Consider the following 288,358-nt stretch of genomic DNA (forward strand, 5'->3'; position numbering starts at 1 on the left):
CCCACCAGGGTTCAAATGAAACAGCCACCTAGGGAAACAGTTTGGTGATTTCTTACAAAATCAAACATACTGTTATCATACAATCCAGCAGTCATGCTCCTTGGTGTTTACCCAAAGGAGCTAAACACTTCTGTCCACACAGATACCTGCACATGGATGTTTACATGAGCGTATTCATAACTGTTAGATGGGAAGCAACCAAGATGTCCTTCTGGAAGTGAATCAATGAATAAACTGTGGTGCATCTAGACAATGGAGTATCATTCAGTGCCCAAAAGAAATGAGCTATCAAGCCATTAAAACAAACAAACAAACAAACAAAACCTTAAATACCTATTGCTAAGTGAAAGAAGCCAACCTGAAAAGGCTACATACTGTATTGACTGCAAGTATATGATATTCTGGAAAAGGTAAAACCATGGAGACAGCAAAAAGATTAGTGGTTGCCAGGGGTTGGTGGGGAGGGATAAACAGGCAGAGCACAGGGCAGTTTGAGGGCAGTGAAAACACTCTGTTGACACTATAATGATGGAAAACTCATCATTATACATTTGCCTAAGCCCACAGAAGGTACAGCACCAAGAGTGAGCCCTAAGGTAAACTATGGATTTTGGGTGAAAACAATGTACTGTTTATAGGCTAATCTTAGGTTAAAAAAAAATATATAACTCTGTTGAGTGACTTTGAAAATGGGAATGGCTGTGACTGTGTGGGGGCAGAGAGTACATGGGAAATATCTCTGTACCTCCCTCTCAATTTTATTGTAAAACTAAAACTGCTCTATTTCTAAAAAATAAGTAAAAATAAATTTAAAAAGGAAAGGATGACTTTGTTTAATTTTTAAAATATATTTTATTGATTATGCTATTACAGTTGTCCCACTTTTTTCTCCCATTTATTTCCCTCCATCTTTTTTTTTTAAAGATTTTGTTTTATTTATTTTTAGAGAGGGAAGGGAGGGAGATAGACAGAGAGAGAGAGAGAGAGAGAGAGAGAAACATCAATGTGCAGTTGCTGGGGGTTATGGTCTGCAACCCAGGAATGTACCCTGGCTGGGAATCTATTTCCCTCCATCTTGTACCCCTTCTCCCACCATCTTTCCCCCACTTTAGTTCATGCCCATGGGTCATACATACAAGTTCTTTGGCTTCTCCATTTCCCATACTATTCTTAACCTCCCCCTGTCTATTTCGTACCTGCCATTTATGCTTCTTACTCCCTGGACCTTTTCCCCCATTCTCCCTCCTCCCCCTCCCCACTGATAACCCTCCATGTGATCTCCATTTCTGTGAATCTGGACCTGCTCTAGATATTTGCTTAGTTCATTTTTGTTTTTGTTTTTTTAGGTTCGGTTGTTGATAGGTATGAGTTTGTTGTCATTTTACTATTCATATTTTTTATCTTCTTTTTCTTAGATAAGTCCCTTTAACATTTCATGTAATAAACTTGGTGATGATGAACTCCTTTAACTTGATCTTATCTGGGAAACACTTTATCTGCCCTTCCATTCTAAATAAGAGCTTTGCTGGATAGAGTAATCTTGGATGGAGGTCCTTGCCTTTCATGACTTGGAATATTTCTTTCCAGACCCTTCTTGCCTATAAGATTTCTTTTGAGGAATCAGCTAGTGCCTTATTGGAACTCCACAGTAGGTAACTGTCTCCTTTTCTCTTGCGGCTTTTAAGATTTTCTCCTTATCTTTAATCTTGGGTAATGTAATTATATTGTGCCTTGGTGTGTGCTTCCTTGGGACTCTCTGAGCTTCCTGGACTTCCTGGAAGTCTATTTCCTTTGTTTTTGTTACCTAATGAAGGAGAACTTGATCATGTTTTCAAATAAGTTTTCAATTTCTTGCTCTTCCTCTTCTTCTTCTGGCATTCCTATGATTTGAGTGTTGGAACATTTAAAGTTGTCCCAGAGGTTCCTAAGCCTCTCCTCATTCTTTTGAATACTTGTTCCTTCATTCTGTTCTGGTTGAACAAAATGAACAGAATTTATTTCTTCCTTCTGCTCCAAACTGTTGATTTGAGTCCTGGTTTCCTTCCCTTCACTGTTGGTTCCCTGTATATTTTCCTTTATTTCACTTTTCATAGGCTTCATTTTTTCCTCTATTTTGTGACCATGCTCAACCATTTCTGCGAACATCCTGATTACCAATGTTTTCAACTCTGCATTTGCTAAGTTTGATATCTCTTCATTGCTTAGTTGTATTTTTTCTGGAGCTTTGATCTGTTCTTTCATTTGGGCCATATATTTTTGTCTTGGCTCATCTGTTATGTAGTATGGGGTGAAGCCTTAGGTATTCACCAGGGCAAGGCAAACCACTTGGCTGCCTTATGGTGCTGTCTGTAGGGGAGGGGGTCCCAGATGGAAAAATGGCACTTGCTCTGCTCTAGGTGGGCTTTCAGTCACCTCCTCTGCCACCCACAAGCAAATTGGGCCCTTCTGGTGCTGATTCATGGATGGATGGTTTTGAGCACATTCTAGGACCCTGTGGGTCTCTCCAACAAACTCTCTGGAGAGGATGTTTATATAAGATTTTATAATAGAAGCCACTGTGTGAAATTATTTCTAGAGAACTGTTAATTTGATATGTAACCTATTTCTAAAATAAAAGACATAGGCAGTGTAAATGAGTAGCCAAAAATGTATAAGAACTCCTTTTAAAATGCTCTTTATTTAAAAAACATGTGTAACAACTACAAATCAAAGAAAACTGGTTGAGAGCTTGGTCCAAATTTCTAGACCAATCCATGCTTTTATGGCTGAACTCAATATTTAGCTAAGAACTAAAGCAAAAAGAGAAACTCACACAAGCTGCATAGCTTTCACTATTTAGCAAAAGGAAGTCCACTAGTGTATAAGAACTGAACTTGGAAAGGAACCAGTCACATACAGGATTTCATATTAGAGGTTTGATACAATTGTTTTCTGCTTGCTCCATGTTTAAGAGTCGAGTGTAGAATGGATTGGTAGTTCTTTGATGGGATTTCTGGGGGGAACATAATGCAATATAGCCTGGATATACTGGCTTTCTGGTAACGAAGCTGATGTGGTATATGAGATATCTATAAAAAGGTTGATTAAATAAGAGGTGAAGTTCTCAACTGGCTCATCTGCTGTGGGCTCAGGAAGTGGGGAATGGCATCACCTGCTATGAATTAGGTCTACTAGACATGCCACAATCATACCCTGGTTTTCATAACTTTATGCCTTTAAAATGTTTTTGCAATTGCTTAGAAGTTTCTTCCCACTCTGTCCACCAATTAAACTCCCACTCTTCCTTAAGCCTCCAGCCCCTTGGTAGTTGAGTTAGTGTCTTTCTTTCTACAGGACTACAGCTGTGATTACATACACACCACAGGGTATTGGTGGCACATGTTTATGACTCCTTGTCTCTCCCATGAGCTCCTGAACAGCAGCAACAATGCTTCACTCTTCTTTGCATTCCCTGTGGGATGTGCAGTGTCTGCCAGGTAGATATCATTCAATAAATGCTTGATTAATTAATTAAATGAATGTTTAGCTAATTCATAATGGAAAACTGCTCATTACTAGAGGATCTGTCCAGGATCCTTCTTTGAGATTGCTGCCTTGAGGGAGAATGAAATTAGTCTGGTTTATCCTAGAGGCAGGTCAGCATGATTTAATTAGGGACCCTGTTATGCCTCCTTCCAACCCCTGTCTCCAGGCTGAAGTTCCCCCAAGGGTCCTCCAGACTCCCTCAGCCCAGAGGCCACCAGCCTAGCAATGCTGGCCAGAGTCAAGCAGTGAATCTGTCAGAGATTAGAGGTTTGGTTTTCATATCTCCTAGACCCAAATGAGGGAGACTTCAGAAACTTTTACAGGCAGAACCCTTGGCCTGTTTGCCCAGCCAGCGCAAATGATTTTCAGTATAAAGCTGAGCTGAGTTCTGGGTCAGGGCTTCAGCCAGAGTGAGCCTAGGAGTCCTGAGTGCCCTTTGCCATCTCACCTCTCCTGCCCCCTCCCCCGGCACAGAGCCCTGTGCTCCAGGGGTTTCCACTGCCTGCAGTTCTCTGTCCCACTCCCACCCACCTTGCAATCTACTAGTGAACACCTACGTGTCTTTTAAAAGGCCAGTCAGGCCTCACCTCCCTGAGGAAGCCTTTCCTGATCCCCACCCCACCACTCCCAGGCCCCAGGAAGTACTGACTCTTCTACTTCTCTCACAGCACCTATCACTCTGTGGTGGTATTTGTGGGGTGAGTCTGCAAGAGAATCCTGCTGTGAGGCAGGGACAATGAGAGACAAAGAGCCAGGTCTTCCCATCATCACAGGGAATAGTGTAAGGCCAAGCCCGAGACACCAGCCCCAGACACAACACAGATGAAGGTGCATCATGTGGCCCTGCTGCGTGTGTACCCCCAAAAGCCAGTGTGTACAAGACAGTGTGGGCTGGCAACTGGGGAGACAGGGCTCTCTGGGGGCCGATGCGGCCCCGGGCTGTGGCTTTCAGGCCTCGCTCAGGAATTTGTCTGCTCTCAATGCCACCACGCAGCTTTGAAGCACTTCCTTCTCTCTCGCGCTAGAGACAGGTAACTAACTTTGAGCATGAGAACACTGCAAAATAAATCATCTTAGCAAAAAAATGCTAGCGTCCTTGGCAGGGCACAGAGGCCACCTCTGGTTGAGAAGGGGCAACGATGACTCAGCCCTGAGAGGTAGGAGCCCAGGGCCACAACCGGGAGCCAGCCCACAGCACAGGAGCACTCATCAGAGCGAGGAGATCTGAGTCAGTCAACAAAGGAGATGAAGAATTTCACAAAACGGTACCAACAGTTTACATGTATTTTTGTCTATTAAAACTTGTTCTTCAACAGTCCCACATTTTAGGGAAGAAATTCTTTTCAAAAATTAGTCAGAAGAGCCCCTGGAATTCCTCCCCCTCCCTGAAACCTGGTTTTGATTCCAGCCATCCTGTTCAGGCTGGGTGGCGGGGCAGGCTAAGCACAACACAACAGCGTACTTTTAAAATTACAGGACCCAGTTTTTAAAAGCTGATTGAGATTTTAAATATTAACTTAGCAAAACAATAAATACATAGCAACTACTAAGGGCTAGGTTCTGAATGCTTTATATGAATTAATTCATTTAATCTTCCCAACAACCCTGGAAGGGCTCTTATCATGTCCATCGTCTAGACCAGGACCTGAGGCTAAGAAGGCTCTCACTAGCCCTGGATCCCACAGCCAGAGGCTGAGAGCTGGAGTCTGCAGCCAGACAGCAGCTGGGCTCCAGAACGCACTCATGTAACCATGGGCTTTCCCACCCTCGTCCTGAAGAGCACCGCGAGGTGCGCAGGGCATAAAGAATGGTTGCCCGATCATACTGGGCTTATAGAAGGGTTACATTGGATATTTGGAGGGACTATTCATGGGCAAGGATGAATGAGGGGAAAGAACGAGAAGCTGGAGCACCCACTGGGGACTTTGGTCACATAGGCTACTGCCGCACGGGGGATGACTGAGAGCAGCCAGGGGGCCAGTGTGGCTGCATCCAGGAGAATGTCAAGGATCAAAACTAAAGAGAGCCATACGGCAAGCAGAAACTTGATGCATCCTGAAACTGAGGATATGGACGAGTGCAGAAGCCGGCAAGGCGCTGAGAGAACAATGCGGACGAGGAACGAGGGCTAAGGCCCCATGTGGCCTCGTAGTGGGTTGGCCCGGCTGAGCCTTCTGGCATATGGTTGATGTAGACACCTGCAGGCCACAGGGTCAGGCTGGCCATGAGGAGGAGGCCTGAGTTAGGGAGTGTCCTGGTAAAATGACCACAGGTGTTTGCAGTCGGGCCACCAGCAGTAAAAGTGGCACTGTAGGCGGGTGAACCAGGATGAGCTCATCAGGGAATATTTGGGCTGGACCCCTGAGTTTCCTTGGGTGGGATGCCACGATTCTGTGTCTCTCCCTAAAAGGCCCCCAGGGAAAACCTCCCTTCAGCAGCCACGGTCTCACTTGCTCAGAGGCCATCCTTGCTGAGGGTGCTGATGACTCAGAGCAAACCTGCCACCAAGACACATCCTATAAATCTTCAACATTAAGTAAAAACTAAGCTATAGAACAAGAGAACAGAGGTCATTAGCCATGTAACAGTGATCTTGTCGTGTCACTGTGGAGATTTCCCAAGTAAACAGTTTCCTTTCTTGCCACCAAGTATCATAATTATACAACCAAGAAAGGTTTGGGTTTTCTTCTGACCATTCTCTCAGATTTACATTCAATCATGAGATGGGCCCTCTCACTGCCTTTCTGTGCATTACTTAATCAAATGGCATGCAGGCTGACCCCCACATATTTTCAGGTTGGGGTTATTTATGGCAATAGCCACTTGTGCAGGGTCACTGTGGGGCCTAATCTGCATATGCCCCTCAGGAGAGCTGAGAAGTGATTTACACAAGAACCCCAGAGGGCTATGAAGAGAACCGTGGAGCAGCTGAAGAGCAGACCCTCCACGCTTAGGGCCCAGCTACCCAAGGAGAAACTCTAGTCAAATCCCCAAAGAGGACGCTTTGAGACAGTGAGCCTCTCCCTGCCCAGGTCAGGAGGGAGCCAGTCAGCACGTGCCCTGCTTCAGAGGGCATCTCAATTGATACAGTCTGTCCTGGTGCCACAAATCGTCACAGTCCCCCACTCCTCTGGGCCCTTCCTAGAGACGATGTGTACTTGTGAGCCAGACTGCAACTCCAATATACTGCCAAACATTTCTTTTTTAAAAAAATAGTTTATTGATTATGCTATTACAGTTGCTCCAATTTTTCCCCTTTGCCCTCCTCCACCCAGTACCCCCATTCCCCATAGTGAGTCCCCCAACCTTAGTTCATATCCACAAGTCGTGCATATAAGTTCTTTGGCTTCTTCATTTCCTCTACTATTCTTAACATCCCCTTGTCTAGTTTGCACCTACCATTTATGCTTCTTAATCCCTGTGCCTTCCCCCACACCCTCCCTTTTCCGCTCCCAGCTAATAACCCTCCAAGGGATCTCCATATCTATGATTCTGTTCCTGTTCTGGGTTTTTGCTTAATTTTCTTAGATTCAGTTGTTGATCATTGAGAATTTGTTGCCATTTGAATGTTTACAGTTTTGATCTTCTTTTTCTTAAATAAGTCCCTTTAACATTTCATGTAATAATGCTTGGTGATGATGAGCTCCTTTAGCTTTTTCTTGTCTGGGAAGCACTTTATCTGCCCTTCCATTCTAAATGACAGCTTTGCTGGATAGAGTCACCTAGGTTGTAGGTCCTTGCCTTTAATCACTTGGAATACATCTTACAAGTCCCTTCTTGCCTGCAAAGTTTCTTTTGAGAAATCAGCTGATAGTCTTATGGGCACTCCTTTGTAGGTAACTGTCTCCTTTTCTCTTGCTGCTTTTAAGAGTCTCTCTTTGTCTTTAACCTTTGGCATTTTAATTGTGATGTATCTCGGTACATACCATAATTGGGTCCTCTTTGGGTCCAACTTGTTTGGGACTCTCTGTGCTTCCTGAACTTGTATGTCTAGTTCTTTCACCAAATTAGGGAAGTTTTCTTTCATTGCTTTTTCAAATAAATTTTTAATTTTTTGCCCTTCCTCTTCTCCTTCTGACACTCCTATGATTCAGATGTTGGTACATTTGTAGATGACCCAGAGGCTTCTTATTCTATCCTTGTTTTTTTTTTTATTCTTTTTCTTTCTTGCTGATCTGGCTGAATGCTTTTTTCTTTTATGTTCCAAATCGTTGATTTGATACTCACTTCATCCCCTCCACTATTGGTTTCCCATAGATTTTTCTTTATTTCAGTTAATGTAACCTTCATTTCTGCCGGGGTCTTTTTTTATGCTGTTGCCATACTCAGTGAGTTCTTTGAGCATACTTATCAGCAGTGTTTTCAGCTCTGCATCTGATACATTGGTAATCCCCAATACATTTAATTCTCTTTCTGGAGTTTTGTTCTGTTCTTTCAATTGCTCCATGTTTGTCTCCTTAATTTGGCAGCACCCCCTGTGTTTGGCTCTGTGTTTTAGGTAGAGCTGTTTTGACTCCCTTAGTAGTGTGTTCTACCCTAACGGGAGGACTTGTAAATTGTGTGGGATGAAGCTTTAGGTGATTGCCAGGACAAGTCTGTGGCTCTGTATGGGGGAGGCCCAGAGAGGAGACAGTGCTGCTGCCTGGCCTCTGGACTTTTGCCTGGAAGGAAACTGTATCCTGGAACTCGCCGTGTTTCCAGTCCCCTCACTTTCTCCCTGTATGCCACTTGTGCCCTTCCAGCTGTTGCCCCAGTGCTGAATCTCAGAGGGGGTGGGTCTGCATAAGTCCTAAATCCATGCAGGCCCTTTAAGAGGTGTCTCCTGATAATATGGCAGTTTCTTGTACCACCCAACCCCCACTGGTTTTTATAGCCAGAGGTTGTGGGGATTTATCTTCCTGGCTCTGGAACCCTGGGCTGCTGGGTGATCTGGTTTGGAGCTGGGATCCCTCGCTCCTAAGGTATCCCTCCCAATTTTTATCCACCTCATGTGATGTGGGACCTCCCATTCTGCTGCTTCTTTGTGTAAGTCCCGCAGTGCTGCACCTCTCTACCTCTGTCTTCTCTGCTCTGCCCCTCCTACCCATCCGGATGAATGTGGCTTCTCTAAATCCTTGGTTGTCAGACTTCCTTGTCTCTCTTTTCTGATGGTTCTGGGTGATATTTGTTTTGTAGTCTAGATGTAATTTTTTCTGTAGTTGTGTGAGGAGGCAAAGGATGTTTACCTACATCTCCATCTTAACTGGAAGTCCAGACTGCCAAACATTTCTTAAGCCCCACCATGGGTCACCACTTGCTCTGGGTCCCACAGCTAGAGAGACAGAAAGCTGGGATTGTAGCTAGGCAGCAGCTGGGCTCCAGAATGCACATTTTTAGATTTTTAAAATATAATTTTCTTAAATATGTCTACCCCATATATTGAACATTATATCAGTGGTGTTATAATTTTTGCTTCAACCATTAAAAAATGTTTTAGGAAATGCATGAGAAGTATAACAGTCTATTTGCCCCTACTTTTACCCATTCTGGTGTTCTTTTTTCCTTTTTGAAATTCCAAGCCTTCTTCTGTTATTATTTATCATTTCCTTCATGTACAGAGGACTTTCTTTAGCCATGCTACAAGGATGGGTTTACTAGCAACAAAATCTCTTTGTTTTTATTTGTCTGAGAATGTCTTTATCTCTCCTTCATTCTTGAAACATGATTTTGCTGGATATAGAACTGGTGGTTAACATTTCTGTTCTTTCAAATCCTGACAAGTGTTAAGCCATGTCTCTCTGGCTTCCATGGTTTCAAATGAGAAATCTGCTGCCATTGACGGGTGTCCGACCCACAGCCCATTGGCCACATGTGGCCCAGGATGGCTATGAATGTGGCCTAACACAAAATTGTAAATTTACTTAAAGCCCCTTTTTTTTTTTTTTGGCTCACCAGTTTTCATTAGTGTTTGTGTATTTAGTGTGTGGCACAAGACAACATTTCTTCTTCCAGTGTGGCCCAGAGATGCCAAAAGTTTGGGTACCCCTTATATTATTTATAGTATAAATAATCATCATTTCTCTCTGGCTGCTTCCTAAATTTGGGTGGGGTGGGTATTTTTAGCTTTTAAAAGTTTAATTTTGATATGTCTTGGCATGGATTTCACAGCACTTGGGTTTATTCAAGTTGGGTTTTGATGCAGTGTCTGTGGTGTTATGGATGAGATGGGACAAATTCACAGGGACTACAGAAGTCTTGTGGAGGAAAAGGGATAACATGGCCACTCTCTCAGTGAAAGAGAGGGCTGGTCCCATCCCTTGTCTGGACAAGCTTCTGTTGCTTTTTTGGGCACATTACACTGAGGATGGTCCTCATTTACTATGCATAGGTTCACTTTAAGTGGTTACCTTTTACAGAAACAAGGAAGAGGATGTTGTTAATTACATTAAAAAAGAAGGGTATTTGCAAGTGTAAAGGGAAAAGTGGTTGAACTGGTTACACTCCCTCCTTGGGAGGTTTAGCATAGATTTTAAGAAGTTACTTTATAGATACACAGTACACATTTGCTGCCTCAATTCAGGGTGAGGGAGTTTTAGCGTAAAGCAAGTCTCAAAGCAGCCTAGGTACAATGCAGGCCTGATTCCCCACGAGAGAACCTATCCGTGGGCTTGGATCCTACGTGCTGGACCTTGCTTTCCACGGGCCTTTCTGAGTGGTAGCTGGGTTACATTTCCCACGCCACATAGAACAGTCTCCTACAGGGTTTCACTCAGCCACTTGAGCCTACAGACTTATGGCTTAACCCCACTGATAGCTTCCCAGCAAAAGTGGGTACCACCTCACACTGCCCCATTGTCTCCAAGGGTGAGTATGACCTCAGTCTCCCCCAGTGGGGAAGTGGAGGGCTGACTCACACTGCTTTGTTGCTGCAGAGTTGGTACAGAAGCCCAGCCCCTCACTGGGCCCTGCTGGCACCAGGGACAGGCAGGAAAGGAACAAGCATGCTAGTTACCCCTGCCTCCCACCCCATTCTGTCTCTTTGATCCAAGTTAAGGGTGAGGCTCACATAGCTACTGAAGTCCACTGACACTACCCTGACTGAAAAATTGGAGCACTGCCTGCTTCTACTGAGCAGAGGATGCGAGATCAGCTACCCACTCAGCCCACTGACATGACCCAGTGGGAGAACTGGAGCACAACCTGCCTCCACCAAGTTGGTGAGGGAAGGTTAGATCTCTACTGAGCCCTACTGAGCTGCAGAATTGGAGTGATACCTCCAGCTTCTGTGGAGTGGAGGGTTGTAGTTGGGCTTTAGCTCCCTGTTTGGCCCTACTAAAACTCCAGGGTGTAGTTTTCCCACTACTGTTTGGCTGGAGTAGGGTGAGTATTGCCAAAAGGTTTCTGTTGTTCGGTTACCCCTTTCTCAGTCTTTTTGGCTGTAGGAAGCAGGTTTTTCTTGAAGATTTTGGGGGTTCTGTGCCTGCGGGCAATTCCAGGTTGGAGGCTCACGTAGACCCCTGTCTGGAATATACAGAAGCAATAAAGAAACTTGGGGGACCCACCACTGTATTGTTCCTCCAGCCGAGGACCCAAGGGGGTCTGCCTTCTTCAGAATCTTCTTAGGTGTGTTTGTCATGCTACGTCTGTGGACTTTTTGTTGTAAGAGGGATGAGCTGGGACGAATGGAGCTACCTTTCCTCTGGGCTGGAACTGGAAGTCTGACTATATCCAGCATGCTCAGGAGTGGTCGGATGTGTTCCAAAAGACCTATGGCTCATTTTGGGGTAGAAGGCAATCTGAAAGTTCCCTCATGATCAACTGGGTGAGGAAGCTGCTGGGAGACAAAGCAGCAACCTTGCCAAAAGTTTGCAGTGACACGAAGAGAAAGTTGTTACTGCTTTAAGCCTGCCGTTTCCACAGATTTCAAGTGAGCAATGATCCAGGAACCCTGTGCACTGAGCCAGCTTCACACACAAACTACAGCTTTACAGGGCACAGCCCACTTCCCACGTCGGACAGATGCATTTGCTCATTATTATTTACTACTCAGTAGGCTACCCAAGGTACTTAAAAAATACCCGTGAGCACTGTACATAAGCCAACATTTCTAGAACCTAAATTCTAACATTTCTTAGCTGTGGCTTTTTAAGACATTGTCTTCAAAGGCCCTTTATGAAGCATAACACACAGAAGGCACCACGGCTGCACCCAAGCAGGCTGGAGCAGCGTGCGTGGTTAATTTAAACCAGCTTTCTGGGGAATGTGGTGTGAAGACACCAAATCAATAAGATGCCCACTGAAAAGGAAGACTTTGATATGCAGCAAGGAACAGTGACTTTTATCCCCAATTTCTGACATCTCTTTTGACATGAAGTTTTTAAACATCTGTTTCTGAAGCAGAGCAGGAAATCGCTAAGCAGCCATAATTCTTTGGTTGTGTCACATGGCAACTACAGGCTGTCTGCACTTTTTAAAATCCTACCAGGAAATCTTTCTTTTTCCTTTTAAAGTAGTTCAAAGCAGAGCATTTAATGGGCATTTATATGTAGGGAGAGTTTTGAGAGGCCACTTTTACAAGTGGTGTCATGAGATGAGTCATGGTCAAGGATGTGATTCTGCTTTCAGCAGGGTTAGCCACGGGCTGCTTTATTAGCAAGCCCGGGTGGGGGTGGGGAACCACCTGATTCTGCCTCATCTCATAGAAAAAGCAAATTGCAAATGCATTTGCCAGGTACCTCCCTTCCGGGCATCTCTTTGAAGTGAGAATAACTGCTCTGGCCCTTTGTTTGATTGAATGGCTTCTGGAACGGTTTCCAGTGGCTTTGGCAGAGGCTCGCGTGCTGCAGTGGCCGCGGATCAGACAGAGAGGGTGTGGGGTGCGTGTGTGCGTGTGTCTGTGCAGCAGAGGGAGGTCAAGGTAGGCTTTCTTTTCTTGATGAAATATATGAGGTGCCATATGGTGGAGCAACCTGAGAATACCAGGTATGCCCACATCAGAATCTAATGTGCTGTTGCCATGGGGACCAGCTCCCTCAGCATTGCAGGGCCTCTATTTCCCCTTCTGAGGAGAGCACTTTTCTAATAGGAGCAGATGCTCTGACATACAAAAGAAGCAAGCCTTGAAGGCAAGACTTTAACAATTTTTAATTTCTTTTGCCTTGACTCCCGCTGGAGAGTTTTCTCCCTCTCTGCTCATGGCTCGTACCTGAGCTAAGGTCTCAGTAAACTAACAATAATAATAGCAGCACTTATTCAGATGGTACCTTGTGTTCTGCATACCACATCCACTCTTTGGAGTGTTTTATCTACTTTATGGACGAGAAAAGCAAGGCTTCAAGACAATAGGATATTTCCCCAAAGTCATAAATCTCATGAATAGCTGCCAAGTTAGAACCTGAACCCAAGACCCATCTGACCAGCCTGTGCACTTAACTTCCTGCAAAAGGGCAGTGAGGTCATTAATATCTGGAGTATGTCTTGTCAAAGGATCATCAAAGATTTTTGTCTTATCTGGGCTTTTCTGAATACACCCACAATGTAATCAGAGATCGAAATGGATCCAACTAAGAAGAAAAGGAAATTTCTGCTTTAAAATAGCCACGCAGTGACTTCCTGACAGGCGGTGGGTGCCACGACCACGTAGAGGATGAATGGCTACGGTGCACGGAGCATCTGCACGTGTCACTCATTCCTTCATCCAACAGGCACTGAGACCTACTGCCTGCCAAGCACGGCTCTGAGTCCCGAGGGCAAACAAAACAAAACAAACGGGCTAGGCTCCCAAACTTGTGAGGGCTCCCTGGACTCCTAAGTTTGTCTGTGTGTCAGACACTTGGTCCCGTGAACTCAGAAAGGAATAAAACGTGATCCTTAACCTGGAGTTTGCAAGTAAGGCACCAAGACAGAAGCACACATAAATTAACTGTAAGGCAGAGACGAGTACTGGACTCCGGAGAGGCACAGAGTGCTAGGGACAGTAGTAGCTCACTGGGTGAGCATGAGGGTTCCGGGGGTTTCCGCACTAGCTTCAGATGACTATAAGCTGCTTGAGACATCCAAGACCCACTGACCTTCCTGGAGGTTCTCTGGGAACCTCATGACAAACTTCTGAGGAGCTGGAACCCCTTAGGTGGCACATACTACCACAGGCCTGTGTAGTGACTGTTGTACCAGGCCTCCCTAACTGGTCCATCAGGCTCTTGGTAAGAAGCATAGGACTTTACATTTGTTCTGACCTCATTTCACTTCTTTAAATTTCATTTTGCTCATTCCAGCTCTTCCTTCCACCTACTGCACTCTTTTTAAATGTTGTTTCAACAATCTTAAATACAACCTGACCTCCCCAGCTTTGGGTCATCTAGAAATTTGATTATCTTTATCTTTGCCTTACATTAAAATGCTTGAAGAACAGGGTCCAGTACAAGGCCCTATACTGTGGTACTAAAGCCTTCTTTCCAGTCCAGCATAGGTTCACTAATTAACATCCTCCAAAGTAGTCGGCCAAGGACCCACGTAACAATCACCCAGGTTACATTTTGCTACCTTGTCCAACAGAACGTCACGACAGATGGGGCCAAATGCCTTGGCAAAGATCCTTCTTCTATCCCCAGGACAGATGGACAGACAGATGCCTGTGTGCGTGCACACACGCATACATAATCACCTCCATCTTGGTAGAAGGTTGGGGTGATTGCACTTGCTCTGAAATTCAACTTGGGAGATGTGAACATCAGCTGCCTGGCTCTAGCCATGTCAGTGAGTTCACGCTGGCTGTTTACACCTGGGGCTTGTTGCAATGGTGCCCAACTGTCAGTCAAACACAAATGAAATGTTACAACTGTCTCGCTTTGCTTTATTAATTTTCTAGTAGAGGTACATGCTATCAGAGCAATACATAATCAGAGGTCAGTTTTGACATTAAATAAAACTTACCGCAAAGTAAATCTAATACATGTTAATAAAATGGACAGTCATGATTGTGCTGCTTGGTAATTAAATAGGAATGATAAGGCACTCAGGACCATTGGAATAACTTTCTTACACAGAAAAAAAAAATCCCTGGGGGCTGAGAACTGGGTAAAGAGAGGCCTTTAAAAAAGGAAGGGAATGGGGGGAGGGAAATAGGGCTATCTAACAAGATTGGGTTAAAGGGTGGGGTTTGCTCTCCTTCAAGCCAAATATTTCCAAGGACTGCAGTTTCCAATCTTCACCCATGGTTGAATTTATGAGCTAAGAATTAAGGCAGGGGGAATAAAGTCTAAGAATATTTATTCAGTTCTTCTAAGAGAATAGGTACTAAAGAATTATAAATATAAAAAATCTACTAGCCCTGGTTCTAGGGAGCATTACCAAGTGAAGAAGCAGTGCCTCCCCCTCACACGGCAGGTCACAGGAGGAAGGCAGCCTTCCCCGCACGAACAAGCGTTCTTTATGAGGAGGCAAGAAACTACGTGATTCCATTTGAATTACCCAGGAAGCTTATTGAAGTTCAGACTCCTGGATCACTTCAACACCTACCACATAATGGATTTCAAGGGAGGGATTTAAGCATGTGTATCTTTTAAAGCTCCCTACAAGTCCTGCTAATCACCCTAGTTGATTATCTAGAAACTATGTATATCTTGTACCTTAGGGTAATTAAAACTGCAGCTAACAAGAGAGGAAAGATTGGGGAAAGTGAGCTGAAGTAGAATCCGCAAATGTGATACTGTGTCTGTATGTGCAATCAGGTTTAATCCGATTGCTTTCCTAACACCTATCACTTAGGGAGCAGGCGCTCTGACTGAGTTGGTGGATGGGGGATTATTTTGATGCACTATAGAGAAGGTTTAGTGGTATATTAAAACATGATGCTTTAGAAAACCTACAAGTACTGGGCACTTAATGTGCAGGAAGATGTTTAGGAGGTGAGAGAAGTGAAAAAATAGAAAGAGGATTTTTCAAGTTAAGTTGGAGCCCTGGCTGGCGTAGCTCAGTGGATTGAGCGTGGGCTGCGAACCAAAGCATCACAGGTTTGATTCCCAGTCAGGGCACATGCCTGGGTTGCAGGCCACGGCCCCCAGCAACCCCACACTGATGTTTCTCTCTCTCTCTTTTTCCCTCCCTTCCCTCTCTAAAAATAAATAAATAAAATCTTTAAAAAAAAAAACCCAAAAAAACCTAAAATTAAGTTGGACTGTTCTTGCCTCCAGGTCCCAGATACAAAGTGTTTTCAGTGAATTCCTTTTAGGTGTGTCGTCTCCTCCTCCCCTCCCCTTTCGCTGCCACAGGCTAATGTGAAAACTGTCCGGGGAAGGGGTGCTCTTTCTCCCTACGGCCCCACTCACACATGCCACCTAAGCTCAACCATGCTGGCAGCTCTACGAGAACTCCCCTATGCATGTCCAATGTTGTCTAAAACACTGACAAATGCAAACAAATATTTAAACTGTTGTGGTCACAGATGTAAGAGACTGTGACATGGGAAGTGTGACTGTTAACCGAGAACTGTGTCTATCCACCATGGGTGTTTGCCTGTGAGCTCCCCTGGGAGAAGAGAGGTTACTCGGCGTGTTTCGGCTGTCCAGGACACAGCAGTCATCCCGCCACTGTCCTTTAGAATCTTATCTGTAAGCTTCTCATGCAGTAAGTTAACCATCTCCTCCCTCAAGTATTGGCAGCTCCAGTTTTGCCTCTTCCTGCTGTCTCCCAACCATAGTCCACATGGGATCTCTTCTAGTAACTTCCACCTATTTTATCACTTTTCCACTGGTCACTGACCTTGGCATTTGAAATCTCTGAATACCAGAAGTGAGGTGCTGGTAAGGTCAGAGGCTGAATAAAGGTTACCTACATTCCCCCCGGAAGTGCTGTGTTTGGTTATTTTTTATCAGCTGGACACTGAGGACATCAGGAGCCCATGGAATGCCCACTGAACAGCTCTCACCCAGTTTAAAGTCTCTAGTATTGAGCTGTCTACCTACTGTCCACATACAGGTGTTTTTTAAAGCAAATCAGCACGAGGTGTAGACTGTTTATAAAACAGAGATGCGTGGTCTACCTTGGCCAGGACTGTGACTTACTCTAGCATTAACAGCTCCCAGTGCTCTGTTGATGTTACACAATGAACTTAAATCTGTTGCCTCTAATACAAATGTGGCTGGAATGAAACTGATAGAAAACTGAGCCAATTTTGCTCCCAAGTTTGACCACTCAGTTCTGCTTTATTTCTGTCTCCCAAAAGGTGTATAACTTAACAAACAAGTGTTTTCTTTTATGAAGAGCAAAGCAGCAATTCTGCTTTGATGAGAGTTACTGGAGTGGAATCCTACCCTGTGATCTTGAGCAAACCCCCTTGCTAGGTCTCAGTTCTTCTACTAGAAAAGGAAGACCCCTAAATGTCTACCCGGCCCTGGAGCTTCCTGGCATTCCAATTTTGTAGGAAGTTTCCATCCTATCCCTGGAGCCAGGTCGTATCTTGTCATCTTGAAATCTCACAGTTCTCCACTCACAGAGGTCACCCCCCTGGGCCAGGCTTTGTGTACACACACACACACACACACACGGTTGTTCATCTAAATGAAAACACAGCATTTAAAAATTTTTCACAGAACACATGAATTTTGTAGCTCAAGATGAGAAACTGGATTACATGGTCTAAGGTCCCTTTTAGCTCTGAAATAGATCTGTCTTAAAACATGACCTAATTTGGACACAAAGCTCACCGTTTCACAGGTGTAGCATACCCATTAGGTGGCATATATCAACTTGATGCAGCAAATTGGGGCAGACAACAGATGAATTTTCCAAGGGAACTGACACGGTAATTTAGGTAGGATGAACATGGTTATAAGGCAAACCTGTCCCTACTTATCAGTCTTTGTTCAGAGTGATGTATTGTTATATGTGTGTCGATTTAAGAGAAAAAAAAATCAGAGATTAGATTTACAGTCTGTGAACATAGTCAAAATAAAGAGCTCAGACCTGTTTTCCCATTCTTCTATAGCCTGAGGGAAATAGCTAAAAGAAATTACTATTAAGTGTAGTGCAAAAATAGGTTTATGAATTTCCATCTGAAATGTGTAAACTTCATATTCAACTGCAAATGGGGAGGCACCTTTGATTTATGAAGTAGGCTTGTTCCTATGCAGAAAAATTCAACCCTCTAGACAACTCCAGGATGGGCTAACAGGCCACAAATGGGCTTGGAAAATGGCAGGAGTTCCACACACTGAGGAGATACTGTGACAGCAGAGATGTGCCATCAGCGCAGCACGTGGAGATGATACCGCTGAGGGAGCAGAGCTCTTGAGTCTGGCCAGCCACATCCCTCCTGAGAAAGCCAGCAAAGCAGTTTATCCACAGCTCGATAACTAGTCATCACAATGAGGTAGCTTGAAGCTACAAAAAGGAAAGAAAATGAGGTTTTGTGTTTATTCCGACCACAGCCACAGACCAGACATCCAATTTTGCTCTGGGCTTTCTGCTAAGGAGCTGATTTCAAGCCAAGCTTGGCCTCATCCTGCAGAGGATGTGTGTCCTCCTGTTAGTGCTCTTCAGAACAATCCTGCTTACAGGGTCACAAAGAAAGGAGAGCTTGTATAATTGTAGTCTCACTGCCTGCTGGCATGTGAGCGCCTGCAGTTTACAAAGCCCTGCAGAGGAGGCAGGGGGAGTGCTCTCTGCCCTCACTGGGCTCACCGCCTGGTGAAGAAACATCTGTAAAAGAACTCGCACCAATAAAAGGCAACCACAACTCTGACACAAGTCACCAGGATGGCGGGAACTGTTTACCTGAACTAGTTAGTATTCCCTCCTGCCACCTGAGGCTCCTATTCGTGCTTCAGAATATGGCCGACATCACCTCCTCTGAAGAGCCCTCTTTGCCCTTCCTTCCTCCACACCACTGCTCAGCCACACGCCCACTGTTACCATACAGGGTGGGGCAAAAGTAGGTTTACAGTTTTTCGTAAGGGAAATAATAATTAATAATAATACAAGAAGAAACTGCATTTCCCATATTTACAACTTAAACCTACTTTTGCTCCACCACACAGTAAACTCAGGTGGCTTGTCTGGAGAGATCAGGGCTCTCTCTACCAGGATGAGGTCCTCAAGGCAGGGGATAGGCCTGGAATCTGTTGAGCTTTGTAACTGCCTTTATAAAGGTCTAAATAATAGACCTACATACATGAGTATTTGTACAAGATTCAAGTTAGAATACATGGAAAAACAAGTCCTGGCTAGTCCTTCCAGACCCCCTTCTGGCACAATCCACCATCAATTACACTGAAAACTTCCTTATGCAGAAAGCCTGGGAACCACTCCATTACAGAACCTGAGACCCTGATATCATGCAATGCTTGCTCTTTCTTGTGAAAAGCAAATGGGACTAACAAATGTATACCTAGTCTGTGCTTCTTAAGGTACATAAAGCTGTGTGATCCTCTCCAGAAGATGTGCAAATATCTGCAATAAGGAAAGACAGCATGCGGTTTGTTAAGTTCCCTATTTAAAGCATCTCTTTGCTGACAAATTATGCTTGCTTTTTTGTTTCTATTGTAAAGAGGGAGAAGTTTGATCCTTAGTGTGGTAAATGAGGCAAGAGAGCTCTAATTGGGAGCTACCACCAAGTTCCATATTTTGGTTCAGGGAAGGTACTAGAAATGAGAGCAGAACCTCACCGTCCTCCTGCCTCCCCTCCCTTTGCTGGAGCCATGGCCACATAGCTCTCTCCATCACTTGGCACAGCACTTCTGGGTGCACGTGTCTGCCACGACTGCTAAGGAAGCCATACCCGTTCTGGGTTTCAGAGCCTTCTGGACACTTGGAGAGCCTCACCTTTGGCAAGAGGCTGAAAGCTGCATGGGTACTGCCTAGACACAGCTCATATTGAATGAACACTTTGGTCTATTTCTTTTTTTTATTGTTGTTCAATTACAGTTGTCCCCTCTTTCCCCCATTACTCTCCCCTGCCACGGGTCCTCTATACATCTTTCTTGACTTGACCCTTCCCTTTCCCCCATTATCCCTCCTCCCCTTCCTCTCTGGTCACTGTCAGTTTATTTCAAAGTCTCTAGTTATATTTTGCTCACTTATTGGTTTTGTTCATTAGGTTCCACTTACAAGTGAGAGCATATGGTATTTGTCTTTCACTGCCTGGCTTATTTCACTTAGCATAATGCTCTCCAGTTCCAACCATGCTGTTGCAAAGGGTAGGAGCTCCTTTTCTCTTTCCGCTGCATAGAACTCCATTGTGTAAATGTACCACAGTTTTTTGATCCACTCATTTACTGATGGACACTTAGGCTGTTTCCAGTTTGGCTATTGTAAATAACACTATGAACATTGGGGTGCATAAGTTCTTTTGAATTGGTGTCTCAGGATTCTCAGGGTACAATCCCAGTAGTAGAATTGCCAGGTCGAAAGTCAGTTCCATTTTTAGTTTTTTGAGAAAATTCCATACTATTTTCCACAGTGGCTACACCAGTCTGCCTTCCCACCAACAGTGCACTAGGGTTCTCTTTTCTCTACAACCTCACTAGCACTTGTTGTTTGTTGATTTATTAATGATGGCCATTCTGACTGATACGAAGTGGAATCTAATTGTGGTTTTATTTTGCATCTCTCTGATGGCTAGTGATGCTGAGCATCTTTTCATGTGTCTCTGGGCCCTCTGTACATACTCCTTGGAGAAGTGCCTGTTCAGATGTTTGCCCATTTTTTAATTGGGTTGTTTGTCTTCCTGGAGTGGAGTCATGTGAGTTCTTTATATATTTTGGAGACCAAACCCTTGTCCGAGGTATCATTGGCAAATATCTTTTCCCATACAGTCAGTTCCCATTTCATTTTGCTGATGTTTTTGTTACCCATGCAGAAACTTTTTGATGAAGTCCCATTTGTTTATTCTTTCCTTTATGTCCTTTGCTCTAGGACACATATTGGTGAAAATATTGCTGTGTGGAATATCTCAGATTTTCCTGCCCATGTTCTCCTCTAGGACTTTTATGGTGCCATGGTTTAAATATAAGTCTTTTATCCATCTTGACTTTATTCTGTTGTATGGTGTAAGTTGGCAGTTGGGTTTTTTGGTATGTAGCTGTCCAGATCTTCCAACACCGTTTGTTGAAGAGGTGATTTTTACTCCATTTTATGGTTCTGCCCCCTTTGTCAAATATTAATTGGCCACAGAGAATGAGCATTCTGGTGCCCTATGATTTGTTACATTGCAATAAAAGAGAAGAGTGGTCCCTAATTTTGGCAGATCCCAAACCCCTTGAGTCAAAAATGGTTCACTGCAAATGAAACTGCCCCCATTCTGGATGCCCAACAGGGGTTTGGAATATCACCCACCATTGCACCTACGAATTTCAGAGGGATTGACAATGAGCTGTAAGAGGCACCCAGAACTGCTTTATTTGCAGAAGGGAAGGAAAAAACCCACACAAGATTAAAATAGCTAACCTGTGATAAGCTAAGAAACTGGATCTCCAAGGGGGCTGTGTGAAGGAGGAAGCCTTGACATTTAGAGTGTGCTGATTCCAGGGTGCACATACTCTCACTATGGCCAATTCCAAGCTATCTGTGGTTCAAAGACTGACATCATTCCTGAGTATTCAAGACCGGACCATAGGAAAGCCCACTGGATGCCAGCTCTAGCACACCACTGCAGCTCCCATTTACTGAGGCTTTATTATGGAGCCAGAAAATGGTGTGCACTATGAACTCAGTATCTCATTTCATCTTCCCAACAGTTCTATAAGAAAGGTACTATTATCCTCTCCACTTAAGGTGAGATAGCAGGCAGAGAGAGGATAAGTCACTTGCCAAAAGTCACCCAGCTTGGAAGTGGTGGAGCTGGAGTAGAATCCATGTTTCTGACTATGGAGCTGAAGTTCTTACAAAACCATAATGCCTCTTATATGACCCAACCAGCAGACCCCTTGTTTAAATAGCCAACAGATCTCAAAGCCAAAAAGCAGGAATGATGCTTTGACCAGAGTACACAGAGTCCAAATAAGACCAAACATCGTGGCTCATATCCATCCTTTCCGTCAGTCACATAATACATCCTGCTTCCAGGCTGACTCTCACACCTGTTAATAACTGAGAGTCTCTGTTCCACTCTCGGTCCTCCCTTCAGTAATTCCACTCATCTAACCCAAAAGACTCCCTCCTCCTGCTGCATGCACAAGGAGTTGTCAGCAAGCACCAGTACTACCTTACGTGGTTGACGGCTGCCCGAATGTCCCACCCAGTGACAGGAGAAGTGTATGACCTGGTGCCTCCCCAGGCACCACCACTGTTCAGGCAATGTCCTGAACAGAAGCTGAAGAGACTGTTATGGACATTGGCATAGGGATCACTGAAAATGAAGAGGAAGAAGTGGACAGCGACACATTTTTATCGTATCTACAAGTCAGGACCTTAAGACTGAGGAGAAATGAAAAGTCACATGAGGAATTCAGTTAGTCCTGTGGTATTCAAGACTAGGCCATCCAGACTCAGCAGAACCAGAAAACAGTCTGGGGAAGGACTGAGATTGGAGCTCGGGGCATGAGGCTCAGGGACGTAGGAGATGGGCAAGCTCTCAGTCTCTGACTCGAGGATTTGTTTCTGTTTTTCCTCATTTTGTTGCCACTGAGTCTCTTACTAAAAACCCTAATATGTGCAACTTAAACTTGAAACCATTTTTCTGTGTTTTAAATCTTCCAAATAAGAGGTTCAGTGAGTTTTGAAACTATTTGTATAAAATACACCTTCCAATTAATATGCAAAAACTGACATCAGGGAAGATGTAAATTTAAACTCAAAGTTAAATGAAAACTTCTGCAGAATTAGTGGGAATGATTAAAAATGATTTATAATTGTAGCCAATGATTTCTTTCTTCCATCTGGATCTATATACCTTTATGAAGTAATTTTTTCATCTATAACAGTCATTAAAACTAAGCACTAAAATAAACTAAATCACTATACCTAGTTAGCCCAAGGTTATATCAAATCTCAATACAAATATTATTCATAATTTTTCAAGGGCATTTTGTACCAATGAAATTATTTTTCAGTGTTTTTATATCAGTAGTCTTTAGAATTTCTAAATTTGTGAATATTTTTATAAATTACATACAAGTACTACTGTAAGTTATAAACAGTCTCTAACTATCAATATGGTAACATTGTAAAACTCACAGCATCCTACTGATGGAGGGGCATCACCACAGAAGTTTGCGGAGCACAGTCCCGGCTGTGGTGACAACGCCCAGCACAGTCCTGCCCTATGCATGAAGTGACATGAGGTCAAGAGCCTAGATGGACTTTTAGGCCGAGGGCTTTTGGGTGACAGACATAAGTACAGACATTGATTTGATTTCCATAAATACTGCTTTATAAAAAACCTTAATAATTTTGTGAGCATATTTTCCCTTGTAAAATATTTTAGGGAAAAATATAAAGTAAAAGGTAAAAGTTGCCCTCATGGAAAAGGTTTTTCTATTAAATTTGAATAAAGAAAAATTTAGCTGTTAATTTTTAAAAGGAATTCATCTATCCAAAAGCTCTTCCTAAAATATTGAGTCCATTTATGGAACTGACAAATATATAAAAAATTGGTATATCTTGAAAAGTACAGAAAAGATGTTTTCATTGCTTAATAATTCCACATCAAAATATTCAAGGAAAAAATGATAGTTTTCATCAAGAATAAAAACTGAAGAGGTTATTTCTTGTGATTATCAAATATGTATTTCACACAATTATGTAATGAGAAGCCAAGAAAAATATTCACGTTCTTTTAATGTGAATATTTCTGAATGCAGTTTCTAGCTGCCTTGAGCAAACTCCATTCTTTTGTTGCTATATTTCTGCAGATCTTTTCCTGAGTCTCTGTGGTATGACATTCTGTCCAATTAGACGTCAGCACATTTCCTTTTACCTTCACTGCAATGACCTTACTTTTTCTAAAACTTCATACAATCAACCTACTCAATTAAACTCTTCAAAAAGGTGTCCTCAAAATCTACTGCTAAGCAACAGAAATCTACTGAACTAATCTCAAGTGAAAAACATTTCTGAAGAGAGATGAGAACAGTAACAGTCACTTCACAATAAATTATTAATTTAATACAGAATATAGCAATATCTTGTTAGAATTTATAAGTAGAGATAAATAAACATAACCTATAAGAATTTAAACACTTTATGGGTGTACACATCTACATCTGAATGTATACCAAAACATGTAAACACATTCAGCATATATGACAGATCCCCAAAAAGTAGCTAACTTAGTTTGATGTGTTTGATCAACCCACATTTGTCACCTGTCCCATAAATTCGGGAAGACAGTATAGCTCATCAGTGCACTGCTTTCAAGAGGGCACACTTAATACAAGCTCTTTGCACTTAAGAAAAAAAAAACGAAGCTAGTTCTGACAGTAAAATGCAGCATAACGTATTATAGTATATTCAAAGCCAGCTTAGAATTTGAAATCTAGGTTCTGAATTATAAAGTGAAGTAAAACATTTCAAACATTTCATCCACATTTATCTTTAAGGAAAAAGGTTTGACTGGGAAAAAGGCTTTAAAGGCTGACAGGCTTCATGAGAAGGGTTCCTTAGGCTTCCTGGAAACCAGATTGTTTTTAAAAAGTAAATTTGATAAGTGCAAATGAGTCAGAAACATGAATTAAATTTTCCTTAAAATACACAAAGGTTTAAAAATTAGAGAAAAAGTGCTTGGTAGTATGTTTGGAAAATATTACAAAATATATTTCAAAATGTTTAAAAAATAGCTTGAGATATTTGGAAACTCCAAATGAAGCTTGATTAACCCTTCTCTAATTTCATAATCATTGCCAACACTACAGGACTTATGTTATGGAATACGGTAGTTGTCCCATGATTAGTTATTTTGTTTAAAGAAGCAATTTAAGATGTGCTAATTGAAAGCGTCATGACATCAAAAGCTATACTCAGCTCTGGGGTAGCACTTCTGCTACGGACACTGAACCCAGAGCCAAGCATCCTGGGGCTGCTCTCCTGGTAACAGATGGTGACAACACACAGCTCTGGACTTGTCACCAAAGGACAAAGACCATGGGAATCTATAAAGTTAACTGCTAGAGCTGTCACGTAAGTTGGTGGTCTACACATAATTCATGGAAACTCTTAGAATGATTAGCTCATTTTATAAAGCCTGTGTGGGGGGACTCTGCCCACAGGGCCCCTGCCCTGTCTGCTGCAGATGAGAATAAGTCTACCAAGACATGATCTGCTTGGGGAGGAAAGACGGCCCATCTCTCAAAGGAGAAGGGCCCGGAGCCTGTTCCTCAATGGGCTTTTATTGGGTTTATTTTGCACAGGGATACAGGGCATATACATAAAGATCATCAGTCATTGTCAGGCAGTAATGATCAAACAACAGATAACATTCAAAGAACTATGAAGTCTTATTCTGAGTCAGGATCACATAGCTAAAGGGCCATAAAACTTTGGAGAACAAACTCATTTCATGCTTGGACCCTTATCATTTAAATTGAGGGTACTAGCAAAGCAGGTTTCAAAGAATGTTATGCATTCTTTCTTAGGCCTGATTGCCCCGGGGAACCTGCCCTTTCCAGCACAGGGCTGCACCCACCTCTGGCATTGTTTCAGGCTTAAGTCGGGCAGGGGAAATAAGGCAGCCAAGAGATTAGGAGACTTTTTGCAGACAGAATGAGGACTCAGGCTATGTCAAAGCTGAGAGGGGAGGGTCCATCACTCCCTTTCTCTGTAGCCCCCCAAGTCCTTCCCTGAGGGCCCCTTCATGACTGTGCCTGTCTTAAGTCGTCCCTCCCTTGAGGAATCTTACTTGTCATTGGCTAACCAGTCATCCACCTGGGGCCAAGCAGGGTGAAGTAAAGGGGGCAGAGGCAGTGCCCTTGCCAGGGAGATAAGCTTTGTCTCTTTAATGGCTTATGGTCCCAAGGTCTTTTACTCAGCCTTAGCCATGGGGGTTTACAGCTTCTGAAACCAGGCAGGGCAGTTCCCAACAAGCCTGCCCTGAACACAAGTAGGTGTGCATTTACCCTTGGACACACAGTAAATGGCAGCAATATCCCCAACTTCATTTTAACCCCACAACAAAGGAGACACTATTTCTCCCTACCATTATACGCATAAATATTGGATATATAGTCACCTGCTAAAAGTCTTCTAGTAAAAAAGCACTTCAGCAAAGAGAAGGTAAAAAGTGATTAATAACCTCAGAAAAATGAGTGAAGGTAACATATTCATTTCAAGAATTCAGCGTCTTCTCACTTTACATTGTTGAAAATTATCTTGGAATATGCAAAAGAACCAGCTCTGGAACGAAAGCGACCTAGGTTCCATTCCCTCTTCCACTCCTTTAGAGCCAAATGACTAGAGCAAGTCACTCGACAAGCCTCAATTTCCTCTTCTACAAAAAGAGAACAATAGCAAATACATCTTAGAGCTAACATGTGGATTTAATAAAACAAACAGCAAACATTATAAATGTTAGTTCCAATCCTATGATATCAATTTATCTTATATTTCTTATTCTTAACTACCATCAACTTGGGTAAATAGTCTGTACCATGCATGTTTCAGAAGCTTGAGATTCCTTAATATGCACTTTGCTGCCTGGCTCGCTTTTCCCTTCCACCACAGCATTCTCCAAGATCAGAAATAGATATGTTCTGTTTCCTAGCTCAGCATGTGATCTTGACTATGTATCTTAATATCTGCCTGAGTTCCGCTCCTTCACTCATAAGGTAAGGAGACTAGACCAAGTCATTTGCTCCCAAGTTCAGGTCTCAATGCCCCGAACCTCTCAAAACTTACATGAAAGGTCCTGAGATCTTAGAAAAATTAAAATTAGGGAAGAGGTGGATTGGAAGCAGGCACTGAACACGTGTTCCTCTCCCTCAGTGCCCTTTCCTGCCTGTTCTGGTGTTGTAGGCACGATGGCTGTGAACAAAAAGCTGGGAAATCTCAGGTAAATCACCGACTCTAAGCCAGATGCAGCTGACAGTGACAGTAGAGGGGAGAAAAGCCAATGGCACCAGCTGCCAGCATCTGAGCTGGCCCTGAGTGAAGCAGCCAGGTGAGATGTGAGTCCACCCTGCCTTTCGGCCTGTCCATTGGAAAGGCAGCAGCTGATGCCAGCCAGGCACAGCTCTCATCTCACAGTTTCTGAGTATTTCTTTAAATGCCTGGATTCTCTGAGCAAACACCCATATGAGCCAGTGACCATGACACCTTACTAGGAAGGACTGGCCATGTGCACTTAAGAGAGTAGAAAGGACTGAAGGGAGAGTGAGAAGGCTGTAGCTATAAATGTTTCCTACTTTTGTCCTTAGTTCTTTTCTTTTATACTGTTAAGAGATCAAACCTTCATTAATGGTCACAGCAAGAAAAAAGGGTAGGGTCATGAATTGTTGCTAGGTGCCTTCCAGCTATAAGTATTACACAACTGCATGACAACATAATTTTGCATAAATATCTACTTTATATTTGGTCTACCTCTTCTTTGGAACACTTCTGGAAGCCAAAAATAAAACCAGAAAGGTCACAGCCAAGAGAAAGAACACAAAGCACTAAAGCTCAAACAATAATGCTCCCTACCATTCCTCATCCCCAAACAACTGTCCTCCTAATCTACCTGCAATTCTAACAACCGTTTCACTGGGCTCACTGAAGGCTGGGAGTAGGGAATTGAAAGAGAAATAAAGGTTCACAGAGTGATAACAGAAGAGTAAAAATGCTATAAAGGCAAATACCAAAACTCAAAGACCATTTAGTGACAGGCAGAAAGGCCCTGCTACCCTTTACTAGCTGCCCACGAGAGCATATTAGGGGGGTAACTGAATCAGAAAGAAAAGGTTAAGTTCAAATTGTCTATTTTACAAACTCAGAAAAAGTGTGATGTGTTTTAGCAGGGTTTCAATAAAAAGCAATTAAAAGTAGATAAGCATATGAAAAGATGCTCAACATCAGGTCATTAGAGAACTGGAAGTTAGAACAGCAACGAGACGCCACTGCACACCTATCATAATGGGGAAATTGAACCCGAAGACCACCAAACGCTGGTGAGGATGTGGAGCAGCAGGAACCTGCACTCATTGCTGCTGGGAAGGTAAATGGTGTGACCACTTTGGAAGAGAGTTTGGCATTTTCTTAAAAAAATTTACATACTCTTACCATACATTCCAGCAACTGTACTCCTAGGTATTTGCTGAAATGAGCAGGTCCACACTAAAGCCTGCACATAATTGTTTGTAGCAGTTTTATTCCTAACTGCTAAACCTTGAAGCAACCAAGATGTCCTTCAGTAGATGAGCAAATGAACAAACTGGCATGCCCCTGTGGTGTGCTGTTTTCCATGGGAAAAAGGAACAGACTGTCAAGCCACAAACAGACATGAAAGAATGTAAAATGCATATTGCTAAGTGAAATAAGTGTGTCTAAAAAGCTATTTACCATGATTTCATATGATTTTATACCATGATTTTATATGACATTCTGGAAAAGGCCAACTATAAAGACAGTAAAGATCAGTGACTGCCAGAGGCTGAGGAAGAGGGAAAAATGAACAGGTGAGCGCAGAGGATTTTAGGGCAGAGAAGCTGTTCTATGTGATACTCCAATGGTGGATATATGACTTTATGCTTTTGTTAAAGCCCAGTGAACTGTACAACACGGAATGAGCCTTAATGTAAACTATGAACTTTAGTAACATGTGGGGGAACACCCCAGAACAAAATTTCTAAAAAATTGTGTATGTATTCTTACATGTTTAAACTCCAGCCACCTTCAAAGTACTCCTCATTTAATGCAACACATTTGTCAAGACATTTTTTTCCACTGCTCAAAACAGTCTTTGAACTCTTTGATTTTGATGCCTTTTAGTGCTTCTGCCATTTTTTGTTTCGCCTCTTCCACATCAGCAAAATGTTTCCCTTTGAGGACTTTCTACACCCAGGAAAACCAAAAAAACGTTGCCTAGGGTGAGATGGGGTGAGATTGGGTGAACGGGGAAGGTGGAACATGGTGGGCATGCCGTTTTTGGTCAAAAACTGCTGAACACTCAGCACGGTGTGGTCAGATGCACTTGTAAATCACCCATCATGACATGTGCAAATGCAGAGTCTTCAAAAAAAATTCACTGAAGCTGAGCACAGCCTCTCACAACACCACCAGCTGCTACACTGATGCAGATGGGTTCCTAGAACATTAACCCAATGTAGTACATAACCCTGCACTACAAGGGACCCATCTCCAGAAGATAATTCTGGTTTTTGGAGTCCCTCCTCATAATCATGCATCCATATGGGTTCCATTATAATAAATGTACCACACCAAAGCAAGATGTTAATAAAAGGGGAAATTGGAGGGGTGGAGGGAGAAAGTATATGAGAACTCACCTCACTATTTAATTTTTCTCAGTCTAAAACTGCTAAAAAAAAGATAATAAAGTCTGTGAATTTAACAATTTTGGGGACTCAGAAAATCAGATAACTCAGAGTCCTCTGGAAAATTCACCATACAGAATGAATACTCATCTACAATAGTGCTACATAAATAACATAAATGTATGTATTAAACCAGTTATCACAGTTGAGAAGCCACTCATCTTACCTCATTGACCTTGAAATTATTCATATAATACATGGTAAACACAAAATGTCAGACTTATAACGTGGTTCTTTAAGAACTAAAATTCTAGGAAAGCCATTGCTTACTAGTAAGGGATTTGTTACTCCCACTGGGTGTCAGTGAGTGGGCCAGTGACTGTACATCAAATCTGAACCACAAGGAAAACTCCAACAAGCAACACTCTAAAAATTTATTACCAAATTATAACCTATGCACAGACACAAGTAAGCTCATGACACAGCAAAGTTAGCAGCACAAAATGTAAGGAAAATCACATTTAATAAATACAGTTTAGAAACATCTTCTTCTTTAAATTAGGTTCAAAATACTGGGAGACAAACACTGAAACAGAAATCTCAACACACACACCATCGTAACATAAGCGATCTTGCTGGGCACTGTCCATACCATAAGAACTGGAGGTGACTCTACTCCATCCACAATCCAAACAACATGTGTCCATCCCGTGTGTTTTCATGAAGTACTCAGGTTCTTAAGACAATGGAAACAAGTCAGGTTCCCAGACTTTTCATGCTGTCAGGTTAGCTTGCATTTATGAAGCTATGAGGAACCAGGAGGACACGTATGTAACAAAGCTGGTCATAACAAAGACAGAAGGGGTAATTTGGACATTTCACAGCAGCTTAATTTGAATATGTGGCTTTGATAGAGAAAGAAAGACAAATATTTCAAATAAAGATTTCAGGGTTAAAGGGAAAAGTCAATGGGAAGAGGGCAAGAGGAGAAAGAAGGGAACACTTAAACACACAAATCTGCCTGGATGATGAACTGAATTTAAATACAGTTTCTATTCCTTCCCACCTAAAACTAAGCCTGGTTAACTGAGGTAGAGTCTGGAAATAACATGTGCAAAGGCTCAGGTTTTCCAAAGGGCAATATTTAGCCATTTCAAAGGCTGTAGGACAAAAGTGCATTTTACAGTTTTGAACATAAAATCAAATGAGAGCCCTTTTACTGCAGGAAAACCTCTATGCTAATTTCCTGTTTGTTGTGCCAGATTTCCACACGTGCAAACACCTACACCCTGCTGGTGACAAAGCAAAGTTGTGTCCAGCCTATTTATACACATATATAAAATAAGGTCAATTAAGAAATGAGAATGATAAAATTAAAAGAATAAATTTCATGATACTACCATAATTTTTTATTAATGAGTCACCTGGAAATTTAGAAATGTTTAAGCTAGAGTGGTCCAGAACCTAATAAAAACTAAAAAAATATTGTTAATTTGTGAATGTTTAAAAACATATCTATCATCTTAGGGATTTTACTTTTAAAATACTTGTACAGTTTCCACATTAAGAAACAATATTAAAGCAAATGTCCTAAAAAATTAAATAAGTATGAAAAAACTAAAAGTATAAATAAGTAAACACAGTCATTACAACAGTTTTTAGCTTTTCCTGCAAAAATAATTAATGAAGATGAGAATAAAACATTTGGAGTTCATTTTTATCCCCTAATGTTCCCTCCGACTGTAATTCCTACTTTCTTTCTGTTGTGACAGATTCTGAGATTCACATAAATATTATGTGCATCACAAATTAAGTGGTATATAAAAATAATCATACAATCATAAAGTTAAGGAACAAAAGATACAAAAATATTAAAATAATTACTATCATTTCCTCAAATAAGTTAAAATGGCCATTTCTTGGAAAAGGCCAGCAACTATCCTAAATGCTTTATGCCAGGGGTGTGCAACCTCCAGGCTGTGGATCAGTACCAGTCCAAGCCTGTTAGGAACCAAGCCTCAACAGCAGGAGGTGAGCTTGCATGCAGTGCTCTTGAATCATCCCAAAACCACTCCCCACGCCTCAGTCTGTGGAAAAATTACCTTCCACAAAACCATCCCTAGTGCCCAAAAAGTTGGGGACCGCTGCTTTATGCCTATCATACAGGATGCATCTTAAGGTATTTATCATCAATAAGACTGAAGGAAGAGTGGGAATCTACTACACAAAAAAGACTCAGTAATCAAGACAATACTGAAGGAGGCAGAGCCCACATACCATGAAAGACCTGCCTAAGTCCTTCTGTGCCTCTCCAGTTAGGCTCGGGGAGAGTGAAACAACCATGGCAACTGGTTCATTTTAGGACTCACACTGTGACTTCGACAGTGCACACAGAAACTTCCTAGGAAGGAATTCAAACAAACTCAAGCTGCTCCAAACCTAAAGGCTATCGATAATTTCATATATAATACAGTCAGGCTACATGGAGCAAAGTGGAAGAGTAACAATTACATTGTACATTTGGGCTGTACACCCACTCTTTTCCTGAGGTATCTGTTTGTTTGTTCATAGTAGATTCATCAGACACTTGCCTGCTCATTTTTTGCGTAGTGATTTTAGCCTATTTTTTGATAATCAAATATCATATCATAAAAACTGCAGTCTCAGGAGCCCAGATGAAGCTCCTAATTATGTAGCTAGACCACATGTGTGTCCTCTTCTGAGTTGTCCAGACATTTCTAGAGACCAAGGTCCAAGCTCAAGAGGGTCTGGTCACTCTGCAATGCCTGGGCTGCTACTGACCAGAAGACAAAAGTCTGTGACGCCCTAGTCTACTGTCTACCTGTATTACTAAAAGGTTTCAGTTTACATTAAAGAGCCACTTGTCTGTTACATTTCATCAATATCAATTCCTTTAAAAAATGAAGAACTTATGAAAACAAAATGTTTACATACAACATGTAACATATTTACATGTCTACCATAATTACATGTGTACATGTTCACAATAAACATGTAGCTAGAAATGACAAAACTGATTAATTAAACTAGCCAGATCTTTAAGATATATTTTGCAGATAAATAAATATCAGTTCTCACTTTAAAACACATTTAAAGAGCAAAAAAAAAGAAAACCTTTTACCTATTTACTTTCCAAAGCACACTCAGGTTACTGTGCCTCTCCATTTATAATCCAAACTTGTTTCATTAGTTGCACTCAAGGCCACATTGTGTAGCTATGCAAAGTGCCCAGTCAGACCTGTGCTGCATGGTCCAACTTCATAAGCATAAAGCCCACACCAGGCTCTTCCCTGCCCCACCGCCTATGAGCTCTTGTACACAGGAAGCACCCAAAGCAAGTCTGCTGAATGTAGGAACTACCTGATCAGGTGTGTGCAAAACAGAACTACATAAACCTAGTCCTAATCCTAATACCTCAGTGTTGTAAAATCCAAAATACTCATGCTTTCAGATGAATGACAGGGACCAAACCTTTCTAATATGATACTGCAGCACAGGAAAAAATAAAATGCAACACTCTCATTCTGGGTAAAGCAACAAGCTGTCTGGCAATAACAATAGGGTGCAAACAATGTACCACCAAGGCAAAACAGAACACCTGAGAGGTCCCTCAGGGTGGTTTAAGGAGCTGAAGATACATGGTGCATTCAGCATCCACTGACAGAACAAAACAAGAAACAAAAGAAATAAAAAAGCATGCCTAACTCACTTAACTTGCTAAAGATAAGCTTCCAGGAAGCTTGAATTTCCAAATACTGCTTAACTAATAATTTTTAAAAATCACAATTACTGTATCACTATCCATGAAGAATTTTTTCAAAAATGAAATACATGCCAAGAGAAGAAACACAAAACCAGGAAAAATGATCTAATTAACTAAAAAATACAAACAAGTTTCAACGGTTGCTCCTAGTACTTCAGAAAAAAAAAAATGTTACTGGATGGCAATAGTTTGTAAGATTATCTTAGTGGGATTATTTCTTTAATTAAAAATGAAAGAAACAGCCTGGGCCAGGGGACTTGGTTGGTTGGAGCACCATCCTGTGCACCAGAAGGTTTCAGATTTGATCCATTCAAGGGCACATTCCCAGTGTGTGAGTTTGATCCCAGTTGGGGAGTATACAGGAGGCAACCAATCGATGTTTCTTTCTGATATCAGTGTTTCTCTCTCCTCTCCCCTCCCCTCCCCTCCCCTCCCCTCTCCTCTCCCTGACTCTCTCATCCTGTTCTCTCTAAAATCAATAAGCATATACTCAGATGAGAATTTAAAAAAATGAAAGACATATGTCCCAAATGAAAGAACACACCAAAACTCCAGAAAAAGAACAAATGGAGACAAGCAATGTACCTGATGCAGAGTTCAAAACACTGCTTATAAGGATGCTCAATGAACTTGGGGGAAGAGTAGATGAACTTAGTGAGAACTTCAACAGCATAAAAACAGATATAAAAACCATAAAAAAAGATGAGTCAGAAATGAAGAATACACTAACTGAAGTAAAGAATAATTTACAGGGAATCAACAGTGGAATAGATGAAGGTGAGTATAAAATCAGCATTTTGGAACATGAGGAAACAAAAAACACCAAATTAGAACAGCAAGAAGAAAAAAGAATCCAAAGAAGTGAGGACAGAGTAAGAAGCCTCTGGGACAACTTCAAGTGTATCAACATTTACACCATAGGGGTCCGGGAAGGGGAAGGAGGGAGGTAGAAATTGGAAACCAATCTGGAAAAATAATGACAGAAAACTTCCCTACCTTGGTAAAGGTAATAGACATCCAAATCCAGGAAGCACAGAAAGGCCCAAACAAGATGAACCCCAAAAGGCCCACCCCAAGACATAATTAAAATGCAAAAGGTTAACCACAGAGAATCTGAAAGGCAGCAAGAGAAAAGCAGTTAGTTACCTACAAGGGAGTTCCCATAAGACTGTCAGCTGATTTCTCAACAAAAACTTTGAAGGCTAGAGAACTTCTGGCCAAGACGGAGGTATAGGTAGACACATTGTGCCTCCTCATACAACCAAAAGGACAATGACAAATTCAAAAACAAAAAACAACCAGAACTGACAGAAAACTGAACTGTATGGAAGTCTAACAACGAAGGAGTTAAAAGAAACATTCATCCAGACCAGTAGGAGGGGCAGCCAGGCAGAGAGGACTTGCAGCAAGATGGCAGCTGGCAGACCCAGTGAGGCAGCAGCTGGCAGACTGGGTGGTCCCATGTTTGAGTGCAGTTAAACTGGGAGGAACAACTGAGGAGGGAGACAGACCTCGAAACCCAGGAGTCCAGTATGGGGAAATAAAGCCTCAAAGCCTCTGACTGAAAACACCTGCGGGGGTTGAGACGGCAGTGGGAGAAACTCCCAGCCTCACAGGAGAGTTCGTTGGAGAGACCCACAGGGTCCTAAAATGTACACAAACCCACCCACCTGGGAATCAGCACCAGGAGGCCCAATTTGATTGTGGGTGGCAGGGGAAGTGATTGAAAACTGGCAGAGAGCAGAGCAAGAAGCACTGTTCCCTCTTGGACCCCTCCCCCACATATAGCATCACAAAGCAGCAACACAGGTTCCCCACCCTGGTGAATACCTAAGGCTCTGCCCCTTACTATGTAACAGGTACTCCAAGACAAAAAAAAAAAAAAAAGGTCCAAATGAAAGAACAGATCAAAGCTCCAGAAAAAATACAACTAAGCGAAAAAGATAGCCAGCCTATTAGAGGCAAAGTTCAAAACACTGGTAATCAGGATGCTCACAAAATTGGTTGAATATGGTCACAAATTAGATGAAAAAAATGAAGGCTATGCTAAGTGAAATAAAGGAAAATGTACAGAAAGGAATTGGGACTCAAATCAATCGTTTGGAGAAGGAAGAAAGAAACATTCAACCACAACAGAATGAAGAAACAAGAATTCAAAAAAAAAATGAGGAGAGGCTTAGGAACCTCCAAAGCAACTTTAAATGTTCCAACATCTGAATCACAGGGGTACCAGAAGGAGAACAGAAAGAGCAAAAAATTGAAAACTTTTTTGAAAAAATAATGGAGAAATTCCCCAATCTGGCAAAGGAAATAGACTTCTAGGAAGTCCAGGAAGCTCAGAGTCCCAAACAAGTTGGACCCAAGGAGGAACACACCAAAGCACATCATAATTATGTTACCCAAGGTTAAAATTAAGGAGAGAAATCTAGAAGCAGCAAGAGATAAGGAGACAGTTACCTACAAAGGAGTTCCCATCAGACTGTCAGCTGATTTTTCAAAAGAGACCTTGCAGGCAAGAAGGGGCTGGAAAGAAGTATTCCAAGTCATGAAAGGCAAGGACCTACATCCAACATTGCTCTATCCAGCAAAGCTCTCATTTAGAATGGAAGGACAGATAAAGTGCTTCTCAGATAAGGCCAAGTTAAAGGAGTTCATCATCACCAAGCCCTTATATGAAATGTTAAAGGGACTTATCTAAGAAAAAGAAGATAAAAAATATGAACGGTAAAATGACAACAAACTCACAGTTATTAACAACCACACCTAAAACAAAAACAAAAACAAACTAAGCAAACAACTATAACAGGAATAGAATCACAGAATTTGAGATCACATGGAAGGTTATCAGTGGGGGAGTTGGAGGGGAGAGAGGGGGAAAAGGTACAGAGAATAAGAAGCATGAATGGTAGGTACAAAATAGGCAGGGGGAGGTTAAGAATAGTATAGGAAATGTAGAAACCAAAGAACTGATAAGTATGACCCATGGACATGAACTAAATGGGGGGGAATGTGGGTGGGAGGGGATGTACAGGGCAGAGGAGAATAAAAGGGGGAAAATGGGACAACTGTAATAGCATAATCCATAAAATATATTTTAAAAAAATAAATAGAATATTTGAAAAAAGAAACTTTGCAGGCCAGAAAGGGTTGGCAAGAAATATTCAAAGTGATAAAAAGCAAGGACCTACAACCAGGATTACTCCCCAGCGAAGTTATCATGTAGAGTCAAAGTACAGATAAAGAGCTTCCCACAGAAGAAAACGTGAAAGGAGTTCATTACCACCAAACCAGTATTGAGTGAAATGTGGAAGGGTCTTCATTAAAAAAAAAAGATAAAAAAATATGAACAATGAAATGACAATAAATACATTCTCTATCAATAACTGAATCTAAGAAACAAAATAAATAAACAAGTAGAACAGGAACAGACTCACATACGGAGAACATTTTCATGGTTGCCAGATGGGATCGGAGTTGGGGGATGGATAAAAAAGGAGAAGGGATTAAGAAGTACAAATTGGGCCCTGGCTGGTGTAGCTCAGTGGATTGAGCGTGGGCTGAGAGCCAAAGGTTGCCAGTTCAATTCCCAGTCAGGGTATATGCCTGGGTTGCAGGCCAGGTCCCCAGTGGAGGCCATTTGAGAAGCAATCACACATTGATGTTTCTCTCCCTCTCTTTCTCCCTCCCTTCCGCTTAAAAAAAAAAAGAAGTACAAATTGGCAGTTATGGAATAGTCATGGGAATGTAAAGTACAGCATAGGGAATATGAGTCAATAATATTGTAATTATTACATATGGTATCAGATGGGTACTAGATTTATCGGGATAATCACTTAGTAAGTTATATAATATCTAATTAAGGGGCTGTACACCTGAGATTAACATTATGTCAACTGTAATTGACATATAAAAATTAAATAAATAAAAATAAAAATGGGCAGAAAGAAATGAAGAAAAGGAAACTTCTATCATCTAATTTTAAGATGAATTCAAATTAAAATAAAACAATGGTTTTAAAATCTTAAAAAACTTATCATTTAAATTCTTATAATCTATCCCTCAGAGGAAGGTGGGTAATTTACAGCAGTAGATGAATACTGGAGTTTAGTCAGATTTAAGTTATCTGTAAATTACATAGTTCTTAGTAGGGAAAAAAAATTTCCCAAGATAGTAAAAGGTTTTTTATAAAGTATCTAAAGAGTCATGGGTTTGTTTGTTTGTTTGTTTGTTTAAACCAGTAGGTACTCTCCAAAATTGAAAAGTCAGGATATGATCAAATAAAAAGTTTAAAAGCTTGGCCATTAAAGCATAGGCTGCCCAATCAAAATAGGATAAATGTAATTTTAAACACCACGAGACTCACTCCATTTGTGATTAGATGTAGGTTGTCTACTTTTTTCTGGCCTCGTTCAGACTAATTCCTACTGAACTGATAAAGCATGGCATTTTTTTTATCCTAATCTTTCTATTTTGTGCCCAAGTTCTCAACCTTGACAAAGCACAATCAAAAAAATTTTCAAATGAACATCACTCATTATGTACAATGCTATTCTGTTAAACAAGCTGTCTGGAAAACTATCAATTTGGTTTTATTTGTTTTGCATTAGTCACAAAAGAGTAGACTTGTTCACAATACAAAAGTATTTACTTAGAATATAAAAGTCAAATTCAACACAAATCAAACAATGTTGGAGCTGGAAAAAATAATGGGTTTATCTGTTTGACCGCATTGAAAGAAAAATGAAAACAAACCCAGAGGTCTAGAGTGAAGAAGTGCACTGCACCATAATATTCTTCCCACCCTTCCAATGTGAAATATGAGAAGTACCAGCAAAAATACTAACAACTGGAGAAATGACCTGGCAAAATGACTCAAAAATCACCAGAGCATGAGGGTCTTCTCACCCATCACTCAATAAAAGATTAAAGGCTAATAATAGAAGAAATGGTGGGGGGGAGGAAGGGTAAAAATTCAAACCTTATAATAGACTCTGAAAGTAAAGAGCTGAATTCTAGAGGTTTAACTATTAAATTCATTATCTAATCCATAACTATCGTTCTTAATGAATAATCAATCTGATGCAACCTCAGTTTTGATGTTAAAAGTCAACATGTGTAGAGCCCTCATGTTTAAAGAATAGAAAAACACAAAAAGCAAAAGACAACAAATGCATGTGAGAAAGAGAGGTCCTTCTAAATCTTTTGTAAACGAGCTTTCACAATAGCATACTTATCCCTTTCCTCCACTGTCCTGGCATCCTGGTTTGGGACTGCAATATTAATGCACACAGTCGGGTGACAGGGACCATCAGGTTTTCTACGTAAGCTTCTCTTATTTTCCAACTACATTTACACTCTGTAGTTTTAGATTGTTTGCCTTTAAGTGAAAATCTCTCCAATGAAAAGTTTCCAAACCTATTTTTTAAATGCATGAATTTCTTCACATTTTATAAATAAAAATACCAGAATGAGAGAGCTGACAAAAATTCAAGCAGATCCAAATTCAACCATCCATTTCTCATACTTCTCCAAGTCTGCAGCAGAGACAGACTTTGCAATTTTCTTAAGAGCCAACTCAAAGTCTCCATTGGTAACAGGCATCTGAAGCTCTTCCTTAGAAAGTGCACGGATTTCTTCTGGACTTAAGCCATTGATGCGCCGTCTCATTGCCATTAAGGATGCATCCCTAAAAATGTACCAAAGTCAGTGAATACTCATTGTTGCAAATGCTGTAAACACTTCCAGTTGTAACAAAGGAAAAACATTCAAAAGACATGTCATATGTTTTTATGATGTTGTGTAGAATTTTCTAATTTCAGAGACATCCTGAAAGTGTAGCAAAGGTTAAAAGGGGATGCAAATGACTTAAACATAAAATGCATTGTTAATGAACCCTAAAAGTCCATGCTGGGCTCAGATAATACGGAATTTTATTTTGCCCACTTATTCCTCAAAGACAGCCAAGAAGTTTAGAAAACCAAAGTAGAATTTTGAAATACTGAATTGTACACTTGGAAATGAACATATGGCTAAATGTTAAGATAATTCAAATCTTACACTGGTTTGTCTGCTGCAGTCTAATTAGAGGAGGTAAAGCCAGGAACCTCTCTCTACAACATGCTTTTATCTGCATACAGTAGATGTAGAATTCCTTTCATGGAGCATCTATTGGCAATTAAAGGATAAAAAAAAATCTGACTTTTCTCCAGATCCAATTTTTAAGTCCATTCTGGTCACTTGTAAATCACTATGAAGGTTTTGGAAAAATGGACAATTAGCACTTATGAAAAAGCTATTAGGATGTCAAGCCAAACAAAACTTCACATTTTTTATATTTTAAACAGTGATATTAAAAACTATTTTGAACTTATTGTATGCCACTAAACTTAAATGCACAGAGGAAAAATACCAATAAAAAAGTGTGAAACACAGTTGTGGTTTTAAAGAAAGACCATTGATGTAAACTTAAATATCATTAGAGAAGAACTGAAAGAAAAAAAATAATCTTCAGTAAGTGATGTACTTTATCTAAAATTATGGTATCACTAAATTGAAAGGGAAATTTCACAGTTTAAACTGGTCAACTTTGTTCATCTGCATATGGTAAAATAATGCCAATCGAACCTAAATGATACTATTTTACATTGAAGCAGCCAGGCTCCAATTTGCGGCCAAATTAACCTTAGGTTGTCAAAGTCATTATGAAGTTAGGCATGATGACTTAAAAAACTACAAGGATAGGGAAGGTGACCATATTGTCATGTCCTTATTCATCTTAACAATGAACAATGAAGGTCTGTAGAAAAAACAAGACAAACAGGAGATCATTCCAAGGAAATGGGTGGCTGCTTTCACGTCAAGGGCCAATAACTACACAGATTTTCTGACCAGTCCTCCTGCCAATCCTATAACTAACCCCTGAGGTCACAGATCATTAAAAAAAATACCTGCAAACATTAGTTATATCAGCACCAGAATAGCCCTCAATCTTCTCTGCTATGTCTTCCAGTTGAATATCAGGATCCAATTCAACCTCACGAAGATTGATCTTTAGAAGCTCAGTTCTTCCTTTTGCTGTGAGAAGATTTTTTGATAATGTTACACTTTTTAAATAAATCATTTTAATGAGAAATCACATATTAACATTCAGGAGAGGAAAGAGAGTCAGTAACTACGGGTCCACTGACATTCTAATTCACTGCATGGCTCCTGGAATCATGTAACTTCCTATGTGCCTTGGTTGAAATCACTAAACATAGAAAGAAACTCAAAGTTTTCCTTAAAAATTGTGAAGATACTTGCTATGAGAACAATGAGTCTGAGATCTTTTTATAAAAAATAAAAACATTAGTATTCAAGCACCGGAAATGCTTTTAGTAAAAAAAGGTTTTATAAAACTAGACTGCATTGATTAACTCCTATGAATTACTTTGCTTACCTCTTTAGTATGATACAGGAAAAGAGTTAACAACTCTAGCCAGTAATTTTTTTTTAAATCCAATTTTCTTTTTCTGGAAAGCTGTAATTGGCACAAAATGCTTATTAATGTATGTTTTACCTGGAGAACCAGCCCACAGACATTGCTGTTCCAGTATGTCTGAAATGTGGATTGAGAAAGCTCAAAAAAAAACCACATAACTTTTTAAATAAGCAATCATGCTTGCTGTTTTACCATCAGTTTAAGTGGCAAATCTGCTTAATACAGCACACTAAAATAATGCATAATTAGCCTGGAGCTGGCTCTCTCCCACTTCCTGACATATAAAATGAAATCTAATTTTCCCCAATGTTTACTTTGAAAATTTTTAAATCTGTAAGTAAAAAAACTCAATAAACAGCTATTTAATTTTCATGTAGATTCATCAATTGTCACCATTTTGCCATTACCACTCCCTTCTTTCCTTTCCTCTCCACCCTTTTTTGAATTAAGAGCTAGCTATAGATATTCAACACTTCATCTTAAATTTAGCACATACTAACAACAGAAGTATCAATGCAATTATCACACTCCTCAGGAAATTTAACTCTGGTAACATTAGTATCACCTAATACACAATCCAGATTAAAATGTCCCCATTTGTCCCAGACCTTTATAACTTTCTTAAAACCCATAACTTTTGCATTTAGTCATCATATCTCTTTACTTTTCTTTAATCTAAAACAGTTCCACAGTGTTTATTCTTTCTTTGTCTTTCATAACACTGACAATTCTCCCTCAAGTGATCTCACAGAGCCAAGGCATTCCAATAAAGACCCAAACACGCCCGTTTGTGGAACCTACTAAAATTTATGGAAATGAAGAGAACCAAGAACAACCAAGACACTAGAAGAACAGCAGCAAAATGGGCGAAACTGCCCTGTCAAAAACAGTAAAATTTGTGTCTGTGTGATACTCTTGCAGAGACAACCAGATCAATGACATAAAATAGGTGCCTGAAAGCATGGCATGTCAGAGCATTTACTGTGCACATCTGATTTAGGACTAGGTGGTGCAGGCAGTTGGGGAGGGAGTGTCTTCTCAATAAATCACACCAGAACAACTGACTATCCACAAGCAAAAATGAAGCTGGGTCCTATCTCACATGTACATAAAAAAATCAGTGCCAGATATATTACTAATCTAAACATTAAGATGCAAAATTATAAGCATTTTAGAAGGTAAAACAGGAAGACATCTTAATGACCTCACAGAGGGATTCTTAAGACACATATTCAAAAAACAGACTACAAAGGAAAAGATTGATAACCTAATCACATTAAAATTAGCATTCCTATTTATCAAAAGACACTATAACACAGTAAAAACACACAAAATTCACTACAAAATCCAATGGCCAATAAATAAAAGATATTTAATTCTTTAATAATAAAAGAAATATAAACTAAGCCACAATAATTTATACCAAGACACTGGTATAAATTTAAAAGTCTGCCAATACCATGTGCTGGCAAAATATGAAACCACAAGAATTCTCACACAGTGCTGGCGGGGGTGGAAGCTGGAGTAACCACTCAGGAAGACAGACTGGATTACCTCCTGATGCTCCAGAGATGCAACACAACCTACTGTTTCACTCCCAGAAGGGAATGTTCCGCCCTGGCCCAGAGAAGCTTAGGCATCTGCACTACTATGCAGCATAAGAATGTTCAGAGCTGCATTGTTCATAACAGCATAAAACTTAAAACAATCAAAATGCCCATCAAGTAATATGATGTATAACTGTGGTATAATGACATAATGGTTGTTGTGGGCTGAAGTGTATCCTCCCCCCAAATTCCTGTGTTGAAGTCCTAACCTCTAGCACCTCAGAATGTGACTGTATTTGGAGATGATGCCTTTAAAAGAGGTGATTAAAGATAAAATGAAGTCATATGGGTGGGCCCTAATCCACTCATATCTGTTTTCATAAGAGAAGATTTGGACACATATATTAGGGGAAGACCACATGAAGACAATGGGAAAAACAGCCATCTATAAGCCAAAAAAAGAGGCCCAAGAATGAAACCAATTCTGCTGACACCTTGATCTTGGACTCTAGCCTCAAGAACTGTGAGAAAATAATCATCTGTTATATAAGCCCCCAGTCTGTGGTACTTTGTTAGGATGGTCTCAGAAGACTACTAATGCAATAGAATACCACACAGGAAAAATATAATCTGCATCTATATGTCACAACATGGATGAATCTGAAAAATATACTAAGCAAAAGCAGCAAGATACAAATAAACACAATTATTGTGATTTTATTTATGTCAAGTTCCACAGGAGGTAAAAATATGTTTGGGGATACATTATTAGGTGATAAAATTATAAGGAAAAACAATAAATTATTTCCATAAAAAGAATAGCAGTGATTACTGCTGGGGGCAGGAAGAGAGTTGTGCTAGGGAAGGAACATACTGGGGAGATTCTGAGTTCTGACAATGCTCCATTTCTTGTCCTAGGAGGTGGTTATATGATTGTTTGCTTTGCCAAATATTGTATAAATTAAGTATTTTAATCTGTGTTTCTGTATCTGAGTAATATTTCACACACGCACACACCCACGCACACACGCATGGGTGAGCATATAAAGTAAGACAAAGCAAAGCAAAGAGCAGCCACAGTGGAATGAGAAACAACCAGGTATTGTCTGGAGTGACCAAAAAGAAAAGGTGTGACTAACAAACCTTTATTTCTAGAATTCCTTGATCTTGGGAGCTCCCTATCTTTGGCCATCCCTTGCCAATGAGCCCTCCTTGCAGCTCACCATGGTACGTGGCAGGTATAGGACCAAAGAACTCCTCTACTCAGGTGGTCAGCAGAGGTGTGGGAAGAAAGAGGGAAGGGGAGGAAGCACCAGAGTCCCCTGCTACAGAAGAAAGCTGTACTCCTAACACCCCATAGGAGCTCTGAATTGAGAACTCATTTCATTGTGCCCTACACAGAGCAGTTGACTTAGTGAGCGATTATCAATTTGTTCATTTAGTACCAATGTTAGAAAGCCACTGTATTTGTAAAGCAAATGTTTTACTATCACCTGCCATCAGAACTTCAACACCAAGTTTAATGCAATGTACTCTCCCCCAAAGGAAGTTCTACACAGATAACTTAAATGAACTTTGTAGCAGAAACCTGTTCATAAGTGACAGCCTGGTGGTCTAAGGCCTAGATGGAAGCATCCTCCTTTTCCCTAATAACTGTGATTTGGGAAAAATTAACTTTTAGTACTGGTTGTATCAGTGATTTGTTAAAAGGTTCTAACTAGGATTTATCAACTCAGTTTTTATACTTCAACTTCAGTTTTATAAACTGAATTAATGATATGTAATAGCCTTGTGAAAGGATATAATGAGGGGTTAATGTGCTAATAGTATAAAGATCTGCCACTTCTACAAAGCCAAGTTAACACACATTCTAGATGTAAACAAACACTGTGATAACAATTTTCCTTATGTACTCCAGGCAGCTCAGTGAAGTGGATGATGGTGCACTGGGGCCAGACTGTACTCATGTCCCTGTTCTGCTGCCCTGGGCAGGATGTTTAACTCTCAGTGCTTTAGTTTCCTCATAGTAAAATAAAGACAAGAACAGAATCTACCTCATAAAACTGTTGGAGTTAAATGAGCTAATACACTGAAATCCTGGCCCAGAGTCAACATTCAGCAAATGTCTGTAGTCCCATCGCCACCACCATTAATCAGTCAACAAACAGGAGTATAGGGAGACTAAGAAAACCCAGATTCCTTCTAAAAGCAACATCTGGGAGACAATTAACATGGATGAAGCACCCAGGGACATGGAGTCCACACAGGGGACAGGCCAGGGCAAAGAAAACCTTAGAATCAAAAGTTTAATGTTGACTTTGAAAAATAATAAAACTTAAATGGAAGGGAAGAAAAAAAATCTAGGGAATGGGAGCATCATAAATAACGGAAGTAGAAAGAAGCAAACATATACCAGAGTGAAAAAAGGTCAGTAGAAAAGTACAACAGAACACTACAAAAGGCAAATGACACAAGCAGGAGAGTAAAGATGTGAACTTGCAGGAAAAAAAAAAAAACAAAAGAAAACTCTGACTCCCATGTGACAGGAAATATGAGACTTGATGATGCCTTGGTAGTTATAGAGGTTAGTCTAAAAGCAAAACAGAATCAAAAAAAGGGGTCTAGAGAAAGGAGTCCATTAGGCTGACCAGGTAGATACTGCCATATTTAGATGCAAGAACTAAGAAGAGACTTAAGGTAAGGCCAAGCTCCACCTGTCCGGTTACTTGACTTCCTGCCTTTCATTGACCATGGAAGACTGAATTTATCAAGATGACTGCTAGAGTTTCTCTTATCCCACACATGCTCCTACAAGGGGGCCTTGCCACTCCCCCACTTAAAGGAAGTCAAATTCCCCTCCTCCTGAAAATGGCTGGGCTTATAAATACCTCAGCCTAGAGGAAGGCTAGGTAATAATGCACCTTGCTCCTTTGCTAGGGGAACAATCACACCTGGAGCCCTGAGCTACCATGTGTGAAATCTGACTATCTTGAAGCCACAGTCTCATTTATTGATGAGGAAAATATGAAATGGTACAAACACTTAGGAAAACAGTTTGGGTGTTACAAAGTTAAACATACACCTACACTACAATCCACCTATTCTATTCTTATCTACAGTCCCCAAAAGAACTGAAAACATGCACAAATAAAAAGATTTGTACAGAATATTTATAGCTTCATTCATAATAGCCAAAGCCTAGGAAAAAAAATGCAAATGTCCACCAAAAAGAGAATAAACAAAATATAGTATGATATCATGGATAAACTGCTGATACATGTAACCACATGGATAAATCTAAAGAACATTATGTTGAGTGAAAGTGGACAGACAAGTACATATGTCAGATTCCATTTATATGGAATTTAGTAATAGGTAAAATTAACCCATGGTGATAAAAATCAGGAAAGTAAAGGAGGGTTTATAGTAATTGGTAGGAGGCACACAAAAACTTTCTGGGGTAACAGAAATGTCCTACATCTTGAGTAGGATACTAATTAAACAGGAGTATTCATTTGTTAAAACTCATCAAATTATACACTAAGATTTATATGTTTCCCTGTATATCTCAATATAAAAAGAAAAATTCACTTACGACAATTTCTATATTCATCAATAAGAGAAAATACTTTTCAAGCAGCATATTTTGAAAAGGATCTCAAGAAAACTTTATTTTTAAACACTTAAGGTTTAATAAAGACTCAAGACTAAAATTAAAAAACTTAGATGTCTCCTGGCTGGTGTAGTTCAGTGGATCGAGCGCGGGCTGGAAACCAAAGCATTGCAGGTTCGATTTCCAGTCAGGGCACATGCCTGGGTTGCAGGCCAAGGCCCCCAGCAACAGCACACTGATGTTTCTCTCTCTCTCTCTTTCTCCCTCCCCTCTCTAAAAATAAATAAATAAAATCTTTTTTAAAAATCTTAAAAAAAAAAACCTTAGATGTCCTACCTAATTTATTAACATGAACACTGCTCTGAACGTAAAGAACTTAGAGTACCCTGGCTTCTGTTCTCTCATCTACTACAAATTGGTTTTGTGATGTTATAAACTTCTTTAACCAGAATGCCATGGAATAAATAATTAAGAGGGGGGAAAAGGGTAACAAGAAGAAAAAAAATCAAGATATTGTAAAGGGAATGCATCATACCTGTTGGGAGAGGTATATAAATCCTTTTTTCTAATCTCCTTCGAAGAGCTTCGTCAATATCCCATGGGAAATTAGTAGCTGCCAATACCATAACCATTTTGGAAGGATCATCATTCTCTAAAGCTCCTCCAACTCCTACACACAGTAAGAGGAAAAAATCCATTATTCTTTCATTCAATTAACATTACTAAGCATCAATCATATATTTGGTGACAAGTTCAGTGATATAAATAAAGCAGTTCTTCTGACCTCTGGATGGTGGCAGAACCAGGCACATGAACAGATAGCTATTAAAAATGGAGGCAGAGGCCCTGGCTGGGTGACTCATTCAGTTGGCCCATCACCCAATACACCAAAAGGTTGCAGATTCAATTCCTAGTCAGGGCACATACCTAGGCTGCAGGCTCGATCCCAGGTTGGGGTATGTATGTGAGACAATGAATTGGTTTCTCTCTCACATTGATGTTTCTCTCTCTCATTCTCTCTCTCTCTCTCAAAACAATCAGTTAAAAAATATCCTTGGGTGAGAATTTTTTTTAAAAAAGGAGGTAGAAGAATTCACATAATCTATTACATGACTGTAATCCAATAAACCATTTTTTTTTTCTGTAAGAAAATGAATGTATATTCCTCAGGAAGAGGCATAAAAGACTCTGCTGTTTTATTCCTTTATTTTTTTTGTGAGTTCCACTAAAATCATGAGTTCCTCAAACCCTTTAATTTTCTTTAAAATAATTTTTTTATTTTTCAATTACAATTTACATTCAATATTATTTTGAATTAGTTTCAGGTGTGCAGCATAGTGGTTAGGCAATCATATACTTTTATAAAGTGATCAAATATTTCAGGTACCCACCTGGTATTATACATAGTTATTACAGTATTACTGACTATATTTCTTATGCTATACTTTACATAGCCTGGACTATTCTGGGACTACCAATTTGTAATTCTTAATCTCTTCACTTTTTCACCCAGCCCCTGCCCCAAACTCTCTGCCATCTGCAATCATCTATGAGCTTGTATCTATGAGTTTGTTTTTATTATTATTTTTTTTAATTGGCCCCAGGCCCGGCACCAGAGGCATCCAACCTGATGCACAGTTTGACTTCACCTAGGAATCTCCAAGTCCAGAACAAGTAGCAGCCATATCAGATTGCTTTATAGATCATGCAGGGTAGCCCCAGGCAAAACACAAGTAGAAGCTGACCTTGGCCTGTATCACCTAGGAAACCCCAGAGCCTGTCCACCCAGTGGACAGCTATAGACCACACTGGAGCACCACCACCCTGCCTCTGCACAACTGATCCTCCATAGAGGGCAGAGATAGGTGGTCAGTGGTCACAGACAGCCCTTGCAGCCCACTGGCCTGGGTAAACCCCTCCCACTAACTTGCCAGCAGCAGTCAAGGCTCAACTACAAGAGGATGATGTACTCAGCCTACATGAAGGACACATCCTGAGTACCCAGCTTGGGTAATGGGGAAGGTTGTGCCATTGGATCCTACAGGGCATCTACTACATTAGGCCACACTACTAAGACAAAGCGTCAAAGCAGCTCTACCTAATGTGTTAAAAAAAAAAAAATTCCTTGGGAGGTTGCCAACGTGAGGAGACAGAAACGTGGCCCAAATGGAAGAACAGACCAAAACTCCAGAAAAAGAGCTAAACAAAATGAAGATAAGCAATTCATCAGATGCAAAGTTCAAAAAACTGCTCAAGGACCTTTGTGAGGAACAGCATAAAAATATCTAGTCAGAAATGAAGGATACACTAATTGAAATAAAGAACAATTTATAGGGAAACAACAGTAGAATAGATGAAGGCAAGAAGCAAATAAATGATTTGGAACATAAGGAAGCAAAACACAACCAATCAGAACAAGAAGAAAAAAGAATCCAAAACAAATGAGGACAGTGTAAACAGCCTCTGGGACAACTTTAAGCAACTCAAGCTTCACATAATAGAGGTGCCAGAAGACAAGAGGGAGCAAGAAATTGGAAATCTGTTTGAAAAAATATAATGAAAGAAAACTTCTCTAAGCTGCTGAGGGAAATACACAAGCATATCCAGGAAGCACAGAGTCCCAAACAAGATGGATGCAGAGAAACCCACTCCAAGACACATCATAATTAAAACACCAAAGGTTAAAGATAAAGAGAGACTCATAAATGCAGCAAGAGAAAATCAGAAAGTTGCCTGCAGGGGAATTCCCTAATACTGTCAGATGATTTCTCAAAAGAAATTTTGCAGGCTAGAAGGGATTGGCAAGAAATATTCAAAGTCATGAAAAGCAGGGACCTATAGTAGCTAAGATTGCTCTAACCAGCAAAACCATCATTTAGAATTGAAGGGCAGATAAAGAGCTTCCCAGACAAGAGGAAACTAAAGGAGTTCATCATCACCAAACCATTATTATATGCAATGTTAAAGGGACTTATTTAAGAAAAAGAACATCAAAACTATGAACAATAAAATAGCAATAAATACTTATCTATCAACAAATGAATCTACATAACAAACAGCAAACAAGAACAGAGACAGAATCATCAATATGAAGAATGTTTTGATCCAGTTTGTTTCTATTTTGTTTATTTTGCTCTTTAACTTCTACATATAAATAATATGAAACTTGTCTTTCTCTGACTTACTTCACTTAGCACAATACTCCCTAGTCTATCCATATCATCACAAAGGTAAAATTTCACTTTTTTTATGACTAATATTCATTGTAATATATGTACCACCATTTTTTTAGTTACTAAAATTTATTATTATTTTTTAAATTATTTTATTGTTGTTCAATTACAGTTGTCTGCATTTTCCCCCCACCCCAGCCAAACCCACCTTCCCCCCTTGCTTCCATCCTCCCCTTGGTTTTGTGCATGTGTCCTTTGTAATTGTTCCTGAAAGTCCTTTCTCCGATTATCTCTTCCCACCTCCCCTCTGTTTACTGTCAGATTGTTCTTAATTTCAGTGTCTCTGGTTATATTTTGCTTGCTTTTTTCTTTTGTTAATTAGGTTCCAGTTAAAGGTGTACTACCACGTTTTTATCCACTTGTCTATTGAGAAGCACTTAGAGTGCTTCCACATCTTGGCTATTGTAAGTAATGCTGCAATGAATATAAGGGTGCATATATTTTTCTGAATTACTGTTTGGGGTTTCTGTGGATATATACCCAGAAGTGGAATTGCTGTGTCCTAAGGAAATTCTATTTTTAATTTTTGGAAGAGATTCCATACTCTTTTCCATAGTGGCTGCACCAATCCACATTGCATGAAGGTTTCCATTTCTCCTCATCCTCATCTATACTTGTTGTTTGTTGATTTATTAATGACAGCCTGACAAGTATTAGGTGCACTTCTCTGATGATTAGTGACATTGAGCATCTTTGCATATGTCTACTGGCCTCTTTGAAGAGGAGTCTAGTCAGGTCTTTTATCCAGTTTTTAATTGGGTTAGTTTTTTTTTTAAGGGTTGAGTTGTATGAGTTCCTTATTAATTTTGTATATTACCCCCTAATCAGATGTATCATTGGTGAATATCTTTTCTTATTCATTAGGCTCTTTCCATTTTGTTGATGGTTTCTTTTGCTGTGTGAAAACATTTTATTTTTGTTGTTTCCCTTGCCCAAAAAGTCATATAAACAAAAAATATTTCTAAGAGAAATAGCAATTTACTGCCTGTATTTTCTTCTACAAGTTTTATTATTTTGAATCTTACAATTAAGTCTTTAATCCATTTTGAGTTTTTTCTTGTATATGGTGTAAGAAGGTGGTCTAGTTTCATTTTTTTTCATGTATCTGGCCTATTTTCCCAACACCGTTTATTGAACAGACTGTCTTTACCTCATTGTATGTTGCCTCTTTTATTATCTATTAACTGAACATATGTATTAATTTCTGGGCTCTCTATTCTGTTTCATTGATCTTTGTGTTTGTTTTTGATAGTACCATGCTCTTTTAGTTACTACAGCCTTACAGTAGTTTGGTATCAGGTGGCATGATACCTCCAACAGTTTTTCTTTCTCAAGATTGCTGTACCTATTCAAAATCTTTTATAATTCCATATAAATGTTGGATTATTTGTTCTAATTCTGTGAAAAAATGCCATGGGTACTATGATAGGAATTGCATTAAATCTACATATTCTTTTTGGGTAATAAGGATATTTTAATGATATTAATTCTTCCTACCCATGAGCACAGTATATGCTTCCATTTATTTGTATCTTCTTCAGTATCTTTTTTGAATGTCTTATAATTTTCTGAGTATGGGTCTTTTACCTCCTTGGTTAAATCTATTCCCAGGTATTTTTGGATATAATTGCAGGTGACACTTTTTTTCTTAGTTACCCTTTTTGATATTAGCAGTACATAAAAACACAACTGATTTCTGAATACTTGTTTTGTATTATTACTTTATTGAATTCATTTATCACTTTTAGTAGTTTTTAGGTGGAAACTTTAGGGTTATCTGTACATAGTGTCATATCATCTGCATATAATGACAATTTTACTTCTTCCTATCTAATCAGGATGTCTTTTATTTCTTCTTACCTGAATGCTGTGGCTAGGACTTAGAGAACTATGTTGAACAAGACTGATAAAAGTGAACATCCCCATCTTGTTCCTTATCTTAAGGGAAACATGTTTAGTTTTCCCCCATTAAGTATGTTAGGTGTTGGTTTCATATATGATGTTTTTATGGTGAGGTATGTTCCCTTATATGTTCTCTGTATTTGCTGAAAGGTTTTACCATAAATAAGTGCTGGATTTTGTTAAATGTTTTTGTGTATCTATTGATATAAGCATATGATTTTTATCCTTCATTTTGTGTAGCTGGTGTATCATGTTAATTGGTTTGCAAATACTGTACCAACCTTGCATCCCAAGAATAAATCCCACTTGATCATGGTGTATAATCTTTTTAATGTATTGCTGAATTCAGTTTACTAATATTTTGCTTCTGCTCATCAGAGAAATTAGCCTATAGTTTTCTTTCTTTGTAAAGTCTTTATCTGGTTTTGAGATTAAGACAACACTGACCTTGTGAAATGAGGTTAGAAGACTTCCTTCATCTTGAGTTTTTTTTGAATAGTTTGAGGACAGGTGTTAGTTCTTTGAATCCTTAGTAAAAGTCACTTGTGAAGCCATTTGGCCCAGGGCTTTTTGTTTGTTGGATGTCTTTTTTATTACTGCTTCGATTTTGTTGGTTTTAATTGGTCTATTCAGATTTTCTATTTCTTTTTGATTCAGTCTTGGAAGATTTTATGTTTCTAGGAATTCAACAATTTCTTCCAGATTGTCCAATTATTTAGCATAGTTGTTGGTAATATTTTCTTATAATCCTTTGTGTTTCTAAGGTGTTGGTTGCTACCACCGAAGGTGTTGGTTTCTCTTTCATTTCTGATTTTCTTCATTTGGGTCCTCTCTTTTTTCTTCATAAGTCTGTTCAAAGGTTTATCAATATTGTTTATATTTTCAAAGAACCATTTTTTGATTTCATCGATATTTTGTATTTTTAAAACCCTTTACTTACTTCTGCTTTAATATTTATTATCTCCTTCCTTCCTTGGGCTCTATGTTGTCCTTTTTCTAGTTCCCCTAGATGTAAAGTTAGATGGATTATTAGGGATTTTTCTTGTGTCTTAAGGTGGGTTTCCAATGCACTAAGTTCCCTCTTAGGCCTGGTCTCTAATGCAATGAGTTCCTTCTTAGGCCTGCTTTCATCATGACCCATAGATTTGAGGTTATTGTGTTCTCATTTTCATTTGTCTCAAGGTATCTTTTGATTTCTTCCTGGATTTCACTGTTAATCCATTCATTGTTTAGGAACATGTTACTCAATCTTCATGTGTTTGTGTGTTTGTCAGTTACTTTTTGGTAACTGATACCTAGTTTCATACCATTGTGGTCAGAGAAAATGACCAATAAGATTTCAATCTTCCTAAATTTATTTTCTGTCCTAACATGTGCTCTGTCCTAGAAAATGTTCCATGTGCACTTGAAAAGAATGTATATTCCACTGCTTTAAGGTTAAATTCTTTGAAAACAATTCAATCAGTCTGGTTTATTATGTCATACAAGGCTGCAGATTTTCTGTCTGGAAGATCTATCCATGTCACTGGGGGATTAAAATCCCCTACTATGACTGCATTATAATCTTGTCATTTAGGTCCATCTGAATTCTCTTTATATATTCAGGTGTTCCTGTATTGGGCACATAGATGTTTACAAGGGTTATATCTTGTTCCCTAGATCCCTTTATCATTATGTAATGTCCTTCTTTGTAGCTTATTATAGCCTTTGTTTTAAAGTCTATTTTGACTGCTATAAATATTGCTACCCTAGATTTTCTTCATTTCCATTTGCATGAAATATGTTTTTCCATCCTTTACTTTTAGTCAATATCTGTCTTTTGTTCTGAGGTGGGTTTCTTATAGACAACATATATAATATATATTTTGTTGATTGGAGCATTGAATCCATTTATACTGAAAGTGATTATTGACATACATATTAATTGCCATTTTACTATACATATTTTACATATTTATGTTCCTCTTTTTAAAATTTCTTCTTCTTAAAGAAGTCCCTTTAACATTTCTTGTAACTCTAGTTTAAGGTAATGAATGTCTTTAATTTTTTCTTGTCTGGGAGCTCTTTATTTCTCCTTCAATTTTAAATGATAGCCTTGTTGAGTAGAGTCATCTTGGTTGTAAGGTCCCTGGCTTTTCAACACTTTGAATACTTTGTGCAATTCATTCTGGTCTGAGATGTTTCTATTGAGAAATTACTTAATAGTCTTATGGGAGCTCCCTTGTAGGCAACTAACTGTATTTCTCTTGCTGCTTTTAAGATTCTTTGTCTTTAACCTGTGCCATTTTAATTAGGATGTGTTTTCAGATGGGCCTCTTTGGGACTTCCCAATTGCTGACTTGATCCTCTGATTTACCTATACTATTGTTGATTCCTTCTAGTATATTCTTCATTGCTGACTGGTTCTTTTTAATGATTTCTATATCCTTTTAATACTTGCCATCTCTTTGGAAGTCCTAAGTTCCTGAGCATCCTTATGACCATAATTTTGAACTCCATATCTGGCAATCACCTGCCTCCATTTCATTTGGTACTTTTTCTAAGAATTTCTCCTGCTCTTTCATTTGAGGCATGTTTCTTTGTCTCCCCATTTTGGCTGACTCTCTGTATTTGTTTCTGGGTGTTGGCTAGATCTGCTATGTCTCCAAGTCTTTGTAAGATGGTCATATGTAGTAGGTATCCTGTGGGTCTCAGTGGTGCAGTCTCCCTAATCACCTCAGCTGGGTGCTCCAGCAATGTCCTTTGTGTGGGTTATGTGAGCCTTCCTGTTGTAGTTTAGTCTTGATTGCTGTTGGCCATCCATTGGCTGGCTGGCTGTGAGGATTAATACCAACTAGAGTGTATGAGCTGATATGTGGGGGCTGACCCCACAAAGCAGAATTCCACCCAGCATGTCTGCCAAGATCTCCCTTTGGGTGTGCCACCTGTGGAGCTAATCAGGTCATCTTGGATATGGTCTAAAGCCAGCCATCAGGTGGTTTATTTTCAGGCCTCTTGGGATGGGCTCTTGTGCAGGTCCATGTGAGATGTGACTCACTGTGGGGTACTAGTTAGGAGCTACAAAGCAATCTACAGTTGGTGGCTAGCTCTGCTGGGCCTGGGTGTGTATACTGAGGCTGGCTTCCACCAGCACCAGCCTGGGGCAGGTCAGCAAGAGGTCCAGGTACCCTAAGATCCACCTCCACCTGCCTACTGGGCTCAGACATTAAAAGGCCCTCTGGCAGTACATAAGTTGTGTGAGAGGTAGGTTCTGAGTCACCAAGTAGGGGCAAGTGGTATTCACTAGGCTGATATAGATTCAAACTCTGTGCCAGTGCTGGTTCTCAGTCTACTCAGCAAAAGTCTGAGGGCACACCAAGGACTTTTGTTGCAGAGTATGGTCTTAGAGATTTGTCAGGGTGGAGCCAGAAAAGTGTATCAGGCTAAAAAAGATTAAGATTTGTTCATGTGAAGGGAGGGCTCTGCACAGGAAGGGTGGCGCCAGTTGAGGCATGCAGGAAAAGCAGTTCTTGCCCTAAAGCCACACAACTCAGTCTCTCCCTGTGCACATCTCTCACATCCCTAGTCTGCTGAGACTTCCCTGAGGGCTTTCCAAGAAAGACTGCATCTCAGGTCCAGCCTGGCCACAGCCAGCAGAATCCCTGAAGGATGCCAGCTTGGCAGGGTGGGACTAGAGTGAGTCGTAAGGGTATGGATAGTACACCTCCTCAGGCTGATGTGGTGGAAGGACAATGCCTATTGAACACATGGGAAAATTGTCCCTCACCCTAAAGCCACTTCAGTCAGTCTCTCCCTGTGTATCTTATCTCTAATACCGTGAGTATGCTGAAACTTCCAAGAAAGTCTACAAGGGAGCACAGGCTGGCTGCAACTAGCTGATTCTTACACAGGATGCGAGCTTGGTGGGGTGAGACTACAGGGAGTCTGAAGTGTGGGGCTAGTGCATTCCCCAAGCTGATGTATGGAGAAGAGTGCTCAACCCAGGAAAGATGGCATCAGTGAGCAGCTTGGCATAGGGACTCAGTACAGAGACACCAGTGGCCGTCTCTCCCGCCTTCTCCCCCAAAGTATACAGTCTAATCTCTTCCTGTATGACTCCTATCTCATCTCTCTGCCAGAGCCTAGGGTGTGCCTGCAGATGAGATTTTGTGCACTGGCCCTTAAGGAGGGCACCTAGGATTCTAGCAGTCTCCTGCCTCATCCTGGTGGACAGAATCCCTGTGGATTTTCAACTTCTAAGTGACTTTTCAACTATTCTAAGAAGAATGAGCATAATTATCAGTCACTACTGAAAATGCTGTTTCTTATTATATCAAGCCAAACATATGTACATAGAGTCTACTTTATCTAGAATTAAAATTTTAGAATTAAAAAACTTCAGGTTACATAATAAAAACACTGGAAAATATTCAATGAAAAAATGTCAAAAACTTACAAACTATCAGAGTTTCTAACCTGGAATAACAGGTTATTCCTGGACTCCTGGATTTAAAGGAGTCCAGCTTAATATACTATTTTCTTAATAAATTATTACTAAACTACTATTTGAATCATTATCACAAAGAATCAGCTATCCAATTAATTATCAGCCAACAGTCACAAATACCGCTAAATCAAGGGTATCAAACTCATTTTAACCTGGGGGCCACATCAGCCTCACGTTGCCTTTAAAGGACCAAATGTAATTTTAGGACTGTATACATGTAACTACTCCTTAACATTTAACTGAGAGCTCAGCGCTGCCACCAGGTAGAAACAAGGTGCCGGGCTGGATAAAACAAGGTGGAGGGCTGGAGAGGGTCTTGTGTTTGCCACCTGTGCCCAAATGAAATTCAGCTGACTAAATTCATATTCAGTGATATTTTTAAAACATGTAATATATTTTCCTCTATATCTATCCCCCCAAATATAAGTCACTTCATTCTTTCATACCTGAGCATAAATTAAAGCAGGAAAATCTTTTAGAGAAGGGACTTGCAGTACATTATTTTGTTTATCTTACAGTGCCTGGCACTATATATGAGGGATGACCCCCCAAAAACAGTAATTTATTTATAAAAAATTGTATTTTTTCTTACATGTTTAAACTTCAGTCACCTTCAGAGTACTCTCCATTGATGCCATATACCTATCAAGACATTTTTTCCACTGCTCAAACAATTTGAACTCATTGAGTTTGATGCCTTTTAGGGCTTCTGCCATTTTTTGTTTCACTTCTTCCACATAAGCAAAACATTTTCCTTTGAAGACTTTTTTCATCCAGGAAAACAAAAAAAGTTGCTCAGGGTGACAGTGGATGAATACAGAGGGTGGGGTATGGGGGTCATGTCATTTTTGGTCAAAAACTGCTGAACACTCAGTACAGTGTGGGTGGGTATACTTGTAAATCACCCATCACGAAATGGGCAAATGCACTTAAAGTCTTCAAAAAAATTCACAGAAGCTGAACACAGTCCCTCACAACGCCAGCTGGTACACTGATACAGATGGGTTCCTAGAACACTCACCTAGTGGGGAAGCCTGTACTACAAGGGGCCTGCCCTCAAGAAGATAATTCCAGGGTTTTGGGGGTTCCCCCTAGTAAAATACCATTATAAATGTTCAGTAAATATCCATGGCTTCTGGATAACCATAGCTCTTTTAAAACAACATACTCTGGATATTTTGTTTTAACAGATTTTGTCTTCTCATAGTTTGCTTAAATAGCCTCCTGTTGACCACACAAATACTAGAGTAATATATCTCTAAAAAGCAGCTTAGGACTCATCACTCTCTTCCTTCAATGGCTTCCCAATGCCTATTCTTCTTCGTCTGAATAAGTTATACTAATGCTTCAAAGCCCAAGTTAGTTATTCCCTTCCATGACTCCCTTAGTCTGGAGGCACCTTTCCTGCAGTGTTCTCATATGCCCAGAGTTTAGTTACCATAGAAACTATAATGTATTTTAATTGTCTGTTAAGTTGCACATTTCCCATCTAGATCAGTGCTTTTCAAACATTCTGGTCTCAGAATCTTTACATATCATTAAAAATTATTTAACTCTGATGATCTTTTGTGTGTGTAGAGCATATCTATTAATATGTATCATCAGAAATTAAAAACCTGAGAATTTTTAAAATATTAATTCTTTTAAAGTGACAATAAATCCATTACTTGTTAATGTAAATTACATATTATTATGAAAAATAACTATGATTTTCTAAATCAAAAATTTAATAAGAGTGCATTTTTTTTTAGAGAGGGAAGGGAGGGGGGAGAGAGAGAGAGAGAGACATCAGTGTGGGGTTGCTGGGGGTCATGGCCTGCAACCCAGGTATGTACCCTGACTGGGAATCGAACATGCGACACTTTGGTTTGCAGCCCACGCTCAATCCACTGAGCTACGCCAGCCAGGGCCAAGAGTGCATTTTTTAAACATTTTTGCAAATGGCTTTAATGGAGAATAGCTAGATTTTCATATCTGCTTTTGTTTCTCATCTATTATATCCCACATGTCTTGTAGACTCTGAAAAACTCTGCTGTACACTTTAAGAAAATGAGAGTGAAAAAGGTAAGTAATGTCTTAACATTGTTATGAAAATAGTTTAGCCCTTGCAGACCTTTTGAAAGGATCTTAAAGACCCCAGGTACACCAGACCAAATCTCTAGAATCTTTGTTAAATTCCTTGAGAACCATGCATTCCTTTTCTTTGTATCCTCAGAACCTGAACTGGTACACAGTTCATAACAAGTATACTATAAGTGCCTTTTGGGTGCAAGAACAAATGGAGAAATAATGTGGATGAGCAGATGATTATAAATAAATTCAGGTTGCCTTCAAGTCCATTCACTGAGAATTTCCAAAGTATAAATCTGCACAAAGTTCAAAAAGGAAATAGAATAGTTTTGAGACAGTCATTAAATATCAATTACCATCCATCTGAATGAGCAGCTCAGACTTGACTCTGCGACTTGCTTCATGCTCATCTGAGGTCCCTCTTCGACTGCAGATAGAATCTATCTCATCAATGAAGATTGTGGTTGGGGCGTAAAATCTAGCCTTTGTGAAAACATTTTAAAGGAATCAGTTGATTATCTCATAAAACAGCCTTAATTTTTTAAAGTGCCATTTCCTCCTTCTAAAATCATGGTTAAAGAATAGAAGTTTCTCACTGTTTTAATGCCCCATTTGGTTATTGACAGAGGTTAAATCAGTCATTCATGTCCAAAAAAGTAAATTTCTAAATATAAAAGTTATATGGTTGTTGAAGTTTGAGGACGGATATACAGTAAATCACATTACTATTCTTTTGACTATTGTATTTGAAAATTTCCATAATAGAAAACACTTTTAAAAGATAAATAAATCCTTAACCTCTTTTCTCAAATATGCATTCTTAAGTAACTATTACAAATCCCTTATGAAAAAGAACCAACTTTAATGATAGATCAACTGCTGATTTTTAAAATATATATTAAAATAGACTTATGCTCAACAAGCTCATTAGTGATCCAGAAATGTCAATCACACCACACATATTTCCAAAGTCTCTTCTAGCTTCACTGGACAGGATGCCAAAGGGCCTTCCTTTTCCTCAATGCGGAAGGTACCTCAGAGATACATCAACAGTTCCAGAAACCCCAGCACCCCATAGCCTCTTAGTGTGTCAAGAACTACGACACTTTCCCTAGATAAATGGATCTAGATTATAGGGATATCATTGCTTATATCAACAGTCCTTTGAAATCTAAACATATCTCACTCACCATTTCAAACAACAGACGGACTAACTTCTCAGATTCACCTCTATACTTGGATGTCAGTGTAGAAGAGGAAACGTTGAAGAATGTTGTGCCACATTCGGTGGCAACAGCTTTGGCTAGCATGGTCTTTCCAGTGCCTGGGGGTCCAACCATCAGCACACCCTGAAATTTCAGAAGATGTACTAAATTATTTATCATAGTAAAATGCTTTCTTATAATATATCAATGTACAAGGAAAATTTTTCTGTATCATTTTAGAGATTAAAAAAATGAAGACTGATTTCACAGAATGTCTCAAATCAGAAGTACTCAGAGATGGGCTAAACAAAGGGTCTAGACAACAAAGAATCCTCTGGTACATTTTGAAAGAACCTCCCCAATTTTCCTAAACCTGGCAGAAGATAAATATGCATAAGCTTAAATACTACTTAAGACTGACTGGTTTGTGTAAACAAAATGAAAATAAAACCAAAAATCCTATCTTCCACAATGCACTTAAAATATACAACATTTAATAAATAATAAAGATCCATTTATCAGTTAATACAGTAACTAAAATCTAGTGGTAATTCAAGCATAATCAAATTAGCTAGTATTTTATCAGTTTAATGTGCCAGGTAACAGCTTACATAAAATACTGTTATATGGTGAAAGAGCCACTAAATGTAGACTAAAAACTAAACTAGTTATTTCTCACCTTTAAAAATAAGAATAAAGGTATTCTTTAAAAATAAATCAATAAGGAGTAAAAATTATTTGAGAACATTAATCCTCTTGCCTTGAAGATTAATGGATTCTTTTTTTAAAAAATTGTATTGTATTTTTTCCATTACCATTTATCCCCTTTATACCCCCACCCCCCCACACACAGTTACCACACTGTTGTCCATATCCATGAGTCCTTTTTCCTTTTTGCTCGATCCCTCCACCCCATAACACAGCCCCCCAGAGCTGTCAGCCTGCTCTGTATCTATGAGTCTGTGTCTATTTTGCTTGTTACTTCAGTTTGTTCATTAGACTCCACATATGAGTGAAATCATATGGTATTTGTCTTTCTCTGACTGGCTTATTTCACTTAGCATAATGTTCTCCAGGTCTGCCCATGCTGTCACAAAGGGTAAAATTTTCTTCTTTTTTACAGCTGAGTAGTATCCCATTGTGTAAATATCCCACAGTTGTTTTTATTCACTCATCTACTGATGGACACTTGGGCTGCTTCTATATTTTGGCTATTGTAAAATAATGCTGCAATGAACATAGGGTTGCTTGTGCCCTTTTGAATTAGTGTTTCGAGTTTCTTCGGATACAAACAACAAGTGCTGGCAAGGATGTGGAGAAAGCGGAACCCTTTTGCAGTGTTGGTGGGAATGCAGACTTGGTGGGTGCAGCCACTATGGAAAGCAGTATGAAAACAGTTCAAAAATTAAAACTGGAACTGCCTTAATGACCCGGTAATTCAATTTCTGGGGATTTATCTAAAGAAACTCCAAACACTAATGGATTCTTAAACGCTTAATTCACTAGCCATTTCTAATGGGAGCTCGGAAGCACAGCAGTTTGTGATCTTAAATTAATTCTGACCCACTTGTTGATTTAGTTTAATAAGCTGGGAATTTAAACATTACAAACTATGTGCACATCAAAGTGCCATAAACTAAATTCAGAAACTGGCGAAATCCTTTCCTAGCTATAGAATGTTGACACCCAGAACAAACAGGGATCACCAGGATCTGAAACACTAGTTTTTTGTTTGTTTGTTTGTTTGTTTGTTTTGTTTTTTTTTTTAAAGATTTTATTTATTTATTTTTAGGGAGGGAGGGGAGGGGGAGAGAGAGAGAGAGAGAGAGAGAGAGCGTGCGCGAGAGAGAGAAACATCAATGTGCGGTTGCTGGGGGTTATGACCTGCAACCCAGGAATGTACCCTGGCTGGGAATCGAACCTGGGACACTTTGGCTCCCAGCCCGCGCTCAATCCACTGAGCTACGCCAGCCAGGGTTTGAAACACTAGTTTTATTAAAAACTTTGTGTTTTGTAAGGAGCCTTTAACTGTGCATGAGAATGCTATTTTGAAAACTACAAAATCAATCAAAGGTATGGGCACAGCTATAACCAAGTTCATACTTCTCTTTCTAATGTCTCCTCCCTTTTCCAACATTAGATATTGCACAGTATTTATACTTTGCCTTTCTCATAACATTACTCATTTGATTATTTCTTCTAGTTCCTTCTCTATTGGCTCTTTCCCCTTGGTATATAAACATACTTAAATACATTCCTTTTCAAAAATTCCTCTGTTTAACTCTACAAATCCTCTAGCTACTGTCCACCTCTCCTTGCCTTCTCAGCCAACCTTCTTAAAGAAATGGTTTAAGCTTACTGTTGCTTCTTCACGAGCTACAATCTGCCTTCTGCTTCTACTACTTCACTAAAAATATCTAATTTACTAATCCACCAGCCACTTTTCAACTAGAATGTTCTTCTCTCTGACCTTTAATGTTGCTGATACTTGGTATTCAGTCCCTTCTTCCTGAAACCCTTCCTCCCTGAGTTGGTTCTGTGATATTCCCCCCTCCTGATACTTCTCCATCATGACTATCTGCAGTGTGTTTAGGCCTCCTCTTCTCTCAGCCCTTGACATTCCCAAAGCAATTCTAAGTCTTTTGTGCTCCTTTCCCTTTATAAAACTCGAACAATTTCATCTACACACTGATTGTCAACCACCACTTATATCTCACAATTTTAACTCAAACACTCTCCTAAGCTCCAGACCTCTATCTCCAATTACCTGCTGAGCATTTATCTAATCTTGTTTCTATTTAAACCTTTTCCTTTTCTCAATTTCCAAAATCAGTTCATTGTACCTTACATAATAAATAATTTGGCTGGCCTTTTGCCACATTTCCTGAGAGGAAAACTCTAAATCCTTGGGATTTCCCAACTGTCAGGAGTGTCTTTGTTGTCTATGCTGAACCCTAAAATTTTATGCTAATGAGTGACTCAGCATGGGGGCTGGCCTTTCTAGAAAAACCAACCATGTGATTAGAGGATCGAGGCTCTGGGGAGAGGAAGGTGGGACTGGAGATTAAGACTCATGGACAATGATTCAATCAATCATGACTATGTAATGAAACTCCAATAAAAACTGGACAGTGAAGCTTAGGTGAGCTTCCCTATTGGCAACGCTCTATGTATTGTTACACATCCATGCAGTAGGTGAGTAAAGCATCTGGCTCCACAGGGAGAGGACTCAGCTTTAGTTTCAGCATCCTCCCACATCTTGCCCTATGCATTTCTTCCTTTGGCTAACTCTGAATGGCTTCCTTTTCCTACACTAAAACTGTATAATCTTAAGTATAATGCTTTCCTAATTTCTGTGAATCATTCTAGAGAATTACTGAACCTGAGCAGGTAGTGAGAAGCCCCAAATTTACAGCCAGCTGGTCAGAAGTGGGACCCCCACCAAGGACCCCCACATTTGCAGCTGGCATATCAAGTAGAGCAGTCTTGTAGAAAACTGCCCTTAACTTGTAAAACCAGGCCCAATTTTGGGTAGTGGGTATTAGAAGTAATTGCATACTCCTTTAATTCAAGCCTGCAATTGGCAAGGCATAAAATTTGTCCCTCTCCTTTATCTCTATAAACTATCAGCCATAATGTTGTCACAAACCTCTTAAACATCTCTTATAAGTTCACCCATCTGCTCACTAGCCAAATAACAAATGCCTTAGTGCAGGTCCTCATCCCTGGGCTAGACTACTGCAAGAGCCTCCAGACCTGACTCCTCACCTATATGCAATCCATGCCCATCTCCGATCTATCCTCTACACTGCTGCCAAGATCTTCCACATTTGCAAATCACCCTCCTGCTAAAAACGTACAGGGCTCCTTATGAAGGCAGGTTACACCTACTACTCCAGCTATTTTAAAATTCCTTTAAATACCTATTTTAAGACCTTATTCTCTTTTAAATATTGCTTTAGAAGTATAATAGGGGGAAAATGCATGGTAATATGTTCCCCAAATTTGGTAACTAACTCTACAACAGTCTTTAAAAGTATTTAAGTTGTGAAAGGCAATCAAAATGCTATGGGTGCCCCAGTTTTGTGTAAACAAGCAAGGATTGAGATGGGCATGGAGAAGAGAAACAGATCTTCCCAGTTAATTCAGAAGAGCAAAGTAAGATCATGCTTTTATTGCACTCTACCAGTAGGAGTAAAGGAAGACTCTGCCTATGCTAAGACCTATATTTCAGGCAGCAGCTATTAAAAGGATTTTTCAACATGCTAACAGTAAAACTCTGGACTTAGGGGGAACTTGTTCTGGGTAGGCTTTAAACTCTAAAGCAGAAAGCAAACTAAAAAGAAACTGACTATATCTGAGATTTATACCAAGTCTAGATGAAGTGATCAAAATAATCAGTGAGAAATATGCCAACTTTTAGAAAGGTATCTATTTGATCAAACTCTTATTCTCTAAGACTATGTGCTATTACTGTTTAATTTGCTTGTTAACTTATTTACAGAAACAGACATCTAGAAAATTCTTAAAGCTAATCTCTAGCTGAGCAACCCTGAGGGAAGTGACATAACTAAAGACTACAGACTACAGTTTCAACAGTCCAGACTCCTTTCCTGCCATGCAGAAGCTGTACAACTCAACTACAAATTCAAATCCACAAATTTGGGGTGTATACAAACCTCCCCCAACCTTTGGTGTTAGTAAACACATATAGAAACTACAATGCAGTCTTTCATGATCATGCAAGCCACATTTTTATACCTATATTATTTTAATAAATTCTCACCTTCCATGGCCTTCTAATCCCTTTGAAGAAATCAGGCATCCACATTGGAAGAACAACAGCTTCCCTTAGCAACTTCTTAGCTTCTTCCAGATCTGCTATATCATCCCTTTGCAAGAACAGCAAAGTTTCATGTTTATTCAAGAATGCCTTTGACTGATGGTCAATACCAGTTCTTTTAATTTTGTTACTTATGTAATTATTTTGATATTAAGAACATTATTTTAATTCTTACTGCATAAAATTTTATCAGAGATCAAATAACATTCTAGTTACTAATTAGACATGTTATTCAATTAACAACTTCTGTCAGTTATGTCAACATCAAATTAGCATGTAAAGTATCTTAGTTATATTCTGAGAAAAGGACTGTCCTGTCGATTCTATGCACTCATATTATGGATGAAGTCATAAACAGAAGAAAATGGTTAAAAGAGAAGACTCATACCAAGCCAACCTGTAATTTAATTTCTCTACTACTTTAATTCAAGAATTTAAAAGATACTAACCAATGAATGCTAGGATTCCTGGACACAATGTCTCTCTCAAGGGCTTCCACCAGATCCTTATCATATCCAGCACCATCAAATTTTGGAATTTCACTATCGTTCATACCATCTTGTGTATTTTTCCTTCCCTGGGGACAGGTATTAAAAAAAGTACTGGTCAAAAACAACGTAACTTTAATTAGCATCATTAAACTATAAAAATATAATGTAAACATTTTAAAAATAACTTTTGGTTACTTTTAAGATAGTGTTTTCTGATTACCCAAATGCCATCCTCTCCTTTTTAATTCACCAGGAACAGATGAACTGGCCTGCTTTAGTATACATGTCTTCAAATTTACATTCCTGGGGGGAGCGCCACAGGTAAGACTAAAAGGATCCTTGCAAAATACCTCTCAATTGGTGGGTACAGGGGATTTCCACCACAGCCAGAAAATATTGAGAATATTAATGCAGAGAAAGAAAGAAAATTCAGTTACTGAACACCTACTACACAGCAAGAATTATTAAATATCAGAGTAGAGATTTTAACTCAGGTCGTCCTGACACCCCAAACCCATGCCCTTTCCACAGCATTGGATCCCCTGGCTGAGCCAGCTTAAAGCTTAAGAGTGGTGGTGTAACTATTACATCCTCCAGAGCATTCAAGAAACAGGATGCAGACAAGAAAAGATTAGGGTCTGAACTGTATCTCACAAAGCCTTTTCCCTGTTACTGTAAGTACCCCCTCAGGATTCAGCTTCTTCCTAGCAAAGTCCTTGGGCCACACCATGAAGTCACTGAAATGACAATGGTAAAGGGCCTTTTTAAACAGTATTATTAAGACCATTAAAGCAATATACCTACTCCAAATTCTTTATCTAATAATATGGTGTTTTTTAAAAAAAATGCATATGCTATAGTTCTGTGGGGTTCTGCCAAGATTTACTGAACTTTGAAGAGCTTTAAATGAAACATGCTTAGTTGCCAGGGATAGTTCAGCTACTGGAACTGCTTTAGCAGACGTAGCCAAGTACCTCCCCAGAACTTCAGACTCGCCATTACTGCCTTATGCAAAAATAAAAGTGGAAAACAGTAAAAAAAAAAATAAGTCAATTTCCTGAGCTTAATTGAAGAGAGAGAACAGGATGACCCTCTTCTACCACACATACTTCACCAGAGATAAACCATAGCTGAGGAGAGACTAAATGGCTCCCTTTGGCAGATGCTCTAGTTCTTTAAGACACCAGGTGAATCACCAAACAGTACCTTAGTGATTTGACCAAAAAATGAATCATTTACTGTTTCTGGGTAGCATCATGACTACAGTATTAAACTAAATTTTCAGCAAGATTATTATATTTCAGATGCCAGACACCAGTATGAAAAGGAGCAAAATTTCTGGCATACCTACACAACATATATAACATCAACCAATTTAAAATAATCTCATCCTAGAATCATATTTTATAATACACACGGCCAAGGCTGTGTGTATTATAGTCATACTCAAACAAATCACTGGGAGCACTCTGTGATCATTCTAAAGCTTTCTAGAAATAAATCAACTAAAAGATGCAACAGAAACTGATGTATCTGGGACTTAACCAGCCTTCAAGTGGCACAGTAATTTGAGACTTACCAAAAAATTAGTATTAAAAAAATGTAAGCACACAGCCATTTTAATATGAATATTCAAGTGGTAGGGAGGACTTGCAAACACTGCCATGGAAAAGGAACAGCTGGACAGTTATCTGAAAGTAGTAGAAATCACAAGATTTTAAGAACAATAAATACGTAGGCATCCATGCCTGGCACATTTTATTAAGCATTAGGTTTTAAATCAGCAAATGAAAATAATTTATCTTCCCTCATTGAGTATCTATCTTGTGGGGAATATAAGTAACAAGTAAACAAACCCAAAACACACAGAATTATAAACTGTGAAATGCTATGAAAACACTGAGTAGTCAGTGTGGCTAGAAGGAACAGGTTATAAAGACAGGCAGAGGCCAGCTCACCTGGGCCCCCAGAGGCCCTGGGAAGGGGTGTGGAATTATTATTCTGAGTGCATGGGAAATTTTTGAAATGTGATGAGCAGGGGAATGACAGGATCTGCGTTACATTTTTACACGGCCCTCTGGCTGCTGTGTGGAAAGATGGGTGAATGGAAAAGTAGAAGCAAAGAAATAAAAGCCTGTTGCTATACTCAAGGACAGGCTTCTCCATCCACAGACGCAGAAATTTGGGAATAAGCCAGTCAATTTGCGGCCCTAGAATTCAAAGTTCCTCAGAGGTAAAGATGAGACATGAATATAAATTAAGACCAAAGAAGATTCAAGGGACTTTTTCAAATAAAAATAGTGATAGTGAGGTTATTTTTTAAAAAATTAATTTAGGAAACCTAAAAATAAATAATTAATATGCTTACATTGGGAAATCAACAAAATGGGTGACAATTATCCTCCATAACAAATAGATAAAGTGGAATAGGGGTCTCAAATTAAGTGACTGAGGTTGCAGTTAACCAACATGCTGGAGTAACCACAATACCTAAAAGATGCATTTCTCAGGCGATAAAGCTAACCTCATCCCAGATATTACTTGTGCAGTTTATACTAGTAATACTAACTGTGATGTCACTGAAATGATCTTAGAACTCTGTGCTTAAATTTTCACATTGACAATAAGGTCAACATTGGAAAGAATTTGACATTTAGCATAAATATTGATGTACTTTTTTATTATTAAAGCAAAATATGTTAGCTTTTTACTAATATCTGAATTTACCCATATCAAGAAAGGTTTGTTAATGATCTTTCATTAGTAATTTAATCATTCTATTTGAGACAAATAGTGCTAAAGTTAGCAACTAACCCAATACTACAGTCAATTAACAACCCAGTTGGCCTAAAAGGCCAATTATTTTTCATTTTATTTTTGTTCCTCTTATCTTTGGCAAATGAAGCACAATGTGGTCAGTCACTAGCTCTAGATCTTGCATTTCAAGAGAAATATTGACAAGTGAATTATACCCAGAGAAGGATGGAGGATGATCAAGGGTTTGAAGCCATGCCACATCCAAAGGACCAAGGATACCACAGATATTTAAGCTGCAGAAGAAAATACTAATGAAGCAACACACAACCAACTAACCTGTTTACCTCTATTTATTCTATGTTCCTCCAAAGGAAAGAACCAGGACTAATATAAAGCAACAGCAGAGGTAAATTTCAGATCATCAAAAGAAGTTTCTAACAATGATTTCTGTCAAACAAAAGAGTCATCTCTCTTGTTAGGTAGTAAGCTACCCAACATCAGAATTTCAGACTAGTTAGTAATTACTGGCCCACAGTCGTTTTTATTACTAACTAGGGATGTATAGGCTTACTTATAGTTGACCTTTGGTTCTTTCTATAAAGCTACTGCCTCCACTTGCCCACTTATTCATCTGTTTCAATAGCCCAAAGAACATGCAAAATTTCTTGGATATCTCATTTCTCTTTTTTAAAAAAAGTGATCTGCATTCTGTATCATGTCTGTGTTAGTTCCCCACTTTCCTGTTACCTTATAGCTAACACTTGAGCACTGCCTACTCTGTGCCAGGCACTGTCCTCAGTGCCTAATGTAACCATTTTAAAGTTCCTATGAGGTAGGGGTTCTTATTATTTCCATCTCATAGCTGAGAAAACTGAAGTACAGAGAGGTCAAGTAAATTGCTCCTGGACACATAGCTAGAGCCTAGATTCTGGCTCCAGAATCAGTGCTTTCAACCACTTGGCACACAATGACATCCTGCTGCACACTGTGAACTACTCCTACCCCAGTGTGCGCAGCACACACAGGAAAAGTTAGACAAGATCTCTAAGCTGCACACCACTCTAACACTTTACTATTTCACAAAAGAAAAACAGGTTGATAAATGCAAAATAGTGCTTTCCTAATTTCAGTGCTGTGCCCTGCACTGGAGTGTTAATACAAAATACATTTACACTGAAATAATAAATCCACAGCATTCTTCGATCTTTCTCAATACATGTGTTCTTTCAACAATATGTGCAAATACTTACTATGTGCCAGATACTACTCCAAGTACTGAGAAATAACTACGAACTAGACAGACAAAAATCCCTGCTCTCATGAGGCACACAGTCACGTGAGGGAACACAACACATAAATAAGTAAAACAATTAGGAACAGAACAGTGAGTAACTACTACCATAATCTAATAAGGTGAAAAAACAAAGTCAAAGCAAAAACCAATGCTATAAATGAGCTGCCATCAGAGAATTTGTGGAGTGATTTACCATACAAAGGACAGAATAAAGTATGTCTTAAAAATGAATCACTGATAATACAAATGGCCAATAATCACATGAAAGATCTTTCAACCTCGTAAATTATCAGGTAATTCACAGTAAGAATTAACATGCTGGTTAAATCACAATGAGATATGATTACAAACACAAGAGACAGGCAATATCAAATGTGGTGAGGATGTAGAGCAACAAGAAGTTTCAAACTCTGCAGGTAGCAGTGGAAATCTGTATAATCCCTTTGGAAAACTACTGGGTGTTATCTACTACAGTTTAACAATACATATCCTATGAGTCATCTATTCCACTCCTGGGTATATGCTCACTAGAAATGCTCGCACGTTACACCAAAGGAGAAGCATAAAACTACCCAAAGCAACATTATTAATAATAGTTCCAAACTAACAGCAATTCAGATATCCATTAACAGTAAAACAAATTAACTGTGGCATAATGCTATATATAAATGAAAATAAACTTCAGATACATGCAACAGCATAGAAGAGTCTTTACACATGTTGAACAAAAAAGCCAGACCGAAAAGAATACTTACTGTACACAGTTTCAAAACAGACACAACTAATTTATGGTATGAGAAATCAGAATAAGGTTACTTTGGGGAGGAAGGGGTAAGACAGTGTTTACTTTGGGGATAAGGTGGCCAGGATTGGGACATAGTTACATGGTAGTTACAGGGTTTACATGCACTGGTGTGCTCAAGCTGGCTCTTCCTGGTTTGCAAGGGCTGATTACTAAATTTCAAGGGATTTTGTGAGCCAGCTGTGAAACATAGCCACTAATAAAATTCAAATTACACACACTTAGGATAAATTATATCAAAAACAAAAGTAATAAATACTCAAAACTCTTCATTATTTAATTGAAACCTATGCATATGAGGTTACTTTGGTCTATTGTATTGTTATAGAGGAAACACTGTAGAATGGTAGGCTGCTGCCTACTGCATCTCTATCAAGTTCAGTGACATCATGTGTATAGCCTGAAATGAGACACCCTGGAAGTACAGTATTTTGCCCTGTATAATGTATACTTTTTTGCCCAAATTTTTTAGGAAAAAATAAGGACGCACATTATATACAGCTAGTACTAATTTGTATCTATATAAATGTTTTAAATTCTTTTATTTATACTTATGCATTATAAGTGTAACTCTACAAAGCAATAACGATACCATATACAAAATAATAGCATGAAGTATGATAATTGGTTTTGTTGAACTTACATCAAACTTGCAACGAAAGCAGTTTCGGCAAATGATTCAATGAAATAAACCAAATATATTGTTATCCACAGAGTAAGATGATGCTGACTGTTACCCACTTGATAAGGTACAGGAGGCCCATTGGTATTCACTTGATAAGATAGGTGATCCTGAATTCATTACCACAGGGTAAACAGCACAATATTTTTCTTCACACACTTTAGGCAAGATAAATCATTGGAAAATCCCTTGGAAAATGTCAAAACAGTTTTCGTACAGTGCAAGCTTTAAGCTAAAAGTTATTAAAGATGCTAAAAAGCATAGCAACAGAGTTTCCAAGAGACACTTCAGACCTCCTCCCACAGAGAGTGTCATCAGATTATGGAGACAACAGAAAGAAAAGCTTCTTCAGAGGCCAAGACAGAAGAAGGCAATGTGAGGGAAACCTCCAAAGTGGCTGGAGGTGGAGCAGGAGGTAAAGACCTGGATTCTGGAGGAGCGTCAAACTGGGATCTCTGTTTCAACCAAGATGGCACAAGAAGTAGGTAAAAGAATTGCACGAGAAAAAAACAGTGATGATTTCTCAGGGACACTTAAATGGTACTTTAACTTTATGAAGAGAGAAGGTCTGAGCATGAGGCCACGAATGAAACTTGGCCCAAAACTTCCAGCAGCCTTTGGGAATCAAGTTTTGGAATTTCATTCTTATGTCATCAGTCTTTCAAAGACTTACAACCTTGAGCTGTCCAAAATTGCCTAACATGCATGAGGCCCCACTCACATTTGATAGCATCCACAACAGAACTGTGGACATCAAGGGAGCAAAGGCTGTGGCTGTTAAAACTAGTGGTCATGAGAAAACACATTTCACTGTTGTTCTAGCCTGTTGTGCAGATGGGACAAAGATACCACCTATGATCATCTTTAAAAGAAAAATGTTTCCAAAAGAAAAGATTCCAAGTGGAGTTATTGTCCACATGTGTGAAAATAGATGGATGAATGAAGAAGGCATGAAAAACTGGTACAAGGTCTAATCATGAAGGCCTGGAGGATTACTGCAGGAAAAAAAAACCAGCTTTGCTTGTTTTTGATCACTTCAAAGCCCATGTTACACAAAGCCCAAAAACAATCTCAATGGACTTGAAAACCCAACTTGCTATGATACCTGGTGGGCTAACCTGCCAACGGCAACCTCTTGATGTGTGGGTAAACAAGCTCTTTAAGGCCCTAATGAAGAAAGAATGGAAATCATGGATGCAGTCAGCTGGTAATGATTTAAGACCTACGGGCAGAATCACGAAAGCATCCATTGCCCACATTTGTGATTGGATCCTAAGATTATAAAACAGTATCAAGAAAAAAAGGGGACATCAGCAATGCTATGCATGAAACTGAGGACGATGAAATTTACTGGGATGAGGAAAGTGACTCTTCAGAAGATACAGTAATATAGAAATTGAAGAAGATGATACTTCTGATATTGACAGTGACAAAGATTTCTTGGCCTTCTATGATGCATATATATCATAAATTTGTTACTGGTATATAAAATTTCTTGAGCCTCATATTTGTTCATTTTATAAATTTGTTACATAAAATTTCTTGTACAATATGTTTAAAAATAAATGCTAAAATTCCTTTATAATAAAAAATACAGTACCTAAATATAAATAAATAAATATTCAGGACTTCCGGCCAAAATGGAGACATAGATAGATATACTCTGCCTCCTCGCACAACCGAAAGAAGGACAACAACAAATTTAAAAACAAAAAATAAACAGAACTGCCAGAAAAACTGAGCTGTATGGAAGTCTGGCAACCAAGCAGTTAAATAAGAAATATTCACCCAGACCAGTAGGGGTGGAGATGCACAGCCAGAGTGGAAAGGACTCATGGCAAGGCAGCAGCTGACATACCAGGTAAGGTGGCAGCTGGCGGAACAGGTGGGCCCACATTTGCATGCAGAAAAAACAGGAGGAACAACTGGGGAGCAAGACAGACTGCATAACCCAGGTTCCAGTGCAGGGAAATAAAGCCTCAAAACCTCTGACTGAAAAACCTGTGGGGGTTGAAGCAGCAGGAGAAACTCCCATTCTCACAGGAGAGTTCATTGGAGAGACTCACAGGGTCTTAGAAAGTACACAAACCCAGACAGAGTCCAATTTCCTTGTGGGTAGCAGGGAAAATGACTGAAAGCCTACTGAAAGCTGAGCAAGCAGCATTGTTCCCTCTCCAACCCCTTCCCCACATACAGTGCCACAACACAGAAACACTGGTTGCCCCACCGTGGCGAATACCTAAGGCTCTACCTCTTACTACATAACAGGAGTGCAGAGACAAGAAAAAAATGGCCCAATGAAAGAATACATCAAAGCTCCAAAAAAAAAACCTAAGCAATGAAGAGATAAACAACTTATCAGATGCAGAGTTCAAAACACTGGTAATCAGGATGCTCACAGAAATGGTTGAGTATGGTCACAAAATAGAGGAAAAAGTGAAGGCTGTGAAACGTGAAATAAAGGAAAATGTACAGGGAACAAACAGTGAAGGGAAGGAAAGTGGGACTCAAATCAATGATTTGGAGGGGAAGGAAGAAATAAATCTTCAACTGGAACAGAGCGAAGAAACAAGAATTCAAAAACAATGAGGAGAGGCTTAGGAACCTCTGGGATACCTTTAAATATTCCAACATCCGAATCATAGGGGTGCCAGAAGGAGAAGAACAACCGCAAGAAATTGAAAACTTATTTGAAAATATAATACAATTCTCCTTCATTATGTAACAAAAACAAAGGAAACAGACTTCTAGGAAATTGAGGAAGCTCATAGAGTCCCATAGAAGCTGGACCCAAGGAAGCACACACCAAGGTACATCATCATTACATGACTCAAGATAAAGATAAGGAGAGAATCTTAAAAGCAGCAAGAGAAAAGGAGAGAGTTACCTACAAAAGAGTTCCCATAAGACTATCAGCTGATTTCTCAAAAGAAATCAGGCAGGCAAGAAGGGACTGTAAAGAAGTATTCACAGTCATGAAAGGAAAGGACCTCCATCCAAGATTACTCTATCCAGCAAAGCTATCATTTAGAATGGAAGGGCAGATAAAGTGCTTCCCAGAGAAGGTTAAGTTAAAGGAGTTCATCATCACTAAGCCCTTATTATGTAAAATGTTAAAGGGACTTATCTAAGAAAAAGATGATGATCAAACATACGAATAGTAAAATGACAACAATCTCACAACTACCAACAACTGAACTTAAAAAAAAACAAAAATGAACTAAGTAAACATCTAGAACAGCAAGAGATTGACAGAAATAGAGATCACATGGAGGGTTATCAGTGGGGAGGGGGATGAATGGGGGAAAAGGTACAGGGAATAAGAAGCATAAATGGTAGGTACAAAATAGAGATGGAGAGGTTAAGAACAGTATGGAAAAGGGAGAAGCCAAAGAAGTTATGTGTATGACCCATGGGCATGAACTAAAGAGGGGGGGAATGATGGTGGGAGGGAGTGGTAGGGCAGAGGGAATTAAAGGGGAGAAAAAATGGGACAACTGTAATAGTATAATCAATAAAATGCATTTTAAAAAAATAAATAATTGAATTAAAGGACAAAAGTTTTTTTCCTGACCCAAAATATGGGTGCACATTATACACAGCAAGATACAGTATTTACTCCTTATAAATCAGCAAATGCTACAAATCAGTGCTTGATTTATTGTTTGCTAACTGTCCAGACTTAAGAAGGTAATAAGGAAAATGTTAATAAAGCAGGTGAAACTTTAAAGCAGGATTCCCCAACCTCTGGGTCCTGGGCCAGTACAGGTCTGGGCCTGTTAGGAACCAGGCTGCACAGCAGCAAGTGAGCTTGTATGTACTACACTTGATTTATCCTGAAACCATCCCCCCCCTTCCCCTGCCACACAACGCCCCCTACTGCGGTCCGTGGAAAAACTGTCTTCCATGAAAAGCATGCCTGGTACCTAAAAGATTGGGGACTGCTGCTTTAAATAGTCTCATTTCTACAGTGGTTACACTGTAAATAGCACAAAAAAAAATTAAGGACATATTTTCCCGGTATTTGAAAATTATCGGAGCCATCAAAATTGGAGTACCGTATGAGTGAAGCTCCAACATATTTCTGTCGTTTTACTTTCATCTTACTCATTAACAAAAACAAATTATCAACCAACATTCATGACAGAACAACATTCCTATTCATCTGTCCATTGCAATGCCGTAAATTGGCTACAGATGCAAGGGTTGAGCAAAGACATTCTGTGAGAGTCCACTGACTCTAAAATTTATAATAAAGAGTATTGTATATTTAATGTTTTGTAAATTGCATGCTACACATTCTTTGTATCAGTTAAATATATGAAAAACTCATGTGAGAATATGTATTTGTGTGTGTATACACATACACACTTTTATTTTTTGGAAAAAGTTATTAAGCACTTCTCAGTATACTGGTGGTTGGATGATCATCATTCATCAAATAGTACCCTTATATTTTATGTACTTTCCTTTATTAAAAAATTTTTACAGTCACTGTTCATGTGTATAACCATCAACCAACAGCTCTCAAAGAATACTCCAATTCAGTCTATAACATCCCTTCACTTCAGACATCCCCAGACTTACTCAATCATGAGAAGAAAAATATTCAAAAATGCCCATTTGTTACATGTATTTCAGTGAAATTAAGTCCTCTAAGTTTAATACCTTTAAATTAATTCTATAAATATAATTTATCACACTTTAATCTGAATTCTCCTTAAAAAAATACAGCTTTCATAATAAGATCATAATGGAAACACAGCTCATTTCACTGAGAATTAATTAACCATAAAGCTATAGTCTTCAAAATATTTGAGAATCAGAGCTGAATGAATTAAATTTATTTTTGGTAAAAATACAAAAACATTTCTTCTGCTAACTAGTATTTTATAAACTATCCCTTTTAAATAAAAAAAAATGCATCTATTATTTCTATGTATATTTCTCTACTGACTCTAAGCTTAAATAACAAAGTAATAATATAGCCAATTTTCTCAGGTATATTCAAATAAGGCTGAAAATATATAGTTGTAAAGGTTAATTTACTCATCTGATTCCCTCTAGTCAATAGGAAAGTAATCAGCTTGTAGCCAGGAGGCACACTTTATTAAAGTTTATATTCCTAGATCCTAGAAGTATGACTTATACAAAGTATGCACTTAAGGTGTGTTAAGTAAATGGGGCAACAAACTGGCCTACAGTAACTCTAGGTGTGAGGAGTGAAAAACTAAAGACAGAAAAACACATCACTATACAAAGTGATTCTTACTTAATGAAGAACCGTATTTTTAAACTTGGACCAAACTTGAAGCCTGTCAGCATTTTTAAAACGAAGAAGAAAAAAGAGTAATCACTCTCAGAATATGAACTGGTACTCATAAGAAGTATTTGTGAGACATGAAAGTAAGATAGAAAACCTTTTCAAACAGGAAGCTGTATAAAATAAGGACTAAAAGCTCAGATATTGGAGTTCAGGTTCATATCCTAGTTCCATTATGTACTTCAATTATGACTTTGATGCCTCAATTTCTTCATACATAGGATAGGGAAAATAATGCCGAATTCACAGAAATTTTCAGGAATTAAATAAGTAATAAATTATAAAACAATGTTTTATATATGTTCACACAACTCAATTTTTTCTCAAAATAATACTGTCCTTACTATGAGCAACACACTCTAAACTTTCTAATCTATTCCATATGATCTCACCTTTAACTGGAACATAATCAACAAAAGAAAAAAGCAAACAAAATATAACCAGAGACACTGAAATTAAGAACAATCTAACAATAGCCAGAGGGGAGTGGGGAGGGGACAGTGGGGGAAAGGGTTTTCAGGAACTACTATTCTATTTCATTTTTTTTAAGTTAGCTGCAACACACAAAACTGATTTTGAAAAACCAACAACACTGGGGACTACAATATCTCTGAGAATCCTTCTAATATTCATTTTCAAATTAGCTTTCAATGGCAGTGGGTATCTGTCAATTTCACCTAAATTACTTCAAACTCACAGCCTTCAGTGAGTTTTAGAGACTCTAGATTCTAATGAATATTTTATTGCTTATGATAATCATAACTAAATATACCTTTCACATTCTAATCAAGTTCCTGTGAGTTTTTTTAAAATTGTAGTCCCTTCGTTTCCTGAGTCACTTATTATACACTTGTATATACTAGCTAATCATCTAAAATGAATTTATTACCTTGTGTCATGGTCCAAAGTCTTAATGATGCTGCTGTACTGCCACTTACCTTTGTAGATGTAAAAAAAAAAATGTGAAGACACAAGATATTATAGATTCTGCCCAAGATTCCCAGGACCTTTGGATTTTTAGTTTAGTGCTGCGAGCTGTATGGTGGAGCAGCAGCAACACACGGCACCTTTCCTCAAGCACAGTGAACCTGTGTAGGCCCTTTTTGAAGCTTTTTACATATACTGCCTTATTTAATTCCTGAAAATTTCTGTGAACTCAGCATTACCTTCAAACAAATGAAGTTTTGTTTTGTTTTTAAATAATAAAGGGGTTACTTGCCATGACATCCAGCTTTCTGAGTACTTAGATGTCAATGAAAAAATTGCTAAGATTTAAAAAACTATTTGGAACTTTTCATGGGAAAAACAATTTCCAATCTCCAGAATAATTTATTTGACATTCATCAAATGCTGCCTGATTGTTTTGTTCTTTGCTTAAGAATCACATTTTAAAATCAACATTGACTTAATTGTTCTGGCATTCTTTCAAATCCAATCCAGATTTTTAACCTAGTTTGGTAGGCATGCTACATAATATGAAAAGTCCTTAAATGAGAAAAAAGATCCGTGACTTCCCTAATTCCCCTCTTAGCTCCATTCCTTACTCTATGACCCTGGGCAGGTTTACTTAGCTCTGTGGACCTCAGTCTCTTCATTTGTAAAATGGGGGTAACACAACTCCAGACTTCATGGGGCTGTTTTCATGATTTACTATCTAATCACTCTGAATGGTGTCTAACAGGGAAGCACCCATAACCAAGGTTGTGCTCTTGTGTTATGTGAAATTAAGGGAAGACTAAAAGTTCCTCACCCAGTTCTAAAAGTTCACCTAAAAGCTATTAGAAGAGTAAGGGATAGATTTTACTCCCACTTTATTCTCTAAAATGCAAACTGAGACATCAAATTTACAACTAAACTACAGAAAAATCATCACTCAGAACTGTCAGATATCAAGCTGAATGCAAGTCCTACAACTAAGGAATTAAAGAAGAAACCACATTGACTGAGACTGGTAGGAGGGACAGAAACATGGAACGGACTGATCCCACACCCATGTGTGCTGAGTAAAAATAGGGACAGATATTTCAGGAGTGAAGGGTCCCAGCCCCACACCAGGTACCCGAGCCCAGGGTTTCAGTGCTAAGAGAAGTCTCCATAACTTCTGGCTATAAAAACCAGAGGGCATTGAGGCTGTAACTGCTAGACTTCCTGGCAGTTCTTCTTAAAGGGCCCATGCACAGACTTACTCAGGCTCACTTCCTCTGAGCTCCAGTATGGGGTCAGCAGATTGAAAGATATCAGAAGCATTTGGGGAGAAACTGAATTGTCCAGCATCAGTGTAAGAGCTGGGAGTAGCTTTCTTCCAGAGAGAAGTGCTAGCAGAAGCCAGTGTTACTTTTCTGAGCTTTCCCTAAACAGAGCCACTTAGCCAGCAGGCGAATGCCATATCTGAGACTCCACCCACCTGGCTCACATAGTTTGCCCCCCCTGGTGATTCCCTGAGGCCCTGCGCTACCCAGCTTTCAGGCCTACTCAATCTGTTTCCAGTGGCTTTCCCATATGAATGGTTTGTCTTGGCCCAATCAGATTTTCCTAAATTCTCTCAAATAAAAACATCTGGCTTCAGAGAGCCCCATACCTCTTACTAAGTTGACCCAGGCCTGGCACTTGCAGCAGCCAGCCTTGGTTCACAGCTTGGTATTGCCTGGGCACCTACTACCCCAGCACAAATAGCAGCCATCTGCAGACTGCTTTGTAGCTTATGCCGTGTGACCCCAGGGAGAACAAAGGTGGTGGCTGACCTTGAACATACCAAGAGCAATTAAGGCCGAACTAAAACAGGAATGTGTATACAGCCCACACAGTGGGCACAACTTCAGTACCCAACTTGGGTAATAGAAGAGGCTGTGCTGCTATACCTTATAGGACAGCTACTACTGTATATCAGGCCATTCTATCAAGCCTGGGAGACATAGTAGCTCTACCTAACACATAGAAACAAACACAGGGAGGCTGCCAAAATGAGGAAATAAAGAAACATGGCCCAAATGAAAGAACAGAACAAAACTCCTTTTCACTTCTGTGAAAAAGAACTAAACAAAATGGAGACAAGCAAACACTGGTTATAAGGATGTTCAATGAACTTAGTGAGAAACTCAACAGCATAAAAAAGATCCAGTCAGAAATTAAAGATACACTTAATTGAAATGAACAATTTACAGGGAATCAACAGTAGAATGGATGAAGCCAAGAATCAAATAAGCAATTTGCAATACAAGGAAGCAAAAGACAACAATCAGAACAGCAAAAAAGAAAAAAAGAATCCAAAGAAATGAGGACAGTATAAGGAGCCTTTGGGACAACTTTCAAGTATACCAACATTTACATCATGGGATGCCAGGAGAGAAGAGAGAGAGGAAGAAATTAGAAACCTATTTGAAAAAATGACAGAATTCCCTAACCTGGTGAAGGAAACATTCATACAAGTCCAGGAAGCACACAGAGTCCCAAATAAGATGAACCCAAAAGGAGCCACACCAAGACACATCATAATTAAAATGCCAAAGGTTAAATAGAAAGAGAGAATCTTAAGAGCAGCAAGAGAAAAGCAGTTTTTTACCTACAAGGGAGCTCCCATAAAACTGTCATCTCATTTCTCTAAAGAAACTTTGCAGGCCAGAAAGAAACATTCAAAGTGATGAAAAGCAAGGACCTACAACCAAGATTACTCTATTCAGCAAAGCTATCATTTAGAATCAAAGGACAGATAAACAGCTTCCCAGAAAAGAAAAAGCTAAAGGAGTTCATCAGCACCAAATCAGTATTATATAAAATGTTAAAGTGTCTTCTTTAAGAAGATCAAAAATATAAATAATAAAATGGCAATAAATACCTATCTACCAACAACTAAATCTAAAACACAAACTGAACAAACAAGCAGAACAGACACAGAATCATAGATACAGAGAAAGTTTTGATGGTTGCCAGTTGGGAGGGAGGTTGAGGGGATGGGTGAAATAAGTGAAGGGATTTAGTACAAATTGATAATTATAGAATAGTTATGGCGGCATAAAGTCACTGGAAATAGAGTAGCCAAAGAACATATATGCATAACCCATGGACATGGACAACAGTGTGAGGATTGCTTAAGGGAGCAGGGCAAGACTGAGTTGAGTGGAGAAAAGGGTGAAAAACTGGAACAACTGCAATAGCATAACCAATAACATAATTAAAAAAAAATAAAAATAAAGCTAAGGTTAGCTGCACTAAATGGAGAACAGAGTAAGGAACAAAGGTGATACATAATATACAGATTTTAAAATATCTATTTATGTGGCTTTTGATAATGAGGAAGAATCAGTTTAATTGTATCAGTGGGAAAAGTTAATGTATTAGCATTCCTCACAATCCTGAAAAGGATCTGAAATGGAATCACTCACTGTTTTATGGCACATAGCTCCAACAAATTACAAACAAAATAATCTAATTCACTTTCAGTATCCTAGTGAGTTAGAGAGGTAGAATATGTCTTGAATCTAATATTTCATGAATTGAAATACTCAGTGGGCTTCTGGTCAAAATGTTGATGTAGGCAGACACGGCTCACCTCTTTGCACAACCACATCAAAATTACAACTAAAACATAGAACCATCACTCAAGAATGTCAGAAATCAAGCTGAATGGAAGTCTCACAAATATGGAACTGAAGAAACTACATCCATCCAGACTGGTAGAAGGGCGCAGATGAGGAACAGGTTGGCCCCACACCCATGCAGATAAAAATTCAGGAGGCATATCTAGGGAGCCAGGAGTCCCAGACCCACACTAGGCCCCCCAGCCCAGGATTCCAGTGCCAGAAGATAAGTCCCACAACTTCTGGCTGCAAAAACCAGAGGCGACTGAGTTGGTGGAGGAGACTGCTAGAGCCCTACGAATTTCCTTTTGGGAAACCCACACATAGACTCACCCACACAGACTCACCCACTCAGACTCACTCCCTCTGAGCTCCAGCACCAGTGGTATATACAGGGAGAGACTGAAGTGTCTGGCATGAGCGTTAGCAGAGGGCATTGCCTCTTTGCTGCTGAACCCTCCCACCACAGAGCCAATAGGTTGGTGCCATTATATGAGACTCCAGCAACCTGGCTAACACTGTGACAACCACGTTGGAGATCCACAGAGGATCCACCACACCCAATTTATGTGCCCACCCAAGCTGCTTTTCCATAAAAAAGGCTGGTCTTGGCTCCTAAATCCTATCAAGCAAGCAACAGCTGGCTTCAGAGAGCGTGAGCAGCAGCCAGATTAGAGTCACAGCTTGGCTTCACCTGGGAATCTCCAAGCCCAGAACAAGTAGCAGCCATATCAGATTGTTCTACTGCTCAGGCAGGGTGCACCCGACAAAACAGGTGGGGACTGACCTTTGCCTACATTACCTGGGAAACCACAGGGTCAACACACCCAGTGGACAGCTACAGACCACATCAGAACACCACCACCCTGCTCCTGTACAGCTGATCCTCTACAGAGGTTGGTGGTCAGTGGTCACAGCCAGTCCTTGCAGGCGACTGGCCTGGCTACATCCCTCCCACTGATCTGCCAACAGCAACCAAGGCTCCACTACAACAGAAGGGTATACTCAGCACACGTGGAGAGCGCACCCTGAGTACCCAGCTTGGGTGACAGGGGAGGCTATGCCACTGGATCCTACAGGACACCTACTACATTAAGGCCACACGCCCCAAGACACGGAGTCAAAGCAACTCTACCAAAATAAGGAGACAAAGAAACATGGCCCAAATGAAAGAACATATCAAAACTCCAGAAAAAAACTAAAAAAAAAAAAAAATGGAGATAAGCAATCTATCAGATGCAGAGTTCAAAACACTGGAATAAGGATGCTCAAGGAACTTAGTGAGGACCTCAGCAGCATAAAAAAGACCCAGTCAGAATGAAGGATACACTAACTGAAATAAGGAACAATTCACAGGGAAACAACAGTAGAGTGGATGAAGCCAAGAATCAAATCAATGATTTGGAACATAAGGAAGCAAAAAACATCCATGCAGAACAAAAAGAAGAAAAAAAGAATCCCAAAAAATGAGGATAGTATAAAAAGCCCCTGGACAACTTTAAGAGGTCCAATATTCACCTCAAAGTGGTGCCAGAAGAAGAGAAAGAACAAGAAATTGGAATTCTATCTGAAAAAATAGTGAAAGAAAATTTCCCTAAGTTGGTGAAGGAAACAGACACGCAAGTCCAGGAAGCGCAGAGTCCCAAACAAGATGGATGTAGAGAGGCCCACTCCAAGACACATCATAAAATGCCTAAGGTTAAAGATAAAGAGAGACTATTAAAAGCAAGAGAAAAGAAGTTAGTTGCCAGAGGGTTGCCAGATGGGAGGAGGAGAAAGGGTGAAGAGGTGAGGGGATTAATAAGTACAAATAGGTCTTACAGAATAGCCATGAGGATGTAAAGTACAGCATAGGAAATGGAGGAGCCAAAGAACTTATATTCATGACCCACAGACATGAACATTGGTGGGGCGAATGTGTGAGGGAGTGGGGGCTGCCGGGTGGAGGTGGCAAAGAGGGAAAATCAGGACAAGTATAATAGCATAATCAATAAAACAAAGTATAAAAAAAAGTAACACTCAGAAAACACCAGTTTTATTCTATCATGGTCTAAACATCCATAAGGCTGTATATAGTCCTTATCTACTGATTGAATATATACATATGGTAAAGATGTTCAAATATAGCATATAATTTAAATGATAACCACTTGCTATTGGTTATATTTCCATTATAAATATCATGGAATAAATGTGACTGATTACATATCCTGAACCCTGTGCTAGTTAACACTTTGTGGCAGTTTGGTATCATCGTTCATGTAGGACATCACAATGAAAATGGGAAATGCTATCACTAAAGATTTATTTTTACCTTTTCATTACAATTAAGGCTAAGAGATGTGTCAGGTCATTCTGACTCACTCCTTAGTCTGTAGGATTTTCTTCAGCCATTTTGCTAAAGTCTATTTTAAGGGCTATACAGAATTTTGGCCCAGTATTATGTTTATTTTCCAGATAAAGTAATTTTCAAATAAATTACTTTATCTGATCAATTATCCAGATAAGTAAATGTATATAGTGAACCCTATTCAGGGGGAATTTTCTCATTAAAAAAAAATTTACAGTTGAATCAAAGATTTTTTTTATCCATAGTAAATCATATCCATCATCTTACTCTGCGAATACAGAGTGGGGCAAAAGTAGGTATACAGTTATAAGTAAGCAAAATAGTTTATTCTTGCATTATTATTTTTTAATTCTTGTATTGTTTTCTGTATGAACAACTGTACACCTACTTTTGCCCTGCTCCATATATATATCTACTTCCTTATAAGTCTTTCCCACACAATTGTTTTCACTTATTGTTCATTTTGATTCAGAACAATTATTAAATATTTTTATAAATTTTAAATTTTATTTTGAATATTTCTATAGAAGATCCATTTTACTAAATATTTCTCTGTGTGGGGGGGGGTAGGATGTTTTAAATATAGTTCTGAAGTTACTGGCATTGCAGAATGCTCTTTGAAATACAAAGACAACATAGTTTTTTAATTCAGACCTTTTTTTAATCTCTTCTACATCAAAGCCAGAATATTCTGAAAAGCCAATAAAAGTTACAATATGCACCAAAGGCCTTCCAGTGAGTAAGTCAGAAAGAGATAGATAGTCTTGCCTTTTCATCTCTCCCTCTTGCTTTACAATCCTTGTCCCTACTTGTGGAGGGTTTCTCATTCTTCGATATAGGATGTGCTCGGCCTACAGGTCCCCGGGCTCCTGCTCCTGGCATTTCTTTCCTCAGAGGTTTTACTTCTCGATTGGGACGCCTTATCTGAGGTGGAACTCTGACAAGAAAAATAAAATAAAAGTTAATCAAAGGCAAAAGTATTTTGATACTACCTTAGTCAACAAAATGATTAAGTCAAGAAGGACAGAAACTCCCCATTTCCTCCCCCTTTTGCCAATTCATGGTTGGCCATATTGATTAGGTCAGTTTTTAAAAGTGCTTTTCTTTAAAATACACTGATTAATACAGTCATTAAATACATATAAATGACAATATATAACTGTAATTATCTTGTCAAAAATAACTATCAATTACCAACAAAGGGCAACACAAACTATTCCCATCTAATAATCTTAATATGGTAATGGGAAGTCCATTAGTTTATTCATTACTGTCCTAAACCAAGAATAAGTAACAACAACAAAAAAAGAACAGCCCTAGCCAAGCAGCTCAGTAGAGAGTCATCCTAATACACCAAGGTAGCAAGTTTGATCCCCCCATCAGAGGACATACAAGAATCAACCAATGAATGCATAAATAAGTGGAACAAGTTGATATTTCTCTCTCCTCTGACTTCCTCTCTCTCTCTAAATTTTTTTTTAAAAAGGAGTGGGGTGTTATTTTTTTAAAAAGAACATCATAAAAGCTGAAATGACAACAATTCAAAATATGTCTATTTGCAGTTTACTTTTTTTTTTTTTTTACAATATAATGTTTTTCTCTGACTCCATACTGGAAAATCCAACATTTCATTCATAAATTTCAAATGGCAGGACTCAACAATCAAACCTCATAAAGTAATTTATTTTAAAATATTATTCATGCTTTGATCTTGTCAAAAATCACAGGATCCTTCAGATTATACATGTCCCCAAATATGAATCAAGAATTTTGATAACTACGAATGGTAATGGATGTTAATGAGACTTACTGAGACCATTTTGCAATATATAGAAATACTGAATCATTATGTTGTACTCCTGAATTGAATATAATGTTATGCCAGAAATACCTCACTAAAAATTTTTTTTGATGACTATATAAATGTAACAATGCACACAAAGTGGCATATTTTAGGTCATGTAGTGTGAAAAATGTCCTCTTCAAATAGCAAAATTTTGAGGGTACTCAGCACAGTATTGTCTCTCTGGGTGTTGGGGGTACTCTGTCACTATGTGTGTAATCCTTTCTTTCTTGAACCATCTCTGCCTGTTTCCATATCTTTTCTCTCTGCAGCCCTTCAGATCCCACAAGTGTATTCCTTTTTCGTCAATTGGACGTATCTATTATTATGCCCTTTCCAGTTTCATGCTTTTAATTCACTAACTCATTGTGAAGCTTCTTTTCCTGGTATCAGAAAAAGTGGCACATGTACACAACACAATGACCCCAGCAAAACAGGTAATTGGATAAAAAGCCAGGAGCGTTGCAGATTTCAAGCAAAAAGGAAAGAAACTGACAGCATATTGCAGGTCTAATGTAGTATCTTCAGTTTGTTGGAACTAGACTACTACATGAACCTGCTAAGCATAGAGAGGCTGATAAAATCTGTACAAGGGGGACCCCGCAAAAACCTGGAATTATCTTCTGGAGGATTGGCCCCTTGTAGTACAGGTTTTCCCCCCTAGATGAGTAGTCTAGTAACCCATCTGTATCAGTGTACCAGCTGGCATTGTTGTGAGAGGCTGAATTCAGCTTCAGTGAATTGTTTTTGAAGACTCTTTCAACATATTTGCCCATTTCATGATGGATGATTTACGGGCACACCTGCCCATTCTTCACTGAGTATTCAGCAGTTTTTGACCAAAAACAGCAGGACCCCCATACCCCACCCTCCCTATTCACCCAATCTTGCCCTGAGCAACTTTTTTTTTTGTTTTCCTGGATGAAAAAGTCCTCAAAGGGAAACATTTTGCTGACGTGGAGGAGGTGAAACAAAAAAGGCAGAAGCACTAAAAGGCATCAAAACTAACAAGTTCAGAAACTGTTTTTAGCAGTGGAAAAAACATCTGATAGGTGTATTGCATCAAATGGAGAGTGCCCTGAAGGTGACTGAAGTTTAAACATGTAACAATAAGTACATGATTTTTAATATATAAATTCCATTTTTTGGTGGTCCCCCTTTGTATGTCTAACTATGAGGTTCCCACACACTGACAGCTGAACCCTGGGAGTCCATTCAAACAGTGGTGTACTGAACACCCATTAGGAGGCATTCAGTCTCTGCTGTGCTAGGCCCTCAGAGGAGAGACAAAGATGAACACACAATGGTGTGAAAGAAATCCACAGGGAAGGAACTAGAAAATGGTGTACAGTAAACTGATTATAAGGCATTTTCAAATTTAAAGGTATTGTTATATTATTGGTTCCAGTGCATCATTAGTCTCTAAGCATTCTGCCAATAAAAGAACGATGTGATAAGACTGGCAAAAAATAAAAAACTAGAAATGTTACATTGCTCTATTCTTACTATTTCACTGCAACCACTGGTTTTTGACTGAACTTTGTTTTAATGAGGGACAGATTGTTCATATATATATCTGCATGTGTATCAGTGCCTTTCTGGAACCCAATTCATGGGTATGACCAATAGTAAGACAACCATCTCCTCCACACAGAACACAGGCAAGTTTGGCCTGTCATCTCTGCACCAGTTTAAACAGTCTGTCATTGTTTATGGTCTTGCCCTTGGGACACACAGCCAGCCTGGAGCCCGTGCTCACTGGCAGCAGTCACGACCACATGCCTGCACCCAGGCCTCATGGTCAGGGTAAGGAATCCTGAAGCACAGCTGCCACCTACCCAGACTGTGCTCCTCCTTGGCATGGTCTATCGGGGCTGCTGAGGAGGCACAGGTAATCTTTGGGCACACTACTGGCTCAGGAAGGCTGTGTTGTCAGAAGACTTTTTTCAAAGCTCCTGCACAGCCTGCATGCCCAGATTTTGCTGTTGCTGGCCTGCCCTGCCACTCAGTACTTTGATGGGCTCAGACTCGGTCTGAGTGAAATTGCTCAAGAAGCCACATGTGCCATTTGTGGCCAGTCCCATCTCACAGAAACTGGGCCTGTGCCTGGTAAGTCTTCAGTTCCATCTCACTGCAGCTGGATGTTACATTTGTAACAGAACCTGTCAGTGTCCCAAAGGACAACCTTGATTCTGGTCTGTTCACCGTCCTCTAGGAGTGCACCACTGCACAATGGCATGCTTCAAATTAAGGACTCAGTGATAGCTTCCAGGCTATGTAACACCTATGTCTCAAGGCTTTTACTGATATCTTTTTAAAAAGAGACTTTAGTATGGTTACAAAACATTACCAACCTCCATCTGAATGGACTGACAATATACCAGCTTACACTGTTTCAAATATAGAGAATAACTCACAGATCTGCAGATAAAAGACTAGATTGTCTACACTGTGCTCAGTCCTACTTGAAGACATTTCCCTGTAGGAATGGGAAGAAATATGCCTTATTTTATCATATGCAAATAAACCTGATTTCCTCCACAATCCAGTACTTCCTCTTTCTAAGCTGTACTATTAAATGTCAATATTAGAAGTAAATGTTCTCATCAGCATTGCTTGTAAGCACCTGGAAACAACCCAAATGTCAAGTATCAGACTACAGACAGAAAGTACTGTACATTCACATAATGGGATCCTGTGTTCACAACAACATAGTTTACAGCTACACACAATGACAAAGCATGAATCTCAGGACCACCACCTCAAAAAAAAACATGCAGTGGTTTGAAGAACATGCAGTGTAATTCTAAGTAAAACAGGATGCTATTTGGGGATACAAATGTATATGTTAAAATGTAAAGAAAGGCAAGGGGATTAATTATAAACTCCAAATACAGGGTAGTGTCAACTGTGAAAAGGGAAGAAATGAAATAGGATGCAGTAGGGCCCACAGGAGAACTTCAAAGGTATCAGCAGTCCTTTATCTTTAACTCCAAGGTGAGTATACAGATGCTAGTGTATTGTGACACCTTATACCTTACATGAATTTTAATGTTTATATTATCTCCTCAGTAGTTAATAAAACTGAAATATGATTTCATACTACAACAATGCTAAGACATTTGAGCACCTAAAAATGAAATTATAGGTTTGCTACAAAGTTTCCGGCATGTTCTAGAAACACACATATTCTAGTGATGTGGGCTCCAAGTACCCAGCCTCAGATGAACCTACTGCACCACTACCTGGCCAATCTCCAGAGAAGACTGGACTATACACATAGGACTCTCTGACTCATAGCACTGCGCCACCACAATTCCTGAAGTCAAAGCAAAAGGGGTCTCTGTGACAGTTCATGCTATGCCATGTTAACAAATAGGGTCTAAGATATATCACATTTTTCTCTAATTGCTCTGTAAGCTCCTTTCTAAAAATTCCATCTATTGAGCTGTTCAATTTCTTCTAGCTTTCTGCTTAATGATTACTCTAAATGACTTGATTTTACCTATTTGTTCAAACACTGTTTCAATTCTGGTACAAGAATAAGTAATTTGGAACAAGTCCTCTATATGCCCAACAATGTAAGCCAAGATTACATAAAGTTAACCTCTGAAAAAGAAAAAAATAATCCAATTTTGCTGTTACATTAATATATATAAGCCCAGAATTAAATAAACAGAAAAACATCTCTCTCCACAGCTAACAAAAGCATAAAAAACATAAATTCCAAGTAATTCACACTAACATTTTTGCTATAAAGACTTGGAATCAATTTATCAGACTCTGAGTCCAGGAAAAAATCATTTGTTAAAAAATCATAAGGTGTTCCAGTCATAATGGCAGCATAAGCAAACACGGCTTGCCTCCTCACAAAACCACATCAAAATTACAATTAAAATATAGAACAACCATCACAACCATCAGATATCCAGTTGAACAGAAGTCTAACTACAGAATTAAAGAAACCACATCCATCCAGACAGGTAGGAGCGATGAACATGGGGAAAGGGCTGGTCCCACATCCATGTGTGGTAGGTAGAAATCTGAGAGGGGTATCCCAGGAACAAGGAGTCCCAGCCCTACACCAAGGTCCCCAGCCCAGGGTTCCAGTGCCAGGACAGTAAGCCCCCATAACTTCTGGCTGCAAAAACCAGTGGAGATTGAATCAGTAGAAGAAACTTCCGGAATCCCAAGCAGTTCCTCTTAAAGAACCCACTCATGGACTTAATCTGACTCATTGCCTCTGAGTTACAACAGGAGGGTAGCTGCTTAAAAGGCACCAGGGAGAAACTGAAGTGTCTGGCATCAAGGAGAAAGGTAGGGAACAACCTCCTCCCAGACAAAATGGTAGGCCATTGTCCCTTTTCTGAACCCCTCCCCACCACAGCTGAGACTCCATCAACCTGGCTAACAGTGTTTGCCCTGCCTTAGAGATCCCCTGAGACTCTATCCCACCCAACTTACTGGCCCATCCAAGCTACTTTTCCATATGAATGGCTGGTCTTGGCTCATGCTTCACAACTTACTAAAATCTCTCAAACAAGCAACAGCCAGCCTCTGTGAGCCCCCAGCCCCCCATACCTCTTGCTAAAAGGGCCCCAGGCCCAGCACTAGCAGTATCCAACCTAGATGCACAGCTTGGCTTTGCCTGGGAATATCCAAGCCCAGAACAAAGCAGCAGCCATCTCATATTGCTTTACAGCTCACGCAGGGTAGCCCCATGGAAAACGCAAGTAGGGGTTTACCTTGGCCTGTACCATCCGTGAAACCCCAGATCCTGCACACCCAGTGGACAGCTATGGACCACATCAGAGCACCCCCACCCTGCCTCCACACAACTGATCCTCCATGGAGAGCTGAGGTTGGTGATCAGTGGTCACGGCCAGTCCTTATACCTGATGGGCCTGGGTAAATCCCTCCCACTGACCTGCCAACAGCAGTCAAGGCTCAACTGCAAGAGGAGGGTATACTGAGCTGACATAAAGGGTGCACCTTGAGCACCCAGCTTCAGTGAGAGGGGAGGCTGTGCCACTGGACCCTACTGAACACCCACTACATTAGACCATACTACCAAAACAGGGAATCATAGTAGCTCTACCTAATACACAGAAACAAACACAGGGAGACTGCTGAAATGAGCAAAGAAACGGCCCAAATGAAAGAACAGATCAAAACTCCAGAAAAAGAGCTAAATGAAATTGAGATAAGCAATTTATCAGATGCAGAGTTCAAAACACTGTTTATAAGGATGCTCAAGGAATTTAGTGAGGACCCCACAGCATAAAAAAAATCCAGTCAGAAATGAAGGATATACTAATTGAGATAAAGAACAATTTACAGGGAACAACAGTCAAGTAGATGAAGTCTAGAATCAAATCAATGATTTGGAACATAAGGAAGCAAAAAACAACCAGTCAGAACAAGAAGAAAAAAGATTCCAAAAAATGAGGATAATGTAAGCAGCCTCTGGGACAACTTCAAGCAATTCAACATTCACATAATAGGGGTACCAGAAGAAGAAGAGAAAGAGCAAGAAATCAGAAATCTATTTGTAAAACATAATGAAAGAAAACTTGTCTAAGTTGCTGAGGGAAATACACAAGCATATCCAGGAAGCACAAAGTCCCAAACAAGATGGATGCAGAGAGAGATCCACTCCAAGATGCATCGTAATTAAAATGCCAAAGGTTAAAGATAAAGAGAGACTCATAAATGCAGCAAGAGAAAAGCAGGTAGTTACTTTCAGGGATTTCCCATAAAGCTGTCTGCTGATTTCTCAAAAGAAACTTTGCGGGCTAGAAGCTTCTAGGGATTGGCAAGAAATATTCAAAGTCATGAAAAGCAGGGACCTACAGCCAAGATTGCTGTACCCAGCAAAGCTATCATTTAGAATTGAAGGGCAGATAAGGAGTTCCCCAGCAAGAAAAAAAAAATAAAGGAGTTCATCATCACCAAACCATTATTATATGAAAAGATAAAAGGACTTATTTAAGAAAAAACTGAAAATCAAAACTACGAGCAATAAAATGGTAATGTATACGTATCTATCAACAATTCAATCTTAAAAACAAACTTAACAAACAAGAAGACTAGAGACAGAATCATGGATATGGAGAAGGTTCTGATGGTTGCCAGACTAGGGACATGTGTAGGGAAATGGATGAGAGGGGAGCAGATTAAGTGGTATAAATAGGTAATTATAGAATATATAGAATAGCCACTGGAAATAACCACAGCATCGGAAATAGAGTAGCCAAAGAACCTACCCATGACTCATGGACTGAACAATGGTGTAGGGATTGCCTGAGGGAGTAGGGGCTTTTGGGTGGAGGGGTGCAAAGGGTTAATAATCAGGACAACTGTAATAGCATAATCAATAAAATATATTTTAAAAAAGAAAAGAATTAAAAATAAATTTAAAATATCATGAGGCAAAAAAAACAAAGCTTAAATAGAAATTAAAGGACCTATGATGTGAAATAGACATTAATGATTAAGAACTTTAGTGTCTACTCTCATCAAATATGTAACTGCTATTTTTTCAAATCAGTATATATTTATGGTTTACCTAATTAGTACAGGAACTATGCTGGATGTTACACTGACATAAAAATGTTGTAGCACTATCCCTACCTTCAGAGAAAGAGCATGGACACCTGGAGTCAGCATTAGAGTTAGAACCCTAAGACCTGGGTGCCCTTTTTCCCTGGGTTACCAACTACCTATTACACAGGCATATCACTTAGTATCTACAAGCCTCATGTGATTCCTCTGTAAATGGAGATTAATACTTCATAGAATTTTTTAAATTTCTTTTTCACTAAGATATAACATGTATACAGTAAAATGCACATGTATTAAGTACACAACTCAATACATTTTCATACCATATAACCATAGGTAGATCAAGATGGGACATTTCCCAATATCCCAAAAAGGTTTTCATGGTCCTTCTTAGTAAATGATCAGCCCCTAAAAATAATCACTACTCTGACCTTACTACCAAAGATTAGGGTTGCCTGCTCTAGTTTCATGTACATGTAATTCTATAATACATACTCTGTGTCTGGTTTCTTTCTTTCAACCATTACCACTGTATGGAAGAAGATATTTGCAACAATACATCTGCTAAGGGGTTAATTTCCAAGATATATAAAGAACTTACACAAATCCACAGCATTAGATAAACAATACAGTTAAAAATGGGCAAAGGACAAAAACAGACATTTCTGCAAAGAGGACATATAGATAGCCAATGGCTGTATTAAAAATGTTCAATGTCATTAATCATCAGAGAGATACAAATTAAAACCACAATGAGATATTACCTCACATCTGTCAGAATGGCTATCACCAATAAATCCACAAACAACAAGTTTTGGCAAGGATGTGGAGAAAAGGGCATTGTCTTATACTGTTGGTGGGAATGCAGTGCAGCCACTGTGGAAACAGTATTCAGTTTCCTCAAAAAATTAAAAATGGAATTGCCTTTTGACCCAGTAACTGCGCCTCTGGGAATATACACTAAGAAACCAAAAACACTAATTTGAAACCATACATCCTTATGTTCATTGCAGTGTTATTTACAATAGCCAAGATTTAGAAGCAGCCCAAGTGCCCATTAATAAATGCATGGATAAAAAAGCTGTAGTATATTTATTTACACAATGGAATGCTATTCAGCCATAAAAGAGAAGGAAATCTTACCTTTTGTGACAGCATGAATGGAGGTGGAGATTATTACGCTAAGTGAAATATGCCAGTTAAAGAAAGACAAATACCATATAATCTCATTTACTTATGGAATCTAATGAATAAAATAACTGATGAACAAAACAGAAACAGAGGCATGGATACATGGAACAGACTGACAGCTGTCAGAGGGGTGGAGGGAGGAATGGATAAAAGGTGATGGGATTAGTCAAAAACATACATATGTAACACAAAGCCACAGACAACACTGTGATGATAGTCAGAGGGGAAGGAGATGGGTATAGGTGGAAGTTGGCAAAGGTGGGAAAAGTGGGGACAGAAATAGACTTTGCTTGAGATAATGGGTGCATGATACAGTATGCAGATGATGTTTTTTTGAGTTGTACACTTGAAACCTGTATAGTTTTGCAAACCAATGTCATCCCAATAAATTCAACTTAAAAAAAAATTACCTGTGAAATGCACCCATGCTCCTAAGGATAGCATTAGTTTATCTTTCTTCATTGCTGAGTAGTATTCTACTGCATAAACACACTACAGCATATCTAGCTTACTGTTGAAGAATACTTTAATTATTTTCTGTTTGAGGTTACTATTAAAGCTTCTAGAAATATGGGGAATATGTTCATGATAAACCTAAGTATTCATTTCTTTGGAGTATATACCAGGACTGGAATTGTTGGATCACAGGGTATACGACAGATTAGTTTTTATATATATAGCCAGTTTTCCAAAGTGGTGATGCCATTTTACACTGCCATCAACAGTGTCTGAATGCCACCTGTTCCATCGTGGCCATTTTAAAAGGAGAGTAATGGTATCTCATTGTGGCGTTGCTTTGCCTTTTCTGAATGACTTATGAATGTTGAACACCCTTCCAACAGTATGCTTATTAGCCATGTGAATATCTCTTTTGTAGAAGATCTATTGCAGTTGTTAGTCCATTTTTTTTCAATTAGGTTGTCTGATTTTTTTTATTGATTTATTGATTGTTGTTCCTTACAGGCATATCTCAGAGGTATTGTAGGTTTGATCCGGACCACTGCAACAAAGTAAATATCAAAATAAAGCAAGTCACTCAAATTTTTACGTTTCCCAGTGCATACAAAAGTTATGTTTACACTATACTACAGTCTGCTAAGTACACAATAGTATTATGTCTGAAAAACTATATATCTTAATTAAGAAATACTTTATTGCTAAAAAATGCCAACCATCATCTGAGTCTTCAGTGCGTCAATCTTTTTGCTGGTGGAAGCTCTTCCTTCAGTGTTGATGGCTGGTGACTAATCAGAGTGGTGGTTGCTGAAGGCCAGGGTGGCTGTGGCAATTGCTTAAAACAAGATAATGAGGTTTGCCACTTTGACTGACTCTTCCTTTCAAGGACAATTTCTCTGTAGCATGTGATGCTGTCTGATGGCATTTTACCCACAATCCTCCCTCTCTGCTGCTGCTTTATCAACTAAGTTTATGTAATATTCTAAATCCTTCATTACCATTTCAACAATCTTCACAGCATATTTACCAGGAGTAGATTCCATCCCAAGAAACCACTCCCTTTGCTCATCCTTAAGAAGCAACTCCTCAGCCACTGAAGTTTTAGCATGCGAGTGCAGCAACTCAGTTACATCTTCAGGATCCACTTCTAATTCTAGTTCTCTTGCTATTTCCACATCTGCAGTTTCTTCCTCCACTGATGTCTAGCACCCCTCAGTCATCCATTAGGGTTGGAATCAACTTCTTCCAAAATCCTGTTAATGTTGATATCTTGCCCTCTTCCCATGATCACAAGTGTTCTTAATGGTTTGGTGAATCCTTTCCAGAAGGTTTTCAATTTATTAGTCCAAAAGCCATAAGAGGAGCCACTATCTATACCAGCTATAGCCTTTCAAAATGTATTTTTTAAATAGTATGACTTAAAAGTTGAAACTACTCCTTGATCCAGGGGCTGAAGAATGAATGTTGTGTTAGCAGGCATGGAAATAACATTACTCTCATACATCTCCATCAGAGCTCTTGGGTGGCCAGGTGAACTGTCAATGAGCAGTAACATTTTGAAAAGAATCTTTTTTCTGAGCAGGTCTCAACAGTGGGCTTAAAATACTCAGTAAACCATATTATAAACAGTTCTGCTGTCATCCAGGCTTTCCTGTTCCACTTACACTCTACAGGCAGAGTTGATTTAGCATAATTCTTAAGGGCCCTAGGATTTCTGGAATGGTAAATGAGCTTAGGCTTCAATTTAAAGTCCCCAGCTGCATTAGCTCCTAACAGAAAAGTCAGCCTGTCCTTGGACACTTTGAAGCCAGACACTGACTTCTTTCTAGCTATGAAAAACCTGTATGGCATTTTCTTGCAATTAGGCTGTTTCCCCTACATTGCAAATCTACTGGAATGTAGCCACCATTCCATTAATTATCTCAGCCAGCTCTTCTGGATCACTTGCTAATGCATCTACATCAGCACTTGCTGCGCTTCACCTTGCACTTTTATGTTTGCAGACAGCTTCTTTCCTTAAACCTTATGAACCAACTTCTGCTAGCTTCTAACTTTTCTTCTGCAGCTTCTTTACCTCTCTCAGACTTCCTAGAATTTAAGAGAGTTAGGGCCTTGCTCTGGATTAGCCTTTGGCTTAAGGGAATATTGTGGCTAGTTTGATCTTCTATCTAGTCTCCTAAAACAGTCTCCACATCAACAATAAGGCTATTTCACTTTCTTATCATGCATATGTTTGGTGAAGTAGCACTTTTACTTTCCTTCAAGAACTTTTCTTTTGCATTCACAACTTGGCTACTGGGCACAAGAGGACTAGCTCTGAGCTTATCTCAACTTTCAACATGCCTTTCTCACTAAGCTTAATCATTTCTAGCTTTTGGTTTAAAGTGAGAGATATGTGACTCTTTTCACTAGAACACTTACAGGCCACTGGAGGGCTATTAATTAGCCTAATTTCAATATTATTGTCTCACAGGGAATAGGGAGGGCAAAGGAGGGTACAAGGTTGGGGGTTAGTAGAAAGGTCAGAACACACACATTTATTGATGAAATTCGCTGTCTACATGGACACAATTCATGGAGTCCAAAAACAATTAGAATAGTAGCATCAAAGATCATTGATCACAGATCACAATAACAAATATAGTAATAAAAAAGTTTGAAATATTATGAGAATTACCAAAATGTGACACAGAGACTGAAGTGAGCAAAAGTTGGAAAAATGGCACTGATCAATTTGCTCGACATAGAGTTGCCATAAACCCTGAACTGATAAAAAAAATGCAATTATCTGAAAAGCACAATAAAGCAAAGCACAATAAAATGAGATGTACCTGTATATATTGTAGATACAAGTCCTTTCTGAGATACACACATTGCAATTATCTTCTCCCAGTATATGGTTTGCCTTTATATTCTTATAGTGAGTCTTCTGATGAAGAGAAGCTCACAATTTTAGAATTATGACTTACACATCTTTTATCTTTAATGCTTTAGTGTCTACTTTTTTTTTTAAAGATTTTATTTATTTATTTTTAGAGAGGGAAGGGAGGGAGGGAGAGAGAGAGAGAGAGAGAGAGAGAGAAACATCAATGTGCGGTTGCTGGAGGTTATGGCCTGCAACCCAGGAATGTACCCTGGCTGGGAACTGAACCTGGGACACTTTGGTTCCCAGCCCACGCTCAATCCACTGAGCTATGCCAGCCAGGGCTTAGTGTCTACTTTTTAATAAATCTTTGCTATCCCAAGATCATGATGACATTCTTCTATGTTACCTTCTGTAAGAATTATTTTATTGCCTTTTACATTTTTGGTAGTGATCTATTTCAAATTAATTTTTCTACATGGTATGAAGTAGAGGTTCAAGATTTTTCCCTGACATGGATATTCAGTACACCTAGAAGCCTTTACTGATAAGACCCACCTTTCCCACTGAACTGCAGTGGTACCGTCTTCATAAATCATGTGACTTCACAGAATTTAATCTTTAATGATAAGTTCCAGTTCTAAAAAGAACTTTAGAAATTGTAGCTTTTTACTATCAAAAGATTAAAAACAAATATTTTACGATATATTCAGGAGTCAATGTGTTCAATTCAACACACACACCCAAATATTTAAAGAATACAAGGCACCATGCTACATAATTCAAAAGGCTATACCGGGTTAAGTCTCCCCTCATTACCTAACAAGCAAATCAATCATATTCAGAAATACATTGAGTACTACAAGCCATGCTGATATGAGTTGTTTTGTGTCTTCAAGGATGCTATTTGTGCAGAAAATACGCCTCAAAGGTTTACTTTCCTTTTTAAAATATTCAACTTAGTAAAAATGCAAAAAATTAATTACTCCTTAAAGCTTGTAAATTCAGCTGATAAAGGGAAACCAAAACAAAAAGTATTTATAAAAAAAATATGTATTTATCTGCCCTCCCATTCTAAATGATAGCTTTGCTGGATAGAGTAATGTTAGATGTAGGTCCTTGCCCTTCATGACTTCAAATACTTCTTTCCAGCCCCTTCTTGCCTGAAAGGTTTCTTTTGAGAAATCAGCAGATAAGTGTTATGGGAACTCCTTGGGAGGTAACTCTCTTCTTTTCTCTTGCTGCTTTTAAGATTCTCTCCTTAATCTTTAATCTTGGGTAATGCAATTATGATGTGCCTTGGTGTGTGCTTCCTTGGGTCCAACTGGTTTGGGACTCTCTGAGCTTCCTTGACATTCTGGAAATCTATTTCCTTTGTCAGATTGGGGAAGTTCTCCTTCATTATTTGTTCAAATAAGTTTTCAATTTCTTGCTGTTGTTCTTCTCCTTCTGGCACCCCTATAATTTGGATTTTGGAACATTTAAAGTTGTCTTGGAGGTTCCTCAGCCTCTCATTTTTTTTTTTGAATTCTTGTTTCTTCATTCTGTTCTGCTTGAATGTTTATTTTTTCTTTCTGCTACAAATCATTGATTTGAGTCTCGGTTTCCTTCCCTTCACTGTTGGTTCCCTGTACATTTTCCTTTACTTTACTTTGCATCGCCTTCACTTCTTCCTCTATTTTGCAATCATACTCGATCATTTCTGTGAGCATCCTGATTACCAGTGTTTTGAACTTTGCATCTGATAGGTTAGCTATCTCTTCATCGCTTAGTTGTATTTTTTCTCAAAACAGAGCTTTGATCTGTTCTTTCATTTGGGCCATATTTTTTTATCTCGGCATGCCAGTTATGTAGTACAGGGTAGAGCCTTAGCTTCCCAAATAAGGTCAAGTTAAAGAAGTTCATCATCACCATGCCCTTATTATATGAAATGTTAAAGGGACTTATCTAAGAAAAAGATAAAAACTATCAATAGTAAAATGACAACAAACTCACAACTATCAACAAATGAACCTAAAACAAACAAAAATAAAAACAAACTAAGAAAACAACTAGAACAGGAACAGAATACCAGAAATGGAGATCACATGGAGGGTTATCAGTAGGGAGGGGGAGGAGAAGAAATGAGGGATAAGGTACAGGGAATAAGAAGCATAAATGGTAGGTACAAAATAGACAGGGGTGGGGTTAAGAATAGTACAGGAAATGGAGAAGGCAAAGAACAAACTTACATGTACGACCCATGGACATGAACTAAGGTGGGGAATGCTGGTGGGGGCAGGGATACAGTGCAGAGGGGAATAAAGGGGAGAAAAAAATGGGACAACTATAATAGCATAATCAATAAAATATATTTTTTAAAAATTGTGTATTTATTCTTACATGTTTAAACTTCAGTCATCTTCAAAGTACTCTCCATTTGATGCAATATACCTATTCAGATGTTTTTTCCACTGCTCAAAACAGTCTTTGAACTAGTCTATTCTGATGCCTTTAGTGCTTCTGCCATTTTTTTGTTTCACCTCTTCCACATCAGCAAAACATTTCCTTTTGAGGACTTTTTTCACGCAGATAAAGAAAAAAGTCACTTGAGACAGATGAAGAGGGAGAATAGATGAATAGGAAGGGTGGGGCACAGGGGTCATGCTGTTTTGGTCAAAAACTGCTGAACACTTAGGTGTGGGCATGTGTGCTCACAAATCATCCATCATGAAATGGGCAAACATGCTGAAAAAGCTTTCAAAAGAAATTCGCTGAAGCCAAAGCAGCCTCTTAGAACAATGCCAGCTGGTACACAGATACATATGGGTTCCTAGAACAATCACCTAGTGGGGAAGCCTGTACTACAGAGGGCCAAACCCTCCAGAAGACAATCCTGGTGTTTTCTGGGTCTCCCCTTACACAAGTATTTTTCTATATGTAAGAGTAGCATATTCCAGAAATCACTTTCCAGAGGCTTTTGAATAATGTTTGATCCCATTTACAAACCTGGTTAATAAGATGCCACCAAAAATTTTTACCTATATTTATAAATTTAATGTTTTACTTCCTCCTTAGTTCCATAACTGTCTTACTTAATGAAGCACAATAAATTGCATATAAATACTTTTATAAGCCTAGTAAATTAAACTTACAAGATAAGCATATTATTTCTCCTAAATGTTCCCCAAAAATAGTTGACATAATTTTTTGTAAAAAAACCCAGAGATATAAATCATCCCATAATACATTTTAAACAGCAATTGTATACTTTATTAGCCATATTTTCTTTAATTACAAATACTAAAAATAATATGTAGTAATATGCATATCCCTTAGCAGAAAAAATTATAACTTTAATACTCTTAGATATTTTTATTAATTCTAAATCTCCCTGGAGTTGAAGAATGCTTACCCACTACAGAAGATAATCACCATTCAAGTTAACGAAAGTAACATTTAACTAGAAATTTCATCAGGTACAAAACCTGGAGCTGCACACAAATGTTATACAATTCCATTTAACATCATGGATGTTGCCTTCTTAGCATTTTGATGTTACCCACAACCAGATTATTTCAGCTAGGATAGTTACTGGATTCTTATCAGTGATTCTGACGGGACGTCTAAGCCTGATTTTAAGTCACAAAGTCAGTCATTCCCTCACTTCAAAGGTGGGGAGAAAGAGGATAATAATATTACTAATTCTTTAGCCTAATGGTAGAATTCTACCACTCTCAGGCAGGTTAATTATTTGATTGTACCTTGTTCTTCTTTGGCATTAAATATATGGTGACGGAAGAAGACCTGACTTTGGATGGTGGGCACACAATGAAACATACAGATCATGTTATCACAGAAATGTGCACTTAAATCCTATTTAATCTCATAAACCAATGCCATCCCAATAAGTTTAATTAAAAATCTTTAAAAATTAAAAAATCAGGTCCTTGTCTTTTCCATTTAACTCTAAAGAGTTCTGAACTTGAAAATCTTAAAATATTTAATGTATTTTCTGCCTCACTCTGCAGACCTTAAAACTAGATGGACAACATTTTTTAGATTCCCAAGTCACTTAGAATCCCAAGTCACATGTATTTTTTAGATTATAAGAACATGTGACTTGGGATTCGGTTTCATACTACTTTGAGCAAAGAAATTTACCTAAAAGTTGTCTTAAGCAAGTGACATCCCCAAAGCACTTGGATGAAACGAACACAGGAATACCATTTCTCTAAACAAGCCACACATTAGAATAACTGAAACCTTAAGGAGACATTCTCAACTTTACCACAAACAAGAGCCATCAGAAATAAAAAGGATATGACCGCCAATAATTTCTGATAATAGAACCATGATTACGGACTATAAAGTGAATACTTAAAATGGTTAAAAGCATAAAAAGTTAGGAAAAAAATAAGCACAAGTCTTAGATGGTATAAATAAGAATAAATCCACACTTAGAAAATTCACAGTGAAACGGTTTAATACCAAGGACCAAAAAAAGTATTAAAAAAATGAGAGAGAATGAGTTATCCATAAACAAACAACAGTTACAGTGATAAAGTAAGCCAGAGGTAAAATAATACTATTATGAAAGTCATCTTCAAGAAGATGATGATGTCATCATCTACAGAGGATAAAAAGAACTCTCAATCTGCCCTGGCTGGCGTAGCTCAGTGGACTGAGTGCGGGCTGTGAACCAAAGCATCGCAGGTTCGATTCCCAGTCAGGGCACATGCCTGGGTTGCAGGCCACGGCCCCCAGCAACCACACACTGATGTTTCTCTCTCTCTTTCTCCCTCCCTTCCCTCTCTAAAAATAAATAAAGTTAAAAAAAATAAAAAATTAAAAAATAACTCTCAATCTAGTGTTTTATACTAAACTATTATTTAAAAGTGATAGGAAAATAAAGATATTTTCAGACCAAAATGAGAGTTTACCATTAATAGAGACCCTTGTAAGAACTTTTAAAGATATGCCTCAGCAAAGAAGAAACTGAATCTAGAAAAAGTGATATGCAAGGAATAGTGAACAAAGTAATTGGTAAACACATGGTCTAAATAAGCATTTTATTTACGCATTCACTCAACAAACATTTATTGAGTGCCTACCTTGTGTCAGGCACTATTCTTGGTTCTGAGGTGAAAGCAGTGAAAAAAGCAAAGGCTTTGATCTTACAGAGCTTACAAACACAATATAATACCAGTTAGCAATAAATACTATAAAGAAAAATAAGGCAGAGTAAAGGTACAGAATAATGACAAATGAGAGGACACTTATTTTAAATAAGGTGGGCAAGGTAAAACTCTCTAGGTGATATGTGAACAAAGACCAAAATGAGGTTGAGGGCATTAGCCATCTGAATATCGAGTGGCACAGGAGTGAGGGGGCAGGCAAGTAGGTAATGAAAACTACAAATACTACGAGTATTTCTATGTGCCAGGCTGTTCTTTATACTCTACTTGTACTCAATCATTTAATTCTCAAAATAGCCCCTTGAGGTAACTGTAGTACTGATCTCTGATTTATAGACGAGAAAGATAGAGAGGTTGAATGGCTGGTTCTTGCAGACACTAAGGGGCAGAAAGAGACAGAGAGAGGTTGAATGACTGTCTCGCAGACACTAAGGGGAAGAGTTAGGATGACAACCTCAAAGCCTGGTTAATTATCCAGCTCTGAGAAAAGGAAACAGTGTAGAACCTGAGCTCCTGGAGGGCAGGAATGAGTCTCCTGCTCTTTGCATCCATAGTGCCTAATACATAGTAGTTGCTGAATATGTTGAGCTGAACTGAATATAGGAAGAGCAGTGGGGTGAGAACTACGGAACATGAGGAGGAGGTAAGACAAAGAGAGAGGCCACCGTCAGGAAAAAGAAAAGCAGGAGAAAAGGAGAATAGTGTAATGCTACATAAGCCATAAGAATGGAGTTCCAAAGAAGAAAGATGGTAAAGATTATCAAGTGTTACAAAAGTTAAACACAGTCAGTCTTGAAAAGAGGTATTCCACTATTAAATCAGGAAGTTATCTTCAAGAATTCAGCCCCAATTCAATGAACGGAGATCCAAGATTTCCAGTTAAGGAGAAGGTGCAGTAAAAGGCAATAGATGAACAGTGTAATTTGGTTTAGCAGATACCAAATGAGCAAAGAAGGGAAATGACAGTGGCTAATGTACAGCAAGGCAAATATTTTTTCAATAAAAATTTTAAAGTAATGTGTTATGATCTCATTCTCACTTACCACTATCTCGTTCCCATTCCTTAGTTTATCTCTAATGAATTAAAATTTCTATCTTTCAGTTGTTTTCTGTAATATAAAAAAATAACGAAACACCAAGTTTTTAGGCACTTATTGTAATAAATACCTAGAATTCCAAAATGAAGATTTCAAATGAGTACTGTCCTATAAAATAAGACAAATATTCCCTAGAGAAAACATAAAAGAAATAAAACAGCCAAATGAATGACTTTGACTCCTGGCATACTTTAGATCAGAATCTAGACCCTGGGAAACATCTGCCCTCTGTCCTCACCACTCTCAGACAATCTTGCTTTTTCTCCCTGTAAAATAATCAGAAGAGACCTTCCACAGGTGCTCATTTGCATATCTACCTATTTCTCTCATCCACGCTCAAATAACTAACCACCTTCTCTCCTGTTACCCTGAGTCAGCTACGCACGCACCCTCCACTGGTGCACTAGGTTCCATCTCCTCTTGTCTATTCAAGGACATCACTCCATAGTTGTCCATTTTCTCCCACGCATTCTTAATGTTCCCCTGTTTTCTTTTCTTTTTTTAATCCTCACCTGGGAATATGTTTATTGATTTTGTAGAGAGAGAAAGGGAGGGGAGGAGGAGAGAGAGATAGAGATAGAGACATCGATGTGAGAAACATCAATCAGTTGCCTGCCATACAAACCCCAGTCAGGGCTCAAACCCCCAACCTAGGTATATACCCTGACTGGAAGTTGAACCCATAATCTTTTGGTGTACAAGACAATGCTCCAACTAAGTGATTCATCTGGCCAGGGCTGTTCCCCATCTTTCTGGAGCATTCTCATAAGCAAACAAATATCCTGTTATTCCTTTCCCTCCAAAACAACAAATCTTGACTCCTTGTCTTCCCTTCCTAACTACCACTCAATTTCTCTGCTCCCCTTTTCAGCAAGACTTGTTAAACAATTGCACAATTGCATATATTCATTGTTTTCAATTCCTCTCATACCACTCTCTGAACCCACTATGTTACTCTCCACCATTCCACCCAAAATGCTCATCGAAGTCACCAATGAACTCCATGTTGCTAAATTCATTTCAATTCTCAACCCTACCTTATTTGACCCACACAGAATTTGATAAAACTGCTTAGAATCTTTAAACTGCAATGTCTTCTAAAAACTAGGGATGATAATAATAGTACCTATTTTAGAGGGTGGTTGTGAAGACTAAGAAATAAACCATGTAAAGAGCTTATTAGCACAGTACCTGGTTCACAGTCAAGAACTCGGTAAATGTCAGTTATTGTGGTTAATCAGCACTGCTACCTACATTCTACCCGAAGTCTAAAATTAAAAGTCCACCCCATTCTCCACAAACAAGATTGTGAAAAAGAATATGACTCCAGAATGTTAAGAAAATGAGTATAATCTCAACCTGTGAATCATATCAGGCAAATAACTTATTCTACTATATAAAGAATGACCTTAAATTTTCTTTCTTAAAATTCCTTGCTTGCTGATGATTCCTAAATAACTACCACTAGTCTCAATCTCTCTTAAACTCTGGTTCTCATTTCCAATTTTTATTCAATAGCTTGGTCTAGAAATTTCATTAACTGCTCCAATTTTTCTCTCATTCTCTGTATCTCATTAATCAGCAAATCCAGTCCATTCTACCTCAGTAATGGTTCTCACACCCATTTTTCTCTAAGACCATATGCTTAAGAGGGCAGGGATAGTGTCTGTTTCTCCATCATAGCATACTACTGGCACAGTACTTGATACATAATAGGTGCCAAAATCCCAGCTCAAGCTTCCTAGGATGTCTGGATTATTTTCTCTTACTGGTTCTTGAGCCCAAGGTCTGTGTTTGAGGGTAGGGGAGAGTAGGGGGTAGGGAGGGAATGATAACTTTTATTCCACAGGGACAGAGATGATGTCTAACATATGATGAATGCTCATAAAATATGTTGGATAGATCAATAATATTTTCTTTCCTAAGACTTCAAAACAAGTTTACAAAACAATTTTATCACAATATACATTTTACAGAGGAGAAAAATGAGATGCAGAAAAGTAAACAATTTGGAGAAACACTCAATTAGTAGTAGAACTAACAGAAAACTTTGCCCTCTTACTTCCTAATCCCAGGAGAGTAACTGAGCCAGAGCCTGAGGGAAAGACTTACAAGGATGAGATGGTAGTTTACTATCTATTGGTACTTGACCTTGGCCTTAACTGGTCTTTTCCCACTGCAAATTGGAATTTTAAATGCTAGCAGTTACTTAATTTATTAGGATACCCAAAGAAACATAAAGCAACAACTCCAATATCTACAAAATAGCACAAATTTAATAAAAATCAATTTTCTTTTGAACATGTACACAGAAACACATTATGCTATTTTCAGATGAAATAACTAATTAGAGGGCCTATTAGTGTTCCAGTTCACCTGTACAGAATAAGACAAAGAATTAACTTCAGGCTTGTGTATCATATTCTTATTCCATCTGTCTTAAAATATATAACTTTAAAATAACTAATATTTGAAGACAGAGGTGTAGGTAGATACACTTTGTCTACTCGCACAACCAAATAAAGGACAACAACAAATTTAAAAACAAAATATAACCAGAAATTCCAGAAAATCGAACTGTATGGGAATGTGACAACCAAGGAGTTAAAGAAGAAACATTTCATTCAGACTAGTAGGAGAGGCAGAGACAGGCAGAGATGGGCAGAGATGGGCAGAGAGGACACACAGCAAGGCAGTGGCTAGAAAACCCAGCAGGCGAGACTGTGGCTGGCAGACCAGGTGATCCCATAATTTGCTTGCAGATAAACCAGGAGAACAACTGAAAAACGAGAAAGGCCACACAGCCCAGGGTTCCAGTGCGGAGACATAAGGCCTCAAAACCTATGACTGAAAAAACCTGTGGGATTTGAGGCAGCAGGATAAACTCCAGACCTCACAGGAGATGTCATTAGAGAGACCCACAGGGTCCTAGAACGTACACAAAGCCACCCACCTGGGAATTAGCACCAGAAGGGCACTTGTGGGTAGTGGGGAAAGTAATTGAAAGCCTGCCAAGAGCCAAGGAAGTGGCACTATTCCCTCGTTAAACCCTCCCTGACAAACAGCACCACAAAGCAGCAACACTGGTTGTCCCGCCCTGGGGAATACCTAAGGCTTTGCCCCTTACTACATAACAGACACACAGAGAAAAAATAATATGGCCCAAATGAAAGAACAGATCAAAGGTCCAAAATACAACTAAACAATGAAGAGACAGCCAACATATCAGATGAACAGTTCAAAACACTAGTAATTAGGATGCACACAGAAATGATCGAGTATGATCGCAAAATGGAAGAAGAAGTGAAGGCGATGCAAAGTGAAAATAAAAATATACAGGGAACTAACAGTGAAGGGAAGGAAACTGAGACTAAAATCAACAGTCTGGAACAGAAGGAAGAAATAAACATTCAAGCAGAACAAAATAAAAAAACAAGAATTCAAAAAAAAATGAGGAGAGGCTGAGGAACCTCCAAGACAATGCTAAACATTCCAAAATCCAAATCATAGGGGTGTCAGAAGGAGAAGAACAACAGCAAGAAATTGAAAACCTATTTGAACAAATAATGAAGGAGAACTTCCCCAATCTGGTAAAGGAAACAGACTTCTAGGAAGCCCAGGAAGCTCAGAGAGTCTCAAACCAGTTGGACCCAAGGAAGCACACACCAAGGCACATCATAATTGCATTACCCAAAATTAAAGATTAAGGAGAGAATCTTAAAAGCAGCAAGAGAAAAGAAGAGAGTTACCTCCCAAGGAGTTCCCATAACACTTATCTGCTGATTTCTCAAAAGAAACCTTTCAGGCAAGAAGGGGCTGGAAAGAAGTATTTGAAGTCATGAAGGGCAAGGACCTACATCTAACATTACTCTATCCAGCAAAGCTTTCATTTAGAACAGAAGCGCAGATAAAGTATTTTTCAGATATGGTCAAGTTAAAGAAGTTCATCATCACCAAGCCCTCATTAAATGAAATAATAATTAAAGGGACTTATCTAAGAAAAAGAAGATAAAAAATATCAACAGTAAAATGACAACAATCTCACAACTATGAACAACTGAACCCAAAAAAAACAAGCTGGTGTCGTTCAGTAGATTAAGCACTGGACTTCGAACCAAAGAGTCACTGGTTTGATTCCCAGTCAGGGCACATGTCTGGGTTGTGGGCCAGGTCCCCAATGTGGGGCATATGAGAAGCAACCACACATTGATGTTTATCTCCCTCTCTCCCTCACTTCCCCTCTCTAAAAATAAATAAATAAGATCTTTAAAAATAATTTTAAAAAAAGAATAACTGGAAAAAATTTTAAAAAGAACTCTTTTTAAGTTGAATAAAGAATAGTTTATTGCTATGGATGGTGGGGCTCAATGGGTTAAGTGCTGGCCTGTTAACCAAAGGGTTGCTGGTTCAATTCCCAGTCACAGCACATGCCTGGGTTACCAGCCGGGTACCAGGTGGGGGGCGCTTGAGATTCAACCACACACTGATGTTTCTATCCTTCTCTTTCTCCCTCCCTCCCCCTCTCTAAAAATAAATAAAGTCTTTAAAAAGAAAAGAATAGTTTATTGAATGTATGCTATGGCAAATACTGCTCCAGTACAGAAAAATCTTAGTTTTGTGCTCCAGGGAGCTGAGAGAGGCCATTTCAAAATGGTCTCATTAAAGAGAATATGTTTAATAAACTTATATGAAAATATTATGGCAATTTAATTTATACAAGATACTTTTAAACTTAGAACACTAAGAATGACCTGGTGGCTTCATCCTTTTGGAGTTTAACGCTAATATTGCCACTACTTGCCATCATAATCCTACTTTTGTAGCTCTATTTCCTCACGTTTAAGGTGATGAATCTAATTCATTTTAAAAGGTTGTTTTGGAGTTCCAGCCAAGATGGAGGCATAGGTATAAACCCTTTGCTTCCTCACACAACCAAAAAGAGGATAAAAACCAATCTAAAATCAATAAAAAACCAAAAGTGCCAGAAGATCAAACTGCATGGAGCTCCGACAATCAAGAAATTAAAGAAAGAGTCAAACAGAAAAACCAAACTGTTAAGAACCTGCGGCAAGGTGGAGGACTGCATGGGTGGGGCTGGCTGAATGGGAAACTGAGACTCAGAGCTGACTGTGTACTACAGCAGTTGCCCCATTGTGAGAAACTCCCAGTCTCACACTACAGTTCACTGGAAGGTGGGCCAGAGCTGAGCAGGCAAGCTGAATTGTTCCCTCTCTGGCCCCTTCCCCACATAGTGCTGCAGCGCAACAAAGAGGGTTGTCTCTGTCCTGGTTGAATACCTAAGGCCCCGCTCCCTTACAACTTATCACGTGCACTGGGACAAAGAAATATGGTCCAAATGAAAGAACAGAACAAAGCTTCAGAAAGAGAGCTAAGCAATGAGGAGATAGTCAATGTCTCTAATGGAGAATTTAAAGCCCTGGTAATCAAAATGCTCACAGAACTAATTGAGCTTGGTTGAAAAATGAAAGAACAAATGAAAGATACTCAAAACGAAATAAAGCAAAATACTCAGGGAACCAACAATGACAGGAAGGAAACCAGGACTCAAAGCAACGATTTGGAACACAAGGAAGAAATAAATATCCAACCAGAACAGAATGAAAAAACAAGAATTCAAAAAGATGAAGAGAGGCTGACGAATCTCTGGGTCAACCTGAAACGTTCCAATATCCTAATATTAGGGGTATCAGAAGGAGAAGAACAGCAAGAAATTGAAAACTTATTTGAACAAATAATGAAGGAAAACTTCCCCAATCTGGCAAAGGAAAGAGACTTCCAGGAAGTCCAAGAAGCCCAGAAAGTCCCAAAGAAGCTGGACCCAAAGAAGAACACACCAAGGCACATAATCAAGTTACCCATGATTAAAAATAAGGAGAGAATCCTAAAAGAAGCAAGAGAAAAGGAGAGAGTTACCTACAAAGGAGTGCCCATAAGACTGTCAGCTGATTTCTCAAAAGAAACCTTGCAGGCAAGAAGGGGCTGGAAAGAAGTATTCAAAGTCATGAAAGGCAAGGACCTACATCCAAGATTACTCTATCTAGCAAAGGTTTCATTTAGAATGGAAGGGCAGATAAAGTGCTTCCCAGAAAAGGTCACGTTAAAGGAGTTCATCATCACCAAGCCCTTATTATATGAAATGTTAAAGGGACTTATCTAAGAAAAAGAAGAAGATCAAAAATATGAACAGTAAAATGACAACAAATTCACAACTATGAACAAATGAACCTAAAAGAAAAAGAAAAATAATGAAAACAAAAACTAGAACAGGAAAAGAATCAGAGAAATGGAGATCACATGGAGAGATTTCAGTGGGAGGGGGAAGGGAGGAATGGGGGGGAAGTACAGGGGAGAAGAAGAATAATTGGTAGGCATAAAATAGACAGGGAGAGATAAAAAATGGTATAGGAAACAGAGAACTCAAAGAACTTATACGTACAACCCATGGACATGAACTAAATGAGAGGGATGCTGGAGGGTTTGGGGGAGTGGGGTGGAGGGGGAACAGAGGGGAAGAAATCGGAAAAACTGTAATAGCAAAATCAAGAAAATATACTTTAAAAAAATAATAAAAGGTTGTTTTGATTTATCCAAGCAGCTGCTGGTGACTGAAAAGAGGATCATGACTGAACTCAGCATAAGCATGATATATAGGGTGTGACTTCCAAAAATGTGGCACACCACTGCTGGAACCCGTGGTAAACAGAGTGCCTTGCTGTGAAGCAATGGGGATATATGAGTTTTGTGTTCAAAGTCCATGAAGTGGAAAGGACAGAGTCACAAGCAGGGCTACCAAATTCATGACTAATGTCAAACACATCAGATGCATCATGGAAACATTTTGTGCAAAACGAGGTAAAGTAAATGTTATGTTCCTATGGACTTCCACTGTAATTTCAGTGTGATGTTCCCATAGAGAAATTTTTTAAATTCCATTTAAAATATCAGTATTTATTTAATTTAGCATTTCTCCTACCACCTCTAATAAGAATTTAATCAAGTGGATGTATCAGGATTTACAAATGGTATGAAAACATATCCACAGACACCACTGAGTTTTATAGGAAAGTAACATAGCAGAGTAGATATAAATAAGACACCGGACCTGGAGGAGATCAGGGTTCAAATCCTAGGTCTCCCTCTCTCTTTTGCTCAGATAACTTTGGGAAAATTATAATCTCTATAAGCTACCATTTTCTCAGATGTAAATGGGGTTCATAACAATAAATTAGCAATAGTAATATGGGTACACAATAATAGTACCTACTTCATGACATCACTGGAAGGTTACATAAGATAATGCTTATAAAACATTCAGTAAGTGGCCAATAATTGGTTATCATCCTTTCCCTGAAAATGATAACTAACTTCATGAGATTTAGCCATTTAAAAAAACCATTTCCTCTCTTGCCAGATTTATTCAAAATGTTTTAGAAAATTAAAGAATTATGCAGATTGTTCAGGGAAAAACAATAAATTTCCTTGAGGAATTTTATGAAAGAGGCTACCATTTTTTAATTCTGTTATTCACTTACTTATCTGAAAAAAACATTGTAGTACTTTCTTTCAAAACTGACCATGTATTTTAATTACTTATTACTTGCCAGTTCCTGTCTTAGACATTAAATTATCTTAATTAATTTAATGAGGTAGAGATCTCAGTTTTACAGAGAGTGAAGCTAATAATACAAGAGGCTAAAAAACTGCTCATGGTCATAAAGGAATCTAGTGTCAGAAGCAGACTTCAAACCTAGATCTTACAGACCAAAAAATAACTTATAACTATATTCACTATTCACTATCTCTAAGTGAAAATTTTATTGTTTGTTTTCTGGAACCTTTAGAAAAAAATAGTAAAAGCAGAAAAATATTATATAACTCTAACTTCCCATAACTTTTAACCCTAAACTTACAATCTTTTTACTTATTTTATTAGCTCATGAACACATTCTGTGCTGCAAACCTGTGTAAATTTTACTTCATTAACATCTGCCTCACACATATGTCATCATGATGCTATCTGATAAACTATCTGTGCCTTTGCTTACGTAACAATTTTATTCATAAGGTTTATCCCATGCTAGTAGTCAGGTATTAAACAGAATTTCTTCACTCGTAGAACCCTGTGGAGCTAATGGGTATTTTTCTATTGTTGTTGATGATATACATGAGAATAAAGATTTTTCCCCAGCCAACACACAGTGCTCAATTTTTTATTAAGGGTTTCTGACCAACAGAGGGGAAAAAATACACACAATGGCTATATACAAGAAAAACTTTTTTTTAAATTTAGCATAAAGGATGGCCATTCAGAGAACTACATTCTGGTCCATTCATCTTTCACTTTCATTAAGAGTAAAGATTAAAGCACAAGTATAAAAATAAATCAGGTCTGTATTATGGGCAGTTTAGTGAGGACAAAGAAAAGGAAATACCTGGGCTAGTGTTTCTCTAATGAGAAGTTTTCAGGTAAGTGTTCATCAGTGGGAAAAGTCAGTCACAGTTTTTATTCATGTTGAGCCACAAATATTAGAGTTATTATCTGTGGCCACTGCTTTTTGAAATACATCATGGTGCTCTAGCCATTCAGAACAGGTATTTCCTATACTGAAAGTTATTCCTTGGACCAAATAGCTGCACTAGTAAATTCTACCAAACATCTGAAGAAGAGTCAACACCAATCCTTCTCAAAGTCTTCCAAAAAGCTGAAGAGGGAACACTTCCAAACTCATTTTATGAGGCCAGAGTTACCCTTAATAGCAAGCCAGATAAAGACAGTGAAATTTAAAAACAAAACAAAACACTATAGACTAATATCCCTAATGAACACAGAGCCAAAAACTCTTAATAAAATATTAACAAACCAAATTCAGCAACATATTAGAAAGGATTATACACCATTACTACATAAGATTTATTCCTGACGTGCCAGGGTGGTTCAATTTATACAAATCAATAAATGTATCCACCATATTAATGGGATGAAAAATACAAACTGTATGATCATCTCAATAGATGCAGAAAAACCAGTTGACAAAATGCAACATTCTTTCATAATTAAAAACCTTCAACATAAATTGGGTATAAAAAGAACATACCTCAACATAATAAAGGCCACGTATATGACAAACCCACAGCTAGTATTATACTCAACAGTGAAAAATTGAAAGCCTCTCCTCTAAGATTATGAAAAGGACAAGGATGCCCACTGTCACCACTTTTATTAACCAATGTACTGGAAGTCCTGGCCAGAGCAATCAGGCAAGACAAAGAACTAAAAAAGCATCCAAACCGAAAAGGAAGATGCAAATACTGGCATTATTTGCAGGTGATATGATCATAAAAAATAGAAAAGACTCAACCAAAAAAACTGTTGGAACTAATCAATGAAGTTAGTAAAGTTGCAGGATATACAATTGACATATAGAAATCAGTATGTTTTTACAAACTAATGACAAAATATCTGAAAAAAACATAAAGAAAAACCCACCCCATTCACACAATAGCATGAAATTGATAATAGAAGTGAAGGATATGTACAATGAAAACTACAAAACTTTAATAAAAGAAATTAAAGAGCATACAAACAAATGGAAATATATCCTATGTTCATGGATCAAAGGTTAATATTGTTCAAAGGTCTATTCTACCCAAAGCCATCTATAGAATCAACACAATCCCTATCAAAATTCCAATGGCATTTTTCATAGAAACAGGAAAAATAATCCTAAAATTTGTATGGAACTACAAAGACCCTAAATAGCCAAAGCAATCATGAGAAAAAAGAGCAATGCAAGAAGTATCACATCATATTCCTGATATTGAACCATATTACAAAGCTACAGTAACTAAAATAGTATAGTACTGACATAAAAACAGACACAGACGATTGCAACAAAATAGAGGCCTGAAATAAACCTCTATATATGTTTAATTAATATTTGACAAGCAAGCCAAAAACACTCAGTACGGAAAGAATAGTGTAACAAATGATACTGAGAAAACTGAATAACCACCAGCAGAAAAATAAAATTGGAAGCCCTAAATTACACCATTCACAAAAATAAACTTGAAATGGATTTAAAAGACTTAAATATAAGACCTGATATACTATAAAACTCTTAGAAGAAAATATAGTAAAGAATCCCCTTGGTGTTAGTCTTAGCAATGGTTTTTTTGTCTACGACACCAAAAACAAAATTACCGAAAGTGAAAATCAACAGGTAGGACTACACCAAACAAAAAAAGCTTTATCACAGCAAAAGAATACAAAGAATGAAAAGACAACCTACCAAATGGGAGAAAATATTTGCAAACCAGATATTAGATAAGTGGTTAATGTTCAAAATATACAAAAAAAAACATACAACTCAATAAAAAAGAAAAATAATTTGATTTAAAAAATGGGCAGAGAAACTAAAAACACATTTTTATAAAGAAGACATATAAATGGCAAAGAGGTTCATGAAAAGATGTTCAATATCCTAATCACAAGGGAAATGCAAGTTAAAAACACAATGAGATATCACCTCACACCTATTTCAATTGCTATCATCAAAAATAAGAGATAAGTGTTGGCAAGGTTGTGGAAAAAAAAGAATCCCTGTGCACTGTTGGTATGAATGCAAACTGGTTCCATTACAATGGAAAACAGTGTGGAGTTCCCACAAAAAAATTAAAAATATAACTTCCAGATGATCCAGCAATTCCAACCCTGGGTCTATATCAAAAGAAAATGAAAACAGGATATTGAAGGGCTATCTGCATCCCCCTATTCACTGCTGCAACATTATTCACAATAGCCAACATAGGAAACAACCTCAGCATCCATCAACAGATGAATGGATAAAGATGTGGTACATTCAGAGAAAGAAGAAAATCCTGTCATTTGCAACACCATGGCTGAACCCTGAGGGTATTATGCTAACTGGGATAAGTCAAAGAAACACAAATACTGTGTGGTATCACATATACGTATAATCTAAAAAAGCCAAACTTTCAAAAACAGGCAACAGAATTGTGGTTACCAGGAGTTGGGGAGTTAAGAGAACTGACGAGATGTTTAAGGGTACAAACTTGCAACCAGTAAATAAATAAACCCCAGAGATCTAATGCACAGCATAGTGATTATAGTCAATAATACTCTATTATGAAGTTCAAAGCTGCTAAGAGACTAGATCTTAACTGTTCCTAAAACAAAAAGGCAATAATAATTATGTGATGAGAAAGAGGTGTCCACTAATGCTATGGTGGTAATCATACTGCAATATATAAATGTATCAAATTGCACATTCTACACCTTAAATTATACAATGTTTATGTCATTGCCATCTTTTAGCTTTAAACAAAGTATATTTCTGAATTAATGACTTTCATAAAAATAAGGTATTTTATTATTTATACATACACAAAATTTTCAAGCTCTGATAGATCAAAATGGCACTACTTCTTTATTTCAGTATTTACTTTGGAACTTCCATGGTAACAATCCTATGATTCTTGAAATACTGCCTTTTGAGGGTTAAATTACCTTAATACAAAAGAGCTGAAAGTGGTTACATCCGAGGAAAGCACTATTTTGTTGCAGACCTTAGAAAATAATCATCATGTGTTTTTATAACGGAAATCATCAAATTATCTGTAACTCAATGGAAAAAAACTGAAGGAATAAATTAGCCATTTTTCACACTTCTTTAAATACTTTTGGAAAAAGATCAACAAGTTAAACACAGAATCTTATTAGTGACTAAAGAGAAACATTTTCTGTGATGCAACACTCTGGCCACACCACTTCACAGTCTGGGGGAATGAAAGCCAGAAAGACTAAATTCAGATTCTGATCTAGCCTACCTTACAGGTCAGGGTCTCTCAGGCCTCACTTTCCTCATGTGTGGAATTAATGGAGCTATTCTTTATACGTTGATTGAATGCCTAGGTGTCAAACCCTGTGTTAGCAATGGAAGTTTGTTATTTTTGTTTTGAGAAAAGACAAAAATGCAACCTAACTGCTATAAACAAACCATCATGCCTGGGAAAACTTAAAAAGACTGTAGAGAGGAATTATAGTTGAGCTGAGACTTGATAAATGTTAAGTTGCTTAGGTGGGGACCGTGCAAAGGGACTGCAAAGACAACGGGAAAGAACAAGAAGAGAGGGTTTATGTAGATGATACACAAGCTGGGCATCAGGGAGATAAACTTAGAGCCTTATCTGACACACTAGAAAACCTGACCATTAATCTTTAAGAAAAAGTAAGGTTTCTTCTACACTAAGACTCCAGAAATTGGCTGTAGGCCCAACCAGATGAATCCAATCTGTCTAGTATTTCACAGAAAGTTGTTAAGAATTTTTGAAAGCAAAATATTTTAAAGCAAAAAAAAAGTCAACCAAATTTTCATAATGACATTATGAAATCTAAAAAACCTCACTTAAGAGGATCCAAGATGGTGGCAGAATAGGTGGAAGCTACACCAAAGAGCCTCACAAAACCAAACTGAAATTACAACTAAATTACAGAACAATCATTCTGAATAATCAACTGAGCACTACCTGGAGAGAAGCCTTATAACCAAGGAGACATGGAAGAAACCATATCACCACAAGACTGATAGGGAGTACAGAGGTGCAAGACGGCTGGCTGGGCTCCCACAAGTGGCAGCTGAAGTTCTGGAGAGATATTCCAGTGGCCAATAAGCCCCGCTGAAGAGTGTAGGGTCTAAACCCCAATCTGGGCTCCACAGTCTAGAGCACAGACCCAGAAAAGGTGCCCACATGACATCCGGCTATACAAACCAGCAGAGTTTCTGTCCACCATGGAGAGATAGATTGAGATGCAGACAGCCTTTCAAAGGGCCAACACACAAAATTTCTATTGTAGCCACTTCCCCTGGGTCCCTGCACAGGGAGGGCAGAGTGCACTACAGCTATGTGAGTAGCTGGTGAAGGAAAAAGACACACAAATGCAGGAAGCACACAAAGTCCCAAACAAAATGGACCCAAAAAGGCCTACACCAAAGCACATCATAATTAAAATGGCAAAGCTTAAAGACAAGGAGAGAATCTTAAAACCTGCAAGAGAAAAGCAGATATTTACTTACAAGGGAGCTCCCATAAGACTGTCATCTCATTTCTCGACAGAAACATATTAGGCCAGAAGGCAATGGCATCAAAAATTCAAAGTGATGAAATGCAAGAACTTAAAACCAAGGCTCATTTACCCAGTAAGGCTATCATATAAAATTGAAGGAGAAATAAGGAACTTCCCAGACTAGAAACAGATAAAGGAGTTTGTTACCACCAAACCAGTATCAAAACAAATGTTAAAGGCCTTGCTTTAACAAGAAGAAAAAGAAAAAAGAGAATCATGGTTAAATAAAGCAAGTGGCAATAAATACATTATCTATCAATAATCACTTTAAATGTAAATGGTTACATGCTCCAATCAAAAGACATAGGGTAGCTGAATGAATAAGAAAACAAGAGACCAACCTCAATTGAAAGATAAACACAGGCTAAAAGTAAAGGATAGAAAAAGATATTTCATGCAAATGGAAAGAAAAAAAACCTTGGGGTAGCAATACTTATATCCAACAAAACAGATTTTAAAACCAAGGCTATAGTAAGAGAAAAAGAAGGACACCACATAATGATAAAGGGAACAATCCAACAAAAGGATATAACCCTAGTAAACATTTATGTGTTCATCACAGGAGCACCAAAATATATAAAACAAATCCTGATGGGCATAAAGGGAGAGATCAACAGAAATACAATCATACTAGGGGATTTTCACACTTCATTGACTTTAAAGAATAGATCTTCCATGAAGACATCAATGAGGAAACAGTGGCCTTAAATGACATACTAGATCAAATGGCTTTAATTGGTATCTTCAGAGCATTTCAACCCAAAGCAGCAGAACATACATTCTTTTCAAGTGCACATGAAACATTTTCTAGGATAGACCACATGTTCGGACACACAACAAGTCTCAATAAAATAAATTTACTGAAATCGTATCAGACATCATCTCTGATCATAATGCTATGAAACTAGAAATCAATTCCAAGAAGAAAAGTGAAAAACACACAAAGACATGGAAGCTAAATAACATGTTATTAAATAATGAACAGGTTAATAATGAGATAAAGGAAGATATCAGAAGATACTTGGGAACAAATGAAAATGAGAACACAACAAATCCAAAATCTGTGGGACACGGGGAAAGCAGTACTAAAACAGGAATTCATAACATTATAGGCCTATCTCAAGAAACAAGAAAAGGTTCAAATAAACAATCTAATTTTATACTTAAAGAAACTTGATAAAGAACAACAAACAAAGCCCAAAGGAAGTAGAAGAAAGGAAATAATAAAGATCAGAGCAGAAATAAATGAAACAGAGTATAAAAAAACTAATACAAAAGATCAATGAATCCAAGAGTTGGTTCTTTGAAAAGATAAACAATACTGACAAACCTTTAACCAGACTCATCAAGAAAAAAAGAGAGAGGATCCTAATAAATAAAATCAAAATGAAACAGGAAAAATAACAACTGACACCAAAAAAATACAAAGTATCATAAGAAATTATTACAAATAATTATATACCAATAAATTGTGCAACCTGGATGAAATGGGTAAATTCCTAGAAACATATAATCTTTCAAAACTAAATCAGGAAGAATCAGAGAATCTCAATAGACAGATTACACTTAGAGAAACTGAAACAGTAATCAAAAACCTCCCAACAAACAAAAGCCCTGTGGGTTCACAGATAAATTTTACCAAACAATTTGAGAAGAACTAAACTCTCCTTAAAATATTCCAAAAAATTCAAGAGGAGGGAAGACTCCCAAGCTCATTTAACAAGGCCAGCATTACCCTAATTATAATACCAGATAAAGAAAAAAAATTAGAGGCCAATATCTCTAATGAACACAGATGCGAAATTTATGGGATTTATTCCAGGGATGCAAGATTGGTACAATAGCCACAAATCAATAAACATGATACATCACATAAACAAAATGAAGGATGAAAATCACATGATCATATCAATAGATGCAGAAAAAGCATTTGATAAATTCCATACCTGTTTATGATAAAAAACTCTCAGCCCAGTAGGAATAGAGGGAACATACCTAAATATAATAGAGGCCTTATATGATAAATCCACTGCATCATACTCAATGGGTAAAAACTGCCAAGCATTACCCTTAAGATTGGGAAATTGGGAACAAGAAAGGAACAGGTGCTTTCACCACTATTATTCATCATAGTACTGGAAGTCCCAGCTACAGCAATCACACAAGAAGAAGAAATAAAAGGCATCCAAATTAGAAAGGAGGAAGTAAAACTGTCATTATTTGCAGATAACATGACACTATATACAGATAACTCTAAAGATTCCACCAAAAAATCATAAGAACTGATCAATGAATTCAGTCAAGTTAGCAGAATACAAAATTAATATCCAGAAAAGAGTTACATCAATAATAAACTATCAAAAAAGGAAGTGAAGAAAACAATCCCATTCATAATTGCTTCAAAAAGAATAAAATACCTAGGAATAAACCTAATCAAGGATGGAAAAAGGCCTATACTCAGAAAATTATAAGATAATGAAGAAAGAATCTGAAGATACAAGTAAGTAGACACATATACTGTGTCCATGCACAGGAAGAACTAACATCATTAAAATGTCCACACTACCCAAAGCAATCAGTAATTCAACACAATTCCTATCTAGATACCAATAATGCATTTAACAGAACTAGAACATATATGCCAAAAATTTATATGGAACCAAAGAACCCAAATGGCAACAGTGATCTTGAGAAAGAAGAAAAAAAATTGGTGGAATCATACTATCTAATATCAAACTATAAGTCCATAGTAATCAAAACAGCATTGTACTGGCATAAAAACAGACATATGACAGAGGAGGCAAAAACATATAATGAGATAAAGATAGTTTATTCAATTAATGGTGTGGGAAAAAGTGGACAGATATGTACAGAAAAATGAAACTAGACCATCTTCTTATGCCACACACAAGAATAAATTCAAAATGGATAAAAGACTTAGATGTTAGATACAAAAACATAAAAATCCTAGAAGAAAACATAGGCAGTAAAATCTCAGATAATACCCTAAATGATATGGCACCTGGATTGGGCATCATTCCACAAACCAAAAGGTTGCCAACTAGATTCCCAGTTAGGGCACATGCTTAGGTTGTAGGCCAGGCCCCTGATTGAGGGCGTGTGAGAGGCAACTGATCAATGTTTCTCTCACACATGGATGTTTCTCTCCCTTTCTTCCTCCCTTCCCCTCTCTCTAAAAATAATAAAATAAAATTTCAGACTTTGTTCATAGCAGTTTTTTTTCTGATATGTATCTCAGACAAGGGAACAAAAAATATAAACAAAGTGGACTAAATCAAACTAAAAAGTTTTATACAGCAAAGGAAACCATCAACAAAATGAAAAGACAATCCACTGAATGTGAGAACATGTTCACCAATGCTACATCTGATAAGGGATTAATTTCCAAAATTTATAAAGAACTTATACAACTTAACACCAAAAAAAATCCAATTAAAAAGTGGGCAAAGGATCTGCATAGACACTACTACAAAGAAGGCATAAGGATGGCCCATAGACATATGAAAAGGAGCTCAACATCACTAATCATCAGAAAAATGCAAATTAAAACCACCATGAGATATCACCTCACAACAGCCAGAATGGATATCATTAATAAATCAACAAACAACAAGTGTTGGCAAGGATGTGGAGAAAAGGGACTCCTCATGTACTGTTGGTGGGGATGCATATGGGTGCAGCCACTGTGGAAAACAGTGTGGAGTTAACCTCAAAAAGTTAAAAATGGAACTGCCTTATAACCCAGCAATTCCACTTCTGAAAATTTATCTGAAGAAACCTGAAACACTAATTCAAAAGAATATATGTGCCCTTAGGTTCACTGCAGTGTTATTTACAATAGCCAAGATTTGGAAGCAGCCAAGTGTCCGTCAGTAGAGGACACTATGGTACATTTACACAATGGAATACTACTCAGCCGTAAAAAGAAAAAGAAGAAGAAGAAGAAGAAGATGTTACCATTTGCAACAGCATGAGTGGACCTGAAGATTATTATGCTAAGTGAAATAAGCCAGTCAGAGAAAGATAAATACCGTATTATTTCACTCCTATGTGGAATCTAATGAACAAACTGAACAAGCAAAATAGAGACATACTCATAGATAGAGGGCAGTCTGACAACTCTGGCAGGGGCTTGGGGAGGTGGAGGGATCAAACAACAACAAAGAAGAACTCACTGACACCAACAACAGCGTGCTGATGATGGTAGAGGGAGAGAAAGGGGGCCAGAGTGGATAAATGGTAATGGAAAAAATGCAATAAAAAATCAACTATTAAAAAAGGAAACTAAAAAACAAAATAAATAAAAGATCTCACTTAACAGATAAATTTTAGGAGTAGTAGATTTCTATTGTTTTAAGTACAGTAGTAAAACGTTCTAAAAGCAGGATATATGACAAGTGATGAGCTTCTGTTCTTTATCAAATACAAACTCCATTAAACTTATAGGTGTAACAATTATACAGATATTATATTTACATGCCCCCCTCCAAAAGACTTTTCATCCCTCATTCAAATAAAGCTTCACTTACTCTAAGTACTGACTAGCTACAGAAATACCTAACGACAACATGAAGTCCCATTCACCTGTGCTCCGCAGGTACAGGTGGTGGCCAAACAGCAGGATCTCTAAATGGTTCTTCTTGACAGGACACAGGAAAATCTGGGGGCTTGTCCATTTTAAAACTTTCCAAAGTGTTGACAATACTTTTAACTTGTTCATATTCTTCCAATAATTCTTGTCGCACCTTGAAAAAATATATATGTAGCCTTTATAACAAAAACTTTTTAAAGTTTATATATTGCAAATAATAAATTGCTACAGAATGTAAGTTTTCTTAATGTTTTTCAAAGTATGCAAAATGAGTCATTAAAACATATTAAAAACAAAGAACTATTTACAGTGATGGAGACAGGAAGGCAGCTCAGGAACTGATTTGGAAAAAAGCCTTCATAGGGAAAGTAGTTATATGTCCTTCATAATGGAACTTTATTTTTACCAAAGAATGTAATGACCATGAACACAACTTATAATAAGTAACTAAGTCAGTAATAAGTTAGCCATTCCCAGAAATCTGTAATATTAATGCTAAATCCTTTTAACATACTTGGCAATAGCTTCCAAACAAATTATCAACCAAAATTTTGACCACAATTTCCTGTCCCCAATATCACTAAATATGAAATGCCCGCCTGTCATGAGTATCTGAAAGCCCACTTCTAATTTTTATTTGAATTCTCCTTCACCTGGCTTTGTTAAATTCTTTCAAGTCCTAGGTAAAGTTTATTTTGAGCTCAAAGGAAAGATTTTTTCCTATACTTAAAAAATCTCAGGGGGTGGAAATGGGAGGGAGGTGGGGAGCACTGGGGGGTGGGCAAGGATGGGAGTAAAAGACAGAAAACTGTACTTGAACAACAATTAAAATTTAAAAATGTAAAAAAATAATAATTTAAAAAACCTCACTGAGTACTTATTATGTAGAAATTCTTGTGTTTACATTTATAAACTCAGTTTAACAATTCTATTTTTTAATCAGAAAGCATATTTAGCACAGCATAAGTAACTTTCCCTTAGTTTTATCTTGAATAATATATAGAAAGGAACATATAAAGGAGATGAAGAACCAAAGAAAAACCTAGATAAAATTCAATTGCTCATAGATGCAATTATATGATATACTTAAAGAAATGAAATTTTAGAAACTAATAGAAATATAGTAGAAATATCTGAATAGAAATGGCAACTACTTAACACTATTAAGAACATATCAAAAATATTTCCATGCTAGATTAGTAAAGCATTCTTATCTGTGGCTAGTATGCAGGATAGAAAAAAACAACTAACAGTTTCAACTTGAGTTAGAGCAAGTATATTGTTCTCACTCAACATAATCTGGTAACATTTAGGATGAAAAATAAGCCAAATTTAACCTGAAAATTTAGTAAACATCAATCTGACTAGCAGAAAAATTAGAAGAAACACTTAAAAGGCATTAGTACATAAAATGGAAACTTCAAAGAAATGCTTGACTCTGCACAATTAATTTTAAAAGAATTTTAAGTTTTAAGAATAAGTGGGGAAAATATAATTCATGTTTTTATTAACTGTACTATTATATAATCAAGTTGTATGCTCAAGAGACAGCAAATATATTAGTGTTTTTTATTAGATTACTGACTTCTTTGTATTTGTAAGGAGTCTTTCAAAAGAAGAGGAAACTTTTTTTTATCCTCACCAAAGGATATGTTCTATTAATTTTAGAGAGAGGAAGGAAGGGGTTAGAGAGGGAAAGAATCATCAATGTGAGAGAAACATCAATCAGTTGCCACATGTATGCACCCCAACCAAGCATCGAACCTGTAACCTAGGTATGTGCCCTGACCAGGAATCAAACCCGAAACCTTTTGGTGTATGGGGTGACATTCCAATCAACTGAACTACCAGGCCAGGGAAAAGAGAAAACTTTCTTCAAGGAGAAGTTTCATGAAATGGATCAAAACTACCTGTTAAATTGAAAGGAGAAAGGGCAAGTAGCCATACCTTATTTCAAAAATTTGTACTCACAATTAGGCAACTGATCATGAAATTTTTTAAAAATTAAAAATAGATTCAATTAGAATTAAATTGGGTTGTCCAGAAAGTTCATTTGGTTTTTTCCATAAGATGGCCCTAGTAGTGCTTAGTTGTCTTTAACTTCATTCAAAATAATTTTGCTAGATTGTATTGTGACACCTGTCATATCAACGTGCATTTACAAAAACTTATCAAAATTGGTGAATTTGGGGGTAGCCGTTTTAATATTGAAGACAGAAGAAAATATGTAACATTTTCAGACTATTATGCTTTATTATTTCAAGAAAAGTAAAAATGCAACTGAAATGCAAAAAAAGATTCATGCAGTATATGGAGAAGGTGCTGTGACTGATCAAATGTAACCAGAGTGGTTTACGAAGTTTCGTGCTGGAGATTTCTCACTGGATGATGCTCCATGGTCAGGTAGACCAGGTGAATTTGACAGTAATCAAATCAAGACATTAATTGAGAACAATCAATGTTATACATACTCAAATGGTAGACAGCTGACATACTCAAAATATCCAAATCAATAAAGTTATGGATGAAAATGAAAAATATGTCTTTTATTTTATGGAAAAAACTAAATGGACTTTTGACCAACACAATTACCTGTGATGTATGTCTCATCATGAAATAATCAAAAATACATAAAATATTAACTGGGCAAGACAAAAAATTATTTAGAGTATATCTTAATATCTCAGTATTCAGCCATATAACAACTATTTACAACATCCCAAGCTCCAATCTTTCAAGTACAATAGACTAATGCCCTGACTCAACGGATAATGTGACCTTACCTGTTGCCATTTGCCTTTGATAGCCGGGTCTCTGACTGACTGGCAATGTCTCTGAATCTGCTGGATCACCCCTTGGTAATACACCATTGAAGAGTCATAATTTCCAAGAAGTGCATATTCTCTTCCTTTCTTTGCATTGTCACAAATCTCAGCCAAGTTCATCTTTCTTCAGAGACCTAAACATAAATAAAATGGCTTTTTATTAAGTTTTCATTACCAACTTCAAAATATTTTTTATTATTCATTAAAATATCAGCTTAAAACTACTTGGAAAGTCAGGATGGTTCTCTTCTTCAGGTTATCTGAATGGACCTTACAGTACTGAACAAAGTTTCTAATTTTGGCAACACAAAGGAGATCACAAAAGAACACCCCAAGAGATAAGAAATTACACAGCTCTGAACTACTGATTCATGTTACAGGTACTGGTTTTCCTTGCTCCTTTATAATGACTACAAGCTGCAATAATAGTAAAGATGATCTTGCTTTATTCCTTTCAATTTACCCTTGACAATGTAGGAATATATGAATATCCCATATTTTACACTGATGTCAATTAAAACTGCAGAAATCAATTCTCACTGAATCTATTTGGCCCAAAAACAAAAAGTCACACTGAAGAAATACATTTTAAAGGAACAGTCCTATAGTTACCCATGCATAATTTATATATGCATTTAATGTGTCATACAACTTATATCTAAACAAAATCCTGTGAATTAAACATTAGCCCTTTCTGTTCAACTGTAATCACTCATGACCCTGTCATTCTCTATAGCTTTTTGTCTGTGCAAGCAACTATCACTATCTTTTCTATACTACAAGATGCTAGAAAACCATCATCTGAATCTCTGATCTGTACCAAAGCCCTCCAGCCCATCCTTCTGGCTTTTCTTCCAGGCTTTCCACACATCTCCCAGAATCATCCCAGACTTTGCACCCAAGACTACAAATAGTAAAAAGTCCAGGGTTACAGAAGAATGACATCCTGGGAAGAAGTCCAAATCACCCTATTCTTAATTCATGGAACAATAGACCAGTAAGTATTTTTCTGCGCCTTCCCAAGAGAGTCAGTTTGGTGTGGATAGCTTGGCTCTTTTCCTCTGCCACTTTTCTTCATGGGCTCTAACACTCTTCCTCAAAATTAACCATATCTAGTTCTAGGCATTTTAAGTGACACCAGTACATTCTTGAAAATAGAACTATTTCCTTTATGTGTTTTGGCATGTTATATTTGCCCCTTCTCCCAGCATTGGTTCATTGAAGCAGCATCTATGTTATTTGAGAGTCACACTGCAGCAAATAGTACACTATTTTTACACAGTAAGAAATTCCAAAGTTGTGTAGATCTATCACAGAATATAGAACAATCATGGAAAACCTCTTCTTCAAATTAGAATATTAACACAAAGCAGTAAGGTATTTTTACAGTGAATAATCTGCAATCAGTAAAGGTGTTCCATATTATTATTTTCTTTTAAAGGCACTGTGAGACTAAACATTAATTCTGCTGATATATGCAGGTACATTACTGGGTAAATGACAATACCCTGATGTAAAGCAGGGGTCAGGAAACTTTTTCTGTAAGGGACCAGACAGAAAATATTTTAGGTTTTGAGAACCAACAGGCAATACTGAGGACATTAGTTAAGTAGTTACATTAATGATACAAAATTTTCCATAATTTTTATTGATGAAATTCAAAATGTTATAACAGTTGAGCGAAACTTTTTGTAAAACAGGTCTCCTAATGGAAATGAAACTTTTGTGGGGAGGAAAAATATTTGACTTGTTAGTTTGGATTCAAAGTTACTGTTCCCTACCATCAAAAGAAAATGCAAATGTTCATACATTAGTACTGATTTTTAATAAGATTTTATGTCTTTCATGTTTGAAAATGTCTTTTGATCCAGATAGGGACTGTCACATACAAATATCAAATCACAAGCATACAATTTCATTCAGCATAATTGTTGTTTAGGAGGCATTTAAAGAATTTACTCTTGATAATTGTCTCTTGCGTGTTACTACATTGTAATCTCTTTTAATTGAAGGTTAGGAGGAAGTGCCTTAGCTGCAGTTAAATGGATTTTTTAGTATGAAAATACCCTTTGCACTTGCATCAAAGTCTGAAAAACGCTGCCAAAACTGTAGTTTGAGCTCAGAAAATACATGTCCTACCAATCTAGTCAGAGGGGGAAAGAGTAATGAAGATTTCACTTCTTTGCTTTAACTTTTGACTGCATAGAAAGCTATATAAAACAGCTTAATAGCCATAGCCAGTGTGGCTCAGTTGGTTAGAGTGTTGTTTCTCTCTCCCTCCCTTCTCCTCTCTCTAAAATCAGTAAGCATGTCCTCGGGCCAGAATAAAAAAAAATTTTTTTAAACAGCTTGATAGCAGTTGTGAGTTAAACAACATTAGGTGGCATTGAAACAATTTCTAGATTTGCATATAAACCAGCTTTGTCTTATAATTTTAGATGGAATCCTTTAAAAAACATCAAGTCTGCAGTAAAAAACTAATTTCCAAAGCAATTCAGTGTTCAGTAATAGTGGTAGAGAGCAGTTCCTCTGATTCAGAAAAGCTGCAAATGAGCCCTAAGTTCAAAAGCATTGTAATAGAACTTTACCACTGCTAAGCCACTGACTGATCTGTCATGTAGAACAAGTTCAGATATTTAGCTTCAATTTTTGACAAAAATTCATGGGACTGACAATGGGCTAATCCACAAGAGCAATACTTTTGAGACACTGCTGGTTCCATATTGCATGATAGATTCAAATATTCTCTCCAAAAAGGCTGCTGATAAATAAACAATGGATATAGACCTTTACCACCTTACATTTTCACAGCTTTGTAAATTTGTTCACCTAAGCCTTTTTGTTCTATACCATTAGCTTGTCTGACTTCTTAGCAGATTACACTTCAGGTAGGACACTTAGTGTTTTCTCAAGTTTTTGTAAATATTCTTGCCTGTACTTATTCCATGAGCACTATTCATTAAAACTAATTCTTCAGTAACTTCAAACTCATCATTGACTTCTCAAGTAAGCAACAAATGACCATTGTAACATCTGTCAATTCATCAACAGCCAAGGAAAACCACTGAAAATCATTTGACTTCTTTTCAATTCATTATTGGTACCCTCAACTCTTTCAGCAACTGTTCCTACCAAAAGGTCAATAGTCTTGCCCTGGCTGGCATAGCTCAGTGGATTGAGTGCCGGCCTACAAACCGAAAGGTCACTAGTTTGATTCCCTGTCAGGGCACATGCCTGGGTGCAGGCTGGGTCCCCATGTAACAGGGTGCAGCCAAGAGGGTGGGGTCCAGAACTCAGGGTGTCCAGGAAATATTAGGATGTACTCACCCACCCCCCCACAGGTGTGGGTTGGGGGAGGGGACACATGGACCAGGGCCATTGTGAGCTGTTTTGCATAGCAACAGCTTTGCAGCTCACTTCTGGCATGGTCATTTAACATACCTATAACCTTTAACTGGTTTCACAGATAGGTTAAATAGCTGTCGCCATGCTTTCAGCCAGGGAGAAGGGAGTGACTTCCACCCAAGATGTAACTGGGAGGCAACTCCCCCTGGTTACAGCACCTGCATGAGAGCTCGGAGATGACTGGCTTCACACCACAGGACCACACCTGCCCAGACGCACTACGGCTGCCCAGTAAACCTGGAAGGATACGAGAGTGCTGGCAAGTGTAGCCGATTATGGGAGGAGTCAAAAATGGAGCTGCAGAGGAAGATTGGAGCGGGGATTTAAACTGAGCTACAGCAGCCATTGCTGGGAGAACCACGCAGTTTTGGCAGAGTGGAGACTCCCGCAGCCCTGTGAGAGAGAATCACCATGTGGCTTTGGCAGAATGATGACTCCCCTTCCCACATCTCTGGGAGGGAGAACCACATGGTTTTGGCAGAATGGAGACTCCCGCGGCCATTGTGCAGAGAGGACAACATGGCTGTGGCAATAAAAAGGAGAGCCACATGGCTTTGCCAGAATGGGGACTCCCACGGTTTTAGAAGGGGGAACCACCACCCAGCTTTAGCAGAGATCCCAGTGACACAGCTGATGGTGCCGGGAACCGAGGGAGGCCTACCAGCCAAGACAGATTACTGGGAAGAACCAGGAGCTGCCTGAGCTACAGACTTCTATTTGTTTTCCTGAGATACGGTACCCCAGACTGGGCAAAGTGGGGAAGGAGGAACTGTGTGTGTTTGTGGGTGTTTTAAGGGACTTTAGGATTTTGATGAAAACATTAGGTCACTACTTTAAGTCTATAGAACATTAAATAAACACTTCCTTTCCTTTTCACGAATCTCTGGCATTGAGAGATGTCTTTCCTATAAGGTGGCAGATATAATGAACCTGGGGGGTTCCTTTCAGGTAATAGCATATCGCCCTTTGCCCCCCCCCACCATTGTTCTGTAACACCCATTTGGGGGCAAGAAGCACTGATTGATGTTTCTCTCACATATGAATGCTTCTCTCCCTAACTTCCTCCCTTCCTCCCCCTCACTCTGAAAATAAATGGATAAAATCTTAGAAAAAAAAGGTTAATAGTCTTAAATTTATTTTCTCCAAACACATTTCTTTGCCCACTATAATCAAACATGATTTAGTTAATTCCCCATCAGAAAACAATTTCCTTGCTTGGTTAACAAATTAGACACTCAGAAACTTAATCTGGGTACAGCCTGATTTTTGTTTTTTAACTTGGTAAACAAATTCTGCTGTGATAAAATATTCCTCTTTGAGTTTTCTAATTTTTCTGACCATTGCTGTGCTATCAGTTGGGAATATTATGATGAATGATTAGTCTGGTAATGTCAATATACACTGCATCTCATTAGCACATCTGTAGTGTCACTGCACAATAATCACAATGCTTTGTCATCTAATTCAATAGTCTACACTCCATTGTGCTTTGAAAGTATAACATGTCAAGTCCATTTTTCTCATCTTTTCTTGTTTTGACATGTGTATGTGCTGATAATAAATAATGTAAAACATCACAGTACAGTGAAATCATGGCACTTGAATCACTGTAATTACAGTGCACCAAGCGACAATGTAAAGCAATGAGAATGCCATAAAAATCTCTGTCACAACTCCTGAATTCTGTCATTCCAGCACAAAAGAAGCCATAGACATTATGTAAACAAATGAGTATGGTTGCAATAAAACTTTATTTACAGACACTGAAAACTGAGTTTTACTTAATTTTCACATGTCACAAAATATTATTATTCTGACTTTCTTAAACATTAAAAACATGCAAAACCATTCTCAGTTCACCGGGCATTCAAAAGCCAAGTGGCAGTCTGAATTTGGCCTTACATTATAGTTTGCCAACTCCTGCTTTCAGCCTGTCATAGGAACCTGGGAAAATAATAGTGGGGGCAGAGGGGACAAGGGTTTTCAGGAACTACTATAAAGAACAGGTGGACAAAACCACGGGGGAGGTGGAAGCAAGGGAGGGAGGTGGGTTTGGCTTGGGTGGGGCAGAGTGGTGGGGAGAAAATGCAGACAACTGTAACTGAGCAACAATAAAGTAATTAAGGAAGAAAGGAAGGGAGGGAAGGAAGGAAGGATGGATCTAGAAAAATAAAAGTAAATTAAACCCAAAAGAAAAAGAAACATAACAAAGTTAAGAGCAGAAATCAGTAAAACAGAAACAGAAAAAGTCAACACAGCCAAAAGCTGGTTCTTTGGAAAAATCATTAAAATTGATAAACCTCTAGTGACACTGACCAGGAAAGGGAGAGAGAAAACATGCTACCAAAGCAGAAATGAAGAAGGGGCTACAACTACAAACTTTAGAGATATTAAAAGGTAAAAGAGGGCTTATGAAATTGACAAATTTTATGAAGGTCACAACATATCAAACTTACTCAAGAAAAAACAGAGTAATTAACCTGAATAGTTCTATAGCATTCAATGAAATTCAAGTTGTAACATAAGATTTCCCAGGGCAGAGGGGTGAAGGGGAACTCTAGATCCAAATGGCATCACTAGTGAACTCTCCCAAGCATTTAAGGAAAAAAATAAAATCAATTCTAAACAAAATCTCTCAGAAAAAAAAAGAGGTAGAAAAATATCCAATTCATACTTCAAGACCAGCATTACTTTGACACAAAATCAGACATTATAAGAAATTTATACACCAATATTGCTCAGGAGCACAGATACAAAAATCTTTAAATTTTAGCTAATCAAATCCAGTAATATAATAAAAAGATAATGCATTATGCCCAACAGGGGTTTATACCAAAAGTTGAAGGTGTTTTATTATATTTAAAACAAATCAATATAATTTTATTTTTAATTAGTTTACATTGAATATTATTTTGTAATAAAGTTTCAGATGTACAGCATAGCAGTTACACAATCATAGTTTACAAAATGTTCCCCCCAATATTTCCAGTACCCACCTGACACCATACATGGTTATTACATTGACTGTATTCACTATGCTTACTTTACAACCCTGTGACTATTTTAACACCAATCTGTTTCTCAATTGCTTCCTTTTTCACCCAGTCCCCTAATCTCCCTGCCAGCACAACCATCAGTCTGTTCTCTGTATCTAAAAGTCTATTTCTGTTTTGTTTGTTCATTTACATTGTCCTTTAGACTCAACATGTAAGTGGATCCCACATGTAATTTATGAAGGGGAAAACACATAGTATTTGTCTTTCTCTGGCTGACCCATTTCACCCAGCACAATACCTTACAGGTCCATTCAAGCTGTCACAAATGTTAAGATTTCGTTCTTTTTTTGTGGCCGAGTAATATTCCATTTGTGTGTGTGAGTGTGAGAGTGTGTGTGTGTGCATGCGTGCGTGTGCGCACCATCACTTTTTTATTCACTTGTCTACGGGCACTTGGGTTGCCTCTATATCCCAGCCACTGTAAACAACACTGGAAGGAACACAGGGGTGCACATATTTCTTTGAATTAGTATTTTGAGTTTCTTTGGATACATACCCAGAAATAGAACTCCTGGGTCACAGGGCAGTTTCATTTTTAATTTTTGAGCACTCTCCGTATTGTTTTCCATAGTGGCTGCACAAATCTACATTCCGATCAACAGTGTATGAGGGTTTCCTGCTCTCCACATCCTCACCAATGCTTGTTTCTTGATTTATTGATGACGATCATTCTGACAGGTGTTAGGTGATACCTCACTGTGGCTTTAATCCACAATTCTCTGTTACATTGACTATCCCCTTATGTCTATTGGCTATCTGTATGTCCTCTTTGGAAAAGTGTCTATTCAAGTCCTTTGCCCATTTTTTTAATTGAATTAGGTTTTCTTTGGTGTTGAGTTATATGAATTCCTCATAAAGTTTGGATATTAACCTCTTATCAAACATATCATTGGCAAGTATCTTCTCTTATTCACTAGGTTGTCTTTTCATTTTTTTGATAGTTTCCTTTACTGTGCAAAAACCTTTTACTTTGATGTAGTCCCATTTGTTTATGTATTTTTTTTGCCCAAGGAGATATATCAGAAAAAATACTGCTAAGAGAAATGCAAGAAATTTTACTGCCTATTTTTTCTACTAAAAGTTTTATGGTTTCAATTCTTAAATTTAAGTCTTTAATCCATTTTGAGTTTCTTCTTGTATATGGTGTAAGAAGGTGGTCTAGTTTCATTTTTTTCCAAGTGTCTATCCACTCTTCCCAACACCATTTACTGAACAGATCATCTTTACCACATTGCATGTCCTTGCCTCCTTTGTCAAATATTAATTGACCATTATTGGTATGGGTTTATTTCTAGCTCCCATAAGAGTGCAGCACCAAACAGGAGACAGATTGGGATGAAGAGGAATGGCCCCTACCCCAGTACCACACAACACAGTTTCTGATACCCTGAGTCCACTGGGACCTCCACACCACCAACCCAGGCAGCTGAATCCTCCACAGGGTGTGAGGTTGGCAGGGAAGGGCAATAGGGGGTTGGCTGATGCCATACGGAGGGGTGTGCTTACCCCAAGAAAGATGTTGTCTATGGGCAGTGTGGGAGGACTCAGCATAGGAACCCTGGCAGCTGTCCCTTTAGCTCTGTCCCTGAAGCCACACAACCCAGTCTCTCCTTCTACTAGTGCACTCTGAGCCTCCTTCCTCTCCTTGAAACCAGGGTGAGTGGTTGTGAACAAGATGTTGTGCACTGGTCCTTTAAGAGGGTGCCTGGGCTTCTAGCAGACTCTTGTCTCTCTCTAGTATGCAAAATCCCAGCTGATTTTCACAGCCAGATTTTGTGGGCTCCTCTTCCTCGCTCTGCTCCATGCTGGGAAGCCTGACATGGAGTTGAGACCATACTCCTCAGGGAGAATTTTGCAGCTGAGTTATCTCTCTGAATTCTCCCAGCTCTTTTTTCCATCTTCACTCTTCCTACCAGTATTGATGTGGCTTCTTCTGTAAATTCTTGTACTCAGCTAATCTTCACTTGGTTATTCAGATTGATTATTCTATATTTTAGTTGTAATTCTAGTTTGGTCCTGTGAGGAGGTAAGTGGTATAACTTCTGCCTACTCTGCTGCCCTATCAACATAATTTTGAGACTACAAATAAAACATATCATTATCTCAACAGATGCAAAAAAAAGCATGTGACAAAATTCAACACTATTCATAAGAACTCTTAGCAAATTAAGAATAGAATTTCCTCAGCCAAAAGAGCATTATGAAATTCCTAAGATTAACATCATACATACTGTGGATGACCGGGTGCTCTCTCCCAAGATCAAGAAAATATGGATAGTATATTTGTTCTCACCCCTTCTATTCAAAATTAGAATTAGAGGTTCTAACCACTGCAATGAGGCAAGAAAATTAAAAGGCATATAGACTGAAAAAAAGAAACTAGTTTTATTCACATACAACATGATTGTTAATGAAGAAAATCCTAGGGAATCTACAATAGCTACTAGAATTAACTAGTGAATTTTATGTTTTTCTCTCATTTTTGTCTAGCACATGTCTTTCTTCTTCTTAGTTTACTCCATTTCCTATGGAGCACAATTTTTTCCCCACGGATGGGAGGTAAGTTTTGAGACTGTGCTCATCTGAAAAATGCCTTTATTCTACTCTCATACTTCCATGATAGTTTTGGCAGGCTCCTGAATCCTAGTATGGAAATAATTTTCCTTCAGAATTTTGAAGGTACTGCTCTATTACCTTCTAGGTTTCGATTTAAGAAGATGGAAGTCATTCAAATTCATGATCCTTTATTATCATTTGGGGTTTTTTTTCCAAGGGGGTGTTTGTTTGGCTTTTTGCCCTTTTTGCAAGTGTGTGGGAACTTCTCTTGGATACATGGTTTCTAAAACCTTGTTGATGATGGTGTTTCAAGATGCAGAACAGGTGGAAGCACTCACTTGCTCCTGGCACCAAACAGGATTTACACCTAAATTATAGATCAATCAACCTGAATAATAAACTGAAGGCTATCTAAACTGAAATATTATAATGAAGAATTTTAGAAAGCCAGAGAGACTGGTAAAAAGGGCAGAGACAAAGACAGGGCTGGCCCCCATGCCTACATGTGGTGGCTGAGAAGCCAGAGAAATATCTCAGATACAAAACTCCCTGCCCCCAGGAGCATGGAATTTCAACCCCATACAGGGATCCCTTAACCCAGGGCAACAGAGAAAGGAAGACGAGCCTGCATAGTATCTGGTGATGAAAATCAGTGGGGATTCAATCCAACCACGAAAGAAGAAGGTCTTCAAGAGACCCAGACACCACCTCCCCAGGGTCAGGCACTCCTCCTCTTATAGCACCAGCCAGGGTAATGCAGTGCCCAGTTTTCTGACTACTGGTGACACTACTCTGCTGTGCTCAGGTCCTGCAGAAGGGTCTGCTAGCTGTACCCAGCAGGGACTTTTGGGGTGTTCTTTTTCTGGAGAAGCTGTTAGCAGAGACTCAAACAATGAATGAACTGTGTAGTTTTGTAAAGGGGGCCATTCTTCCCTACCTCAAGCACACAGCCAGCACCTGTTGAATCACTTGGCCACTCTGTGGCCCCGTTCTGCTGAGTTCAGTGGCACACAGGGATCAAAGTGCTATGCAGGCTGGGACTTCCAAAGAGCCATCTCCCAGGAAGGCTTTTGTCCAGGAATCTAACCAGCCAGTGCTGGTTTGTGTGGCTACATTGCTGGGAAGGGGAGGAAGGGACCACTGGTATCTCCTCTTCGAGCTTAGCCCATGCTATTTCCAGAACGAGGAAGAAGAGCTGCCCTCCTCCGACATTCTTGTAGGCACCACCCTCAGTGGGAGATTTTTTAGACCTGCCCTCCCTAAATCCCACTGGCACCTCCCTGATAAGCTCAGTTCTACAGGCAGAAAGAAGGGCTGCTTGGAGCTGAGACATTTGGAGACTGTCTCCCTCAAAGGCTATTGTCTTGAACCAAGACTAAGTGCTTGACACCCTCCTGCAGATGCAGCATGCACTACCCTCTGTGGGAGATTCTTTTGATCTGTTCCCCCTCCCAGCCCCAGTGGTTTCACCCAGCTGGGCTTGCTCTTACAGAGAGGATGGCTGGCTGCACCCAACCTGAACTTATGGTGCACTCCTCCTGAGGGAGCTAGAGTTGGAGACTCTGGCACAGACTGAATAGTTTGGCTCTGGAGTAGGGGCCACGTTGCCCTCACTAAAGGCCTGACCACATGGCCCCCAAGTAGGGAACCCTCTAATGCTGAACTTCCAAGTCCAGTCACCCTTCCTTACCAAGCTTGTAACCTGTGGAAGAATCTGTTGCAGCCAGCCTGGGCCCACTCTACAGTCTTTCTTCAGAAGGCTCTGAAGGAAAAATGGTCAACCTCAGGGGGAGGAAGAGTAGGCGACAGGTGGAAGCAGACATCAAAGAGCTTTGGATATTTTACAGATCTGCCACAGCTCTAAGCTGTATACAGATTGTATTTTCACAACCTTGTATACAGATTGGCCTGACCCAGGCACACCCAGGCACACCCAGGCCCAGTAGACACAGTCACAAACATATCCTCAGGTGAAAAACATTTTTTAAAAGACATAGGGGTAGCTGAATGGATAAAAAAAAAATGACCCATATATGCTATTACAAAAGACTCACCTAAGAACAAAAGACACATAGAGACTGAAAGTGAAGGGATAGAATAAAATATTTCATACAAATGGAAATGAAAAAAGCCTGAGGTAGCAATTCTTATATAAGACAAAAGAGACTTCACAACAAAGGCCATAACAAGAGACAAAGTTCACTACATAATACTAAAGGGACTGATCCAATAAGAGGCTATAACCCTTATAAACATATATGCACCCCACATAGAAGCACCTAATAGATAAAGAAAATCTTTTTTCTTTTAATCCTCATCTGAGGATATTTTTTTCACTGTTTTCAGAGAGAGAGAGGAAGGGGGAAAGAGAGAAAAAGAGAAAGAGACATCAACGTGAAAGAAAAACATCAATTGGTTTCCTTCTTGTATGTGCCTCAACCAGGGATCAAACCTGTAACCTGGGTATGCGCCCTGGCCAGAAATCAACCTGTGGCCCTTTTGGTCTGCAGGAAAACATTCCAACCAACTGAGCCACACCGGCTAGGGATAAAGAAAATTTTGGTGGACATTAGAAGAGAGATCAACAGCAATACAGTCATAGTAGATTTTATCCCATTAACATCAATGGATAGATCTTCCAGACAAAAAAAGTCAACAAGGCAACAGCAACCTTAAATGACGCACTAAATCAGGGAACTTAAATTGACATTTATAGAACATTTCATACCAGAACAGCAGAATATACATTCTTCTCAAGTGCAAATGGAATACTCTCAAAGATATATTACAGGTTAGGACACAAAATAAGTCTTAATAAATTCAAGGAGACTGAAATCAGCCCTGACCAGTGTGGCTCAGTTGGTTGGGTATCTCCCCACAGTTCGATTCCTGGTCAAAGCACATGACTGAGTTACAAGTTCGGTCCTAGGTTGGAGCACATACAAGAGGAAACCAATCAATGTTTCTCTCTCATATCAATGTTCCTCTCCTTCTCCTTTTCCTTTCCCTCTCTCAAAAAATATTATTTTTAATAAAAGAAGACTGAAATCATATCAAGTATCTTCTCTGATTACACTGGTATGAAACTAGAAATCAACTACAATGAAAAAAACTGGAAACACAGGGAGACTTGACTTGGGGTAATGAACACACAATATAATTATATAGATGATGTATTATAGAGTTGTATACCTGAAAGCTATATACTTAACCAATATCACCCTAATAAATTTAATTTTAAAAAACTAAAACAATTCATGCCCTGGCTGGGGTGGCTCAGTGGACTGAGTGCCAACCTGTGGACCAGTGTTCACCAATTCAATTCCCAGTCAGGGCACATACCTGGGCTGCAGGCCAGGTCCCCAGTGGGGGGCAAGTAAGAGGCAACCACACATTGATGTTTCTCTCCCTCTCTTTCTCCTTCCCTTCCCTTCTCTAAAAATAAATAAATAAAATCTTTAAAAAATAAAAAAATTAAAATTAATTTTAAAATAAATAAAAAATAAAAACCATTCAAACATATGAGGGCTAAATAGCATGTTATTAAGTAACAAATGGGTTAACAATGACATCAAGGGAGAAATAAAAAACTACCTGGAAACAAATGAAAAGAAACACACAACAACCCAAAATCTATGGCACACAGTGAAAGTAGTCCTAAGATGGAAGTTTACAGCATTACAGGCGTATCTCAAGAAGCAAGAAAAATCTCAAATAAACACTCCTAACCCTATGCCTAAAACAACTAGAAAAGGAACAACAAACAAAGCCCAGGGTAAGTACAAGAAAAGAAATAATAAAGATTAGTGTGGAAATAAATGACACAAAAACTAAAAAAACAGTAGAGACCACTGAAACCAAGAGCTGGTTCTTTGAAAAGATAAAGATTGATAAATCTTTACCCAGACCAGTGTCACCCCAACAAATTTAATTTACAATATTTTTAAAAGAATGAGTACAAAATAAATTCAAAAAAGAGAAAGAGGACCCAAATAAATCAAGTCAAAAATGAAAGAGAAGTAACAATTGACATCATAGAAATACAAAGGACTATAAGTGGAGTAAAGACAGTCTCTTCAATAAATGGTGCCAGAAAAACTGAACAGGTACATGCAAAAGAATGAAACTAAAAAAAAAAAAATAGGTCACCAACTGACACCACACACAAGAAGGAACTCAAAATGGATAAAAGACTTAAATGTAAGTCAAAAAACCATGAAAATCCTAGAAGAAAACATAGACCGTAAAATCTCACATACCTCTCATAGCAATATTTTTGCTGATACATCTTCTATCAAGGGAAATAAAGAAAAAATAAACAAATGAGACTATATGCAAACTATAAAGCTTCTGCATAGAAAAAGCAACCATTGACAAAATGAAAAAGAAACCCACTAAATGTGAAAACATATTTGCCAATGATATATCTTATAAGGGGTTATTTCCAAAATATATAAAGAACTTAAACAACTCAATGCTAGGAACACAAACAACCCAATTAAAAAAAAAAAAAAAAGCAGACAAAGACCTGAAGAGACACTCATCTAGAGAGACATACGGATGGCCAATACACATATGAAAAAATGCTCAGTGTCACTAATCATCAGAGAAATGCACATTAAAACTATAATGCAGTATCAACTCATACCTATCAGAATGGCTATCATCAATAAATCCACAAAAAAACTACTGTTGGCAAGGATGTAGAGAAAAGATAAATCTCATGCACTGCTGGAGAGAATGCAGACTGATGCAGCCACTGTGGAAGAACAGTAGGGAGTTTCCTCAAAAAACTAAAAATGGAACTGCCTTTTGACCCAGCAATCCCACTTCTGAGAATATATACTAAGAAACCTAAACACTAATTCAAAAGAACATATGCACCTCTATGTTCATTGCAGCATTATTTACAATAGCCAAGATCTTGACATAGCTCAAGTGCCCATCAGTAGATGAGTGAATAAAATACTATGGTACATTTATGCAATGGAATACTATTCGGCCATAAAAAGGGAAATCTTACCTTTTGTGACAGAATGTGACAGCATGGACAGCATTATGCTAAGTGAAATAAGCCAGTCAGAGACAGACAAATAGCATATGGTCTCACTTATATGTGGAACCTAATAAACAAAATAAACTAACAAAATAGAAACAGAAGCATGGATACATGGATCAGACTAATAGCTGTCAAAAGAGAGTGGATTGGGGCACTGGATGAAAGAAGGTGAAGGGATTAATCAAAAACCATATAGACATAACACACAGAGCCAGAAAACAGTGTGGTGATAGCCAGGGGGAAAAAGGGGTGGTGTTGGGAACCGCCCTGACTGGTATCAGAAGCTGAAACCCCTGCCTAGGCTAAGGCTAAGGGAGCCCTTGGAACCGTAAGCCAGCAAGGAGACAAGGGCTTGTCTCCCTGGCAGGAATGCTGCTTCTGCTGCTGAACCCCAAAAAGCTTGGTCGGTTAGCCAAAGACGGGTAAGATTCCCCACGGGGGGAACGACCTAAGGCAGGCACGATCACTTTGGGAGGCCCCCCAAAAGAAGGACTTGGGGGGCTGCAGCAAAAGAGGGTGACGGACCCTCGCTCCTCGGCTTTGACATAACCTAAGTTCTCTTCGTCTGGGAGAAAAACTCCTTATCTCTTGGTTGCCTCAGTTCCCATGCTAAGCCTGAAACAATGACAGGGTGGTGCAGCTCTGTGCTGAAAAGGGGCGGATTCCCTGGGTGATCAGGCCTAAGAAAGAACATGTAAATTACTGTGAAACCTTCTTTGCTTAGAATGCTCTCAGTTGAATGAGAGGGGTCCAAGGAGGAAGTTGATTCCTCAAAGTCCTACAGCTCTTTGACCCCCACCCAATAGACCAGCAGAGTTCCTTGTTTTCTATAGTTCCTTACTTCCCCCTAATAAGTACTGTACTTTACCTGAATTATTATGCAAAATGAGCCCAATAAAAGCAGGTATGGACAGTAAATCAGGGCCCTCCCCACTAGGGGGGGTGGCCATTTCGTCCCTACTTCCCCACAGAAACTAGTCTTGTCTCTGTGCATGTTTTCTTCTCTCGCGTGTTTTTCGGCGAGCCATCCACAGCATTCCGTGGTCACTGCTGGCTGGTGACTCACGCGCAACAGGGTGGGGGTAGAAAATGGGGATGTAAAGAGACTTTGCTTGGGGTGATGGACTCATGATGCAGTGTGCAGATGATGTGTTGCTTTTTTAAAAATCCTCACCAGTTGATATGTTTATGTAGTTGAGAGAGAGAGAGAGAGAGAGAGAGAGATTAATGTGAGAGAGAAACATTGATGGTTTGTCTCCACTAAAAAGAAAATATAACCTAGGTCCATGCCCTGACCAGAATTAAATCTGCAACCATTTGATGCACAGAATATCATCCCAACCAACTCAGCCATCCAGCCAGGGCCAAATGATGTTTTCTTGGGTTATGTACACTTGAAACATGTATGGTTTTGAGAACCAATGACACCCAATAAATTCAATTAAAAAATATAGCCTCCATAATGGTTGATGATGTGCTTTGAAAAAGGGTCTGTATGAAACTCTTTCAATCTAGAAATCAATGTCTTTTAATTTTAGTAAAATTTCTGAATTATTTCATCGGTGATTTCTATTTTTTCTGTTCTTTCTGGAACATTTTTTAATTCAGGTATTGGACTACCTAGCTTGGCCCTCTAATTTTCTTAGCTTTTCTCTCCTATTTTCCATCTCTTTATCCTTTTGCTCTACATTCTTCAAGATTTCATCAACTTTACATTCTATCACTTCTACAAAGTATTTTCCTTGTGTATTTTATTATTTTCATTATTTTATTATTTTCATTGTGTATATAAGACATAGAATGCACAAGCCTTAAGTGTACTATGAATTTTAACTTTGGATACACCCAGGTTACACCCACATCAAGATATAGAACATTTCCACCCCCCAGAAGGATCCTTCATGTCCTCTTAAGTTAGCACTTCTCCTCTAGGGCAAATTAATATTCTGACTTCTGTTACCATCGATAAGTTTTGCTTGCTTTAATCAGCTTTAATGAGATGTAGTTTTTATACAATGAAATTCCCTAATTTTAAGTGTACAACTTGATTCCTTTTGAAAAGTGTATACAATTGCATATCCACCACCAAAGTTGGTGTATAGAACATTTCCATCACACTGGGAAATTCCTTCTACTCTTTGCAGTCAGTCACCACTCCTATCATGCATTGTTCATCACTATAGTTTTGTCTTTTACAGAATGTGACATAAATAGAATCATACCATATGTACTCTGTTGTTTGACTTCTTTTATTTAGAATAATGCCTTTGAGATTCAACCATGTTGTTGCATGTATTAGTAACTCAACATTTTATTGCTGAGTAGCATCTCATTTTATGGATATACTAAAACTTGTTTTTCATTTACCTATTCTCCAAAAGGCACTTGGCAGAAACAAACACAAAAGTATAGTATATCCCTGACCCATGCCTCACAGTATTTCTACTGAGATTACATACAAAATGTCAAGACATGAAAAATATAATCCATTATGAGGTAGAAGCAAATGATACAACATAAAGCAAAAATTAATGCTGTTATATAAAACAGGAGTCCCCAACCTCCAGATCACAGACTGGTACTGGTCCAGGCCTGTTAGGAACCAGGCCACACAGTAGGAGATGAGCTAGAATATAATGCACTTGAATCATCCCAAAATCAACTTCTCCACCACAGACCGTGGAAAAACTGTCTTCCACAAAACTGGTCCCTCGTGTCAAAAAGGTTAGGGACTGCTGATCTAAAGCTCTTGATAATCTATAATTTACTATACATTAAATATACTTAAAAACATACAGATGAGATATCTTAAAATGCACAAGACATAAAAAAAGGATCAAGAAAAATTCTAGCATTAAAAAAATATAGTCACTTAAATTAAAAACTCAGTGGACATCAATGTACCCCCTGAATGAGAAAAGTCCTCAAAAAGAGAAAAGTTTTGCCGATGTGGAAGAGGTGAAACAAAAAACAGCAGAAGCACTAAACAGGCATCAAAGTTGACAAGTTCAAAAACAGTTTTAAGCAATGGAAAAAATGTCTCAATAGGTGTACTGCATCAAGGAGAGTACTCTGAAGGTGACTGAAATTTAAACATGTAAGAATACACAATTTTTAATAAATAAATCTCAGGTTCTTGTGGGGTCCACCCTCATATACAGCTCTGTTGATGGCTTGAACATGCATCTCTCCAGGTCAGATTGATGACTCTTAAAATTCAGAGGCAGAATGTCCCAACTGCTGGGTTCACATGAGGGTATACTGTTTTTCCACCTGAAGTTAGCATGCCTTTCTACATTTTTATCCAAAATTTTACTGTCATTTGCTCACCCTTTAGCAGTATCAGCCATTAGATGAAAGTATCAAAGATTTCCTTGAATTGCAGCACAAAATTTTTTTTCATCCTAACCCAAGGATATGTTTATTGATTTTAGAAAGAAAGGAAGGGATGGAGGGTGAGAGAGACAGAGAGAGAGCTGTCAATGTGAGAGAGAGAGCTATCAATGTGAGAGAGAATCATCAATCTGTTGCTTCCTGTATGCACCCTAACTGGGGATCAAATCCATGACCTAGGTACATGCCCTGACCGGATATCAAACCTGCAACCTTTTGGTGCACGGAATGACACTCCAACAAACTGAGCCCCCTGGCCAGGTCCTGAATGGTTTTAAATGATGGCATCAAACAGTGAAAACTACATCACCCACCATTCTTCATCCATTTCTTTTGTCACTCTAAACATCTGCCCAAGGTAGGATCTCAAGCTGACTTAGATCCTTTTATTTGTAAAAGCATAAGCCATCTCCATCTCCTCAATTCCATACCTGAGGAAGCAAAACCCCAGGGAAAGATAAGGGCCTGTGTCCTCCCACACGCTGCAGAGCAGAGGACTACTCACATCTCCCCTCTGTGCAGGTGACACACCAGAAGCAGGCAGAGAAGGTAAATGGGGAGTCTGGTTTCTCCATCTGATTGATATTTTGATAACATTTCTGTATAATTTGATGGAGATCATATTTTTATTCTGAGTGAGAAAAATCTTATTTTAAAGCCCCTTTATGTGAATTACCGTGTGGGTTTTTTTGTTTGTTTGTTTGTTTTTAAGTATAAAGCAGTGATTTATACTAGCAGGTAAGACATTGTAGCAACCCAAAATACCCTTTTGGAATGCAGTAGCACATGATTATAAAGCAGAACTTAGAGGTCTTTCCCTAAAATTCCCAATATGCATACACTTTCTGGATCCTAAGTCCAATTGCTAACATTTTTAAATCTAATGTTTTTATCACCAATTTTTCTTTTTAACAGTGTTCCCTTTGTAATTTAATTATTGAATTTCCTGGGTTTGACATATTAAGTGTTTAGGAGATGACATGGTTTCATTTTTCTTGTTTGTTTTTATTTTTATTTACTGATTTTACAGAGAGGAAAGAAGAGAAAAGGGACATAAATCTATAGTTCCACTTATTTACATATTCATTGATAGATTCTTGTAATGTACCCTGGCCAGAGATTGAACCTACAACCTTGGCATTTTGGATCAATGCTCTAATCAACAGAGCTAACTCACCAGACTGTGACATGGTTTCTTTGAAAGTCTTATAAATTGAAGTAGCTGAGTTCCTTGATGTTTATCATATTTACTAATGTGCCTGTCATAAAAAGCACCAAAACTTAGATCAGTAGCTTTATGCTCATTAGCCTGTAATAATATAATTGTCAACCCACTTATAATTTGCAATACTGAATGTATATAGTCATAGAGTTGTCAATAAAAAAATGTGGCTTCTAAAAAAAATTCAATGAACTGAGAAAATAGCAGATTAGACAGAGATGAAAGGAGAATCAAGGAATCATTAAAATTAAAAAAAAAATCATAAGATAGACTTCTGGCCAACATGACCAATGTGGTACTTGTATCCTTCCACAACCATATCAAAATTAGAACTAAACTACAGAACCACCATCATTCAGAACTGCCTGAAATACAGCTGAATGGAGGTCCTGCAACTAGGGAATTAAAGAAGCCAAATCAAGACTGGTAGAGGGGGGCAGAGATGGGAAACAGGCTGGTCCCAAACCTGTGAGTGTCAGATAAAAATCAGGAGGAATATCTTGGCTGTTGAGGTATCCCCTGAGGAGCAAGGGGTCCCAGCCCCATACCAGGCCCCCAAACCCAGGTCCCCATAACTTCTGGCTATAAAAACTGGCAGAAATTGAGGCTGAGTGAGGCACAGGGCTTCTGGAATCCCAAGCAGTTCCTCTTAAAGGGGCTGCACATGGACTTACTCTACTTCTGAATTCAAGCGCTGAGGCAGCAGCTCCAAAGGCACCAGGGACATACAGGAAGGAACTGAACTATCTGGCATCAGGGTGAGAACTGAGAGAGAGGGGCAGCTTGTTCCCATACAAAAGTGCTGGCAGAGGTCATTGTTCCTTTGATGAGCCCTCCCCTCATAGAGCCAGCAGGTAGCTCCACATCTGGGTTGCCATCAACCTGGCTTTCACTGTTTGCCCTTCCAGGAGACCTGCCACCCCCACCCCATCAAACAAGCAGGCCCACCCAAGCTGTTTCCAGTGCCTTTTCCATATAAATGGCCTGTCTTGGCTCATGCTTCAGACTCTCCTAAAATCTCTCAGGGACTTTTCCTAAAATTTCTCAAACAGCAATTTGGCCTCTTCATAACCCATACCTCTTGCTAAGTGGCTCCAGGCCCAGCACTAGCAGCAGCCATCTATCTGCAGATTACTCTGTAGCTTATGCCAGGTGGTCCCAGGCAGGGCACAGGCGGTGGCTGATCCTACACCTCCTGGGAGGACTCATAGCCAGTGTGTCCAGTAGACAGCTTCAGACTACACCAGATTAGATTAAAACCCTACCAACACCACCAGCCACACACTCAATGGGCAACTTCAGTGAGTATCGAAGACCCACTGAAGCAAGTCTTGCTCTACAGGGTCGACTCAAGCACAGAAGCTCCTCCATTGTAGTTGCAGCTGGTCCTCCAAGTTGACAGGCCTGTGGTCAATCCTTCTTAGTGACACCAACAGCTATCAAGGCTCCACTACAACAGGACAGTATACAGAGCCCACAGAGGGGTGCACCTATAGCATCCAGCTCAGGTGACTGGAGAAGCTGTGCCACTGGGTCCTACAGGACACCTACTACACAAGGCTACTCAACCAAGTCCGAGAGATGTAGCACCTCTAATCTTATACACAGAAAGAAAAATAGGGAAGCAGCCAAAATGCAGAGACAAAGAAATAGGTCCCAAGTGAAAGAACAGGAAAAGTTTCCAAAAAAAGAACTAAATGAAATGGAGGTAAGCAAACTACCAGATACAGAGTTCAAACTTATGATAATAAGAATACTCAAGGGAGGACTTTTGATCAAAGTGGAGGCATAGATAAACACAGCCGCCTGTTCACACAGCCACATCAAAATTGCAAATAACTATATAACAATTATCAATCAGAAACATCAGAAATTGAGGGGAATGGAAGTCTGACAATGACAGAATTAAAGAAACCACATCCATCCAGACTCATAGGAGGCATGGAGACATGAAGATGCAGAATTGGCTGGTGCACACATGTAGTGGACAAAATTTGGGAGGGATATCTCAGGATGGAGGGGTCCCAGCTCCACACCAGGACTACCAGCCTGGGGTTCCAGTGCCAGGAAGATAAGTCCCCATAACTTCTGGCTACAAAAACCAGCAGGGACTGACTCAGTGGAAGAACTACTGGAGTCCCAAGCAGTTCCCCTTAAAGAACCCATACATAGACTTACTCAGATTCACTCCCTCTGAGCTCCAACACCAGGGTAACAACTTGAAAGGCACCAGAGGGGCATACAGGAAGGAACTGAAGTGTTTGGCATCAAGGTGAGAACTGGCGGACAGCTTTCTCGCAATATAATGGCAGGCAGAGGCCATTGTTCCTTTTCTGAACCCTCCCCCAACCCAGACCCACAGAGCTCCAGACCATGGCAATAGCAGACTAAGACTCCATCAACCTGGCTAACAATGTATGCCTCACCCTGGTGATTCCCTGAGGCTCCATACCATCCAACTTACAGGCCCACCCAAGATGTTAACAGTGGCTTGTCTTTATGAATGGCTGGTCTTGGCTCATATTTCACAACTTCTTAAATTCTCTCAAACAAGCAACAGGCATTCTCAGGGTGCCTCCAGATCCAATACCTCTTGTTCAGTGGCCCCAGGATAGGCACTAGCGGTAGTCAGCCTAGTTTCACAGCCTGGCTTCACCTAGAAACCTCTAAGCCCAGCACAAGTAACAGCCATCTGCACATCACTTTGTAGCTCAGGGAGGGTGGTCCCAGGCAAAACACAGTTGAAGGGCTGACCTTGGCCTACACCACCCAGGAAACCCCAAAGCCTGTGCACCCTATGGACAGCTACAGACCACATCAGAGTACCACCAGCCTGCCCCAGTACCACTGGTCCTCCACAGAGGATGGAGGTTGGTGGTCAGTGGTCACAGTCAATCCTTGCAGTCAACTGGCCTGGGTAAAGCCCTTCCATTGACCTGCCAACAACAATCATGGCTCAACTACAAGAGGAGGGTATACTCAGCCCACACAGAGCATGTACCTTGAATACCCAGCTTGGGGGACAGGGAAGGGTGTGCCACTGGACCCTACAGAACACCTACTATATTAGGCCACACTACCAAGATATGAAGTCATAGCAGCTCTACCTAACACACAGAAACAAACACAGGGAGGCTGCCAAAATGAAAAAACAAAGAAGCATAGCCCAAATGAAAGAACAGATCAAAACTCCACAAAAAAAGCTAAACGAAATGGAGATAAGCAATTTATCAGATGCAGAGTTCAAAACACTGGTTATAAGAATGCTCAAGGAACTTAGTGAGGACCTCAACAACATAAAAAAAGTCAGAAACGAAGGACACACTAATTGAAATACAGAAGAATTTACAGGGAAGCAACAGTAGAGTGGATGAAGCTGAGAATTAAATCAATGATTTGGAACATAAGGAAATAAAAAAATCAGAACAAAAAGAAGGAAAAATAATCCACAAAAAATGGAAACAGGACTTCTGGCCAAGATGGAGGTGTAGACAGACACACTGTACTTCCTTGCACAACCAAAAGAAGGACAACAACAAATTAAAAAGCAAAAAACAATGAGAAGTCTGACAACCAAGGAGTTAAAGAAAAGATATTCATCCAGACCAATAGTAGCGGCGGAGACGGGCAGCCAGGCGGACAGGACTCAGAAAGGTGGGGGCTGGTGGACCTGATGAGGCAGCAGCTGGTGGACTGGGTGGTCCCACATTCACATGTAAACAAACCAGGAGGAACAACTGGGGAGCCAGACAGACCACCCAACCCAGAGTTCCAGCTTGGGGAAATAAAGCCTCAAACCTCTGATTGAAAACACCTGTGGAAGTTGAGGCAGCAGAGGGAGAAACTCCCAGCCTCACAGGAGGGTTCATTGCAGAGATCTACAGGGTCCTGAAATGTATACAAACCCACCCATCTGGGAATCAGCACCAAAAGGGCCCAATTTGATTGTGGGTAGCAGGGGAAGTGACTAAAAACCAGCAGAGAGTGGAGCAAGTGGCATCGAACCCCTCCCTTACATACAGCATCACAAAGCAGTGATGAGGGTTGCCCTGCCCTGGTGAACACCTAAGGCTCCTCCCCTTACTACATAACAGGTGCTCTGAGACAAAAAAAAAAAAAAAGGCCCAAATGAAAGAACAAATCAAAGCTCCAGAAAAAATACAACTAAGCTGTGAAGAGATAGCCAGCCTATAAGATGCACAGTTCAAAACACCAGTAATCATGATGCTCACAGAATTGGTTGAATATGGTCGCAAATTAGATGAAAAAATGAAGGCTATGCTAAGTAAAATAAAGGAAAATGTACAGGGAACCAACAGTGACAAGAAGGAAACCAGGACTCAAATCAACGGTGTGGACCCGAAGGAAGAAAGAAACATTCAACCAGAACAGAATGAAGAAACAAGAATTCCAAAAAATGAGGAGAGGCTTAGGAACCTCCAGGACATCTTTAAACATTCCAACATCCAAATCATAGGGGTGCCAGAAGGAGAAGAACAACAGCAAGAAACTGAAAACTTATTTGAAAAAAATAACAAAGGAGAACCTCCCCAATCTGGCAAATGAAAGAGACTTCCAGGAAGCTCAAAGAGACCCAAAGAGGAACACACAAAAGCACATCATCATTAAGTTACCCAAGATTAAAGATAAGAAGAGAATCTTAAAAGCAGCAAGAGAAAAGGAGATAGTTACCTACAAAGGAGTGCCCATAAGACTGTCGGCTGATTTCTCAAAAGAAACCTTGCAGGCAAGAAGGGGCTAGAAAGAAGTATTTGAAGTCATGAAAGGCAAGGACCTCCATCCAAGATTACTCTATCCAGCAAAGCTTTCATTTAGAATGGAAGGGCAGATAAAGTGCTTCCCAGATAAGGTCAAGTCAAAAGAGTTCATCATCACCGAGCTCTTATTATATGAAATGTTAAAGGAACTTATCTAAGAAGATTAAAAATATGAACAATAAAATGACAACAAACTCAGTTATTAACAACCACGCCTAAAACAAAAACAAAAATAAAAACAAAATGAGCAAACAACTAGAACAGGATGAGAATCACAGAAATGGAGATCATATGGAGAATTATCAGCAGGGGAGTGGGTGGAAAGAGATCAGGAAAAGGCACAGAGGACAAGTAGCATAGATGGTAGGTAGAAGATAGGCAGGGGGAGGGTAAGAATAGTATGGGAAATGTAGAAGTGAAAGAACTTATAAGTATGACCTGTGGACATGAACTACAGGGGGAAGGAATGTGGGTGGGAGGGGGTGCATAGGGCAGAGGGGAATAAAGGGAGAAATGGGACAACTGTAATAACATAATCAATAAAATATATTAAAAAAAGAAATGCAGAAAGTAGGAAGAGAAGGAAAAAGAAGAGAGAAGCAATATTCAAGCATATAGTGGCAAAGAAACTTCCAAAATCTATAGATAAAAATAAGTCTACACCTAGAGACAATGTAGTAAAACTGAAGAATGCTAAACGCAAGAGAGAAATGACATATTATCTACAAAGGAAAGATAACATATTGACAGCTAACTCTTTAAAAGGAACACTGGAAGCCTGGAGTAAGTGGAGTATCTCCCAAGTGCTAAGGAATGGGGCAGGGGGAGAATCCCAACCTAGAATTGTATACCAAACTGAGCTATTCATGTGTGGAGGCAATATAAAAAATTCCAGACAGAAAAACCTGGTTTTAATACAGGCACCACAAATTTTTAGTTGTGACCACAGGCAAATCATGTTCCACATCTATAAAATAGGGAAAATACTATTTAATATCATGAGGTTATTGTAAAAGTTAAATGTGATAATATGTTAATATCATTCATAGTATATAATGAGCACTAAAACAATGTAAGCTATTATTTTACCCTATATTTGACATGAATATAGAGGTTTGGAGCAGCTTAAATTTTTCCTCAAAAAAACAAGAAATGAACTGACCCAGTTTTTACTGTAAATTTCTACATGCTATATACTATAACTTTAATTACTTCCAACCATAAGCTTGAAATATATAGTTTTTTAAATCTCATTTAATATAAGTGAGAAGAGTCTCTAGGACTTTTAAAAGGTCAGGTTCCACCTAAACAAGGTATGAAAGGTTTTAGCAATGTCTAATATTTGACAATATTTCTCTTATTTTGAGTTTATCATATATTCAAAAAATGAACTCAGCATCTTCTTGCAATATTTACTGCCAAACTGACATAGTAATGTTGCCTTATACAGAACGATCTAAGTAATATCTTCATGTAGAATCCTATACTCAAAATAAAACAGAGCTCAGTTCAAGTTCATACTCAGACCAAGAATAAGGATTATTACTTAATCAGGTTCTAGGTAATTAAGACTTGTCTTCTCCAACACTCAGATCTAAATGTAACAAATAAAGCCCTGGTTCCAACCTGCCTCTCCAGCTACATCTCCAACACATTCTCCTCTCCTTAAAATTGACCACTCCCCCATAACACACACACACACACACACACACACACACACACACCCCTTTCCCAACATACTTGGATTTTTAATTTCATATCAAGACTAATACACATATTTGAAAAAACTAAAAACTAGCTTATACCCAGAACTCAAAACTGCTTAGGATGTAACTAATAATTCTTTTTTGATGAAATCATAATCTTTATAATTCTTTTTAAGATTTTATTTATTTATGTTTAGAGAGGGAAGGGAGGGAGAAAGAGAGACAGAGAAACATCAATGTGTGGTTGCTAGGGGCCGTAGCCCGCAACCCAGGCATGTGCCCTGACTGTGAATCGAACCTGCAATGCTTTGGTTTGCAGCCCACGCTCAATCCACTGAGCTATACCAGCAAGGGCAATATTTATAATTCTTATATTTGCACATTCGACTGGTTTTTATATAGAAACTTTTTTTTCAAACTAAATTTTATTGAATGATATTTAATTTAGTTATAATACATATGGGATTTAAGAAAAATCTCTGCTTTAAACTATTTTCAGTCTCACACTTTCATACCCCTCTCATATTGCTTCTTTTCCTTCTGTGAGTTATAAATTCCTCAAAGCAGATATCTGTTCTAGAAATATGGAAGCAGCCACCAACACAACAACAACAAATCAACTCTGTTTTTCAGCATTTTGTTCTACAATGAATTCTACTTATGTCCAGGCTCTACATACATTTTTTAATTACATTTTATTGATTATGCTATTACAGTTGTTCTGATTTTCCCCCTTTGCCCCCTCTACCCAACAATCCCCACTCCTTCAGGTAATACCCCAACATTGTTTATGTCATATTTTTAATGCTTATCCAAATCACTGAAGTCCAGTTTATTTCACACAATGACTATTATAAATACAAGCAATTTTAAAAAACACATAACCACAACTTCTCAAATGATTACGTCTTGAAATATGTTTTAACAGCAATAAATTAGCCTACTACGTGAAGACTCATCACTAAAATAGTTAATTTGAAAAGTTACAACTCCTAGCACCTTTTTGTGTTGGGTTATATTTTCAAGAACTTGCCATGAATAATAGAAAATATGACTTAATCACAAACCAGAAATAACAGGTGAATGTCTATAGCAAATGGAGCCTTTTCATTTGTTTCCTTACCTAAGCTCACTTCCCAAATACTTAAAGAACAGAAAAATAACTATCCATGCAACATAAAAGAATCTAGACAGGTAATTCTAAGACCTTAACTGTTTCTCAAAAATAATTATCACAGTAATTTCTGCCCATGTACTAATGTCTACTGGCATCTTTATAATATTACAGAAGATAAAAAAAATGTTTATCACCTGCCACTCTGTCTCAAATGGCAACTTAAACTGTAAGTCTGAAGTGCATAAATACCCTTTTAGCATGAAAATAACAGTGACAACATTTATAGAATGCTTAATCCACATCAGGCAATGTGATGAAAATGGCTTACTAGTCATTATCTCATTTAATCCTAACCACACTACTAAATAAAAATGATGACTCCCATTTAATAGAAGAGGAGGCTGAGACTTTAAAGAATTTAAACTTACCCAGAGCCTGGATTTACACCCAGGTATGTTTAAGTCAGAGCCTGCTCTGTTGGCTCATTATACTCTCTCCTGCCTCAAATGCCTTCAAAATATATCAACTCCTTCAGTTACACAGCTAACCAAAAAATAAAAATAAAAAGCTAATTAGTGGAAATAAAATAATGTATCTTGTTCAGATTGCCTATACAAATACAATTGTTCCTTAATTTCATAGTTTTTTAAATAATATAACATAAAACCTTTCAAAATCCTGTTTCATATTACTTTATCAAGCACTCTTTAAACAAGTAATTTTCTTATCATATTTATTCACTCACAAACTCATCATCCAACCTACACTATTTGGTAAGCATCTATCCCATTTAGCAAATATCTATAACTATGTAAGAAACTATGTAAGGCCGTGTGGAGTTATCAACCTAATTCAAAGAATATATAATGTATTCTTGACTTCAAAGAATATATAATAACTGGGGCTCACTAAAAAGACAGGCTTAATAGGAGCTTCTCAACAACAATTACTAATGGACAATCATTAATTTACAATTACAAAGTTAGAAAGAGACTTAACAGGTCATTTATTCCAGCTCCGTACCTTCAAATAAAACCACAATCAAACCATCCTACCAAAAGACAGCTAATGGAGATTAAAAAACTCACCTTAGAAAACTACTCCATTTTTTACACTACTCTCACAAATCTATCCCTTAACTTTATCTAACACATGCTTGTATGTACCTGACTTTTATCAGGTATTCTGATGCATATTTTCACTAGGTGTACCATGTATGTTTATCTAGGAGAGAAAGTATTTAAAAAGTGCTGAGTACATTAAAATATACTGCATTTTCAGACCATAAGACGCATGTAGGTTTTAGAGGAAAATAGGAAAAAAAATTGAAGCAAAAAATGTGGCAAAATATTTAATAACATAAATACATAATATTACACTAATACAAATGTATACAGAACTCAACAGCAGCATTAACAACCATTATTCCCCCCAAATTTGGGGGGGCAGGAAAAGTGCGTCTTATAGTCCAAAAATGCAGTACATATATGTTCCTTTATAAACAGATGCTCAAATATTAGTGAAATCATAATATAAATCAGCACAGAAATGAGATGTCAGAGAATCGAAAAATTTTAGTACTACTGGGATCTCAAATCACATAGTGGAACTCTGTTTCTTTGAATATGAAACCAAGTCAAAGGCATTACTATTATTAACAGACTGTAAAATAACACTTTATAGTTTTTAAGGAAGCCTCATTTAAAAGAATAATTGATGAATCTTTTACATATCAAATCATCATTTTGAAATGTTACTACCTGATCTACCTGCCTCATATGGTCATGTCAAGTCCCAGAACATGGCCTTGTGTCCAACAGAAATGACAATCCTTCCCCATTGTTGGTAAGGAGGGGGAGATAAGGAAGAGAAAGGTCTTCAGTTATTGAGCACTAAAGGTTTACCTCCATAAAACTGTCTAATCTTCCCAATAATCTTATAAAATATAGACAGTATTTACATCTTTTTGAGTATGGGTACAGGTCTGGAAACTTGCCTGTGATCACAGACTCTACGTGTAGTTCCAGAACTAGACAATCTGTCTGCCTGACTCCTTTCACTACACCACTCAGTGACTGACCCCTGGAGAATGTTCTCTCTAAAAGAATACAAATGCACATGTTGAGAAAATAAAGTACAAAGTATCAATCCAAACTATCTGTAAGGGCCTAATTTTACTATGATATTTACACAAAATATATAATAATTATCAATTAAATGAATAAATCCAAAACTGTTGAGGAATGGTCTGATTATAAATTCTTAGCCTTGATCTCTTCCCCTCAGTAGCACAAGTTTCCTCAATATATTAAGCTCTCTGTTAGTAAATCAATCAATCAAAATTTAAGGAAAACAATCACATAACCTCGTGTTTTGTTGTCACTGAAAATTACTTATTTCTAATCTCGGCTCAGTGAGACAATTCTCACTTGTCCTAGCTCAGTCCCCTTTTCACCACAGCTATGCCATATCCCAACATTCTCCGTTCCTAACCCCAGTCTCTTCCCTTATCAGTGGACTGTTACTGCACCCACCTCTCAGAAACCACAGTGCAGAACTTGCTCACCTTTCATTACCCAACCTGTAAATATCCCTGTACCTCTTCTCTTCCTTTTTCAGTACATCTCTCCTCTATCAACACTAGGAATACAGCCAGAACTTAGTTGATACTTATAAAATGCAACAAATTAATTCTTTCACCCTGCTCATCCCATCCTTCCTTACATTTGGGGAGACAGACCTCTATCAGGTCTCTCCTCTTTCTTCATCCCCTACATCTTCAAACATTTCTTCTTCATTGGCTTTTTCCCTAATAACTTGTTATCAATTTTAAAACAAACAAAAAACCCTACAAACTTTTTGACTTACTGCCTTATCACTTTCTTTTTTACATAGCCAAGCTTCTTTTCAAAAAGTAGAACTTCTTTTTAAAGAGAGTAAAAATTCAGCCCTAGCTGCCATAGCTCAGTGGATTGAGCGTGAGCTGCAAACCAAAGTATCGCAAGTTCGATTCCCAGTCAGGGCACATGCCTGGGTTGCAGGCCATTGCCCCCAGCAACCGCACATTGATGTTTCTCTCTCTCTCTCTTTCTCCCTCCCTCCCCTCTCTAAAAATAAATAAATAAAATCTTTTTTAAAAAAGGACTAGAAATTCCACATTAAGAAAGTACTGTCAATTTTTTAAAGTAGGATATATTTATATATTCTTAACTAATCTATAACTTTTAAAGATACATATTTTGAAATCAGATAAAATGATATGATATCTGAGTTTAGCTTTAAATAATCCAGTTGGGGGGCCAGGCATTATAAATGAAACAAAAGTGGTTATGTGTTCATACTTCAAGCTAGGTGATGGCTACATGGGGGTTCATTCACTTTCTTTTGATATGTGTCATTATGAAAAATTTTAAACTTTTTTTTTCAAACAGCCTATGCTCAGATTCTTCTTCCTTGTTTTTGCAAAGGTTAGAAATGATTCAGAGCCACCAGTTCTTTGGGCACTGTTCAATCTTTACCTTACTTGCCCTCTCTGAGGAGGCACCTGATACTCTGGCTTCCTCACTGCTTCCTCTCCTCCTCTGTTGTTTGTTCTGCATGCTCTCTGGGGTTCTTCCTCTTACCTCCTAATCTCAGCATCCCGTGTCAGCTTTTCTCCCACTTCCTCTCAAAATGTCCCAAGACACCTGCGTGTGCACACACACACAGAGTGTAAACGCCACTATTTTGCAAGAGTTCCATATTCAAACTTCTCCCTTTTTCATTTCTAAGTATCCTCCTCTGAGGTGGTCCGTTCCCTCCTATCACTTCACTACTGATCCGTATGCAAACCTCTACCTCCAGCCGTGAGCTCTCTCCTGAACTCCAGATCCACATGCATGCTTACCTGAATACCCCACAGGAACCTGGAATGAATACTCAAAACTGAACTACTTTATCTTTATCTTTCACATCCACAAAAACCTGCTCTACTTCACCTCAATCAATGGTTTCATGATCCTGTCACTCATTCTAGCCAGAAAACTAGGCATCAGTTGTCTTAGGGTTCCGTATCTTTCTAGCCCCCAACATCAAACTCCTGAGTCTGATTAATTTTACCTCATAAGTAATTCTACAATCCATCCCCTTCTGTAACTCCAATGGCTTAGTTCAAACTCTCTTCATTTCTCTATGGGACTTTGTTGCTGTTCTAAAATTGGTTTCCCCACCACCACTCTATCCTCTGGTAGGCTTGTCTGCCACACTGCAGCTGGAGTTTTCTTTCTAAACTACAAACCACATAACACTACACTTGAAACTCTTCAATGGTCACCCTACATTGAAGAAAAGTTCTAAACTCTATACCAAGCACTTTGAGATCTGGCCTGTCCTGCTACACTGCATGTATTCTGGGATTCAGTCATCAGAATGGCCTAGAGTTCCCCAAATACAAAGCACTCAAATCTATCCAAAAAGCAAGTTGTCCCATTTGCCCAGAATGACTTTCCTCATCCTCTCTCCAGTGAAAGTTTACTCAACTTTCTTAGCTAAGCACAAGTCAAACGTACTATCATACTGGACTTGCCCTGCTCTCGTTAGACAGAATCAGGATCTTTCTACCAATGTGTACAGAGAATGGCACTAGTTTGAGATCCTGACTTAGATGAGTTAGACCCCTGTGGTCTGAAATTCCAGGCTCACAACTTATCAGCTATGACTTTAGGAAAGTCTCCATAAATCTGTTTCCTCATCTCGAAATGACAGTAACTACTTCACAAGATTGTGAGGATTTGATAACATGCTGCATTAAAAAATATACTGCACAATGCTTCCCAAAGAGTAAGCATTAGATAAATGTCAATGTTATGTTACTATTCATTCCCACTCTGGGCTCCTATAGCAACTTGCACCGTATGTATCACACTACAACTCTTCTCCATGCAGGACACACACTATCTTCTACCATCTCTATATTCCTACCACCTGGAATAATGTCTGGCACATAACAGGTTCTTAATAAATCCTGAACGAATAAATAAAATACTTCAAATCCCTCTACTATATAACAGAAGGCTTCAATTTTTTTTCTAATAGTCTTACTAAACCTACTTTCCATCCCTTTACACAAAATTGCTGTTTAAGTAAAATTTAGAGACCAGCTTCATTTTAATTGAGAGAAATGGAATTTTACACTGGACTTATGTTGCTTTATTTTTGTAAACACACACACACAAATGAGCATACAATAATACCAATAATTTTCCAACATACTATAAAAATGCCAAATTTCTAGGATGGCTATCTACCTATCAAAAAAATGTTAAAGGGTCAAGTAAGGTTGCCTAAATCTGTGTCAGCTTTCTTACCACCACTGGAGCCTCAGGCCACCAACCAACTCTAGGGACTAAGGTGTACTCCAGAGTAATGATAATAATAATAACAAATAGAATATGGCATTTTCCATCCTGAAAACATGCGACTAAAAAATTCCAAAAAACAATGGATTAATCAAAGAAAATGTTAGTACTCAGTGCTTGAAAAAAAAGTCTGTGCTTTAAAAATTACTAGTACTGTAATTTAAAGTTCAATTAATCTTCAACGTAAAATCAAAATACATGTAGGCACTGCTCAAGCTGGGGGTGAGGGTAACCCATTTTGCAATCCTGTCCCTCCCAAAAATAAAATTCAAAAATGCAAAACGGTAAAAACTTCAGATACTACTATATAATAATAGCACGGTATCTTTGATCCACTTCTACACTTAACCTTTAAACATCAATACCCGTTGGGTAATTATTAATCAATGGGTTTAATATGCAAACGCCTCTGGGCTACTGCAAAATACACATGATTAAAAAGACTAGAAATAAACGTATCAGGGAAAAGAAGAGAGCCTGATAAAATACAGCTCGTCAGGTCTTACATCAAACGTGTGCTATACACACGGTTCTGCACGAAGAGGCAGCAACCTGGGCGGGTCAGAGGTACCGCAGGCCGGTGGCCCCACTGCGGGGTGGCTGCTCCACCCCGAGCCCTAGCGAGGCGCTGCCCCGCCTGGAAGAACAGAGCCCGGCAGCCGAGGCGGGCGCCATAGACCCGCGATAAGTCAAATCTCACCTTCAATTCCCTTTCCTAATGCACAGCGCCGGGTTCCGCGACCACCCAGGAGCCCCTCACCACAAAGAGAGATTTTTTTTTTTATTCTCCCTCACGGTCCGCCGAAAGTTTACCAGTCCCTTCCAGCCGTAGGTGCCGCTGGGCTTTGTAGTTCTCCCGTCCAAGCCCCCCAGCCAAGGCCGCGAGTCCCAGGGGCCGCGGAACTACAATCCCCACAATGACCCACGAGCCTGGAGCCCCGAGGCTCTCCCCGTCTCCGCGCGGCGCTCGGAGCCCAAGGGCCAGCCACGGGGAACGGGGTGTGGCTGTCACCCCGGGCACCCCACTGCCTGCTCTCCCCCTCGGCCCGGTCTCTGTTGGCCTCATTACCCAGGTGCTGTAGGTCAGCCGTCTGTTGGTGATGGCGGTCCAGGTGGGGTGCGGTGGGGGTGGGGGTGGGGCCCTGGCCTCGGACAACGCCAAGTCCGTTAGTTCACGACGAGCGTGAAGAGGCCTACGGTTGCCATGGCAGCGCCGGCTGCGCGGTGGTGGTAGTGAGGGAGTGCTAGGAGTCAGCTCAGGGGAGGAGCCCAGAACCCGACCGGCCTGCGTGGGGAAAGGAGGCGCAAAGGTGCCCCTGGGAGAGAAGACAGTGACGTTGATGAGAACGGCTGACTGACTGAGCGATGGAGCTGCTTGACGAGCCCTGCCAGCGGCCATCCGCGTGGCAGGACGCCTGTCCTGTTCCCGCGGCTGAGCTCGTGGATGCGGCTGAATTCCGAGAAGACGCCTGTGTCATCAAAGGAGGGAGACCCAGCCGGCCCCTCCCTCCGCCCATTGGGCTCTGCCCAAGACCTGTTTGCTGTCTGAGCCACCTCGGTTTGAGCTGCTCACCAGTGTAATCGCATTTGCAACCTTTCACACCTCCTTGCTCCCACTGTATTCTGAGCAATGGGAGAGAAGGGAATCTTTTAGGAAGGTGTAGTGCATTCGGCATTTAGGATGATTCAGGAGGTTTGAGAACTTGCAAGTAGCATGAGTTTCCCTTGCATTTTGATCTGTAATGTTTTGTGGACTCCCTGCACCATCTCAGATGCTGTTGGGGGAGGAGCCAGCTTTCCTCTGTCCTCTAGACAGATAAGCAAGAGAAAATGACCAAACTTAATATATAAGAGATCAGAGACCCCCACATGCAGGAGAGGTTCAAAGACAGAAAGGGGGAAATGGGTGTATAAGATAACCTGAGCTAGGGATGAGGTAATGCACCTTGGGGCTTCAAAGGGTCATTGCAAGAGGATAAGAAAAACAGATGTTTAGTAAATAAATGTTTGCCTACCCTATAGAGAGGTCAAAAGTGATAATCTCATTATGGGCAAGGCCCCTAATTCAAGTTCACTAAGTAGTTAAGGGACAGGAAGAAATTTTTCTTGAGCAGGTGGCTTAAGTTTCCTTTAGCTTAAAACAATCTGCATACCAGAGGCACATTTTGGGATGACTTGTTCTGAACCCCCACAATGCAGTGTGGTACAAACTGAGATTAGCTTCTACCTCCTTCCTCATTCAGGTCCTAAGCTACATTGGGTAGGTATATCCAGGTAATATATATCCTCAATATATCCAGGTAATATCCATCTTACAGTAGAGCTTGTGAAAAATGAAAGCCTTGATGCTGGTAAAGCATTATAAAACAAAGCCTGGCATTCAACAATAAATTTTAATTATTAATTATTTATTCATCATGGTAAGGGTAGCCTGGAGGCGAGGGTGGGTTTGACTTAAGAGGGAATTTTCTGTAGTTTTGGTAAAGCTCTCTAACTCAGCGTTAGGGTTACAGAGGTATATGCATTTGTCAAAACCCATGGAATGATATACCTATGGTTTGTACATTTAACTGTATGTGAATTTGCATCAAAAGAATAAAAATATGAGTGGATTTTTTAAAAGATCTACTGTCTTAGCAACTTTCAAATGTACAATATAGTATTATTGGTCCCCATGCTGTACATTCCATCCCCAGAATTTACCTTATAACTGGAAATTTGTACTTTTTGACCCCCTTCATCCATTTCACCCACCCTCCACCTGCACCTCTAGCAACCACCAATCTGTTCTTTGTATTGTAGCTCCAAGAGTATTATTAGAGCTATAAACTCATAGAAACCATAGAGATAGTTTAGATCTAATTTCCAGATTTTGCTCATGGGGAAAATAAGGCCTGAGATTAAATAAGTAGGGGGAAAGGGGAAATTACTGACTATATCATTTTCTGGTAATAAATGTCTCTTGAGAAATTATGATTAAAAAGAACAAGCTCCTGTGTATGTTATCCCATTCCAGTTGGGGTCACCTTGTTCACAGAGACTTTGTTGAGATTGATTCAAGTCCCTTTCCACCACCTGTGGAGAGGCCAGTGTTCTCTCCAAGATCCCATATGCCCTGGGAATTAATGACCTCAGAGTCACTCTGGCTCCAAGTTTTGCTTTCTCTGAACATGAAGGCCCCCTCATATCTTATCTCCTGCTGGCACACAACATTTTCTTTGGTTGTTTGTGTAGCAGACTCCTCTGAAGTTTTGGAGCAACTGAGGGGTTTTAAATGAAGGTTGCAAGTGACCTAAAATTAGAATTCCTTCCTCTTAAAGTTCCCTGTATCCCATGAGCATTTGGATACACGGATTCCATCCTCTTTCAGTGTAAACTGCAACTTCCCACTCTCCACTGTCTGTTCCCATTGCTCCCATTCTCCCCTCTCTATTAAACAGTATGTTTAGTATCTCTGTCTCCTAATCCTACTTTCAGGGCCATCTACTATTCCTAAACTGTTTGTCAAAGTATTTTTCTACACAAAGAAAACACCAGGAAAACTCTAGTGCCAACTATTAAAATAATATTCTTCATGCCAGTATATATCTGCATATTCTATCTGATTCAGCCCACAGTGTAGTTAATAAATATTAAGCAGCTACCTATATAGTGGGTTCAATTATGAAAATCATTCAGTATAACTTAGGAAGCCGTTGATAGCAGCTGGAATCCAATCTCTAAGACAAAAAAAAGAAACTAAAGTCTACACGATCATAGCTTATATTGTGCAGAATAAATGTCAGCATGCAAGTAATAAAATCCAGAACAAAATCTGAGTATTAAGCAGTAATGACATCCTTATAGAAGCAACACCAAGACTGTCACCTCTGTCAATTCAGTCACAACTCTGCATATATAATAAGCATTTAAATAGATTCTTTTACTCCTGTAGAAGATGATACTGATCTGCTATCAGCTGAACACATGTTTTGTAGTAGGGATGATAGGTTCACCTGATCTACCCATCCCTCATCTGGTTTCCCCTGTGACCAGTCAGTCACTTGCATTTGCAAGGCAGCTGGCCACAGTTACAGTGCAAACTCCAAATGCAAGGTCCCAATACAAACCACTTAAAGAGAATGGATGACAGTAGTAAATGGAAACAGCTGCTTTTCTGTGAGCAAAAAAAAAAGGGTGGTTACAGAAGGAAGACCTTAAAAACCTCACATGGCTCTGGACAGCTGGGAAGGAATGAGGACTGACAATGAACTTTATTATTTTCACTGGAGACTTTGGACCAGTTCATATGATAGTTAAACATAGTGTGAAGATCCCAAAAATGGAGCTGAAAGTGATAACAGATTAGTCCACACAAGTAGACAATTTGGTCAAAAGCTACTACCCTCATTAAAGAGACTTGGCACATCTAGTTCAAAGCCAGAGGTTCTTCCTCAGTGCTCAGTTGTCTGGGCCTCTGGAGCATTTGACTTTGCTGACCACCTTCCTTAATGTTCCATGACTCTAGTCTTTGCCAAAGGGTACTTTATTGCGCCATTCACCAGCTCTACAACCTGCTCCTTAAATGTGGGACTAGTTCCCTGTATTCAGTCTGTACACCCTCTCCATGTCCAAGGTTCTCTATCTCAGCTCTGGTTGGTGCTTGGACTTTTCTTACTAGTTCTGAAGCCCAAGTTCCAGGACTGTGCCAAGCATGCCATATGCTCCTTGCTTGCTCTCTTCACCAGGAATGTAACCCCTATGCTAAATCCTACCTATTTTGCAAGAACTAATCCAGGCCTTTGCATGAAAACATCGTTTGTTCTTGCTACAACCCTATCACCTTGCTCTGTACTCACAATGTTCCTGCCAAAATTCCCCCATTCAACAGCTAACCATCCTCCTTAGTGGCAGTTCATGTGTTGTTTACTCATTTGGCTTTTGTCTTTTGCTCACTGGATTTCATACTCCTCTGATGTACATTTTTGAGTATCCCCCAAAACATCTTTATAATGCCTTTTATATAAGAAAGACACGGTAAGTACTTTTGACTGGTGGTTCCTTAACTTTTCTCCTTAGTAAAACCTCCACTCTGGGGGATGTACCCCTTCTGGTACAGTACAGGACACTTGCAGCCTCTAATAGAAATAACCTGAAGCCCATGGAAGAGTGTAGGCCCCCATATGTATTCAGTGGAAAACAATCTTGAGAGCCAATTCCTTTAAGTCACTTTTCGTGTGGAAGGAGGTCAGGAGGTAAATGGCACAGACTTCCAATACTCAAAGTCACTTGAAGATGTCCTAGAGGAGCATTTAGTGGGTCATGAAACCAATTTGATGGGTCTCATCCAGCTTTTTAATATTTAAAATGGGATACGGTAAGGTAGAGCAGGGTAAAGTAACTTAGAACAGAAAGCAATAGAAAATTAAATGCAGAGTGTGTGCTCACAGTTCTGATAAGGTAGTGTATGGCAGGGTTAAGGTAAGAAACATCCAAACCTGCAGAGAATTTTTTTAAAATATTTTATTTATTTATTTTTAGAGAGGGAAGGGAGGGAGGGAGGGAGAGAGAGAGAGAGAGAGAGAGAGAGAGAGAGAGAGAGAGAGAAACATCAATGCGTGGTTGCTGGGAGTTATGGCCTGCAACCCAGGAATGTACCCTGGCTGGGAATCGAACCTGGGACACTTTGGTTCCCAGCCCGCGCTCAATCCACTGAGCTACGCCAGCCAAGGGAGAATTTTTGTAAGAGTTAATTTGAGCCAAACTGACAATATATGCTAGGGAGAAAGATCTCAAACACTCCAGAGAATAACAATTTTGCATCTTCTTTTATACATTTGAAATTAAGGGGGACGAGAGAAGAATGCATGGAAACGGAATTAGATTACAGGATAGTTAAGATCATGTACTCTCTTGAGGATTGTTAAAGTAATTTAAAAGACAGAAACAATGAACAGGGTTTGCTTAAGGCAAAGATAAACTTTTTTCTAAAAAGTTATGTGCCTGGAATTGACTACCCACTATGACAGCCCAATCAGGGATTTATGACCAGGTCTCCCACAGAGGTTACTTTTCATAGAACCCCTTTTTTCATGCACTGCAGTTATTGGGCCAATGTCTTTCAGCTTCAGGCCTATTCTCTACCTATTGCTTTGTGTTGGTGGAGCTGGAACTGTGCAAAGCACTTTTCTCCATTGCCATCTGGGGGCCCTACAGGCTGGAGAAGGGTAAGCAGCTTGCTCACAGGGTTGCTTCCTGTTGGTGTGCTCTGCCTGTCAGCATCACCTCAGCAATGGCCTGTGCCTGTGCTCATAAAATTTCCCAGATCAAGAGTTTTTTAACAGAGGTGTGCCTTGGTTAGGGGCAAGACAAATAAGTATCTGCCAGGCTGTATGGCAGGTGTTACAAAATTGCACAGAACAGGACAGGGTGAATGGGTCACACACAAGTAACCCACCCCACAAAAGGGGAAAATGCTTTACATGCTTTTGCACAGCAGGGCAGTGGCCTATTCCATGAACCAGCATGCCTGGGGTATAGGAGAGAGGTTCATCATATAGACTCTGAGGGCTTACAGAAAACAATCTCTGTTCTGGACAGGACCTAGCTATGGATCTGGCAGCAATCATATCCTGGGATGGTCGTTCCTCCACAGCCCGGTAGCAGTATTTTCTGTCTGCACTCCCAAAACCACCAGACTAGCAGCATCAGAAGTCTGGGTGTCAGCTTCACAGTGCCTGTCCCGGAAGCCACTGGCTCCTGATAGCCCACCCTCCTTTCCTCTCTTTGACCTCAGGCCCCAGAGGCTGCTGTTTGCAATTAGTAATTATGTGTTCCTCCAGTGTTTCTTTCTAAAATTTTCAGTCTTCCAACATTTGTTTCATCAGTTTCCTATGCTAAATTATCTTTGTTGAAATATTCTGGTTTCTTTTTGCCTGACTGGTGGACCCTGACAAACATGGATATGAAGTAAAATATGTTTCCTCCCATGAATGCCAGTGAGAAAGGGTTAAGGAACACTACCTGAGAGGATGAAGGAGCTTTTAAGCAAACAGCCAGATGTCCTAAGTGCCCAAGGGCCCAGGGCTAACATGTGGAGGGCTCTGCATTTCAGGTCTGTGAAGAGTGAGGGCCCAGTGCCACAAGAGCCATATCTATGGACCCCAAGCCTAACTTGACGTGTGTGGATCACTGCCCATGAACCTATCATGTTTTCCCAGAGTTTGGTTAGAACCCCGAGCTGCATCCCCACCCTGAACTCTTTCAGACAGTTGGAAACTCAGCTTCTTAACTTAACTTGCCTTCAGTCTATGGCTCATTGGCAAGTGGGAGGAAGCAAAAAGATAAAGATGACAGAGGCTGGGAGGTGGTACCAGTGACCTCATAAAATGACATAGAACTTTGTGAGTAAGAGGAGAGTATTAAAAAGATAAATTTTCGGGACTTCTGGAAAGATGGAGGAATAGGTGGACGCACTGTACCTCCTCGCACAACCAAGATTAGAACAACAATAATTTACAGATAGAATAACACCCAGAACTGATAGAGGATTTATCTGAATGGAAGTCGGACAGCCAAGAAGTTGAAGTAGACCCGTACATCCAGACCGGTAGGAGAAGACGAGCCGGGCGGGCGCTGGGCTGGCGCAGGTCGGCGTTGCACGGAGGAGGTCGGGGAAAATTTGGCGCGAAATCAGTGTGACAGCCATCCAGGGTGCAAGAACGCAGCAGTGATCCCTGAGTATGCAAGCTACGGCTGGCGGACCCAGTGAGGCTGCGATTGTGGACCAGGGCAGAGCTTGCAGCCCAGGATCCCAGAGAAGGGTCTGAGATCCCAGGAGAACGGAACTACCGCCATTGTTCCCTCCCATCCCGGCTCCCGCCCCCACCCCCACATATAACGTCACAATGTAGCGACCGGGGTGCCCAGCCCTGGTGAACACCAAGGCTCCGCCCCTCACCGTAACAAGAGCGACCAGACCGGAAAAAAAAAGGAGAGACAGGGAAAGATATGTTTCCAACAGAACAGATCAGTCCCCCAGGACTCATCCTTTTGAGCGACCAAGAAATAGCCAATCTATCAGATGCACAGTTCAAAACACTGGTGATCAGAAAGCTCATGGAATAGGTTGATTTTGGGAGCAAATTAGATAAAAGGATGCAGGTTACCATAAAAGAGATGCAGGAAGATATATGGAGGAGAGCCAATAGTGAAAGGAAGGAATCTGAGTCTCAGAACAATATAGTGGACCAGAAGGAAGATAGAATCAACCAAGCAGGAAAGCAGGATGAAATAAGAATTCAAAAAAAAAACAAGGAAAAGCTTAAGAGCATCCAGGACACCTTTAAACGTTCCAACATCCGAATTATAGGGGTACCAGAATGGGAAGGGGAAAAGCAACAAATTGAGCATGTATTTGAACAAATAATAAAGGAGAACTTCCCCAATCTGGCAAAGGGAACAGTCTTCCAAGAAATCCAAGAAGCTCAGAGAGCCCCAAAGAAGTTGGACCCAAGAAGAAACACACCAAGGCACATCATAATTACATTAGCCAAAGTAAAAATGAAGGAGAGAATCCTAGAAGCAGCAAGAGATAAGGGGACAGTAACCTACAAAGGAGTTCCCATCAGACTGTCAGCTGATTTCTCCAAAGAGACCTTACAGGCAAGAAGGGGCTGGAAAGAAATATTCCAAGTCATGAAAGACAAGGACCTACATTCCAGATTGCTCTATCCAGCAAAGCTCTCATTTAGAATGGAAGGGCAGATAAAGCGCTTCTCAGATAAGGTCAAGTGAAAGGAGTTCATCATCACCAAGCCCTTATTTTATGAAATGCTAAAGGGACTTATCTAAGAAAAGAAGATAAAGAAAAGACATGTATAGTAAAAGGACAGCAAACTCACAATTATTAACAACCACACCTAAAGTAAAACCAAAAGAAACTAAGTAAACAACTAGAACAGGAACAGAACCACAGAAATGGAGGGCACATGGAGGGTTAGCAACAGGGGAGTGGGAGGAGGAAAGAGGGGGAAAAGGTATAGAGAATAAGTAGCATAGAATGTAGGCTGAAAATAGATAGGGAGAGGGCAAGAATAGTACGGGAAATGTAGAAGCTAAAGAACTCATAAGTATGACACACGGACATGAACTAAAGGGGGGGAACATGGGTGGCAGAGGGGGTACAGGGTGGAGGGGAGAGAAGGGGGGAAATGGGACAACTGTAATAGCATAATCAATAAAATATATTTAAAAAAAAGATACATTTTCAAGTGTGCAAATTTTGTCTCTCCAGTACTGCCTTCTCTTATAGGTAATATGAGGATATCATAGAAAAGAGAAGAAATTAAAGAACCTAATACTTAATACCCTATTTAGTAAAAATGAGACTTTTGCTCTGTTTTATTCATGAACTTACTATACTTCAGTTTCAGTGCTCCTATTAAAAGTGAGACTTAACCTTAAAGACCAGAACTATGAGGCCAGGCTCACTTAATCATATATTGTTAATGAAAAGAACTGCTTCACATTTTAAGAATTCAATACATTTCTAATGTATGCTAAAATAAACACAAAACCTCTTGGCTGTATCCTATGGGGATTCTCCTTGCTTATGATTTTGTATCTCTTGATGCTAATTTAGAAATATAAACAGAAAGCCCAAGACTCAAAGCTGTTAGGTAGACTTGTAACACTGAATCATTGTGGGTATGTAACTTAATGAATGAGCATCTAGTCATCAGTGATAGAGTCAATGAGCATTCTCACTGAGTCTTGTAGTAAGTTATTGTGTAGACTCTGCAAGATAACTAATACATTAACAACATGTCTTCTTTCTGTTTGAGGAGCTTATATCTAATAGAGGAATACATAACCAATGTGAATTAGGAACATGTTGGCAGGAGTTGCTCCATTTGTGATACTCAGTCTCTTCCAGTAAATTAAAAAGCATGTCACCTTCTAATTTAGCCACTACAGCATGTTGCAATGTCACAGAAGAAAAGCAGCTTGTGATGAGGTTTTTCATTCATAGAAGGCAATGTTGTGCCAAGCGACCCCAGCCACAAAACACTTCATGTCTGAATAAAAAAAGGAACTGGCCAGCTGGGATCCCATGCCCCACCCCCAACCTTTTCAAAAGATTTTTATTTATTTTTAGAGAGAGGGGAACTGAAGGAGAAAGAGAGGGAGAGAAATATCAATGTGTGGTTGCCTCTCATGTGGCCCCTACTGGGGACCTGGCCCACAACCCAGGCATGTGCCCTGACTGGAAATTGAACCAATGACCCTTTGGTTTGCAGACCTGTGCTCAATCCACTGAGCTCCACCAGCCAGGGCTCATGCCCCCTTCTAAGAAGATAAAAGCCACTCTGGAGAGCGCCCCCCCCCCCCCCACCATTTCTGGAATCCTTTCTTTTCCTATTTGTCTGTGTACTCTTCTACTTCAGATATAGGCAATGGAGAGTGACGGCTTTGGGGGATAAATTCTATTTCCTTTCTTCCATCTTGTTTTTCTGCTACATTTTTTTGTAAGTATTGTGCATAAATGACACAAAATCATAGATGTTGGCTTATCCAGTACCAATATTTCCTAAATGGTTAACTATTCAAGCAGACAGTCCATCATCCCATTCTCCTTGATTTTCTCCTTGGGCTCGCTGTGATGCCTGGCTCCTTTCTCAACTCACACTTCAAACTTCGTGTTTCCCAGATGGTCACTGACAGCTGTAATAAAGAGTTCTAAAAGCCTCTTACCCAAAACCATCTCTGTCCCTTTGCCCCAACTCACCAATTACCAATTACCTGTTTGTACTATCTGAGCATGAAGCATTATGAAATAAAGTAAGGACAGCGATTACCCAAGTTTTATAATGTTTCTTCCTTCCTGATCCGTGCCAGGATTTATGCCTTCATGACAAATAAGCATTTCAGTTTTTGTAACCAACATGAACATTTTAGAGTTGCATAACAAAAACAAACAAACAAAAAACCTGGTATCCATCACAATCTGATTTTGATGTTATTTTTATACACATGTTTTTTACTATTATGTATCTTTATAGTGTGAACATTATATACTATATTGCTTTCCATGCTTTCAAACTTTATATAAGTGTTACTACACTATGCTTTCTTGAAATCGACTTTTTCTGTTCAGCATTGTGTTTCTGAGGTTTATCCATGTTTATGAACTTAGAGTTAAGTCATTCATTTTACTTGCTGTAATCATGTTATACAGCTCATCCATTTTCTATTAATCAGTCTTTAGTTTCTTCCTAACTTTCATGTATGTTTTCATGCATTTGGGCTGTTATCACAAAAATACCACTGGATGGCTTTTAAGCAAAGGAAGTTTTTTTCTCACATTTCTGGAGGCTGAGAAGTCTAAGATCAAGGTGCTAGCAGATGCAGTGTCTGGTGAGGACCCACTTCCTAGTTCATGGACAGCAGGTTTCTTGCCGTGCCCTCATACGCAGAAGAGGAGAGGGAGCTCTCTCCTATAACGGCCCTAATTCCATTCACAAGGGCTCCATCCTCATGACCAAATAAGCTTCCAAAAGCCCCACCTCCAAATACCATTATACGGGGGGATGGGGGTGGGGTTTCAATATATGAATTTGGAAGAGGACACATTCAGTCTAAAACATTCCACCCTTAGCACCCCCCCAAAAAATTAACGTCCTTCTTGCATGTCTCAACTCAAAAGTCTAAAGTCCAAAATCTCATCCAAATAGCATCTAAATCAGATAGGCATAAAATTTAAAGTAGATTCATTCTAACTCAAATTCCTCTCCTGCTGTGAGCCATGAACTTGCGAGGTACTCCCAAAATACAAAATGGTAGGACAGGCACCAGACAAACATTCTCATTCCAAAAGGGAGAATAAGGGAAAAGCAAGGACTGACATGTTTCAAGCAAGTCCAAAACCCAGTGGGACAATTTCCATTAGACCTTAAAGGAGACCTGGAGAGTAATCCTCTTTGGCTTATGCTCCACCCTCCAGGCCCATGAGGGCAGGGGCTCCACCTTCCAAACACACTGGTGTGGTGGTATGATGGTCCTGCTCTCCCAGCAGAAACCTTCCAGTTCAGACTTAAACTATGAGAAAGGAGTCTTCTGAAAGTGACAGCAACAACATGGAAGACCCACAGCATGGAAAATGCCAAGGAAGGGGAAGCTTCCTCTCTAATTAAAGGAGGGGTGGTTCTGAGAGCAGGCCTTTTCCTCCCTCTGTGCTCCCACCACTTGGCCAGAGTCATGGGAATTGTACAGAAGATCAGGGTTGGGCCCTAAGCTCCTGAGAGCCCTGCTCCCATGGCTTTGGATAGTCTCTTCCCCGTGGCTCTGCTGGGTGTTGCCTTCATGGGGGCGTCTCTGAAATGGTCATGCTCTCTCAGTGGCACCACTCCACAGATCCATCGGACATTGGCTCTGTCCCTTGAAATCTATGAGGGTTTGCTTCCTGTGCCCTCTGAAGGAGCAGCCACTGCAGCCTACACTGCACCTGGGCCTGCTGGTGCCTCACCTGGGGCAGCTGAGCAGTGCATTGCCAGAGTGAGGGAAGCCACCTGCAATGCAAAACCACCTTCCCCAGGTCCCATTGAGGTCCTGCAGGCCAGCGGCTTCTCCTTTGAAACTGTTCTCCTTTCCATGCACTCTGGGTCTGTGATGGTAGGTGGGACCCAAGAGGATCTCTGAGTCACCTTGTTGGGATGAGGGTGGGGCAGGGGGGTGGAATCTTTCTTCCAGTTTCTTGGAGAAGAGCTTCTGGCTTCTGCTGAGCTGGCCGATCCAGTACTAATCTCCTTGTCAAATGATGTCTTGGGCCACATCCTCGGTTTGCTCCCAAACAGACTTTCTCATTCTTTTCAATATGGATAGACTAAGCATTTTCCAAATTCTTCAATGCCAATTCCTTTTTGATGAAACTTGCAGTCTTTACACTATTTCTCTCTCCTTGCATTTTAGCCTAAGGAGTCAGGAAGAACCAGGCTGCTCCTGAAATACTTCACTTAAAAACTGCTTCAGCTAAATGTCCAATGTCATTGCTTGAAAGTTCTAACTTCCATGAAATGCTAGAACATGAACACAATTCAGTTATTTTTAAAGGATGGCCATTCCTCCGTTGTCCAGTAAAATGTTCCTCATTTCCAAGGCCTCATCAGACTGGGGTCTGATGGAATGGGGTCTGGCCCCAGAGCAGGTCTGTCTCAGTCTGGCCTGTAGTGTGTGGGTTCTTGACTGTGTGTAGGAAAGATTTCATTATAAGAGTCCAGCTGACTTTGAGAGTATGTTTATTAAAGCTGGGGGCAGTGAAACAAAGGAAGGGTTTAGGGTAAAAGAAGCAACAGGAGAAAGTCATAGAAAAAGGGGGCCTTGGAGACATGTTCAGGGAGTAAGCCCAACATGAGCTGCTGCCACCCACTGCTCTCCTGGTTGCAAGTCTCATGGGGACCCATAGAGTTTAGGACAAAGACAGCAGAGATACAAGGTACAGGCATGCTCTAGTGAGAACATGCTGTGTGTCTTTTGTCTTGAAGCTTTTTCTCTTTCTTTGACCTCCTGAAATCCTATGGGAGTTCTCAGGGGAGGGTCTTAACAGAATATTCATTAGCTTTTCAGGTGTGTCCTTCAATATGTTGATTCATCAAAATGTGCATATAAAGAGATCAAGGGTTAGTTTCTGATTAGTTTCATTTTTAAAGAACATCTTCAAGAATGTCATTAAAGAGGGACAGAGACCTAGGTTCTGTCCTAGGATGATCTGGAACATGCAAACCATTTGCTCCTAAGTGTCCTTGGTTAGGGAAGATAAAACCTTGTGATTCATTAGCTGACTGTAAATTGCTCAAATCATTTGGCCTTGTTTAATTCTATTGTCTCAGTTTCCCTTATTCCACTTGTCAAGGAATTTCCCTAGCTTCTTACTATCCTACCAGTTTTCATACTACCAGAATTCTAATCAGGATTACTCAAGAAGATTAAGGCTATCCTCTTTCTATGCTCTCATCAAAATCTCCCTTAATGGTCTATCCCTGGCAATGTCGACTCTTTCTACTACGCACGTCAAAATTCTTCTAGCCTGTACATTACTCAGTTTCCAGGCCACATCAACATTTTTAAGTACTTGTTACAGCAGCACCTCATTCCTGGTACTTCACTAATATTAAAGATTATACAATGAATATTCTTTTATAGAGTCTAGACCAAACAGCAGAAAAATGTATAGCAAAGCATGTTCATCTTTGATTTTCCTAGATTCTACCAAGTATTTCCTAAAGTGGTTTTGTATCCACTTACACTCATGACAGCAGTGGAAGAGAATTCTTACTTTATCACATCTTGGAATTATCCAGCATTTTTATTTTTGCTAGTTTGATGAGTGTGAAAGTGTGAAGCTGTATTTGGGTTTGATATGGTGTCACCATATGAGTGTTGTCAAGTCAGGACTCTGAAGCTGAAGCCAGAGAGGCAGAGTAGTTGATTATAAATTGAGCAATGTGTTAGTTATCTACCACTGCATAACAAATTAACATAACCTTATAGGATCACCACACACTTATTATCTCAAGTTTCTGTGGGTTAAAAATCCAGGCACATTTTAGTGTGGTCTTAGCTTCAGGGTTTCTCTCGAGACTATAATCAAGGTGTTTACCAGAGCTGGGGTGTCACCTGAAAGCTTGACTGAGGAAGGACCCACTTCCCAGCTGGCATGGTTGTTGGCAGCATTCAGCTCTTGGCGGGCAACTGGATGGAGGGCCATTGTTCCTGGTGGCTGCTGGCCAGAGGTTGCACTCAGTTCTCTGCTGCCTGAGCCTCTCTATAGGGCAGCTTCATATATTCCAACTGGTTTCATCAAAGTCAGCAAAGGTGAGACTTGCTAGCAAGATGGAAGTCAGAATCTTAAGTGATCTGTTCATGGAAATGTCATCTTTTGCATTATCGAGCAAGTCACAGGTCCTACCTATACCCAAGGAAAGGAGATTCCCTAGAAGTGTGACTACTAGGATGTGAGGGTCATTATGGGCCACCTTAGAGTCCATCTGCCACAGACAGGCATAATAGTTAAGGATATTGGTTAGCCTGCCATTACAGGCCCAAATAATAGTTGCTAAACAAGACTAGAGATTTCTTTCTCTCCCATTTAGAGGTCTGGGCTGCTATGGCAGTGCTATCACCATCAGGGACCCATGCTCTTTCTGTCTTGTTGATCTGCCATTCACAACATGTGGCTCTTACCTCACTGCACAAGAAAGCTGCCACAGAATTGCCACCGTGCTGCACTCCAACCACTCGAATCCCTTCTACATACCTTGGCCAGAATAATAATGTTAAAATGCAAACCTGATCATGTCACTTCTCTGGGTAAAAACCCTACAGTGATACTTCTAGCCTAGAGCAGAGTATCTCAAACACACAGGCCAGGGCAAAAGTAGGTTTACAGTTGTGAGTATACAAAACACAGAATTTATTCTTGCATTATTTTTTATTAATTATTGTATTATTTTCCATACAAGCTGTAGAACTACTTTTGTCCCACCCTGTGTTTACCATTAAACACTGGACTTAGTACATACATACATGTATATGCGTGCACACACTCAAACATATATCTGTACTGAAACTAAGTTTCATAAATAAAAACTCACCCTTACTATATATCATGCATATTCCCTATTCTATTTCTTTGGCATTTAATTCACAAACTGTTAATGAGTGTGGGAGACACTGGCCTGCAGGATACCGTCCAGAGTACACAGTGACCTGGCTGTGCATGCTCCCAGCCACTGTGCCTATATACCTCCTCCTTCTACATAAACCATGTTCCCAGATCCCCTTTGCTTTTTAAGAACCAGCTCTAGCATTCTCTCTGGAAGCCGTTCTCAGGCCCCATTTCCTTCCTGTGCCCCATGGCACTCTGTGTCTCCTACCACCACAGCCCTTATGCTGACTCTAGTCACCTGTCACACTCAGTCCCCCACTAAATAATCAGTTCACTGAGAATGGGGACTGTGTCTTTACAATTGTGTGTCCCTAGCCCTTGCATAGTGCCTGACATAAAGTCAAAAGTTAATAACCATTTCTTATATGAATAAATAAGTGAATAAATGTCATAGAGTAAGGAGCTGCTGACAACATTTATGAAAATCTATTGTATGATTTCAGCCTTGTGCTGAAGAGAATTATGAAAAGAATAGTGGAACTTGACAGTGATGAATTTTAAAAATTGTATAGAATGACCTGCTTTTATAAATAAGGAGGACTTTGATATCTACAACTAAGTGCTATCAGATGTCTCACTGAGAGCGGCTTGAATGATGAATGTGGGATTGAAAGAACTCATTTCTTTCCTCCCTTTTCTGAAACAATCCCCTGTTTCCATCTCTAAGGAGCAAAACCTCAGACATTCCTCAGACATTTCTTCCCAAACCCAGGTCTGCTCTCCAACAGGGAGGCCCAGTGTTGAGCTAAAAAACAGAGCTGTTTAGAATTTTTTATTAAGTACCCCACACGACTAATTTGGGGCCCTCTAAAATAGGCCCAGGGAGCCAAAAGGAGGAACTTTACATTTAGACCTTGAGGGTGGTTAAGGACACCTGTAGCAGCTGCTTCCGATGCTGTTGTGGGCCAGAAACTCCGGGAACATGGCAGGAAGGGAAGTCTGAATTCAAAAGGACACAGACACATCTTTGACTCCAGGAAGCCCAGTCTACTCAGGTCAGTTCTGTGATCCTGGCTGGAAAATTAATGAATAAACCAGGCCCCCCAAAACATGCAGAGTTTACTAGAAGGAATAGAATATTGTAAGGTAACAACTCACATTTTGTAGTTATTTTAAAATCTCAGGCACAGGAGAACAGCATTACAATAACTGACCTCACTCAGACCACTGCTGTCTCTGTCTAGTTAGTAACAATAGTGAGATCTTATATTGGTACTGACTTTTACAGTCTCCAAGAAGCTTTATTTCATGCAGTCCTGAGCAGCCCTTTGTGGTAGATCCAAGTATCATCCCCATTTTATAGATGAGAAAGCAAAGAGGTTTAATAACAGCATGGGTCCCGCAACAAGAGAGTAACTGGAACCGAATGGGATTCTAATTTATAATAGCACTGATTTGTTTCAAGAGAATGGCAATCAGAAACCTGGATTCTACCCCCAACACTGCTAGCAACAGAGCGGTGTGGTCTTGAACATGACATTCAGCCTTTCTGAGCTTCATTTCCTCACCTGTAAGAACTGTACATTGTACCTTCCCTATCTGCCTCACAGGTACTTATGAGGACAAACCTGCTGGTATGTGTGGAAGTGCTTTCTAACTGGGAGGGTAATGTTGGGTTTTAGTAATCTTTTCTAACAAAATAGTAAGAGTAATACTTGTTATCACTTTTTTACTTTGACAGTGCCTTTCACTGCAGCCATTTAATAGTTTTGCAGTCTACTATCACCTACATAACACCCCTGCTACCACCTTCACAGGTGCACCGGCAGTGGGCCAGGAGGGGGCTTTCTCCTCAGAGTGACTTTGGAGCAGTGGTTCTCAGTGTTGCAGCAAATTGGCATCACCTGGAGAATTCAAACATGCAGGTGTTTAGGCCCCACTGTGGGCAATCAAAATTCAAATCTGGGGTGAGAGAAGAACTGGGCATCAGTATTTGTTAAAGTTTCCCAAGTGATTATGATTGTCAGCTGAGGCTGAGAATCCCTGCTGTAGAGGCTACAAATCCGTCTATTGTTCCATAGAAGCCCATGAGCTGAGTGTATCTGAGATCATTTAAAAGATCCAGGAGCTGGACCTTGAGCCACAGATCCTAAAGTACCGAGCGTAATGTGTCAGTGCTGGGAAAAGGGGGTGAGCACAGGGAAGAAAGAAGCCTGAGCTGTACTGAGCCCCTCCCCACCCCCGTCCTCGGCACTGTTTCTCCAAGAAGTCCTGCTTCTCAAAAACGTTCCACAGTAACTTCTCTGTCATAAGCATTTCAAAATTGAACACCTTTAGTTATTTTTTAATCTCAGAAAATAAGCCCACAATCTACAAGTGGCCAATCCTACAATTTTCCCCACTGGTAATAAGGAAATAATCATCCCTTATTCAATACTAGTTTCTTCCACTCATTTCTATGGCACATGTGAATTACCGCATGCTATATGTTTCATTTTAAGGTTAACCAAAAAGGCATAAATTTACTTTATAAATGCAATATATTTCACATCTATTCAAAGTATTTAATTTCTAATAAAAACTTAGCTTTAGCTATTCGGCTTAAATTTCTTCAAGAAGCCATTATCCATTTTGCTGGAAGAAAATATCCAGCAAAAGTCCAGACTATAACTAGACTATAATTAGAACTTTGACTTCGTGTCTTCATAGAAGATGAAGTAATACTTCCTCAACTTCTCACCTCTGAACTCCCTTCTCATATCACAAATGAAGAAACAAAATAAATAAAAGGAATCCCTCTTTAGTTCTGGGCACCAGTGGAAGGAAACATTCCCTTCAACTGGTCCCATTAGAGATTATCTTGAGATAAATTGCACAGTCTATTTGATCACTGCTCTCACAAGACCAGAGACAATGTGGCTAGGGTAAACTCTTGTTACCAGACTTGGACATTTAAATAACAAATGGGTTTATCTCTCATCTGAGGAGAGTTGATAGTCTGGGACCCACAAAGAAAGTAAGTAGGCACCATTTGACTGTGATGCAGTGAGTGTTCAGAGGATGGAGCTGGGCTACTCTCCAGGGCTCTGGGACAAAATAGGCTTCCTGGAAACCAACAGAAGAAATCTGGTGACCTAAAAACATTTAAAGAGCTTAGGACCCCCATGGGAGAATTTCCAGCTAGTGAAGTAGAAAAGATGAAACATTTGCTAAGTCCAAAAAGGAGATTTTTAAAGAAAAATTCAGCAACATGCATAGACATTGGGTAGGGCATCTTTAAAATAATTTAAATTATTCCTATCACATACAGAGTAATCAAATTGGAGACTATATTTTCTTTATAATAGCATAAGAGAAAAGGATCTAAAAATAGACTCTACCGATAATGAACTCTTCTTTCTCCCAAGTCTGTGAGAATACAACTTCATTGTACAGAAGGTATGTTCCATCTCACCATCCTGGGCATAAATCTGGACATGGTCTTCAAGGTCTTTTTCTCTGGCCTTTAATTACAATTCTGCTACTTATTCCCCAACACAGTCTACATTCCATATACTCCTTATATGAATGAGATTCAGTGTGTGCTGTGGTTAAGGTCTTGGGCACCAGGGCCAGCTTCCTGGTTCAAACTGTCTGACCTGGGCAATGACATCACCTCTTTGTGTCTTAGTTGCTTTGGCTATATAATGGGAATAACAATAGTACCAGCCTCATTGGGTTGTCAGAAGAATTAAAGCAGTTGTTCCATGGAAAAGCACTTGGAAAAGTAGCCAATACACAGAAAGAACTCAGTAAAGGTTCACTACTATCACTGCATTTTGCATTTTCCTCAGTGCCTATAAAAATATTTAACACTGTTTAAAAATAAGAAACAAGACATCTGGTCTAACAGAGAGTTGTTTTCAGATTCATGGATATAGTTATATGAGAAGTCTCAACAAACCATGGAGGTACACATTTAGAGTATCATTTTGTTATTACACGGAATCCTAAATTTTGGGAAGTATTCCATAATGTGGCTCCTGACTTCAACCAGTTTATTCTGTGTTTGAGGCACAGAATGTGCTCACAAGATGTAACTCAAATCCAGAGCACTTCCTTATTATGTATAAGTAAGTAGTTCAACCACAGAGCTACAGAAATACGAAAGAAAATTCTGAAGGAATTGAGTCTTCATGTATAGGAGCTGCATGTGGACCATGGAATACAGGTAAGGAAAATGAAGGGTATCGAGCAGAGGGAAGGCATGAAGCTAAGGCAAGTAGAAGCCCCAGTTTGGGGAGACTGGTGTTTGAAATTAGACGAAAGAGATTGTCAAAGCCACTCAGGGCACAGGGTGCAAGGCTGGGGGCTTCCACCACCAGACTGAAAAGTTTGATTTCACCCTGAAAGTCCCTGATGATTTGTTAGTTGGGAAGTGACATGAACATGTACATGCAGGATGAGTTCTTGGGGGGAGAAATTAGGATCAAAGAGAAAAGTTGAATGACTTTTCATAAAAGCTCAGGTATAAGGTGATGGTCCAAAGCGGGGATACTGGGAACAAAAAGGGAGAGGCAGCCATGAAGGCATGACAAAAATTTGTGCCCTTCACTCTATTTTCACAGACAAAATGCCCCCTTGCCCAGGCCCTTGTTTTCTGAGCCTAGCAGACCAACTTCAGGAGGGCAGGTGCATTTCTGAGGTTTCTGGGGGTACTGGGCCCTGGGCTGCAGGTGCTGGAGGACAGAGCCCCCACCCCCCTGCCCAGCCTCTAGGTAACCTCTCCAGTGTCCTGGTGGGCTGCCACATCCTCGTTCCCATTTTCTCGCTCTTGCTTTTCTATTGTGTGAATGTCCAATAGAAGCCAGACAGTAGGATGAAAACATACTCACATCTTGCTCCCTCCGAAGGTCTCCTAATACTTCCCAATTGTGTCAAGTTTTAAAAATTATTTTTTATTTTTATTGAATAATTTTAAATTAATGTCACTAGTAAATTAGTAGTTTAAAAGGTTAGAATATTGTATACTTTAAAGCAATACAGTTTATTGTACTTTAATTATTCCTAAAGTTAATTTAAAAAACAAAGCAAGTTTGATGGTTGAACATACAAAGAGATAACAATTACATCTTGAAGGTCAAGTGAAAAAGCTTAAATAACCAGTAACCTTAGTCTCAGGCATTAGCTATCATGATTTAGGAGGCTGTGTCATTTGTTATATATATGGTAATGTATCTCATATTGCATCACAGGATCATTTCTTTTTCAAGATAACATGTAACAACCAGAACAACCAGCTTCAAGTTCTATGAGTATCCAGACATAAAACTGCAGTCACTCACTTTGACTTAATGCCTTATTGGAGAAGACACATTCGTGCCTTGAGTAGCAGTTTAAAGTGATGATTTATCTAGAATACCTCTTAAAAAGCCTTTCAAATCAGCAAGCTACATATGGATTAGTGTTTTCTGTGATAAATTTAGTAAAGGGGATAGTGGCGTGTAAAGCAGCTCTGCTCAGAGTAGGTACCTGGATTGGGCAGCATGAGCATCACTTGTGGGTGTGTCTTAGAAACGGATTAGAAATGCAGATGCTGGAGCTCTGCCCAACACCTTCCGCATATGTGGAGTGGGGCCCAGGAATCCAGTAATCATGTTTTACATCAGGGAAGCGGTGTGTATATGTGTACATCGTGGCCCACACAAGACTGGGAAGCAGAAACATAATGTAGAACCACATGGCTAAAAATACAATAAATTTAGGTCTTTCATACATACATATTTTATATACTTATATGTTTTATTGAGACATATCTCCATGGAACTAGAATATTTCTCTAATTCTTTTTAAATTTTAGAACTTACTCTTTCCAGTGAGCTCCTAATACAATGATACATCCAGAGGCCGAGACAATTAATGTTTCTGATACTCACCAAATACACAAAAGAGAAAAATGTTATAATCCTGACAATGCCTCTTTTGCAGAGACTCTCTGAATTTTTCTTAAATCCTTAGCATGTTTTTCAGCCACAGATGGCTTCATGACTGCTTCAACCACATCCCCTAATATGTGCACCCACCAAACTGGCCCCACTACTGCCCAGACAGAATCTCTTTTAAGGGCTCGTGTGCCTGGTGTTTTCACTTTTTTGGAGGGAGGGCTGTAGCTAAGCTTCAGTCCCCTGGAAATGAATCCAAACAATAAAACAGGCTGAATGTGTTTCCAGTAGAAAAAAAGGAAGCAAACCTACTACAGGTAAATTGAAATCCTCAAATAGACCCATAATGCATTGCTGAGACATTCTTGAGATAATGGCTTTCGTTAGACTGGGGCCGCAAATCTTGACATTTCTTCATTCTCCTGTCGGGACTAATGAGACTTTATGGCAGCCAAGCTATTTATCCCTTGGGTGACATTGGCAAGAACAACTGTATCCTTATCAGTCAAGAGTTTTCTGTGCTGCAAAGACCGCCCCCACCTTGATCACAACATTCGCAATATGTAAGAGCCTCCTTTCTTCGTATAAACACTCCACCCAACCCCTCTGTTGTCTGGATCTAATCATTCTTTCTGAAAGTCACATTACTCCATCGAAGGGGCTGGCAGAAGAAATGAATAAAAGGAAAAGAGATGAAAAGAAACTTTCAAAGGAACCTGCAAAGAGACTCAGGGCTGACAGCTCCCCACCGGAATACTATGTGCTGACTGGCTGTTAGGAACAGAGCTGCAGAACAGCTGCTGTCTGCAGGACCACAGTTTCTGGGCAGGTGGCTCTTTCCCAGCAGGGGTGGCTAGGAATAAGAACATGGTGACCACCACTTCAGCCTAGGACAAGGACTTGGCCTCTCGTTGAAGTTTTCATATTGCCTATAAGGACCAGCATTGTCTTTTTAACCCTTAATTAGCACTCATATACAAATATATCAACTCAGATATTTTGCCATGGCCATTGCAAACTCCTACAGTGGCATACCCATTCTACCTTTGTAACTAGAAATGTGTCTTTAGTTCCCAGAGCAAAGGAATATTGGAGAAATGGCTCAGCAAAAGCCAATGAACAGGTTCTAGTTTCAGCTAAGGTGAAGTAAGCACTCTGCACCTGTCTCCCAGTGAATACAGCTGTAGCACCTGAACAGGAAGCAGGAGCAGCTACCCAAAGGCTCTTTAAAAAGTAGAGCAGCAGGTCAATTGGGGAAGAAAACAAGAATTCACAGTACCATCAAACTGGCTGTGATTTATCTTTGATACTCCCTGGATAGGACTTGAGGTAGCCCAAAGTGCAGAAGTGGGCATCGGTGTGGACAGAGAGCATTTTAGCAGAAACCTTCTAGTTCAGACACCAGCTGTGAGAGAAGAGTCTTCTGGAAGTGACAGCAGCAACATGGAAGGTCCACAGCATGAAAAAGGCCAAACAAGGGGAACCTTCTTCTCCAGTTAGAGGAGGGGTGGTCCTGAGAGCAGGCCTTTTCCTCCCTCTGCGCTCCCACTGTTTGGCCAGAGTCATGGGCAGAGTCATGGGAATTGTACAGAAGAACAGGGTAAACAAAACCCCAGCTTTGTGGATGGATGAACCCCCAGGAAACTGAAAAATACCATGGAGAGAAAGGGAGTGGCGAAAACAAACCCATCAAATTATTTGCTAGTTTTTGGGCTCACCTCCAAGCTACACATCCTGGGTTTGATTACGAAAGCACAACAAAGATTTTAAGAGCTGAACCAACAGGTAGATACATTACCACCTGTGTCCCAGCCTGATCATGAGATGGTGGACATTCAGGAGAAATCCAGATAGCACTGCAGAAGACTCTGCCAATGGAACTGACACAGAAGGAAAGGGGATTCCATATGTCTTTGGGACAGAAATGAGATAAACTCAAGGCCATTAGCCCCACCCCACTACTACTGTCTTGCCTTGTTTCAAAGTTGTGTTTGTGTGGCTCCCTCCTCCTAAAGCAGGAATGGTGCTTTACTCAGTTCTGTGTCTCCAGAGACTTGCACAGTGACAGACACATAGAGGCGCTCACATAAATGTAGGTTGTAAACCAGTGAATGAAGGCAAATGTGACTAAATAAATCGACTGTGTGACTGATATAGGCAAAGTCCTGCTAACATGTAGATGACCATGTTCTCCCCATTCAACCTTGTCTCTTGACACTGGGGACTGCATGCAGTGGTGGCCCAATGGTCTAGGACAGCTGAGGGCGCCAACAGAGGGACCTAGTATGGCGACAGGAAGACAGGATCATTGGGCCACAGCAGGTGATTCATGACCTTGCCCCATGGATGATAATGAGTGTCCATATGTTGAGCAGGAGAAAAACAACACAGTGAAACACACCAGGTCAATGTGCGAACCACAACATCCTCTAAAGCATCAGGAGCATCCAGGGTATTCTGTCCTCTGGATGCTCCTTCAAAGAGTGGCTTATCTTCAAATACAGTTAAGAAACACCCCATACTGTGTCTCTTTCTCTCTTTTTTTTTTTAATTGCTTTGAGAGAAAGAGAGAGAGAGAAACATTGATTTGTTGTTCCATTTATTTATGCATCCATTGGTTGATTTTTATATGTGCCCTGATTGGGGACTGAACCCATAATCTTGGTATATCAGGCTTTTAAAGATGTGATTGGGGTATAATTAATGTGGACACAGATCTTAAGTGTTCAGTCATGTGAGTTTTGAGAGACAGATACTTTATCTACCACCATTCAAAAACAAGATATAGAATGTATCCATCATCCCAGAAAGTTCCCTGTCCCCTACTTCTGTCCAGCAGCAACCTATGTTAACTGTTCATCACCATGGTCTGCTTTTACTACTTCTAAGACTTCAAAAAATGACATCATGCTCAGGTATGGGGGAGCAGGGTCTATCTTCTTTTGCTCAGTGTGAGAGTTTTGATTTTCATCAGTGCTGTTTTGTATATCAGTGGTTTGCTCTTTTCTTTTTTTAGTTACTGAGCTGTATTCCATTGTGTATATGTATATACTTATAAATATCATGATTCATTTATCCATTCTCCTTTTGATGGACAATTGGGTTGTCTCCAGGCTTTGACTATTATGAATAATGCAGGCATGAACACGCCTGTGTGAGTCCTTTTGTGGACATATGTTTTCATTTTTCTTGAGCAAACACTTAAGAGGACTTGTTGAGCCATAGGGTAGATATGTTCTCCAAAGTAGTTGACCCTGTTTAACTTTTTAAACTTAGGATTTCCTGCATTCATTTGGCCACAGAACCCCACATCTATGTGACATGAGCAGGTGGGATTAGACAGTGTCTCAGCTTCCTCCCAGCTTTATGCAATAAAAATATGGCCAAGGTGTTCAGAAGCAGAGTTGTTTTGCCATGTATCTGTGTGTGTGTGTGTGTGTGTGTGTGTGTGTGTGTGTGTGTTGTAGGCAAAATCAAGTGAAGCAAAGCCTAGGATGATCAGAAATAGCCAAAAGATTTAGGAAGTTTGGGAGCAGGAGGAATGAAGACAGCACTGAGGCCAGGGACTAGGGAGAAGATGCCATTGGACAGCCAATTGAGAAGAGGCAAGAAAATGGAATTTTTAAGCCAGAGGGAATCCAAGATCCCAAAGCTAGAACCAATTAAAGCAAAGGCAATAGTGTATAAAGATTCCCACAGTGTTCAAGAAGTTTCTCTCATTCAAGGGCATCAATAATGACAAGATATTAAGAAAACTCTCCAACATTACTTTTGTTTAAAATGGGGAGTTAGATAAACAGATTGGGGTAAAAGTAAAAATAAGGCACAGCATAATTTTGTTCATTCTAACTTCTTTTATTAAGTATTTCTGGTTAAAAAATGAGTCATGAGGATATAATGTACAACAGAGGAATTATAGTCACTAATATTATAATCACCTACAACAGGGTAAAGGCAGTTTATTCAATAAATGGTGTTGGGAAAATTGGACAGATACATACAAAAAAATGAAACCAGACCACCTTCTTACACCATACACAAGAATAAACTCAAAATGAATTAAAGACTTAAATGTAAGAGTCAAAACCATAAAACCCCTAGAAGAAAATATAGGTGGTAAAATCTTGAACATTTCCCTTAACATTATTTTTTTTCTGATATATCTCTGTGGGCAAGGGAAACAAAAGAAAAAATAAACAAATGGGACTACAGAAAACTAAAAAGATTTTGTACAGTAAAGGAAACCATCAACAAAATGAAAAGACAACTCACTGAATGGGAGAACTTCTGATAAGGGGTTAATTTCCAAAATTTGTAGATCTCAAACAACTCAACACACACAAACAACCCAATTCAATTAAAAAATGGTCAAAGGACTTGAATAGATACTTCTCCAAAGAGGTCATAAAGATGGCCAATAGATATATGAAAAGATGCTGAATGTCACTAATCATCAGAGAAAGGCAAAATAAAACCACAGTAAGATATCACCTCTTACCAGTCAGATGGCTGTCATCAATAAATCAACAAAAAGTGTTGGTGAGGATGTGGAGAAAAGAGAGCCCTCATGTACTATTGGTGGGAAAGCAGATCGGTGTAGCCATTGTGGAAAACAGTATGGAGGCTCCTCAAAAAGATAAAAATGAAACCACTTCATGACCTAGTGATTCCACTTCTGGATATATATCCAAAGAAACCTAAAACCCTAATTCAAAAGAGTATATACACCCCTATGTTGACAATATCCAAGCTATGGCCCAAGTGCCTTTCAATAGACGAGTGGATCAAAATGTAGTGGTACATATATATAATGGAATATTACTCAACCATAAAAATGAAATATTACCACTTGTGACAGCATGCAGAGATGTAGAGAGTATTATGCTAAGTGAAATAAGTCAGTCAGAGAAAGACAAATACCATATGAGTTCACTTATATATGAAATAAAAAAAACAGTATAAACAAACAAACAATAGAAACAGACTCATTGATATGGAGATCAGACTGATGGTTACCAGATGGGAGGGGGGTGGGAGACTGGGTGAAAAAGGTGAAAGGATTGTGAAGTACAGATTGGTAGTTACAAAATAGTCATGGAGATGTAAAGTACAGCATAGGAAATATACAGTCAATAATATTGTAATAACTTTTTATGGTGCCAGGTGGGTACTGAAAATACTTGAGGGGGAGGACTTTATAAAGTATATGATTGTCTGACCACTATGTTATACACCTGAAATTAATATAAAATAATATTGAATATAAAGTGTAATTTAAAATGCAATAATAATAATATTGTAAATAACCTTCTCCAATAACAGATTGTTATTAGACATAGTATGGTGGTCACTTCATTAGATTTTTAATGTTGAATAAATATGTTGTATACCTGAATATAATATTGTATATTAACTATATTTTAATTTTAAAAAGTAATTTAATGATAAAAGAGGTGTTGAAGAGTGTTACCGATGATGTGTGTAGTATTCCGTCCAGGAACACAGAGAGGAAGGGAACAACCCACTGAGGCAGTCGGGGAAGGACTTCAATCCAAGTACTCACCTTTTCCATATAAAATAGAACATTGTTTCCATGGTGACGTGTTGGCATCCCCTGTAACCTTCCTGTTGCAAACCATCCTGCCCATTCTTTTCTGCTGTGTGTATTGGACCAAAGGTCTCACAGCCAGGTTTCTAGCTCCCTCTTAGTTACATGCCACTCTGTGTTATGATCACAAGTTACCCATATTTTCCAACCATGAAGGAGGGGGAAGTGATGAACCAGAATCCACTGTGGGAACTGCAGAAAGAGGATTGGGTGCATGTATGCTCTGTGCCAGGCACAGAGCTGGGCACATTCATGTGTCATCTTACCATACCTCTCACAGCACTGAGAGGCCAGCATTGGTAGCAATGCTACTAGGTACCTTCTCAGATCCACAGTTGCCTTCTTTATTTCTAGCAGAATCCCAGTTTAGTTCACAGTGGCAAAGCTCCCATGAACACTGGCTCTCTCAGCTTCCCTCATAAGTTGAGTGGCTGCGTGTGAATCCTGACCAATGGGTTCCAGCTAGAAGAGGGCTAGAGATCTTTCAGAACATTTTGGCGGGGGGGGGGGGGGGGCTTTCTTCCTTTCCTTCCCTCACCTTCCTATGTGGGAAGTAGAGTTCAGTGGGAGGTAGAATGGCCATCTTGTGACTACAAAGAAACCACCATGAAGACAAAAGCCTTACACTGAGGATCACGCAGCTAGAAGAAAAAAGCAAATTTTCCAGTGTCTCTAACCCTCTCCCAAATCCCTACCACTGGAATTCCTGAGAAATGTGAAAAAAAAAAATGTTTGACAAACTACCCTGGTCAGTTTTCCACTACATATAGCCCAAATGTAATCTATCTGACTGTTATTATTATAATTCTACTTAGGTATTCAGATACTAAAGTTCAGGGTGCTCTCCCTCCTGGGGGTATGCCACACCTTTCCCTTTCTCCTCTTTTTCCCTCACAACATGCACACCTAAACTTTAAGGGACCCCACGAGGGTCACAACCAGGGAGCAGTGCACAGCAGCAACTCATCAAGGGTGAAACCCCTGACCCCATCTCCAAGACCCCCTTTTTCTCTGACTGTCCCAGGAGCTGACAGCAGTCCTGCCTTGGCTCACTTCTTTCCTATGACATTTTCAGAGAGTCCAAGTTGCTCTGTCTAGGCTCTCTTGTTTCTTCTATCCCTAAACCCTACCTTGTCTCACAGTCCCCAATTTTAATAAAAGTACTCTCAAAATTTTTTTTAAAGAATACTAATTTTTTTAAAAAAGAAAGTTCAGATAAGATACTCAGTCAAGTTTACACAGCCAGAACAGGGCACAGCTGGTATTTAACAGCTACACCCATCCTCTGCCACCTGATTTCAAAACACACGAACCTTTTACAATTCCATGTTACTTCTCAGTGAGCTAACAAGAGGTTCTTTCTTAGCTTTGGGAAGCTGGGATTTCCCGCTTCTGGGTCTGTCATTCTTCCCTCCAGTACTGGACCATCATGTTCTGTCAATCGGAGCCTAGGATGCTTGCAATAAGGACATTGTCCCTCCCTTTCCAGAGGAGTCTTCCTGGAAATAGACCTGTGGCAGTTGCTGAAAATCTCTTCTCCTCTCAAACGCCTCCTCTACTGCCCCTTCTACCATGTCATCTATGTTCCACCATTGGAGCATATGCAGAACATTCCTGTTAAGTTAGAGTGATCTTGCCTAGTGGTTTCCCAGTGAGTGCACAAAACTTTAGTCTCCAAGGAAATAATTGTATATTACTGGATTTAATTAAGACTAAGACACACATTTTTTCACACTTCAGTATTTCTGAAACGAGGATGTTGGTTACAATCAATGTACCTCATAATCATCCTGGGTCATTTTTTCTTTCTTTAACATCTCTGAAATCATAATGTGTCTTATAGGCACTGGTGTTTAGTTATTGGAATATGGTCCTTGAAAATAAAAAAGTTCCACGGCCAAATATGTTTGCAAAACATTAGTAGTAGAATAAACTAAATTAAACAACAATGTTGATTTGGCCATGGAATTTTCTTTTTTTATAGCACCTTATAGTGCTAGTATTATGTAGAACATAAATTTTATCTTAATTTTTTTCATCCTCACCCAAGGACATGCTTATTGATTTTAAAGAAAGAGGAAGGAAGGGAGACAGAGAGAGGGAGAGAAATATCAATGTGAGAGAAAAACATAAATCAGTTGCTTCTCTCACGTTCCCCAACCAGGGATCAAACCTGCAACCTAGGTATGTTTCTGACCGGGAATTGAACCTGCAACCTCTCAGTTTACAGGATGACACTCCAACCAACTGAGCCACATTGGCTAGGGCTGAACATAAATTTTAAAACACTGCATTACGGTTTGGATTATTTCATCAGATTTGCCAACCAACTGACCTCTACAAGAGAATTCTGAGAAAGTCGATCAGAAAATACGTAAACTGTGAAACCAGCAACTCTGAAGCATGGCTTTGTAGTGGGAAGATTGAAGACCTCATAGAGTCACCATTTCCCTGAATAAGTCACTGGGAAACAGAACAGATACCTTCAGGGGGAATACTGGAAAGTGGAGAGTGCAAGGATGCTAAATTTTATTACTTGACTCTTTACTGGCAGGCAACATGGCTTGCCTTCATCCAGGCCAAGGACACAAGGAGTCACATTTCCCTAATGCCTGGGGACTATGTCTGATTTCTAGAGGCTAAGACAACTTTACCACTCTCAAAGACACAAATAATGCTGATGTGGCCCTTGAAATGCTGAAAGGGGAGACCCAAGACTTTGGCTAATTCTTAGTACTTTTTAAAATATATTTTATTGATTATGCTATTACAGTTGTCTCATTTCCACCCCTTTATTTCCCTCCACCCTGCACACTCCCTCCCACACGCATTCCCTCCCCCTACACTTTAGTTCATGTCCATGGGTCATACATACAAGTTCTTGGCTTCTCCATTTCCCATACTATCTTAACACCCCCTGTCTATTTTCTACCTACCATTTATGCTACTTATTCTCTGTACATTTTCCCCTTTTCTCTCTCCCTCCCCCTCCCCCACTGATAACCCTCCATGTGATCTCTATTTCTCTGAATCTGTTCCTGTTCTAGTTGTTTGCTTTGTTTGTTTTGGGGTTTTTTTAGGTTTGGTTGTTAATAGCTGTGAGTTTGTTGTCATTTTAGTGTTCATATTTTTGATCATCTTTTTCTTAGATAAGTCCCTTTTACATTTTATATAATAAGGGCTGGGTGATGATGAACTACTTTAACTTGACCTTATTTGGGAAGTACTTCATCTGCCCTTCCATTCTAAATGAAAGCTTTGCTGGATAGAGTAATCTTGGATGGAGGTCCTTGTCTTGCATCACTTTGAATACTTCTTTCCAGCCCCTTCTTGTCTGTAAGGTTTCTTTTGAGAAATCAGATGATAGTCTAATGGGAATTCCTTTGTAGGTAACTCTCTCTTTTTCTTTTGCTGCTTTTAAGATTCTCTCCTTATCTTTAATCTTAGGTAATGTAATTATGTGTCTTGGTGTGTTCCTCCTTGGGTCGACCTTGTTTGGGACTCTCTGAGCTTCCTGGACTTCCTGAAAGTCTATTTTCTTTGCCGGATGGGGGAAGTTCTCCTTCGTTATTTGTTCAAATAAATTTTCAATTTCTTGCTCTTCCTCTTCTCCTTCTGGCATCCCTATAATTCAGATGTTGGAACATTTAAAGATGTCCTGGGTCCCTAAGCCTCTCCTCATTTTTTGGAATTCTTGTTTCTTCATTCTGTTCTGGTTGAATGTTTCTTTCTTCCTTCTGCTCCAAACTGTTGATTTGAGTCCTGGTGTCCTTCCCATCATTGTTGGTTCCCTGTAGATTTTTCTTTATTTCACATAATGCGACCTTCATTGCTGCCTGGGTCTTTTTTATGCTGTTGAAGTACCCAGTGAGTTCCTCGAGCATCCTGATAACCAGTGTTTTGAACTGTGTATCTGATAGGTTAGCTATCTCTTTGTCACTTAGTTATATTTTTTTCTGGAGCTTTGATCTGTTCTTTCATTTGGGTGATCTTTTTGTCTTGGCACACCTGTAAGGGAAGGAGCCTTAGATTGTGACACTGTATGTGGGAGAGGAGTCTAAGAGGGAACAGTGCCACTTGCTCCACTTTCTGCCAGCTTTCAGTCATTTCCCCTGCTGCTCACAAGCAAATTGGGCCCTTCTAGTGCAAATTCCCAAGTGGGTGGGCTTGTGTACATTCTGGGACCCTGTGGATCTCTCCAATGAACTCTCCTGTGAGGCTTGGAGTTTCTCCTGCCACCACCTCAACCTGCACAGGTGTTTTCAATCAGAGGTTTGAGGCTACATTTCCCTACTGGAGCCCTGGGTTGTGCAGTCGATCTCGCTCCCCAGTTGTTCCTCCTGGTTTATCTGCATGCAAATATGGGACTGCCCAGTCTACAAGCCACTGCCTCACCCAGTCCACCAGCTGCTGCCTTGCCCATTCTGGTCTGCCAGCCACTGCCTTGCTGGGAGTCCTCTCTACCTGGCTGCTTGTTTCCACCCCTCCTGCCTTTCTGGATGAATGTTTCTAAAAACAGAATGTTTCTGTTTTTAACTCCTTGGTTGTTGGACTTGCATACAGTTCTGTCAGTTCTGGCTGTTTTTTGTTTTTAAATTTATTGTTGTCCTTGTTTTGGTTGTGCGAGGAGGCACAGTGTATCTCCCTATGCCTCCGTCTTGGCAGGAAGTCAGTTCTTAGTACTTTTAAATTTCCCAAGTGATTCTAATACACAGACAAAAATGAGGACCATGAATTGAAGAAACTGACTTGGTTAAGCGGTGTTTCAACTGTGACAGCTGGTGAGAGATGTATTTACCTGCTGCAGTAATCTAAGCCCTAGGCACAGTGGAAATAAAAAACCAGAGATGGAATCAAGAAATATTTTAGAGAAAGAATCCCCAGGAGGGGGCTAAATGAAGTCAGATTGTGAGAAGCTTGGCAGAGGTACCATTGAAAACACAGGGCAGTTGTAGGAGCAGTGGGTGAGGCCCTGGGTTTTGGAGGGAAGGTAATTGTTGATCAAGTTCACACAATGAGCTATAGTTTTGAGAAAGATGTTCAAGTAGAAATGTCCAGGAGTCAAGAGTGCATGAAGACTGGGTCTTTGAAGGCAAAGTTATAAATTTTGAAGTAATTCATACCCACCCAGGTGATGTTTGAAGCCTTAGAAGTTTAAAGATGGTCTTTCTCACAATGTGATACTGTTGAGGATACCACATTTATAATTGCAGGGAGTCAATGTGAAGGACTTGAAATTCAAGTTCTACCTCTGCCACTGACCAGCTGTGTGGCCTTGCACAAGATCCTTTTATAACTTCTGAGCCTCAGTTTTCATAACTGGAAAATGGGAATGATAATAGCAACCTATCTGGGAGGTAATATTAAATAAGCAATTCTTTGAAAAACACCTGGCATACTGCCTGCTGCAAAGCATGGCTGAGAACCTTGGTAGGTCTCTCTGTGTTCCCTCACCCAACCCCACACAACTTCCAAGAAGGTGTAATACAAGTCCCCTTCTCTTCAGTGTAAAGAGTGATTCCAGCAACAACAATTAATTTGCCCTCACTTTATTGGTACATGAAGATCAAATCTTGGCAGGCCAATAGAATTTTCTTCAATGATAGATAGACCATATAGATAAAGAATGAGCAAGAGATGTAATCTCTCTTTGCTGAAGTATGACCTTAAATTTCATCACCAATGACTTTTCATTAGCAAGATAGAAAGAAATCAGAGAGTTCCTTTACTTTTTTAAGATGCAGGTAGCAAGAGCTGAATAATATTCCAAAAAGCAGCTTATCAATGACTCAGCCCCACCCTGAGAGCATGCAGTGCAATCACAACTGTGGCAGAGCTGGACCTGTGTGGAATGTGTCTGTCTTTATCCCAGTGAGATAACTGAAAATGTCTTAATTAAGATCACAGATGACACGACATTGTGATATATCAGTAAGAAGATAGGCATGGAAATTCAAATATTATATAACATTAACAGACTAAAGAAATACTTCTTTTTAAGAAAACATTTTATTGATTATGCTATTACAGCTGTCCCACTGTTTTCTCCCCATTATTCCCCTCCACCCTGCAGCCCCCCAACCCACCAGCATTCCCCCCCCCCCACCTTAGTTTATGCCCGTGGGTCGTACATGTAAGTTTTTTGGCTTCTTCATTTCCCATACTAGACTTAACCTCCCCCTGTCTATTTTGTACTTACCAATTATGCTTCTTATTCCCTGTACCTTTTCCCTCATTCTCACCCTCCCCATCCCTGCTGATAACCATCCATGTGATCTCCACTTCTCTGAATCTGTTCCAGTTCTAGTTGTTTGCTTAGTTTGATTTTGGTTTTGGTTTTTAAGTTCAGTAGTTGGTAGTTGTAATTTTGTTTTCATTTTACTGTTCATAGTTTTTGATCATCTTCTTTTTCTTAGATAAGTCCCTTTAACATTTCATATAATAAGGGCTTGGTGATGATGAACTTCTTTAACTTGACCTTATTTGGGAAGCACTTTATCTGACCTTCCATTCTAACTTAAAGCTTTGCTGGATACAGCAGTCTTGTATGTAGGTTCTTTTCTTTCATGACTTCAAATACTTCTTTCCAATCCCTTCTTGCCTGTCAGGTTTCTTTTGAGAAATAAGCTGATAATCTTATGGAAACTCCTTGGTAAGTAACTGTGTCCTTTTCTCACGCTGCTTTTAAGATTCTCTCCTTATCTTTAATCTTGGGTAATGTAATTATGGTGTGTCTTGGTGTAATCCTCCTTGGGTCCAACTTCTTTGGGACTCTCTAAGCTTCCTGGACTTCCTGGAAGTCTATTTTCTTTGCCAGATTGGGTGAGTTCTCCTTCATTATTTGTTCAAATAAGTTTTCAATTTCTTGCTCTTCCTCTTCTCATTCTAGCACCCATATGATTCAGATATTGAAACATTTAAAGTTGTCCCAGAGGTTCCTAAGCCTCTCTTTATTTTTTTGAATTCTTGTTTCTTCATTCTGTTCTGGTTGAATATTTATTTCTTCCTTCTGGTCCACACCATTGATTTGAGTTCCAGTTTCCTTCCCTTCACTATTGGTTCCCTGTATATTTTCCTTTATTTCACTTTGCATAGCCTTTACCTCTTTTCCTCTGTTTTCTGACCATGCTCAACCATTTCTGTGAGCATCCTGATTACCAGTGTTTTGAACTTTGCATCTGAGGTTGCATAGGTTGGCTATCTCTTCATTGCTTAGGTCTATTTTTGGAGCTTTGATCTGTTCATTCATTTGGGCCATATTTTTTTTGTCTCTGTGCACCTGTGTACATAGTAAGGGGTGAAGCCTTGAGTATTTGCCAGGGTGGGGCAACCCACTTCGTTACATTGTGGTGTTGTATGTGGGGGAAGGGTCTGAGAGTAAACAATGTCACTTGCTCAGCTCTTAGCTTGTTTTCAGTCACTTCCCCCACTACCCATGAGCAAATTTGGCCCTTCTGGTGTTGATTCCTGGGTTGGTGGGTTTGTGTACATTGTAGGACCCTGTGGGTCTCCTCAGCCAACTCTGCTGTGAGGATGGGAGTTTCTCCCACCACTGAAACCCCCACAGGTTTTTACAGTTAGAGGTTTTGAGGCATTATTTCTTCACACTGGAACCCTGGATTTCTCAGTCTGTCTCACTCCCCAGTTGTTCCTCCTAGTTTATCCACACACAAATGTGGGACTGCCCAGTCCTCCAGCTGCAGCATTGCCTCAAGTCCTCTCCAACCTGGCTACCCATCTCTGCCCCTCCTATCAGTCTGGATGAATGTTACTTCTTTAATTCCTTGGTTGTCAGGCTTCCATACAGTTTGATTTTATGGCAGTCCTGGCTATTTATTTTTTTTAATTTGTTGTTGTCCTTCATTTGATTGTGTGAGGAGGCAAAGTGTATCTACCTATGCCTCCATCTTGTCTGGAAGTCTCAGAAATAGTCCTTAAAGAGGGTGGGTTTCAACAGGAACAAGAGTAATATGTTTTTAAATGACCTATAGAGACAAAACAGATATCTCTGGAGAATCCACCAGTTCCACCCAGAGTTGTAGCCTGGTGAGCAATGCTTTAAGAATAGCCAGCGTGTTTGGGTTCCCCAACAGGTAACACATAACAGAATAGAAGGAAAGAAGACAGAACAAAAGGCAGGCAAGAGAAAATGAGAAAGAGAGGGGGAAAGAGGAAATAGGAAATTGTTGTGCTAGAATTGTGAAATGTGATCAGAGTGGAAGATTCTAGTCAATTGGCATTTGAGTTCACTTATACAGTCAATAAATAATAAATTGAGCAAGTAGTGTGTGCTAGGCTAGGGATCTATGGATGAACAAGATATTTAGAGCCCTGTCCTCATGAGTTCTTCCTCTGCATGACTTCTAAATGCTAAAGGGCCTGTTACCAGCCCTCAGACCTCTTCACTCCTTTGGCAATGTCATCTACTACCAAGACTTGCCATACCACCCATCTGCTGCTGACTCACAAACTCAGACTTCCAACCCCAGACTTGGGTGGCCACTTGTCCACTTGTCCTCTCAATGAATCACAAATCTGATACTCGCACTTCTCCCTACCCAAATCTATTCCTTCCCCAGTCTTTCCTATTTCCATATGCAGCATCAAACATGACCAAAAGAGAGATGTTGTCCTTGAGTCTTACATCTCATATCCTGTTGGTCCTAATTCTCCAGAATGAGAACCCCATGGCTGGTAACCAGCAAGTTCTAGATATCTCACATTCTAAAGATGACTGCAAACAACTGGAACCAGAACAGACATCTTCCTCTTTCTGGCCCCATGCCCTTGCCTCCTCCTCATCCCTGGCTCCCAAATATGACCTTAGCAGAACTAGCCCTACCATGATAAACCCAACAAGAAGACTGGGGAAGGAGTGACCACTTGGGGGTTCCTGCCTTGGGAGGGAGGACTGCAATGTTCATGAGAAAAGATGTTGCCCTCCCTGTGGGAAAATTGAGAAGATGGATCCAAGATAAGGGGAGGCTCTAAGACAGAAATCAGATTTTCTCTGTGAAGGGACAGATAGATGGTCAACACTGCAGGATGTGCTTCCCACCAACAACTTTCACAACTACTCAGCACAGCCACGTAGCATGAAGCTGCCATCAACAGCAATGAGTTGAGACAGACATAAATGAGCAAGGTTGTGTCTCAGTAAAACTTTGCTTATGGATTAGCATTTCAGTCAAGATGGAGGCATAGGTAGAGATGCTTCTCTTCCTCACACAACCAAAAAAAGGATAACAACAAATTTAATAACAAAAAAACAAACAAAACTTCCAGAAAATTAAACTGCATGCAAGTCTGACAACCAAGGAATTGAAGAAGAAACATTCATCCAGACTGGTAGGAGGGCTCAAGAAGGGAAGCTGGGGCAGAGAGGATGCACAACAAGGTAAGGGACCCAACAGGTGAGCCGACAGCTGGAAGACAGGATTTCCCACATTTGAGAGCAGATAAGCCAGGAAGAACAACTGGAGAGCAAGACAGACCATGAAACCCAGGGTTTCAGTACAGGAAACTAAAGTCTCAAACTCTCTGGCTGTAAAAACCTGTGGGGGTTGTGGTGGCAAGACAAACTCCCAGTGTCACAGGAGAGTCCACTGGAGGGCCCATGGGATTCTAGAACATATACAAGACCACCCACTTTAGAGTCAGCACCCAAAAGGGCACAATCCACTTGTGGGAAAGAGGGAAGTGATAGAAAGGAGGTAAGAGCCAAGCAAGTGTCATTGTTCCCCCTCTGACCCCTTCCCACATACAGCGCCACAACACAGTGACCTGGGTTGCCCCTCCCTGGTGAATACCTAAGGCTCCGCCCCTTACACAGCAACAGGTGCACTGGGGCAAAGAAATATGCCCAAATGGAAGAACAGATCAAAACTCTAGAAAAAGAACTAAATGATGAGGAGATGGCCAACTTATAAGATGCAGATTTCAGAACACTGGTAATCATGATGCTCACAGAAATGATTGAATTTGGTCACAAAATGAAGGAAGAACTGAAAGCTATACAAAGTGAAATAAAGGAAAATATACAGGGAATCAACAGTGAAGGGAAGGAAACTGGAACTCAAATCAACAATTTGGAGCAGAAGGAAGAAATAAATATCCAACCAGAACAGAATGAAGAAATAGGAATTCAAAAGAATGAGGAGAGGCTTAGGAACCTCTTGGGACAACCTTAAATGTCCCAACATCTGAACCATAGTGGTACCAGAATGAGAAGAGGAAGAGCAAGAAATTGAAAACTTACTTGAAAAAGCAATGAAGCAAAACTTCCCCAATGTGGTGAAGGAAGTAGACATGCAATTCAAGGAAGCCCAGAGAGTCCCAAAGAAGTTAGACCCAAGGAGGAGTGCACCAAGACACATAGGAATTACATTACCCAAGATTAAAGATAAGAAGAGAACCTTAAAAGCAGCAAGAGAAAAGGAGACAGTTACCTACAAAGGAGTGCCCATTAGACTATCAGCTGATTTCTCAAAAGACACCTAAGAGGCAAGAAGGGGCTGGAAAGAAGTATTCCAAGTCATGAAAGTCAAGGACCTACATCCAAGATCCCTCTATCCAGCAAAGCTATCATTTAGAATGGAAGGTCAGATAAAGTGCTTCCCAAATAAGGTCAAGTTAAAGGAGTTCATCATCACCAAGCCCTTATTATATGAAATGTTAAAGGGACTTATCTAAGAAAAAGAAGATCAAAAACTATGAACAGTAAAATGAAAACAAACTCACAACTATCAACAACTGAACTTAAAACAAAAACAAAAACAAAAACAAACTAAGCAAACAACTAGAAGAAGAACAGATTCAGAGAAATGGAGATCACACGAAGGGTTACAGTGGGGACAGGGAGGGGGAGAATAAGGGAATAAGGTACAGGGAATAAGAAGCATAATTGGTAGGCACAAAATAGACAGGAGGAGGTTAAGAATAGTATAGGAAATGGAGAAGCCAAAGAACTTATATGGACAATCCATGGACATGAACTAAGGTGAAGGGAATGCTGCTGGGTGAGGGGGTGCAGGGCAGAGGGGGATAAAGGGGAGAAAAATTATGACAACTTTAATAGTATAATCAATAAAATATACTTTAAAACTTATGAACACTTACATTTGAATTTCATATGATCTTCACATGTCATGAAATGGTATTCTTTCATTTTTTTTCAGCCACTTACAAAGGTAAGACAAGAAATATTCGGAGGACTTCTGGCCAAGATGGAGGTGTAGGTAGACACGCTGTGCATCCTTGAACAACCAAGATAGGGACAACAACAATTTAAAAACAGAATAACAACCAGAACTGACAGAAAAGTGAACTGTATGGAAGTCAGACAACCAAGGAGTTAAAATAGACATGCTCATCCAGACTGGTAGGAGGGGCAGAGTTGGACAGCCAGGCAGAGAGGGGTCTTGGCACAAAGAGCAGTGGGACCAGGCACATAAGGCATTCTGGGCATGCAAGACTGCAGCGGGCAGACCCTGGGTGCATAGGCGGCGGCTGGCAGATCCGAGGCACAAAGTGGCAACCAGCAGACCCAGTGAGGCGGCAATTGTGAAGCAAGGCACTATGCACAACCCAGGGTCCCAGCACCAGGAAATAGAGCCTCGGGGCACTGACTAAAAACACCTGTGGGGGTTGAGGCTCAGGGAGAGACTCCCAGCCTCACAGAAGAGTTTATTCCAGAGACCCATGGGATCCTAGAACATGCACAAGCTCACCCACACAGGGATTAGTACCAGAAAATCCCAGATTGCTTGGGGGAAGTGGCAGAAGGGACTGAAGTTAGAGGGAAAGCAGAGCAAGTGCCATTGTTCCTTCTCAAACCCTACCCCCCCCACACACAGCATCACAACCCAGCAACTGGGTTGCCCCACCCAGGTAAACACCTAAGGCTCTGCCCCTCATACATAACAGGCACGACAAGACAAAAAAATGGCCCAAACAGAAAAACAGATCAAAGCTCCACAGCAAATACAACTAAGCGACCAAGAGATAGCCAACCCATCAGATGCACAGTTCAAAGCACTGGTGATCAGGATGCTCACAGAATTGGTTGAATTTGGTCACAAATTAGATGAAAAAATGAAGGCTATGCTAAGTGAAATGGAGGAAAATGCACAAGGAACAAATAGTGATGGAAAGAAAGCTGGGATTCAAATCAAAGGAGTGGATCAGAAGGAAGAAAGAAATAACCAAACAGAAAAGAATGAAGTAACGAGAATTCAAAAAAAATGAGGAGAGGCTTAGGAACCTCCAGGACATCTTTAAACATTCCAACATCCGAATTATAGGGATGCCAGAAGGAGAAGAGGAAGAGCAACAAGTGGAAAAGTTATTTGAACAAATAATAAAGGAGAACTTCCCCAATTTGGCAAAGGAAATAGACTTCCAAGAAGTCCAGGAAGCTCAGAGAGTCCCAAATAAGTTGGGACTTATTTCCTCCAAGGAGGAACACACCAAGACACATCATAATTACATCAACCAAGATAAAAATGAAGGTGACAATCCTAGAAGCAGCAAGAGATAAGGAGACAGTTACCTACAAAGGAGATCCCATCAGACTGTCAGCTGATTTCTCAAAAGAGACCTTGCAGGCAAGAAGGGACTGGAAAGAAGTATTCCAAGTCATGAAAGTCAAGGACCCCCATCCAAGATTGCTCTATCCAGCAGAGCTTTCATTTAGAATGGAAGGGCAGATGAAGTGCTTCTCAGATAAGGTCAAGTCAAAAGAGTTCATCATCACCAAGCCCTTATTATATGAAATGTTAAAGGGACTTATCTAAGAAAAAGAAGATAAAAACCATGTATAGTAAAATGACAGCAAACTCACAATTATTAACAACCACACCTAGAATAAAATCAATCTAAGCAAACAACTAGAACAGGAACAGAACCATAGAAAGGGAGATCACATGGAGGGTTAATAATAGGGGAGTGGGAGGAGGAAAGGCGGGGAAATGTACAGAGAATAAGTAGCATAGATGGTAGGTAGAAAATAGACAGGGGGAGGTCAAGAATAGTATGGGAAATGTAGAAGCTAAAGAACTTATGACACATGGACATAAACTAAAGGGGAGGAATGTGGGTGGGAGAGGGTGTGCAGGGTGAAGGGGAATGAAGGGGGGAAATGGGACAACTGTAATAGCATAATCAATAAAAAATATTTTTAAAAAAATATTCTTGTCACACAGGCTTTAGAAAAAAAGAGAGCAGTCCAGGTTCAGTCCCTGGTCCTGGGTTGTCCACCTTAATCCAAGAGAGTCATGGGCAGACACTGTTGGGGGCCAGCCTGAGGGCACAGTGACATCTCACTCCTATTTTGGAACAGAGCAAGTGTGATGAGAGCATAGTATGGGCGCTTGTCTTCCAAATGCTGGGGACATATTAAGTCCAGGGCCTGCTTCCTAGCTGGGGTTTCAGCCAGCAGAAGAACCCTAGGGAAAGCAGCCCCCACCCCTGGAGGAATAGGTCTGGTTTTTACTTATAATTAGCTCTCAAAAATACCATATTTTTATAAATGTGTCTTCTGAACTCCAGCTCTCTCTGCAGTAATGTAAGCTGTAGCAACATGGTTATGGTGATTTATTTTGGCCAGGCCTTGTGCATGTGGTTTTCTTGGGGAAGGGATGTCATTTAAAAATTTCCACTGTTGTTGGTATAACTTGAAAAATGAAATTATTCTGATGAAGGACAGTTAAGCACTGATACCAGTAAACAAGGGAAGCTGCAAGATGTCTGCCCTGGGACTTCAAAACTTCGGTCCACACCATCTGGTTTGGAGGTTTTTCCATAATTCCAGGGAACAGGGAAGAGTGGCAGCTCTCCTTTCCTTTCCTCCCACAACAGAGTAGAGATTAACTCCCCAAATCCCCATGTAACACTGACATGCCAGCCAAAGAAGTTTCCTTTGAAGTGGCATCTGCCTGAATAAGGAGCCACCAAACTTGCATGTCACATTGACGACAGTTATCTGAGTTGCTGACACTGCTAAAGAAGTTTTGAAGAGGAAAAAGAAAAAAAGCTTTTCGGTAGGATGGGGAATTTGTTGGAAAGGACTGGGGATAAACAAGGTACTAATTTTTTTCCCTATAAAAGTAGGGGGTGTAGTTGACAAATTGTCCTGGGTTTCTTGGCCTGTGGTCCCAAAGAGACACAGGCAGGCAGACTTCTGTAGGTCACAACTTTCCCTGCATCAGGTGGCTGTTGGGTCTCTCTGCTGAACATCTGTGAGTCAGGCCATTGTCTATTCACCCTCTGAGTTTTCCTTGGTGAGAGAAATTCTGGAAGTCCTCATGTGGTTGGAAAATTGTGTTGATGTCATAGAGTGAATTTCAGTGCTGCCTCTCTTCCAGGCTGATTTCAAACCACTGCCTTAAAAAGAGACATTAAACTTTTGTGCCCTTGCCCCCCACAAATTAAACTGCCTAACTGATTTTTACAAATAACACAGGCATAGATCTTACAGAAGATTTGCTGTTTTCCAAAATTTTTTTCTGACCATTCCCTTTTCATGACCAATTTTTCTCCTATTGTACCCACTGGAAGTATGCATTTTTGTGATACTTTGTATGATACTTTGTATGTATCATTATCCATCAAGGTGTGCAGGGAAATTACCTGACAGAGAGGCAGTAGAGGTGATGTGAGGCTGCTCAGTAATCTGGCAGCTGAGAAAGGACTCACTCCCTTCTGTCCAGGATAATGTGTGGGGTTTACATTTGCGAGAAATAGACTATAGGCAAATATTTTGCTTCACTGGATTTCCTTCTTTCTAGTGTAGTATTGATAATGAAAAAAAAAGATGTCAGAAAAAGAACAACGTAACTTTTCAGAGTCATCAGCATGCAGAAGCACCTGCTACACACCTGGCTCCACACATTCCTGCCCTCTTCCCAGATGGCGGCCCAGGAGGGCCTTATTCATCTAGGTTTGCAGCTCTGTAAATGAAGCTGCAGCAAGTGAAGTCACTTGTCTGGGCACAGACTTCTGGGATGAAGTGCAGCCCAGCTGCAAGTCCAGCCCTTTTGGCCTTCTTGCTCCCTTGCTCTCACCAACATTCAGCCAGGCTGCCCTAAGTAATGACAGACCAAGAATTTTCGACGACCCTCCCTCTAGCACACCCACTTGCCTCTTTATACAAGCCCCCTCGCCCACTTTCAAAATTGTTATTCTTCATTGTAATGGCATGATGAACTACAAGAAAAATTTCAAACATGGGTGTCACTCTCTCTCACAATGTTTTTAGTTTCTACTCCCTCCTGGTCTTCATCTATGAGGACTTCACCAGTATATCATTTTAAGTGCTAGAAATTGTATATCCTCCTTTTTTGTACTTAACATTGTGTCTTGAACACATTCTAATGTTTCTACGTAGTCTTTATGATTATGAATTTAACAACTGCATAAAAATCCATTGAGTTGATATACCTCAATTTCTTAAACAATTTCCCATATGTTGAATTGTTTATAATGCTTCCCTAACATTAAAAAACATTACAATAAGTTTTTTAAATGTATATACATGTTTTCCTTTCGCTGGGATTTTTCTTTAGGCTAAGTTCCTAAAAGTATAATTACAGGATCAAAGGGTTTGAATTTTTTATGCCTGACCATCTTTGTTACATCCTGAACACATACATACGAGTTTCAACATTCTTCTTCTCGTCTTCTAAGTATAATTGGGCAAGACTGATTCAATTAATCTCTTCTGTTCCTCTACACCTGAGTGGGCACTGCGTTAGAGTGACATCTTCAAAAGTCCTTGTGTTTCCCATTTAAATACCAGATCAGAAAGAAAAAGAATAATTACTCAGCACTGGCAAGGTATGAGGAAGTAGACACACTAATAAATGTCATGGTATATAAACTGGTAGCACCTCTCATCAAGGCAATTTGACAATTTGTAGGAAAAGCTCAAAAAGGTATTTGAGCTTTACTCTAACCATTCTACTTTAATGATTTATCCTAAAGGAGGAAAGTCAAGGATAGGTACAAACGTTTATCTAAAAGCATATTCTTCATAGCATTTCTTATAATAGAAAAAATGGAAATAAATTTATGCCCCCCAAAAAGAACTGGCATAGAAATTATGACACATCTTTACAATGGGGTACTATGCAACCACTTTAAATTATAACTATAGATAATGTGATCTATTAATGATATAAACACAGGCTCACAATATAGTTAACAAAGAAACAAGTCATAAAATAGCACTTATTATATTACCTACTTGCAAAAAATAAATAGATAGAATTAGTTACAGCCCTGACTAGTGTGGCTTACTGGGTGAGGTGTCATCCTGCAAACCAAAAAGTTGCTGGTTCCATTCCTTGCCAGGGCACTTGCCTGGATCACAATCCAGGGCCAGAGCCAGGGCCAGGGCCAGGGCCAGGGCCAGATCCCTGCATGGGGGCACACAAGAGGCCATGGATTGATGTTTCCCTCTCTTTCCCCCTCCATTCCCCTCTCTCCAAAAAAATTAAATAAATAAAATCTTTTTTTAAAGAAATAATTACAGACACTCCAGTTGTTGACAGTGTTTCTATTTAGATAGTAGAATTATGGTTAATAGCTTTGCCTTTCAGTATATTTTATTGATTATGCTATTACAGTTGTCCCAGTTTCTTCCCTTTTGTTTCCCTCCACCTGGTTCTCCCCTTCCTTCCAGCAATCTCACACCCTTAGTTCATGTCCATGGGTCATGCATATAAGTTATTTGGCGTCTCCATTTCCTATACTATCCTTAACATCCCTCTATTTTGTACCTACCAATTAATTGTGCTTCTTATTCTCTGTACCTTTTCCCTCATTCTCCCCTCTGCCCTCCTCCTCCCTGTTGATAACCCTCCATATGATCTCCATATCTATGATTCTGCTCCTGTTCTGTTTGCTTAGTTCATTTTTGTTTTTTAGATTCAGTTATAAATAGTTGTGAGTTTGCTGTCATTTTACTATTCATAGTTTTGATCTTCTTCTTCTTAGATAAGTCCCTTTAACATTTTACATAATAAAGGCTTGGTGATGATGAACTCCTTCAACTTTACCTTATCTGGGAAGCACTTTATCTACCCTTCAATTGTAAATAATAGCTTTGCTGAATAGAGTAATCTTAGATGGAGATCCTTGCCTTTCATCACTTTGAATACTTTCTGGCCCCTTCTTGCCTGTTAGGTTTCTTTTGAAAAATCAGCTGATGGTGTTACGGGGACTCCTTCATAGGTAACTACTTTTCTCTTGCTGCTTTTAAGATACTCTCTTTATTGTTGATTTTTAGCATTTTAATTATGATGTGTCTTAGTGCCATCCTCTTTGGGAACTTGTTTGCGAGTCTCTGTGCTTCCTGGACTTGTATGTCTATTTCCTTTGCCAAATTAGGGGAGTTCTGCTTCATTATTTTTTCAAAGAAGTTTTCAATTTTTTGCTCTTCCTCTTCTTCTGGCAGCCCTATGATTCAAATGTTGGCATGTTTGGAGATGTCCCAAAGTTTTCTTATTCTCTCCTCATTTTTAAAAATTCTTATTTCTTCATCTGTACTGGTCAAATGTTTATTTTTTTCTTTCTGCTCCAAATCATTGATTTGAACCCTGGCTTCTTTCCCTTTACTGTAATTTCCCTATGGATTTTTCTTTATTTCACTTAGTGTAACCTGCATTTCTTCCCTTATCCATTTGCCATAATCAGTGAGTTCTATGAACAGCCTATCAACAGTATTTTGAACTCTGCATCTGGTAAGTTGGTTATCTCCATTTTGCTTACTTTTTTTTTCTGGAGTTTTGATCTGTTCTTTCATTTGGGACACGTTTCTTTGTCTCCTCAATTCAGCAGGCTCCCTGTGTTGTTTCTGTGTATTAGGTAGAGTTGCTTTGACACCCTGTCTTGGTGCACCTGTTACATTTGTAAGGAGTAGAGCCTTGGGTATTGCCAGGGTGGGGCAATATGGTTCACCATGTTGTGGCACTGTATGTGGGGGAGGGGCTGGAGAGGGAAAAATGCTGCTTGCTCGGTATTTGCTCCATTTCCAGTCACTTCACCTACTTCCAATATGTGACTGAACAGGCTCTCCTAAGAGACCTATAGTTTCTTTCACCACCCCAACCTCTACTGGTTTTTACAACCAGAAGTTTTGAGGTTTATTTTCCATCACTGGTACCCTAGGCTGCGAAGTCTGGCTTAGGGGGGGATCGCTTGCTTCCCAGGTATCCCTCCTAGTTTTTATCCACCACACATGAATGTGGGACCGTCCATCCTGCCTGGTGCCTCACTCCTGCCACACCACATCCTCTCCACCTGGGCTTCCTGTCCCTGCCCTTTTACCCACCTGGATGGATATTTCTCTTTTAAATCCTTAGTTGCTGGACTTCCATACAGTTCAATTTTCTGACAGTTGTGTTTGTTTTTTGTCTTGAGGTTAGTTGTGATCCTTCTTATGGTTATGGGAGGAGGCAAAGTTTGTCTACTTATGCCTCCATCTTGGACAGAAGTCACATAGTTGTCTCTTTTTTCTTCATTAAATGTTAGGACAAGATTTTGGAGAAAGGGGAGAAGAGCAGTCACCATAAACCTGTATACACAGAAGATAACTCTTGAGCTTGGTCCTGAGGCCATCAATTGGGAAATGCAGGCAGCTGCAGCATGGTCATCCAGGCACCTTCTAGGAAGAAGAGAGCCTAAGAGCCAGAGAGAGCCAGCACCCCCTGGTTCTGCTTTTTTATTTTTTACACCACAGATATCATTGCTTTTGTAATGAGTGAAACACAAAGTTGTTGTTGTTTTTTCTTACTTAGGCCAGTTTCTAAAGCACATAGAGAAAAAGATTTCTACACTCCATCTAGCTGGGACAGGGACAAAAAGAACTGTCTGTACCCTCTTCTAGATTCTATGTGTGTTTATAATCCCTATATCCAATAACAAGGATAGAGCCAAGAGATTACAGATGTGTGACAATGAGTATAAAGAAAATACCTTTCAGCCCTGGCTGGCATAGCTCAATGGATTGAGTGCGGGCTGCAAACCACAGCATCGCAGGTTCAATTCCCAGTCAGGGCACATGCCTGGGTTGCAGGCCATGGCCCCCAGCAACCACACATTGATGTTTCTCTCTCTCTCTCTTTCTCCCTCCTTTCCCTCTCTAAAAATAAATAAATAAAAGTATTTTTTAAAAATGTTTAAAAAAAGAAAATACTTCTCTAGGATCTTGGGCCAAGATAGAGGCGTAGGTAGATACACTGTGCTTTCTTTCACAACCAAAAGAAGGACAACTAAAAATTAAAACAAACAAACAAACAAACAGAGCTGCCAGAAAAATCATACTGTATGGAAATCCTACAACCAAGGAGTTAAAAAAGAAGCATTCATCCAGACCAGTAGGAGGGGCAGAAACCGACAAACCTGGCCGAGAGGACTTGCAGCAAGGTGGGGGCTAGAGGACTGGGCAGTCCCACATTTGCATGTGGATAAACCAGAAGGAACAACTAGGGAGCAAGACAAACCATGCAACCCAGGGTTCCAGCATGGGGAAATAAAACCTCAAAACCTCTGACTGAAAAAACCTGTGGAGGTTGTGGCAGCAGGAGAAACTCCCAGCCTCACAGGAGAGTTTGTTGCAGAGACCCACAGAGTCCTAAAGCCAACTGAGATCTGATAAGTGACATTGTTCCCTCTTGGATCCCTCCCCCACATACAGTGCTATGTTGCAGTGAGGTGAGTTGCCCTGCCCTGGCAAATACCTAAGGCTTCACCCCTTACTATGTAACAAGTACACTGAGACAAAGAATATGGCTCAAATGAAAGAACAGATCAAAAGTCCAGAAAACATATAACTAAGCAATGAAGAGATAGCCAGCCTATCAGATACACAGTTCAAAACAGTGATAATCAGGATACTCACAGAAATGAATGTGTGTGGTTGCAAAATAGAGGAAAAAGTGAAGGCTATGAAAAGTGAAATAAAGGAAGGTATACAGGAAACCAACAGTGATGGGAAGGAAGCCAGGACTCAAATCAACAGTTTGGACCAGAGAGAGAAATAAACTTTCAACCAGAACAGAAGGAAAAATCAAGAATTCAAAAAAATAAGGAGAGGCTTAGGAACTGATAGTGGTAGTGTTGAAAAATTTTAGTTTAAGATAAATAGCTAATAAGCCTAGTAGGTAATGCATATGTTAAAGCTATTGTTTCAGGAAATGTAGATAAAGCCCACCACTCCTGGGAGAGACAGCCGACCTCCTGGAACACTGCTAAAGGTTACTGCCTAGGGAACAAGTGGAAGCATCTGGGACATTGTGTTCCAGGGATAGACAGAAAACCACCTGCCTCTGGGAACAGCTAACTGCCCAGTGCAAGAATGCTGCAGGGTTTATTTTTAAATCTAATTTTCCCTGACTTTCAAAACCCCACACCACACCTTGTATATTCCCTGGTATAAAAAGGCTGGCTTAAAAGAAAATGTAAGATGGTCCATTAGGGTATGAACCCACCATCTTCTCAGATTGCTGGCCATCTGAATAAAGATTCAATCCCTGTCTCTATTTGTTGGGTTTGGTATATGACAGGCAGCATGAATGCTGGTCTTTCTGTTTTCAGAACCTCGGGACAACTTTAAACATTCCAACATCCAAATCATAGGAGTGCCAGAATGAGAAAAGGAAGATCAAGAAATTGAAAACTCATTTGAAAAAATAATGGACAACTCCCCTGATATGGCAAAGGAAATAGACTCCCAGGAAGTCCAGGAAGCTTAGAGAGTCCCAAACAAGTTGGACCCAAGGAAGCACACACCAAGGCACATCATCATTATATTACCCAAGATTAAAGATAAGGAGAGAATCTTAAAAGCAGCCAGAGAAAAGGAGACAGTTACCTACAAAGGAGTGCCCATAACACTATCAGCTGATTTCTCAAAAGAAGCCTTGCAGGCAAGAAGGGATTGGAAAGAAGTATTCCAAGTCATGAAAGGCAAGAACCTACATCCAATATTACCCCATCTGGCAAAGCTATCATTTAGAATGGAAAGACAGTTAAAGTGCTTCCCAGATGAGGTCAAGTTAAAGGAGTTCATCATCACCAAGCCCTCATTATATGAAATGTTAAAGGGACTTATCTAAGAAAAAGAAGATGATCAAAAACTATGAACAGTAAAATGAAAACAAACTCACAACTATCAACCACTGAACCAAAAAACCCAAAAGCTTAAACTAAGCAAACAACTAAAACAGGCACAGATTCAGAGAAATGAAGATCACATGGAGGGTTCTCATCAGGGAGGGGAATGAAGAAGAATGGGGGGAAAGGTATGGAGAATAAGAAGCATAAATGGTAGGCAGAAAATAGACAGGGGAAGGTTAAGAATAGTATAGGAAATGGAGAAGCCAAAGAACAAACCTATATGTATGACCCATGGACATGAACTAAGGAGGGGAATGAGGGTGGGAGACAGATGCAGGGCAGAGGGGAATAAAGGGAGGAAAATAGGGCATCTGTAATAGTATAATAAATAAAATATATTCTTTTAAAAAAGGAAATGCCTCTCTATAGCACTTCAGTAAAGCAATGGAAGTGGCAACGTCCCTGTCCTACTCAGGAACCTGGACACCTCTCCCTGCAGAAGTAACGAGAGGGAGAGTAAGGTTACAGGGAGTAGAGATGATCTTTCCTCCAAGTATCAGTTATCTATTGCTGCATAGCAAATATCCCTCAGACTCAGTAGCTTAAAACAACATGCATGATTGTTCACAGTTTGTGTGGGTCAGGAATCTGGGAGTAAGTTCACTGGCTGGGTCTGGCTCAAGTCTCTCATAGATTTCAGTCAAACAGTCATCTGGAGGCTTAACTGGGACCAAATAATCCATTTCCAGGCGCACCCATATCATCTTCGTGGCCTCACTCAGCTATGGTCTGGAGACCTCAGTTCCTTTTCTCACAGTCCTCTCTCCATTGACTGTCTGCATGTCCTTGTAACATGACAGCTGGCTTTCTGCATGAGTGATTCAAGAGAAAGGGAGAGATAAGCACCTGACCCGGAAGCCAGTGTCTTTTTTATTTTTACTTTCAATAAAATAAAACAACAGATAATGCAGTAAATAAAGAGTTTACCAGTGACATTCAAATAAAGGTACTGTGTCCTATATAAATGCACTTCTATTTATTTATGCTTTACTAGGAACTTTTTCAGATTTTCTTGTCAGCCTTTTCAAAAAGATTGTTACCAATATATTTTGCTTAGATGCAGGTACAACACACCTCAGAAGTGGTTTGGGGTTTTTTTTTTTTTTTTCATGACTGGCCTATGTGTAATGTGAATGCCTTTTTCACTGATTTGCTCTGAGTCACTTTAACTATAATCCTCAAGGCAACTTTGGCCAAATGTAGTTTACTGCTTGGTTGCCTGAAGGCGAGGGGAATTGCCAGCCCTCAAGCCTAACATCAGGGAGATAAAGCCTCAACATCACCCTCACCTGCTCCATTCCAAAGCATGTCAGACGGCAGAAGCTCCTGGGCTTCTGGCCTTTGCAGTGCAGGCCTTGCCCTCTGCTTGCCTGCCACGCCTGCCCCAAGGCCATACTACCTTTCCCTTCCTTGTCTGAAACTCATTTTTAAAATTATTGCTAACAAGTGTGACTGACTATCTCCATATACTCTCTCCTAAATTCTGTAAGGTTATCCAAATTATCAAGTGTAGTGAAGAGTGGAATTTTAAAAAGAATAAAAGAAGAATTAGTGTGGCCCTTCATAGTCTTCTAGAGACTTGACTGTAGGACTGCTTTATACCCTCAGGGCTTATGGATAAGAATTTACTAGACATGTAAATAAATGAATGAAGAGTTGGAAGAGGATGAATTTAAGCCTACTAGCCCTGTTGGGCAAAATAAAAAGTTGACAACTCTATGATGTCCACCCCCCGAAACCCTTTTCACATCAAAAAAAAAATTCTGGCATGGGAAATTTTACAGTCTGGGGACCCACAGCTGAGGCCAGTAGTATCATCATGGTGTTAGTATTGCCAGGACCATGACTCTTCTCCTGCCTTTAGAGGCCAGAAGAAAAAGTAATGCATATTAACCCTAAAATGTCCGCATAGTCACGACATACTACATTTCCACTAGGAGGCTTGAACCAAGTAACAAGAGATAGAGAACTTTACAGATGAGATACAGCATATGCTTAGAAGTAGAAGAAGGCTTGTTTCATGGGGAAACTTTTATCCACTTACAGATTTAACAAAGATTAGGGTAAGTCCCAGGGCCCAGTGGTGGGCTCTCTATTCCAGTAACTATGGTAACATCTACCAGCGGATAGCATGGTATATCAACCCTGTATTGGTTGGGATCTCTCAGTGGCCCAGTGACAAAAGGTGACCTCATAGTAGCTTAGATAAAGGGAGGCAGGGGCTCAGAGGTGAGGCTTTGAACGCCATCGGAATTCCTTCTCCCCATCCTTGTCTCTGTTTTTCTCTGTGTGTACACTCCTTTCTCTCCTCTTATGGAGAGCTTTCTTCACACAACAGGGGACCTGGGAGCCTACCTCACTGGTTTCACAGTCGAGTGACTCTGTGACCAGTGAAGAAAGAATTCTTCTGCTGGAAATATCCTGGGTTAGGACTCTGTTGGGTGACAGATCTATCTCTAATCACTATAGCCAAGAGGACAGCAGTGTTTACTGTGACTCTCTAAGCTTCACTTTCATTAACTGTAAAATAGGAATAATATTAGTACCAACCACAAATTGTTGTTGTTGTAAAAAGCAAAATAATTTAAATGAGACAATGCATATAAAGCACACACTCAATGTTCAAAAAGACTATTACCTGTTTTGGCAACTATTAATATTCTATGACCTGCTCAACATAGAAACCAAACCACTGTATCTGATCTTCTATTTGTACCTAAATGGTGTAGTCTTCTGCTCTTGTCAAAATTCCCTTATTCCTACAGCCAGACTGGAGTTATGTTGAAAAATGTACATAAAATACCATTAAATTGTGCATGCAAGAAGGTGTGGGAGGGTCAACAATGACCCAAACCAGAATCATACAATTTAGGACTTTAAAGAATTCCTTGATAATTCAGGTAATAAAACTGTACATTTATCCGGCTAGGTAGAAGCAGAAAATGAATTAGTGCCTAAGATCCTATTGTCATAAAGAGAAAGCATACTGGATTTTCAGGCCAACAACTAGCTAAGAGCAGCTCTTATTGATGTGCTTCAGCACCTCTGTTTCTTCCATCTGTAAAATGGGGAGAATAGAACTTCCCTCCTACCCCCACACTGAGGCACGCATGTGCAGTGAGACTTAATGAGGCCTTGCTGGTCAAATGCTTTGAGCTCAGCTAATGAAAGGCTCTGTGGAGGTCGAGCATCAGCACACAGCCCCTTAGTAGCACGTGTTTGAAGTAAGAGGTTGCTTGGCACAACTTCAGAGTACTGCAAAATATAGGTGCACTAAATGGTCTTCTTAAAAACTAAGGTTAAGCAGAATAGAAAGGTTGGCCCAGTTACTGCCTAGTCCTAGTAAGACCTCACACCCAATCCTTTTCCTCAGAGTGAGTACTGATTACCTACTCACTCTTCATTTTACTTTAACTCTTCTCTTGACTCCTCAAACCAAGTATTACCTCTGTCCACTGAGGTGTCTTCCTTTTGTCACCAGTTTGAAAGTTAACAGAGAATGTGAATGAGGATGGATTAGTACGGCGTTGACAATATATGAGTTGTATGTCAATTATATCTCAATAAAGAAAAAATCCCAATATATGAAGATAGGTAATTGTGTGCTGTAGAGCAGCAAGTTAAAAATCAGTTTTTTAATATATATATACTAAAATGATAATTAAGCCATTCAAAAGGCATTAACCTAAAAGAACAGTAGGGCCAGCTTATACTGGCTTGTGAGAACTGATTGTTAAATTTTAGGAATTTTTCCAGCCAGCTGTTAAATATAGTTATTTCAAAAAATAATTATATAAACATACAATTTTAAATATTATATTAAAAACAAAGCTAACCAATTCTTAAAACTTGTCACTCCATAATAATATTACAACCAGATATTCTTTTGAGGTTACTTATGTCTAGTGTTTTTGTCTATGGTATCTGTCAGGTGGGAATACTATGTAGTGGTGTGCTTCTTCTCATCTGTATGTTCAGTGATATCCTTTTGGTAGCTTGAAATTAGCCGAAGTAGGAATATCTGCACCAAAGAAACTGGACTGCTGCAAGTAGGGGCTCTTCCTTCCTGCAAAAGCTGGTTGTCAAACATTTATCAGCACACCATAGTCTAGAACAGAAGGACAAAGAAAGAACAGAAATGAAGACAACAGTGGGCAAAAAAAATGTCAACAATATTCTGAAGACTACAAAAGCAGATGAAGGAGAGGTAATTAACAGAGAAGATAAAGCCAAGACTTGAGCCCTTAGGGACGGAAGCCTGTAAGAGGCAAACCAGCTACACCACAGAACCTTAGAAAGAAACAGAAATTCGTTCCCTCTGGGCAGGTGTGCTGAGAACAAGTGTGTTGCACATTTCTTCCAGGAGCAATGAGAGTCCCACAGTTCTTTCTACACCTGTGCAGTCAAGCCACTGCCTCTGTGCCACCTGGGGGGAAAAGGTCAGATCAGAGGTGATCTAGACAGTGAGCTTATGTGAAAACTGGTATACAACAAGCTTCCAAAACAGGATTAAATGACAGTCTGCATTTTGATATATAGTTTTTAATCTTCACCTGAGGATATGTTTTGATTTGAGGGTGAGAGAGAAAGAGAAACATCAGTGTGAGAGAGAAACATCATTCAGTTGCCTCTTGCATGCGCCCTAACCTGAGATCAAATCCATAACCCAGGTATGTGCCCTGACCAGGAATCCAACCCACAGTCTTCCGGTGTATGGGATGATCTCCGGCTGATTGAGCCATACAGCCAGGGCAAATCTGCATTTTGGACTGAGACACCCATAATCCCATTTGTCCTCTTAGCTCCCAGAATGCCAGCAGTGAGGCTTATACCCCACAGGAGGAAGATGAAATGATTCAATCTCTAGAGAAGGTGACTGCTCCAAGAGAAAAGAGATACAGAGACTGACTTAGCAGCATCCCCCACTGAAACATCCAGGTCACTGAAGAATCACCAACAGGGAACCGACTAATCAACAAGTGTCTCACACACATACATACATCACTCAAGTACCAGCTGTGAATCACCATACATTGATAGGAAGCCTCTAACATAAAGAGAAGTGATTCCCAAAGTTAAGTTTTCAATCCAGACAAGCTATCACATGCAGGAGCAGAATAAAGACATTTACGAGGTCTCCAGACATTGACCAGCCATGAAGTCTTTCTCAGGAAGCTACCAGAGGTTATGCTCCAACAAAACTGGGAATTAACCTACAGAGAAGATAGGAGCTCCAATGCACAGGGGAATCCAGCATAGGAGAGAAGGAAGGCGAATTCACAGGTGATGTTGAAGGAAAGCTGAGATGGTAACTGCACTGGGCCACAGAGGAACCAGCCCAGAGGTTGAAGCAAGGAGGCAGCTCCTGAAGGACATCCCCATGGGGAAGAAAACACAACTGAGAGGGTGCCAATGTGCTCCTCATGCAGGGAGGGAAATGTACCCTAGAAAAAACCAGCCTGCTTTTCACACTGAGGAGAGCTTAGATGCATTACTCAAAAATACCCCAAACTACACAATGAAACAGGCAAGGCAATTATTACCTCCATGCAAAGGGTGAATATGAAAGACCAGTGTAATTATAGTACATTGTGAATTTTCATAGTGAAAACAATCGGAAATTGTGATGTCCCCTAATTCATAATATTCTAAAAACACATATTTTCTACTTTTGAAAATCAGACTGTATCATGTAGTCAACATGATAAGAAGGCAGGTCACAGTTTCATCAGGAGCACTTTTGTCTTGTGTAGTGACTCATAAATAATGGAACATCTTATAATGAATGGCATCTCAAATAGGAAGAAATATAGGAACTCTTGGGAAGTGAGGGGAAATGTGAACACCTGTGTCTGGGGGAGGGGCCTAAACCCTCATCTTCACAGTAAAAAGTTAGGAGATGATTTTTTAAATGGAAAAGTAAAAATACAGCTTGATAAACACATTATTTAAAATAATTGCTACTAATGCCAGAAGCACAGCTGAAGTCAGAGATGGTGGCTGGCTCTGGGGAGCTGTGGCTGGAGGTAAGAATGGGGGGGGGGGGGGGCTATGATTTTTGTATAAGCCTCATAAATATGTGAATTTTTAAACTACATGTATATATTGAAGTAAAAGTAATATGTATAGAAATAAAAATTATAAAATGAAGTGCCCCATTTCAAGCCTCCCAGAAACAGAGGTTCTCAGACTGTGAAGATGAAAAGGGGTCTACTGTATGGCCTCCTGTTTCAGGACAAAGCAGATAACTGGTCCCCTTGTTGTCTCAGGCTGGTTGTCAGATGACAGTGATACTGCCTTGCATGCCACTTCTCACCTCCCATCTTGGGAAACTCACTGACTGATTTTTCACTCTCAGGAGATTAGATAGCCAATCTTCTGGGGCAGAGCAAACCACAGAGCACAGGGCACCTTTCCCAGATGCTCATGTTACCCAGAGCCCTGGATATGAGAAAGGAAGCTGGCGGTCTGACAGTTGCAGAGGCCCTTCCCACACACATCTTTTGGTGGTGGTAGTAGCCCAGCCCCTCCTCTTTCCAGAGGAAGAGCCCTGGATTCTGGAGGAGATGAAGCATTGTCCCACCAGTGTGTTTCAGTAGCCAAGCATCCTGGAAGGAGGGTAAGAGGAGAGAGCAGGATCTTTCTGCGAAAGCTGCTGGCTTACTTTGCTTCTCTTCTCAGATGTCAGACCAGGCAGGAGCTGCTGTAAGCACAGAGGTACCCAGCTGTGCCCCAGGACAAACACCTGCAATTGTGCCCTGAGCTGGTGAGGAATTGCAATTGTGCCCTGAGCTGGCTGGAAGCAATTTGCAATAAGCACTTAAGAAGGACCAGTTAGAGGTGATCAAGACCACAAGTTCTTATCCTTATCAAGACCTCTGTTCAGCTACTGTGAAATGTTACAGCTGCACCATGTGTTTGTATGGAAACTTCTCCAATGGTAGGTAAGCAGCCCCAGCCCTGTCTCTGGGTCCCCCTGCCTCCTACCAGCCTGCAACCAAAGGGAGAACACATGGCCCAGCAGAGGGCCTCCAGGAGCTAGCTCAGCTCTGATTGGTTAGGCCCACTTGTTAAATACTTTAAATATCCCTTCTTGCCACTAGATGTGTCCACCAGTAAGAAGACTTCATGCAGAACCCCACCCTCCACACCTTCCTCTCCTGCCCCCTTTCTCCCTAGCTTAGTGTTGGCCAATTTACAATGACAGAGAGTATCTTTCACATAAAAAGTCTTTTTCTGTGAGCAGGGAAGATTAACTTTTTTCTCATTCTGATGGGAACCCTGGTTGTCCAGGCTGCCAGGAAATCATCCTATGCATCTCTCCCTTCTGCTTCCCTAACTTATTTGTCCCGATGGAATGAGGTTAAAGTGGCCAGGGAGAGCTTCTAAAGGGGGAGGTACAGCCTGGAAGAAAGGCCAGGGCATGGAGATAGCACAGTGGCTTGGCTGGAGGCCTCTGGAGGCTTCCATTCTTGAATCCTTGCTGCTAGATGACTTCTCTGACCCCCCCCCCCCTTTTTCCCATCTCTCAGCTGCCACTCTGGGCCCAGCCCCTGCAGGAAAGGGATTCCCAGGGCCCTGTATGGAGCCCATGTCACATACCTGAGGGTATCCCTAAGAACACTTTGGGCTCCTCTTATGCAGCCATGGGGAAGGGGTGATCTGTTCCCATAATGGGAAGTTTAGTTGGCGTCTCACTCTTGGTGGAGGCAGGCTCAGGATTCACCAGTGGAGTCAAGGAAAAGGCTCAGGCCCTATCCAAGGCCACCCCATAAACAGCCTTTGTGCCCACAGATGTGCATGTAATCTGGGGACTTGTTCATTCTACAAACAACATTCTTAATCTGTCAAAATTATGAGACTTGAGACAATTTAGTAAATGGTCTTTTTTGTTACATTTTGGTTTTGCTTGTTTTTTGTTTGTTTTTATGTGAAATCAAAGGCAGGCTGCAGAGTGGAAAGGGTCCACCCAGGAAGAACCCAGAAGATGGAGCCAATCCTTAATTTCTCTGGCCGAGGCCAGCTCTTGATGAAATGAGAAAAACAGTTGCTGACTGCTTGCCTCAAAGGGTTGTAGCAATAGCAAATTTTATCTAGTTTGTAAAATGCCTTAAAACATGTAAAGTGGCTATGGAAATTTAAGGGATTCTGGCTTTCTCTTTTATTCCAGCCATCTCGTGACCGTGTGTAGGGAGAGTCATGCCCAACAGTCATGGCACTACACAGCCTAGCCCGCCTCTGCATACCCAGCCTCAGTTCCCTCCTGGTCCATGCCCCTCCCCTCTCCCCCCAGATAGCCAGTGTCCACTAGTTGCTCAGGACAGGGTCTCCCTGGGCAGGGGTGCCTCTGGGAGCACTCCTCTCCCGTGGTGTGTGGGCTTCAGTGCTCCAAGGACACTACAGTCCTACTGTAGCACCGCAGGTCTGCGTCTGCCAGAGTCAGACACCAGGTGGCCAGATGGCCAGATGGCCAGCAGCAGAAGAAGCTTTTTGGAGAGCCTGTTCAACTTGGGGAAGAGGCAGCCAGTTAAAGGAACCATGGTAGGAATCTTCAAATGCATGCTGTTGTTGAAAAAAGATTAAGATGTTCAGTAAAGCTTTAAGAGGTAGAACCAGATGGGTTCTGTGCTAGAATTTAAGAGATCAGGATTTGGTGGGGGGGGTAACCATTTTTAAGTGTACAGTTCAAAAGTGTTAAATATATTCACATTGTCATACAACAGATCTCCAGAACTTTTTTATCTTGCAAAATTGAAAGTCTACACCATTAAACACTAATTCCCTTTCTCCCCAGCCCCTGGCAGCCGCCTTTCAATTTTCTGTCTCTATGATTTTGACTGTTTGAGATACTGCACAGGAGTTAAATCATGCAGTGTTTGTTCTGTTGTGACTTGGTTGTTTTACTTAGCCTCGTGTCCTCAAGGTTCATTCATATTATAGTGTGTGACAGGATTTCCTTCTTTTCTAAAGCTGCATAATATTTTACTGCATGTGTACATCATATTTTCTTTGTCTATTCATCTGGTGATTGACATCTGTGTTGCTTCCACTTGTTGCTTCTTATGAATAATGCTGCAGTGAATTTGGATGTGCAATTATCTCTTCAAGATCCTGATTTGAATTTTTTTGAATAAATACCCAGAAGTAGAATTGCTAGATCACATGGTAATTTAATTTTTTAATTTTTTGAGAAACCTCCATCCTGTTTTTCATAGTAGCTGTACCAATTTACATTCCCACCAATAAGGCACAGGCTTCCAATTTCTCCACATCCTCACCAACACTTATTCATTGACTTCTTGATAACAGCCATAATAACCGGTGTGAAGTAGTATCTCATTGTGGTTTGGATTTGCATTTCCCTAATGATTACCGATGTTGAGCATCTTTTCATACTGGCCATTTGTTACCTTCTTTGGTGAATTTTCTATTCAAGTCTTTTGCCCATTTTTTAAACCAGATTATTTGTCTTTTATTGTTGACCAGTAGAAGTTCCTCATACATTCTGGATATTAATCCCTTATCAGATATATGATTTGCAAATATTTTCTCCCATTCTGTAGGTTGCCTTTTCATTCTGTCAATTGTTCCCTTTGATGCAAAGAAATTTTTAACTTTGATATAGTCCCTTTTGTCTATTTTTGCTTATGTTGCCTAAAACAGCAGATTTTTAAAGAAGTTTTTCAAGTAATACATGCACAAGGTAAAACAATTCAAAAGGAAAAAAGAGAGAGGTAAGTAGGAACACATGTGTAGTTTTGCATATACATATTGATATAAACATAAAATTCTCCCTTCCACTCCTGACACTCATTCTCAATTTCCTTCTCCAGAGGCAACCACGGCCACCACTATCTTTTCATATAAGACCCAAACATATATTCATAAGTATTCTTCTTTTCAATCCCATAAATGTCACATATCTTTGTGAGACACTCTCTTCTTCTCAGACATTAACATGAATTAGAGATGGCCAGGAGCAGAAGAACTGATGTAAAGGCTGTTCCCTGTCAGTGCATAAGAATGGTTTAATTTTTAAACCACTGCCTGCTATTCCATACAAGAGGTATTTCATAATCTATTGAATCAGTCCTCTGGTTAAACATTTAAATTATTTCCAGCCTTTTACTGCAATGAATATCTTTGCACTTATGTCTTAAGTCTGTGGAGAATATATCTGTAGGATAAATTGGTAAAAGTGGACTTGCTGGTCAAAAGATATGTGCATTTTAAATTTTGATAGATATAGCCACATAGTGAGTAGATTTTACCCCAAAGTAAGAAAGAATTTTAGCAACCAAAACTTCCCAACTTGGTGCGGACTATTTTTGGAGATTGTGTATGTCTGAAGGAAATCAAGACCAGGCTACAAATCAATTTGTCCAGGATGCCATTGAATATATTCAAGCATTGTCAACTCATTGATCACAAAAGTCCTTTCCAACTCTGATACGATAGCTTTCTAATAATGGGCATAGCCCAAGAGATTATCTATTTTGGTGGAATATTGCTCATTAATAAAGTAAGATGTTGGCTTAATTCGCACTTGGAGGTTTATGAAGGATGAACATTAATGCAAGGCAACCCAAAGAAGCCCTTGGGTGGAACAATGCTCTAAATTAAGGACCCTCCCATAGTCTGCTTGTAGCATGTGGGCCTGAGCAGGTGGTTAGAAAGGATATTTAGAGGCCCCTTTTGTCCTCTCCATGCATTGTCACACCAATTGTGCATACCTGGAACTCCACGTAGGAGAAAGCACTCTTCAGCAGTTGTGGCCAGACAGGGAGTGCTGTTCTACAGACAGCACTAGGTCAGGGTCCCGCCAGTCTGGTGTGCTGTAATCCAGTGTGAGGAGGGTGTGTACTGCTCTCACTAACTATACACTGAGGTTTCCCAGGGATGGGAAGTTCCCGACCTTACCTCAGCCTGTTTAATTTCCAGTGGTAGGTTTTTTGAAAGATCTTCACTATATATACTAGGCTGATAACTGTTCCTCTGCCAAGTCTATAGGAGCCACCAAATACAAAATTAGTATGTTCTATACTAAATACAAAATTAGTATGTCTGGAACAGTATGTTCCAGACCTTCAGCTGTCTGAGAACAACCATCAGAAGCCCACTTTGTCTTCGTTCTCCTCTTCAGTTTCAATCTCCTCAGTCCTTTCAACCATTTCTTACTTTTCTTATGTTTCTTGTTTTCCAGATGGTCACCACCTCAGTGGCCTTTTTTGAACACCTCCCAAGCAGTCATAGGCCTCCCATCCAGAACTGTCCCATCCAGAACTGTGCCTGATCCAGGCCTGGGAGGGTGAGATGGAACATTCCCTTGTTTTTCATCTTCCCGTCTTTTAACATTGGAGCCCAAAATCAGCAAGCCAGAGATCTCTGGGTTTGGCCTGTCAAACATGCCTTTGCACTTTTGGGGTGAAAGTACTCTGATTTCCCACTGGGAAATAACTTTTCCCTTATTGTGAGAAGTCTTGAGGGCCCTTTAGTCGAGTTTCTCCCTATCCCTCCTACTGGGAGGATGGTGACACAAAGAACGCAATATAGGCCACTCTGACTCTGGTTCCTTGGGTCTTGAGTCTAGGGGAGAATGAAGCAACACAACACCATGGAGCAGAGCAGTTCTGATGGGGTGGGAGACACAGAGTCTGCCCACTCATTCCTGCTAGTGGCCTGTTCCTCTTCCTCCTGAGGCCTGGCTCTTCTGCATCCAACAACTATTCCAGACATTTCCAGCAAATTTCTTTTCTAATTAAGTTTGTCAGAATCTGTCTCCATTGCTTGCAACTGAAGAACTCTGACACAATCAGATTACTTTGTCCTGCCCCAGTCCCCACAGGGCTCACTGTGGGCTAGACTCCTCAATCTATTTCACAACACTTCGGTATGAACTGTTTCTGTTCACAACACTTCGGACACCAGAAGTATGTGGTGTTTCCCCACACCAACCAATTCTCCAACTCTCTGGACATTAATCGGCTATTCTACAACTTAATTCAACTCTAACACTAATTCTCCAGATGGGGCACAGACCCCGAAGCTTAAGGGCTCAGTCCTACAAAGCTGCTTTACTTCAGGTGCCAATTGCACCTCCTTCCTCAGGTTCCATAATTTGCTAGAACAGTTCACAGAGCTCAGGGAAACACATTACCTACCAGGACCCACTTTTTATAAAGGATATTATAAAGAATATAAATGACCAACTGAGTGGAGGAGATGCATGGGCAAAGTATCAGGAGAGGGAGGGGAAGCTTCCATGCCTTCTCTGGGCACGTCACCTTCCTAGGACCTCAGTGTATCTGCCAACCCAGCTGCTCTCCAGACCTCCCCAGTTAGGGGTTTTTATGGAGGTTTCACGACATAAGTGGGATTCACTAAATCATCAGCCATTGGTGATTACTTACCTCTAGCCGCTCTCGCCTCCCTAGAGGTCGCAGGGTACAGACATAAAGTTTCAACCCTCTAATCACATCTGCCCTTCGATTCTAAACGATAGCATTGCTGGCTGGAGCAATCTTGGCTGTAGGTCCCTGCTTTTCATGACTTTGAATATTTCTGGCCATCCATCATGAATCCATCCTGAAGCTCTCAAGGCCCTGCCCTTGTGAGCCACCACTCCCCCACCACCCCCGAAGTCTCTTCATTAGCATGAACTCAGGTATGTTTGAAAGGGTCTTATAATGAATAATAAAAGATGCTTCTTGCACCCTATCAAAGAAGAAATTCCAAGAGTTTGGGAAGCTCTTTTACCAGGAACCAAAGATGAAAACCAAATAACCATATTTCATTATATCACAGGATCCCACAGATGCTACCATTAAATCTCATGTCCTCAGTTCTGTACTTAGACAGTTGATCTGGGACAAAAACACAGTGTTTGAGGATGAGAGGTCTCTTTTGTTCCCTTCCGTCAGTTAGAAGATAACTGATTGCCTACTGGTGGGCTATCTCACCCTAAGTGTTCATTCAAGTCACTGGCAAAAATGTTAAGCAGCTAATTACAGCATGTGTGTATTGGATACTTACCTACACTGTGCCATCTTCAAAGCAAGAAAATCAGTGCTCATAGAGGTTTCCTGACTGGCTAAAACAATGGACCTGAAGTACAAGCCCCTATCGGTAGCCCTAAAGCCAGGGAGAAATCAAAGACTCACTTAGGATTCACAGCCCACAGATGACCTAGTGGAGAAGTTATATTATCAGTTCTTGAGGACCTGGAAGAGGCACATGGAGCCAGCGCCAGGTTGCAGAAGGCCCAGGCGCAGATTCCTCATGCCGATTAACAAAGTGGGACAGCTAGAAAATGAAGTCCTTAAGTGTTGTGTCCAGTAGATAAAAACCTGGGTGGGGAAGACTCCTCCCCCCTCCCCCGGTTCCCTTCAGCATCCTGAATGCTGGCATCCATACATTGGTACACCCCACATGCATGTATTGGCATCTCATGGCTTTCCTACACTCTTTCCAATTAAAAGGTCACAGGAGAGAAACCTCTGCACCCCACGTCTCCCAACCCCCTACCTTGTTCCCATAAGGACAGCTTTTGTTACACATCCTTGAGTTGGCTCCAATTCTTGGTGACCCTATGAAGGAGTGGCGCCTACAATGTCCTATGCTCAGCAGCCCTGCTCAGCTCCTACAGATTCGTACCTTTGGTTTTTATTATGGAGTCAACCAATCTCTTACTTGGTCTTTCTCTTTTCCTGCTACCTCCAGCCTTCTCCTCAGGTACCTGAAGAAAAAGCAGCAGTGGTTTGCCATTGCCCTATGCTGCACAGTGTGTGGGTACAAACTACGTGTGCTTGGGTCCCTGGTGTCATCATCAAACACCTAAGAGATATATGTGCCCATGCAGGAGGTCAGCTTTCAGAGGCAGGAACTACACAGAGATCTGACATGCCCAGAGAAAAGGCAAACATTGGGAGGAAGTGTAAGTTAAGTTAGAATAAATCCAAATGTCACTTTTACTAAAGCTGTTTGTTTTTCTTTTTTTTTTCCTCACTCAGATTTAGTAGTTTAAGTCCCTAATTTTACAACCTCGGTCACTGGGAGAACATCCAGAACCTCCACTGATTCCCATCACTTTGAATGGCCTTTCATAAATCACAGCAACTCAAGTACATTTCCTCTTCTTTTTCAACATTTCACATTTCTTGGCAGAAATATCTAGCAGCAAACACCAAAATTTTTATAATGAGGATAAAATTTAAATTTCACACATCAGATTTCTCTTATAGTTTATTTCTTCTTGTTAAATCATTTCCAATTTTAACTTTATCTTTGGAGCCAATAGTTTACAATTTGTGTTTAGCCTTGTTCACTCACCTTATAGGATTTTGTTGCCAAAGGACATTTGCTCTCTGCTCTGATGTTAAAGTTCCTCAATTGAAAGGATTTGCCAGTGTCATCACTACACAGTTTGATGCCATTCAAGCAATTGTCACCTCCCATTCGAAATCCAAGGATGAACTTGGAATGGCCTTCTCACTTGCCCTGTTGCCGTTCAACTTGGCTTGTCTCTTAAGATTTTTCATTTTGAAATGTGTGCTGTGATTCCAATGTAAAGGTTGTTCATGACTGACTTTAAGAGTAAAGATCAAGTTCAAACCAAAATAACATGTGACACATGGAGGAGCCACAGGGACAATCTTTCACTTCATTGACAAACCAGACCAGGAGGCCAAAGTGGCCTCTGCCACTTCCAGCGGGGTCACCAGGGGCCCCAAACCATTTGCTTTTTCCCCTGAAAATGCTTTCCCGGCTCTGCTCAGTGCTTGGCTCCATCACGAATGGGACCCAGTTTGTTTGGCAAGATGTGATTTTATTTTTTTAACTTACACTGTTCCTACTGGTCATGACTCCCTTGCAGGCATTTAGTATATTGTTGGCTTTCTCTTCTCCCCAGCTGTTCCCTTCCAGCCCACCCTCCTCTCCCCAGCAAATCCATATTCCATTTGCTTTTCAGCAGCATTTTGATATTTCCAGAGTCTCCTTAAAATAGGTAGATAAACAGTAATCTCTGAGGGAAGTTGCAAGGCAGAGCTCACAGATTTGTACCAGTTTAATAATCTGCTCTAGAAGGTAGCTGGATGAGAAGCATAACACAATATCGAGGGCTTTTTATTGTTTACAAAGCACTTTTGATTCACGTGGTCCCATTTAATGTCCACAATCACCCGGAGAGCCAGTACAAGTGGCCCTGCTATTTCACAGACAGGAAACCAAGGCTCAAAGGGTGGGGCACTTGTCTACACAGTAAGAGAGAGGGCCAGAGCTTGAACTTGCCCTTTTAGAAAGTGCTGTAAAAATTGCATTCCATTAAACACACAGATTTTCAGTGTTGCTTGATGAATTTTGACAAATGTATATACCTGTGTAACCATCACCCAAAAAGAATATAGGACATTTTCATCATCCAGGAAGTTCTCCTATGCTTTTTCCTAGTAAAGCCTCGACCATGTTCTGGTTTCTCTGCCTTAGAATAGTGTGCCCTGAAACTGTCTCTGACTCCGAACTCCATATTTCACATTTTGTTCTTTTTCTATTACACCATTCCAGATCTTTGAAGTTAACTCAGTAGGCACCAGAGGTCCCAGCCTCCAGGGGAGGCTAGAGTCTACACAGGTAGGACTGTAGGAAGCTTGGCCATAGTCTTTCAGCCATGAAAGTAGACCAACCAGTGGAGTGGACCTTGAGGCTTGAGATTTTGGGAGTGTATGGAGAATGATTCCAAAACGGCATAAAGGCCTACTTCTGATAAACACTAGGAAATTACACTCTGCTCCCAGGCCTCAACAGCACTCCTGGTACTTAGGGACACTGAAGGAAAGTTGTCTTAAGCTTAAAAAGAGAGGGATCAAAATTCAACTTGGAGATAAACACCAGCCTCCAGTCCACACTTCTCAGATTCCCCTTCCTTCCTCCACATACCAGTTGCAGGCAACACCTTGACTTTTTAGACTGGGCCCTTGTGGACTTTCCATGCCCATCAGGCATGTGTAATCTGCAAACTAAAGTTTTGCATCTGCAGGCCTCCATTTTAGGAAAAAAATAAATAAAATAATTAAAAGAAATACTAGAAGCCCATTCTATAACTTCCCAGGCTACATGGTAAATGGAACTAATACTGATTCACTTGGGTGGCATCCCTGGCAGGCTTTATTAACAATGAGTACATAATACAATGGACCTTATCTGCTTGTCTGCACACGGTTTCTGCTGAAGTCTTTGTTCACACTAGTAGGTTAACTGGTGCTTCTTGAGTCTTGTTTGTACACAGTGGCGAGCTGGTAAATGTTTAACAGCAGATTCTTGGGGAGGGAAAAAAATCAAACTAAGCCTCAATTTTGAGTGTTTGCAGATTTCTGCCTGTCTCTGACCCCAGGTTTGGGAGAGGGCTTGTGTGACAGCTCCTGCACACGTCCAATGTACACTAATACCTGCAACTGGGCCAGCACACATCTCCATGGACAGCACAGAGAAAGGGTGGGGGTTAGCTTGTGGGTGGCCCTGTCCCCTCTGCCTGATCCCCTAGGCTCTCCCAGAACAGTTTCTGCCCCCCAAAAGATACACTGTACAGGTGAGAGTTTGCCAGGGACTCCTCTCTTGGGTAGGAATATACACATAAGCTTTTTTTTATTTGTTTAGGGGTTTTTTTCTATTTTATTGATTATGCTATTACAGTTGTCCCAATTTCCTCTCCACTTTGCCCACCTCCACCCAGCACCCCCACTCCCTCAAGCAATCCCCACACCATTTGTCCATGTCCATGGGTCATGCATAGGTTCTCTGGCTACTCTAGTCCCTATACTGTACTTAACATCCCCATGGTTATCAATGGGGATGTTAAGTACATCTGTAACTACCAATCTGTACTTAATCCCCTCACGTCTTTGCCCCTTCCCCTACAACACCCTCCCATCTGGCAACCATCAAAATGCTCTCCATAACCATGATTCTGTCTCTGTTCTTCTTATTTGCTTAGTTTGATTTTTAGATTCAGTTGTTGACAGGTATGTATTTACTGCCGTTTTATTGTTTATAGTTGTGATCTTCTTTTTCTTAAATAAGTCCCTTTAACATTTCATATAATAATGAAATACTGGTTTGGTGATGATGAACTCCCTTAGTCTTTTCTTCTCTGGGTAGCTCTTTATCTACCCTTCAATTCTAAATGATGGCTTTCCTGGCTAGAGCAATCTTGACTGTAGGTCCCTGCTTTTCACAACTTTGAATAATTCTTGCCAGTCCCTTCTAGTCTGCAAAATTTCTTTTGAGAAATCAGATGACAGTCTTTGGGAACTCCTTTGTAAGTGGCTTTCTGCTCTTCTCTTGCTGCTTTTAAGATTCTCTCTTTATCTTTAACCTTTGGCATTTTAATTATGATGTGTCTTGGAGTGGGCCTCTTTGCATCCATCTTGTTTGGGACTCTGTGATTCTTGGACTTGCATGTCTACTTTCTTCACCAAATTAGGGAAGTTTTCTCTCATTATTTTTTCTATAGATTTCTATTTTCTTGCTCTTTCTCTTCTCCTTCTGGCACTCCTATGATGTGAATGTTGGAATGCTTGAAGTTGTCCCAGAGGCTGCTTATACTATCCTTCTTATTTTGGATTCTTTTTTCTTCTTGTTGTTCTGATTGGTTGTTTTTTGCTTCCTTATGTTCCCAATCATTGATTTGATTCTAGATTTCATCTACTCTACTCTTGTTCCTTGTAAATTGTTCTTTATTTCAATTAGTGAATGCTTCATTTCTGACTGGATCTTTTTTATACTGTTGAGGTCCTCACTAAGTTCCCTGAGCATCCTTATAACCAGTGTTTTGAACTGTGCATCTGATAGATTCCTTATCTCTATTTTGTTTTGTTCTTTTTCCTGGAGTTTTGATCTGTTCTTTCACTTGGGCCATGTTTCTTTGTCTCCTCATTTTGGCAGCCTCCCTATGTTTATTAGGTATGTTTATTAGCTATGATTCCCTGTCTTGGTATCATGGCCTAACAGGTGATAGGGGAGGCTGCAGAGGCTCCAGTCACACAGCCTCCCCTATCACCCAAACTGGGTACTTGAGGTGCAACCTTTGTGTGGGCTGAGTACACCCTCCCCTTGTAGTTGAGCCTTGGTTGCTATCGGCAGATCAGTGTGAGGGATTTACCCAGGCCAGTAAGTGGCAAGGGCTGGCTATAACCAATGACCACCAACCTCTGCCCTCCATGGAGAATAAGCTATTTAGGGACAGTGTGGCAGTGCTCCAATGTGGCCTGTAGCTGTCCACTGGGTGCACAGGTCCTGGAGTTTCCCAGGTGGGGCAGGCTAAGTTCATCCCCCACATGTATTCTGCCCAAAGCCACTCTGCCTGAACTATAGAGCAATCTGAGATGGCTGCTACTTGTGTCAGGATTGGAGATTCCCAGGCAAAGCCAAGCTTTGAATCCTGGCTGGCTGCTGCTATTGCCAGGCCTGGGGCAACTTAGCAATGGGTATGGGGGCTGGGGGCTTTGCTGAGACCAGCTGTTGCTTGTTTGAGAGGATTGAATAAGTTGTGAAGGTTGAGCCAAGACCAACCATTTATATGGAAAATGTATTGTTAAGGGCTGTAGGTCCGGTGGGATGAAGCCTCAAGGGATATCCAGGGTGAGGCAAACAGTGTTAGCCAAGTTAACAGAGTCTCAGACATGGCACTCACCTTGTAGTTCTGTAGCTCTGCCCACCTTTCTCTTTAGGAGAATGCTGTCCCCCAGCTCTCTTCTTGATACCAGCAACTTTAGTTCCTCCCTGTGTGCTATTAATGCCTTTCAAGCTGTTACTGTCAACGGTGGGCACAGGTAACCAGGTTCTTGGTGGTTGGGACAAAGAATTGAACCAAACACCCAGAGTTTATAGCAGAGAACATGGGAGCAGGCCAACTTCAAGCAGAGATTGACCTCATGGGCTAGAGGGACTCTTCTTAAAGGGCGGATCTTTCCTGGCTAGCTTTGGCAGGATTTTACTGCACATGTACAAGTAGCTGTATTACTTTAAAGCTACTGCACATGTGGTCTCCCATGATCCTCCCCAATTGGCCACCAAGGAAGAGGGTCCCACGATGCTACCGAATTGACTCCCCTTTCTTCTGGGGTCCCACTGTACTAGGTTCACCTTTCCCTTTGCCAGAGAGTTATAGCTCTCCATGTTAGAGATTGGTGAAAAGGAAAAGAGTTATTTATTCAAGTTATACAGACTTAAGAGTAATTACTTAATGTCTTCATCAAAATCCCCAATCCCTTAAAACACCCAGAAACACACACAGTCCTTCCTTCCCTGCTTTGCCCAGTCCAGGGTACCATATCTCAGGAAAAGAAATAGAAGTCCATGGCTTAGGCAGCCCCCAGTTCTGCCCAGTAATCTGTGCTCGGCAGGTAGGCCTCCCTTGGTTCCCAGCACCATCAGCTGTGTTGCCAGGATCTATAGCTAAAGCCACATGGTGCTTCTCTGCTAAAGCTGCATGGTGATTCTTCTCATGGCTGTGGCGGGGGGGGGTCCCCACTCTGGGCAAAGCCACATGGTCCTCCATCCCCAAGGCTGCGAGGGTCCCCACTCTGCGAAAGGCGTATGGTTCTCTTTACATGGCTGCAGCCGTGTGGCTCTCTCCACTGCCACAGCCCCATAGCTCTCTCTGCACTGGCTGTGGTCCTCTCTTCAATGGCTGCCATGGCTGGGTTTAAATCCCTGAGCCAATCTTCTTCTGCAGCCCCATTTCTGACTCCGCCCACAATCAGCTACACTTGCCAGGATTCCCATATCCTTCCAGGTTTACTGAGCAACCTTAGTGAGTCTGAGCAGCCGTGGCCCCCTGGTATGGAGCCAGTCATCTCCAAGCTCTCATGCAGGTGCTGTAACCAGGGGGAGTTGCCTCCCAGTTACATCTTAGGTAGAAGTCACTCCCTTCTCCCTGGCTCAAAGCATGGCCACAGCTATTTAACATATCCATGAAACCAGTTAAAGGTTATAGGTATGTTAAATGACCATGCCAGAGGTTAGCTGCAAAGCTGTTGCTATGCAAAACAGCTCTCAATGGCCCTGCTCCATGTGTTCCTTCCCCCAACTCACACCTGTTGGGGGGGGGCAGGGGTGCGGGGTGAGGACATCCTATATATCTTTCTAATATTTCATGGACACCTTGAATTCTGGACCCCATTACAAATCCTTCTTTTGGGGGCCCCATGGCTGTACCCTCTTATACTACCACATTGCTGGAGCTAAGAGGGAGTGAGTGTGAATAAGTTCATCTGTGGGTTTTTAAAGAGGAACTGCTTGGGACTCTAGAAGTTTCTTCCACCAACTGAATCTCTGCTGGTTTTTGTAGCCAGAACTTACAGGGATTTATTTTCCAGGCACCGATATTCTGGGCTGGGGCCCTGGTATAGGGCTGGGACTTCTGACTCCTAAGATATCCCTCCCAATTTTTTATCTATCACATGTGTTTGTGGGAATAGCCCAATCTGCATCTCCACCCCTCCTACCAGTCTGGGTGGATGTGGTTTCTTTAATTCTGTAGTTGTCAGACTTCCATTCAACTTGATTTCTGCTGGTTCTGAGTGATGGTTCTATAATTTAGTTATAATTTTGATGTGGTTGTGTGAGGAGGCAAGCATGTGTACCCATGCTGCCATTTTGACCAGAAGTAACAAATATACTTTCAAAGTCATTTTGAAGTACAGAATAAACACAAGCCAACCCAATATGAATCCCTACCAGTCCCCTGCCTACTAGAGTATCTGAGTGGCCTCCCTTTTTCTCTCCTTGCTTCAATTGATAGCTAGTCTTTAAACATTTTCAGAACATCCCTAAACACCCAGCTTTCTTGTTTGGTTTAGAAGACTAATTGCAGAAAAGCCCCAGCATGCCATTGCTTCCTGCTCCCGGATGAACAAGTACAGGGCACAGACAGGAAGGGGTGGCAGGAAGAGGCCACAGCCTCCTCAGGGGGTAGGAGCGGTTCTAAGGTTAGGACATGTCAGGTCACTCTGCCATCATATCTCTATAGCCATGAGAGCAGAAGAACAGATCCATGGAAGTGTGGCAGGCTCATACCATGATTTGTAGCTGGAAGGACTGTTCCTTCTGAATGAACCGGTGGTGTGAGGTCAGCCTCGAGGCCAGCTCTGACCTCGAGGCCAGAGCAGGCTTGTTCTGCTGACATTTACTGTACCACCCTGTCCTCCTTCACCACATTAATTAGCACTCGATCCTTGCGTGTCTCTGCTCCTTCTTGCCCCAAAATGTGACCTGACACTGCATGCCCTTCCCCAGTCTCTTCTCCATTTCCTGTTCTAAATAATTCCTGCTCTTTGTATCCCGCTCTGGGTTCTGCTTTCTGCTCCACATGTTTCTCTTGCTAAAGTATTGGCATTACATATCTAAGCCTTCTGATGGCTCTAACTACTTCAAATAACTGCTTCAAATTATCTCAGCATCAAATAATTATCTCTTGTTCAGCCCGGTCTCTTTCATGTTGTATGCTATTAAATTCCTCGTACAGGCCCTTTGCTGACTGCTATGGAGGGATGCAAAGACAGCCAAGAAGAGGTCCCTGCCCCCAGTAATTCTGTAATCAAGGAGAAGGGAGAATAATAATATCTAAACTAATTGGCAGCTTTCTATCTGTAAGACAGTTTCCATCCATTACCTTAGTCCTCATAAAAATCCTTGAAATAGATACTAATGTTACTCTCATTTTACATATGTGATAACTGAGGCTCAGAGAGGTCAAGGGACTTGCCAAAGGCACACAGCTGCTAAGTGGTGAAGGTAATTATGATTTTGGAGTTCTGGCTCAAATGATTTCAAAACCTGAGCCCTTAACCATTGTAGGACATGATCGGTACCCAAAGAATGATACTATAAGGGGGAAGCAAACACAAAGCAAAATTTAAGAGTTCGGTTATTTTAGAAGATGGAGGTGGGGAAAAAAGTGCTTCATGAGAACCTTGCAATCTCGGGTGCACTAGGCTAGTGCCTGGACCTGGTGCCTCTGTGAGTTCTTCAGCCCTTGGGTGATGATTTTGGCAAATGGCCTGGGAGCTGAGCCTGGAAGGAAGACTGATTGTAGATGTGGATTGAGAGGAGAAGGTGTTCAGGGTAGAAAGAACCCAGAGCAAGAACACACAGGGGATGCCTTTTGGTTTGACTCACATGCCACAGAGCTCGCCCACTACTTGGGTAAAAAACAAAATCTATATCTATATCTATATCTATCTATCTATATATCTCTATCTATCTATATATATACACACACACATACATACCTACATAAACACAGTTACTGGTCAATAGTTAAAGAAGCAATAAATCTGGTAGTTCTCAAACTATGCTCCTGAGTTTTGGATTCAGGGTGGTAGAATAAAAAGTGTTCTAAAGTGTTCATAAAGAGTGTTCAACCTCAATATTTTCCATTGAAATTTGTCTCAAATTTTTCTTAAAACTTTGGCAACTGCTACCACTTGTCTGCCATTGAACACTTATACAACAAAACAAATAAGTGTAGCTAACAAAAATCAGCAAAAAAAAACCACAGAAATAACCAATTAGGCTTGGGGTGAAAGCCTGATTTTTTTCCTTCATGGACAGTGATAATTTTAGACTGTATCCATAATATTACAGAGTCATAATGCTTTCCACCCATGAAATTGTTCTTTATTATTTAATAGAAATAAATACATCAATATTTCATTATATTCTACAAACAGCACCTTGGCTTCAGGTATTCTCCCTCACCTTCCTAATATGCCGCATGGCTAAGTGACAATGCTATAATTATTTTACTGCAATGTGAATAAAAGTGTAGAAATTCTAAATGGTGGCTTTAGCATTGTTAGGTTGGTGGGGGACATTTTGAAGTATTGGTGGAAAACGGTTCGCTTTTGAGGCAAAATCCAAGCCCTCACTCCCATTAGTCCTGTTTCCCTGGGACGCTCTACGCAGTGAGGATGTATCGGAATCACCCAGAAGCTTTTTCAAAATGGACCCACTCTGCCACCAGCCCTGAGGACAGCACCCAAGACCCTGTGTCCAGCCTATGGTTTGTGAGAATCGTAGAGGCCCATGGGAGGGAGAGGAGGAGAGCATGTACAATTTGAATTCAGGCCAACAAGTGATTTCTGCCCCTTCACCTACTTAGGAACTCCTGCCTAGACCAGTGACCAGGACCTTTAATGGTGTTTCTCCAGTGGTTTAAATGTTCCCATTTTAAAGAGTCTCTGGCCAGCAGGGTCTGTGAGTCAGGTCTCCCCCCCACATCCACCCTTCTCCCAGCCCTGCAATAGTGCTGGGAACACAATGTTGCAAGCCTGAAAGAGACTGGCTGTGCTGAATGCTCCTGCAAAGCCGGTGTGAGCCCACTAGAGCCTGGTCTGCACAGAGGCCCAGAGCTGCCTACATCACAGCATCAGACTGCCAGTGCGATCAAGTCTGCTTCTGAGAACAGTGGTCTGTTCCCTGCTGAGCCCATTTCTCCCCTGAGGTTTCAATAACCTACTAGGTAACAACATTAGCATAGGCCTCTGGACCTTCTACCTAAACAGCCATCAGGTACCTCAAACTGGACAGATTTAAGACTAACTTCATCATCTCCTATCCTGACCCAGCTCCTCTCTTATAATTTCAAACCCAGTACGTCACCCACACCGGGAACCTGGGGTCACCACTGAATTCTCATTCTCTTTTCTCCAACCCTGCACCCATCACCAATCAAACATGAAGTCTTGCTCATTTCACGCACCTGGGTTTCCTGGGGCCACAGTCCTATGGCTCAGTCCCTCATCAACCATCTGCATTTCCTACAGCAGGTCTTAGGTCTCTGGCTCAGCCTCTTCCCCCACACATTCCAACCTCCACTCTGCTATTATTAGAAGATCTACTTACAAAGCCATTTGCATAACTAATGACACCATCACTGGTGGGCAGCCAAAGAAGCCCAAGGTTCTTCATGTATTACGCATGGCCCCACATCCACCTCTACCTCACCTTGACAAATATTTTGAGCTTCATCAAGACAAAACTGTGCGTCTCTTGTTGCTTTTACCTGATCATGTTGCCACCTCCTTCTGCTTTGAAGGTTGATATTCAGCAGGTATTGCCAGTCATCTCTGATCCCACCTCTTCCTTCCCAAGGTTAAATACTCTTCTCAGAGGTCCTGTAATCCCTGTGCATACTGCTGGATGACCCCATTGATTGATATTGCCTGTTTATGTGTTGTCTTTTTCTATGAAGTACCTTAGGGCACCTGAAAGGCAGGGGCTGTGTTTTCTACTGTTTTTGAATCACCAGCCCCTAGCACCTGGCCCATCCTAGAGCAGAATTACATGATGGAAATCTATAGAGCAAGCTGCAGCCTAGGAGTCTCCAGCCTTCCAAGAGGAAATACCAAAGTTAGGGCCACCCCTAAACCAGTACATGGCATCTTGTTCTATGGACATCTCTTTACTATTAAAACATGTCCCAGAGTCTGTAGAACAGAGGCCTAGGGGAAGGAAGGACTCAGACTGCCTTTTCTCACTCAGCCCTGAATATCTTTCTCAGTATCCAAATTGAGGCCTGAAATGTGAGCCAGACCAGGTTCAAACACCTCCAGCATCCAGAACCAAACAGGTTTCCACAGTCTCAACGCAAGGCCTTCCTTCCCCAGGGTTCAATGGGGCAGGATGCTCTGCATCCTTGTAAAGCTATTGTTTGTCCTTTTAGTAGGAAAGTACTCTACGTTGATTCAAAAGCAGGAAATGTCTCATGCTAAACACCAGTACTTCTTATAAAAACAAAGGCAAAGTAACAAACATCCTTGCCAGTGAACACTTGACCAAGCCACTCCATTCACAGCAGAGTGCTGCACAGTGCAGAGTGAGATGACTCAGCATTTCCGGCAGGCACCAGCCACCCTAGGATCGCAGGGACCTGTGCGCACATGTATACTGGCTCAGAGGGGGCACAGGGCCCTCAGCCACCAAAGGTTGCTTGGCAGGAAGCACTCGGTACCCTGTGGTTTCTTGGGCCACATGACATAACTGCCATATTACACATCTGTAGTTCCAGTGCCCATGGATCAGTGCCATGAAAAAGATCAATGCTATGATTTACAAAACCTAAAGAAGCAGCTTTTCTGCTCCAAGGGAAAACTTGGGGAAAAAATGACTTTATTTCAGATTTTGAGGTGATAAACAGCATGATGAACAGGAAAGTTGTCATGGGATGATTAATAATACACAGGGGCCTTGGTGCTTGGCTTTGAAAGATTATATGAGGGGGGACCTCCAAAGTGGAATTTACTTATTTATTAATTTTTTATTATATTTTATTAATTATGCTATTACAGTTGTCCCAATTTCCTCTCCACTTTGCCCACCTCCACCCAGCACCCCCACTCCCTCAGGCAATCCCCACACCATTTGTCCATGTCCATGGGTCATGCATAGGTTCTCTGGCTACTCTAGTCCTTATACTGTACTTAACATCCCCATAGCTATCAATGGGGATGTTAAATACATCTGTAACTACCAATCTGTACTTAATCCCCTCACGTCTTTGCCCCTTCCCCTACAACACCCTCCCATCTGGCTACCATCAAAATGCTCTCCATAACCATGATTCTGTCTCTGTTCTTGTTTGCTTAGTTTGATGTTTAGATTCAGTTGTTGACAGGTATGTATTTACTGCCATTTTAATGTTTATAGTTTTGATCTTCTTTTTCTTAAATAAGTCCCTTTAACATTTCATATAATAATGAAATACTGGTTTGGTGATGATGAACTCCTTTAGTTTTTTCTTCTCTGGGAAGCTCTTTATCTGCCCTTCAATTCTAAATGATGGCTTTGCTGGCTAGAGCAATCTTGACTGTAGGTCCCTGCTTTTGAATACTTCTTGCCAGTCCCTTCTAGCCTGCTAAGTTTCTTTTGAAGCCTGGCTGGTGTGCCTAAGTGGATTGAGCACTGGCCTGTGAACCAAAGGGTCACCAGTTCGATTCCCAGTCAGAGCACATGCCTGGGTTGCAGGCCACGTCCCCAGTGGGAGACACACGAGGGGCAACCACACATTGATGTTTTTCTCTATCTCTTTCTCCTTCCCTCCCCCTCTCTAAAAATAAATAAATAAATAATCTTTTCAAAAAATTGTTTAAAAATTAAAAGTTTCATTTGAGAAATCAGATGACAGTCTTATGGGAACTCCCCTGTAGGTAACTAACTGCTTTTCTCCTGCTTCTTTTAAGATTCTCTCTTTATCTTTAACCTTTGGCATTTTAATTATGATGTGTCTCAGAGTCCACCTCTTTGTATCCATCTTGTTTGGAACTCTCTGTGCTTCTTGGACTTATATGTCTATTTCCTTCACCAAATTAGGGAAGTTTTCTCCTGTTGTTTTTTCAAATAGATTTCCATTTTCTTGCTCTTTCTTTTCTCCTTCTGGCATCCCTATAATGTGAATGTTGGAATGTTTGATGTTGCCCAGAGTCTGTGTATACTGTCCTCATCTTTTCAGATTCTTTTTTCTTCTTGTTGCTCTGATTGCTTGTTTCTTCCTCCTTATGTTCTCAATCACTGATTTGATTCTAGGCTTCATCCACTCTACTGTTGTTTCCCTGTAAATTGTTCTTTATTTCAATTAGTGAATGCTTCATTTCTGACTGGATCTTCTTTATGTTGTTGAGGTCCTCACTAAGTTCCTTGAGCATACTTATAACCAGTGTTTTGAACTGTGCATCTGATAGATTGCTTGCCTCCTTCTTTTTTTCCTGGAGTTTTGATCTGTTCTTTCATTTGGGTCATGTTTGTCTCCTCATTTTGGCAGCCTCCCTGTCTTTGTTTCTATGTATTAGGTAGAGCTGCTTTGACTTTGTGTCTTGGGGAGTGTGGCCTAATGTAGTAGGTGTCCTGTAGGGTCCAGTGGCACAGCCTCCCCTATCACCGCAGCTGGGTACTCAGGGTGCATTCTCCATGTGGGCTGAGTATACCCTCCTCTTGCAATGGAGCCTCGATTGCTGTTGGCAGATCAATGGGAAGGATTTACCCAGGCCAGTCAGCTGCAAGGACTGGCTGTGACCACTGATCACTAACCTCTTCCCTCTGTGGAGGGTCAGCTGTCCTGGGGAAGGGTGGTAGTGGTCTGACATGGTCTGTAGCTGTCCACTGGGTACACAGGCTCTGGTGTTTCCCAGGTGATGCAGGCCAATGTCTGCCCCAAAGTGTGTTTTCTCCATGGCTACCCTGTGAGCTATACAACAATTAGGGATGGCTGCTACTTGTGCTGGGCTTTGATATTCCCAAGCAAAGCCAAGCTGTGAATCCTGGCTGGCTGCTGCTGCTATTGCTGGGCCTGGGACCACTTAGCAATAGGTACAGGGGCTGGCGTCTACTGAGGCCAGTAGCTGCTTGTTTGAGAGGATTTAATAAGTTGTGAAGTATGAGCCTAGACCAGCCATTTATATGGGAAAGTCTCTGTTAACAGCTTGGATGGGAGTATAAGTTGGGTGGACAGAGTCTCAGGTGATCTCCAGGGCAGGGCAAACAGTGCTATCCAGGTTGATGGAATCTCAGATGTGGCACCTGCCTGTTGGCTCTGTGCCTGCATGGGGAGAGGATTCAGAAAAGGCACAGTGGCCTTGGCCCACCTTTCTGCCAGAGAAAAAGCTGTCCCCCAGCTCTTGTTTTGATGCCAGACACTTCACATTCCTATCTGTATGCCACTGGTGCCTTTCAAGCTGCTACCCTGGTGCTAGAGCTCAGAGAGAGTGTGTCTGAGTAAGTCTGTATATGGATTCTTTGAGAGGAAATGCTTGGGACTCCAGAATTTTCTTCTACCAACTCAGTCCCTGCTGGTTTTTTGCAGCCAGAAGTCACGGGGACTTATCTTCCTGGAACTGGGCCCTGGGCTGGGGAGCTGGTGTAGGATTAAGACTCCTTGCTCCTGAGATATCCCTCTTGATTTTTTATGCACCACACATGGATGTGGGACCAGTCTATTCCATATTTGCACCCCTCCTACCAGTCTGGATGGATGTGGTTTCTTTAACTCTGTCGTTTTCACAGACTTCCATTCAACTCGATTTGTAACAGTTCTGAGAGGTGGCTGTTCTATAACTTAGTCATACATTGATGTGGCTGTGTGAGGAGGTAAGTTGTATTTATGCTGCCATCTGGACTGAAAGTCCTGGAAATTTTTAAAAATTATTTTATTGTTGTTCAATTACAGTTGTCTGCATTTTCCCTCCACCACTCCCCATGGAATTTTTTATATTTGTGTATTTATTCTTACAAGTTTAAACCTCAGTCTCATTCAAAGTATATTCCATTTGATGCAATACACCTATTTGAACAGTTTTTTCCACTGTGTTTGAACTAATCAATTTTGATGTCTTTTAGTGTTTCTGCTGTTTTTTTGTTTCACCTCTTCCACATCTGTAAGGACTTTGAGGACTTTTTTCATCTGGGAAACAAAAAAGGAGTCATTCAGGGCAAGACTGGGGACTAAGGAGAATGGGGCACAGGGGTCATCATGCTGTTTTTGGTCAAAAACTGCTGAACACTCAGTGCATTTGTAGGCAAGTGCATTTGTAAATCATCCGTCATGAAATAGGCAAACACGTTGAAAGAGTCTTCAAAAAAAAAAAACCTCACTGGAGCCAAATACAACCTCTCACAACAATGCCAGCTGGTACACGGCTACAGGTGGGTTCCTAGAACACTCATCTAACAGTGGAAGCCTGTACTACAAGGGGCCTGCCTTCCAGAAAATAATTCCAGGAGGAATTAGAGATGGCTGCTACTTGTGCTGGGCTTTGGGTCCCCCCTCAAAAATCCATCAGGCTGGTCAAGCATAGCCACTCAGTTATAAATTACAAGTCATCCTTGTATTGCTGTCCCTTTACCTTGATTTGAGAAAAGTAAGCACACAACCTCCAGTCCTCCAGTGGGGAGTTCCAAGCAGCTCATTGAGCCTGGAGACTCACCTTTGCTCAGGCTACTCTGCATTGTCACAGGTAGCAAGACACTCAGGTAGCATTTGACCTAATGTGCACCTGTCCCTTCCTACATGCTGTGGTGTTGATCTGAGGGCTGGGCTCTAACTGTTCGATATTCAGGGATGGTTACCTCATTTATGCTCCCTAGATCCACTGCTGCTGCACCACCAGCCAGAGATAAATGGCTGCTGGGGCCATTACTTTGAAAGAATCTGAGCTGTATTTGTGTTGGGTGAGGCTTAATGACTCACTCAAGAATCCAGTATTAGAAGTCGTTTGCTTTCAGGAAGAGAACATTACACCAGAAAGATATGTTTGAAGAAAATAATGGCATGGCAGCCATCCAAAGTAGACCGGTGCATTGGTAGCAGAATCGTTACACCTGCTAACTGTGGTTTCTTTGAGATATCAGTCTTTGGTGTGAGACAAACATGCACACAAGCTTGCACATACATACCAACACATACCAACAGAAAGCATGTATGTTCTGCAGCTTAGAGTCTCAGTGCTTAATAATACAAAAGACACTTGAATCATCTGTCTCAAACTCTCTGTAGCCTAGTTCTTCCAATACAAGTTCCCTCACCTTTTAAAATTCACAGCAGTAAATTTTCTAGTTTACCTGGGTTCTTTGTAAAATTAATTAATTTTAATTAAAAATGAAATTCATCTTAATTAGAAGAAACATTCTCTCTCAAAGTAAGCAAACAGCTTCCCTCCAAGTTTACCCAAATCCAAGAAAAATGCAATTTGATTGTTTTGGTTTTCATTTCTTTTCCTTAAATCCATCAGTCAGAATTGTCCCTGTTCTTTAAGCCAGTCAATTGAGCAATAGCTGGGCAGACCACATTTAAAACACATTTCTTTCTTATCTTTGCATAGCTCCTATACAGATGTGGGATTAAATATTTCATAACCTGTGGGCTTCATGCTGGGTAGAGGGGCTAAGCCGGACCCAGTTTTGACCACTTGCCCAGCACCGTCATCATCCCACCCCTGCCTGCCAAGCAGTAACCCTTCTCCCTCTGTTCTCTGGTGGGCTATATAAGGTCACAGCAAATAGATTACCCTAGATTGCTTCCTACTGGGGAAAAGGGCAAAGACTCCCACCCTTGTTATGTTTTAATCACAGTCCCCACTAGTTATGGGACAGAATTGTGTTAGAAAATATGGAACAATTAAATGAACTCGGGTATCAAAAGTAACCCATGGAAAATCGGAATTACCAAGACTATTCTATTATTTTTTTGTTCTTGTGTTCAAAGAAAGTGTGGCCCAAAGCATGACCATTCATCCAGTCACATGAGCCAGAAGCCCAACAGCCACCCAAGTCCTTGCCTCGTGGCTTTAACCTTACATCCAGCCAGTCACCTTATCCTGTTGAGAGGACCTGTTACCAGCCCTGGAACCTACTCACAGCCTTTCTTCATCCCCTCACCATGCTCCCTGGACTGGTAGTCTCTGTGCCTGCAGCTCCCTGGACTCCATCCCTCCAGCCACAGCTACAAGTAAGGACTCCAAAAGCAAATTCAATCAGCTCTTTCTCCCAGTGGGGCACCCCACTGCTTGAACTTACAAAATAAGAGTTCCAGCTCCTTAGCTTGGCATCCAAAGGCCGGCAGGATAGAGCTTCCACTGCCCTTCTGGGCTCAGTACAACGTACATCCCTGTGATACACCCGGCTCAGTGTTGTGTGATTAGATCTGTGTGTCAGCCAGGACCCCTGACTGAGAGATCCTTGGCGACAGATACTGTCTCCTTTAAGACTGAATCTCCAGTGCCCATCATTAGAAGGGTTCACTTACTCAATGAACATATAATATAGGAAATAATTTTTACACCCTGCCTCATGCCAGAAAGGGTTTATATTTTCATTCATATCATTTAATTAAGCTCAATTGAGAATTTTCATGGGTTCCTGAATTCCAAAGCATTCTCTGTGCCTGTGATGAAATCTTCCTTTTTGGGGTGAGACCCCTGGCAAATGAATCCCGTTTACAAGTGTGGTCTCCACTCCACTCCAACTACCCACACACTGAGATGAGGACTCGAGTTTCTGAGCATATCGGGTGAGCAATGAAGCCTGGGACCATCCTCGCTATACATATCAATAACTGTTGCCATTGGAAAACATGTATCAAGCACCTTATACTAAATCCTCATGAATCTCTGAGGAAGAGTTTTCTCTTTGTACAGGTGAAGAAACTGAGGCAAGGAAAGGTTGAGAAATGTGTGCAGAGTCACACAACCTGTCAATCAAAAGAAAAGGTGCTGTCCTGGAGACCCTCTGTCTCCAGTCCCCAGCCCTCCTGCTTGTCACACTGCTCTCTGTTTAAAGCTTGGCTTCTGACACTAGTACACAAGGCCATAATTTTAGAACAGTGTGCTCATGCCCTGGTCTGCAAAATCTGTGGGTGACACTGTGACTTCCTTAAAGGAAGGGGCTGGAACTTCCTGCCTGAACTCTGGTCACACCTGCTGTTGGTCCCCAACTCGCATCTCCAGGCCTATACTCAGGAGAATTAAGCAAGCCGTAGAAGCTGCAGAGAAGAAACCTGACCACAAATTGTGGTGGTGAACAGGCAGCTTGACAGTTTGCATCTGTTGTCTAGAGGCTACAGTGGAACAACGATAAGCTCTGCATACCCTGGGACAGAGGGTTCACTCCAAACTCCTTTGTAACTCATCTCCTTCCCAGGAACAGAATCAGTCTCAGAGCCTCTCAAGGCAGAAGTGGCCCCCCTGGGCTCCAGTCTCTGGGGATGAGGATGTGGAAGGAAGGAACTGGGGAGAAATCACTTTGGGAAAGGCACAGTGACCTGGATTCCAGGTGAGCCAAGTGGAACTAACATGTATAGGAAGAGTCTCAGGCAGACTTGTGACCACCTTGGATGGCAGATGGTCACCTTCTCCCTGTGTCCTCACATGGTCTTCCTTCTGTACCTGTGCATGTCTGGGGCCAAATATCCTCTTCTTATAAGGACACCAGTCATATGGGATTAGGATCCACACTAAAAACTTCGTTTTAACTTGATCACCTCTTTATCTCCAAACACAGTTAAATTCTGAGCAGCTGAGGGTTAGGACTTCAACACAGGAATCTGGTTAAGGGGTAGGGGGTCACACTTCAGTTCATAACCATGTTTTTCATTTTTAGCATAGCACTTACTACACAGTTAATTTAGACATAGACTAATTTCTTTTAGGATGTTCTGGTATTGTGAATTGCATGATTAATAGAAGAGAGATTTTCTTGAATTAGAAATTCTACTACACTACCAAAAGTTATACCCCACCCCCTAAAAAACCCATGCAGAGACAAGAGATAAACAGGCAGAGGGAAATGAGATCTTTTTGGAGGTGGAGGTAGGGGTGGGTGCGTGGGCAAGACCTGGTAGTTATTCTTTGTAGTGAGTATGTTCCAGGAATTAGAAAAGAGACACTCTTACAAAGTAGCTTTTTCTTTATGCTGAGGTCCTGTCTCACCATCACCCTGCTTAGGGAGACCCAAATGAGGTGTTTGCCTAGTCTGGTCTGAAGCCTCTTAGCCCCCATTAATCCCCCAACCTGCAGAGGAAAATCATAACTTTCTGACCTGAACAAATGGCCAAGTTTCCAGGCAGAGCTCCTTTCTTGCTGTGGGGCCAAACTGGAGCTGCTGCCTTTGTGAGCCCCTCTTTCTGTTGATTCCAAAGGCAGAGAATCCAAGCAAGAGTGAGGCAGGGGAAGATCAGGTGTGGTGTGAAGCCAGGATGTTTATAGGAGAACCACCTGCCAAGGAGGGTCCTGTGTGGGCCTTTGAAAACCCCCAAGTGGCTAGTTCACACACTGATTTGTGTTTTTCTCTTTTTTTAATATTTTTTTCAGACAGATCTTTCTTTTTTAAAATTATTATTTTTAAGATTTTATTTTTTATTTTTAGAGAGGGAAGGGAGTGAGAAAGAGAGAGAGAGAGAGAAACATCAATGTGCGGTTGCTGGGGGCTGTGGCCTGCAACCCAGGAATGTGCCCTGACTGGGAATCGAACCTGCGATGCTTTCGTTTGCAGCCCACACTCAATCCACTGAGCTATGCCAACCAGGTGATTTATGTTTTTCATTCACATCGTTTAATTAAGCTCAGTTAAGAATTTGCATGGGTTTCTAAATTCCAAAGCATTCTCTGTGCCTGTGATGAAAACTTCCTTTTCGGGGTGAGACCCCTGGCCTAGCATGTGGAATTGGGGAGGCTGGCAATGGAGCAAAGACTATCTTACCCTGGGCTTGAGCTGAATTGCTTGTAAACTGATCACATGGGTCAGATAAACATTACTCCTTGGGCTGTTAGATATACACTCCCACTTCCTACTACCCCCAAAAGAATCACAGACATTTACCTAAAGGTTTCTTTAAAATAAAAGGTAAGCCCTGACCAGTATGAATCGGTTGGGTGTCCTCCCACAAAGCAAAATGTCACCAGTTAAATTCTGGTCAGGGAACATGCCTGGGTTTCAGGCTAGGTCCTGGTTGGGCTGTGTGTGAAAGGCAACCAATTGATGTTTCTCTTCCTCCCTCCCCGTCTCTCTAAATATAATGAAATAAAATTTTAAAATAAATAAATAAAAATAAAAGAAAAGGTACATTATGTGCTTCATGTTGCATGTTTGACAATCTTCCCGAACTTTTGTAAAACATGGATGTGGGAGTAAGGAGGTTCCGAGGACCCACCTGTGCTGCCTCTTTGGCAGAGTCATTTTGTCCTCTCTAGGATTCTCTTTCTTCGCAAGGAACACCTGCTGGTTCTTTGATTTCTATCTAAACTTCACAGAGTAAATTAAAAGGCGGAAGGACTGACCTGGTGTTTGAGCTCAACTGGAGATCATGTGGGCAACTAGAGAATTATGATTACAGATTATTATTTTATTATTAATTATTATCATGTGGACCGTTTATTAAATATCTTTGTGCCAAGAACTGTTCCAGACTCTCTCTACATATAAATTTAATTCTTACCATATTAAGAAGTGAATAATAATATCCTCCATTTTACATCAAGAAAATGAGAATTGGGAAAATTCCCTGCCTGGGAACACTCAATTCTTAAGCAGCAAGCTGAATTCAGACCTAGATTTGACTAATTTCAAATCCCATAGTTTCTCCATCACCTCTCACTCTTCTGAAAAAAAAAAGCCCTAAAATGTATTTTGGGTTATATTTAAGTGTTGCTTGGTGAGTTATATCTATATGTCCACTTAGGCTGTAACCTCTTTAATATGAAAAGATTGAGTCTTTTTCTGGCTTTTGCTTAGCATAATACACAAAGTTATATATTGAAGGTTACTTAAATGCCTGTATCTAATGTAAGAGCACTACACCAACATCAAGCTCCTGGTTTTGACAATACACTGCTGTTATATAAGATTTTATCCTTGGGGGACTGAGTAAAGGGTGCATGCAAATTCTATGTATTATTGTGTAGCTTCTTAGTTCATGATAACAAGGAGCACTGGGGTGGTATAGAACAAACAGCATTAGGCAAGTCAGGTCCCAGATTCTAAGGCTGCTCTTCAGCAATCAACTGTGTGGCTTTGTATATATCACTTGCCCAACTGAGGCCTGGCAAAGTTGAGATGATATCTAGGTCCTATTTTAGTGTTAAGAGTTATAATGGCTCAAAAAAAAAAAAAACACACAGTCTAGACTTCCATTCTAGGATGTAAGACTGAATATACACATCTCACTTGCTCCCTACCAAAACAGTAAAACTACAGCAAAGGGATTTTTTGTTAAAGACATACCTCACCAGAATAGGCAGAGGAGGAGTGGAGACAACAGCCGTAAAATTACAGAAGCTAGAAAGTGATGATGCAGGCCTGGAGTTGCCAGTAGAAAAACCTAAGGATTAATTTATTTTATGCTAAAAAAATATTCAAAAAGCTCAGGAGCCAACAGCACCAGATACCTCTGGAAGTGAAGGCACAGAGGGTGACTAAAATAAGGACTGGGTAAAGCCTCCAGAGACACAGGTCTCCAGATTTCTTCCCCGACCACGCACCACTGGAAGATTGATTTCTTCCCAATCGACCAGAGTTTAGAGATTTTACGCTCTTAAAAGTGCAAAATAGAAGTGTCTGTGTTAGCATAGGTAGATAGATTAATAAAAGAGCAGGGAGTAAAACTGGCTAAGCTTAATTAGGTCAGAACTTACAGTTTCAGAATCCCAGGCAATCATAGCATTGCCCTGCCAAAGGGAATAACATCTCTCCATCACTCCATGTAGGGAGGAAGGACCAGTTTTCTGCTCTCTCCAGGGTACAACCAGACGATACCAGGATTATCTGGAGAAAGAAAAGGGAAAATTCCTCAGCTGGGTGCATACCCAGTAAAAGCCAAGATGGCAGGGGGAGGTAAGCACATGCACAGTGGAAGCTAAAATGGGACCACAAGGAGGAAGTGTCTGGCCTGGTAGAAGGATCAGATTGGAGAAGGAACACTGAACCCCTGAAGATCTAGGAAATTGATTGCTTAAGGGGAGGGCCCAGCAGAAGGATTGGGAAATTGATTGTTTAGTTTGAAAGAGCTCCTGGTCCTTCCTAAACCCCAGATAATTTAATCAGAGCTTACCAAAGTCAAGGGACCATGTGTTCGTGTGTGCGCTCGCTCTCTCTCTCTCTCTCTCTCTCTCTCTCCAACACAAGTTCATTTGCCCATTTGTTCAGCATTCTCTCTTTGTAGCAGCCATGCAGGCCTAGCAGCCATGTGGTAAAGCAGTGCTGGCCCAGAGCACAGCCAGGAATACAGGCTCCGTCAGCTGGACAGGGACAGAGGCTGAAAGGGACTAGGCTTTAATATGAACTGAACCAATGGCACAGAATTTCTAGACCCTGGCCTTCCTTCTGGACCTGATGAAGACAAAGCTGGACTTCTTCCTCAGTGGGACAGAGCTGAACCCGGTTCAGTCCCTTGTGTTTGCTCCGGCCTCAATAAATCTTACCAGCATACCTCATCCTCCCATGTGTGTTCCTTGAAATGCTTTTCTTGCAACACCATGAGGACCCCATTTTTACTGGCAACATCTGGACTGGGAAGCTGAATGCACTACATCAAAACCATAAAGATTAAATAAATATATGCACCGGCAATGCTAAGTGTTGAGGTGCCCCCAGCCCTTTTCCCCCAACTTAGCTCCCAGAACACTGGCAGCCAGGTGTTAAGCTTCCCAGGTAGGAGGCTTAAAACTGTTCTGCAGCATCTGAGTAACCTGAGAGAAATGTCCCAAAGACACTGAAATTAGGGGATGCTCCAGAAATGGTCCACCTAGCTAACTCATCCTACAGTGAAGCTCAGAGTCAACTAGCCCTGTCTTGAGCTTGGAGCTCCCAGTCAGCTTTTGGGTCCTCAGTTCTTTATCATAAAGACAGATATAAAAGGAAAGCAACCTGAAGTCTATGCAGGGAGAAGAAAAAATAATTAATGTCCTCAAAGATGACAGGCAATCCATGCAAAAAGAACAGAATGCTATTTAAAAAGAAACAGAGAGAGAACAAAAAGAACCTGTGGAAATTAAAAACATGAGAGCACAGATGACAAATTAAATAGAGAGGCTGGAAAATACAGTTAATGGGAAATATCCCAGAAACTAGAGCAACAAAACAAAAAGACAGATAATGAAAGAAAAAAGTAGTCTGACATTTAAATAATAGACAGCACCTCAGAAAGAGGGAATATAGAAATAGAGAAAAAATTAACAACAAAATTATTCAAGAAGTTTTCCCAGAACAGAAGGACATGAGTTTCCCAAATTAAAGGTGCTACCAAGTACCCAACACAGTGGATGAAAATAGATCAAGGAACATCACTGGATAATTTCTAAACACGGGGTATCATTGGGACCAAGTAAAGATCCTATGGGTTTCCATAGAGATAAAATAGGTCAATTATAAGGATCAGGAAACACACTGACTTCAGACTTTTAAAAGCAAAAAGACCATAGACAGAGGTTCCCATTCTGGGTAAGATGGTGAGCACACCCTCCACCTGGAGTCTCCCATATAACACCTGGATAGAGTAACACAGCAGCTGTTTGAGGGCTCTGAAAATTAAATAGTAGCAGGCACACTGAGGAAAATGACCAGATTCCAAGGTAACACCAAACCAGCAGTATCATTTTTTTCTTTAGAATACACATTCTTGACTCAAGGCAGTGTGACAGTGATGGCAGCAATCGCCTGCAGTGCCTAAAAAATGGAATATTACTCAGCAATAGAAAGGAGCAAGTTATTGATTCATACAATAGACTGGATGACTCAAATGAATTTTGCTAAGTGAAATAAGCCATATCCAAAAGACTATTGTATGGTTCCATGTATTTAACATTCTAGAAAAGGCCACAATATAGGGACAGAAAACAGATCAGTGAACAGGAGACAAGGTGCAGGAAGGAGCTGACTATAACAGGGCAGCATAGGGGAATTTTTGTGATGGAATTTTTCTCCATCATGACTGTAGTGATGAATACACAACTCTATGCATGTGTCAAAACCCATAAGCCACAAAGAATGAAATTTACTATATGTAAATTTAAACAAACAAACAAAAAAACAGGATGTGGGGGGAACCAGAAAAGGAATATAAACTCTAACAAATTAACCTAAATGCATCACAGAACCACCCCAAAAGGGGTGAAGAAAGAACCTTGGAACTTTGAAAACACTGTCTGAACAGGATATGGAAAGGCTTAAGATAAAAAGAACTCTACACAAATTCTGTACTCTAATTAATAAATTTGTTTCTCAGAGGATTAGCAATTCTCAAATCATTTATGTATACACTACAGTTGAACAAAACAGTGGATACGGTGTAGGAAGGACAGCCAGGCTTCTGACAATCAGAAAAAAATGCTTCAAATGAGGGAAAGGGAAAGGCTAGAATGAACCCTGTGGTGCTGGGTGGAATCAGAGGTACCAGTATGAACCCATATTTTTAAAATATGTACACAGATTGATAGACAAAGTAAATATAAATATGTGTGTATACATGGGTTATTATACATGGACATATTTCCTAGCTCTGTCTGCTGAGATGGCTTAGAAGAAATGACACCCAATCACAGGGAACACACCTAGTGCCCAAATGTTGGCCTATAAATACTATGATCCATTACAGGTAGCCAGAGCTCTTTTGGAGAAGCTGGGAAAGAGAAAATATAAGATAAGCCTTGAGGATCTTGTGGTGTGAGAAGTTAAGAAAGTGCTGACACAAGATGGAGGCACAACATTGAAAGGACACAGGAACCCAGCCTGGAAGACCTGCCAATGGCAAAAGCTGGAACACTGTGACCTACGGCATAAATGACAATGTGATTAGATTAGAGCTCGTGGGATAAATACCCATGAGTCCATACTGATAGGAAGGAAGGAAGGAAGGAAGGAAGGAAGGAAGGAAGGAAGGAAGGGGGGAGGGAGGGGTGGGGGAGGGAAGGGGAGGGAAGGGAAGGGAAGGGAAGGGAAGGGAAGGGAAGGGAAGGGAAGGGAAGGGAAGGGAGGGAGGAAGGGAGGAAGAAAGGAAAAGAAGGATTAAAAGAAAAGTAAGGGGGCAGAAGGGGCAGTTCTTCCTTACAGAAAAACCCCAATTAACAAATACAGAAAAAATGAAGAAAGTACAGAATCACCATTAAACACTACAAAAATAATTATTGTAGGTAAAATTCACCAATGGATGCTATAATTAGTGGGTACAAGTTTGAGGAGAAATGGGATATTTGCATAATCTAAATCTTTCCCCCAAGATATTAACTAAAAAAAGGGGGGGAAACAGTAACTTTACAGCAGAGAAACCCAGCCCCTTAATGCAATGATCAAGGTTAACATCATAGGTCATAGGTCATAAGAATTATCAACATCATGAATCTCTTGATATGATACACTGAGAAGGAAGGGCATATCCTTCTGTGGCATATTTGCTAAAAATCCATGAGAGATCAATAGGCAAACCCAAATAGAGGGACAACCTACAAAATAACCGACTGGTATTCTTCAACAGTGACAAAATCATGATGGACAAGAGAAGACTGGGGAACTGTCACAGACTGGAAGAGACAAGGGGAAATGACAATCAAATGCAAGGTGAAATCCTGGATTAGATCCTGGGGAAGATAAAGGACATTAGAGGAAAAACTGGTAAACTCTACATGAAGCTATAGTTTAGTTCATAGTATTATATCAGAGTTCATCCTGGTCTCACTCAGTGGACTGTGACCATGTAAGACGTAGACATTAAGAAAAGCTGGGCAAAGAATAGAGGGCAATCCTCCGTACAATTTTTACTTCTCTGTAAATCTAAACTTATTGCAAAATACAAAGCCTTTTCAAAGTACATGAAGTCATCTGACATTGTACGTTGACCTGTCACTGGTAACGTTTAAGGCTTATTCAGTAACAATGTGGACTTACAAATGGAAAGAGCGACGCCGAATTGGTGCATGGGCCAGCAACCTAGCTGATTCTCTCCCTGGTTCTCTTCCACAGCAGCCAACAAGTTTGGCCTGAATTCCAAGGCCTTGGACTTCACTGGACTAGAGAAAGGAAGAGGAAAGGGAAGCCAATAGCCGCAGGGATGGAAGCTGCTTTCTTGTGCTCTTCTAAACTGCTCTCGCCTCCGGCCCTGTGCAGCTCAATCCTCTGCGGAAGCCACCCACTCTTCTATTGTGTCCAAAAGATTATGGGATGCTGTAGCCTAGTTTGTAACTATACCACCAGTTTCTGCCTTCAGAATTTTAAAAATGATCCCCGTGTTTACAAATCTGAGCTTACATGTCATATTTGTGAGGAAATAACTAAGTAGCTGCCAGGCGATAGCAAGACTGTTCATGTTCAGAAGCTCCTTATGTACAAGCAGGTTAGATCCTGAAAGGCTGTTCTTAAGTGCACTGTTTGTCATCCAGTTGCCTAGGAAGGCTGAGGCTTGCAGCCCGAAGATGGGTGCCAAGCGAATAACAGTGTTTTAAAAGCAAGCATATGCTCCTCCTCTTAACTGGTGTGTATTCTCTCATGTATATTGCCCCCTACATTGAAAGTGCACTGAGAGAGATAGTATCTGCAAACTCTCCTTAGCAGCTTCATATCCACCACCCCACTGCACTTTGAAGTCAGGCAAATTCAAAGGGGGCTTGTACAGAGAAAATAGCCATGGCTTGGGGCAAACATTTCATCACTCCAGCCTCTAAGACTTTCTTCAAAGAAACTCTGGGTGTGCTCCTGATGGAGGCTGGTGGAGTCTTTGTTGAGTGGCGCCTCCAAAACACGACACTTCAGATCCTTTCATTTTTGTCCATTCCTTGACCTGGCTGATTACTTCTGACTACAGGGCAGGGCAGGTTTTATACATGACATATGGCCTTTTGTCCTTTAGAATCTGGCCTGATGGGAAATGATGGTACATTCATTGTTTTTTTCACTGTTTTCCATTTTTTTAAAAAAATTATATCTTGTCTGTAATTGAATGGATTAGTAAATTTTTTTGTGAACATACTGGGGTTAAAATGCTTGTAAAACACCCCAGGCTCACAACGAACAGAGCATGCAGCCTGTGGGCCTGCGCAGCCAGGAACCCTGCTGGGTCAGTGGTGGCGAGCACAGCTTTGCAGATCACCATGGACGTTCTCAAAGACAGGGTATCTATACTGCCCAGGAAGAGCAAGAAGGCAGTCATCTAAAGTTGGTGCTTGGTGCACTCTTTTCAGAATCAGTCAAGCAGGTGGTTGACACAATTATCTGGAGGGTTTGAGGAGGAATCTACCCATCTATGAAATTTTTTAAAAGAATCAAAAATTGGTCCAGAAATTTAAAAAGTAGATTATATTAGCAAAGCACTTACTATGAGTCAGGCACATGTATTTTCTCATTGAATTCTCAGAACAACTTTAAGATACAGGGGTGGGCAAAAGTAGGTTAAATTACCAGCCATCATTAACTGAAAGATAAATCATAAGTAAGGATATGAAAGAATAAAAACAGTAAGAAGACAATACAAATAAATAATATAATAATTAATAAGTAAACAATAATACAACAGGAACTGTTTCATGTACTCACAACTAAAAACTTACTTTGCCCACCATCCATCCTCATGTTAGATGACATTATCATTTCCACATTACAAATAAGGAAACCAACACACAGATAGGTAAAGTAACTTGTCCAAAGTCATACAGCTAATCAGGGGCACAGCTGGAATTCAAACAAACCTGGGTCTCTTGCAAAACTCTTTATTCTTTTTTAAGATTTTATTTATTTATTTTTAAAGAGAGGAGAGGGAGGGAGAAACAGAGGTAGAGAAATATTGACCAATTGCCTCTTGCACACCTCCAACTGGGGACCTGGCCTCCAACCCAGACATGTGCCCTGACCAGGAATTGAACCAGTGGCCTTCTGGTTCATCAGCTGATGAGCTATGGTGGTCCACTGAGGCACAAGCAGCCAGAGCTGACTGCAGAGCTCTTAACTTCCAAGTTAAACTTTCAAGGCAACCCCCTCAGCCTCAGGTTAATTCTGTGGAGAAATAAGTGTATTTCTGTACTCAAAGCTTTGTGTACCTTTTTCCTCACAACACTGTCACCGAGGGCTGGCACCATGAGCCTGTGCCTGTTTTAGAACATCTCCGCTAGGGGGTCACCTCCCTATCACAGCGGAGAGCTCCTCTGTCCCCTGACCCCACACCTTAAGAATCACCACAACTTGAGAGCTGATGGGGGCAGTCTGCTGGTGGGTCTTGCTGCAGTGGCTCTCGGCCAGGGGTGGTTTGCCCCACAGGGGACATTTGGCAATGTCTGAAGATATTTTTGATTATCACAATTTGGGGGTGGGGAGCAGCCTGGGATGCTACTAAACATCCTATAACGCATAGGGGCAAGTCCTCACTCCCTCATCCTGGTCCAGCCCAAGATGTCAATGTCATTGAAGCTGAAAAACCCTGCACTAAAGAAATCAGTAATACTCTTGAGCCTGTGTCTGCAGCTTGGCCTGGGAGGAAGACTCCCAGCCATTGGAAACATATCTGATGGGTTATCTCATCTGGGAGGGGAGAGAGCTATCCCTGGCTCACATTTGGGCACTTTCCATCCTGCTAATTAGTGTCTTGGTGGGTTGCCTGAACTGACAGCCTCCTTTCCCCCTTAAACAGCAAGTTGGCAAGCTTTTCCAATTCAAAATACCATCCTGACAAGCAAAGCAAGTGATTCAACAAGGTGACTCTTTCTGCTGTGCAGCATAAGGGAGGGAGGCATATTTTAGGGACATCAAGGGAGTGGCTTGGTGAGAGCAAAGAGTCACGTTGATAAGGTTCAAGGGGCATTGGCAGGTAAGGCCAGGAGGAAACATTCCCTCAGAGGGGAAGAGGGGAACTTCAAGGAACTCTGTGGGCCCCACACCCTGTTTGAGTAGGCAATGAGCTCACAACACTAGCACCAAGGGAAAGAGCAGGGCTAGCACCAGAAATACCTGGAAACACAGTGGGCCACTCCAGAGGCTAAACAGGATGAATGTCACATTTACTTCATGAGAAGTATAAGGTCAGAGTTATGACTGCCTCGAAGGAACCAGCCTGGGGAGTCACAGAGACCTGCCTGGTTTTGAGTTCCAACTTTGAAAGGACCCCACCCTGGGACTGTAGGCAGGAAACCATCTCTCTGAGCACAGGACTAATTATAACAGCCACTCCACAGGGGCATCCTGAGCCTTAAAGTGTGACATGTGTAACAAAGCTGCTTCCTTGCCCCTCCGACCCTCCTCCCTTTACTGTGAGTCCAGAGCAGGAGACTGGCCTCCCTGAGAGCCTAGCCCCAAGGCCACACTGGGGGGCCTGAGTCAGAGCCCAAGAGAGGTTTCTTATTAAATAGAATTTACCTTGAGGAATCATTCCATGGTGTCCATGGAATGGCACCTCAAAGCTAAGTATCTTTGATTCAAGGATTCAGAAAAGGTCTCCTTGAGACATACTTAGTATGCCCCAGCAGTCACCAAAACCCAGATTGAAGCTAATGAGAATCAAGTTCCACGCCTCCCAGCTGCACATTCGTAGTCATTTGCTTTTGTAAACTTGGCAATGGTAACATACTATGACTTTAATTGCTTAAGACTCTTTGGGTGACTCTGGGGTGGCCATGGGCATTTTTGGGATCTGGCCAAAAGGAATCTCAGTTCGCGATACCTGTGCTTTGGGTTAAGGTATATTTATAAATCTATAAACTGTATTTATAGTTAGTGACTACTGGCTGTTCTAGAGTAGAGAGGGTTTGGGGAATATTTCCAGGGCCCACTGTGCCCACGGACTGGCCTGGAGATGTGAGGGCTCAGACCCGGAGGTCAGGTTGGTATGAGTAGATCCTGCACCTGAGGTATTGTGGGCCAAGGCAGGGGACACAAGATGGGAAATGCAGCCAGCACAGACCAGTCAGAAGCTAGACCAGGGAAATTTTTTCAATCATCAACCTTGGACAGTTCTAGACACACTTAAAATTGATGACCGGTCAAGATGAAAGTTCTCTCCTTTCAAGAAGAATATGAGGCCATCAAAAATATGTACCCCAAAATGCAAGATAGCGTAAAAGGATTTTAGAGGTATGCTAGGCAAATGATTTTTTTCTGAATCATTTTGTGATACTTTAATGCCTAACTTTGTATATACAATTTTATATTTTCAAAATACCTCCCAAAAGGACCTCCCAAATTATATAAGCTTCAGGCTCTAGAAAACCAGGCTCCATCCCTTTAGGTCACATATTTTCATCTTTTTGAGAGAGTAGAGTGGGGGAAAGGTGAGGAGGGAGACAACTAAACTCCGTAACTAAACTTCCTGAAATATTTCAGTGACACAGTGAACCTAGAAAACTGGAAATCCTTTATGGATTTGTTCTTTCTGAAAAGAGTTAAATGAAATGAGAATTTCAGGCTCCAGACTATGCAGGTGGATTTTCTGGGAAGGCTGAGTCCATATTGCAAACTGTTTGGGGAAAATACTTTTTCTATAGTGTGAAATCAAACACACCTACGTTTTAAAAAAATGTTGGCCATATCTGCTAAGGTCTTTTATCTGTACTTTATCCCTTCCCTCCAGCAAAGATTCTAAACTTTATTTACCCCCACTATTGTAGCTTTTGTGCTAAAATCAAACAAACTCAGCATATAACTACTTTTGAAAGCATGAAGCAACACCATATAAGTTGGAGAAAGTGAAAGAACCTCTTTCTTTCAAATGACTGAGCAAGGAAACATTCAGGTAGGCTGAGTCCTCCCTGTTTCTGTTCTTAACCACAGAAGGTCTTAAAGGAGACAAAAGCTTAATGTTGGTTTTCATTTTCATGAAAACTCCAGAACAGCCCACAAACTCACTGTGTCTTTTGCGCCCCAACTGAACTTTGATTGGGCCAGAAGCATGAATTTAATAGGGAAGAGACAATTTGCTTTCTACTAATTTCAGAGTTCTGCCTTCCATTTCCAAAGCCACGGGGCCCAGTGCTTGCTCCTCCTTCAACTCAAAGCCCCGGATGCCGCAGCCTGGGAGCCCTCCAGGTTTGCAAAACGGGGGCTCCAGCTGGCAAGTGCGCAGCAACAAAAAAACAAGGGAATGGTTGTTGGCTCTTTTCCTTTACTCGGAAAGCTCTGAGCAAGATTAAAGCACCCACCCACTCCAATACCTTCTATCGCAGTCCTGCTTGTTTCGTAAAAATCGAACTCGTGTTTTCAAAACCTGTATTTTCACCCAGGGCGTCAGCATTAGTTAACGACTGCCAGCCGGGTTCAGAATCTCAGCACCACGTGAGCGGGACACGTGACTTGGAGCCGCTGCGGTTCTCCTTTGTATCTGAAGAAAAAGATCAAGCTTATTGTTAAACTAATAGCTAGTGCGGCTGGTCTTGGCAAAGTGATTCCTGGAGGGTCACACCTCTCGCTGCGGGCCTGGGACCCGCCCCCAGCGTTCCAGCCTGCAGGCTCTCCTGGGTCGGTGCAGGGAGGTGATTTCTAAGCAACAGAAAACAGTTTTATGTTTTCGAAAGTGAGAGTCCATTTCCCCAGTGGAAATTGTATGATAATCTCGAGAAAAGAAGACTCAATTTCTCCAAGCCGAGTTAGCCCTCTTGTTGGCTTAAGGTAGGAGACTGAACACACACAGATAAAGAAAGAATAAGTAAATCCAATATTTGTTTTCCAGCTGAAGATGGACACTTTCTCCCTCTTTGGTTAAAGTCTGTGAAATACGCTCTTCGTTACTTACAAAAACTAGAAACTAAAAATGACATTTTTTTCATTTAAATTTTAAATGGCATGTTCAGTTTGTGGGTTTTTTCACCTAAGATATGTAAAACATTAGCAGTTAAATTTCGACTCAGAACATCCCGCAAAGGAGAGAGAAGAAGGATTGGGTGGGAAAAGCTGGGTGCCCCTTGGCAGGTTTGGTTGTATGTGTGGATATGTAAATATGTGCACTGGCCTCAAAAAGTTGCCCCCAAGCCCACCCTGGAAGTGGCATCCTTACTATGCACATTTTAAACTGTTCCCCACCACCACTCCAGTCGTCCCCTACCCTGCATTTGGAAAAAGCCTGGCAATACTTTTGCTTTCCCGATCTCTAAGGTAAGTGTTCAGTGAGGGCTCAGTTACAAAAGAGGAGGGAGGAGCAGCACTGGTTATCTCTGCCCAAGGCCCTCTCTAAGTGAGACTGCCAAGGGCTTCCCCGTAGCAGTCCCTTCCCAGCAGTGCTTGTCCTCTAGAACAGCAGGTGAGCCCATTCTCCAACCCAGGCCAGGTCTCAGCTGGGGACAGTCTTCATGGAGTGCCTCCTCTGCCTGGTGCTATTCCAGGTGAGGGAGGGAGGGACCCCTGCTGCCACCCACAGACCCTCACTCCGGAGAGAGGACGTCATCTCCCAGAAGCCACACCCAAGAGGCCTGGCCCGGCCAGGAGACTGGGATGGGGACACAGCTCCTCGGGCTCCCGTCTGTATCATGGCCATGGCTCAGAAGACGGGGCCCTCCTTTCCAGGCCACTAAGGCCTAATGAATTTGCCAGCTGATGCTTTGGAAGCAAGAGGCACATCTTCACAAGCAGATACAGGTGGGAACTTGTTTCTTAGAGACTTTCTAGGTCAGCACAAAGGATAATGAGGTCCCTGCTGCTAATCCTGCATGGACAAGAGTTGTTGGTGTGGCTAGCTTGGCTTGTGGCTGCTGGCAGCCTGATGAGAAACACTGCAGAATTCTTCAGGAGTGACCTTTCCGTGAGCTGTGATGAAGATGTTGCAGGACAGAGTTCCAGCCAGTGCAGCAGCGCCCTCCACTTCCCTGCCTCTCCAACAGTCCTCCTTCAGAGGACTCCTGAGCAACTCTGGCAGGAGCTGCCAAAAGGGCAGCCTGTCCTAGTGCCAGAGGGGCAAGGTATAGCCTCAGGCCACCTTCCAAAGGACAAGATGCCAACTTGTTTGTACTCCTCAATGAGAGACAGGCATGGGAACTTCTCTCCTTTGACAAGGCCTAGTGTGGATCAGAGAGAGAATGTGTGTTCTGGAGTCAGCAGTGCTTCTGGCACCCTGAGTAAGAACCGGCCAGGGGTCAGGAAGGGAGAGGCTGAGGGAAAGAATGCAGCCATCATATTCTTAATGAAATCTTCATTAGAGTTTGATGGACATTCAGTAGACACTCCTCTCTCCAGAAGTATGCCACACCAAAGAATGAGGAAGATGGCAAGCTTAAAAGTCAGAAATGCAGGCACAGTGGTCTGCTGACTAAGAATGATCCTTTCTACAAGGACCTCAGAGAAGATCCTTGATATCCATGTCTGATCAGCAGGACAGATATGAGAACTTAGCTACCCAAACGTGGCCACCAGCCATCCCCAGCCCTGATCTGTGCATCTGCAGGAGGGGTGGCTCATGTTGGAGGAAGGGAGAGCACAGGCTCTGGCCTTGGGAGCTCAAGGTTTTTGAAACCAGATTTCTTTTCCCAGCCTATCTCAACAACTCCTCATAGTCCCTGGTTTTCCTGAGAAGAGCAGTAATAGCCTTCTCCCATCTGTAGACAGGGACCAAAGGCAGAAACTTGGTAATATCCTCAGCATCAAGTCCTTGAAAAATGAAAGAAGAACATTCATGTCTTCTCCAAGCTAGCCTCTTACAAAGACCTGCACTGCCAAGAGTGTCAGAGTGGTACAGCCATTATGCAAAACGACATGGCAGTTCCTCAAAAAAGTAACCAGAGAGTTACCATAGGATCCAACAATTCCACTTGTGGGAATATGCTCACAAGAACTGTCAGCAGGGTCACAGATATTTGTGCACTCACGTCACAGCAGTCCCAGCATCCGAAGGTGGAAGCAACCCAAGTGTCCGAGGATGAACGGCTAGACAAAGTGTGATGTGTACATACAATGGAATATTTTTCAGCCTTAAAAAAGAAGGGACATCTTTTCACTAGGGCTTTCATTGGATCTTTAAAATATCACGAATAGGTCTTAGACATCATCCAGCATCTTGCCATTTTTGTAGCTGGATAACTAGGTATTACTTATTAGCCCCCTAAACTGTTCCTTTTTCCAAAACATAGATGCCATCCCAAATTTTTCTGATACCCTATTTTTAAAGGTTGTGTCTTGCTGAATCAAAGCAGCTAAATTCGATACAAGTTCATTGTTGTTACCTTTGAGAATTAACTCATCTTTCTGGCTTTGAGATACTAAACCAGTAACGCCTGGCTTCATCTGAACCCAGCAGATGTATTTTTCACTGAAGACATTTCAGATTTCCACAGGAGGCCTGTTCTCCTGGACGGCGACGTTGCTGAGGAAGTGAGTGTACATAGACCTCATCCTGTGGCAGAAGTCCAGTGTAGCACCCCGATCATGTTCTGTATGTGACTGCAGATAGTGCGAACGGTGGCCGGTGCCTTTTTCATTTCCCCATTTGTCAACCTGGAGCCTCTTCTTTTTCTATCCAAGGAGACAGAGTTCTGCATTGATGTGGTTGAAGTTCTTCCACAGGGTGCCTCTGGGGCCCTTCTCAATAACTGTACACCCCTTCAGAGTGATGTTGACATTTTCGGGAATGTCGACATGCTGACTGATGAGAATGGCCTTCATTCTCATAGAAGATGTGGCAAAAATAGAGGAAGGAAATTCTGACACAAGCTACAACATGAATGAACTTGAGGACACTGTGCCAAGTAAAATAAGCCAGTCACAAAAGGACAAATACTGTGCAATTCTACTTATATGAGGTTCCTAGAGCCAAATTCTTAGAAACAGAAAGTAGAATGCTGTGTGCCAGGGGCTGGGGAAAGGGCAAATGGTAACTTAGTGTTTAATGAGGACAGAATTTCAGTTTGGGACAGTGAAAAAGTTCTGGAGATGGATGGCAGTAATTCACAACAATGTGAAGGTACTTAATACCACTGATCTGTACACTTAAAAATATTAAAATGGTAAATGTTATATGATGTGTATCTTACCACAATAGAACACATTTTTTAAGCATGTCAGATGATTGAATGGACATTTTTGGAGTTTCAGGTAACCCCAAACACTCTTTGCCCTAGAAGTTGTGTCCGTTCATAGCAGCAGGATCTTTGGGAATTACCCACCAATCCTAACCCTTCTGATGGATGTCCAAGGAGTTGAAATTAAAAAGTGGTCACCTGGGCCATGACACCTTCTCTCTTGGCCTTCAGCCTAGTTCAGTGATGCCTACAGCCCAGAGACGTGAGTACTTAGTCTTCATTGGGCCATTCTCACCCTCACCAGCCCTCCGGCCCCTGATCTGACTCACTTGCAAGAAAAATGATAGCATATGAGTAAGATAAAGGATTAAACTCCACTTGCCTGACCCGTTTCCACTGCCTTCCATGGAAAATGTTATAGATCTGCAATAAATCACTGTGCCTGCATTTGTAAGTTTTCTCTCGCCTATTAACAGACAGGTGTTGCAGGTCATGGGAAATGCCTGAGGCAGTGCTGGCACCACAGCTGGGCTTTAAGGAATATGAGGGAAGAACATCCCAGGAAGCACGAGAGAAGAGATTGTAGACAGTGAGTTGTAAATGTCCTCTACCTTGGCTTTAAGACTTAACATACAATAGAATAGTGCATGTTACCAGAAACAAAAGGAGCCTCCTATACTTATATAAAGGGCTCGTATTTCAACTGATGGTCATTGGCACCAATTTCACACCAACAGGAAATCCCTCAGTGGGGGTGTGGTGAAGAAGGAAACTTTATTTAGTGCAAACAGCTCAACTGTGGTACGGCATGGCTGTAAGAACAGCAAGGCTGTAGAACAGCTCAATAGTGTTAGAGCTCAATTATGAAGCAGTATGGCTGTGAAACCACACAGCTGTTAGGGGCTATGGGGAGAGGCAGCCCTGGGGCCAAGCCTCTCTCCAGTTAGACAGCTTTGCTCTGTACCAGTCTACTTGGCCCTGAGGCAAGGTATCTGCTGGCAAGGTATCTTCAGCATTTGGCTCCAGCAGGGGAAACAGTCTTCAGTCTTCAGTGGAAAGGAAAAGTGCACTCCCAGAGCCAAAGGGCAGTTGACTTATATAGACAGAAGTCCCCACCCCTGGTCCCTGATTGGTCCATCCTCATGCAAATTTGATTGATCCAAAAGGCACTGCTCAGATTGGTCAGAACAGAGATTCTGATTGGTCTGTAGAGATGCTGATGGGGGATATAGCTGCACAGTTCCAGTTGGACAGGGAAAGCCTCAGTTGTATTGGTTAAAATAGAACACCAGGAACTCCTTTATATAAGGGCTGGCTCAGATGGCAGAAATGCAGTGCAGGCAGGCAGTTCAGTGCAGAAAGCAGGCAGCTTAGTGCAGATTTCTTCCTGGAGTGTGGTTTGTGTGACAGGCCCCTGTGTACAAATGGCTGCTAGGCTCTGTTTTTTGTTTTTTTTTTGTCTTTATAGCCCAGTTAGCCACCAGGAACCCTTCTTAGTAGATATTTTCTTTTTTAGGGTCCACAGTACTTAATAATTCTAAGTAAACAGGGTGCTTTTAGCTGCAAGAAAGGAAGGGTAACCCTCACAAGGAAAAGCCACAGGCATCCTTGGAAGAAGTTAAGCTAGTGGTTAGGACAGCCTCAAATTGTTATCTATATTAAGAGCTGACAGTCGCCATGAGTAATCCATAAACCCGAAAACAGGTCACATATCGGAGACTTCTGCTGCAGCTCTATAGCAAACTTGACGCCTTCATTGGGTCAGACCTATGCAGAGCCCAAAATGAAGAACCTCAAGTAGCCTGAAAAATTGTTAGGAAAAACATACAAATGACAAAGCCATAAAAATAGTACGAACTTCTCTCACCTACCTGCCTCATTTTGTGGTCATGCTTACTTACCTCTATGCTTGTCTTTAACAAATGTTTGACTCATTTGGGTGGATTATTATTATTGTTGTTATTGTTATTGTTATTCTGGATGTTCCACAGATAAAGCAATCATTGTTTTTTTTAATTACTTTATTGTTGTTCAATTACAGTTGCCCTGCATTTCCCCCCCACCAGTCTCCCATCCCCAGCCAAACACACCTCCCTCCCTTGCTTCCACCCTCTCCCTTGGTTTTGTCCATATGAAGCAATCATTGTTATTTTCCAAGTCCCAAGTTAGAACTTCTAGTGTAAGATTTATACAATATACTCAGGCACAGAAGAAGATAGATTATTTCAACTCAAGACTGTCTGGAAAATTCCAGGTTGTGTGCAACCCTTCTCATGGGCCCACTATGGACAAACCATTCAGTGTTAACTATGAAGCTTACCCAGGTTCCTGTATCTTTTGGAGTTCTACAAGAGTGGTGTTTATCCAGTTAACATAAGTCCTGGTTGTTAGATCCAATTCAGTGCCCAGACACACAGTGAGCTCCTAGACATAAACTGTTAAGTTGAGTGCTGTGAGGAATAGAAACATGAAAGGGGAATAGCCCTGATCCCCAGAAGCTCAGGAAAATGAGGGGATGGGAAGGGCTGTCCTCATGCTGCGCACAGGGTACTCAGGGGAGCTCAGGGGAGCTCAGATTCACCAATAACACCTGACCTGTGCCTTTAAGGTTGTGATGGTGCTTAAGGTATTTATACTTAATTAGGGCCTAGAAGGTAACAAATAAGGCATGCATGGAAAGCTTCTTTCTGAAAGATGATTAGATATGGAAAAGAAAATATAATTTGAGATAAAGAAAGAAAGGCATTCTGGGATGAGGAAGCCACACAGATGGACTGAGCAGAGGCATGAAATGCCTCCTACCTTAAATTCCCTGTCTCTCATAGATTTGAGCTTTCCAAGCTGGTCATCTTAAGACTACAGCACTCATCCTAGTCTTATTTCTAAGGCTCAAAGTTACAGCCTAGAGGAAGTAGAAAACCAGTGCTCAGAAGTCTAAAACGTGGCTTTGACTTGCCTCATCCCTCACCTGGAGTAAAAGGGGACACGACATCTGGTATAGCTGCGGGGTAGAGAGTGGCAGGGGCTATATCTAGACACAAAGGTTGGAAACCAATTTCAAAGGGCCTCATATCATAGCCTGTGCGAACAAGTTGCTACATGTCTCATAAGCAGAGAATGTCTGTACCTTATCAACTTGTTCCATTTCCAACTTCATGCAGAAAGGCCACCTTGAGGCCAGAACAGACATTGTGGAAGGTGGTAATTTGCTGACTATTCTGATCCTCCCCCACTGTGAATAAGTAGGGAGGCAGCAGAGGGACATATGTGTACAAAAACAGGAAGAAATGATAGATGGCTGTACTTTGCCTCATCAACTTTCATCCAAATTAATGGCTTTTTGCTCCCTTTTACTGCTAAAATTTGTAGTCAGTCCCTTATGTACCCGAGATTGGACTCCCAGATGGGGTGGTGATACATCTCAGGCCATGTTCAAGGGAGGAACTCACTTCTGGAGTATCAGTTCTGAGATGAACATGCCCTTCCTGCCATGTTCTTAGCCTCCAGAAACACAGCCACGAGTAAAACGCTCGTGCAGTGCAAGGCCAGAGGTGTAATTAAACTTCAAAAAGGTGTCCGTTGCATCGTGTTCTGGAAAAGTGTAGAAAAAGAGAAGTGTTATGAAAAGAAAACCTAAAACACCCACCATCTAAATTCATCTTGGGCAGGAGGAGAATAAACAAGTGATCTCTCAGGCACGAGATTTGCTCAAGTCAGCCTTCTGTGATGTGGCATTGGGAAGAAAGTGCGTATGGCTGTGTCTTGTCATTTTCAAAGTTCAGTTTATGAAGAGACACCTTTCAGGAGTGTAGTCACCATCACACCTCCTGAACAAAAGAGATGATGAATGTGAAAATAGCTTGAAATATTTTTAAAAAACAAACTATTTAGTTATTATATGCTAATATTATATGTTTTTTAATCCTCACCCAAGGGTATGTTTATTGATTTCAGAGAGAGAGGAAGGGAGAGAGAGAGAAACATCAATCAGTTGCCTCTCACACATGCCCTGACCAGAGATCAAACCCATACCCTAGGTATATGCCCTGACCAGGAATCAAACCTGCGACTTTTTGGTGTACAGGACAACACTCCAACCAACTGAGCCACCTGGCCAGGGCTTATTCATGGTTTATTTTGTTTATTTGTTTGTTTGTTTGGAACAGGTCAAGAGCAGGGGCTCTAGAGGCACATGGATTGTTTCGAATTCTAGGGGAGCCTTTCTGCTTGGTGACCTTGGGTAAAATATCTGACCTCTCTGAGCCTCAGTTTCCTCATCTGTAAAATAGAGGCTACAAGTAGCACCCACCTTAAGGTGTTGTGGCAAGGCTTAAATGAGCCATTCCACAGGAAAACTTGGACTCAGATTGGCACCTACTAAACAGCCAATAAGTATTAACATGTATTATGGTGTGATTCTTCCCAACCAGGAGCCAGGGTCTCAGGCTTTGTCTGGGATATACCAGTTTGATTTGCAAAGACAAACTCTGCCCTCTGGCTTAAGTTTCTGCCTCTCACCTAAATTAGCACCTTCATAATATTCTTAAGGGGCTAAGTAAGAGGGTATGGATGAGGGTGTGGAAATCTTGTCTGTATACAAAAGGTAGGAGAGTCTCCATTCCAAATCTACTTAAAGAAAGACATGTTAGGCAGAGAAACAACATATACCACCATTTACAATCCCAGAAGTTATACTTTGCCAAAAGTCCAGATTACTACAGATGAGATTGATACTATCTTTCCCAATACAGAAATCCTAGGGAAAATAAACAATCCTCCCCCACAAAATAAACCCTACAAAGGAAAAAAAGAAGGCCCAACCTGCTCCTTTTATACCGCCTGTAGCTGTCCAGGCTTGTTTAATGTAAAAATATTTGAAAAAAAAATTCGGTTTCACAAACTAATCTGTGTGGCTTATAGAAAGGTAGTTATTTGGATTGTCCATCAGTAAGCAGCCGACTTCTGATTTTAAATTTTGCCACTGTAAAGGATCATAGCCTTTAAAAAGTAAGGAAAGGGAGAGGCGAAGCCTTGTCCCAAACGTTTTCTGGGCTGTCTTGTCTTCTTAAGTAAGAGTCTATTTAATACCTTCAAAATTTGCTCTTGCCTTGAAGCAATAGACAAGTATGTGCTGCTCTGCTCTAAATTTGGGAACGGTGAGTACAAATAGAAGATTGAAGATTCTCTTTGAATCTGGGTGTTGCTGGTGCAACCTCTCCCAGAGGCTGGGAGCAGGCGCCAGGGCTGCAGAGCCTTCACTCCCTAGTTTTAAAGGCTCACGCATTAATTCCGGGCTGAGTCTGGTTAGACTGAAGGTCGGGAATCTGATCTTGACCTTCATACTAATGGCAATCCTGTCGGGATACTTAGAGTGGCTGAATGAGTGCTGAAATACTACTAATAATTAATACTGACAATAATATGCTGAGTTTCTCATTTTAGTGCTATTTATCCTCCAAATGTTTCAAACTGCTTCACGACCAACCCTTTCACCCACTGCTGGCATATAACTGAGGCACAGGAGGTCACCCTTTTGTCAGGAATACAATCACACTGGACCCGTTTATGCATAAATTGAAGGAAGATACCAGTTAAAAATGAAGTATAAATTTTAGGTAGACAAGTTATAATTATCCACTTGAAATCAAGCCAAGAAATTAAGTTTAATACCCTACTTTTGTTAAAAGCTCCCAGGCAACTCTCCTGACTATAAACTGACTTCGCATTTTCACCTCCTCTAACTCAGGGTTTCTCAGCCTCGGCATTCTTGACATTTGGGGCTGGTAATTGTGTGCTGTGGGGCGGAGGGGCTGTCTTGTGCACTGCAGGATGTTTAGCAGCATCCCTGGCCTCTACCCACCAGATGCCAGTAGCATGCGCACACACACAGAGTTATGACAAGTGAAATGTCCACAGACGTTGTGAAATGTCTCCTGGGGAACAAAACTGCCCTCAGTTGAGAATCACTGCTCTAACTCAATACATCTGCAAGGCAGGTTAGAAGTTACTGAATTACCAGAATCTTCATTCTTCCAGGTTGCATAAAGAATTTCTAGCGAAAGAAGGACACATCTGCCTAGGGCTTTTAGGACTGAGAGAAGTTTCAGTTTTGAAATAGGTCTTCAATCGTAACTCTGATTGTGAAACAGATTATGAAACAGACACCTGAAATTAGGTTCCCATTCCACCTCCCCCACCAAAAAAAATCAAAGAAATAACACAACTGAGACTATCAAATTCCCCTAGGCAGCATGGGATTGCTTCTAGCCTGTAACCTCCCCCAAAGTGGATATTGTAGGTGATAACAGGATAGCCTTGTGACAGCTTCAACATCCACAGTGTCCACTCACCTCTCAGACTTGCTGGGGTCAGAGTTCCTCCCCATCCGGAATCCACAGCCACTGTCAAACCGCTGAACTGAGGCCTACATCTAACTGCCTGATGGCACTATGACAACCCCAACCCCTCACTAACCACAGTGTGTGGTCTGCAGTGTCTCACCTTCCCTAACAGCACCCACAGAATCCTCTGGGACCTCAGCTCCAGGAGCTGGCCCTCACTGCATGGCCCATATGCCCTCCACACCCACGCAGTGTGGCTCTCAAACTTTTTCTCCACAATTCACCCTATTTTATATCATGAACCACTTGCTGCCCACCCCCAATTCACATATACAAAAATACATTGTTTTTAAACTTTTTATTTTGAACTAATTTTAGACTTACAGAGAAGTCGCAAAAATAGCACAGAGGATTTCCACATATCCCTTGCTATGGTCTAAATGCTTGTGTCATCCCAAGATTGATATGTTGAAATCCTAATGCCCAATTCAATGATGTTAGGAGGTGGGGTGTTGGGAGGTGATTAAGTCCTGCGGAGGGAGTCCTCATGAATGGGATCAGTGCCCTTATGAAAGAGGCTCCAGAGAGCTCTCCAGCTCCTAGAACATAGCAAGAAGGCACCCTCTATGAGCAAGGAAGCAGTCCTCATCAGACATAGAATCTGCCAGCACCATGATTTCAGACTTCCAACTCCAGAACTATGAGAAATAAATTTGTTTTTATAAGCCACCCAGTCCGTGACATTTTGTTATAGCAGCCTTAAGGAACTAAGACATCCTTACCCAGCTTCCCCTAGTATTAATCATATAACTTATTAAAACCATAGTGTAATTGTCAAAACCAAAAACTATCGTCGGTGCAATACTATTAACAAAAATAAAGACCCCAGTTTTGCACTCATGTCCCCTTTGTGTCAGGATCCTCTCCAGAATCCCACGTTGGATTTAGATTATTTCTCCCATAGTCTCCTGAATCTGTGACAGTTTCTCAGACTTCTCTTGATTTTTATAACTTTAACACTTTTGAAGAGTGTTTACCAGTTACTTTGTCAAATTTCCCTCCACTTTTCTTCCTCCTGTGCAAGTTTGAGGGCCCTGCCTGAAACAGAGCATGGGTAAGTGTTCCCCGTGCCCGCCCGCCCCCCCCCCCCCCCGCCCCCAAGTCTGGCTGGCCTACCTGAACTTAAATATAGCGAGGTTTTGCCCTCCCTTTCAAGGTCCCTGTAAGTCTGGTGTCTGTTCTTATGTTCTCTTGGCCTGGCAGCTCAGGGAACAGCAGGTGTGGGGGCCTCGCTGGCTGAAGATACCAAGGCAGGGAACATATGGACATTCCTCTACCTGACCATTTGCCTGTTTTACAGTCTTTCATAGAATGTGCAAAGACGAGATTACATCGTGCCCTTGAAAGTGTAATTCAGGAACCGGCTTGTCAAGAACCTGGCATACTACGGGCCCCTCCCTGGCCTCCCCCACCCCGGGCCTGGGCCTGCTTGTCGCTAGGGCCACGCAGACCCGCACTGCCGCGCTCCACCGGCAGGTGTCTCTTTCCTGGCAGCGGAGCCCCAGGCGGAGTCAGCAAATGGAGGCCCCGAGGAGGAGCTGCATGACGGGCAGTCGCCTCTGCAGCCACGGTCTGCCTCCTCACCTTTGAGACACTTGGTGGCAGCGCTCGGAGTTACCGCGTCACATGGGGAGGAAACGCTGCGCTGTCTGCCTCCAAACCTGCCCGCTCCTGTTTCTGGGGCTTTCATCATCTAAGCGGCTGAGTCGGGAGCGCCTGATCCCGCTACGTCCTCAAGCAGGACCACGACCTGGGGAAGTTTTGTCTCCTGTTTCTCCTCTCCTACCCTCCCAGAAAGCGGTAGGAGAAAGGCTCGCTGCCCCCACAGCTTTCCCCTTCAGGGAAATCCACTTTCCTAACATGTCTTGTTTTGAAAGAGACCCATCTATTGGGCAATGACAGCAGCCAGCCAAGCTCCAGGCGGGCCAATAGCCATCACTGTGTTCTTTTATTCAACACATGTTTACTGGTCACCTGGAGGGTGCCAGGCACTGTATGGGAGATTCAGGTGAACCGGGACTCAGTCCTTGCCCTCAACTCCAGACCACCAGGAACTGAGTCTTCAGGTGACAAGATGCACCACTGGTGCCTTACCTTGAAAATCAAAGGCAATTTGGCAGAAGAAAACTCCACTGTCATACTAAGCCATGTGATCTGTGCTGTGGGTTTGTAGAGGGTAAATGTAGACTTGTGTTCCTTTGGAGCTTTTCAGTTGCAGTCACATTCGACACTGGGGCTGTACTAGGTGCGTGGAGATACAATGGTGAACGAGATGTGCCCCTGTCCTAAGGCAGCTGGCAGCTCAGTGGGGATGGGAGGCCAGTGAAGCATCGACAAGAAACTGCAACGGAATTGCTTTGGTACTTAGTTGTCTTGATTGCACTGATTTACTCTGTAAAGCACAAGATGAACCCAGAGAGTGAGATCCCCGGTGGCAGCCCTGGGTCAGACCCAAAGGAAAGCCACTTTCCTTAGAAAAACCCCTCTCTGGTGCAGATGCCCAAGAAAGAATATTGGTTGCTTTGTATCCCAGAACAAAGTAATAGGAGCCCCCCACCCCCACCCCATTTCTGATCTTGGGTCTTTTCTGGCTTCATGGACCCCATTTCCCTACAAATTCATCTCCTGGGAAGTTCCTGGGAACTCATATCAAACAACCATGTATTGTACTTTCCTCCCCTTTCATGAAACTGTGTTCTAGAATCTGGTTGCTTCTGGGAGAGAGAGAAGGTTCAGCCAGACTTTATGTAGCTCAAACAGCTCAGTTTTATTTATTGTTGTTTTCATGTGCTGAAATTATGTTTGGGCTTTTTGAAATAAATTTTCAAAATTCAGAATTCCAGGAAAGACTTTCTACTTGTTAGGTTACCAGAACACTAGCCATGGGGTTCCAACCTCTGATGTGTCTAGGCAGCAAAATCTCATCACATAGCCAGGCAAACAGTCACAGATTCCCATGACATACTTTCGGGCCGTGTCTCTGTTCCTGGCCTGCTTCAGGATCGTGGGAATAAGTCCGCACTGGAGATATTAGCTGGGAGACAGCTGGAGTCTCTCCTCACTGATATTTTGTCCCTTTTCCTTTGAGTGAGAAACACAGAGTCGTCTACAGTATTATGTTTTTTTGTTTGTTTTAACTTACAAAAATACACAGATCTTTGTGTTCTCTAAGCTCTATGTTAATACTAAACATTGAGTGTTCTTTTCAAAAAAGAAAACTTTTGCCTCATTGAAACGACATCCCGGAATCTCGTTTACTCTTTTGTCTGGCTGTCCATACCGGGATAATTCTTGCCCGACGACTTGAACTGATGACAGTTCAGCCCTTGAGTGCTAAAATTGTTCTCCTTGGAACAGATGCCATGTCTTATCTAGAGTGATACTCAGAAAGCAACACTTATAATTATTTATAAGGCTGGTAAGCACACTTGACATGTTAATAAGAAAAATTAGGTACATTTCGATCCCTCTTAGCTCTGTGAGAATGACACACATTTCCCATGACGTAAAACTCTCTAAATCCCACATATTCTAAATGATATTTCAAAAAACAGACATTGTTCTACAGATTGAATTCCATTATCACATTCGACACAGTGTAAATGTGTTCACATAGAAGAACTATTTCACATACCAGTCCTGGCTGGTATGGCTCCTTGGATTGAGCCGCACCAAAGGGTTCCTGGTTCGACTCCCAGTAAGGGTTCATGCCTGAGTTGTGGGCCAGGTCCCCAGGGGGCAAGCAAGAGGCAACCACACATTCATGTTTCTCTCCTTCTCTTTCTCCCTCCTTTCCCTTCATTAAAAATAAATAAATAAAATCTTAAAAACAAAGAAAGAAAATTTCAGTAGACCAAATTAAAAAATGTTTAAACAAGAAAGAGATGGCCTGACCTGTGATGATTTCATAAAATTTTGGAACAGAAAAAAGTCTTAAATATTCTCTAATCCCAGTTCCAAACAAAATTTCTTGCAGATGGCTTTCTCACTTCTGAGGAAAACTCGCCTCATGGCTGTGAGGCTCGGAGTGGCCCACATTTTCCATCTGCTAGAAACCTCTCTTTACACAGAGCCAAGATTCCCAACCTCTTTCTCAAGTGCCCACTGGTCATTCTAGGCTGGCCAATTGGGGAAAGCCTCTCCCATCAAGTAGCTCCTCCAGCGTTTGACACAGCTCTCAGAGGCTTTCCTTGGTACTTGGCAGTATGGCCTTGTTTTATTCACTGAGTCTGTCACAGGGTGTTCATTGAATCCCTAAGGTAAAGGAGCAAGGGGTGGAAGAGGAAACCAAACAAAGCTCCAGCCCTCCTGGACTTATATTATACTAAGGAAGACAGAAAATAAACAGTTAAACAAGCAACTTTATAATGTAATGTCATGTAATGGTACGTACACTTAAGGAAAATCAAAGTAAAGGGACTAGAAAATAGGACTGCTTCTAGGTCCTAACGAGGTGGTGACATCTGAGCAAAGACCTGACTGAACTGAGGGGATGGGCTATGTGAATACATGTGGGGAGAGCAGAGGCCCTACCATGATAAATACTTGATGTTTGAGGAATATCAAGTAAGTCAGTATGGTTGAAGTGGAGACAGTCAGTGAAGAGAAGATCAGAAGTGAGCTTTGAGAGGTAGCCAGGAGTCACGTGGCCTTGACAGGGTCACACTCTGCAGAGTTGAGAACAAGGATGTGATGTGATTTCAAGACCCCTTTCATCTTAATTGCTGTCTTCTCTCCATATTTAAATGTTCAGTCTCTGTAAAAGAGAGTAACCCAGAACTGCCTCCAATATTCCACATGAGGCCTAACTTCTCCTTTTTTTTTCTGGACATAGTATTTCTGTTAATACAACCTGGGGCCCCTCCTGCAGCATTTAAAGAAGCCATTTACTGAGTGTATTGTTTTTCTTTCACATATTACGCTCTTAAACCACACTCTTCATCTGAGTTTGTTCCCTACCCTCACCTTCCTGGCCCGTGGCCCAACACCTACTAAAGTCACGGAGCTTCAGGAAACACCCCAGAAGCCAAGCAGTGGCCTGATTATACAAAGTCTTTATAGATACGTTTTTGCATTTGCCTCATCCTGGCTCCATTTAAACATGCCAGTTTCAAACATCCTGAATTTGGATGCATTTTCTGGGCCCAATGGTGGATACTACCCTGTTCTATCCTGTTAGACCTGGCATATTTTCCCAGTCTTTACAAATATTTTGGGGCCCTGATTCTAGCACCTTAATATAGAAGCTATTCTTTCCCTCTTTGTCATGGCTGATTTCTGCAGCACATCACTTGTAACAATACTGTGCTCAGTGAGTAAGGCTGAAGATAGAGACCTGGGGCAAGTCAATAGAGACCTCCATCAAAGTTAAAATGGATCCATTGCCAAGATTTGGAAAGTGATTGTTTGACCAGCTGCAAAACAATCTAATTTGCTTTGCACCCTACATCTCTCCATTAATTAACAGGACACTATAAAAGATTTTTGTCTAACGTCATACTGAAATTTATATGTATTGCCTTGACCTTCTTGCCCAACCATGCTAGAAGAAATGTCAAACAAAAAAATTAAGTTTTTCTTACCCCTTGTAGTTCATATTTTCTTGGATACCTCTCTTTTACCTGCCCTGGGCTTTTCCTCCTGGCTTGAGGCTCACCTAACATCAGACACTGGATATACCTAGAAGCTTGCTCTCTTGTTTTTTACTGTAACTTCTACCAGACAATTTTGTCCTCCTACAAAATGCATTATACATGTCACTACAAAATTGTGAGTCAAATGTGATTATCTGAATCATGTTTTAAGTATACAATGAACTGATCAATCAATCAATAATCTTATTGATTATGGTACTTCCTTTATAAGTCTAGTGTTTCCAAAGTGAAAGTCCTTTTGTAATACAAATATAATACTTTCTAATGTAGGTACTCAGCTTCTCTAAAATGCTTCATACATTTAAACAATAATTACAGACAAGGGCTGCTATAGCTTAAATCAACAGTAAATCCAGTACCTGACATGCGATGTCCTGCTGCCAGGAAATTCTTTCACTTCAAATCTTCAGCCTCAGTAAAATAAATAGTATTTTTTTGTAACTGGTAGCTTGTAAACAAAAGAGGTTTCCATCTAGTTTCACATGGACCCTGAATTGTTTTCAAGTCCTCATAGTTCCTCCTTGGGGAACCACACCACAGCCTCCACGAGGACAGGGGTCAGTCTGTCCGGCCCCTCATTAGATTCACAGAGTCGGCATAATACCTGGAATATGTATAACAGTTGCTCAATGAGTATTTCTGGAATGGATACAATGAGGAATAAGTGAATGTATATATATAAATGATACCTCATCTATTCCTAACAACTATAGTTTTGTGTAGGGTCGAATGTAGACATAAACATTGCCTTCTAGAGGGGAACTTTCGGGGCAGAAATCACCATCTCAGATGCATAAATAATAGTAATATTCTTGATCAGCAGTTCTCAAACATTTTGGTCTCAGGACCCCTTTACACTCTTAAAAATTGTTGAGAACCCCGAAGAGTTTTTGCTTATATAGGATATACTTATGAATACTTACCATATTAGAAATTAAAACAAGAATTTAAGTGTTTATTAATTCATTTGAAATAATAGCAATAAATCCATCATATATCAACATAATTAACGTTTTATGAATATATATTTTCCAAATCAACAATGGTGAGGAGAGTGACATCATTTAAAACTTTTGCAAATCTCTTGAATGTCTGGCTTAGTAGAAGTCAGCTAGATTCTTGTATCTGCTTCTGCAGTCAATCTATGGTCACGTGACATGCCACGGAGTCTCTAGAGAATGCCACTGTACACTCTTGACAGAAGGGTAGTGAAAGAAGTAAACTAGTTGTGAAGACCCCAGGAGTCCCTGGACTGTATTTTGAGAACCACTATTCTAAATATTTATTCCTTTAAAATAAATAATAGCTATTTCATTCATAACATTTTTGTCTTTGCCTTGAACATTAAAGCTCACAGTGAAGTTTAACTATCAGTCCAGGCCTGGAATTAGAGTCCATCCATCTTTTGTCACTGTGCTCAATAGCTACCTGTTTCTTCTTGGTTTTTATTTCTTTTCTAGTGTTAACAATTTTTAGTTATATTTTTTCTGTAGATCTATATCTATCTACATTCATATGTAAATATATTTCATGCCTACCTATATATATGAGGGAGGACCCCCCCCCAAAAAAATGGAATTATCTTCTGGAGGGCAGGCCCCTTGTAGCACAGGCTTCCCCTGCTAAGTAAGCACTCTAGGAGCCCATCTGTATCCGTGTGCCAGCTGATGTTGTTCTGAGAGCCTGTGTTTGGCTTCAGTGAATTTTTTTTGAAGACTCTTTCAACGTGTTTGCCCATTTCATGATGGATGATTTATGAGCACACCCGCCCACACCTCACTGAGTGTTCAGTAGTTTTTGACCAAAAACAGCATGACCCCCATGCCCCACCCTCCCTATTCACCAGATCTTGCCCCAAGTGACTTTTTTGTTTGTTTGTTTCCCTGATGAAAACAGTCCTCAAAGGGAATGGTTTTGCCAATGTGGAAGAGGTGAAACAAAAAGTGGCAGAAACACTAAAAGGTATCAAAATTGATGAGTTCAAAAACTGTTCTGAGCATTGGGAAAAAACATCTCACCCAGGAATTTGGTATTGGCCCCAGCATGGCCAATCACCAGGGTTAATCCCTTCAGGATCAGACCTGGAATGGTGGTAATTGTTGAGGATGATAGAGAAGAAGGAAGGAAAGTTGGTGGCTGAGAGACACATGAAGCCGAGCTGGAGAAGGAGTCCTGCCTGGGGTCCCAGTAGCCATCTGTCCCTGGGCCTCATGAGATACTGCTTTACACACATAATTCTCTTAAGCTCAAGTTGATGACCTGCAACCAAAGAGTCTTAACTAAGGTAAAGACAAAGCCAGAACCATCTCTGAGTTTTTCTCTACAGCATTCCCTGAAAGGCCCAAGGTCACTGTAGGTCCTGAATTTGCATCACTGACACTGAAGGCTTCTGCAGGGCCCAAACAGCTTCCCATCCCAGGCCAACAAGCTGATGAAATAGCATTTCCTCCAGCTTTCCCTCCCAGAGGGCCAACAATCAGGTGACTGGAGTTAAGTACAGACTCTGTGGGTTGGTATTTGCCTAGGGCACAAACCAAGCGACTTGAATGATAAATATCCCCAGGTGCCAGGAAGGAGGCTGGCAATTATGCCTTCAGTCACCTGCCTGTTTTTCACTCCTCTCAATCAGCACTCCCCAGAGCACTGGCCCTCCGTGACTGGTGGGGCCACTCACTTTCAAAAGTGTCAATTTTAATCAGATAGAAACACAGAGATGAGGAGGCTGGAGAACTAATCTCTTCATAGCTGTTTTTGGAAGTCGAAAGATGCTGTAGTGCTGTAGACAAGGGGGACAGCAAGGAGGTAATGCCACAGCCCTGGGAGGCTGGTGCAACTCCTGCCACAGAGCAGCTGTGAGATAGTCAAGTCACCAGCACACCCCCGCCTCAGTCTTTATAGCTGCAGAATGAGGCGGTAGAACTTTCATCTTCAACTTTCTATAATCTTTGTGAGTTGGCAAGATTTACACAGAACTTCATTTGATTTTATGACTTGTGGTTCATTTCTGGCGACAGAGCCAGTGGCAGCCTGAGTTCGAGGAAGTAAGTGGCTCTGTCTGGGAAGATTTAAGAGGTGCTAAAAGGCCTGAGTGCCTCCTTCACAGTTCTGACACACCCAAGGCCTAAAGAGTGCCTGGCCCCAGAGCCATACCTGAGACCCACACAGTGTTTTTGTGGGTGGGCGGTCAAAAGGCGAACACCCACATTGCTCGTTGTGTCTCACAAAAAGGTCAGGGGCTTGGTGTGTGGCAGTGGCAGACAAGGCAGCCTGCAAACAGCAGAGAGCTCCAAGGGCTAGATGAGGGACCTACTCTGAGCCATTGTACTTGTTCAGGGAGGCAGGTGGGTTGTCAGTTTCAGACTCTGCAGTGTCTGTGCTTGTGTGGAATAACATGATTCCCTTTCCCTCTTTAGGGTGCCCTGCAGTGGGGAGGAGACTGTCTGGCCAGCCACCAGGACTCCTTCTCACAAGGAAAGCCTGATTTAGGTACCTGAAGGAAGAGGCAGCCTGGGCGTCAGCCACTACTATCAGGCTGTCATAACAGGATTCTCCACAAAGTTGGCCACCCTGGAAAAAATGGCCCAATTCTGTTGTGGAGAGGCTGCGTGGAACCCCTGAGGCCTCTTCCATGGTAGGGGATCTGTTTTCTTCTCCACTTGCTTGTCCACCTAAGGAGCCACAGGCCTGCTACCTCACCCACCCCCACAAGGTTTGGGTGTCAGGTCATCATAAGCCCTTTTTGGTGGTTTTGGCTCTTCACCTATAAAAATGGAGTAATAATAACCAGCAAGGTAACTTCCTGGGGCTCCTGTGGGGAATTTTTCAACAGAGCAGCTGTACAAGGTTTAGAAATAAATGTACTCTCAGACAGCACCCTGAGGTATTATCCATACACAGTGTCTTAAACCCCAGGACATCTGCACTCTGCTGGAACACATGTACAACACTGTATTTGAGAACCGGGCTTCCCATTGTCTCTCTTACAAGGCTCAGCTTGTCAAATCTTTATTTCATTTTTGGGTAAAGATTGGGGTGTGTTCTGATGACTTAGGAGTATAGATATTAAGTGGTAGTAAAGATAGTTACTAAGCAAAAACATCCTTGGTGGTGTCTTGAAACCTTCAGGAAAACAAACAAACAAACAAACTATTGGAGAAGCCCAACAGCACCAGGTATGCTTTTATAATTTCTGGGAATAAACAGGAAAGGAACACACATCCATGCTGAACAAAGGTGCCATCACCATCACCACAAACCATCCATCTCCTTAGTGTCCAGAGTGAACACCTTATAAAATACCACAGGGACCAAGGATCTCAGTTTTTCCTCAGTGTTCTTCATAATCTAGCAGAGATTTCTGGCTTTGTTGAAAAGGTCCCACTAAATCTTCAAGTTTAACTTCCCTTGTTGCCTCCTCACAACTGTATATTCCTTTGCAGCAGAATGGGAATTCTTCAATAATCCTATTGAATAAACCAGTAACACGAGGCACAGTTACCAGCCTACGGCTCTGGGGATTTCCCTAAGGAACCACAGGAGACTTTGGCTAATAGAAACAATAGCTCCGTAGTTCCCACCTGGGAACTCCCTCATTAGCAGGATTCAGGCTCCTGCTAATGAAAGACCTCAGGATGTTACATCCTGAAAGGTAGAGAGGTGCTGATTTGTCCTAGAGATAGTCAAGTGAGATACAAGTCTAGGAGAACTTTGAGCATCTACCTATCTACAAACTGTCAACCCATGGTCGCTGGCACCAATTGAAACCAACAGGAATCCCGAATTTGGGGTACAGTGAAGAAAACTTTATTCAGTGCAAAACAGTTCATTTATGATACTGTACATGCTGTGGAACAGTTCATGGCTATGATGGCTGTGAAAACATCACAGTGGTGAGGCAGCCCTGTGGCCAGGCCCCTCTCTGGCTGGACAGCTCTGCTCCGTCTTGGTATGCTCTAGCAAGATATTGATTGGTATTTCAGCTCAGGAAGGGAGTGTCAACTTTCTGTCTTCACTGGAAAGCGTTCTCTTTAAGCCAGAGGAAAGCTGCCTTATATGGAAAGGAGTCACCCACCCAAGTCTACTTGCAAATGAAGACTCCAAATCCTTGCAGTTTGACTGATCCAAATGGTACTTCCCTGATTGGTTAGTGTTGCACAGCTCTGATTGGATGAGGAAAGCCTTTGGTCCCATTGGTTGAAATAAGACTCCAGAGACTCCTTTATAAGGGTTGGTTCAGAAGGCAGAAACACAATACAAGCAAGCTGTTTAGTGCGACTGTGAAGTGTAGTTTGCATATGAGGCCCCTGTGTAGAGTTGTCTGATAGGCTCTTTTTTTTTTTTTCTCCTTAATTCTCACCTAGGGATATGGTCACTGATTTTAGAAAGAAAGGAAGGGGGGAACAGAAAGGGAAAGACAGAGACACTGCTGTGAGAAACATCCATCCATTGCCTCCTATACATGCCCCAACTGGGGATCAAACCTGCAACCTAGTACGGGGTTGGCCAAAAAGTTTGTATATTTTTTTCATGTAAAATAAAAGATACATTTTTCATTTTCACCAACAAACATCCAACAAACAACAAACAAATTTATTGATTTGGATATTTTGACTATGTCAGCTATTTCCCACTATTGACTTGTAGTCCGTAGAGGCCAGGGGTGCTGCTAAACATCTTCCAATGCATAAACCAGCCCCACGGCAAAGAATTATTTGGCCAAAATGTCAATAGTACTAAGAAACTTCACAAACTACTTTTGACATGTTTGATCAGTCACAGTACCTTCTTCACACTGCACTTTTTTTTGTAGATTTTATTTATTTATTCTAATTTTTTATAGAGAGGAGAAAGGAAGGAGAAAGAGGAGAGAAACATAGATGAGGTGCCTCTCACATACCCCCAACTGGGCACTCAGCCCACAACCCAAGCATGTGCCCCAACTGGAAATTGAACCTGCAACCTTTCAGTCCACCACAGGCTGGTACTCAATCCACTGAGCCACACCAGCCAGGGCTGCACAAATTTTTTGCATTTCAGTTGTTTTTACCTTTCTTGAAATAATAAAGCATAACACACTGAAAATGTTGGATATCTTCTTCCATCTTCAATATTAAAATGGCTGCACAAAAGTTCACCAATTTTGATGTTTTTCTAAATGCATGCTGTCACAATACAATCTAACAAAATTGTTTTGAATGAAGTTAAAGACAACTAAGCATTACTAGAGCCAGCATACAAAAAACAAAAAACACTATACGGACTTTTTGGCTAACCCATTGTTCCCTGACTGGAATCAAGCCCACAGCCTTTTGGTTGTGTGGGAGGACACTCCATCCAACTGAACCACTTGCCAGACTTACCTTCTGCTTTTTTATTTGAGCCCCGATAGCCACAAGGAGCCTTTCTTAGTAGGTGTCTTCCCCCACCCTTTCTCTGGGTTCACAAAACCTAACCTGCCTATCTTCCAAACAAGGTGTCAGTTTCATCAGTGCTAAAGGTAAACCATTTTATTTCACATCAGCAAATACTACAATATGGGCTTTGGAGCCAGGCAGATGCAGGTGTAAGTCCTGGGTGGACCACTAAGAAGTGTGCAGTTACTGCCAAGTCTCTCAGGTTGCCCATGTCTCAGTGTCCACATGTGTAAAGTGAGAATAAAACGCTCTCCTGATCATTACAAGGATTAAATGCAACAAATTTGGCAAAGTTCTTAGTACAACGGCTTACAAGTTAGGTGTTTTTTTTTTTTTTAATCAGGTACCTACTACATATTGGGCCGGTCCCCTGGGAAAGCAGGCACTGTGCTCTCAGGCTGTAGTGCTGGATCCAGTGAATTTGAAGTGGTCATCACACCTGGCAACAGAAATACTACACACTTCCCCGGGACTCGACTGATCAGTTCTTAACACCTACCTCCCCTGCTCCGCACCCAAACCTACGCTTGCGCCGCACGAAGCTCTAACCTCCCTTCCCCCTCCTTCGCAGGCTCCCTCGCAGTTCCTTTCGTGCCCTCTGAGACCCTGGGTGGGAGCCACCAGCCCTTGCATAAGGATGGCCTCCCAAACGCAGGCTGACCGGAGAGGAGTACGGAGGCCCGGCTTCAGCGTAGCCGCCAGTGGGGCTGCCGGCAAACTTTCTCATCTAAATAATTGACCCAGGGCCTTGCAGCCACAGAGAGCCCAAATCCGTGTACAGCATCGAGTGAGGGAGCCGCCCGCAGCCCCGCAGCCCCGGGGGTCAGGGGAGATGGGAGAGGGTTAGGGGCCTTAAGTAGGGAAAGGAAGCAGTGGGGCCAGGAGAAGGGAGGAAGAGAAGATGGGGGGAGAAGTGAGGGAAGAAGGAAGTAGGAGACCGGCGGGAGAGCTAGGCGGCGGGAGAAGAGAAGTGGAGTAAAGGAGGTAGGAGGTGGGAAAGGAGAAAGCGGGGACGCCAGGAGAGGGAAAGGCGAGGAAGTGAGGGAAGAGTGAGGGAAGGAGGAGATGGGAGAAGAGGAGGTGGGAGGGGGTGGAGAAGTGGGGGAAGGGAGGCAGAAGGAGGTAGGGGAGGAGAAAGCCGGGGTGGGAGGAAACGGGAGGGAGAGATGGGAGACTGGGGGAGGAGTGAAGTGGGGGAAGGAGGGAGGCCGTTGGAGGGTACGGAGAAAGTTGGGGGAGTAAGTAGTGAAAGGAGAGGGAGGGCTCAGAGCCCCCCCAGCTGCTGAGGACCTGGTGGCGATTGCAAACCCTGCTCAGGGGCAGAGAAGAAGACTCTTGGGAGGTTGTGAACGTGATAAGCAACTTCTTTAAGTTCTTTAGTTTCTTTGAAGCTCAGGAGCAGGTAGACTAGTTTAAACCCCAGGAGCTACCGCCAGGAGCTTTCCTAAAACAACCCACCAAAAAAAGCGTCCGCCTGTCGCCATGGCCCGGCCGGGCTCTGCCCCGGGAGGGGGCGGCAGCGCGCGGGGACGCAGTTCCGGGTACTCGGCGCCGCCACGCTTCCAGGAGAGAGGAGGCTTTTCTTCTGAAAACTCCACCCGACTCCTTTGATGCTCTTTCGTCTTACAGTGGAAAACTACAATAAAAAAACACACAGCCGTGAAAATGAGATTAGAACCTTCCGACTTCACTTCCTGGAGGCTTTTGGTCGGGGCTTGAAACAAGGAATCCTGGCAGCCCAACCTTGTAAGTGCCTTTTCAGTCCGTTCACACCGGTGCTGATGCTTCTGTACTGTGTTGAGCAACGTCAGACTTGGGACGGTGCTTTGTAGGAACTTGACTTAATGATGACGTCTGCTTTGGTCGGTTAACATCGCCCCTCTGGATAACATGAAGTAAATGCACACACGTTGCAGAAATAAAGACACAGAGGGAGAGTGGTCTTTTTAACCCTGCTGTGACAGACATGAAAATGTCCCCTAAAGCAGTGCCAATACTGAAAGAATGGAAAGTTATTTAGACCATGTAATGTTAAAAAATAACCTCACAGGCTAGTTCTAGCACGTTTATCGTATCATGTAGTATATCAGGTCTTTTTGTGTGTGAGAGAAGTTCTGCTTGGAAACAGAGCAACCTGAACTGTTTGTTTAATAGCAAGAAGTCCCAGTTAGGAAATTTCCAAATGCGTTTATTATAAAGCAATACGGGGTGCTTCCTAAAACTGAAGTTCTTCCCCCAAAGTTTACACCATTTACCTTTAAAAGGAGCTGAAAGGCCTGAGAATCATAAATTTTTAATTGGTCAGTGCCAGCTGAAGATCGAAACCCAAATGAGGCAACCCTGCAATGCTAAATTACTAGAAAGGCCCAGTTCAGTTTACACAAATTTGGCCTTCAGGCCACATCTGATACATCTGTAGAAAATCAGAAGACGATGTGATGTGTTTTATCAAATTAAATCAGCAGTAGTGACAGTCAGTCTCTGCCTTCGTGTGTGCAGGATGTAGACACACACCTCTGGTCTGCACCATTTTCACTAAACAAATATCAGTTAATCCGTGCAGCTGTACTCCTGGGGTTTGCATCATCCAGACCAGAGGTTGCAGTTGGGTGCCCATCGGCCTGTCCTTGTTTTCCAGACCTGTTAGGCCTTCAAGGTGTGTTTTTAAATGTTTGAATTAGTTATCTGTATTTAAAAACCAGGGTGTTTCATACAGTAAGGTGGACTTTTGACTTCCTTTGAAACATGAGAAGACCAGAGCGCCTGGCCTGCCAGAGCAGAGCCCATGTTAGATGTGACCGTCTGTACCTCCTCTGTTATCCCCTCCTCCCCACCCTGTGCACCTGAGTTTTCTAGTTCTGCCTTAAACAAACTACATTACCCAGTGCTCTCCTTTTTTAAAAATTATTATTAAAGTAATAGATGATTTATATACTCTAGGTCTAGGCCTAAACACTCATAATTAAAATCTCAATTTCCACAAATTCATCTTGACAGACTCAGCCAATCAAAAACTGACTCTATCTATGTTTCCTGAAAACAGGTGCCATGGAATGTCCCTGTCCTGGAGCATGTGGCCTCAGGACTTAAACCTGGCTTGTACTCTCTGTAGGTACTTGTTATGCAAGGTTAGGCAAGTTCATTACTGTCCTGGAACTTGTTTCCTTAAAAATAGATATAATAAATCTACTTCCTCGCATTACTGAATATTAAATTATTATGTGTGAAAGCACCTTCAACAGTCCCTGGCCCACAATTATCACCCTAAATATGAGCTTCCCTCATCCTTGAGATTTTACTTAACTGATGTGAGTACTTGAGAGAGAATTCTGTATTGTATCTTTTTACTTAACTACAAAACCTTCAGTAAAATCCAAATTTTGATATGTAGGAGACTTACCTGGATACTTGTTTAAAAGGCCACATTTTGGGTTTCTCACCAGGATTTTGACTCAGGAAATCCTAAATGGGGCCCTGGAGCTTGACATTTTACCATTTAATTCTCGTGTCACATTGCAGTCTGGTAGAACAATTATTTCCATGTTACACGTAGGCACTTGGCATAGCATGCTTAGGTGTTCATTTGATAGTCGTGGAATTTAATTTCTTTTGACAGATTTGTCTTTCGAAACTCAGTTTATGTTCCTTCACCCATCAGATATTTATGGAGCAACTTCTGTGAGCCAGGCACTGTTCCAGAAGCTGGGAGTATGACAGTGACCAAATTAAAAATCCCTGCCCACGTGGAACTTCTATTCTAGTCAGGGAAGAAAGGCCACATAAACAGCCTGTTTTGAATTCCTGTGTATTCGATCATTATCTGTGCCCTGACATTTGCCATTTGCTGCAATCTTGTTTGCTTTGACTCCTACCTCAGTTCCCTGCCAGGTGTACTTCTTTCCCAACCCTGGTCTGCATAACCCTTACTCAGTGGCGATTCTATCTGTGACTGAGTGCTCTGCTGTTATGCAGATGATTTTGGAAACAAAACGTCCGTATCTCCTTTAGGCTTTACCCAAGGTTAACCTCTCATTTCCAAAAGCCATTAAGTTTCCACAACAGGCTTTTAAAAGCACAACTTGTATATATATTCTCTTCTTACAAAATATTAGGCTTGATAGAAGTTGTGACTCTGCTCTCATTTGTTTTGTTCTGTTATCCTATTGCTTTTCTTTTTCAGCCTCTTAGCTGTTATGTCAAATATAAAACAACTCTGACTACTTTGCATTCATAGTCCATAAGTTACTTTGAGTAGTACTTTAAATAATTTATAAGTAAAAGATAATCTTATCCTTAAATATGTGCTTTTTTTAGGTATATTTTGTTGCATTATTGAGCTCTTTGTATTTTTCTGGATGCAATACTCATTCTAGAGAAATATTAGAAGTCTAATTTGATAATAAAAATGAGAGGGGATTTCAGTATTCCAAATATTCTACAAAATGGATTACATCTGAAAATTCAGGTAAAGAAATATAATTTAATTTAATTTAATTTCTTCTTTAAAAAGGTAACTTTTTGTGAAAATGCCTCAAAATGTATTCTTTCTATCACTGCATGGGTATATTTGTATATTTGACCTCTACCTGATGTCATCTTTGGCTCCTAATTGCATACTTTTTATCATTTCCCAAGTCCATTTGACTTCCTGTTAAGAAAAATGAACTGGGTTAATGGAAAGTCTTTGGGAAACAAAACACCAAGGATTTCACTTTGTCCTGTGATGCACTTTGTAGAAGACATACCAGTTTTTAATCAGACAGCTGGTAAATATACAAGTAGAATTAAATGTGGTTGGACCATGGACACTCACGCTAATAAGTGGGCAAGATGCTGTGCTTAGTAGAAGTTTAAACTGTCGCATCGGAACTTAACTGGGGAATGTGTACATGGACCACCTTTGAAAGTGGCCATTGAACTGATGGGCCTACCCATAAGAGCAGCTGGAATTTTAAAACCATAAGAGCTGGCTATTCTTATAGGATAAGAATTGAGACCTCATGATGTGAACACACAGTGCAATCAGAACCCATGGTTACTTAGAGAACCTGAAAAAAAAGAAATCATATGCTCCATTCCTTTCTACTTCTTTTTCTTCCCTAGGGGGTTGAAATGGGAGGTGGCATAAGGGTGAAAATTTTGAACCTGGGCCTATGCAAAGCCACAGTAATAATTGTAAGAAACCCACTTTTGTTTTAATTTATGTTTCCCTCCACCGAACTGACTTAGTGATAGAAATACCTGGAATATACCCCATAACTTGGGTGTCTTGACTTTAGGCTCAAGGTGGAGACATAGGAGGGGAGATGCAAGGGGCTCAGATGGCATCAGTGAAGGAAACTAACAAAAGCAGATTTTACAAGCCAAAAAGAAGCAGCTTCTTCAGCTCTAGTTTTTGCTGCATCTTTTATCATGCCTAGGTTTTCCTTCTCATTGGTAACATTTTCATGCCCCGCCCCAATACCTCTCCAGTAAGATCTTTAACAGGCGCAATGGGACTTCTGCACTTCCCTTTAGTAACTGGTGACACAGTTCCTCTTGTAGTACAGATACATCCAGATTTGGTCACTCTTCTGCTTTTATGATATTATTTTAGAAATCACACTGTTAAAAGCTGTGTTTGAACACATTTTTTAAAAAATAAGAACTTTAAATATGCTTAAAAAGCTTAAGTTTATGCTTTTAAATAAATGGGACCAGTGTCTTTAATTTTTCATAGCTAAAATCTACAGTAATTGTTATCAGCCTACCCTCTTTTACTTTCAACTTGTAAAGAAAGTCTCCTTCTTAAGTTCCCTTTTGTACACCTAGCACGACCAGCTCTTATGATAACTGTCGTTTCAAGGAAACCCATGTATCTCAGTGAGCAGCATTAAATCACCATGTTGCCAAGAATTCCAGAGGTTTCTTCTCTAATCGTGGTCACCACCAATGTCTTCATGATAGATATGTTTTTATTTCATTGGGGGGATGGTAGGTAAGACTTTTCTGGTCAATTTATTAAACTTTTGACTATCTAGAATTTAACTTTTTCAATAAAGTGGCCAAAGAATCCCACAAATGACTACAGGTGCTAATACATATGACGTAAATGACACGTGCTGACTGGGGAAGGTGAGCCACTCTTGTGAGGTGGGGGAATAAGTGAGTTTTGTTGTTTTGTTTTGGAAGGTGAGGGCTGGCGGGTGCAGGTAGAATGCAGTCAGGAAACTCAGCAGGCTCAGAGAGGAATCACACAACTAGCCAGAGAGGGAGCTAGAAACAGATCAGATAGTTAAGGGAACTAGAATTGTTTAACCTGCAAAGGGTAAAGGAAGGGAAAGATTATTTTATCGATACAAAGGAAATATGAATTTCAACCACAGTTGAACATAAAAAGAGCAAACTTTTGATTTAGAATCAGTAGTTGCCATGAGTTCATTAATAGAACCTCAATTCTCTGACACTTTGTCCACAGTACAAGCATCGTGATAAAGACTGAAAAAGTATCACCCAGATATTTGAAAAGTCAGCTTTCACCCAAACAAGAAAATTTTAAAGCTGTCCAGTGGGCTTTGGTGTTGGTCTTGACACCCTGCAGCTTTCTTCTCACAGTGGCCGTGCTGGCGGTGGGGTGGGGGTCATGAGGGCAGAGACCCACTCCATGAAATCAACTTGAAAAGCTTGAGGTATCTTTCAAATAGATTTTTCTAGCTTAATAATAACCAACTATTGATTTATCATGAGATAAATTTTCTACAAACTTGAATATATTTTTATTTCTACTTGGTTGAGTTGGGGTAGTGAGTAAAATCTAAGTGATTGCCCCTTAATCTAAACGTTAGCCGTTTAGAAACACAATGTGAGACACTTCCAAAATGAATAAACATCTCCTGCTGTTTAAATAGCCAACCTTCCAGCTGATTAAGAAACCGCCCAAGCAGGTCTTCTGAGTCACCAGTCACCATATGATTCTGGACATGTTGCTGACCTCTCTTCAGGCTTATGTGAAGTTAGTATTTTTTTCCTCTCACCAACTCACAGTGGTGTCTTGGGGACAGAAAAATAAATAAATAAATGTGGCAAAGTCCACTGCAGGGTTTTTAAATGCCACAGGAAAAAAAAATCAGGTAAAAACATCTCTTCTATGAAATGTAGCTGTCGTATAAAAGACACATGGCATGCAGTCTTCTTGGCTCAGAGACAAAAATATCTGTCTTTCTGTAATTCAAAACCAAAGGTGGAAGGATATCGTGGAAGGTTTTATGAAAGGAAGTAGAATGTCCTTTTTAGCCCTACAAGGCAGGTCCTGTTCCTTTCTGATGTCTGTGGGAAGAAATGTGGTCACATAAAGTTTTATGCTGATACTGACATTAAAGGCTCCTTAGTGCCCCCACCCCAAAAACACATCTTCAGATGTGATTTCAGACTAAAAGTGAGCAGGACTGAGCTTTCTTCAAGAAAGCTTTGGTTACTGGTGCAATCACAGGCTTTGGGAGTATGCCCTTGGCTATGTCTGTTGTCCATTCTCAACTGTTGCTCCTTCCTTGAAATACACACATTCATGCCCTGCACGGTCTCTGGGCAGCACCGACATGCACACTCTGCTGCTCTGACTTTCCCTACCATGAGGCCACAGGCACAGGATAGCTTGGCAGCGCACGGCTGTCTGAGGAGCCATGTTTTCGACAGCATACACTGAAGCATCTCCTACCACTTGATGGACAAATTTAATCCAAAGTCAGGCTGGCTGGGATTCTAATGACAGGGAGGCAAGGCCTTCCTTCATAAAGGAGGAAATTTTCTAAAATGTCATCAAGCAAACTCAAGTGTTAATTTTTTCTTGATGGGAAATACCACACAACACACAACCCCAACATGGCAAGAAACTTGGTAATGGGCCTTGGCATAGGTGTGCCCAAAAGAGGTGAGGTGCCACAAGCAGCTGGTCAGCTGGCCGTGCAGTGAGCAAACGATGTATGTTGGCATCTCTGAACAGCATAGCCTTCCATAGGAAGGAGAGGTGCACTCCTGGGTCACCCACTCAAGTTCAAAAGATGCCCCTTCAGACATGGAAATAGGCTTCGCAGTGGCCACTAGAAGTGAATGGAAAGTTTGAAAAGGTGTTTGGGTTTTTGTTTGGCTGGTTGGTTGGTTTTCTGGCCACTGAAATGGCCCCCAGTTCATCATGTTTAGGGTACACAGCTTGAGAAAGCAAAAACGCCCGCCCCTAGATCAACGTGCTCTTCTGTTCCCATGGACGGTTTGAAGAATCAGAAAGTCTGTTTGCTGCTTCTTTCATTAATTTGCCAACAAACTTTACAGAGCACCTACAATGTCCCAAGCCCATATTTACTGCTGGGAATGCAAACAAAAAGGAGACCCAAATCCTGCCTTTGGTTCTGCAGCCCTTACCCCATTTTAGGTTGTGCAGGTAGGGTTTTAGGCTAATTCACCCAATTGGACTATCTATTCCAAACAGCTGAATTAGAGAGAAGTGATTTCTTGAACTTACCAATAACCAGTTCTTGCTAAAAATGCTATGTCTGGATATAACAAAGATTCCCGTGACCTATTTCAAAGACTTTAAAAACACACTTGGAAAGCAAAAGTAAAATAATGCCCTTTTTATTAAAAAAATGAGGTGATGTTGCTAGGCACCCTTTTTTCTTTCTTTTCTTTTTTGTGGGTGTCTACAACAGCAGAACAGAAAAGGTGAGGGTAAGGGGAAATTTGTTCAATCATCTTGTGGGTCCCTGCAGTTCAATCATCTTAGAATCATAATCCCTCTTCACTGCATTTGAGAGGCTTATGAGGTCATCACCCACAAGAGGCCAAGGAGGCAACTCCGACTGTAATGGCTTCATGCAGACTCAGTGTAATCATACTTGTTTTTTTTTAGAAGGGGAAAAAGCACAGACAAGGAGACTGGACACAGCCTGGATATGGGGGCAAAAGTCCAGAGCCTCAGAATGACCTCTCTGATACTTAACTGTGTGCTCTGACCCAGTCACCTTACCTCTTTGGGCCCCACTTTCTGCACCTGTGAAGGCATTGTATTAGAGGCCATATGAAGTCTCTGCTTATTCTCACATTCTATTCTGTGATATAGGTGGCATGATGCAGTATGTTTTGTAATTTTAATTCATTGATTAGGTGTTTTATCAGTTACCAAAGTTGCTTTAATGCTATGCTTAAAATAATTACGGCGAGGCTTCTGGGTTAATAATTAACTAAAATAGATGAGCCATTTCACACCTTTAGTAGTTCTCACCTTTCCAACTTTCTTAACGGGAGAACAAATAACAGTAAACAGCAATGAACTAATTCATGGGCAAAGATTATTTTTGGCAATTAGAAAAGTTGGACACTTCTCTGTTTATATTGTATATACCCATTATATAATAAGTATGTGCATATATTTATGAGTATGTATATACATGCTACCATTTGTCATTAAATATGTATACTCACAAATAATAAAATGGTATCTACCATTTATAATATTTTTGAGTACATGCTATGTGCCAAGTACTGGTTGAAGACTTTATTTACATTATCAGTAACTTCTTTTCATTAATTTCTTCTATTTGCAGTCATAACACCTACAACTGATTTCTCAAAATGTGCAGTTTATAGCCCTGACTGGTGTGGCTCAGTAGATTGAGTGCTGGCCTGTGAACCTAAAGGTTGCTGGTTCAATTCCCAGTCAGAGCACTTGCCTGGGTTGCAGGCCAGATCCCTGGTTCGGGACGTGCAAGAGGCAACTGATTGATGTGTCTCCCACACATCAGTGTTTCTCTCCCTCTGTTTCTCCCTCCCTTCCCCTCTCTAAAAAGAAATAAAGTATTTTTCTAAAAATGTGGAGGTTTACAAAGTTTATTGCAAACATCTTGTCTGAAAGGTTCAACTGTCAGAGTGTAGAAAAACAATATTTCATAAAAAGGGCTCTCAAGATGCCTGAACTTTTGGCGAATGCCTCTCTGGAAATGCATACATTTCACATGTTTATGTCTGAGGGGTAGGAGTACTGCCTCAGAACACTCTCCTCTCCTGGAGAAAGAGGAAAAACCTTGGCATATATGGAGAGTGAAAGACGCTCCCATCTCTGGTGAGATCCGGAAAATAATCTCTGTAAGTCTACAGGAAAATTCCCTGGCAATGAGGGTTCAATTTAGTAAGTTATGACATTTGAGCTCCAAGTTCTAGGCACAGGTTATACAATAGATTTTCACATAACTGAAGATTCCGGAATGGCTCTTCCTGTGTGGACTATCTCAGACCCTGGATAGCACTTTACTGGAATGTCACCAGGTCACTAATTAGTATATTCTTTGCTCATGCTGCATTTCCAAAGCAGTAAGGAAACATTCAGAGCATAAGGGATGTGTCATAGTATGATGATTCTAAGTCTGCATGTTTTCCCCAAATGTACAAATATAAAATAAGCTGTGTTCAACTCATATGCTTGTCTATGGAAAACAGAAATAAAAAGTGTTGATTTGGGCCACAACAGAAATCATTCTCTTGCTTAGTGGCTTTTGAATATCCTTTAGCTAAACCAAACATGTAGCCTCCTCCTGTACAGTATCTGTATTTAATACAACGATGAGTTTCTCCCTGCCAGTGTCCCTTATCTCTCTTTTTTAATGATTCTGTTGTTAAATAAGAAATAGGTAATAATGTCAACTTCCCAATAGCACCAGTGTTTGTTGCTGTTTCATAAGTAATTCAGGTAAGGAACTGAAGCATAAAGAAACTAAATTATTTATTGCTGTATTCTCTATCCTCTACTGGTGATCACTATAATCTTCAACATTTATGCCTTTCTTACAAGGATAAGGTTGGAAAATTGTAGTCAGTGGGTTAAATTGATAAACAATTACAGCATTTTTTTCAGGCAAATAGTTGATTCTGATTTTATTATCAAACCAAAATAATGCCTTGCTTAGTGCATGCATCATCTAAATATTTATCTAAATATGTTTATGTATTCCTAAATGTTGTAATAACTTCTTTAAATTATTCTCCTTTAGGGTCATAAGCAGTTTGATTTAGTTCTCCTAAGTCAAGTGCAAGTTTACCAATCACCAATTCAGTGACTGATATGGCGTGGTCAAGACAGGCAGGACCCAGCAATGAAAACCAGCTGTCAAAACCCAACCTAGCCAGAGCTGGTAATTCAGGCCACTCACAGGTTACCTCAAAAGCCATAATTTGGGGAAGTTAAAATTAGTGGAGAAGTGTCCAGTATAGATGTCATCTGCAGGTTTGTGCACTGAGCAGCCAGAGTAAGTTAGAGGAGACACTAGTTCTAACGTTGCTCTTCAGACACACATTAATTTAGGCAGAGACCATTAAGAAAGTGAAAGTTAAAAAAAAAAAAAAACACTGAAAACTCCTTGCCTGGTTCAGTTACCATCTGTATAGAGAGTTCTACATAAAACATACACAGTTCTAATCTCTTACCTGAGTTGGCTCAGAGAACACCTTTATTCAAGGAGCATGAAAATCTCTGAAGTTTTTCAAGCTGAATCTTGAAATTTGTTAAATATATTTTTTAAAGATTTTATTTATTTTTAGAGAGATGGAAAGAGAAGGAGAGAAACATCAATGTGTAAGACACATCGACTGGTTGCCTCTTATACACCCCCAACTGGGGACCTGGCCCACAACCCAGTCATGTGCCCTGACTGGGAATCAAACCAGCGATCCTTTGGTTCACAGGCTGGTGCTCACTCCACTGAGCCACACCAGACAGGTCTGAAATAATCTTTTTAAATGAGCATCACCTCTTCCCAATTTTTCTGGAATTAGTGATTCTCCCAACACCTTCCTGATTCCTATGAAATTATTTTGAAACCTGGCCCTTTCTGGCTGAGTGTCTTTCATTCCTGAGTTAATCTATTCATTGTCCCCTCCTGTGCTTGCTTTATTCCTGAGCCCAAGCCTTCCCATTTGTTCTCTCGCCCCAAATTTGCATTCCTCCCCTGTGTGTCCTCAAGTCACACCTGTGTTCCTTTTGCACTTGAGGATCTGAGAAGCTGTGTGGGCTCCTCCACTTGGGAGCATCTCTGTGATGGGGCACAGAGTCTGAAGTGGTCCCACTCCTTCACCTCAAAAAGCAAATGCTCAGAAAGCACCCAGAGTTCAGGAGGGAGGATACCAATGAATGAATGCTGGGATGGCAGAGGCTGCTCTAGTGGTAAATGAGTATTTGTGTTTCAGTATAGATAAATCTAGTAGGTGTTCTCAGCACACAATAAAAAAGATGCCATGGCCAGCATGGCCAGCTGGTTGGGTGTTGTCTGTGAAATGAAAAGTCGCATTCAATTTCTGGTCAGGGCACATACCTGGGTTGTGTGGGCCGTGGGTTTGGTCCCGTCATGGCGCATGCTCAAGGCAGCCATTGATGTTTCTCTCCCTCTCTTTTTCCCTCCCTTCCCCTCTCTCTAAAAATAAAATCTAAATAAATAAATAGATAAATAGATAAACAAGATGCTATATTAAAGCAAATGAGTATTTCTTCAGTTTATGTAGAGTGCAATAAGAATTACTTCTTAAATGGCGTTTGGAAATAAAAGAAGTGGTTGGAAAGACCAGGGAGAAATGAGTGTGACTAATATCTCCCCACAAACAAGAAAGGGGATATAAATTTGTGATGGGAGATGTCATTCAGCTGCCTTCACACACCCACAATGTGATTTTGTGTAGGGTTAGAAAAGTCAAATTCCATAGCCCCCAAATATTAGAAAACAGTAGACATGGCTAACTGGTGAAGAGGTTGGTCCGACAGCTCCCAACTCTCACTGGCTCTATTCCAATTAAAGTAATTTTAAGAAATAATTCTCTTTCAAATCTATACAAAGGATTCTTTATTTACCTACATCAGGTTTTAGCAAAGTATCCATGGGCCAAATCCAGACAACTTACAGTTTGGGTAAATAAATTTTTCTTGGAACATAGTCATACCTATTCATGCCGTTGCTTCCCACTACAATGACAGTAGTTGTGACAGAGACCCAGTGACCCACAATATCAAACATGGCCCTTCAGAGAAAAAGTGTGCTGATCCTTGACCTACATGACCTGAGGATATAGTAATTTGGCTAGAAGTGTCATTAACATGTCTTTTCCAGTGGGAGTGTGATATGGTTGGATATGTTATTTTCTGAAATAAGTGTCCTTCCCAGGAGGGCAGACCTGAGGCCTGGAATCTAGCTGCCTATGGGAGCACTAGCCTCTGCTTATCAAGTAGAGTAGCTAACTTGTCATGGTTCTCCAGGGATGGTCTTAAAACTGAGTCCCAGGTTCCAGGAGATCCCTCAGTTCCTGGCAAACCAGGATTCTGAGTCACCCTGACAATGCAGGGAATAGCTCGTGGGATGTTGGGGTAGACTGGCTAGGATTCAAATCCCTTCTATGATTTCATACTGTGCAGTCTTGAGCAGGTTACTTAATCTCTCTGAACTTGTTACCCTATCTACAGATTGGGACTGATTCTATCTTGAGGGGTTGTTGTAAGGATTAGTGAGATAGTGCACAGAAAAAGCCTTGCATCCAATAGGCACATACTAAATACTAGTTCCCTTCTGACCATTTTGACCACTATAAGCTATTTTTTAAAACATAATCTTCAGCTAAAATTTCTTTTTAAATAAAACAATCAAAAGGGAAAAATAAAAATACCTTTCTTACGCTCTCCATTTTCTAATGATACCATTTCTTTGTGTGTTACAAATAAATATCCTAATAAATAACTCTTCAATGGTGGAGTAAGTAGCTCATACACATAAAATTGCCTGGTTTTCTACTTGATAACTATTTTATGTTTTACATGTAAGCCCTGGGAGACACATGGTTGTTGAATTCTGACTACAGAGACATCCCAGAAAGGTTTGCTCTGCCCAGCTAGTGAAAGGGGCTCGTGAAGAACCATTCCATGGCCATATGCAGAACTCCTGGGGTGCAGGACCTTTTTCTAACCTAGCATTTCATGCCCCTAATGGAAAATGTTGACAGGAGGTTGATGGAGGCTGAGTGCTGCCTCACTCATGATTCATCTGATGGGTCAGTATGACCAAAGCACTAAGTGGATGGACATGCTCATTAATTTTTAAAGAGGTTAATAATACATAGCCATAGTGTACAAAGCCAATAGCTACCTACATGCCTTCAGAGGTCCCAAGATGAAATCAAAGGGATGAGACAACATTAATCTCACTCCAACGGTCAGCATTTTGATTTAACATTCAGTTGGTTGGTAAATGTGCAGGACGGAATTAAGTGATGTGTACTCCTGTAGTCAGTTCTAATCTATATTACGCTTACAACCCTAGTTGGTCCCCCACAAATTCAACCTCTTTTAAGCTGCATCTACAGGAGCTCGAGAAATCATTTTTTTTTTAACTAAATGAATTGGTTAAGTCAATCCAAAACAATCAGCATTTTTATTTAATATCCAGATTAGCGAATGTATAAAATGAAATTAAGTAATGTGAATTCTGTGGTAATGTATCATCTAAAAGATTCCAAATAACCACACCATCATAGCTGATTCCCAACAAATTCAATTCACTTGAGGCTGTGGCCATATGATTATATTGAATCAAATTCTTTACTGAATTAATTGGTCAAATCAGTCAAAACATAAATTCAGTGAAAAAATAAGTCCGATTGACTGGCTGAATTGAATGCCTAATGCAGCAGAGTTAAGTCAAATGATGAGCTTGGGATACATACTGCTTTAATTTGCTTTAAACTGTAGGTGTCTGTTTGCCTTTTGGATAAGGACAACACCAAAAAGCACTGATCTTCAAACTTAGCTGTCCACTAGAATTCTGGGAAGCATTTAAAACTTCCAAAGCCCTGCCTACAGCCCAGATCATTTAAATCAGAATCTCTGGAGTGAGACCAGGTGACACCAGTTTTCAGACAAGCTTGGGAACCACTGACATCAAGTTCAAATAATTAGGAATGAAGCTGCTATACTGTTCTACATTCAGGTGGAAGCTTAAGTCGGAGGAGAGAAGAGACTTTGTAATAACATAGTGGTAATTATTGCAAGCTAATTATTTCTTACATAATTAATTTTGTTATATAAAAAGTAATAGCTGCCCTGGCTGGGGGGCTTGGTTGGAGCATCACCAATATACGCCAAGGTTGTGGGTTCTAGCCCCGGTCAGGGCACATACAAGAATCAACCAATGAATGCATAAATAAGTGGAACAATTGGATGTCTGTCTGTCTCTCTGTCTCTCTCTCCCTCTCTCTCCCTCTCTCTCTCCTCTCCTTCTTTAAAATCAATAAGTAAATATTTAAAAAATTTTAGAATAATAGCTGACTATTGAGTTCTAACCAAGTGCCAAGCATTGTGCCATCATTTTATGTGGATTATTTTATATTCTCATATAAAATATTTTATATATCATATAAATAACATTATTTATATGATATTATTTATCATATAAATAATATTTTATATTCTCATTTTATATTCTCATATATATGAGAATTTAATTAATCACATACATATATATGTATGTATGTATGTGATTATTGTGCCCATTTTACAGATATAGAAACTGAGCCTCAGGAGGTTAAGTGCTTGCCCAAGGACACTCAACCAGCACATAGTCAAGTTGAGAGCTGCTAGAAAGTAGTGTGACCACAAAGCCTGTGCCTGAGTTGTTTTTGAAAACCAGTGATTTAAAATTGAGAACGGCTTTAGGTCTTTGTACTTCGTTGTCTTATCTCTTTGGGATTCTGGTTTATTTTACTTTTGTTTGTTCTGGATGCCAAGGCCTCTCCAAACAGCACACAAAAGCAACTTCTGACACCCTGGGAAGTTAGGTAGGCCTGGCTTTATGGGTATTATAGGCAGTGGAGTTAATATCCCACATGAAGATCTCTCTCAGGGGAGGTTCTGACCGACTTATAGCACTCAAAAAAAGAAGCCTGAGACAAAACATGCACCTGGAGTAAACAGAAATATTTGCTAAAGCATATTGAAAATTTAGTTGAAAAAGAGTCAGAATATAGCCCTGGCCAGTGTGGCTCAGTGGCTTGAGTGCCAGCCTGGGAACCAAAAGGTCACCAGTTTGCTTCCCAGTCAGAGCACATGCCTGGGTTGCAGGCCAGGTCCCTGGTTGCGGGTGGGCAAGAAGCAATGTCTCTCTGACATATCTATGTTTCTCTCCCTCTTTTTCTCTCTCCCTTTCCATCTCTCTAAAAATAAATAAATAAAATCTTAAAAAACAACTTTTATTAAAAAATTCAGAATGTAATAATGCTTCCTGTTCACTGCAAGTCTTATTTTGTAAAATCTTAGGTGTTGACCTGTAAACATGTATGGGTTTAAAAGATTTTTTTAGGTAAGTCCCTTAAGTAACATGTGTTAAATACCAGCAGAAGTCTTAACATTTAGATTATAAATATTAACCTTTTTGGTTACATAGCAAAACACAAAATAAAACAGAAGACAGAAAGATGAAAATACAATTTAAGCCAGTGTTATTGGCAGCAGTTACCTATGACAATTACTGTGCTGTATTTGTCAGTATTTGCTCATTTCTGGATTGTGTTCTGTCTCTTCTTCACACATAAAAGCTAAGAGAGGAGCTAAACCTGCCCTGAGATGCTCCCTCAGGGCCAGGGCCAGGGCCAACAACCAGTAGCTGTGTTTTTGTCCAGCCCACTTACCTCAGGCCAGCAGTTTCTCTCCTTTTGCAGCAGCACTCACAATCGCACCTTGCTGGACAAGTGCCCATTTGAGACTGGATCTACAGCCACCTGCCAGGCTACATCGGCCTTGCAAGGGACCAGAACTCCCCTCCAGCACCCCGCAGGGCCCAGGGGAAAGCACATCCATGTCCCCATGCAAGGGTAGGTCCAGAAGGGACCATGTGTCTTCACCCAGCTCAGTGCTGCCAGAGGTGAGGGGGGTGGGGCAGAGGGCGGGGCGGGGGGCGGGGGAGGGGGGGAGCGGTCTTCGGTCTTCAGGCAAAGCTGCAAACCATTGTGAAAACACCAACCTTCCAGAAGGTTGAAACCCCTGGACGCCGAATCAGCTGTTTCCCAAACGTCTCCTCTCCCACTTCCCTTTGGGAAGAACTGACTGGAGCTGTGCCTGGCTGACCCCATCCCTGTTCCGTGTGCGGCAGAAGCAGGAGATGGATTTTAATCTTTTTAGGCTTTCTTCCTTAGACAAATTTCCCGTGGCGCTCTATAAATAATACTTATACTCTCAAGTGTAGGAATGTGGCCAAGGAGAATGTGAGTCTCAGAACTAACAGAAAGCTCAGGAGGAAAATATTTTAAGGAGCTAAAGTGAAGGGACTGAACATATGCTGAGGGAAAGTCCATGCCCCAGGAAAACAGAGGACGGCATTTGAATCCTGGTTCCTGGCTCAACTGCTCTGCTCAAAGTCATGTACCCACTTCACCTTGGACAGAAGAGGTAATTATTAGTGCTCACCGGCCTCGGAGGCTGCCTGAAGATGTGTCGAAAAACACTTAAGGCACACATTTTTTCCTGCCTTCCATCATTACGTGTGCACAAGTTGGAAAACCAAAAGCCGTAATTTGCACTAGTGCGTTGGCCTGTCATCGAGGGTTCTGCTAGGCTACTCACAAGGGCTCTAGGAGCCGGTGGCAGGCCTGGCTCCTGCGGCGGCGGCGGCGGCAGCTGGCGCGCTTCCCGGGCAGCCACCTCCAGCTGCAGCTGTCGGTGCTATTTGCAGCTCTCCACATCCTGAGGACTGGATACAGAGCCTCTGCTTAGGAGAGTGTGAGTGAGACACACACACAGGGAGTGGTGGATACGGAAAACAGGCTGGGCCTTCCGGGATCGTGGAAGGGTCCTGAGGAACTTCTGCTGGGGCTGCCCCAGGGGACCCTTAGACAGTAGCCCGCCAGCAATCGTCCTAGCCAATTGCTACAGAGTAAGCAGGCGGCGGTCCTAATAAAGTTCGAAAATGGATGAACTTCCTGTTAGCTCCTCAGAGAGGCCTTTCCGGACCGCCTCTGTAGCCCACCTCCTTACTCACCCTCTGTCACATTACTTTATGTCTTCATGGCTCTTAGCATCTGAAATTATCTTTCTCAGGTGTTGTGTTGACTTGCTCACTGTCTTCTCCACGACACTATAAGCTCATGGAAATGCGGTGAGGGGGGCCTTGGTCTATGTTGTTTGACTCTGGGTCTCTAGTGCCAAGGACGGTGCCTGACTCATTTGTGTCATATGGATCCCACTAGCGGGCTACCCATTCCTTGGATTTCCTGACTTGACCTCCACCTAACTTGTGGAGAGAAATTGGATTTATTTGGGGTCAGGAAATTTACTCTCCCTGGGTTTATATATTTTTCCAACCCACTGTGTGCGATTCAGCTAAAAAATGTTAGTGGTCTTTGCATTTTCTCCATGGGATGTATTCCACTTGTCACTATTTAATGTAATAACCTGATATCATGTAAAGAAGGTTAAATTATAGGATAACTAGAAAGTCACAATAATATTCTCTGAAGCACATTTAGAGGATGATTTTCACCTAAAACTTGGTTAAAATACATTTGGGAAAGATTCAGTTCAATTCAGCAGATTTGACTTAGTGACAGGTCCAATGTAGTCTGTTGTATTTAATAAGAATTCAGAACATCCTTATTAAAGGAAGAAAGGAAGATTTCTTTCCTTTATGTATTAGGAACATATAATGACATTAATGAAATTACTTTTATGTATTAATGGAACTGAAGGAGTCTTAACTATAAAAAAAAAATGTTCTCTAAACCTGAATATTTTATACCCAAGAAGAAAATCAGCTGAAAAGAAAAAGCTTATCAAAGTGACAATTATTTCTGATAATGATACGCACATCTGGAGATATTGTAAACAATTATGATATTGGCTGGACATATTAGTGTCCATTCTTCCAAAGATCTCAGAGTCTATAACTTATTTCACTATAATTATAATGAAACATCCCCATATTTCGCTGGCCTTATCCCAGGTAACTGGGTGATAGATAGGGTATGTCAACCTAAATTTCTAAAAATTACTTATATCCTATTTACTATTGGAAACAACATGTTAGAATTTGTAGTTTGCTGTGGTATAGAAAATGAATTTATTTCTGAAGCCCTTACTTATGAGCAGCTGCTCAGGTAGTCCAGCAGTCAAAAACAGGAGTGGTCCCAGCCCTCCTGGAACTGACAGCCCTGCCAGAAAAACATAACCACATCATTTGAACAGAGTTGCAAACAATCATGTAATTTGAAATGTGTTTCGACTCCCCACCTTTCTCTTAAAAGAAAGTAGAAAACAGAAGTCTTGTGGGAAAGGACTTGGCTTGGAGATAATGTGCCTGGAGATAAGGGACTGGGAATCCAACACCACTGCCTACAGATTTTTGGAGACTAGAAGAGAATTTGGTGGTGAGGCCTGCCACAGCCCCAATGGAGAGAGTTGTGGGATGTGCACAGACCCTAGAGATGGCAGAGGTTCTGACTGGCTTCCTTAGTGGCTACAGGCACCTTGTTTCACTGGACATTTGGGTCAGGGGAGGAAGGATCTGGTGTGACCAGTAGAACCTTCCTAAGAGGAAAGGAGAGGCTGGGGCTGGCCTCATTACAGAATTTATAGATCAGGGGACTTACTTGTTACCCAGGGGTCTTCACATACCTTGGACTCTCAAGGAAAATACATGTGAGTGTTTCCCAGTTTTGATCATTCTTATACAATAGACGTCATGCTAACCAGTTTAAGGCAGTGAGGGAACACCTACATATATTGAATGGTACAATATCATGTACTTGAAGCAGCCACATTTGGACGAATAAAATTTCTTTTAAACTCCTTTTATAAAACATTGAAAGACTTTTTCATACTGGGTTAAACTTAGATTTCACCCATGATTTTGATCAGCTTGATTATGAGTGTATTTTGCTACACTCATAGTTTATTGTTTAAAAATCTTCCTCAGACTTTCTCCTCTTAACTCTTAAAGTGCTACTAGGTGGGTGTTATTTTGTTTTTAGCTAAAATTGGGTCCTGGGAAAGAATGCAGAGTAGATAATAAGAAGATGACTCTCATCTGACAATGTCTATTACTTACCTGACTTCCTGGAATTTTAAAGGCCAGAAACTCAAGGGGATCCATATCCCTGAGCTCTTGGAAGGAATAACGGTTCTAGGAATTTTTTAATATTTCTGAAAATTAGCAGAAGCTATTCCTTGTAAGTCTGCTACAGTGAAATCATTACATAGCACACCTGTAGCAGGTTGCCTATCTCTAGAAAAAATGGTAC

General features: G+C 40.6%; 1 protein-coding gene, 2 long non-coding RNA genes and 1 pseudogene across 6 annotated transcripts; 1 reads left to right on the forward strand and 3 right to left on the reverse strand.

Moving 5' to 3' along the window:
- Positions 1-36,910: 36,910 nt before the first annotated feature.
- Positions 36,911-154,013, reverse strand: KATNAL1 (katanin catalytic subunit A1 like 1). 4 transcript variants are annotated; one of them, XM_028532382.2, is made up of 11 exons: positions 153,885-154,013; positions 121,086-121,261; positions 118,296-118,456; positions 82,103-82,271; positions 63,511-63,638; positions 63,005-63,110; positions 58,204-58,362; positions 57,370-57,496; positions 45,858-45,992; positions 39,630-39,756; positions 36,911-38,368 (listed from the first exon to the last, which is right to left on the reverse strand). In XM_028532382.2, the coding sequence occupies exons 2-11, from the start codon at positions 121,245-121,247 to the stop codon at positions 38,170-38,172; spliced, it is 1,473 nt and encodes a 490-aa protein (XP_028388183.1). In that variant the 5' UTR covers positions 121,248-121,261; positions 153,885-154,013; the 3' UTR covers positions 36,911-38,169. The 4 variants fall into 4 exon arrangements, with proteins under 4 accessions (XP_028388183.1, XP_035874257.1, XP_035874258.1 ...); XM_036018364.1 differs by lacking the exon at positions 153,885-154,013 and adding an exon at positions 153,516-153,654; XM_036018365.1 differs by lacking the exon at positions 153,885-154,013 and adding an exon at positions 153,322-153,508.
- Positions 154,014-246,265: 92,252 nt separating this feature from the next.
- Positions 246,266-249,367, reverse strand: LOC118498935 (annotated as a pseudogene).
- Positions 249,368-267,949: 18,582 nt separating this feature from the next.
- On the reverse strand, positions 267,950-269,577 carry LOC118498937. Its single transcript, XR_004901427.1, has 2 exons — positions 269,506-269,577; positions 267,950-268,514 (listed from the first exon to the last, which is right to left on the reverse strand). It is a non-coding gene; the product is annotated as an uncharacterized LOC118498937 (long non-coding RNA).
- Positions 269,578-269,749: 172 nt separating this feature from the next.
- On the forward strand, positions 269,750-275,118 carry LOC118498936. Its single transcript, XR_004901426.1, has 2 exons — positions 269,750-269,821; positions 270,575-275,118. It is a non-coding gene; the product is annotated as an uncharacterized LOC118498936 (long non-coding RNA).
- Positions 275,119-288,358: the final 13,240 nt, after the last annotated feature.

Source organism: Phyllostomus discolor, chromosome 2, assembly GCF_004126475.2.
Source record: "Phyllostomus discolor isolate MPI-MPIP mPhyDis1 chromosome 2, mPhyDis1.pri.v3, whole genome shotgun sequence".
In the NCBI taxonomy this organism is placed as follows: domain Eukaryota; kingdom Metazoa; phylum Chordata; class Mammalia; order Chiroptera; family Phyllostomidae; genus Phyllostomus; species Phyllostomus discolor.

What these genes read in the sequence shown, in the direction of transcription:
- KATNAL1 (XM_028532382.2), bottom strand. Translation starts at nt 121,247, where the DNA reads ATGAACTTGGCTGAGATTTGTGACAATGCAAAGAAAGGAAGAGAATAT. An exon ending in TCAAAGGCAAATGGCAACAG is followed by an intron (nt 118,457 to 121,085) that starts GTAAGGTCACAT and finishes TATTTTTTCAAG; the next exon opens with GTGCGACAAGAATTATTGGA. An exon ending in CCTGTACCTGCGGAGCACAG is followed by an intron (nt 82,272 to 118,295) that starts GTGAATGGGACT and finishes TTTTCTTGTCAG; the next exon opens with AGTTCCACCTCAGATAAGGC.